We start from the raw sequence: 288,358 nt of genomic DNA, 5'->3' as shown, positions 1-288,358 counted from the left end.
ATTCTATGTTCGACAAGAATGTGGTCGATCCGAGAGTAGCTCCCATGAGCATGGGAATAAAATGTAAAATCTCGTTGGCTTGGGTTAAAGATCCTCCATGTGTCTACTAGTTGGCTTCTATGTAGGCTATCTTTTACTTTTCTTAATTGTTTATCTTGGGTTTCAGATGTCTGGTGTGTCTTATCGAATTTTGGGTCCATACAGAAGTTTAAATCCCCTCCCAGTATTATCTTTCCCCTCCTGAAATCTTTTAATTTCCCTAATATTCCCAGTAGGTATTTCATCGGGGAGGTATTTGGCGCATATATATTTACGAGAGTATATTCCGCCTCTTCCAGTTTTCCTCTTAAGAAGAGGAATCTCCCTTCTGGGTCTGTCAATCTGTCTGTTAGAACAAACCGAGTCCCCTTCGCTATTCCAATTGCTACCCCTCTGGCCCTATTGGAGATAGTATCTCCATAGTACCATACGGGAAAGTCGGGGGAATGTAGCCTTATATTTGATCCTAGTGTAAGATGGGTTTCTTGTAGGAAGGCGATGTTTGTCCTATACCTCTTCAGCTCCTTTAACACCTTATGTCTCTTAAATGTACTATTGAGGCCTTTTACGTTGTATGATAGACATTTAATTACTGGCATCTTTGGTGTTCTTTTATCCTTTTTTTTTCTTTGCCTTCTTCCCTAAGTCTAGGTCTAACATTTTTCTTTTCTTCAGATTACGCTTTCTTCTGATTGTTTTGGTGAGATAAGGTATTTTCCCTCCCCCCACCCCCCTCTTTCCTCCCTCCCCTCTCCCCTCCCCTCTCTCCCACCCTCCCAATTTGGCCTATTTAAGACCTCTGAACCATTTTCCATGTCTTGGTTCAGATTGCTCTGGGTGGGGTCTGAGATTGCCCCCCCTATCCCGGATTTCCCACCCGGGGCAGGGGGCGGGGGTACAGGGCCCAGCCAGGGAACAGAAGGGAGGCCAAAAACAAAAAAGAGGTCAGAAAAAAAAAAAAAAAAAAAAACAAGCACAAAAAGAAAACCGGGGGCCTCAAAAAGGGCCCACAAGGGGGCAGCTAGAAAAATTTGAGAAAGAGAGGGGAAAAAGGGGGGGCGGAGCTTCCATTCTCCACTCCCCCACCCCACCCCCACCTCCTACTCCCAACCCGGTATGTCAGGGACCCGAATCTCTAATTTCCTACAGAATTCATTCAAGTCCTCAGGGAATCTCAGTGTCGCAGATCTCCCATCTTTTGTTCCAATTAGGCAGGCAGGAAAACCCCAATTATACTTGATATTCAAATCCAACATCTGTTTTAGGAGCGGTTTTAACAACCATCTCCTTGCCAAAGTTTCTGGGGCCACATCGGTGAATATCTGCAAATCCATCCCTTCAAACACTATCGGGGGTTGTCCCCTCAGCTTCTTCCAGATTGCTTCTTTTTCTTCATAGAATCGGAACCTTATTATGACATCTCTTGATCGCTCAGAGGTCGCTCTTTTCGGATTTCCAACTCGATGAACCCTTTCAATCCTGACTGGGTTCTCTGCAGTTCTTTCCAATATTGGATTAAATATCATCTGCGTTATTATCCTGAGGTCCTCACCCCCTTTCTCTGGTATGGACCTTATCCTTAAATTTTGTCTCCGATTTCTGTTTTCCTGATCCTCTAATTTATAGAGAATATGTCTTTGTTGTAATTGAATCTGGTCAATCTGGGCTCTGAATGTATTTGCTTCCTGTACTTGTTTCTCTATCTGTTCCTCTGCTGTTTCTATTCTGGAAAGCATATGGCCAAAATCAGTCCGCAGGTTCTGTATTTCGCCTTTTATCGCGTTTTCCAGTTTTAACAGCATCTCTGCCATTTCTCCTTTGGAGGGGGATTGAGTGTCTGCGCTTCGATCATCCATCCTGCTGCTTTCCAGTCCACTCCCTGTAAGTCCTTCCTCTATAGATGTTTCTCTGGAAATATCACTCTGGGGTTTCTTATTTTCGGTCTTTTTTACTTTATTCACTTGTTGTTGCTTTGTTATTCCCTGGGTACCAGAAGCACGCAGGCTTTCCCCTCTGGTCACAAATGGCCTTATTGAGCTTGTTGCTGTTATGTTACTTGGAGTAGTTGGAGGTCCCCCTTTTGTTGATCTACTCGTCATTCTGCTCATGTTAGTCTCCCTCCTTCTGATTCTCTTCCCCAGCTTGACCTCTTGTTTTCAACAATTTAATACAAGACTCAGTATAGGGGTATAAGCCAGTATGGTGTACCGAACAGGGTGGGACCGGAGGTTTTGAGGTGTTTTTTTTTTTTTATGTATTTTCCAGATTTTAACCAAAGGTCCCTTTTATTTAATGTTTCTACACAAAATATCCAAGGGATTTATTTCTCCCCCATTTTCTTTATTTAAAGGGAAATCGTTGTTCCCCCCCCCCCCCCTTTTTTTTTTTTATAGGACCTTTCCCCTATTTATATGCTTATCAGCGATTTTAAAATGTTGACTGGTCAGATACAGAGATATAGTATCTGTATCTGCAAGGGGTTTGACTAAACGGGGTTCACCTGCTTACCATTCAATATTAGGTCATTAAAGAGGGAGGACAGGTTAGCTTCAGGTTTCCTTCCCTTTTCAGTCCTTTTCCTATTATTAGATGTCCTGAGAAAAAGGGGGGGGTCCCTGGAGAAAAGAAGGAAAACCAGAACCGGGGGGTGCCTAAGGGTTCCCTAAGGGAGAATTGACATACAGTTTATCCTGCGGTCAGCAGCCTAAAAGATACAGGGGGATGGACCCGCCCCTAGAGTAGTACACGGAGGCAAAAAAGAAAAAAACCTACATATATGCATATATATACACACATGTATATTTGTGCCAATCTTGCCTGTTCTAACTTTTTCAGTTACGGTATATGTAGTCCCATTCGGTCAGTTAATGTGTCCTTGTCCACCCCTTTTATTGAGGGTCATTTAGAACAAACAGCTAATTGTCTCTAGGTTCCCAATTGCCTCCACTATTAATCCTCCTTTCTCGTGTAGTTAATTATTCTGTGTTATACCAAACATTGCAGAGCTCTTTACCTTTATGTAACTTATGTAACCTATATCAAGATTCCTGGCACTTGATAGAAGCAGCATATCATATTCAAAATGCTAAGTATATCTCCCTTCACAATGAGTTCACAATGAGTTCACAATGAGTTCACATAAGTTGCTATTTACAGACCTTCTGGGTCTTCTTCAACAATATTTAATAACAACACAGAGTGTACCTCTCGTTCTTGACCCGCTGGGAGGAAGGGTGTAGGAGAAATCCAACCGAGCTCAGCGTGTCCGCTGGCTCGGCATACTCACGTCTGTGTGGATCAATGACCTGACGGGAGTTGATGTGAGCAGCAGGTGCCGTCCTCCCGCTACTTACCCTGCTTACACTGCTTCCTATGCCCTCTCCAGTTTACTTGCATGGGCAGCGGGCAGCGGGCAGCGGAGCGGGACAATTCCTCACTATCTGCAGCCCTTAGCACGGCGGGATACGGGTGGTTCCAGCGGCTCCATGGAGAGCCGGTGAGCGTAGTGTGCAGCGTGCTGTACGGGGGCTGCCGTCTCTCTCCCTCATTCGCCGCGGTCCGTCCTTCCTCCTGTCGATCCCATAGTTCTTCACTCCCCCCACCCAAGAGCGCGACGCGTCCTCCTCACGTGCACGCACACGCCATTCTCTGAAGACCAGTAAAAAGATATGTTAAGTCTCAAAACTGCACATGCCTGAGAAAACTGTGAAAATCTTCAGTACACAAAATTTTGCATAGGCAACAATGAATGATAGCCCTAGAATTATTGCTTACACTCTGAGTTGCACGTCGATACCTAATATGTATGACATAATAATCAATTTCATAAGCACCTGACACAAGCAGTTGCATTTATATAAGCATGTACGTGGGGCTTTAAACATTTATTATTTTAAACCCTAATTTTTATTTTTTCTCTTTTTCTTTACAGGGAGGATCAACGATTAGATGTTCACGGAACCTGCCACTCTTCATCCAGGTATAACAAGTATTGAAATCTTCATGAGTGTTGCAGATGCTGCAAAGTATGATGCTCTAAGCACATGTCAAAACACATGGACCTGTGCCATGTGGCCCTTGCACCCAGTTTTTCAGCGGAAATATGATGCAACTATCACATACTTGATAGCAGAGCCTGATGCGATGAGGAAGGCCTCTCTTACACCTCTGACTCAGGGACCCTGATAGTATAGACAGGAGGTGCAGGAGTACAGAGTGGCACAAGTGCCTGTAAGTCTTGTTAGCAGCAGGACAGGTGTCCATGCTGGGTAGGAGAATAAATCAGACGTCTCCAGTAAGCATGTGAGCAGGTAGACAGCTGGTACTGACGACAGCAGGCAGAGTTAGGCAGGCCAGGTCATACACAGACACATAGGCATGCGCAGGAGGTGTGCCTGGGAACACCCTAATCCAGGGGGGTGCTTGGGTTTACCCCCATCTCTGCGACCATCTCTGTCACTGGGATGGCAAGGTCTGCCTTTGACTTTCTACCTTGGCTGCAGTGTTCCTCTAGTGCCCCGCACATAGCATACTGAGGCCTGGAATTGGTGGGGACTCTTAGCTGTGCAGTATCTTCCCTGGCTGAGGGGGAGGTGGTGTGCGGGGCGGGGATGTGGCCGAACGCTCCCTCTTACACACTAACATTTGACTGCTCCAGCTGATCGAGCAGCTGAAGCTGGGAAGGGGGTGGAGCACAGATGGCAGCCTGGGAGTCTCCTACTTCCAATAATGAGGTAAGTGGCTAAAGGGAAGGTCTACCTTTCTCACTGCAGGATTTCCCACTATGCTCCATCTGTGCTACTTTAAAGTGGTTGTAAACCATTACAACACACTTTATGCTACAGGTAAGCCTATATTAAGGCTTACCTGTAGTTATCCCGGATATCTCCTAAATCTGCACGGTTTAGGAGATATCCCCCTGTGCCTGCATGTGCCGAAGAGACAGACACATGCGCACTGAAGCAACGGCGCGTCGTGCCATTGCTTCAGCTAGACATGCCGTTACCGGCGGCTCCCGCGCGCATGCACGGGAGTGACGTCATCGCGGCTCCTGACAATCACAGCGCCGGAGTCGCGATACCCGGAAGAAAGCCCGGGCGAGATGTCGGCCGCCGGAGGAGGGGACGAGGACCGCTGCGGGGGCTTCGATCTGAGGTAAGCAGGGCTTTTTTTTCAGGGGGAACTTGGGGGGAACTCAGTTCCACCACCTTTGGCTCAGTTCCCCTTTGGTGCCTGCTCATTTGGCGCCAGGGGGATTTACGCTATGCCGCCGCAACTTTACAGGCAAGTGCTTTGTGAATCAAGCACTTGCCCGTAAAACTTGCAGAGGCGTAACGCCCGCAAGACTTTGATAACCAGGGTTGTCGGAAAGAGACCCTTGTCTCCATTAACATGCTTTGGGGTGGGGGGGACGGAGCCCCCCAGTTTTTCAGAGCACCCTCCCAAATTTTGAGGTCATGTGGCCTGGTATGGTTCAGGGGGGTGCTCCTGCTCGCTCGTCCCCCCCCCCTTCTGACCTGCTAGGCTGCATGCCTGTATAAGGGTCTGGTATGGATTTTGGGGGAAGACCCCATGCTGTTTTTTCTTTTATAAATTATTTAATAGCCAGGTGACGGAAATTGCAACTGCGAGTTATTTTAAATGTGATTTGACTTGTTTGTTTTTTTTTTCTTTAGAAATTTCATTTTTGCTGCTGCATGTTCTGTATGTGTGCTACAGATGCAGGCAGACGAAGGGGACCCCCCAGGCACTATATTTAAAGGAATTTTTAATTTTTATTGTTGCACTTCAAGCATCATTAAAATCACTGCTCCTAAAAAAAACACTATGCTGCAACCATATGCATTGTACTTGAATAGGTTGTATCCAGCATCAGTACTCTCTGCTTGATATGCCATTTTGCACATGTATTTGCCCTGACCGGCTGCATACCCTTGTTAAGATGGATGTTCAGGGGGCTGTAAAACCACTGCTCAACTACCAGCAGTATGGCATTAGGTTTATTATATATATCTTGTAGAACCACACCAATTTTAAATGAATTCCCCAACATTTAAAAAAAAAAGTTCTCTACCTACAATGGCTTGCTGGATGCACAGCAAACGTTATGTCGCTGGAATTTAAAAAAGAATAAAAAAAAAAAAAAAAAAAAAAAATGTTTTAACGCCCCTGTCCCCAGTAGCTCGCGCGCAGAAGCGAACGCACACGCAAGTCCCACCGACATATGTAAACGCCATTTAAACCACATATGTGAGGTATCGCCGCGTGCGTTAGAGTGCCAGCAACAATTCTAGCACTAAATCTCCTCTGTAAATCTAAACTGGTAACCTGTAAAAAATTTCAAAGCGTTGCCTATGGAGATTTTTAAGTACCGAAGTTTGGCGCAATTCCATGAGTGTGCGCAATTTTAAAGCGTGACATGTTAGGTATCTATTTACTCGGTGTAACATCATCTTTCATATTTTACAAAAAAATTGGGCTAACTTTACTGTTTTGTTATTTTTTTAATTCATGAAACAACTTTTTTCCCAAAAAAAGGCGTTTGAAAAATTATTGCGTAAATACCATGCAAGTTGAAACGTTTCAATGACCGTCGTTTTATTCCCTAGGGTGTCTGCTAAAAAAACATATATAATGTTTGGGGGTTCTGCGTAATTTTCTAGCAAAAAAACTATGATTTGTACATGTAGGAGAGAAGTGCCAGAATAGGCCTGGTAGGGATGTGTGTATAACAGCCCGGTATGGAAGCGGTTAAACTACAACTGTAGAGTATTTTCTCTGCTTTGTAAATTTTTGCAAAAAGCTTTAATAAATATTACCTGATTCAAAAAAGAAGCAATAAGATGGAAATGGGATGGTAAAGAAAGAAAATGGAAAGAAAGCTATGGTAATTAATTGTTTTGTTTATGATGTAACATAATATCCAGGTAGAGTTATTATGGTCAGCTACCATATTTTTACTACTAAATGGGTATTGATGACTGCCCCACCCCCAGTGTTCTTTTTAACCCCCCTCCCTACCCTGTACCGCGCGGCAGCCGGCAGGAGATTCAGTTTGTTGTTCCTGGCCGGCCGGCCGGCCGGCCGGAAAGAAAGTGAACACAGAGCACTCAGTGTGTGCACTTCCAGGACAGCAGGAGAAAGGCTGCAGCTTATAGGACGTGACGGCGGGGCAAGGGCGAAGCTGAAGTTTTGTTTTTTAGTTTTGTGTAATTCGTGTGTATCCACAGTATCCCCATTACTTAAAGACAGATGCTTCTGCTAAAATCCTTCCTGCTGTGCCTCTTCAAGCCACTGGACACTGTGGTTTGACCTGCTGGGGCCCCAGGCCAGCTTGGGGCCCCAAGCAATTGCTTGTTTTGCCTGTCTTGTTGCGACGGGCCTGGGGGCCGGAGATGGATCTGACCATAACCCCCTGGTCGCCGACTCACCTACCCTCTGCAGGTCACAGCTCAGCATTCACACACAGGGAAAGTGTGAGGAGCGGAGGTGCATAATGTACAGTGAGGAGCTCGCTCTGCTCCTTTGTCTATGGATGAACAAAGCAGGCTAGGTTGCTATCTCCAGATGACACTGCCTTTACCTGCAGGCTCTGGGCTCTCCTCCTTCTCCCATTCAGCTCCTCACCCCCGGAGCTGGGTGCTGTGCTGGGCTTGATGCAGATGACTCCAAACTCTGCTCCACTTTTGCTGTGAGGTGTGCCGCGGTACACTCCCTCAGCATATGGGAATGCCTGCTGCTGGCGGAGAATGAACAGAGCCAGGCAGAGTAGGAAGGAGGAGAGTGGCTTTTTCCCATGTTTAAATTCATCGGCGGCGGCTTCCCCCCCTCCGTCTCCTTCGTGTCTCAGCCTCTTTGTCCCCCCCTCCGTCTTCTCCTCCCGGCCAATCAGGTCTTTGGACTCCCAGCCAATGGGGTCTTAGGACTCCCGACAATGAGGTCTCAGAACCCGCTTTGTGATTGGCCAGGAGAAGAAACAGTAAAACATTAGCAAATATTAATTCACTAATGTCACACAACTGGGTGGGCTTGGGGCGTAGCCCACCCTTTTTTCAAGCCAATTAGAGCTTTAGACTCTATTTATGTGCTTCTAAAAAAAAATAACTATTGAAATCCATGCATCTGACACCCTGCATGTAGATTAGGGGCCAGATGCATGGGTGGGGGGGGGGGGGGGGGGGGGGGGGGTGGCGGTGGCGTCCATGCGCCCCCTATGGGCTTATTTATTCCCACAGTCTCTTCAAACTGATGACCTATACTGGTTTTTAAAGCGTAGCCTATGGAAAATCTAGGGTCACATTTTACAGCTGCACACAATTTAATGTTTGACATGTTGGGTATTTATTTACTCAATACAACCTTTATATTTTACAAAAAAAAGGGTAATGTATTGCGTTTTCGTGGCCTAAATTAACGTTAAATTATTTTTTGCTGAAAGTTTTCACTTGATAACCGTTGCATTAATAATTTGCGACATAAAAAAACTGTAAGTATCGCTATTTTATTTTTTAGTGTCTTTTCTTTCAGAAAAGATATATTGTTTTGGGGGGGGGGGGGGGGTTAAGTAAACTTCACACCTAAAATTATTTCTAAAATGTGTGCAAAAAAAAAAAAGGTTCTGATTGCAAATTGGTTAACCGGTTCCAGACCAGCCGCCGCAGATATCGGACGATTTGTGTGTCAATTCGCTAGCAGGGGGAGTCAATCAGCAGGATTGCTCCACAGAGAGGCAGAACAGGAATCTACCAGTGTAAACAAAGAGATCCCAGTTCTGTCAAGGGAGTAGTGTCTGTTAGGAACAGCGATTTATCTGTACTCCTTGACAGTTCACTGCCCCCACAGTTAGAAAGCACCTCCCTAGGGAACATTTAACCATTTAATCGCCCCTGGCATTAACCCCTTCCCTGTCAGTGTCATTTATACAGCAATCGGTGCAATTTTTTTTTAGCACTGATTGCTGTATAAATGTCACTGGTCACAAAAAGTGTCCGATCTGTCTGCCGCAATGTCGCAGTGCTGCTAAAAATCGCAGATCACCATCATTGCTACTAAAAAAAAAAATGACATAAATCTATCACTTAGTTGGTAGACGTGATAACTTTTGTGCAAACCAATCAATATACACTAATTGGTATTTTTTAACCAAAAATATGTAGAAAGAATACATAATGGCCTAAACTGAGGAAGAAATTTTGTTTTTTTACATATTTTTTGGGGGATGTTTATTATAGGTAAAAGGTAAAAAATATAGTTTTTTTCAAAAATGTTCTAAAAAATAAAAACCGCAGAGGTGATCAAAAACCACCAAAAGAAATCTCTATTTGTGGGAAAAAGGACATCGATTTTGTTTGGGTACAACGTCGCACGACCGCAAAATTGTCAGTTAAAGCGATGCAGTGCCGTGTCTCAAAAAATTGCCTGGTCAGGAAGTGGGTAAATCCTTCCGGAGCTGAAGTGGTTAAAGCAGAAATCCAGGTATGGATTTTTTCTACATGGTTACATTGTAAATACTTGTTAATATGCATATTGCATACCTGGTCAATGCCCCTAGAAACTGAAAATCACAAAAGTAGATAGTTATTTCAATGATCTTTACTTGCTTCCAGTTTCCGCAGTGGCACAGTTGGCATTTAGAGAATGATTTGCATTTCCTGAATAAATGCAAAAGGTTCTCTGACTAGACAAGGTGGACAGAGAGGGCAGTGATATCACACTCTCCACCTTGTCCAATCAGAGACCACTTGGTATATATCGAGAAAGTGCAAAGCATTCCCTGAATTTCTCCCGTGCTGAGCAGCAGACTTCCTGTGTTCAGAATACAACAGGGCAGCAGCTCAATGCGGGACCCAGAAGCAAAGAAGATCATTGTTGTAGCGGTTTTTACTTCAGTGATTTCCAGCTGCCAGTTCCATTGGTCCAAGCTGAACCAATGTAACTATGTAAAATACAGTATAACATGCCTGGAATTCCTTTTTAAAGCCCACTTCAGGGATCAGCCTCCTTCCACCCCCTTCCACCTACCTTTTTCCGATGTCGTCAGGCCGGCACATAATGCATTGGGTCTTCTTCCTCTTCTCTCCTATGGCCCAGGGCTATCCTCTGCTGATGTGGAGGGTTGCACAAACGTGATGACTTAAATGCCACTCTTTGCATTAAGAATGACACCCATTCATTCATAGTATATTCTCAGTCCTCCGAGGTTGAATGATGCCCCTTGAGGATTGTCCTAAAAACATTTTGTAACAAAAGAGAAGTATTAGTGACCTGTTATTTAAAATAAATGCATATATATATATATATATATATATATATATATATATATATATATATATATATATATATATATATATATTGTGACAGGAAGTCAGGTAAATATGTGGGTGTTGTCATAGATGGACCTTGTTGCCTTGTTTAGACAATACACCAATTATTATCAGGCGTCGGCTGCAGAAGTAGCCAGAAAGGTTAAAGGGCGTTGGAAAACTTCAGCTGTTCAGAATGAGGCAATTAAGGCTTCTATAAGTAATCCAGAGGATTACTACTGATTGCTGCATCCTGAGGCTTTTTGAGTGAAGGAGAGCAGTGAGCAGAAATACTTCTGAAGAGGTAAGGTGCTGTTGATTTTTCTGTGTGATAAAAATCAAAAAGACTATTTGTTTTTCGGCTGTATGACCAGCAGTGTCTGCTCAGCAGTAGGCTGTGCCAGACTCCATAGATAGGTTTCTGTGTGGTGAAGGTAGACGCCCCAAGTGGCCAGTGTTTATTTTATGTTTGATTTTGTTTATGCTGTTTGGATGCTTGCACTTGTTTCCAGCAAGATGGAAGAATAAACCAAATTCTTTGTTTTCAACCGTCTTCGGCTGTTTCACTGTATCGTTCCGTGTGTAGTGAACCCAACCAGGGGGTCACACACCCCCGCTACCGAGCTAACCCCTTACACATGGTGGAGAATGCGGGCAGTTAAAGTAAACCCAAAATGGAGGAGATACTGAAACAGCTGGCTATAACAAATGCAAACCAACAGCAGACAAATGCAGGTTTGCAGCGGAGCATTGCAGCTCAACAACAGGCTCACGCAGCTCAACAACAGGCTCACCAAGAGAGCCTTGCAGCTCAACAGGCTCACCAAGAGAGCATTGCAGGCTTGGAACAGAGACACCAGCAGCAAATGGAGGCTATCGTGACACAGCTTCAGAGACAGCAGACCGAGGCTGGGAGTCAGGCCAGTAACATACCAACTTTTCGGGTAAGACACTTATTGCCAAAGATGACTGCAGATGAGGACCCTGAGATGTTTCTGACCACGTTTGAGAGAGCAGCGGAAAGAGAGAGTTGGCCTAAAGAACAGTGGGCTGGACTAGTGGCTCCCTATTATCTGGAGAAGCCCAAAAGGCATATTTTGATTTGGAGCTTGCAGACGCAAAAAAATATAATCGGTTAAAAGAGGAAAATGGCTGTAGTTTGTGTACACGGGGACACTTGAGAATATCCGGTGACTACGGTTTCCTTTGAAACCTCCCTCGGTAACTTGTGTCACCAAGTGGGTTTAGTTCCCAAACTGCCACATGACACCATTGTGGGAAGAGATTTCCCAAAGTTCTGCGAACTCTGGGACTGCCCAGATTCCCCAGTAGGTGGTTCTGAGCCTGAAACATCTACTCCAGAAACCTCTAACTGTGAGGATTCTCCTGAGTTTCCATTCTCAGTCTTAGCAGGGGAAACACCAGTCCCTAGGGAGGAGCCTGCTACCTCAGAAGAGGAACAGCAGCCGATAGGGTTTGATGACCTCGAGGTGCACAGAGAAAATTTCATCACTGAGCAATTGAGGGACCCCACATTGCTAAGAGCCCGGGAGAATGTAGTGAAGATAGATGGGGAGTTAGTTAAGCCTGACGAGAGGGTTGCCCTCCCTTACTTCATTATTGAAAGGGACCTGTTATATCGCGTGTCACAGAGGATAGAGGACACCATTGAGCAACTGGTAGTGCCTAAACCATACCGCAAGATGGTTTTGGAACTGGCCCATGGGCACATTCTTGGGGGACATTTGGGAGCAGAAAAAACCCAGGAGAGGATCACCCGGAGGTTTTATTGGCCTGGGATCACTAAGGAAGTGGAATTGTACTGCTCTTCCTGTCCAGTGTGTCAGATTACTGCACCTATGCCACATTTCCGCAGTCCGTTGGTACCCCTGCCCATTATCGAGGTCCCTTTTGAGAGGATCGCCATGGACTTGGTTGGCCCCTTACTGAAGTCCACTAGAGGGCACCAGCACATCTTGGTAATAATGGACTATGCCACCCGTTACCCAGAAGCGATTCCTCTCAGAAACACCTCTGCTAAAACCATTGCCAAAGAGTTATTTCAGGTTTTCAGCCGTGTGGGTCTTCCTAAGGAAGTCCTAACTGACCAGGGCACCCCGTTTATGTCTAGGGTGACCAAAGAACTTTGTAAACTCCTAAAAAATACCCAATTACGTACATCAGTATATCACCCTCAAACAGACGGGTTAGTGGAAAGGTTTAATAAAACCTTAAAACAAATGTTGAGGAAGGTGGTGGATAAAGACGGAAAGAATTGGGATTATCTGCTCCCTTATCTGATGTTTGCCATAAGAGAGGTTCCCCAATCGTCCACAGGGTTCTCTCCGTTTGAGCTACTGTATGGGAGGCACCCCCGGGGCCTACTGGACATTGCCAGGGAAACATGGGAGAGTGAGAGTTCCCCTTATCGAAGTGTGATTGAACATGTGGCCTAAATGCAAGATAGAATTGCCCAAGTGATGCCGATTGTAAAGGAACATTTAGCCCAAGCCCAATTGGCTCAACAAAGGATTTACAATCGTGGGGCCCAGGTCTGTTCCTTTACACCTGGTGATAGGGTGTTGGCGCTGGTCCCCACGGTCGAAAGTAAATTCCTAGCCAAATGGCAGGGTCCCTATGAAGTGTTGGAGAAAATGGGGGTGATGAATTATAAAATTAGCCAACCGGGAAGACGAAAACCTGAGCAGCTCTATCACGTGAACTTGCTAAAAACCCTGGAAGGATAGAGAGTTCTTGGTCGCGAAGACTACCCGATTTTCTGCTCCATTTAACCTGGCTGTCCCTGAAGTTGGGATAGCGGAGACTCTATCCAAAACTCAGTAACAGGAGGTTAAAGAATTTGTGCTCCGTAATAAGGAGAAGTTTTCAGACCTGCCAGGTTGGGTCTCCGGAGTTGAACATGACATTATCACCACACCAGGGGATAAGGTCAAGTTGAAGCCTTATAGAATTCCAGAAGCCCGGCGAGAGGCAATTCGCCAGGAAGTAAAAAAAAATGCTTGAGCTGGGGGTGATAGAAGAGTCAAATAGTGATTGGTCCAGTCCCATTGTCTTAGTGCCCAAACCAGATGGAAGTTGGCGGTTTTGTAATGACTTTCGCCTCCTGAATCAAATCACTAAGTTTGACACCTATCCTATGCCCCGCATAGATGAACTGATTGATCGCCTAGGTATTGCCCGGTACATGACTACGTTAGACCTGACCAAGGGTTATTGGCAAATTCCTCTCTAAGAGTCGGCCAGGAAAAAAACAGCATTTGTAACTCCAGACAGATCTTTCCAATATCGGAGGATGCCTTTTGGGTTACAGAATGCTCCCGCCACATTTCAACGCACCATGGATAAGACCCTTCGGCCTCATCGAGCCTATGCTGCTGCACACCTCGATGACGTTGTCATCCACCGTGAGGATTGGGACTCGCACTTACCAAAAGTTCAGGCTGTGTTGGATTCCATCTGGAAAGCCGGGTTTACAGCTAATCCAAAAAAATGTACCATTGGGCTAGAAGGGGCAAAGTATCTGGGGTATACCATTGGAAGAGGTCTAATCAAGTGTCATGGTCTTACCTCTTTGCAGGCTTCTCATCACTGACATGTGCTAGCAGCCATCTTGCTTCATGGGGTTCTTGTAACCTGTCACACCTTGCTGCTCCACCTTTCCACTGGGAGGAGCTGGCTGCTCAGCATATATATATGACGGCAGCTGCAGCATTTCCTCGCTTGGGCCTTTTGTCTGACACCCCTTCTGTGATCGTGCTGCCTGCTCCTGGTTACCGACCCGGCTACGGACGTTCCTTCTGGTTCCTGATCCCCGGCTTCGTTTCACCCCCGTCTTTGGCTACAGACTCCGGCTTGGCTGACTCTCATCCCTGGCTATCGACCCTGGCACCGTTGGACGACTCTTCTGGCTGTTTCGACCGTCAGTGTGGACTTTGATCTTGCTGTTTGGTTTCCAATAAAATCTTCTTATTCATTTATCTGTTTTGTACGTCTGATTCATGCTTCCTTGACATCAAGCCCCAAATAAACAAAGTTGAGGCTATTCAGGATTGGCCACGTCCCACCTACAAGAAACAGGTTCATGCATTTTTGGGTATCGCAGGCTATTATCGCCGTTTTATCCCCCATTTTGCCTCACAGGCTGCTCCCCTGACCAATTTGACCAAAGGGAAGGAGTCTGTAATGACCAAATGGACTCCCGAAGCAGAAACAGCTTTTCAGGCTTTAAAACAGGCCTTGTGTAGTCAGCCAGTTTTAAATTCACCTGATTTTTCACGGGACATTGTGGTCCAGACAGATGCGTCAAATGTGGGATTAGGAGCTGTACTGTCCCAGATTATCAAGGGGGAGGAACACCCTGTTATGTGGATCGTTGATATCCATCTCTGTGGTTTAACTATCCAGAAAACTTTTAACAGTTTACTATTACCCTTTTCGATTACAAGCTGTTCTGTGCGCGCCAACGCATGCCAACGAACAAGTGCACGAACTGTTAATAGGGGACTTTGTTGAAGTTTGGTCTGGGACGCCAGGCCATCCTAGTTAGCTATAGCTATAATACTCAAGGACTATCTGTTTACAGTTGTATATTCACTATATTGGTTGCATTACTCGCTGGCCGAGTGATCAGTGTTGCTGTAAAACGACAAATCCCAGGGTGGGTACAATCGTGTCCTGTATCTGCTGGAAAGTCCTGAATCTGAATGGAAGCTAGGACAACATTTTGCAACTTTGGGGCTCATTCTGTAGAAGCAGTTTAATGAAACCATAAGCTATCGGATGAGCCTGAGAGTGTGCCTGGCGTTTTTCTCCCGGGACCTGTCTCCCCCAATGATCTTGTGAGTTTAAAGGCCGCGGCTGGGCTATAGCCGACTGCACATAGAAGCTTGCCCTCTGGTAAGCGGCCTCATATCTTCGGTGAAGGGATCATTTATTGTATTGATACATGTCACTTGGGTGGTGTCAACCTTCAGATTTCCTTAGCTGTATGAACTACATCTTATGAAAAAAGCAACTTTATGTTTCTTTATGGACTGTGGTTTATGGACTATGCATAGGATTTGACTCGTATCAGATCCTGATTTAAACTTATTTTGTGGCACGGCTTTGTTTTGTTTTTAGTTCTGTTTCTGTGTATTGCACGCTAGCTGCTTTTTTGGTTTAGGTATTTACATATTAGTGCAGTTTTTTTCCTTTTCGATCAGTGGTACTACTTTAATCAGTTCTACTAGTTTATATTGTATTGTAAAGAGGTAAGAGCTGGGTGAGGGTTGACAAGAGGGCATTTCAATGTATTTGTTTTGTTGAAAGAGGCCCCCTTGCCGCGTGCTCACACAGGTCTATTTGACATTGCAGCCTAGCTGTCGCTAAAGCTTTTATACTGTTGTTGATGCTGCAGGGATCTGCGAATAGAGTGTCACTGTTTTACTCATGTTCTTTTGTTTTTCTTCAAGTAAAGCATTATTTTGGTTATCTTAAAGCCTGTGTGCAGCCTATCTTTCATACTGCAAGACCCTTCCACTTAAGGTAACCTATTTTATTTGCATAATATGTTGTTGTGTAAAGGGATACTGTGTTTCCTCACAAGTTACTGAGGTCCACAACTCCCATATTACCAGGTGTGTCACGGGAGTGTTTTTAGTCACTTTAAGGGGTTAGTTACCGAGCGTAGACCCAAAACAACCAGCAGTTCCTCCGGGGGTAGTGCTACACATGTTTTTGCTGCATTCAATTCACATAGCAGGAGATTGTGACCAGCTCTCTATAGAGCTGGTTCACACATCTCTGGAGCGGCTCTGGTGCGAATTGCACAGGAGTCCTGTGTGTCTTTTGGTCTTTTTCAGGTCCTAATTCAGCCAAAAATTTGAAATTGGACCAGAACCGGTGAATGGAGATGCACCAGACCCTACTGTAAGCCCCTCCGTGATGTAGTGTGAACCCAGCCTAAGAGCCCATTCACCCATGGGCAACACGACTTCTAGCACGACTTTGGGAGGCAACTTGGACACGACTTGAGTATGAATCATCAGGCAACTTACAAGCCAACTTCTGAGGCGACTTCCATTGAAATCAATGGGTACAAGTTGCCTACAAGTCGCCTAGAAGTTGGATTGAAGTAGTACAGGAACCTTTTCTGAAGTCGGAGCGACTTCAGTAGTGTACATTAAGGCCCCGTACACACGACCGAACATGTCTGCTGAAACTGGTCCGCGGACCAGTTTCAGCAGACATGTTCGGTCGTGTGTATGGCCGATCGGACAGGATTCCAGCGTACATTTGCCCGCCAGACCGTTTTCGAGGGGGCAAATGTTTCTAAACTTGCTTAGAAACATGCCCGCTGGAATCCTGTCCGTCGGACATGTTCGGTCGTCTGTACAGACTTACCGTACATGTCCGAGCGGCCGCCATCCCTCGCATGCGTCGAATGACTTTGACGCATGCGTGGAACCATTGACCTTTCAGCGTCGCGCACGTTGCCGCGTCATCGTCGCGGCGATGGTGCGAACACGTCACCGCGCTGTCTGTCCGTGCGGATTGACTCTCATTTCTGTATGATGATGTGTACAGCCATCATACAGAAATCTCTGGGCGGGCATGTCCGCTGAAAACGGTCCGGCGGACCGTTTTCATCGTACATGTTTGCCCGTGTGTAAGAGGGATAGGACAGCTCCTATTCACTTCCATTCATTTTCTCGACCGCGGGACCTGGGGCGACTTGAAGTCGGATCCCATGTCGCCCCAGTGTGAACCGGCTCTTGGAGGCAGGGGGAAAAAAAACACTTCTAGTGCATTCAGAGTAGCAGTGTTTTGGCAGAAAAAAAAACACTTAAAGCGGATGTGCTACTAAAAAAATATATTAAAAGCCAGCAGCTACAAATACTGCAGCTACTGACTTTTAATATTAGGACACTTACCTGTCCTGGAGTCCAGCGCCGTCCGCAGCAGAGGATGAGCGATCGCTCGTCACTCTGTTGCTCCCCCCGCCATCCTCAGTGAGGGAACCAGGAAGTGAAGCCCTCCGGCTTCACTACTCGGTTTCCTACGGCTCATGCGCGAGTTGTGCTGCGCCGCTGATTGGCTTCCGCTGTGCTCTGGGAGCCTAGTGTTCCCAGAGCACAAAGGGGGGAGGACGGGAGGAGAAAACTGCCCGCAGAAAACCCGAAACTGTGTGGCCGGAAGTGGGTGCAAATACCTGTCTTTAGACAGGTATCTGCACCCCCCTCCCCCTGAAAGGTGTCAAATGTGACACCGGAGGGGGGGAGGGTTCCGATCAGCGTGAGTTCCACTTTAGGGTGGAGCTCCGCTTTAATGCACCTAAACACATGTAAACGTTTGAGTGTCAATTCGTTTAAATGGGCAGAATAAATGTTTCTGGCCAAATTAATTTTAAGAGTTAATTTTGTTTAAGTGCTTGGGGTGCCTAAACGCATCTAAACACATTTACAAAAACACAGCTTTAGGCGCGTTTTTGTGACTGCATTTCTTTAGGCAGGAGAAAGGTGTTCAGGGGAGCTGGGCAAAAGCCCAGTGTGCATGAGGTCTGAATGTTCACAACTGTTTTAAATAGGATTCAGACTGGTGGTGGAGTCAAGGCTTACATACATTTATTATTACTTTTTGTTATGTGACAGAATTTTTTAGTTTTTTTTCATAGCCTTTCTTTTAAGCACTGATATTTAGGCAGTGCAAAGAGCAACAACGTGTGAAGTGCAGCAAGTCCCCAAAGCAACTGGATTTTTATTTACTACTGTCGTATCTGATAAAAAATAAATCAAAATTGTTGTATTGGGTTTCTGCATTTTGTTCGTTGCTTTTAACCTCAGGAAGCCATTTTAGGGGGGGCTTCACCAAAGTAACATCTGCATGGCGTTCTGCTCCTATAATTTCTTGTCTTAGTTTGCATTTAACCCATACATCATTCTTCACTATCATATTGTATCAAGCTTTTAAACCACTGTTTAGCAACATCAGTTTACCTTCACTATTAATCTCTACCTATTTTCCCTCATACAGCTGCCTGTTTGTAAATCTTCAAGTCACACAGTTGTATCTGTCCTTGTCTCTTGCTTTGCATCCTGCTGCCAAGCAACTGTGCTTTTCTTTTTGACTTGTGTGTCCTATCGCCATACAGCAGCTTCAATCTGTCACCGGTGTCTTTGTTTTGCTATCACTAAACAATATCTGGTCTTTCATTTATTTTACATGCTCATGATGGAGATATAACCCTGCTGCAGGTTTCGATCCACTGCTAAATGGTTTGATATCCTGCTGAAAGCCATATTCTTGTAGGCATACCTATGACTGTTTGTATCATTGTATGTAAACACCACTGTCATAGAACTGTCGATGGTCAATCTATCCATGTACTACCGCCTGTCACTCAAGGACCTTTGTTATTGCTCCAATTTTTAACGGATATATTTTTGGGTCCTTGTGTCATAGCAACCTGGTCATGTGATACTTTGAATATTCATGAGCTCCTCGCTTTCCCAGAAGCAAGGGACTCTGGGAGAATGCTCACTGGGGAGACACCGGACCTATTAACTGTCATTATCATTATTTATTTAGGAGAATAGCAGTCTTTTCACAATGTATGTACATAAAGTAATACACCACACAACTGAAAGGGCTTTTGGATACCTTGCAGGAACCTTCAGATAAAGTGTTTTCAACTGTGCTTCAATGTACACTTAACAGTAAGCTCTCCACTTTATGTTGTATACTCATAGTAATTGTTCACATTACACTCTGCAAGATACAATCCCTTCTCTCCATGCCTAAAGTAAATGTAAACGATTTCCTTTGCTATAGCATATTATCATGTCATGTTTTTAAAGAAAACACTTGTTTGTGTCATATTTTCATCCTTTGTTGCATCTCAGCATTGCTCATCTCCTACAGTCTCTTTGCATGCCATTGTCTTTTGCATGCATGCACTCATGCTAGGACAGCATGAAAATCCTTTGAGAGGGTTTCCTGATGGTGAAAACGGTGGACAATGTGTCCTGAAACAGCCACGTGTAGCCCTTATGGGAAGCCAATGCAACATGGTGACAATACAGGATCACAACAGGGAGACCAGGGTAGCATGTTGTCACCCTCTAACAAGAAATGCATGAGCCTGGTGGGATTACCGGGTATTATTTTATTAAAAACAGCAGCTTTAAAAAAAAAAATGAAGATTGTTTTTGAAAATGCATTAACAGGTTAAAGCTTTTAGCACAGTTTAGTGAGTGTGTTTAAATATAGTTTACAGAGGAACTTTACATCCCCCTAGTATTAATCCCTTCATACCTGATCTGCTAGGTTAAATTATAACAACCTACTCACCGGAGCTGGGAATCCAGAGCGGTCATGCTGTCATGCACCGAAAACCGCTGCACTTCGGTTCTTGTGCCGCCATCTTCTTTGTGACATCATCAGAAGGCTAGCTGTCTCTTCTAGGTCATAGCAGTCAGTCCCCTGATGGCTCCACTCTACGCCTCCACAGTGTGTTCAACATAACCCTTATGCTTGCTGGGATTTGTGATGTGGGTATCCATCAGGGGAGGGCTGGGCCGGAGGGCAGGGTGGCAACTGCCTCCCAGGCCGCTCTAACTTATGTTCAAAATGGCCCACAGCCGCTGCCCCCATTTTCTCTTCTTATTCTGCACAAGGAAGTCGAGTCAGGGGCCAGGAGCCACAGCGGCTGACCACTAGCTGTTGCATTTCGGGAGTTGTAGTCCACCCTCAAGCTCCCGGTGGATGGAAAACAGAGCAGCGCAGAGGAAACTACAACTCCCTGGGAGCGGATTCTTGGAAGCAGGCAGAGGCAGTGCGTGCCAGGGAGTCGGGACGCTGGGCTGGGCTGGGCGGTGGCTGCAATTTTACCCCAGGACCAGGAGCATTACCCCCCCAGGAGGCCATGGCATGTAAGGACCCGCTGAGCTGAGATCACTGAGGTGAGAGACCCTGACATGCCTAGCTGACCCCCCCCCATACACCCCATGTAACCTGCCCCAGTGATCAGGCTGCATTGATGGGCACTGGTGAGGCTGCATTGAAAAACCAGGTGGGCCATGGATGGTGAGCTCATTCGGCGGTTCAATGGGCCACTTGACTGGACTTGCCCCCCAGGCTTAAGGCTGCCAGCCCTCCCCTGGTATCCATGAATGCTTTGGGCATATGGGGGGGGGGACCTCATTGTTTCCTAGATGAGAAAGGCAGAAGAGCAAGGTCCGCTCAGCAAAAAAGCACATCCCCTTCTAATTTTCTTTTCTTTTTACGCTATTTGCCTTCTAATTTTCTTTTCTTTTTACGCTATTTGCTGGTTGGGGAGGAGTACAGCAATATAAATGTAAAAGTGAGTGAAGGTCCCCTTGACCATTGAACTTTGTATAACAAGAGTTTGCAGGGAACAAAATGCAGATTTGTTTGTAGTTTGCCAAATACGACAGTTTTTTCCTTAGGTTTTTAAAATGATTCTTTAGTGCTAAAGAAAATGTAAAAAAGGCAGATGCAGCAATACATAACACATACCTCCCAACATTTGATAGGAATGAGGGAAACCTACTAGCAAACGTATCTAGGAATATGACACGCCCCACCACACCCCCTTAAAGCGGAGTTCCACCCAAAAATTGAACTTCCGCTTTTCGGAACCCCCCCCCCCCTCCGGTGTCACATTTGGCACCTTCTCAGGGGGAGGGGGATGCAGATACCTGTATAATACAGGTATTTGCACCCACTTTTGGGAGAGACTCCCATGGGAGTCACTCCACTTAGCGTCCCCCCCGCTGCCTTCTGGGAAACACACTGGTCCCAGGAGACAGCGGGGACCCTGGGAACGAGCCGTACTACTTGCGCATGCGCAGTAGGGAATCGGGCAGTGAAGCTGCTTCACTTCCTGATTCCCTCACCGAGGATGGCGGCGGGGGCAGCAGAGACGAGCGATTGCTCGTCTTCTGCTGCCGACATCGTAGGCGTGCTGGACAGGTAATTGTGTCCATTTATTAAAAGTCAGCAGCTGCAGTATTTGTAACTGCTGGCTTTTAATATATTTTTTTCGCGGGACCTCCGCTTTAAAGGAGAATTAACCAAAAAAAGGTTCATTAAATAAACAAGTGTTTTTTCTTTGTTTTGTTTCTTGCCACTACTATTCCTTTATATTGGCTTTTAAAATTGAAAATGCAGCAATTTAGAAATTGGATGTAAGATTTAACACTCGGAAACACTTTTTGAAAGATAAAAAGTGCATTTTATATACAACTATATAGATCAGACCAAAATGAGGGCTAATGAGCGGGAAAGAGGGACAAAGGGACATTGCTCCAAATCAGTGACAGTTGGGAGCTATGCATAACATCAACAGTAAACTGTATGTCAGTGCTCTGCAACCTCTCAATCTGTGTCCTACAGGACCTACAATTGTCAACATGGTAAACATTCTGTAAAGCAGAACTTTGAACAAATAGTAAAAGTAAAGAGCACATATCAGGAATGATATGCGTTTCACCTCTGAAATGTAGCCTTCATGAAACTTTCCTTGATGTTATAGAAAAGTATGCTTCCCTGCTTCTGATTGTAGTAGGGACCACAGCTGTAGTGTCAGCACAGCTAGTGTCAATTGAACAAGTGACTGGTCTCCTAACCGCCCCTTCAGTAATGACTTGAGTCACACTATCCCAGTTTTTGTGGGCATCCCTACAGCACACAGAGGGATTGCCAGTATGAATAGCAAGTGTGGGCAATGACCTGGAAATAACATTGGCACAGCAAGCAATACTCTCCCAAAGACCAGCGCAATTCAATTATTTATGTATCATCTGGCTGCAGATATGGGGGGGGGGAAATGTGATCTTCATTTCGTTTTCGTTTTCTTAAAGAATTGCAAATATGAGAGATATGCTGGAGTGGAAGCCAAGAATTTTCTAATTAGCCTGGAGTTTATATTTAAAGCGGGAGTTCACTCAATTATGTTTTTTTTTATGTTTTCCCCTTAGATGGATGCTCGTTTTGTCTAGGGGAATCGGCTAGTTGTTTTAAAATATGATCCGTACTTACCGTTTTCGAGATGCATCTCCTCCGTCGCTTCTGGGTATGGGTCTTCGGGAGCGGGCGTTCCTTCTTGATTGACAGTCTTCCGAGAGGCTTCCGACGGTCGCATCCATCGCTTCACTAGTAGCCGAAAGAAGCCGAACGTCGGTGCGGCTCTATACTGCGCCTGCGCACCGACGTTCGGCTTCTTTCGGAAAATCGTGACGCGATGGATGCGACCGTCGGAAGTCTTTTGGAAGACTGTCAATCAAAATAGGAACGCCCAGTCCCGCAGCCCATACCCGGAAGCGGCGGAGAAGATGCATCTCGTAAACGGTAAGTACGGATCATATTTTAAAACAACTAGCCGATTCCCCTAGACAAAACGAGCGAGATTGACACAAAATCGGGTTCACCTACTGTAAGTAACATTTTACACTGGGGGTAGAAGAATGCCCAAGAATGATTAGAGAAAACTCAGTTATGTGATGTTATATTGTTCATCAACACAGAATTTACTGCATATGAAGAATGAAGGGAACATTAATGGTAAAGCACCACAATATATGTACATTTACTGTACAATATGCACTGAAATCGGCAATAACTTTTCTAGCTCTGCATCTATTACCTTACAGTACTTAGCACACTACATTGGGACTAAAGATTTGATTTAATGAAGGTGTCCGGGTGTCACAGAGGCATTCAGAGAACAGGCTGGACACATTAATTCATTCAAATCTAACACTGTCACCCTTACCCTGTTGTGTAATTCCCTGTCACTCACACCTAAAAGTCCAAACCTGGCAGAGTAACTCAATCAAATCTAATTAAATTATTGTCTCCCACCAGTCTTTATGCTCTCCTACCACATAGAAAGCCAAAGTGTCAGACAAGACAAAATAATCAAATCAAAGAGGTTAAAGCAACACTCTTACATGTCTGTGTATCCCTCCCCCATACTTACTGGACAGAGAAAAAGGGGGCAGCAATTTGGGAAATGTTTTAAAATGCCCAACTAGAATCCAGGCACTGAAGCTGGCCATATGGAGTGAAAATATAGCAATAATCCTGTTTCCGGAGGAGTTGATCCCTAGAGCGACCATGCATGATCAAAATTTGACTGGTTCATGCTGAATTTTAATCCATGTATGGCCAGCTTAGGACTTTGTTTAAACTACATGCCTACAGTAGATCTGGGTTGCAGCCAGATCTGATAGGATTAATGGTTAATACCTTACTGGAGCTACAGTTTTTTGTTGGAAGCCCAGCCTGTCTACTAGAGTTGGGCGAACAGTTCGAGCCGAGCAAAACATCAACTGTTTGCGGGGCACTCGGCAGAATGCATAGCTGGTTATTAAGGAGCGGGCTGGGAAGCTGGCCACTGTTTTTCTTAACGACGGATGAGTCAGAATGCTATATTGTTCATCAACACAGCACCGCCTAAGCCAAATACCAGGGCCACATGCCCTCAAGATGGGGAAGGGGGGGGGGGTGCCAAAACACCTTCTCCCTATGTTCATGGGGATAAGGGCCTATTCCCAACAACCCTGGCACTACCCCCTTGTAAAATCACCCTAGGGGACATATCCTCCCTAGAGTGTTGGAGGGGCACCAACAACCTAAAGGGGGCAGACCATGAGCTCAGTGGGATGTGGTAAAGGTTACCACCAATGCCAGTACATGGGGGTAGGGGTCCACCTAGGAAAGGGGAAAGCCCAAGGTCAATGGAACAGCTCACTCGGTTGGATATATCCAACTACAGGAAGCTCAAAGCGGTGAGAGAGGCCCTGAAAACCTTTCAAGAAAAAAAATCATAAACAAGGAGGTTCAGGTCAGCTCCAACAATGCCACTGTTGTAGCTTACCTAAATCACCAGGAAGGCACCATATCCTCCTGGAATTAGCCCAAAAAGATTTTGGACTGGGCTGAAGGAAAGTCCTCTCCATATCAGCTGTCCACATAAAAGGGACAAGCAACACAAAGGCGGACTTCCATCAGCCGAGATATTTCAAAACCTGGTACAGCGCTTCGGAAATCCGGAAATAGATCTGTTTACCAACAGAACAGAAAGGTGAAAATATAGTTCTTGATTTACCAAGAGAGGGAGTCGGAAGGCTTAGATGCCTTGACTCAGACCTAGTGCAGTGATTCTGCAGGTCGTTCAGAAGCTCAACCAGTCCCCAGGCAAGCTCCTCCTGTTAGCACCCTGTTGGCCAAGGAGAGCTTGGTTTGCAAGCTTAAGATCCATGGTGGTGGGAGAGCCGTGGAATCGCCCAAAAAGGCCGGGTCTTCTCAGGCAGAGTCCAGTGCTACACCCAATTTTTCAGGCTGACAACCTGGCAAGTAAGCGCCAGATCTTAAAGTGTAAGGGCTGCTCAGAGAGTCATAGGTAGCCTTATTCTGAGCAGAAATCCAGTGATTAAGAAAAACGACTCAAAAATTCGGAAGACTTTCTGTTCCTGGGGTATAGAAAAACAGATGACCTCTACCACTGTCCCAGTTATCTTTGAGTTTCTCCAATAAGTAGTAGAAAAGGGCCTAGCGCTCAGCACCCTTCGGGTACAAATCGCAGAGCTCTCGGTCTACCTTGAAACAAAACTAGCAAAGGAAGACCTCATTAAATGATTCCTGGTGGCCAGGGAAAGGTTTTCCCCAGTCTCCAAAGGCAGTTTCCCACCATGGGACCTGACAAGGGTATTAGAGGCATTATCTAAACACCCATTGGAACCTATAAGTTTCTAACCTTAAAATTAGATTTTTTTTTTTTGCAATTACAATGGCCAGGATGGTTGGGGGATCTACAAGGGCTGTCCATGAAGGAACTCTTCCTATTGATATAGCCAGATAGAGTCACCCTCAGGCCAGACCCTTTGTATCTACCAAAGTTAGCATCCTTATTTCATAGGACACAAGATATAATATTGCCGTCCTTTCGTGATAAACCAAAAAACGAGAAAGAAATTACATTTCATTGCCTGGATGTAGAAATATGTCTCCTTACCTATTTACAAAGAACAAAAGAGTTTAGGAGAGTTTAGGAGATCCAATCACCTAGTAGTTTTAAACACTGGGCCAAGGAAGGGACTTAAGGCTTCTAAAGCCTCAGTCTTGAGGTGAATCAGGGGAGCTATCTCCCTGGCTTTATGAGAGCACCCAGCACCAGCAAAGGTTAAGGCTCATTTAACCGGGTCACTAGCAACTTCCTGGGCTGAGAAAGCAGGGGTCTCCTGGGAACAAATCCACAGCACGGGCACCTGGTCCAGTTAGGATATGTTTTCTGAAGCACTATCATGTGGAAGTGTTGTCCTACAAGCTGTGGTCCCAGGTAGGCCTGTGTTTACATAATTTTCCTCTCAGGTGTGCTGTCCTTTAAGATGACCAGAGAAAATCTACGTTAGACTTACCTTTATCTCTCAGGTGTGCCGTCCTGGAAGGTTCGTAGAAATACCGTTACTGGTAAGTCTAGCGTAGGTCTTATTTTAGTAAATGTGGAAGCTATGTTAAAGGACACTTGTCATGAGAGACACATGGAGCCTGCTAATGTTGCTCTTGCCTTCTAGTTGCAGAACGGAATGCTGAACTAAAGGCTTCAATACTGAGACCCTAACCTGGAACCAGTATGCAGACTGGGAATTCTGACTTTACGTCCTCCATGTTTCTTTTGGGTCAGTAATTTAACCACTTAAGCCCCGGACCAATATGCTGGCTAAAGACCCAAGGTGTTTTTACAGTTCGGGACTGCGTCGCTTTAACAGACAATTGCGCGGTCGTGCAACGTGGCTCCCAAACAAAATTGGCGTCCTTTTTTCCCCACAAATAGAGCTTTCTTTTGGTGGTATTTGATCACATCTGCGGTTTTTAGTTTGTGCGCTATAAACAAAAATAGAGCGACAATTTTGAAAAAAATGCAATATTTTTTACTTTTTGCTATAATAAATATCCCCCAAAAACATATATAATTTTTTTTTCTTCAGTTTAGGCCGATACGTATTCTTCTACCTATTTTTGGTAAAAAAAATCGCAATAATCGTTTATCGGTTGGTTTGCGCAAAATTTATAGCGTTTACAAAATAGGGGATAGTTTTATTGCATTTTTATTTTTTCTATTTTTTTTACTACTAATGGCGGCGATCAGCGATTTTTTTCGTGACTGCGACATTATGGCGGACACTTCGGACAATTTTGGAAAAAAGGTGTGAGGGTCGTGGCGCTGTCTCGGCTAGGGCTAAATATATCAATTAATGATAAGGTGGACTTGTGTGTGAACCAAATGAGGGGATCCAAACAACACAAGCGCCCAGAAAGTTCCTGGTGTGAGTAAGCAATGCAGTCTAACTCTCAGACATGGAGTATTCTGTATATAATAAATGTGACAAAATTATAAATGTGAGGTGTGTGTAACAATAGAGGCACTAAGTGGCATCGCAAGGTGCCCAATGTGTGTGACAGTCAGTCACAAAGGTAAACAAACCAAAATGTGCACTAAGTGAAAACCAGTACAAAAATGAAAATGAAAATAAACACAGTATACAATAAATGTATGGTGACAGATGGCCGCCTCCCAGCATTAAATACGCTGGATCAGGATCGGCTGTGCGCAGGTGAACAACTCAGAAGTTGTTAATTATGATCATCAATTAGTCCAAAAGTGATAAATTCAAGAGAATATAGTTCATTAATCCACGTAGGGTGATCAAATGCAGAAAAAATCAAAAATCAAAAAGTATAATAAACAGTAGTGTTCGTGAGCAGATGATTCCAATCAAGGTGAATAGTCACAGTATGCAGTTGGTGAAAGTTCACACAGTGATTCCGGTGCTCCCCCTCCTGGGTCCCCACTCACTTAAAGCAGGCTTTCCTAAACATCACCTTTCACGTCATTTCAAAGAATTCCATCAACAAGACCCTACGGGATTGATTTTCTATGGTATAGATGCAGTTAAGGACAACTGGAGGGGAGGGAACAAGACTACTGCTATCTCCCAAAACGAGACCGGATGGATCTACCGTTTAGGTTCTTTGGCGCCCTTTGGGTTGAATAAGGACATTGACTTGAACTGTTTTTTGGCCAATCCATAGCCTAGGGGCCTCCATCTGCGCTCCGCCAGCAGGCCCAGTTAGGATACCTCTGCATCCCCCACTGGCTATTACGGCTAGTATAACCATGGGATCCCTTAGCTAGTTACCTTTCTTATGACCGTTCACTAACTTGCTTATCCCTCTGAACTATGGAATTTACCACCTGCCCCACCAGGTACATATTTATGGATCAGATTAGGTCCTAGCGGTACCCCCGCACTACTGATATACTTACTTTGGACCTCCCATTTCTTTAACCTGGTTTTCTTTTACATTACATCTCCTCAATATTGGTGGCCCACTAGTTAGTGGCAATTACGTGATCAGGTACATGCCACCCTTTCTATTACATAGGGACCAGTTGCCCCTATCTAGTGATTAATCCATGCTAGCCACCTGCGCCTACTAGTTAGCGCAAATGCTCCTAGGCACAAATGTTTATTTCTTAGTCCTAGCTATTCTATCCACACATACTAATTAGGCCTTATTTGCTTGTTGCTGTAACATTATGTGATTATGTAATCTAGATCTCCTTTGGTCCCCATACCTTTCTGTTACCTCACATTTTGGGGGAGAGGGAGGGGAGATAATGCGGGTTCATCTAGCCCAGCTACGCTGATGCCCCAACCCCAGCCCCAGATATGGCCTCTATTATATCACACTGTCAGCTCCCCACTCATGCTCGCAGTAAATCATGGTTTTTACCCACTCCATACATACACATGCACAGGGGTGTACTCTGTTATTTACTCCATACATATGTTTTTGTCTCCATGATGTACCATTTAACCCTCGTTTTCTCTATAGGATGTTATTACTACCATTTTAACCCAGCATGATGTCTACTGTAGCAGTCGGCATCACGCTTGCACAATGCATATATCACTTGTCCCCTTCACTTATGTAACCTTATGTGGGTACTTACACACCCAGTTAACATGTACCTTTGGAGAGTGAGTCACTCGATGATGTACTATTACCCATTGACTACTGTATTCTACTATCAAACGTTTACGTGGAGGTAGGGGGATGCCCTAAGATCACCTTTATATCAGCCGCGATTGGACGGGGAAACCCCTGCAAATTCCCATGATTGGCTATCACTTTAATGTGGGAGGGTCTCTCCACGATGACGCTTGCTATTTAAGCCGCAAGTTGCGGCAGGCGTGTACCCGCTTCAGAAGACGTTATACTTACGAAACGTGCGTAAAGCGGATACACGCACGCCCACATGCACTTCCGGGTTAACCAGCTGTTTGTGTTTGGAACGCACGCCGTTCCCAGGCTGGCGCTGACATCTTTTTGAAAACACGAGTGCTGTGCTGGGAAGTTACTGCTAGTGTATAGCTAGCTGTACACCTGTTTTTCCTTTGTTTTTAATTATTTTATTGGGAACTCGGTTCCAGTTTTATTATTTATTTATTTTTGTATTAACTTGCCTATTCTGTGCATGCCATGAGTGGCAGTGCGAATAAATTACCATTTATTTTTTGAACATACTACGCTATATGAGCTAATTTCTTTCCCCTGGAGGAACTCAGAAGGTTAAGGAGATCTGAACCACCGGGATTGGAAAATTCCACCCAGAGGACCCAGGAAGGAGAAAGCCCTGCCGTTGGAGATTATACACATATATGCACTTTACCCCTGCAGGGGTGAGTGTCTCTGGTGAGTGGGGACCCAGGAGGGGGAGCACCGGAATCACTGCGTGAACTTTCACCAACTGCATACTGTGACTATTCACCTTGATTGGAATCATCTGCTCACGAACACTACTGTTTATTATACTTTTTGATTTTTGATTTTTTCTGCATTTGATCACCCTACGTGGATTAATGAACTATATTCTCTTGAATTTATCACTTTTGGACTAATTGATGATCATAATTAACAACTTCTGAGTTGTTCACCTGCGCACAGCCGATCCTGATCCAGCGTATTTAATGCTGGGAGGCGGCCATCTGTCACCATACATTTATTGTATCTGTGTTTATTTTCATTTTCATTTTTGTACTGGTTTTCACTTAGTGCACATTTTGGTTTGTTTACCTTTGTGACTGACTGTCACACACATTGGGCACCTTGCGATGCCACTTAGTGCCTCTATTGTTACACACACCTCACATTTATAATTTTGTCGCATTTATTATATACAGCATACTCCATGTCTGAGGCCCCATACACACGAGAGAATATATCCGCGGATACGGTCCAGCGGACCGTTTCCACGGATAAATCCTCTCAAAGATTTCCGCAGATTTCTATGCGATGGAGTGTACACACCATCGCATTGAAATCCGCGCGGAAATCCTCTGGCGATGACGTGTCGTGCCGTCGCCGCGATTATGACGCGGCGACGGGCGCGACGCTGTCATATAAGGAATTCCACGCATGCGTCAAATCATTACGACGCGTGCGGGGAATCCCTTTGGACGGATGGATCCGGTGAGTCTGTACAGACGAGCGGATCCATCTGTTGGAATGGATTCCAGCAGATGGATTTGTTGTGCATGTCAGCAAATATCCGATCTGCTGGAATCCATCCCAGAGGAGATTTCTCCGCGGAAACAGATCCGCTGGCGTGTACACACCATAGGATCTATCCGCAGAAACCCATTTGCTGGGATTTATCTGCGGATGGATTCTATCGTGTGTATGGGGCCTGAGAGTTAGACTGCATTGCTTACTCACACCAGGAACTTTCTGGGCGCTTGTGTTGTTTGGATCCCCTCATTTGGTTCACACACAAGTCCACCTTATCATTAATTGATATATTTAGCCCTAGCCGAGACAGCGCCACGACCCTCACACCTTTTTTCTATTCTTTTGTGTCCTCTAGGGGATTACTCTTCGGGGGGGGCAGCAGTCTCTATATATTCATTAGTTATTTAACACACCATACCCTCTTTCTACTACTCCCAGACTGTTCCCAAGCGCGGTACTTTCTTTCATTTATACTTCGGACAATTTTGACACATTTTTGGGACCATTGTCATTTTCACAGCAAAAAATGCATTTAAATTGCATTCTTTATTGTGAAAATGACAGTTGCAGTTTGGGAGTTAACCACAGGGGGCGCTGTAGGAGTTAGGGTTCACTTTGTGAGTGTTTACAACTGTAGGGGGGTGTGGCTGTAGGTGTGACGTCATCGATCGTGTCTCCCCTATAAAGGGGATGATGCGATCGATACGCCGCCACAGTGAAGCACGGGGAAGCCGTGTTTACACACGGCTCTCCCCGTTCTTCAGCTCCGGGGACCGATCGCTGCACTCGAGCGGCGATCGGGTCCACGGGACCCGCGGTCCCGGTCCCGGAGCTTCGGACCGGGCCGCGACCCACGGCTGGGTACAAGTACAGGACGTATATATACGTGCTTGTGCCCAGCCGTGCCATTCTGCCGACGTATATGTGCAGGAGGCGGTCCGGAAGTGGTTAACCACTACATTACCAAACCTATTTCTGAGATTTTGTGTTTACACGTTAAAAACATTTTTTTTGTGCTAGAAAATGACTTAGAACCCCCAAACATTAAATATATATATATATATTTTTTAACACCCTAGAGAATAAAATGGCGGTTGTTGCAATACTTTCTGTCACACTGTATTTGCGCAGCGGTCTCACAAGCGCACTTTTTTGGGAGAAAATACACTTTTTTTAATTAAAAAATAAGACAACAGTAAAGTTAGTTCAATTTTTTTTTTATATTGTGAAAGATAATGTTATGTCGAGTAAATTGTTACCCAACATGCCACGCTTCAAAATTGCGCCCACTCATGGAATGGCGACAAACTTTTACCCTTTAAAATCTCCATAGGTGACATTTAAAAAATTCTACAGGTTGCATATTTTGAGTTAAAGAGGAGGTCTAGGGCTAGAATTATTGCTCTCGCTTTACCGATCACGGCGATACCTCACATGTGTGGTTTGAGGACGTTTATAGTCATGTGGCGGGAAAAAAGCGGTTAAAAAGCATTAAAAACACATGACAGTCAGGCAAGTAACATTTTTAATATGGCAGCACCGGTGTTTCTCTCAGTGCAGGTTTCTTTTAAAAGTCAAGTCAGATTAAGAGAAAAATGGAAACTGTAAAGGTCAAATGTTAAAGGATAAGTTCACCTTTCTACAAAAAATAATAAATGCACATCTTTTTGCAGGTAAAAAAAAAATGTGCATTTAATATTTTTTGTGGCAGGAGCCTGTAAAACATTTTGAAAAATGTGGTAATACTGCGCTGTTAAGTGGATAAACGAAAGGCAAATATGCTGCAGCTTTAAATGTGAGACACACACAAATTGAACCAATATGAAATAAAATAAGCCGCGCAAATAACGTGATAATTCAAACATAAAACCAACTAGCATACATAATTGTAATTATTGTGCTATTGATAGGTTGCAAACACTATGACGAATGGGTTACCCTATCCGTAACACATTCCAATGAGTCCCAGTGAAAAAAAAAAAGGTTGAAAAAAAGTTGAGAAAATCAATGTCCTGTTTTCAAAGGAAGGACGCATCAGATGGCGGTTTGGTGGCTTAAAATACACTGCTCTCCTTCAAATAAAATGGTGACATCAAACCAAAGGGAACCATAGAACAGTGAAAAGATAGAAAGGAAACCCTCCACCTTCCAAACAAGCTGCCTCTTACCGAAAGGGAAGATCCCAACCAGAGATCTTCCTTAAAGCATTGCACCAGCGATCAGCAGATCGCTGATGGCATGTAGGTCTCCTGCACACTGTCAGTGTATCTGCTTTCCCGTGCATCCCACATGGGCAAGCTGATACTCGCTGACAGGAAGACTCAATGAACTACCACAGCACTCCACAGCCCCATGGTAGTTCTTTGAGAACTACAAGTCAAAAGCTTGGATGTGGGGGATTGTAGTTCATTCAGACACACAGAGCTGTGTGTATAAATGATGCAGCCATGTGGGCAGGGCCCCGCATGGCTGCACTGTTTTCAAACCGTGAAAGCTAGTAGGGAAAAATTCTTCCCCTACTGCTGCCGGGGGGTGAAGGGCAGCATCTGCAGCACTGGGAACATGCTCCATCCTAAAATTGGGTGGAACATGTAACATGTTCCCAAAGATGAACTTATTCCTTAACCCTTTCACAGCCAAGTCTGTACGCTATACGGACCTACAAAACGGCCTGCAGGTGGCCATGTCAGTACAGCATACAGACCTTTTTTCTCCCTCTCCTATAAGCTTATGGTCACTTCAATGACCATAAGCTTGTATGAGAAGTATTCAGCATACTCTGCTGAACAATTCTATAACTCTGATCAGTGATTACAACCCCCCCCCCCCCCGCACCCCCGATCCATCCCTGCTCTGGCAGCACCCCTCCTTCTTTTACAAATTCTGAAAGCTGTAAGGGAAAAATGAAAACCTTCTGATTTTTGGAGAAATTTAGATATTTACTTTTACGTCTGTTAAATTTTCACCATTTCGCAAAAGGGCGCAATTTAAAAGTTACAAATATTTGTTATTTATTACCTCAATACAGGTTAAGCTTTTATATTTAGTAGGAATTTTGTAAAATTTGCTGTGTTTTTGTCTGCTAATAATGGTTTTAGTGTATTTTTTTGCAAATATATTGTTTGATAAATATTTGCACAAATACCACAGGGTCTAAAAAATCTGTAGCACCTTTTTATTCTACTGATCATGTGCTTTTACAAATTCTGAAAGCTATACGTGAAAAATAATAAAGTAAAGGAAAGTGAAAAAATGGTCTGGCCCACCTAAGTGTACAAAATGGAGCACAGGGCCGGGCAGCGAAAGGGTTAAAGTACATATAAAGGCTCAACTATGGCAATCTAAACAAATGCCACATCCAGTTACTATGGTATGCACAAGACTGATAAAGTAAACAAAAACTTCCTTTACTTCCCCCAAAAGAGCCAAAGCCTCCTTTGTGTCTCACATGCTCCCCCACCCAGGCACTGCAGCTCACAGTAGGAAGGTGTCTGCAACAGAGGCCGTGCTGTCAATTCAGAAAGAAGCAGAACTAAAGCCTGATACACACAATCAGAATTTCTGAGGACCGTTAGTCCGTTTTTTGTTGCATGCTAGTCTCATGTCAAAAGTCAAAAGGTTACTCACTATACGAAAATTATCGTACGACAGAATTCAACTTCATAAGTGACGTAATGCGTTGAATAGTTTTGTATGTATTCTTTCGTTTCTGAGCAGTCTTGCTCTTACGATTTTTTTTTTTTACGAAAACTGTACTAAATAAACAAAAATCAGACGTTGAGTTCACGTACCACTACAATTTTATAGTCTGCACATCCAGCTTTTGTCCAACGAAAAACCGGAATCGGCTGTCGAAAGCACCATACTAACGATCCGAAAATCGGCAGATCGTTCCTGCATCTGATTAGTCAACCGATTTCTACCCAGCTTCTTTGATTTTACAATTGAAGGATGTCAGGTAGGGTGCTGCCGACAGGGTCATCCACTGATACATTTTTGTCTGGTTCCAATATGGCCAGCTAAAAGTGTTTTTCAATATTTGCAGCCAAATTGGGATGACACCTACTTTATATTTGTTATGTGTCCCTATTTACATAGCTTATCTTAACCACTTTAGCCCCGGAAGGATTAACTCCCTTAAAGCGTTTGTTACCCAAAAAAAACATACGGATCCTGTTAATTTAAAACATGTTATACAGCACAGTGCTTGTATACCCCCCCTCTGCAAACTGACCACGATGATCATTGAAGCTGAGCCCTGACGTTGTGGTCCATTTGCCTGCTTCTGTCATCCGCAGCCTGCTATCTGCAGCTCTCCTGTGTCTGTGTTCGTGACTCTTCTGACCTCCTCCCCCTCCCTGCTCGTACCAGAACCCCCCCCCCCCCTCCTGCGCTCCTGCTCCTCTCATATCTGCTAAAAAAAAAATTATCCACTCTGTATCATAATAACATTTGTCCCTGTGCCTATGTAATGTAAAAACTCCACGATCTGTACCCGTATAAGCACGGCTCCCATTGCTCAGCTGATTGTCACATGCTCTCTCTCCCTCTCCTTCCCGGCTGACCTCAGCAGGACAGCTCAGCCCTGCCCACTGCAGCTGTGAGCCGGAAAAACAAGGGAGATGACAAGTCAGCTAAGCACCCGGAGAACAGCTTATACAGGTACAGATCAGTGGATTTTTTACATTACACAAGGACACTTATTATTATGATAAAGAGTAGATAATACAATTTATTAGAAGTGGGTTAACAACCACTTTAAAGCGCTTGTATAGCCGTAAAAAAATGTTTTTTAACTCACCAATAAGGCAAAAGGCATAATGAGCTAGTATGCCCCGCATACTAGCTCATTATGAAATACTTACCTTAGAACGAGGCGTCGGTAACTCACCTGGTCCATGCCGAGGTAGCTGACATGTTGCCTCGGCTTGCCTTCCGGGTATCGCGGCTCCATGCCATAAAGGTTTAGGAGATATATTTTCTTACCTACAGGTAAGCCTTATTTTAGACTTACCTGTAAGTAAAGTTACAAAAAAAACTACACAACCACTTTAATTACCAGGCCATTTTTTGCGATACGGCACTGCATCGCTGTAAATAACAATTGTGTGGTCGTGCGACGCTGTACCCAAACAAAATTAATGTCGTCGTCCCCCCCCCCCCCCCCCCACAAATAGAGCTTTCATTTGGTGGTATTTAATCACCTCTGAGCTTTTTATTTTTTTGCACTATAAACAAAAAAGACTGACAATTTTTTTTTTTTATATATATATGTTTTACTTTCTGCTATAATACATATCCAAATAAAAAAAAATGTATTCATCAGTTTAGGCCAATATGTATTCTGCTACATCTTTTTGGGAAAAATCGCAATAAGCGTATGTTGATTGGTTTGCGCAAAAGTTATAGCGTCTACAAAATAAGGGGATAGATTTGGGGACTTTTCATTTTCTTTATTGTTTTTACTAGTAATGGCGATTTTTAGCGGGACTGCGACATTGCAGCGGACAAATCTGACCCCAAGTGACACTTTTTGGGGACTAGTGACATTATTGCAGTGATCAGTGATAAAAAAAATCCACTGATCAATGTATAAATGACACTGGCAGGGAAGGGTGTTAAACCTGTGGGAGCAATCAAGGGGTTAACTGTGTTCCCTGGGTGTGTTCTAACTGTGTGGGGGGTGGGTTTGCTGGGAAAACACAGAGATCGCTGTTCCTAAACACTAGGAACAGCAGATCTCTGAGTTGTACCCTGTCAGAATGGGGATCTGCCTTGGTTACATAGGCAGACCCCCCTTCTGCCTCTGGTCACCACGATCCCACACGTTGGTCCACAATAGCACATGCACAGCCTTGCCACCAGGGCCAGACTTACCATTGAGCTTGACTGGGCTCAAGCCCATGGGCCCCGCCCAATAGGGGGCCCCCGGCGCCCGGCCCGTTTACGTTTTACTGAAGGGATCTGTTATCTATGATTTTCCCAGAATGCATCATCTTTTCCACTTATTTTCAACTGCCACATAAGTTGAGGAGCGTCCTGGACGAAAGATTTACTGTTCCGGTGTCACTGGGTAGTGGTACGGCCCCTCACTTCCTCTTTCCCCTGCCAGCATTGCAGTCGGTCTGACGTCACTGGCAGGTGCGACCATCGGCTGTCCCTACGGAGCTCACTGGCACCGCTTCTTTCTTTCCATCCATCGGGGGCTGGGCGCCATCCAACCCGGAGACGAGTCAACCGATGTAAGCTCATCACCCGACGGGACTTCAAGACCCTCTACAACGACTGTACTAACGACAGGTAAGTCACCCTAAATACCTACCTGCCTCTGTCAGTGTGATTTTATGGTCTGTGCCTTATGCCTCATTCAGTGCTAGGTGGAACTTTTTTATGGTAAGTGCTTCAGGCTTCTGTTGGTGCAAGGTGCTACTTTATGGTTAGTGCCTCATGCCATGCAACTTTATAGTAGTCCATGTCTAATGCCTCTGTCAGTGCAAGGTGTAACTCTGACCAATGCTCGCATGCCCTAGTCAGTGCCTCGCTAAGAGCCATGCATAACTATATACTGCATGAGTGCCCAATGCCTCGCTCGGTCCAAGGTGCCATTTTGTGGTTAGTGCCCCTCTCAGTCCAACCTTTTGGTATGTGCCTCATGCCCCACTCACTGCAATGTGCAACATAACGGTGTCCGTTGTCTCTGTCAGTGCAGGGTGCATCTTTATGGTCAGAGCCCCCATGCCCCTGTCAGTGCTAACTTAGGGTCAGTGCCCCATGCCCCTGTCAGTGCCAACTTAGGGTCAGTGCCCCCATGCCCCTGTCAGTGCCACTTTATATATTTATTTTTATTGTAGTGTAGGATCTGGGCCTGCTGTCCCTCCATCTCTTTCTTTCTCTCTCTCCCCCCCCCCTCTTTCTCTCCCTCTTTCCTTCTTTATCCCTCCATCCCTCATTCATCTCAGACTCTAACCACACCCCATCGAGCCACGCCCACTATTTTGCGTGAACCACGCCCATTTTTTGTAATGTATCGAAGGTAGGGCCCGAAAGTGACTCAAGCCCAGGGGCCCCCACCACCCTAAGTCCTGCCCTGCTTGCCACGGTATATGCAGAAGGAGGTCGGCAAGTGGTAAAATGCCTCGCAGTCTATCTTTTTTGTTGTTGTTCTACTCAGGACCCTGAAGAAATTAAGATCCTAGGTAGTTCTCTATGTTTATGAGGGGGCTGGGCAGCTGGGCAGCTGTGTCTGAGATAATTAATCTTGTCTGTGCAGGCAGATCTTCATTATGAATTTTAACTTGATTTGAAAACTGTCTTCCCTAACAAAGGGCTAATGGTGTAGAGTCTAGTTGAATTAGGACAGGCTCACTTGAACATTTGATCAAGAACCCATGACAACACCTCCTGAGAAACATCTAAAAGACCAGAAATATTTTAAATATATACCGTATATACTCGAATATAAGCCGAGATTTTCAGCACATTTTTTGCTGCTGAAAATGCCCCCCTCGGCTTATACTCGAGTCACCTTTTTGCGCCTGATCTCCCGGACTTTGGGGACCTGGTACTGGCCGGCCGTAAGTCCCCTGGACCCCACACATATAGCCACACTATTCCACTACAAGTGTGCAAAGTTTGTTGTCCGGGGGACCTACGGCCAGGGAGCACCCATTTTTCAAATCCGGGCACCCCTTCTATATACTCCCATGTTAAACCTAAGTCTAGTCATGAACACAGAGAGGCAAAGACACAGTGAAGCATGGTCACAGTGAGGCATGGGCACAGTGAGGCATGGGCACAGTGAGGCATGCACATGGACACAGTGAGGCACAGCGAGGCATGCAGATGGACACCCTAGGCTTATACTCGAGTCAATACGTTTTCCCAGGTTTTTGTGGTAAAATTAGGTGTTTCGGGCTTATATTCAGGTTGGTTTATACTCGAGTATACACGGTATATATTTTTTAGACATGCTGCATGAATGGGTACACATAACAAACACAGGGAGGGGTTTTCACAAATTTCACTGCAAAAGTGGATATACACTTTAAAGCTTTGGTGCTCTGTGTAAAATATCAGACTTAACAGAAATGTAAATAAGCTAATTATTGTACTGTATATTTTATTGATCCATTTCTAAAAAAAAACAAAAAACAAAAAAAACACACCTTGCTATTATTTTGTATAAATGAAAAATACTTGCTTGATTATTCAGTCTACTGGTAAGATAAGCTCACTTTATCTGATGTCATAATTAATTAAGCATTTATTAAGCAAGTATTTAAAAGTATAAACTGAATTTATTGTTTTTGATCAGTAAACATGTAAGCAGTTTATCCCTTATCTTTGTACCATTTCAGATTACTCGCTGGATTTGAACTGCATGAATATCAACACAAAACTAGAAAAATTATGGTGTTCAAAAACACAAAGGTTTCTTAAATGGTTGCCATTTGTTGCTGGACTTTTCATTTTGTACCATTTTACCTAATTAGCCAGAAAGTGTATCTTCTCCATCAAATCGCAGGATTTATTTATATATATATATATATATATATATATATATATATATATATATATATGTTACAAATAAAGAATGGGTCATTGTAATGTTGCTAATGTAAGAGGGAGAAGAGAATTAGACTGTGACATCTTCCTGGTAGAGCTGTGCTAAGCTGAGTAACTATAGGACCCTGTGCCTGTCAGCTTCCTCACTGCAATGCTGTGCATTAGATTGTTAGGGGCTGAGCTGCTTCTCTGGTCTCCTGCTCCCTGGATGTAGCTTCAGCTCTTGCAGACAGGTATGTGAAAAAACAAGTGGTTTTCACAAATACCTCTAAAAATCCTGACAATGAAAGTCATTTTTAAATATAAGCAGATATGATGTGGTTTGCAACAGCGCAACATGCAGGTGTATGCTGAAAAGGGTGGTAGGACTTGCAGGTGCTATATGGGGGGAGGTTTTATAAGAATCTAGACTGTGATGGGTAAAGGTTTATGGAAAATGATGATTATTTTATAGCTTCCTTTAAAGAAATCTGTTCTAATCATACGTATATATGTAACCTACCTAACACACATGTATGTATGTATGTATAATATGTGTGTGTGTGTGTGTGATTGTGTGTGCCTGTCTGTCTCACACAAACATACACGTCATGCTTTTATATGTATAGTTATATAGTGAGAGAGGTTGATTCTAGAACAAGCTTACATACAGAATCTGCATTGTATATATGCTTAAAATTCTACATTGGTTATTTTTATCACTGGAAAATCATTCATCCAGCAAAATGGAATTAACCATTCGTACTTCTCTATGCAGGTCATATACACTTGCAGAATGCCAGGGAGCAATCCGTTTGGATTTAAAGAAAACATCTCTCTAAATGAAGATCCGACAATCAGAGACTCCTTACAGGGCAAACCCTAAAGTCAACCAGTCTTTCTCATTTCTGCATACACATGTTCTTGATGAAGAATGCATGCATTCCAAGAAAACGTAATTAAATGAAGGGGCTACTCGGTACTGATTTATCATCAAGTGTTAAAAGTGAAGACATTCTGTGGTATACAATTTGGTGAGGAGTAATAATCTGCTGTGGGGATTACAAAATTGATAACATTGGATTATTACATGAAAGGCGGACCACCAAGCCCAGATAAAGAAGAAGAATTTGCAGAAGTTCCAGGAATGCATCTATTCCCACAGTAATGATTGCTTACGCATTTAAATACAAGAATGGATAAAACTGTACTGGCACAGGAAACAGCTGTATGTGACAAATATCTACCTGAAATGTGACAACATTTGAACAGATCCCTTTATCCCCTTCTTCCCTTGCCCTAATTTAACCTTTGACCCATCATCCCTTTTTCCTTCTATTCCCCCAGTTTGTTTATCTTAATCCTTTTTTTTCCCATGTAACCTTTGTTTCTGCTTTTTTTTTTATGTTTCTTTGCTTTACTAGCCCTCCTCCCCTATGTGATCCTTATATATTTTCCACTCTTCTCTTGCGCCCATTCATTTTTGATTCTCTCAGGTCCCACCTCGCTTCTTGAGGGATGATGGGTGATGGTCTTGTGAGCAAGTGGGTGATGGTGACCTTTTGCCCAAATCATTCTCATGGATACCACCCTTCCCTCTCTCACATGGAACTTTTCTTTCAATACTTCAGGGAGACATATTACAACAAATCCCCATTATGGTGCTCTCTTCATCATGCTTCTCATGGACCTAGTGGCAGTAGCCGGGAATGTGGCTGTTATGGGGGTCATCATGAAGACTCCATCCCTCAGGAAGTTTGTTCTGGTCTTCCACTTGTGCGTGGTGGATCTCTTGGCTGCACTTACACTTATGCCCTTGGCAATGTTGTCAGGAAGTGGAGGTACTTCCCTGTATGAAGGCCAGGGACTTGGGCAAATGGCCTGCCGTGCCTACCTCTTCTTGACTGTTTGTCTAACCAGCACAGGCATTTTGTCAATCTCAGCCATCAATATTGAGAGATATTATTATGTGGTTCATCCCATGAGGTATCAAGTCAAAATGACTATGGGACTAGTTAGTTGGGTACTGGCTGGAGTGTGGATTAAGGCATTACTAACATCCCTAATCCCAGTACTAGGATGGAATCCTACTGTTCCTGGACATTGCAGTCTGCAAGGAGGTGGCAACAGTGTCTTCCGTGCAGGGTTTCTTCTCTTTTACTCCTCCTTTTACTTCTTATTGCCTTTGACCATCATAATTGTTGTTTACTGCAGCATGTTTAGGGTGGCACGTGTGGCTGCTCTTCATCAAGGGCCCCTTCCAACATGGATGGACACCTCACTTCAGCACAGACGCTCAGAATCTCTCAGCAGTCAATCCACCATGGTGACAGGTTCTGGAGTTACACGTGAAACTCCTCAGCAGCGAGTGTCTGCTGGCGGTTCAGGAAGTGGTGGGAAAGCTGCAGCTGTATTGGCAGCAGTAGGGGGTCAATTCCTTTTGTGTTGGCTACCTTATTTTGGTTTCCATCTATATGCTGCACTGTGTTCTCCCCCTCCACTGCCTGGATCACGCTTGGAATGGGCTGTAACATGGATGGGATTTCTGTGCTTTGCTTCTAATCCAATTTTCTATGGTTGCCTGAATCGTCAAATCCGTGAAGAGCTAGGGAGATGGGTTGGTTGCTTTTTTAAGAGGAGTGGATCAAGGGAGGATGAACTTCGACTACCTAGCAGAGAAGGGTCCATTGAAGAAAATTTCCTTCAATTTTTACAGGGAACAGGTTGCCCACCAGACACACGGGCAGCAGTTCACATTTCCCCTAAAGGGGAACACCCTACAGTAGACTTTCGGATTCCTGGGCAGATAGTAGAGGAAACCTCAGAATTCTTAGAACAACCATGGGATTTGACTACAGTGGGCAGAGACTATATTAATACTTCAAAAACATGACCCTTATCATATGTTCCCTGCTCTTGACAATCTACTTAACAAAAGTGTGATATAATGCAGAACTCTTTATAAGCATTTAATTTTACTTAATTTAGAATATTTTTTAATTTCAGTTTACCTGGAATTGAATACCCTCCTCAGGAGTCATACTACAGTGAGTCCTCATCTCTCTAGACTCTCTACCAGCTGGCAAAGGTGTGGGTAACTTGCACTTTCCCTAGACCCTCTTAATATGGATACCTACTTTAGAATTTCCATGAATTGGGTACATTTTAATACATATTCATATAAATGATAAAAAGGGGCATAGAAATGAATTTTACATTTATTTTTCAAATTTAGCAATTCTCTATAACCCTCAAACTAAGCTTTTCTATATTAATAAGGTTAAAAATCTTAAAGTTGTTGTAAAGGCAGAAGTTTTTATTATCTTAATGCATTCTATGCATTAGGATAAAAAAAACTTCTGTGTGCAGTAGCTCCCCTCAGCCCTCCTAATACTTACCTAAGCCCCATCTATATCCAGAGATGTGCATGAGTGCCTCAACCGTCTCCTTATTGATTACCTGAGACACAGCAGTGGTGCCAATCAGGAGACAGGGGGGCGGGGCCGAACTGCGGTTTTATGTCTGAATGGACACGTGGATCTGTGGCTCAGCTCGGGTGCCCCATAGCAACCTGCTTGCTTTGGTGGCACTTGACAGGAGGGAGGGGCCAGGAGCGCCAACAAGTGACCCAAGAAGAGGAGGATCCAGGCTGCCCTGTGCAAAATAATTTCACAGAGCAGGTGAGTATAACATGTTTATTATTTTTAAAGAAAAAAAAAAAAAGAATTTAGTAGCACTTTATTAAATCAAACCCTTAATGATCTAAGATATGTCCACAGTAAGTGAATCTAACATCTGCCTATACTTATATCCCCAACAACAATGCACAAATGAGTAAACATTCTAAACATGTTTGCGAACAGACAGGCAAAACGGATTTCTTGAAGAAGAGATATAATATGTCTCTTCTGCAATAAAAAGCCTGTGTGCTTGCAATTCTTTTTCCGCTTCAAAGTTCCACTTTAACTTGTAGTTTAGTCCCCTTGCAAAGTCTCATAAATATCTGTTGATCCTGCCAACAAAGTCCACCTCATGCATCTTCATCTGATGGGATTACAAGGCTGCTGCACTACACCTGAATTCAGAGCAGCAATGTCAAACTCATATTGGCTTTGTCTGCTTGCACTACAGTGGAATGCACTGCAGGGAGTGCAGCTATTACTATTGTCATTCACAAGCCTGTAGCTTGTGAACAAGTGGCTGGCCACCTTGAGTCCTGCCCCTTGTTTTCTAGATTGCCTCTGTTGCCAAAACCCTCCCACAGTGATCTGTAGTGTCTAGGAAGGGGGCAGTGACATGTGAGGCAGGATTTTTTTTATTTGCTTAGGAGGTGGCCCCGTCAGTCCCCTCCTGCCTAACACCTTTTGATTGAAAAATGGAGGAGCTGGTGGAAAATTGTCAGCCAAAGAGGGGCTGTATCCAATCAGATGCAGCCGCTGTTCAGGTATTCTGACAGCTGCTGATGTCCACAGTCAGAATACAGTAGCAGCAGTGGGAGATTCATCTGTCCGTGCTGTATAGTGTGGATTATTTGTTCAGCCTGAAGGCATTCAGATGTACTTTAGTTTGCCCCATATTTTTACAGTTTAATATGTTAGTTCCAACTTCAACATTAAACAAAGTATGACAATTGTAAATTTCCAAACAATAGACCTCATCAGGTTAAAGCTGAGTTCCAGGTATATATTTTATAGTATAGTTAGGCCAAAAAACAAAACCGATGAGAATGGACCGAGGTTCCGTTTCATCGGTCCAAACAAACGGTGTGTATAGCCCATCGGTCTGTTTTCCTTCGGTCCAAAATTTTAAAACATGCTTCAAAACCAAACCGATGGACCACTGCCCGATCGGACCAAATCGATGGTTAGTACAGAAAAGCAGTGGTTCAAAACCCGCGCATGCTCAAAATCAAGTCGACGCATGCTTGGAAGAATTGAATTTATTTTTATTCAGCACGTCGTGTGTTTGACGTCACCGCGTTCTGACCCGATCGGTTTTTGGAACGATGGTGTGTACGCATCATCAGACCATCAGGCCACTTCAGCGGTGAACCGATGAAAACGGTCCGTCGGACCATTCTCATCGGTTTTGTCCGACCGTGTGTATGGGGCCTTACATTGTCCCAGCTTGGACCAAGGTAAATATGCATATACCATACCCATGGCATCCATCTGGAAGCAGAGAATCAAGGTAATTGCAACTACTACAGTGAGCACCACTGGCTTCCAGATCCCATACCGAGCGGCTATCCACAGGGAGTAGCTCCCTCAGCATGGGCACCGTTCAAAGAACACCTTGTTCTCAATGAATGTAAGCCATTCTCTGATTGATCGAGGTAGAGGGGCAGGGCAGCATCATCACAATCTCCACCTCACACACTCAGAGAAAGCCTTGCATTTATTGAGCAATATTCAAGATGTGAATAGCCTCTGTTGAATGAGCGCCCCCTGTGGTTACTATGCATCAGGGAATATACTTGGCACAGGACCCGGAAGACCGTGGTGATCACTGTAGTATCAGAGGCTTCTAGTGATTCTCTGCTTCCACATCAGTCCCACAGGTTTTACATATGCATAATTACATTGGTCCAAGCTAGGACAATGTAACTGCAATATAATGCATACCAAGAAGTCAGCTTTAACTATCACACTGTTAAAGCATCTGTTCATGAAGATGTAACTGTTGCTTCTGATCACATACTGCCCAAAAATTATACAAAAATCAAGCTCCAGCCAAAAAAAAAATTCTCTTTTCGTCCATTGACGGACACAGCCTTCACAAGTCTTGACATATGGAACATAACCCATATGTCGAGACTTGTGAAGGCTGTGTCCGTCCATGGAAAATGATTTTACAGTGAGTACAAAAAAATTCTATTTTTCTGATTATATTTGGCTAGGGTTCCAGTTTCTGGCAGCATTTATATTCGCTGTCCATACAGCAATGAGACAGCAATAAATATCTGACAGAGGTTCTAGTTCTCTCCAAGACAAAAACAAAGCCCAAGTGATACATTTGCTTATTTGTCAAGTATTAGGGCATGAGTTGGAGGTTTTGTAGTGTTAAAAGGTACAGTATTAGTTCAGACTTTACTACTCCCATTAGAGGCAGGAACACTTGGAAGAGGAAAATAAGTTGCAGGCTTTGCAGTTTAGTAGGACATTAAAAGGGCCATTTAATTGAGTAGATGATTTCCCCAAATGCAACCACCATAAACTATCTCTATGGAGAACACATTGTTAAAACTGGTTTTAGAGAAAAACAATTGCAACAAACATAATTGCATTTGGGATATGTAAAATTTAAGGACGAAATGCTAATGACCATTGCATATGCAACAGTTTTTTCATTTATCAACGGTTAAAGTGGAACTATGGGTAAAATAAAACAACAACATATATGATGCAGTCTGTCAGGTCAAGCTGTTAAAAAAAAGGCAATTTTAGGGGTTGGATGAAACCTTCTAACATTGGTGGGGGTTGTGCATTATAGTCAACTTTTATTCTTATGGCTTTAAAAATCAATCTACCCATTACCCAAGTCAGCTAAATACATTCCAGGGGCAGAAAAACAAACATGTTCAAAAGCTTACAGATCACTTTATTTTGAAAGCAGCCATAGCCTGAGTAGAAAAGCCTGTCCCTTGCCAGCATGCTGCAGAGAATAACCTTTGCTCTCTGTGTGAAAACTGGGTTCTCTGCAGAAGTTTGACATAGTGCTTGCAGACCTATAGCTTTGCTCATGGCCCCTTGATTGGAAAGCTCTAGCACTGGCTCACAGAGGGTGTATTGGACCTCCTGCAGAGAAACCACTATAGCAGGGGTATTGAATTAACCACTTGAAGCCCCGGCCATAGACAAAAGACGGCCACAAGGTGTCTCTCAAATGCCGGGAGGACGTCCTCGGCTCCTCTGGTCACTGGGGGGAGCACGCCCGCCGCGTCTCTGAGGTGCCAATGCGCGTGCCTAGCGGCCGCAATGTCCGCCGAGTACATGCGATCGCCCGCTACACAGACAAGGACGTGGATCTGTGTGTGTAAACACACAGATCTAGTCCTGTCAGGGGGAGGAGACCGATGCTGTGTCCCTTGTACATAGGGACACAGATCGGTCACCTCTCCCAGTCAGTCCCCTTCCCCCACAGTTAGAATCACTAGTAGGGAACACATTTAACCCCTTCCTCGCCCCCTAGTGTTAACCCCTTCCCTGCCAGTCACAATTATACAGTAATCAGTGCATATTTATAGCACTGATCGCTGTATAAATATGAATGGTCCTAAAAATGTGTCAAAAGTGTCCAATGTGTCCACCACAATGTCGCAGTCCCAATAAAAATCGCAGATTGCCGTCATTACTAGTAAAAAAAATAAAAATTTTTTCATAATTCTGTCCCCTATTTTGTAGGCGCTATAACTTTTGCGCAAACCAATCACTATACGCTTATTGCGAAAAATATGTAGAAGAATACGTATCGCCCTAAACTGAGAAAACAATTATTTTAAAAAAAAAATAATTGGGATATTTATTATAGCAAAAAGTAAAAAATATTGTGTTTTTTTTCAAAATTGTCGCTCTTTTTTTGTTTATAGCGCAAAAAATAAAAACCGCACAGGTGATCAAATACCACCAAAAGAAAGCTCTATTTGTGGAAAAAAAAGGACGCCATTTTTGTTTGGGAGCCACGTCGCACGACCATGCAATTGTCAATTAAAGCAGTGCCGAAAGCTGAAATTTCGCCTGGGCAGGAAGGGGGTATATGTGCCCAGTAAGCAAGTGGTTAAAATCCATGGAAGTCCAGTCAGTAAAATATTCCTGTCGAGGTCCGAATAGCATGTTTGATTACTAATGGCATCTAGGTGCATTAGCAAACATGTCGTGTTTTTGCGAGTGCCAGCGTGGCGCAATTGCCCATTCATTTCAATGGGCAGGGGCAGTGGAGGAGTGGTGTATACACCGCTCCAGAGATGCTCCTTGCAGGACTTTTTCCTAACGTCCTGCAAGTGCACCGCTCCAGTGTAAAAGCACTCAGGGGCGTTTTTAAGGTGCGTTGCAGGTGCTATTTTTAGATCTTTAGCGCCTGAAAAACGCCTCCAGTGTGAAAGTGGTCTAAGGGAACAGGATCTGTGTTTTTTTTTTGTTTTGTTTTTGTAAAAAAAAATATTTAACACTATAGCTGCTGTCTAAACAAAATTAACCATCATGCCACGTACACACAATAGGACTGATGGATTTTTTCATCAGATATCCAATGAAGCTGACTTTCGTCAGTCTTGCCTACACACCATCAGTTAAAAATCCGATAGTGTCCAACGTGGTGACGTAAAACACAACGACGTGCAGATAAAAATGAAGTTCAATGCTTCCGAGCATGCGTCGACTTGATTCTGAGCATGCGTGGATTTTTGACCGATGGATTTCCCCACAGACGATCGTTTTTTTCTATCAGTTTTTTAACCATCAGAAAATTTTAAAACAGGTTCTATTTTTTTTAACCGATGCCCACACACGATCGGTTCGTCCGATGAAGACGGTCCATTGGACCGTTTTCATCAGACGAACCGATCGTGTGTACAGGGCATAAGACAGAGACCCCTTTCACACTGAGGAGTTTTTCAGGCGGTACAGCGCTAAAAATAGCGCTGCTGTACCGCCTGAAAAACTCCTGCACTGCATACTCAATGTGAAAGCCCGAGGGCTTTCACACTGAGGCGATGCGCTGGCGGGAGAGAAAAAAATCTCCTGCCAGCAGCATCTTTGGAGCGGTGAGAGGAGCGGCGTGTATACCGCTCCTTCACCACTCCTTCCCATTTAAAACAATGGGAAACCGCGGTAATACTCTGCAGAGGCGCATTGCGAGCGGTATTAACACTTTATTGGCCGCTAATGGGGGTTAATACCGCACCGCTAGCGGCCGAATCCCACGGCAATTGCTACGGTATAGCGGCGCTATTTTTTGTGGCGCTATACCGCCACCGCGCCTCCCGCCCCAGTGTGAAAGGGGCCTTAATCGCCTTTTTGTTTTGATGCACATAACATTTATTTAGCTGATTTAAACTGAAAGTTCCATTCTTCCTCCTTTTCCCAAAAGAAAAAAAAGTCACTGTGACTGCTCAAAAGTGAAAGAGGAAGTTGGGCTTATATTTGCTTGACTCTTACCTAAAGTCTGTTTAACCCTACATTAGGGTGACCACATTTCCAAACTACCATTTAGGGACACCCTCCTTTCCCAAAAATCAGCTTTTGCTGTAACGAATCACAACACAGTGATTGGACACAAGAGGCAGGATTTATGATTTCTCCAATCACAAGCAGGGGGCGGGATTGTGCTCCTCCAGGCATTCCCAGCCAGGACAAGTACTGTCAGTGAGTAAAGCGGTGATGTGGCGGCCTTTTTTGGGGGCATCAGATTGGACCGGGTGGTGGCTGTGTCAGTTTCATTCCCGGACACTGTATTGTCATGGAATGAATGTGCCCGGGACAGACCTGCAAAATGCGGGACTGTCGGGGGGAATAAGGGAGACGTGGTCACCCTACCCTACATATCCAGCAGGCTGGTCGGTAAGGAGGCTTGTTTTTTCCCTGGGCATTCCCCAGGTTTTGTTGTTATCCATCCAAGACTACCCTGTGCCACAGGGTGACATTGCTGCTGTTTTCTGCATAATGATCAACATTGTCACCCTGTTAAAGTTGCTGTAAAAATATCAGATTTACTTGCAGAACCAACAGGTAATAAAACTATGTTATGGGAGGAATGTGAAAAACTTCTGTGTTATAGCTAGTAAGACTGCATCATATATGTGAATTTTTTTATTTTGCCCATAGTTACACTTTAAAACCGACATATACATACAAAGTGGTCAGGGGCATGTTTTATAGTGAGACCGAGGGGAGAGTTTATAAATTAAGCTGCAAACTATAATATTGTATCATTGCTCCTGTTTTGCAAACCCCTGGTGTGGCAAACCCCTGGTGTAGCAAAAACCAATGATGTTAAAAAATAGTACAAAATGGTTGCATTTGGGTAGAAATTGTCAGTTCTTTTCTTCACAGGCAAACAAAGAAATTAAGACAGGCTGAGCAGCAATTAATATGGAACTAAGGGCAAAGTCAAAAATATTTGATGCAATGTCAATATAATTAAAACAAAATTATTTAATGAATCCCCCCCAACATAATTTTAGTACCTGTTGATCCTACCAGTTGAACCATTATTTTTACACTTACTATAACAGGCCGAGTGTTAAACAGAAGTGGCATTTGGAGGCATTGGGAGATTTGTTTGTTGTTCTGTTTAACCATTTATGCCCCTGATCATTTTGCAGCCAAAGGACCAGGCCAATTTTTGCGATTCGGCACTGTGTCGCTTTAATTGAAAATTGTGCTGTCGTGCAGCGTGACTCCCAAACAAAATTGACGTCCTTTTTTTCCCAAAAATAGAGCTTTCTTTTGGTGTTATTTGATTACCTCTCCGGTTTTTATTTTTGTCGCTATAAATATTTTTTACTTTTTGCTATAATAAATATCCCCCCAAAATATATAAAAAAAAATGTTTTCCCTCAGTTTAGGCCGATACGTATTCTTCTACATATTTTTGGTAAAAAAAATCGCAATAAGCGTTTATTTGCGCAAAAGTTATAGCGTTTACAAAATAGGGGATAGTTTTATGACATTTTTATTTATTTAATAGTAATCGCGGCGATCAGTGATTTTTTTTTTGTGACTGCGACATTATGGCGGACACATAGGACCCTTTGACAAATTTTTGTCATTTTCACAGCCATCAGTGCTATAAAAATGCACTATTTACTGTAAAAATTACACTGGCAGTGAAGGGGTTAGCCACTAGGAGCTGTAGGGGTTAAGTGTTCCCTGCATAGTGTTTCTTACTGTAGGGGGGATGGCCTCTGTGTCACATGACACTGATTTCTGCTCCGAGTACATGGAGCTGAGACCAGTGTCATTGTCACTAGTCAGAGCGGGGGGGGGGGGTTGCTTGTTTACACAAGCATCTCCCAGCTCTATACCTCCGTGAGACGATCGCGGGGATCCAGGCAGCGATCGAGCCCGCGGGACCCGCGGTCCGACTCACAGGGATGGCGGCAGGGTCGCGAGCAGACAGGCATTTAAAGGGGACGTACAGGTAAGTTGATATGCCTGTCCATGCCATTCTGCCGATGTATATGTGCAGGAGGTGGTCCTTAAGCGTGAAGATGACATGTCCATCTCAGACTACCCTGCCAACATGGTGACATTCCAACTGTGTGACTTCACTTTAAAATGAAAGTGTTGTGATGTTTTTAGATGAAGTGGAAAAATGACACTACTGGCAGGATCAACAACTGTTAGGGAGGGACATACAAAGAAAAACAAACTACTGTTAACGCTAGTGACAGACTGCATCATTTGTGAATTTTTATTTTGTCTATAGCTTCACATTAACTATTCCGTTTTCTTTATCTGCAAGTAACAGATGATAGCAGTTTGCTGGGTTTCTAACTACTCTGGCATAACAACAAAAAATTGTAACTGTAAATTGCAAATGCAAAATGACACAAAAGTTGGCAATGAATTGAATCACCTCCTGGTTTCTTATCAATATATGTAAAAAAATCCACATAAATAAAATAAAGCAAAGTTTATCATGTAGAATGTTTATGTGTTTAAATTACATACATTTTATGTTGGCAGAAGTTATTTTTCTTTTGTCCTAAAAAAATCCCTCTAAATACACTCTTACAGGATGCAAAATCAATTTCGTGTGAAATTGACTGTAACTGTTTGTATTTACGCGCATGTGAAAGGTAATATTTTATTATGCTGTCAAAACCTGACTTTTATTACAAAATACAATATTTGCCAAAAAACTTGATGGTTGCTGAAACTGAACACAGTGTTTATGTTTGTGCCAATAAATATGTATTTTGCATTCGTAATCTCCAATTGTCCTGATCCCTATTTGAAATCAGAATCTGAAATGTAACAAACCAAATCCTTTGTCACTTACAATCATAAAGATGGAACAATGACTATTCATAGTCATTCACATTACATTCACATAAACCATATTTGCTACTTAAAAGGATAGTTCACCTCTACAAAAAACCTGCAACGTCTTGGTAGTATTATAGTCAGGCTTCGTACATACCGTACAGCAGGGCTGGACTGGGACAAAAATTTGGCCCTGGACTTCATCCAGACTGGCCCACTTTGACAGGTCTCTCCCCTGGCTGGCTGGACAAATCCTGCACCCCCCCTCCTGGCCACCTGCACCCCCTCTCCCCCTTCATTAGCCACTAGCCGTTCTACTTTATTAGAGTAGAACGACTGGTACTGGTATTCTTATAGGCAGTACCGGTGGCGAAGCTAGACATTATTTCACCCGGGGCAAGGAATCAGTTTGGTGCTCCCCCTTATGGGACAAGATTAGGCAGAAGTGAGAAACTCCCAGGCCACAGCTGTTGAGTCAGCTGTCTGTCCCCTCCCCCCATGCTCCTCTGTCGTTGTCCCTGCTCCTCTGGTCCTCCCCCTGCTTCTCTGTTCCCCCCCAGGTGAGCGCTGCAGGGAGGAAGAGGATGTGAGCACTGCGGGATGGGAGAGACAGAGGAGCAGAGGGGGGCAGCGTTCCGCTGTCACTGAAGCCGGCCCACTGAGCCATCGGCCCACCGGGAAACTCCCTGTAGTCTCAATGGCCAGTCCATCCCTGCCGTACAGTAAATGGCCTACACCTATAGCAAGGGCATTATTCAACTTTAGTCAGAGCTGCATGGTTTGTTTTTATCTACAGATACACTTTTTTTTTTATAATCAAATAATTTTTATTTTGGTTTTGTTATTGCTCTTTGTATACATAGAAAGAGAAAGGAAAGCTTTCCATTTACATTCTATAATAAAAAATACAAAAATCTTAATGCAATCCAACATTGTAATAAATATCTATTCCATCAGAATAAGAAAAGACGAAAAGAAGAAAAAAGACCAATAACTCAACAACTCTAAACATCTAACAAGACAATACAACAATAAACATAGGCAGTTTTGTGGTAAAGGTGAACTATCCATTTAAAGTGACACTATTCAAGTATGCATTCTTAACTCTTAAAGCGGAGCTCCACCCTAAAGTGGATCTTCCGCTCATCGGAACCCTCCCCCCCCTCCGGTGTCACATTTGGCACCTTTCAGGGGGGAGGGGGGTGCAGATACCTGTCTAAAGATTTGCACCCACTTCCGGCCACACAGTCTGCGGGTAGACTGCGGGCAGAACGTCAGATCCCGTCCCGTCCCCCCCCCCCGTTGTGTTCTGGGAAACACTTGTCTCCCAGAACACAGCGGGGACCAGTGAGCACGGTGCAGCACGATTTGCGAATGCGCCGTAGGGAACCGGGCAGTGAAGCCGAAATGCTTCACTTCCTGGTTCCCTCACCGAGGATGGTGGTGGGGGCAGCAGAGTAACGAGCGATTGCTCGCCTTCTGCTGCTGACGTCGCTGAACTCCAGAACAGGTAAGTGTCCTATTATTAAAAGTCAGCAGCTGCAGTATTTGTAGCTGCTGGCTTTTAATATTTTTTGTACGGCGGAGCTCCGCTTTAACTCAGGAGTGCCTCCTATTGTTCTCCTCCAAATGTCTTTTTTCTGCTGCTGTGATCCAACTTCCTGTTAGCGTGTGGCTATATTGCTTTTCACGATCCCACTGTATGTAGGAAATTAGGCTGGCCATACACGGTTCGAATCTCGAGATTCGAACAGTTTATGGGCAGGCAAAATGCACCAAGTTGAACAACTTGGGTACAGCTAGCTTATTCCAACTTAGCCACCCTCTCTTGCTCGCTGCTGAGATAAACTAGGCACTTTAGGGTGTGTAGTGCATATAGAGCAGGGATCCTCAAACTACGGCCCTCCAGCTGTTGTAGAACTACACATCCCATGAGGCATTGTAACACACTGACATTCACAGACATGACTAGGCATGATAGGAATTGTAGTTCGTGAACAACAGGAGGGCCGTAGTTTGAAGACCCATGATATAGAGCAATGTGTGTCACCGCAACAAACACCGTTCTTTCCAAACTAATGGAAGAGAAGGGGAAAAGAAGAGGTTTGGGATTTCACAGAGGATGTTATAAAGAGGCAGAAAATGACAGTAAGAAACATGCAAAAAAAAATTACAGGGCCATTGAGTAGTGGATGTAAAGGGATTATTCTTTGGAGAATAAGGATATTGGTGTCACTGTCAGTGTTCTTGTTTACTCAAGGAAAATATTTCACAACATATTTTTTTACCGTTTTTCATAGACATGACAGTTGACAATAGGGAATTTACAGTTGTTATACTAAATACATTGTATATTAGTAAATTGGGCATATTAGTAATATATTTCCTTCTTCTGCCCTTCTTTTTCTTTGCTACTTTTTTTATCACCGTGTTTTTGTTGTCCTGCTGATATCCCCCTTCCTCTTTCTTTGTTTAGCCTTCCCCTTTCAGCTTCCTTTATTTGTCTTTTATTTTAGTCTTATTTCCTCACCTAAACCTTACATTGATCGAAATTCGACCAGTTCAGCAGGGACTGAACAAATTTGGATCCATGTATGGGCAGGCTGGTTGTACAGAGGTTTATCTACTAAATGACTTATGTACAACCAGCCGGTTTTTCTTGATCGATCAGTGCCACCAGCACTGATCTGTGTTTTCTGACAGCAGGGAAGTCTCCTCACTGTCAGCATGCAATGACTACCCCATCCACATTGAGTGTGTGGATGGGGGGAATCTAGTCCCTTTTTTTTTCCGGTCAACCCACTGGTTCCTTAGGTTGGCCATAGATGGCTGGTTGAATAAAAAAAAAAACTGACCCGATTCCCCCATCCACACATTCAATGTGGATGCAGGAATCCTTATAGCTATGTGTTTGTATTCTGATAGCATGTAGACTTCCCTGCCATCAGTAGACACTGAACAGCACTGAAGTATATAGCCTATGGCACTGATTGAGCAGACATTTTCCAGCAAGGTGGTCCAACAGAAGCCAATCAATAGATCAACTTCTGTTCATCCACAGTGACCACACATAGATTAAAATTTGGCCGGGCCCTGCTGAACTGGGCAAATTTTGATCCATGTATTGCCTGTTTGGTGCTTTTAAAACAAGATTTTGGTCTCTTGGTAACACAGATCTTGAATGACATGCCATTCCAGACATAGGCATACATTATTGTGCAAAAGTCTTGACCTGTGGGAAAAAATGCTGTAAAATAAGAATGCTCTCAGAAATATAATAGTTAATTTTTATCAATTAACAAAGTGGAAAGTTAATGAACAGAAGATAAATCCAAATCAAATCAATATTTGGTGTGACCATACTTCAAAACAGCGTCAATTCTTCTAGGTTCACTTGCACACAGTTTTTAAAGGAACTAGGCAGGTAAGTTGTTACAAACAATGTGGAGAACTAACCACAGATCTTCTGTGTATGTAGGCTGCCTTAAATCCTTTCTGTCTCTTCATGTAATCCCAGACAGACTTAATGATGATATGATTAGGGCTCTGTGGGGGCCAAACCATCACTTCCAGGATTCCAGGTTATTTTTTATGCTGAAGGTATTTCTTTATTATTACTACAGGTATTTATATAGTGCCATCTTTATGCAGCTCTTGACATATACAGTATCTCACAAAAGTGAGTACACCCCTCACATTTTTGTAAATATTTTATTATACCTTTTCATGTGACAACACTGAATAATTGCTACAATGTAAAGTAGTGAGTGTACAGCTTGTATAATAAGGGCCCTTTCACACGGGGCGGATCAGTACTGATCCGCCTCCGTGTGTCCGTAAAGCTCAGCGGGGATCCTCCGTAAAATCCCCGCTGAGCCGTCGGCTGACAGGGCGGTCCCCGCACACTGTGCAGGGACCGCCCTGTCTTTCCTCCGCTCTCCCCTATGGGGGGATCGGATGAACACGGACCGCATGTCCGTGTTCACCCGATCCGATCCGCCAGACGGAAGAAAAATAGGATTTTCTTCCGTCCGAAAAATCGGAGCTTTGCGGAGGCGGGTGATTATGGGTGTCAGCGGATGGTCATCCACTGACTTGCAGGTTTTTTTTTGTTTGTTTAGTTTTTTTTTTGTGCCTTTACTTCCTCTTTAAGTTGGCTATGGATGGTTAGAATCTTGGCTGGTTCAGCAGGGATTAGCTGAGATTCAAACCATGTATGGGTAGGCTTGGGTACAACTAGTCTGTCAGAATTTCCATGGGATTATTTCCAGGGCACCCCCCCCCCCCCCACACTGAGCCAACACACAGCTTCCACTGGAGGGAATCCCCCATCAACACTGACTGTGTTGATAGGGGAAACAAGTGATTTTCTTTCCCGTGGTGGCAGGAAAAAGAACCGCACCATCAATGGCCAGCTTTAGCCTTGTTTCCACTTTGGAGTTATGGCTTTTTGTCTGAAATTCTTCCATGAGGGACCACTTGTGGCCAGACTTATCTGGACAGTAGATAACTGGGTCCAACTGGGTTCAGCCAGTTATGTGCTGATGGCACTGATGGACATCTTCCAATGTCAAAAGGAAGTAAGCATGATGTGTCTTTAATCTGCTGCAATAGGTTTCCTTGGCTGACCACTGCATCTACGGTCCTCAGCGTTGCCCGTTACTTTGTGCTTCTTAAAAGGACCTTTAAGCAGCACATCTTGAAACTTCAGTCTGTTTGAAATCTTTGCCTGGAAGAAACCTTGTTGACGCAGTATAACTACCCTGTGTTTTGTTGCTGTGCTCAGTCTTGTTATGGTGTATGACTTATGACATAAAACTGTCTTCCACAACCTCAGTTTAGTAGCACAGTTTGGCTGTTCCTCACCCAGTGTTACGATCAGTGGTCAGGCTCAGAGACCAGTAGCTATTGCAATAAATATTGATCTAAATGTTACTTATTTATTCCTTATATGTATTAACTTGTCTATTACTATAGTGAGCTAATCTATTAAAACTCTGATAATGTTACTGTTAATAGCACAATGATATAAGGTTAGATATGAAAACAAACACAATGCTTAGAAAAACAACGTCTTATTTATTTCCCTAGGAAATGTCAACATAAAAACACTAAAGGAAAATACCACAGAGCATATAAAATACAAAAACATCAAAGACACGTTACGTAAGGTTGTCCCCTAGATATTGTCTCGTTAGCTGGGCTCAAAATGGCTAAAGAGAAAACTTTCTCTCTCAGTCAGCACTTTTTAAACTCCATCCATACACCATTCAGACCCAACCCCATTGCCAGCCCATCTAGGTTTCTGACAAATCAAAGTTAATAGGCAGTCCTTGTGTAATATCTGTCCGTCCTGCTGTAGTGGCCTCTAATGGCAGTGTTCGTCCATGGATCATCGCTATGTGACTCGGGTCATCTTCAGTGATAGCTAGCTCTTTGATCTTCTGTAATCACCCTGGCAGCCGTTATTCTCCTTGAAGCCTGTCGGCAGATGCGGTAATCGCACATTACAATCTTTATAACACCAGTTGGTCTCTTTCATGATGTGTTCTTTCAGATGAAGGCTCTGATATGCTACAAAGCTTTGATGTGCAACTTGTTACATTCCAGTCAGCCCCCCAAGAGTGCGAAGGCTCGGTGTATCCAGATTTCATATTCAAACACATCTTGTATTATAAAAAAAAAACATGTTCCCTTCCAACACTATAGTACTAGGGGGACTCCCACCAACCAGCAGGATAGGTATAGAAGTAGGTCGCTCTGGTGGATGATGTGGGCTCACCTGAGATGTGGGTCTAAGTAGTAACTGGTGTTCACCAGAGCTCCTGATGGTGGAGATGGGTTTTGTTAGTACCAGGTCGCAGTCCTCAGGATCACCCCACCAGGAGGTGAGCATGCCGGGGTCCATTGGTGCAGTGGTCATCAACCCTGTCCTTGGGGCCCACTAACAGGCCAAGTTTTATGTATTGCCTTGGGGAGATGCAGACTAGAATACTGCAATGAATGGTATATGCAATGCATGAAAATACACATAGGTATACACAGCAAACAATGAAGGATTTCTACGCGTTCTTCAGGGAGAATTCACTGTGTTTTTATACTGTAATCTAAAATACAAAAGCAATACATAAACTTATAATATTTTGAATCAGAAAACATTTTTCAGATCATCAAAATGGCAAAAGATGGATGAAAAAGGGGTATAGGTATTGAATACATCATGGCGGAGGCATACTTACATAGACACACATGCATGGAAGTCCGCAGCGAAAAAAAAAACGAGGATTAGAGAATATCCACAGGACCCTAAATTCGTGTGAAAGGAAAATTGTATCCCAGAACGGGATAAAAAAGACATTAGTGGATATAGTAGGTAAGGATCAGAGAGAAGCACAGTCAGGAAATAAGCCAAGGGTTAGTAACAAGTGGTTACAGATTGGGACCAGGCAAAAGCATAGTTGTGGAACAAGCCAAAGGTAGGTAACGAGTGTACCAAAATTATGTACGGCAGCAGGAAAAACCAACGCGAGATATTGGCTGGAGAGAGCACAATAATCTGGCAAACGGGAAGTGCAGAAACATGGCTTAATCAGTAAGTTCATGGGAGGAGCAAAGAGTTCAAGGTTCAGCAGAAGTCAAGGCACAAGGCAGGTTTGTCCAATGGATCAGGCAGGGTGCTGTCCAGCATCACAAGGTAGCTCAGTGAGAAGAAACATTGCCAGAGATAGCAGAGGTCCTACAATCAAGTCCAGGCCCTGACACCCAGTTTTAAGCCTCCTACACAGCTGTTTTTGTTCCACTGAGGCCCTGTACACACGATCAGTCCAAACTGATGAAAACGGACTGAAGTTCAGTTTCATCAGTCCAAACCTACCGTGTGTATGGCCCATCAGACTTTTGTCCTTCAGACCAAAGTTTTAAAACTTGCTTTAAAATCGGACTGATGGACTGATGACCGATCGGTCAAAACCGATGGTTAGTACGCAAAAGCATAGGTTCAAAACCCGCGCATGCTCAGAATCAAGTCGACGCATGCTTGGAAGCATTGAACTTTGTTTTTTTAGCACGTCGTTGTGTTTTACGTCACTGCGTTGGACTCGATCGGATTTTGAACTGATGGTGTGTAGGCACATCAGACCATCAGTCCATCAGACTTCAGCCTTCAGTCCGTTTTCATCAGTTTGGACTGATCGTGTGTACAATGCCTTAATGATTGTGTTTCAACCTACATATAAAATCGATGATCACGAGCACCTGCTTGATATAATTGGTTATTACATCTGACTCTAATCCTACAAAATCCCTGACTTGATGTAAGTGTACAAAGTATGCAAGTCTAATGCCGCGTACACAGAATCATTTTTCGGCTTGTAAAAAACTACGTTTTTCAGCATCTAGAAAAAAAATTTATTTTTTTTCCAACTTCATCATTAAAACGACGTTTCCCACACACGATCGTTTAAAAAAAATACCCTAGCAAAGTGCGGTGACGTACAACACGTACGACGGCACTATAAAGGGGACGTTCCATGCGGATGACGCCACCCTTGGGGCTGCTTTAGCTGATTTTGTGTTAGTAAAAGACGATTTGCGCTTTTCTGTCTGTTACAGTGTGATGAATGTCTACACTCTGCCTATCAACCCCAAAAAAAATTTGGCTTGAACCCTCCCCTGGCACACCTGGATAATAACTTAATTGTGGGTCCCACTAGCAGTAGAGAACCACAATAATATCATACAGTACTATACCAATATATGTGTAAAGAAAAGACGTTACCTTGTTGCTGGTTTCCTGCTCCACACATGCAACAGACAAAGTCTCACACACAAGATAACTTAATGAAGGATGGGTAGTTTACTTGGTGAAGAAAATAAACAAAGATTATACAGGTAACATTTGAGTTCAAACAGGGCCCTGTAAGAGTCAATGGTATAGAGTTCTATAACAGGCTCAGAATTTGGCTATACAAAAAAAAAGGTCCTAGTAACAAAACCTGAGGCCCGACCTGGGTAAGTACACAGCGGAGCGATCCCCCAATGCAGTGATGCCAACAATAGGATACCTCTCCACCAGGTCTCACCCAACTTCACAAAGTAGTAACGACTATATAAATGAATACAGACAGTTATATCACATGTATGAGTTTATATGATCTTTGGCTCCCTTCAACGGGCAGGGTCACCGACACGTGTCCTGCTGTGTCGGCTTAAACAACAAACTGAATTAATGATTGTTCCTTCACTACTGGTGAATACCAGAAACATTGGGACAGGGAAATACCTGTCAAACAAACCATGTAAATAAGAGAAAAAAAATAAAGGACAAAAAAAGAGTCCTTATCCTGCAGCAGGATCGGGTGGAACATCATTAGAAACAGTGGTACAGCCAAACCTATAAGCAGGTGTGGGGTCAATCAAACAACGGCGGACGCTCCCGGTCATTAGGAGGAGAAAAATTCTATTGTATATAATAGCTTTTGTGCATGGTATCATAATAAGAAATTGCAGAGACATAACTTGTTAGAAATGCATATGAAAACAGCTATCATCAATATCACTACTAACTACTCATCCAGAGAATTCCTACATATAGATCTAAGTGCGATCTACTATCCATATGTCTCTGTGAGGTTAGGGGATGCTGGGATATGATCATGGAGGTTGAGGTAAATCGTGATACTACCTGGAGCAGGTGAAGAGGCAATAGGATAGTACTGGATACACAAACAGAAAAGAAGGGACAAAGTCCATAAAAAAAAAATATATAAAGTGCTTCTTCAAATGGATTTTCTTTAATTTTTTTTCTCTTTCTTTAATGCATCACACAGGGAGAGGCCCTGTGTGATGCATTAAAGAAAGAGAACTGCTATAAGCAGCCCAGGAGGAGATGCATCCTTCAGGAGAATAGAAAAATTCAAACAAGGTATGGTGGAGGTCTGGTAGTACCCAGGGCAAGTCATATGGGATGATTCTGAAAAGAGTTAATCAGTCTTCTCTGATCTCTCTGGCTGCGCCTGGTGGAAAGGGTAGACCAGATTGGTGAGGGTCTTGGCGTGGCTGGAGGGCGAGCATGAGGGTCAAGCGTCAGTAGGCCCAGTTTTATCAGGAGCTCCTTGCCTTCAATCACATTGAATACTGTCTACGTGGAGCCATTGTGTGGAATAGTAAGCTTAAAGGGGAATCCCCAGCGATATCTTATCCTGGCAGCTTGTAAAACGGAGGTGACCTCTTTCATCCTGCGTCTCCTATCCAGGGTGGCAGGTGAAATATCAGGGTAAATCTGGATTCTTTTGCCTTCAAATGAGATGTTGGGAGTATTTCTAGAGGCCCGCATGATGTCTTCCTTCACCAAAAAATCTTTCATGCACATAATGATATCCCTGGGAGGGTTATCAGTGGTGGGTTTGGGGCGGAGGGCTCTGTGAATCCTGTCACAGGCATATGCTAATATTGGCTTGTCTGGGAGAAGATCATGGAAGATTTTAGACACTGCAGGTATTAAATCTGTGATTGTCTCTGGGACACCGCGCACCCTAATGTTTTGGCGGCGGTTTCTCTTGTCTAAATCCTCGACCTGGGCCTGCATAAAGGCAAAGTTGTCAGCAAGATTCTCATAGTCCTTTCTCAGGTCATTATGAGCCAGTGAAAGTTCATCGTGTTTGGTCTCAAGGAGATCGGTGCGGCTGCCAATGCTTGCAATCTCAATTTTTTCTACCAACTTAATATAGATAGAAGTGAGACTCTCATCCAAATCTGCCTTAGATAGGGGAGGGTTGTACTCACGAATTGTCCTGGTTATTAGGTGGCTGTGAGACAAGATCTCCTTCTCCCCACGCATGGCTGCAGGCGCCATTTTGGGACGCTTTACCGCTCCTCTTCTCCATGTCCAGGAGAAAGTTAGTAAGGCTGTGCTGGGGTCTCTGAATCCGCTTCTTTTTGGCGGATGGCATGCACGCTATGTTCCCACAGGGGTGCTGGTGTGTTTCGCCGCGATCCGTGCTGAATAGCCCTGGGGATATGGTCTAAGAGGACCGGGTACAACGGAGCTGGGCTCAGGCAGGTCCCATCAGCATCGCGCCGCGTATGCGCCCCCCACAATCTGCTTTTTCTTGTTCTACTTTCTCCTCATATGGGCAAATATGATAAACAATGTCATTCTGTCCCAAAAATGTATGTAATCCATCACACAACGCAGATAGCACACACAAGGACAAAGAAAGGACACAGCAAGGACAAGTCACTCACTGATAACTGCAATGCAGCATGATGGTACCTGTGTGAGTGAGGCCTTAGACAGTTTAGTTATAGTCTAGTGTAGCGCCTCGTTACTTTCCAGAACTGGGTCTCTGTCTCAGCTTTGGCTGTGCTGTGGGTCCATTCTGTCGTTTCTGGGGTGCTGATCCCACCCCAGGTCGGCAGGTGGCAGCAGGGGAGTCAAGGATTGGGTGCTCTTGCCCAGCAGTCTATCAGGAGGGTTTGGCCTCGCTGTACATGCTGGGAGAGAGTATTTATGGGGCAGACGCCATCTTCCTGGGTTCTTCTCCTCCAGTGGCGCCCACCTTTAGGGTAGCCACTTCACGCCGCCCCGAAAGGATCCTGAACGAAAGGATCCTGGCTTCGGGACCACGTTGGCCCGGAGCAATTGATGTGTGCTTGGGGACTCAGTAGTCGACTGGGTCCCACCTAAGGAGATCCTGTGCCGTCTGTCCAGTTGGAGGAGGGCGTATGGTGGAGAGTCTGCCTGAGGAGTACCAAGAGAGGCTTGTGTTCCGATAGGGGCCTGACCATCCATTGGGGACCAGGGGAACCGGACACTGAGAGGCTGGATGTTGGCCTCCTGTCAGTCGGTACCCTAATTCAAAACTTCCTGAAGGAGATCCAGGTGCCAAGTCTGCTAAAGAGGATTATCTCTGCTGTTTAATTATCAGGAGGGTCTGTGGCAGAGACTTTATCCTAAGGTTCGAGTGACATTCTGGCTGCCAGGCTGGTGAGGCCTGTCCAGGTGTGCTACACCCACTCTGGCTGGAGTGGTGAAAGAGACATTACACGTGGGAGCAGGACTGTTTCCCTATTACTGACATCTGGATCTGCTATCTTCATTTCTACTAAACCTCTACTCTTCACCAAGTTTTATTGTTTTTACCCGGCTGGGTAATAAAGAGCACAGAAAAAAACACCTGTCGTGGACATTCGTTACTACAACTTTCACCAAACACCCCTAGAAATCGGAGAAACATGAGGTAACATGCCACCCAAAACAAACCAGCAGCTCCTACGGGGGTAGTGCTAAATTAGTCTTGTTGAAAAAATACATTTATTCTACCAATAAAAGGGGGGGGGGGGAATCATACGATCATATACCCACAGTTGATCCAGACAAAGGCAAAAAAACAGCAAAGTATGATCAAATTTGCTCCAGCAAGGGAAAAAAATCCCTTATGATCCCCCAAGAGGCAATCAGATATTCCCTGGATCAACTTTACCTGTAAATATTAGTAACCAGTTAGCTTATGTACATTTAGGAAAGAATCCAGGCCTTTTTTAACCACTTCCTTACTGGGCACTTAAACCCCCTTCCTGACCAGAGGACTTTTTGCGATTCGGCACTGCGTCGCTTTAACCACTTCCCGACCTCCTCATGTACATATACGTCAGCAGAATGGCACGGACAGGCACATGTACGTACCTGTACGTCCTCTGCTAGACGTGGGTGGGGGGTCCGATCGGGACCCCCCCCGGTACATGCGGAGGTCGGGTCCGCTCGGGGAGCGATCCGGGACGACGGCGCGGCTATTTGTTTTTAGCCGCTCCGTCGCGATCGCTCCCCGGAGCTGAAGAACGGGGAGAGCCGTGTGTAAACACGGCTTCCCCGTGCTTCACTGTGGCGGCGCATCGATCGGGTGATTCCCTTTATAGGGAAGACCCGATCGATGATGTCATTCCTACAGCCACACCCCCCTACACTAGTAAACACACACAAAGTGAACACTAAATGTTACAGCGCCCCCTGTGTTTAACTCCCAAACTGCAACTGTCATTTTCACAATAAAGAATGCAATTTAAATGCATTTTTTGCTGTGAAAATGACAATGGTCCCAAAAATGTGTCAAAATTGTCCGAAGTGTCCGCCATAATGTCGCAGTCACGAAAAAAATCGCTGATCGCCGCCATTAGTAGTAAAAAAAATAAAAAAAATAAAAATGCAAAAAAACTATCCCCTATTTTGTAAACGCTATAAATTTTGCGCAAACCAACCGATAAACGATTATTGCGATTTTTTTTACCAAAAATAGGTAGAAGAATACGTATCGGCCTAAACTGAGGAAAAAAAATATAATTTATATATGTTTTTGGGGGATATTTATTACAGCAAAAAGTAAAAAATATTGCATTTTTTTCAAAATTGTCGCTCTATTTTTGTTTATAGCGCAAAAAATAAAAACCGCAGAGGTGATCAAATACCACCAAAAGAAAGCTCTATTTGTGGGGAAAAAAGGACGCCAATTTTGTTTGGGAGCCACGTCGCACAACCGCACAATTGTCTGTTAAAGCGACGCAGTCCCAAACTGTAAAAACCCCTTGGGTCTTTAGGCAGCAATATGGTCCGGGGCTTAAGTGGTTAACTGACAATTGCGCGGTCGTGAGACATGGCTCCCAAACAAAATTTACGTCCTTTTTTTCCCACAAATAGAGCTTTCTTTTGGCGGTATTTGATCACCTCTGCGGTTTTTACTTTTTTCGCTATAAACAAAAATAGAGCGACAATTTTGAAAAAAAAAAAATATTTTTTACTTGTTGCTATAATAAATAGCTCAATTTTTTACATCTTTTATTTTTTTTTCTCAGTCTAGGCCGATACGTATTCTACATATATTTGGTAAAAAAAAATCGCAATAAGTGTAATGTAACGGCTACCCACTGGTAGTGAGGGGTATCGGCCGTTGGAGACGTCCTTTTTGCTGACAAGTTATGATATGCAGGTACCGCCGGTATATCCCATCGAACGCCCTTCCAAGAAACGAGACGTGCTACGTTTGAAGGGTCAAGCAGACTGACTTTATTTGGCATATTTCACCTGCTTATATCTGGTTACAACTGTTACAAGAACAATGACAGTTTCCGCCCTCCCCTTTTCCCAGTAGGGGGCTTCAACACAGACCCCCTGAAACAATGACATCTCCTTGAATTAATTAATTGGCCAGTTTCTAGACGCTTCGGCACCTCACCCCACTTAACATTTCCTGGCCAGGCACATAGAATTCAATTAACCTTTAAAACAATTATCACTCACACATAATCCCCCTCAGCATACACCTCACAGGGGGGCTGTTTACCTGCACACAAAGAGGGTTCATTATCTATGCGAAGGGAACATTAGCATTCCAGCAATGAAAAGATACTTGTCCAGTTAACCCTTTGTGCTCAGAATACAATGTGGTAAATCCAACTGTAACAAGTCCTGCAGTTATTATCAATGTCCAGGCAGAATAGTCCATAATCCGTTACACTGCCCCCCTTTTGTGGAACACTTCGGCAGACCCGGATTGATCCTTTTCGGATCAACTTGGGGATGTCCGGTCTGCTGTTAGGGTAAAAGTTCAGTTTGCCTGGACAGTCCGTCGGCCTTCCCATTGGCTTACCAGGTCGGTAGCTGATGGTGAAGGTGAATAATGGAATTCAGTTCTGGAACAGTCACTTGCTTTGCTCTCTCAATGGCTCCCAAAACCTGTTGCTGATGCTCTTGGGACAGATACGGCACCACCTGGATGCAAATCCCATTTAATCTTTTGACAATTTCCGCCTGTTTGTGCATTTCAATGTTCAAGCCACGGGACATCTCATAATACATGACATAGTGTCGTTGCATCTCTGATTTCTCACTGGCCAACTTGTCACATTCCCATTTTAGACTGTGATATTGTGCCGGATCTACAGTACATGTCGGGGAAGGTAGTCTTACCCGGTTCTCAGCAGCAAGCGGGTTGATTCCAGCAACGCGGGTGGTCCCGGGACAAGCAGCAGCAGGTGTAGGTAAATAAGCCGAAGTCAGAGGGCCAATGTCGTTGCCCAGCACCACCTCGGCAGGTAGGTTGTCCATGATACCAACTGTGGTCTTTCCTGACCCGGCTCCCCAGTCTAAGTGCACACGGGTGGTGGGTACGCGAAATACAGCACCCCCTGCGACCCGGACGGCAACTGTGCGAGTGGACACGTTCTCTGGCTTTACCAGATGTTTTTGAATCAGAGTGATAGTAGTCCCGGAATCTCTTAAGCCTTGTGCTACTTGTCCATTCACTCGTACCTCCTGACGGTGATGCTGACGGTTATCCGGAGAGGCCGCTTGTATTGGGTCTGCCTCATACCAAATTCCCAGACATTCCTCAGGGCCCCCCTCGGTCTCCAGGCAGTGGGCCGCAGAGGAACGTGATGGAGTGACCTCTGTGTTAGGTTCTGTGCGTCTCCAATTGTTATTTGTAGCTCTCAAAGGGCAATAACGAGCGATATGTCCCGTGTCGCTGCAGTGATGGCACGTCACCCTAGGCGAATCCCGGGGGTAGTTGCTAGGCCCCTGAGGACGTGGTGGGACTGGAGCCCGAAACTCTGGGCGTGGGGTGACGGTTGGAGTACGCGGTTCTACCTTCTGAGCCAGCCGCGTCGTACCCTGGCTTACTTTCCTTGTCTCCGCGTACTCATCTGCTAGCCGAGCCGCCTCGTTTAAGTTAGCGGGACGGCGATCTCGTACCCAGTCTTGTATGTCTGCGGCCAGGTCTTGGAAGAAATGTTCCATTAGGAACAGCTGCAATACTTCCTCCCCGGTGTTGGCCTTGCACCCTTGGACCCAAAGGGATGCCACCCTTTGTAACTGGTTGGCCCATTCCATGTGGGAGTCCACAGCCATCTTCTTGGACTCCCGGAAGCGCCGGCGGTAGGCTTCTGGCGTTACGGCATATCGGGTTAGCAGCGCCTTTTTAACTTGCTGATATTGTAAAATATCCTCTGGAGCGAGAGCCCGAAAGGCTTCGTTGGCTTTGCCCGACAATTTCCCCGACAAAATAGTGACCCATTGGTCTGGTGGTACCTGGTGTAGTGAGCACTGCCTCTCAAAGTCCGCCAAATATCCATCGATTTCCTCCTCACTTTCTACAAAAGCTTTAAATGCAGTGAACGGTATTTTCTTTCCTGTAGCAGCAGGTGGGGGGGTAGGAACTGCAGGTGTAATGGGCTGTCTCGCTCTTACCAGTTCCAGTTCTTGTCCCCTCTTCGTTTGTATTTCTTCCCTTGCTTCCCGGAACAGCTGGTTGATTAGTTCCACGGACGTTTCTGGATACAAGGATAATCTCCGCTGTACAATCCCAGTAATTACATCTTCTTTGCTGACCGGTGCAAGGGGCTCCGTTCCTTCCATGGATCCATCCATTTCGTCCAGCTCCAGCAGTTCAGCTATCAGCTCCCTCCGTGGTCTGTTGCTGGCGCTCCTACCACGAATCTCCAATAGATCTTTCAGTGTGGATCTTTTCAGCCTGGCGTACTGCGACTCCATTCAGAACTTGCTCTTTGGATAAAAGGACCATCCCACTACTGCCAACCAATGTAACGGCTACCCACTGGTAGTGAGGGGTATCGGCCGTTGGAGACGTCCTTTTTGCTGACAAGTTATGATATGCAGGTACCGCCGGTATATCCCATCGAACGCCCTTCCAAGAAACGAGACGTGCTACGTTTGAAGGGTCAAGCAGACTGACTTTATTTGGCATATTTCACCTGCTTATATCTGGTTACAACTGTTACAAGAACAATGACAGTTTCCGCCCTCCCCTTTTCCCAGTAGGGGGCTTCAACACAGACCCCCTGAAACAATGACATCTCCTTGAATTAATTAATTGGCCAGTTTCTAGACGCTTCGGCACCTCACCCCACTTAACATTTCCTGGCCAGGCACATAGAATTCAATTAACCTTTAAAACAATTATCACTCACACATAATCCCCCTCAGCATACACCTCACAGGGGGGCTGTTTACCTGCACACAAAGAGGGTTCATTATCTATGCGAAGGGAACATTAGCATTCCAGCAATGAAAAGATACTTGTCCAGTTAACCCTTTGTGCTCAGAATACAATGTGGTAAATCCAACTGTAACAAGTCCTGCAGTTATTATCAATGTCCAGGCAGAATAGTCCATAATCCGTTACAGGTGGTTTGCGCAAAAGTTATATCGCCTACAAAATAGGGGACAGAATTATTATTATTATTTTTTTTACTAGTAATGGCGGCGATCTGCGATTTTTATCGGTGCTGCGACATTATGGCGGACACATCGGACACGTTTGACACATTTTTGGGACCATTCACATTTATACTGCGATCAGTGCTATAAATATGCACTAATTACTGTATAAATGTGACTGGCATTGAAGGGGTTAACACTAGAGGGTGAGGGAGGGGTTAAATGTGTATACTGCTTAGTGTTCTAACTGTGGGGGAAGGGGGGTGACTGGGGGAGGTGACCGATCTGTGTCCCTATGTACAAGAGACACAGATCGGTCTCCTCTCTCCCTGACAGGATGTGGATCTGTGTGTTTACACACACAGATCCACGTCCTTGTCTCTGTAACCGCCGATCGCGGGAGCCCGGCGGACATCGCGGCCGCCAGGCACGCGCGCGCCCCCCAGTGGCCAGGAGGAGCGGAGGCCGCAAAAACACGGCCTCCCGGAGATTTAGAACCACCGTGCGGCCGTATAAAGTATATACGGCCGTCGGGAAGTGGTTAAAGATATCTACTGAGCTGGACAGGACCTGCTCTTGAGGGAGTCTATTCCACCTGTTCACAGCTCTTACTGATAACAAGCCTTTCCATATTTGGGGATTAAATCTCTTTTCCTCCAGAGGTAAAGAGTGCCCCCTTGTGCTCTGTGATGACCTTAAAGTGAATACCTCAACACCAGGGCAGGACTTAGGGTAGTGGGGGCCCCTGGGCTTGAGTGTTGAAGGGGCCCCCTGGAGTCGAGAATTGGGGGGGATCAAAGTTGTTGAGCGGGGGGGGATTTTGCAGTTGTTCAGCGGGGGGGAGCCTCTCACCTGTGCCAACAGCTGGGGGCCACAGACTGTCATTAGCCCGGCTGTCGGCTTTCTTCCCTTCAGCAGCCACAGTCCTCCACACACCGCTCCGGTTCCTCCTGCTTCCGTGCTGCCTCCTCTTGCAGTGCGGGAAAATTAACCCTTTTGCGGGACTGCGGGAAGAAGCTGTCTGTGCGGGAAAGTCCTGCAGAATCTGTGCGTGTTGGGAGATATGCACAGGGCCGCCATCAGGAATTATGGGGCCCCTTACACAGCTCAAGGCATGGGCCCCCTGGAGCAGAGAACCTAGGGGGGGGTGCTGCCGCCTGAAATTGAGAAGCGGGGGGCTGCCGCAAATTGAGAAGCGGGGGGGGGCCTTTACAAAAAAAGAAGAAATAAAGAAAAAATATATATATATATAAAAGGGGGTAGCCATCCGGGGGCCCTGGGGCCCTTTAATAAAAATAAAAAATAAACCTCTGGGCCCTTTAATAAAAAAATAAAAAAAATAAACACTTATAAAAAATACATAAAAAAAAGGGAGGTTGCCATCCGGGGCCCTGGGGACCTCTGGGCCCCTGGGGACCTCTGGGCCTTTTAATAAAAAAATAAAAAAATATAAACAAAAATAAAAAAAGGGGGGGGGGTTGCCACATGGGGCCCTGGGGACCTCTGAGCCCTTTAATAAAAAAAATATATATAAAAAAAATGTAATTTTTTTTATGAAAAAAAAAAAAAAAGGTGGGTTGCCATCCGGGGGCCCTGGAGACCCCTGGGCCCTTTATTAATAATAATAATAATAATAATAATAATAATAATAATAATAATAATAATATTATTTATAAAAAATAAATTAAAAAAAGAGGGGTTGCCGTCCGGGGCCCTGGGGGCCTCCAAGCCCCTGGGGACCTCCGGACCACTAAAAAAAAAAAAAAAAGAAAAAAAAAAAAATTTTTTTTTTAAAGGGGGCCCCCTATTGGGTGGGGCCCATGGGCTTGAGCCCAGTCAAGCCCAATGGTAAGTCCGGCCCTGCTCAACACCAAGTTCACTATATGGACCCCTTATGTATTTATACATGTTGATCATATTCCCCCCTTTTTCTCCTTGTGCTGATAGCGTGAGGAGAGAAATAAAAAAGACGATCACTGCAGGCTGTTAAAGGGACATTGGTCCCGATCAAGGAGAGCTGCCGCCAGCTCATCTGTGCCACCTACCAGTGCCCAAAGATAAAATATAAAAACATATATATATGTTAGTTGAAACAGTTCATATGAAAGCTCATGTGAACTATATATTTTTCTGTGTTACCACAATGTCTTTATATGCCTTTTAAAGTCCTTTTGCTACAAAAACAGCAAACTAGGTGACCTGAAAGAGGTAAAGAAAAGTAATCTAAACCACTGGCCAGTGGGTCTAAGTAAAGTTGGCCTTCCTTGGGGCCCTGGATCATGGTGATTTTGCTGATACAGAATGTGCATACATCTTGTGGTGGGCACAATTTGACATGTTCGCCCTGGGCTCTAGATGACCTTGTCCCGGCACTGAAAGGGTGTAAGGCTGACTCTCCGAAGGTAGCAACTTTAACCACTTCAAAACCGCACGCCGTCATATGACGTCCAAAAAGGGGATCTCTTATCCCGGGTGGACGTCATATGACGTCCTGTACTTTGTGCGGTGATATTTGAATGATGCCTGCATCATTCAGATATCATTTTGTTCCGGCGGCGATCCTGCGCACCATACGAATGAACGCTTGATAGTTCTTATAGGCGGCGGGAGGGGACATCCCCCCTCCCGCCGCCATCCGGTGCTTCTCTGGGCTCTCCCGTGCCATCGGGGGCCCGGAGAGATGATCGCCGTGTGCCGGATGGGAGGCATAGAGAAGACTGGTGACCGTCTCTATGACCGTCGGAGGCCCGGGCGCGATGTGATGACGTCACGCCCGGGTACCCATGAGTAAACAAACCGCAATTGCGGCTAGAAAGAATGAGATCTGTGAATTTTTTTCACAATCTCATTCTTTCCAGCCTGGAGGAGAGATGTGGGGTCTTATTGACCCAGCATCTCTCCTTAAAGAGGAACTGTCACACACTATTCCTATTACAAGGGATGTTTACATTCCTTGTAATAGGAATAAAAGTGATCGAAAAAAAAAAATGTATAAAAAATAAATAAATAAGTAAAAAAAAAAAAAATTTTAAAACGCCCCTGTCCCCGGTAGCTCGCGCTCAGAAGGAAACGCACACGTAAGTATGTAAACGTCGTTCAAACCACACCTGTGAGGTGTCGCCGCGTGCGTTAGAGCGTGTGCAACAATTCTAGCACTAGACCTCCTCTGTAACTCTAAACTGGTTACCTGTAAAAAAATTAAAGCGTCGCCTATGGAGATTTTTAGGTAACGAAATTTGGTGCCATTCCATAAGTGGGTGCAATTTTAAAGCATGACATGTTAGGCATCTATTCACTTGGCGTAACATCATCTTTCATATTTAACCAAAAAATTGGGCTAACTTTACTGTTTTGTTATTTTTTATTTCACGGAACCATTTTTTTTACAAAAAAAAGGCGTTTGAAAAATGATTGCGCAAATACCGTGCAAGATAAAAAGTTGAAATGACTGCCATTTTATTCCCTAGGGTGTCTGCTAAAAAAATATATAATGTTTGGGGGTTCTGAGTAATTTCCTAGCAAAAAAATGATGATTTGTACATGTAGGAGAGAAGTGCCAGAATAGGCCCGGTATGGAGGTATGTATTAAAGCCCTGTATTGAAGTGGTTAAACAACAATAACAGCAGCAGGGTCAGTACTAAACAAGTGGCCAAAGGGCCTCTTACCACTCCCAATGATGCTGATGCAACTTCTTGAAGCCCAGCAAGGGGACAGGCTGCATGCACAGGGTCTCCACCTCAAGTCCTCCAGCAGCATCTAGCCATAGATTCTATTCTGCTTTTTCTTCCCAGTCTACAGCATACCCTACAACCTGTGCCTGCAGCCTCTGTAATGTAATCAGTTTACAGAAGTCTAGGGTAGGGGCTTGGGCCTTGGGGAGATTTCCATTTAAGGAGTATAGACTTGCAAGTATAAAATAATAACAAAAAAGACCAAAGCGCCCATCCTATATTGATAAAATGTATACCAGGTTAAAAAAAGAGGTATTGAAAGATACTTCTTTCCGGAGGTATAGGAAAAAAATGTAAATTAGTATAAAATGGCTGACACTGTGGTGCTGGCAAGGCTGCTTTTTATTTGTGGACTGGAAATCCACAATCTGTAAAATAGAAAGGGAAGGTAAGAAAGCGCCAAACCGGCATAGTGTAGCACAATTTATTAAGTAAAATGCCATATTAAAAAAAAGAACTCACAGTCCTTGTTGGAGAAGAAAGCCGGCTGTGGTGGGTAGCAAGATGAGCCTGGAGTCTCACACAGCAGTTGGACTGAAGCTCTCTCTCTACTCCAGCTGGACACATCGTCCTTGGGTGGACATCTGATTTCTGGATATACCATCCGGTCTCCCTGCACTGACTTCAGGCTCATGTTGCTCCCCACCATAGCTGGCTTTCTTCTCCACCAAGGACTACCACACAGCTACCAGCTCATTACAATCCACTGCTGACAGTCATTCTCTCTCTCCTCCTCACCCGCTTTTGAGTTCTATTTATTTTGTATGGTATTTTACTTAATAAATTGTGCTACACTATGCTGGTTTGGCTCTTTCTTACCTTCATAAAATAACAACCCTATCAAAATTGTCATGGCCCTGGAGGTAGCCAGTAAATAGACTAGACCCAGAATATAGACGTCAATAGATAAATGGTTGTAACTGAATGAATTCACTGTGAAATTTCAGATCAGAAAAGCCTAACACTCGGACAATCCCAAAACACATGTAAAAACGTGGCAGGGTCTTCTGGACAATGCCAGCATTTAGATGAGTGCAAGGGAAAGATCTTACGTAGCTTTTGAGGAGTGAAGTAGACTCTATGGAGAATTATAAATTGTATTAACCTCTTCCTGGCGGAGACCAAGTGTTGCATGGGATATTCCCAGATGTCCTCCCAGTTCTCTGAATACAGCTCCGGGGGCCTCCTCTCATCAGCAGGACAAAACCTTGTCAAGACCATTGTGTATAGTGGGTTAGAGGGCCTTATAAATTGTAGAGAGGGGTTTCACCAGGGTTTCCTCTCGTAACAGGGATTCGATCCCTGATATTGTGAGGGAAATTGGCTGGTTACAAAATTGTAACTAAAATACATGGAGGTACCAGAACAGATACGAGTTATTGAGAGAGTAGATCAGTTTAAGGGAGTCAAATGTTGGAAGGACACTTATACAATTTTGGCAGGTATTTATTCTCCCATTCTCCCATATCTCTGCCATTGTGACCTCATGGATTGCGTAGCGTACATTTGTATTCAGCCCCCTTTACTCTAATACCCCTAAATCTAGTGGAACCAATTGCCTTTAGAAGTCACCTAATTAGTAAATAGAGTCCACCTGTGTGTAATTTAACCTCAGTATAAATATAGCTGTTCTGTGAAGCCCTCAGAGGTTTGTTAGAGAACCTTAGTGCACAAACAGCATCATAAAGGCCAAGGAACACATCAGACAGGTCAGGGATAAAGTTGTGGCGAAGTCTAAAGCAGGGTTGGGTTATAAAATAATATGCCAAGCTTTGAACATCTCGCGGAGCACTGTTAAATCCATCATCTGAAAATGGAAATTATGGCAGAAGCAGCCAAGAGGCCCATGGTAATTCTGGAGGAGCTGCAGAAATCCACAGCTCAGGAGGGAGAATCTGTCCACAGGACAACTATTAGTAGTGCACTCCACAAATCTGGCCTTTATGGGAGAGTGGCAAGAAAAAAGCCATTGTTGAAAGAAAGCCATAAGAAGTCCTGTTTGCAGTTTGGGAGAAGCCATGTGTGGGACACAGTAAACATGCTCTGGTCAGATGAGACCAAAATATTACTTTTTGGCTTAAAAAGCAAAACTCTATGTGTGGCGGAAAACGAACACTGCACATCACCCTGAACACACCGTGAAACATGGTGGTGACAGCATCATGTTGTGGGGATGCTTTTCTTCAGCATGGACAGGGAAGCTGTTCAGAGTTGAAGGGAAGATGGCTGGAGCCAAATACAGGACAATCCTTAGACCTAATACACACTATTACATTTCCTGCAGATTTTTGTCTTCAGATTTACCAAAACCATGTAGTGCAAGGGCCTGTCTGATTGCATACAAATTGAAACTCTTAAGATTTGACCTCATATTATATGGTTTTGGTAAATCTGAAGACAAAAATCTGCAGAAAATCTAATAGTGTGTATAGAGATTTAGAAGAAAACCTGTTAAAGTCTGCAAAAGACTTAAGACTGGGGCGGAGGTTCACCTTCCAGCAGGATAATGACCCCAAACATACAGCCAGAGCTACAATGGAATAGTTTAGATCAAAGCATATTTATGTGTTAGGATGGCCCAGCAGAGTCCAGACCTAAATCAAATTGAGAATCTGTGGCAAAACTTGAAAATTGCTGTTCACAGACGCTCTCCATCCAATCTGACAGAGCTTGAGCTATTTTATAAAGAAGAATGGGCAAAAATGTCACTCTCTAGATGTGCAAAACTGGTAGAGACATACCCAAAAAGCCTTGCAGCTGTAATTGCAGCGAAAGGTGGTTCTAAAAAGTAATGACTCAGGAGGACTGAATACAAATGCACGCCACACTTTTCAGATATTAATTTGTAAAAACTTTTGAAAATCCTTTATCATTTTCCTTCCACTTCACAATTATGTGCCACTTTGTGTTGGTCTATGACATAAAATCCCAATAAAATACATTTACATTTTTGGTTGTAACATGACAAAATGTGGAAAATGTATGAATACTTTTTCAAAGTATACAGGGAAACAGTTTAATTTTAATGAGGTTAATCTTACCTATAAGGGAGAGAGGGAGATGGGACCATGCCGTCATACGTTGCTTTGCCAGATTTAATAGCAGTGTTAGATTTAAAGGAATGTATTCTGATACCTCAGAGGGGATCACCATCCCCAAATATTTGTCAGTAGAGGTCCACCGCAAAGCTGGATCAGCCAGAATACCTGCCTCCAGATCTATGGGCATGATGAGAGACTTATACCAGTTGACCCCTAGGCCTGTCAGAGGAAAATATGAGGAAATTAGGGCCAGTGCTTCCATTAAGGGAAAAAAAGAACCATATCATCGCCAATTTTTCAGTAACTGGACATATCGGCATACCTTTAACCAGAGGGGGAGATTTATGTAGAGCTTGGGCAATTGGTTCCATCATTAGTGCAAATAACAGGCAAAAAACTTGTGCGAACATGCAAACCCTATTAAAGTATATGGGACACGAACATGACAAAGCAAAAGTGCTCATTTTAAGGGCTTAAATGCAAGTCATTGCCATAAAAAGTGTACGGGGACCGTTTCTTTGTATCAATACAAAGAAAAGTTTTTAAAACAATTTTTTTCAGGAGCAGTGATTTTAATAATGCTTAAAATGAAACAATAAAAAATAAATATTCCTTTAAATATCGTGCATGGGGGTCCCCTTAGTCTGCCTGTAAAGTGGCACATATTCCTGATGTGTTTTACAGTGCCGCAGCAAACTGACATTTCTAAAGGAAAAAATGTAATTCAAACTTGCTCGCAGCTATAATGTATTGCTGGCTCCCAATAAAAATCAAGGAAAAAAGGATAGCAAGATCGCACTGGCAGTTAAATGAATCTCTCCTCAGTGACGAATTTCACTTTCTTGAGATTTCCAATCATTTTAAGACCTATTTTAATATTAATATACCAGATGATACTTCCCCTGCAATTAAGTGGGCCGCACACAAAGCTTCTGTCAGAGGAAACTTTTTTCAATTGTCCTCCAGACTCAAAGTCTCGGCCAAAATCAAGGAATATGAAGCTTTAGCTAAACAACATAAACGCTCTCCGCCCCTTATCTATTTAGTAAAATTGAACAATCCTGCTTGGAACTTAACATATGTCTTACCACAAGGGCTGAGAAACAACTACGTTGGACGAACCACAAGTTTTTCACCTGGCGAGATCGCCCTGGCTCTTTGTTAGCACACACACTTACCCCTACACACTCTTACCAGGCACTCCCTAAAATTAGGCTTTCGGGGGGCCATCTCTCTTAAGATCCCCAAAAGATTCTTCTGGAGTTTCAAAATTTTTATGCTGAATTATATGGAAGTCCTCAGGACACTGCCCCTTCATCCATCAGGGTGTTCTTGGGGAATCTCCCCCTCTCGTCCATTGCAGATGATTATAGGGACCCTATGGACCAGCCTTTTACAGTTAAGGAGATCTGTAACGCTATTAAAACATTATCACTCCATAAATCCCTGGCCCTGATGGTCTTCCCAACTCTTACTACAAAAAAAATCTGAACAGCTGGCTCCACATATGGCTCTGTATTTTAATTCCCTGCAGGATGGAGGTGCGGTCCCTTTGGATGAAAATAAGGGTTTTATTAGTGTTATTCCTAAACCCAACAGGGACCCTACTGACGTTCGTAATTACCACACAATTTCGCGAATAAATTGCGATTTAAAGATCCTTACGAAAATTTTGGCCTCTCGCCTTAATACTTTCTTAGCACATTGCATCCATAAGGATCAATCAGGTTTTATAGCAGGACGTCAGACACTGGATCAAATTCGTAGATCCATAACTTTGATCTTAGCGGTGCACTCCAACTGGGATGCTCCACTTGCCCGGGAACTCTTGCTTCTTTCACTGGACCTTAATAAGACCTTTGATAGCCTAAATTGGAACTAACTTTTTGTTACTCTAGAGACCCTAGGGTTCGGCCCTACGTTTCTTTTCTTGCTGAAGACATTATATAGCTCCCCAGTAGCACAAGTTTCCATTAGAGGTCAAAAATCATCACAATTTCCTGTTAAGCATGGTACAAGACCGGGATGCCTGATCTCTCCTTTGCTTTTTGCGCTAGCAATAGAACCCCTAGCTATGGCGATTCGTTCCCACCCTAACATTCACAGTATTCATTGTGGACAACAGGAACATAACTGTGCATTATTTGCTAATGATGTCCTTATGTACATTACTAACCCCCAAGTAACTTTGCCTAATTTGCTGTCCTTATTAGATAATTTTTCACACCTCTCTGGCTTGTCTCTGAATTCCCAAAAAACAATAGCATTTAATGTATCATTACCCCCTGCTATAATACAGACTCTTCAAAATGCCTATAGTTTTAAGTGGACTTACCGCTCCTTCCCATACTTAGAGGTCCAATTGACTTCCTCTATCGACACTGGGGCAGATACACAAAGATCTGCACCAGCGCAGCGTATCTGAGATACGCTACGCCGCCGTAACTTACTTGGCTTTGGTTTGAATCCTCAACAAATTTGGGCGGTAAGTTACGGCGGCGTAGTGTATCTCTCACGGCGTAAGGGCGCCAAATTCAAATGCAGCGGGTAGGGGGCGTGTTTCATTTAAATGAAGCGCGTCCCCGCACCGAACGAACTGCGCATGCGCCGTCCCTAAAATTTCCCGCCGTGCATTGTGCTAAATGACGTCGCATGGACGTCATTGGTTTTGACGTGAACGTAAATGGCATCCAGCCCCATTCACGGACGACTTACGCAAACGACGTAAAATTTTTAAAATTAGACGTGGGAACGACGGCCATACTTAACATTGAGTACGCCACTATATAGCAGCTTTAACTATACGCCGGAAAAAGCCGAGCGGAAACTACGTAAAAGAATGCGTGTGCCGCTCGTACGTTCGTGGATCTTCGGAAATAGCTAATTTGCATACTCGATGCGGAATACGACGGAAACACCACCCAGCGGACGCCGGAAAATTGCATCTTAGATCCGACGGCGTACTAAGGCGTACGCCTGTCGAATCTAACACAGATGCCGTCGTATCTTGTTTGGTGGATACCAAAACAAAGATACGACGTGCAAAATTTTAAATTACAATCAACAGATACGCCGGCGTAATTTCTTTGAGGATCTGCCCCATAATCCATAAGGCGAATTACCCCCCATTAAAAAACTTAGGGAAGATCTTCGTTGTTGGGCAGATTATTCCCTTTCATGGGTGGCAGAATCAGCTCATTAAAAATGACGTTCCTACCCAGACTCCATTATTATTTTAGAACTTTACCGGTGGCAATCCCGAGGGGGGACATACAATGTCTGCAAGCTGAAGTTTGAACATAACTGACCTGTGTGTCCATTGTCATTGGACAGTTTAACCTGCCCTGTTTTCCAGGGTAAAAGAGACCGTGTAAGCTGACAGCCCGGTCCCTGCAGCTGCTCCTCAGCTGCGTACCAATCTACCTACACTTTGAGCTCACAGAACAGTTAAATCATATGTGGGACAACTAATAATTGGTCACATATGCAAAAGGAAAGGAAAATACCAAACTGTGTAAAGGGTGGTGAAAATGTACTGTATATATAGTCTGTGTAACTATAGCAGAAATTTAGGGGGTTTTCCCAAAAATAACACTGTACAAGAAACATAGAGGTTAACATAAAATATAAGATTTATTTTAGAGACTATTCATTAGACAGAAAAGCCCGGAGCTAAAAGAAAGAATGCCATAGGCGGAGGGCTGGCATGACTATGTTAAGCTGGGAATGGAAGAGAGAGGGATGTGGATTGGCAGGTGCAGAGTTGGAGGGGAGGGCAGAGCAATATAAATAAGAAGAGCCCTCCCACTTCTGTAACACATCCCCTAGGGAAATTTGGCGTATAGGGTATACGGGTATATAGGGTATATCTGGCGTATAGGGTATACGGTGGCACCGCTTGGCTGCGCTATGACGAGCAGTTCAGGCAGAGGATGGCAATGCGGCCGGATCTGAGATGGGACCACAAAGACATTAATTTGTGGGTCCGCCTCATGACGTCTGCCAGGGTTCCTAATCAGTTTTTTCGGGACGGGGCCAGTGGGTCGTCTTCCTCTGGACAGCCGGCCAGTAAAGCAAAAGGGGTGTGTTGGCAATACAACACAGGTAGCTGCAAGTTTGGGGCCTCATGCAGATTCAAACACGAGTGTTCAGGCTGCGGGGGTTCTCACACCCAGGCGAGGTGCTTCAAGCAAGGAAAAGGTCGCACAGGTGAGTTTGGCAACAAGAGGGAGGACTCCGGTGATGGTGGGAAGGATGCGTCCGTTCCTAAGTAAGTATCCGGACAGGCAGGCCGCCCGTTTATTGGAAGAAGGCTTCGCGGAGGGTTTTAGGATTCCATACTCGTTGCACGATATTCCGCCGGTTCCTTGCAATTTACGGTCGGCTTTGCGGCATCCGGAGGTGGTTTCTGAGAAACTACTGAAGGAAGTGGCATTGGGGCGGAAGGCGGGCCCCTTCTCGGAGGCTCCCTTACCCAATTTGGTGGTTTCGCCGTTGGGGGTGGTTCCAAAGAAGGAGCCGAACAAATTTAGGCTTATTCACCACCTTTCCTTTCCAAAAGGGGGGTCGGTTAATGACGCCATAGACCCTGACACCTGCGCGGTTAGCTACACTTCGTTTGATGCGGCAGTGGCTTGGGTGCGTCACTATGGGCAAGGGGCCTTATTGGCTAAGGCCGACGTGGAGGCTGCCTTTAGGCTTCTGCCGGTGCACCCCGACAGCTTCCACCTGCTGGGGTGTATTTGGGGAGGCAAGTTTTTTGTGGATCGTTGCCTGCCCTTTTCGTGCGCCCTTTTCGAGCAGTTCAGTTAGTTCTTGGAATGGGTGGTCAGGGACGTAGCGGGTGTCAGCTCCATCATCCACTATCTGGATGACTTCCTCTGCGCTGGACCGGCGGGGTCCAAGACGTGTGCAATACTCTTGGGTACGCTGGAGCACATAGTGGACTGGTTTGGGGTTCCGTTGGCCCCGGATAAGACTGAAGGTCCGAGGACGGTTATCACGTTTTTGGGGATCACGATAGACTCGGCCACCATGGAGTGCAGATTGCCGGATGGCAAGGTGGACGCGTTGAAGGAAGAGATAAGAGGTATGTTAGCGGCTCAGAAAGTGACATTACGGGCGTTTCAATCTCTGTTGGGCAAGCTCAATTTTGCGTGTCGCATTATACCCATGGGGAGAGCCTTTTGCCGACGGCTGTCGGCCAGCACGGCAGGGGTGCGGTTACCGCACCACTTTGTCCGGCTGCGGAAGACACATAGGCAGGATTTACGGTTATGGCACACATTTTTAGAGTCCTTTAACGGAAGGGCGCTATGGATGGCGGGGCCGGTCAGCAACTTCGACATGGAGTTGTTCACGGATGCGGCGGGTTCCACGGGCTTTGGAGCCTTTTTCCAGGGCAAATGGAGCGCGGGCTCATGGCCTCCGGATTGGGTGCAAGCGGGTTTTACAAAAAACCTGGTACTGCTGGAGCTGTTCCCGGTGGTTCTTGCAGTGGAACTGTGGGGCGAGGCTTTTCGGGATCGGAAAGTTCGGTTTCACGTAGACAACATGGGGGTCGTTCAGGTGCTTAACAAAGTGTCTGCTTCATCGCCACCAGTGGTGTGAATGCTGCAGAGGTTGACTTTGCGTTGCATGCAATTGAACATTTTCATTTATGCAGTGCACATTCCTGGGGTGGAAAACGTCATCGCTGATGCGTTATCTCGTTTTCAGTGGGCCAGGTTTCGGGAGTTGGCGCCAGAGGCGGAGCAACAAAGAGTCACCTGTCCCGACTGGCTGTGGAGAATTGCCTTGGAGTAGCGCAAAGGTGGATTCAGAGGTCGGTGAGTGAGACGACGTGGGCCGCTTACAGCAAAGTTTGGCAGGAGTGGGCGGAAGTAGGCCGCGAAACAGGGGTCGAGATCACGGGTCCGGAGGTCAGGTTGCTGGTGTTGTATTTTATTTCACGGTTGATGGAGGCCGGGTTGTCGGTATCTGGGTTGGGTAAGAAGGTGGTGGCGTTGGCATTTTTATTCAAATGGCAAGGCCTGCCGGACTTCACTAAAGATTTTTGGGTCAGGCAGGCGCTAAAGGGTTATAGGCGGACTAAGCCCAGCAGGGATGCCAGACGGCCGGTGTCGTTTGAATTACTGCAAGGTTTGTTCGGCTGTTTGTCGGAGGTCTGCACCTCGACTTACGAAGTCACTTTATTTTGTGCGGCGTTTGCATTAGCCTTTTTTGGTGCTTTCCGGATAGGGGAATTGGTTAGCCCTTCCAAGAAGATTCAGGGCGGGATCTGGAGGAGTGAGGTAAGTTGTGAAAGTGACAGGGTGGCGATTTGGTCGAGAAAATCCAAGACGGATCAAAGGGGGAGAGGAAAATGGGTCATGGTTTTTGCGGTGCCAGAGTCCCCTTTATGTCCGGTGGGGGCGGTACGGAGATTTTTAGAGAACCGCCCGGGGGAACGGGGGTCTTTATTAATTCATGCAGATGGGTCGCCACTATCCAGGTTTCAGTTTACGGCGGTATTTCGCTCTTGTTTGAGGTCCCTGGGTTTGGCAGACAAGGAATATTCGTCCCATTCATTCAGGATTGGGGCAGCTACCGAGGCAGCCAGGTGTGGTCTGGATGAGGAATCGGTGAAGAAGATAGGTAGATGGGAGTCCAATAGGTTTCGCATTTATGTACGCCCTCATTTGCTGGTCAAGTTATAAAAAAAAAAAAAAAAAAAGAAAGGGGACCAGGCTAGAGGGGGGGGGGGGGGGGCACCGTGAATGAGGGGAAGACTTATAACTGTTGGTATTGTAAATCTCGCTGGTCAGGGCCGCTAGGTTATGCTGGAGATATTTTCTTTTGTCTTGCAGGTGCAGCGCCGGCCCTGGTATGGATAATGGGGCACTCTTATGTGTACTGGGGGGGTAAGAGGGCGGAGGCAAGATCGGAGGGTAGACAGCTGGGGTTTCCCAGGGAGGAGGCTCGGATTCACTGGATAGGGGTGCGGGGGATTCTGTGGAGTAGGTTGGTCCCCGAGGTGCATAAATATGCGCGTCTGGACCGCCCGCCCGACGTTCTGATCTTGCACGTGGGCAGAAAAAACCTCGGCCTTAGGTCCATGTTGGACCTGACCAAGGACATCAAATTCGATGTCCTCAGGCTGCGCATGGCTTTCCCGGATATGATCGTAGTATGGTCGGACATGGTGTCGCGCACGTCGTGGCGCCTTGCCAGATCTTGGGGGGGCATCAATAGAGCCAGGAGAAAGGTGAACAGGGACGTGGGGAGGTGATTCGACACATGGAGCTTGAGGAAGACATGTGGAGGTACTTACGCAGGGATGGGGTGCACTTAACGGACGTCGGAATCGACATGTGGGTATTGGGTCTACAGGATGGCATACAGAGGGCCCTTAGGGTGTGGAGGGTCGCACAACTGTAAAGGCTTTTACAGTGGTGCGCTGTGGCGGGTGTCTGTCGTTTTGCAGGAGGAGGAAATACCTGGTAAAAGATGGGTCAGGACTTGTCGGTGGTATGGGTCCTGATATTTGGGAGTTCAGCAAGCGGAGGCTTAGCTGGAAGCACTGGAAATGGGGCACTGCGGTCAGGATTGTCTTTGAGCCAGTAAGTCGGCTTGAGGCCTATTATCGGATGGAGAAGGCCGCAGTGCAATAAGGGTTTAAAATGTTAATAAAGGTTTTCCCTGCAAAATTGATTACACCTTGGGTTATGAAAAGTTGGTTTTGAGTTTATGTTAAAGTATTCTATTTTAAATAAAGGAGGCTGCTACGGCCATGTTTACTCCACACCCTCGGTCTGGTCTAGTTACTTTAAAAGGTATAGCATTGTTAAGTTAAGGGGTAAATGCTGAAGTGACATAGATTATACAGCAGTCATGCTTTTACATTTGACTTGTCTTTGGTTGTTTTGTTGTTTTACAGGCTTTCCCACACATTTTCTGGGTACTTCAATTGAAGTGTACTGGGGCCAAAAACGCTTGAGGCTTGTAGCTGAAAAAAATCTTGTGTACTTTACAAGTTCAACCTACACTAAACTCGGGTATGAACAGTACAATTGAAAACCATGTGCATTTTATTGTTGAGGGTTTTTTAGCTTCAAGTTTAAAAATGCTCAGAAGTGAATGGGGCCTTTAGTTGCAGTGCTCTAACAGTCATTATGTTACATGCGTTGTGTTAGGGCAGACTATTAATTTGAATGCATTCTCTAACTCACTAAGCCTCTATTCACATGTGACTTTTGACACTTTTGGGCAAGTTGCAGCCCATATTTTTCACCCATTCAGATTGGGTGCCTGTACTACTTTGATGCAAATGTTGATGCAAGGTAGTTTGAATACATCATAAATGCATGTCAAACTCGTCTCAAAAACCTGTGCACCCCAGCCCAAAGCAATGGAAAGTGGTCAAGGGGCCTGATTTAGTAAAGAGTGAGCACATGGATGTACTGTATATGTGTACATCGTACATGATGCTTGAGCTAATCTAGCAAATCATTCATATGGCTGTTCACATTGAACATAAAAAAATGCTGTTTTTATACCTTTTGTTTGTATAAAGCCTGAAGAAGGGACCTAACAATTCTCAAAAACGTACATCTTTAATAAACCAAAAAGGGCTATGTTTATGTCTAAACTGCCATGATTCTAAAAAGCGATCCACATTTGGGTTGCTTTTATGAGGCGTTTTAAAGGTGACGAGGAGGTGATGTGATGTCTTTCAACCCCATAATTGCCACACCAACATGCTGCAACGGCATGCATTGCACGTGGTTGCGGGGCATTTGCAGTGCTTTCCCTATTTTCTTGGGACACTTTCCCAAGAGTGGCACCATTAGTTTCTGCTATGCCCAGGGGTCAAGTCCTGGGGAAAAAAGTGTGGGAACTCCCACCCAAGATCCACTCCCCCACTAAAAAAAATAAATGATACGCTCATATGCATAATTACTAAACCGCATGTTTTTTTTTTATCGCGGGAAGAAGGAAGGAACTTTAAGTAAGTTCTTTCTAAATCTCGCAATAACTCGTGGCAGACCTCCGCAATGTCTCCTGGGAACAATGACAAAAGCTCCCAGGAGCTCCCGATGAATCCATATACAGGAAGCGGCCAGTAACATAAAGGATTACTAAGGTTCGCCTGCCCCTGACAGTGACTCGAGCTGGGCATCGCTGCTTAGTGAAGGATTGGCTCGGGCGGCTCGGCTGCTCTTGTTCTGCAAAGGGAACTGAGTTCCTGCTGTGAAAAAAGTACAGGGACTCCGTTCCCGCAGGACTTGAGCCCTGGCTATGCCCAAATGTGAACAGGAACTGAGAAGTGAAATGTACATGAAACAAGCAAAACAGAATAGACACTTATCATTGGAGCCTCTATTCAAAGCAGCAGCATATGAAATTGCATATGTACACTTTCTGTCGCCACAGTAGGTATATCTGTATGTGAAACCACCAACACAGTGTGCTCCATTCACAAAGCGGTATCTTACCACATCTGAGTATGTGGTAAGATACCGCACAGCAATTTTCAAAATTATTTTGGCATTCACTAAAAAACACTACTTAAATACCACATTAGTTATTTTATGAAGTCATGCTTTATTTTAGTAGTGAATACATGCAATAATTTAACACCTGGTGTATTTATTAACATTAATAAATAGGCATTGCTAAGGAGCAGGTGGCCACCCCTGTCCTTAACAACCACTAAACAACATGGTTGTTAAGGAGCTGGCGGCTGCCGCGTCCTTAAAAAAAACAATGATTCATTAGCTGTCAGTGGGGGCAATAAAAAAATACCAGATACCAGGCCCCCCAATGCATACCAAGCCCATTAAAAAAAAAATCATGTGTGGATGATCCCGCCGACTTGTGATGTCATCGACCCAGTCACTGGGTGACCCCGCCCCTTAGTTATTTAAGAACTGTTAGACAGCGGGACTCTTTGGCACGAGCGAACCTTTTTTTTCCCGGGTCGGCGGTTGCGGGTGTCATGATTGATGATGGATCTACATCAGGGGACAAAAGCAAAGCCCTAAACCCCCCATGTTGATGGCATGTGGCCTGATATGGTTCGGGGGGGGAGCTCTTGCTACTCCCTTTCCTGACCTGCTGGGCTGCTTGCTCAGGATCTGGTATTGATTTTGAGGGGGACCCTGCAACATTTTTAAAACATTTTTAGTGTGGGGGTTCCCTTCAAAATCCAAGAACCCGATAGAAACGCTGGAGCTCTGTCAGAGTGACTATGTGGAGAGAGGAGAACCTTACAGAAGAACAACCATCTCTGCAGCACTCCACCAATCAAGCCTGCATCGTAGAGTGGCCAGACGGAAGCCACTCCTTAGTAAAAGGCACATGACAGCCCACCTGTTGCCCAGGGGCCCCATGAGTTGTCAGTCCGCCCCTGCTTCCAATGCTTCACTATTGAATCTTCATGCTGCTTATCAAGAAAATAGGAACTGACAAATGATTAAACTCATTGGATTCTTCAGGAATTACAGCTAAAGGTGATAACCTAAATAAACACATAGAGGCAGGATCCGCATGTAGCGCCCCCTTACTTTCAGTATGGGCACTACGCTAAAGTTAGTGGGGAATGGGAGAGTTACTTTGCTCCCATTCAGAATTTGCTAAATTTGGGCTGCTGTCATTCCTGAACTGCCCTGTAGGTCAGTCTGCGCTCCAGGGGTGTCGATCCCACCCCTGGGTGACAGTTGGTGCTAGAGGGGTTCTGGCAGAGCCGCTTTTCCTCAGCAGCCAATTAGAGGGGTTTTCCCTCGCGGGGCATGCTGGGGGAGAGTATATCTGTGGCAGACGCCATTTTTGTTTGTTCTTCGCGGGTTCCAGGTTCCAGGTCTACCTTCAGGGTGTGCGCATCCAACAGATCCCGGCGATATGGCCTACCAGGCCGGGGTCGCATTCTACGCGGAGTTCCATGCTGCTGAAAGGGGCCCCAGTGACTCGCTGGGTCCCTGGCTCTATTGAAGAGATCCCAAGATATGTGCTGAACGATGGGGGATTGGCTCAAGGAGAACCCAGAGGCAGGTTATCTGAGGGGCTTGAACGAACCATCGGGGATCTGGTGACCGGGACATTGACAGGTACACTTCAACTGTCACCCGGTTACCCTGACTTAATTTACTGGGAGGATTTGCTCAATCCATTTAGCTCATCCAAGTAGTAGGCCTGTGGCAGAGGTCCCTAGAGCCAGGTCTGTGGCAGAGGCCTGTTCCTCCCAGCAACCTTAAAGTAGCGCTTCGGCTGCCAAACTCGTGGCAGGAGTTTGTCCGTGGGCACTTCACCCACTCTGGCTAGAGTGGCGACAAACTGTATCTACTACTACTGAGAGCAGGATTGCTCGCTTCATATCCAGGCCTGATACCGCAAAGTTCTCTATTGCTTCATCAACCTTTCCTCTCTACCTCATGTTGATGTTGGTCATGTTTGGCCGAGAATAAAGCATTCAGAAAACCTTTATTTATTGTCTGGACATTCGCTCACTTAATCTACTTATCAACTTCACCCCTTGAAAACGGTAAGAGGTAACTTAATATGCCGATCCCAACAACAACCAGCGGCCCCTGAGGGGGTAGCGCTACACGCACTTCATATATTTATTTTGAAAATTTTAAAACACTATAATTTCTCAATTTCGTGTTCTGTGACACACTGTGAACTGTAAGTGTACTGCTCTTTAACTTTTCTTAATAAAACAAAGTAGGGAAAATATATGTAGAAACATAATATCAGGCAACTCATTCACAGGTGTAAGGCCTCATTCACACGGACGGACTGTTCGGGTCCGCCTGTCAGTTTTGACGGCGGACTTGAACGGCCACTCCATGCATCCCTATGGAGCGTCGGATGTCAGCGGAGACATGTCTGCTGACATCCGATCCTATCCGATCCGCTAAAAACAGACGAATGGGGGCACGTCCCCATCCGTCCATGGCGGATCGGGTAAGATCTGATGAAAACGGACATGCTGTCCGTTTTCATCAGATCGCTCCATAGGAGACAGCGGTGCCCGACAAACGCCCCTCCCCGCTCAGTGAGCAGAGAGGAGCTTGTCATCCGTCGGCTCAGCGGAGATCCGCGGACTGATCTCCTGCTGAGCTGGCGGGAGCAGGCGGACTCCGTAGCAACGGAGTCCGCCTCGTGTGAATGAGGCCTAAAACTTACAAGCCCTAAACTGCCTAATTCCTGTGAAGAAAGTAAACAAAACCCTCAGAAAAGGCAATGATGATAGCCTGCCGGCACACATGTAACCACACAATCTCCCCTAACAACCCTGACATGCTGTATACTGCACAGGAGCACTAACCATCCTAGCACAGTACTGTACCTGCAATAACTGCACAAATGAAAACACAATAAATAAATTTTTCCAGGTCAGAAGTGTGATAAGTAAACTATAAATGAAAGCACTAGAGAGCTAAGAGTGAACAGGAAGGGGGTGACTAAAGGCTGACAGACGGAACACACTGAGCCTGGAAGACACTGACACATATGAGACTGAAGCAAACAGAAAGAACAGAGTGTAGTGTGTGTACATTCCCAGCCCTCAGAGCCTTCACTCACCCCTAGTCTGTGGTGATGATAATGATGATCCTGTTGGAGAGGTGTTGATCACGCTGTCGGCCCATGGTAGCAGCTTCTGACCCACTGCCTACCTGGCTCATGCTGGCAGGAACAGTGGCGCTGTGGGTGTCTGGGTAGGGCCTTCTTATCCTGCGTATTCTTTCACAGTAGCTTCTGTCCTGTCAGCCTGTGCACTGACACTTCCAGTCAGCGGTCCTCCTCTTCTGGTCCCTGTAAAGTCCCAGTGGTGATGAGGTGATGCTCCTATGGTCTTGCCTCAGGTCCAGGTCTGCCTACAGGTGGATGAAAAGTTCCATGTCTGGCTTCAGGTAACCTGTTACCATCAGTATTTAGAGTATACCTGGCACTTCAGGAATGAGAGGCACAATACAGGCCCAGGGCCCACAGATGTAAGTGAAGATACAGCTGTCACCAGTGAAAACTGAGGAGGGAAAGTAAAAATAAATACAAATAATGACTGAGGCAAGCCTTTCTCCAGGGGAATTAGTCCTTTGAAGTTGTTTATGAAGTAGAATATCCATTCTGGGCTGAGAGCAGGTCAAAAGATCCAGAAGGAAGACTGAGGAGAATCCAGAGGTGAGTCCAGCTGACAGACCTGAGGTAAATGCTGACTCCTCCCAGTGACAGGAGAGTATATGAGTAAAAGGTTACACTCATTGGCTAGATGTTTCCCGCCAAATGATTTGTCACCAATCCAGTGCTCTGCAGCTGAGATAAAACTTCCTAACAACAGCAGGCAGCTTGTCACCTGAAACACAAAACAGAAAGAACCAGCAAAGCAGCCATAGGGAGACATGTACTTATCAATTATCATAGCCCTCTATTAAGAGTAAAATGTATTTATTAAGCAAATGGGTGTTAGGGGCGACAATCCCATGGGGCCACTTCTCTATTTTATTCTTTCGTGGCCCTGACATTATTGGAAATGTTGAAATTGGTGAAAACCCTTTCGCTGTACAGCTGCGTGTATCCATTGCAGACAAGGGCCTGTTCCTGCATAGTACCAATCAGTGGAGACAGGTGGTACAGGCAATGTTAAGCAATGTTGGTCAAAACTGGTATTGGTTACTGCAAAGCTGTTTACTCGTATGGAAAGCATACCTCCCAACATTTGAGATGGGAATGAGGGACACCTCCTAGCAAATGTATGTAGGCATAGGACACGTCCCCTGCTACACCCACTTAAAGGAGAATAACCCCGAAAAAAGTAAATTAAATCCACAGGGGACTTTTTTTACCACTACTATTCCTTTATATTGGCTTATAAAATTTACAAATGCAGCAATTTATAATTTGGATGAAAGGTTTAGCACTGGGAAACACTTTTTGAAAGATAAATAGTGCATTTTATATACAACTATATAGATCAGACCAAAATGATGGACAAATAAGATGGAAAGAGGAACAAATCAGGGACAGTCCCTCAAAATCAGGGACAGTTGGGAGCTATGCAATACCTCTCATTAACCGGTTAAGCCCCGGACCTTTAGGCAGCTTAATGCCCAAGCCAGGTTTTGCGATTTGGCACTGCGTCGCTTTAACAGACAATTGCGCGGTCGTGCGACGTGGCTCCCAAACAAAATTGGCGTCCTTTTTTCCCCACAAATAGAGCTTTCTTTTGGTGGTATTTGATCACCTCTGCATTTTTTATTTTTTGCGCTATAAACAAAAATAGAGCGCCAATTTTGAAAAAAATGCTATATTTGTTACTTTTTGCTGTAATAAATATCCCCCAAAAACATATATAAAAAAACAAATTTTCCTCAGTTTAGGCCGATACGTATTCTTCTACATATTTTTGGTAAAAAAAATCGCAATAAGCGTTTATCGATTGGTTTGCGCAAAATTTATAGCGTTTACAAAATAGGGGATATTTTTATTGCATTTTTATTAATTTTTTTTTTTTACTACTAATGGCGGCGATCAGCGATTTTTTTCGTGACTGCGACATTATGGCGGACAGTTCGGACAATTTTGACACATTTTTGGGACCATTGTCACTTTCACAGCAAAAAATGCATTTAAATTGCATTCTTTATTGTGAAAATGACAGTTGCAGTTTGGGAGTTAACCACAGGGAGTTAGGCTTCACCTAGTGTGTGTTTACAACTGTAGGGGGGTGTGGCTGTAGGAGTGACATCATCGATTGTGTCTCCCTATAAAGGGGATGACACGATCGATGCAGCCGCCACAGTGAAGCACGGGGAAGCCGTGTTTACACGCGGCTCTCCCCGTTCTTCAGCTCCGGGGACCGATCGTGGGACCCCAGCGGCGATTGGGTCCACGGGTCCCGCGGTCCCGGAGCTTCGGACCGGGTCGTGGGCGCGCGCCCGCGGCCCACGGCTGGGTAGATGTACAGGCAGGGGCGGACTGACCATTGAGTCACTCGGGCACATCTGTCCCTGATATGTCCGAAACCGACATGCTTTTGATGTGAAAATCACGAGATTTTATCTGCCCCGCCTCTGCACTGCCTCCTGGCGTGGTGGCCATCTGTAAGCCCAGGGGCCCCATAATCTTCTATTGCCCGGGGGCCCATGAGTTGTCAGTCCGCCCCTGTGTACAGGACATGCCGGTAAGTCCATCTGCCCAGCCGTGCCATTCTGTGGACGTATATTTACAGGCGGCGGTCCTAAAGTGGTTAAACATGACTCATTCAACTGGATAGGGTTGTGGCGCAACTGCCACACAACCGTGTACAATGCAAGTAGATCCAGCACAGTGGTGCATATTTTTTGGGTTTAAAACAAGGCGGCCTTCTCACCGCTTGTCAGTAAAGACACTGGAAATGAGCCCCTTAGTGCAGGGGTCTCAAACTGGCGGCCCTCCATCTGTTGTGAAACTACAAGTCCCATCATGCCTCTGCCTGTGCGAGTCATGCTTGTACCTGTCAGCCTTGCAATGCCTCATGGGAATTGTAGTTTCACAACAGCTGGAGGGCCGACAGTTTGAGACCCCTGCCTTAGTGTATGCATAGCTGTCTTTAATGCGGGGCAAAAGGGGCAGCTGCTCTGGGCCCTGTCATTGTTGTGGGGCCCAAATCAGCTTCCCCTTGAGCCCACGCTGACTGCAAATAGCATACTTACCAACAGTCCCGCTTATTGGTCCATTGTCCCGGGTGTCTGTGTTCTGGTGGGCCAGGTCCTGGTTTTCAGTAATGTGCAGCATGTCTCTCTACTGTTTCCCCTAGTCACCATGGTGATCGAATACCGAGGCCGTGTCATTAGGATCGGATCCCTTTCACTTTTGAGGAGACAGCGGGAGGTCTGCAGGCAGACTCCAATTCTTGCCCTCACCTCAGCAGCACAGCTTGTTTTGTTTTTTGCTTTGTATTGCATGCTGCTAGGGGTCTGGCTGTGGAAAAAAGATCTTTGCACTGTTGTCCTAAAGTAATTGTTGGCAGTATAAGTGGCGACACCCTACTGATATGACCTGGATAGTGGAAAAAATTGGTGCTGGGGGTACAATGGTGACAAAGATTATAGTTGAGATATGTTAAGGCCGGCCATACACTAACTAAATTTCTTTCCTGTAACAACGGGTTGCAGGGAAGAAATTTGCTTGTTTCCCCCATCAACACAGATAGTGTTGAAGAGGGAATCCCTCCTGCCGGGCCATTGTCTTCTCCCAGTGGGGGAGAGCGGGGGAAGCCATCCCCGCCGGGAAAAGACTATCATTATTGCTAGCGGCTTTAGCAGCTGCTAGCAAAAATAGCAAGAGAATCCAGCAGACTGGTTGTACCCAAGTTGATCGATTGATCAACTTGATACATTCAGCCTGCGCATTAACGGTTTGAATCTTGGCCGGTTCCGGCCTAAGGGTACAGACGTCCATAAAAGTTAAATGTTTATTATACAAATCAAATAAAATGTACCGTACATGTTAAAATCTTTTCTGGTCACTATAGGTGCACAGTATTATGCATTGCCTTCTTGTACAGAAGGGAAAAGGAAATGTAAATGCATAATGAATGGTAAATACATTTCAGCATTCAAGTATTTCAATCACTAATCTCCTGTCTTCCTATACAGTATACAGAGAGTTGAAGGACATGTAGATGCACATTGATTGCTGAATACATATATATTAAATTATCATCTCCCAACGTGTTTCAATTGTTAAACAACCTTCCTCAGGGTATGTTGGATGAAAATAAAATCATTTTTGAAAACACAAATCACAGTATACAGAAATATTCTAAAAAAGGCACTCCGCTCTGTGGAATAAACGTATATTCTTATACCAGATTGTGCACTTTTATTGCGGTCAGCCCTGCATCACTTTTTTGAATATTTTCTGTACATTATTTTGTCTAGCTGCAACAAAGTCCCATGGGAGACACTTTTCCTGCTATGTACAATTTAGGGACAGAGCATCCCTGAACTCATACACCACTCACTTTATCTCTTGGTTTCAAGGGTACAGAGGTATGCCAGAGGGGTATTGGAGAAGAAGAAGTGAAGTGGTGGCAGGGGGCAAATGGGTGGCATAGAAGTGCAGGTGTGGGATGGGGGTACAGTGTGCAGAGGTGTTTGTGGGGAGGTACAGTGCTGGTAGTGGTGTGTTATTGGGAAAAGAGGGGGGGAAGGGATAAGGGGCATTGGTGACAGATGTGTAAGGTGGGAGTGTAGTACAGGGAGTGAGAGGGGTATGTTGGAGGTGGGGCGGGGGGAAGTTGCAGAGGTGTGTAAGGAGGCACAGTGGTGACAAAGTTGGTTGAAGGGGCACAATGATGTCAGCGATGTGCGGTGGGAGTGCAGTTAATAGCAGAGGTGTGCTCAAGGGGTGCTGCGTTGTGTGAGAGGGTATTTGGCGAGAGGGAAAAAGTGATTGCAGAGGTGTGGTTCTAAAGGTTTGGAAAACCATTATTTATAACCATATTATCATTAGGGAGGGAGGAGCGTGATGGGAGAGTCGGGATCGAGATGTGTGAAGGCGCGCGGCAGCTGCACATGCTGAGCGCGTCCTAACCGCTCTGACCACCCAGCGGTATGAAGATCTAGTGCCGCCAGCCTGTCCAGATCTCGTCCGCTCCCCGAACTCCCCGAGATGTCCCGCAGCGGCCGCGCTCACCACGGGGGAGACAAGAGACATGCGATGCGAGGGAGGAGACTAATCCGCTCCAGCTGATACCGCCGTCACACCGTCCTCCACCGTCCTTCTCACCGCCCGTCATACCGCCCGTCTTACAGCTCGCCCGCCCGCTTGCAAGATCCCAGCGTGCTGCACACTGTCTTGGGAAGCTGGTCTGAAGCAGGACTCAGGTACTCTGTATCCCCATTCTGTCTATTAGGTTGCTGGAATGCTGAGCGCTGGAACATTGTTTTTGTCGCTGTTTTGCTGCGCTGTCATGCTGCCACACTCTGCTACTCTGGTACTGCTCTAATACTGCTCTAATACTGCCACTCTAACATTTGGATATTAAAAATTGATACTAGAACTCTAATGCAGACTGACTAAAGCTGAGCTCGTCTGAGACTAGTCACCTGAAAGGAAGGACTGACTGATAGAGCTTATAGCCAGCCTTAGGCAGCTCTAGGTCCACCATAGAGCATACTATAGAGCAGCCTGAAGACAGCTTACATGCAGGTAGATGCGGTTTCAACCCGCCCCCCACATTATTTGATCATTATTTGATCAGAGCGAATACAGATGGGTTCACCCTGTCTACCTCCTACCTGAGACCCCAAAAAAAAAAAAAAACGCAGCAAAGAGTGGATTGATTGGGCCGGGTTGGGGATAGCAGGGATTAGGTACACGGATTTCCCCCCCCCCCCCTATGGGGGACCCTGGAATACCTGCGGTTTATTCAGCATACCTGGCGATTTTTATATCTTTCTCCCCTTATCTACTATATCTCTATAACATGTTCGCTGCTACACTGGGACAGCTGTAGCTCTATTCGGCTTTACCCTGCTTATTTAGGAAGATCTTTTCTAGATGGAAAACATTATAAGAATACTTTAATTGCAGGCTGCTGGTACTGTTTGTGACTTCCTTTTGCTTCTGCTTTTTTTTTGGGTGAGGAGAGATAATTAAAACCTGTTATACTATTGTTTGAGGATATTACGAACAATGTTACTAACAATTTGACTAACAACCATCAACCACTAACCTTCTCGGCCACACGGACCCCGCTTAAAAAAAAAAAAAAAAATGTCAGTTTAAGTGTTATTGCTTGCTCTAAATTAGCATACACTGATATAGACCAGTGCAGCGGATAGGTGGTAGATTTAGGTGGATACCGGGTGGTTAATTGATACAACAGCTATACAGCTAAAGAGGGTTTGGCGGGTTCCAGCTCTAATTAATAGTGAGTGGTGGAGGGAATAAAATTGTTGGGTTGAATGTCCGGTACCCATCTTGCACTTAAGAAAGTATTTACCTGCGACAGTGCGGAGAAGCTGCCACGGATAATATCAGTGGTATTTTCCACAGTCTTGACTATACTGTAATACACCACCCGACCCCTGGAGGAGTGCAGGAAATCTAAGATATGGTTCCATACAGGTGTTTCTAAACGTCCATGACAGTTCCTGAGGTGAAAGTAGAGCATACAGAACGTATCCAGGAGTGATTTAGCTCAATATTAATATTACCCGCTAAGTAAGCATACCCTAGGCTGTACTTGGGGTCCCCCAGGAAGGAGTACATATAGGGAGCTGCTCTCCATGAACTCAAAGATGAAGGGCAGATCAGGGAGAGGAGCGATCGCAAACATTCCTAGAACAAGCGTAAGTCCCGGATCCATAAGAAAATATATAATACAGGAAGGAGGAAAAGCTAGCCCTATTAATAAAGCGAGTACTAAAACAAACTCTGACTCTACCAGCCTGCTGAGAGAAGAACTAGAGGAAGAAGGAGAAATGGAAACTAGACAAAAAAAGCAACAACTGACGAAAGGGGACTTAGCAGAGATGCTAGCAAGCATGGAACTAAGACTAGAGTCCTCTATAAAAGGAGAAATAAATATCCTGAGGGAAGACATGAAACACATGCTGCAAAGAGTGGAGGAAGTAGAAGAAAGAATGGATTGTCATAGTTTAGAATTAAAAGGCTTAAAGAAACAAGTGGAAGAAATATCTAGAGAACAGAGATACATGAGGTACAAAATGGAGGACCAGGAGAATAGGAATAGAAGAAAGAACATAAGGATTAGAGGCCTACCGGAACAATCAGGGGAAGACAACCTACAAGAACAAATGGACGAGATCTTCGGTCATATGTTGGGTACAAAAGATGTCACAAACAAAATCAAGTTTGAAAGGATACACCGGATCAGAAAACCACCAGAAGTAGGGGCAGAGGTTCCAAGAGACGTTATAGCTAGATTTCATAACTATCAAGACAAGGAATTAATAAATAGATATATGAAAGCTAACCAACCGACCAAATATAGAGAGACTAGTTTACAGGTCTTTCCAGATCTATCAGGGGAAACGTTATCTCGGAGAAGAACTTTAAAACCACTACTGGATGTACTTAAATCACAAAATATCCAGTACACATGGGGCTTCCCGGCTTGTTTGACAGGCCGCAAAGATGGCCGTGCAGCAACACTAAGATTCCCAGAGGAGACCCCAAATTTCTGTAGAAGATTGGACATAGACCTAATCGAGATCCCAGGATGGTGGGAGAGATCAGAGCAAACAGATAGTCCAGAAGAAGCTCAGGCTTGGCAACCGGTTTGGAAAAGACCACCGGGAAGAAAGAAATAGTAGAGAGAGATCGAAAGAGGGGGAGGTATAGAAGAGAAGTGGGACTTTGGTAAAAGAGGGAAATGAATTAGAGGGAGGAAAGGGACAAAGAAATTATAAAAGGGAAAAAAAAAAAAAAAAAAAAAGAAGGGATGAAAGAATATTGCATCCAGTTAGGGATTAGAAATGCAGGGGGGCGGACATGAGGGGAGATTCGGGGGGGGATAGAGCTGGATGGGGTGAATTCGGGTGGACAGATCACTCGATCTCTGTATCCTATCAGAGCTCAACCTCTAGGAGGATGAGCTGGGGGCCGGGAAAAGGAAAGGAGGGCCACAGCCAAGGGCCTCAACGAGGCCAGTATTTCCTCCAAGGGATAGGGGAGAGGGAAGGGAGGGGGGGTAGGGGGGGTGGGAAGGAGATAGAGGGGGGTAGAGAAGATAGGGAGGGGGAGGGAATAGTAGAAAGGAAGGGGGGACTCCAGAAGGCCGCTAATATATTTAGAAGGATATGCAAAAAAAAAAAACACCTATGATAAACATAATATCTTATAATGTTAGGGGCCTAAATGCACCCATAAAACGCGCAAATGTAATGAAGGAGCTTAGTTTATTAAAGAGTGATGTGATGATGCTACAGGAGACTCATCTCACTGTAGAGACAAACCGCAAAAATATGACGCAATTTCACCCGTTATGGTTTTTTGGGGACTCTCCAATAAGTCGAGCGAAAGGGGTCGCGATAGGCTTTGCCAAAGAGATCAAGTTCATAGTAGAGGATAAAAAGGTAGATCCAGAGGGAAGATATTTGTTCCTTAGAGGAAAATTGAACGGAACGGAAATCTCATTTGCAAATATATACTGCCCAAATAAGAATCCCATCCGCTATGTAATAAAAATGATAACAGATTTTATGGAGTTCAAACGGGGAATAGCTATAATAGGAGGGGACTTTAATTTCCATATGGATCCAGATACGGATAGTACGTCTCGTGCACAGGGGACGGGAATGGCCTGGAGAAACAAATTGAAAAAAAAACTCCATCAGTCTCAATTAGTAGATGTATGGAGGATACAACATAACAAACAGCGGGATTACACATTCCGCTCCCCTGTACACGAGACCTACTCAAGGATCGATTTTTTTTTGGTGGAGCATAGGTATCTAGAAAAAATAAATAACTCTAGCATAGGAATAGTAACCTTCTCTGACCACGCGCCAGTCTCACTGCAACTAAAAATAGGGGAGAGACAGGAAAATAATAGGAAGTGGAGGCTCAATGAAGAACTCCTGCTTGATAAAGAAATAGAAATTAGATTAAAAACGGAAATGGAGGAGTTTTTCGAAATAAACTCAACAGGAGATGTTTCGGAAGCCATAGTATGGGAGACCCACAAGGCGTTTATGCGCGGAGTGTTAATCAAGACGGGGGCGGAAAAAAAAAGGAAGGACAAGAATATCAGAACAACACTCATAAAAGAAATTCACAAGCTAGAACAACAACATAAACATGACAGAACTAAAGAAATTTTATTAAATTTAAATATCAAAAGAGAGGAGTTAAGAGAGCAAATAGAACAAGAAACAAGAAGTACGTTTAATCAAGTGAAGAAAGAGAGGTATCTCTGGGACAACAAACCAGGGAAACACTTAGCAAATTTATTAAAAAAAAAAAAAAGCGTAAATTATATTGAGAAAATACAAACAAGTCGAGGGGAAGTAGTTCATAAAACTAGTGAAATACTAGAGAGTTTTAAAGAATATTATGAAAAACTATATTCAATCAAGAATCAGGAGACAATGGAAGAACTAGGATTAAGGGAAAAAAATATAAACACATTTTTAAATGAAATAGAATGGGAGGTAATATCCGAGGAGAATTTTAATAAGCTCGAAGCCCCGATCTCAGAAAATGAAATCAGAGAAATAATCAAAAATGCCCCAAATGGTAAAAGTCCAGGACCGGACGGCCTAACTGCTCTTTATTATAAAAAGTTTATAGATATTCTGGCCCCTAAAATGTGTTCGTATATGAATGGCTTAGGCGAGAAGTGGAACATGGGTAAAGAAGCCATTGAGGCTACCATTACTTTAATTTTGAAAGAGGGGAAGGATAGTACACTTTGCTCGAATTATAGACCGATCTCTCTTTTGAACTGCGATACCAAGATTTTTTCTAAAATAATAGCAGAGCGGATGAAGGGAATAATGAAGGATCTGATCCACCCCGACCAGGTTGGTTTTGTACCAGGACGGGAGGGGAGAGATAATGGGATCAGAACACTGCTAGCCATTCAGAAAATCAGTGATAGTGGAGCTCCAGGTCTACTCTTATCAGTAGATGCTGAAAAAGCGTTTGACCGAGTAGACTGGAGCTTCATATATAAGACTTTAGAAAGAATTGGATTAGGCCAAAAGATGATGACCTGGATTAAGGTATTATATAATAAACCCAGGGCAAGAATAAAGATTAATGGGACCCTTTCAGGGGACTTTGAACTACACAATGGTACAAGACAGGGTTGCCCCCTTTCCCCATTACTATTTATCCTAGCACTAGAACCATTGTTAAGGAAAATAAGGAAGAATCCTGATATTAAGGGCATAGAATGCGGACGAGAGGAACATAAACTTGCGGCATATGCGGATGACATCTTGTTCTATTTTACATCCCCGAGAACAACGCTACCAAACTTAATAAAATTATTGAAACAATATGGAGAGCTCTCCAACTACAAAATGAACCCATCCAAGTCCGAAACTTTATGTATTAACATAGTTAAGAAAGACCAAATAACTTATCAAAAAGAGTTCCCGTTTGTGTGGGGGAAAAAAGAAATAAAATATTTAGGGGTAAAAATAGCAAGCTCTAAAGAGAGGATATATAAAGTAAATTTTGTTCCTATGTTGGAAGATATCAAAACAGAACTTAGCAGACTCACTACAGGACAGATATCCTGGGGTGGGAGAATGAATATATTTAAGATGGTGATCCTGCCCAAAATCATGTATAAGATACAGATGCTACCGATAGCTTTACCCCAGAAGTACTTTAAGACTTTACAAACGATCATATTAAATTTTGTTTGGCAGGGTAAAAAAGCTCGTATTAGTTGGGCAACGCTGAAAAAAAATAAGACACAAGGGGGATGGGGAGCACCAGATATAAGAGGTTACTATGAAGCAGTAATTCTCTCAAGAGTGATAGATTGGATTAGGGACACTAAGCAAAAAAGGTGGGTAAGCATGGAATCTCAGATGAGCAATGCCCTTTTAGGGAGCATCATCTGGATCCCAGATAAATATAGGGAGTTAGGTAGACAATCACATAGCATCACTCGTCATGCTATAAAAATATGGGATAAAGTTCATAAGAGGGAAAAATGGGATTTTAATTCACCACTAATGCCATTAATAGATTCACACTATTTTACACCGGGGTTAGAAAAGATATCTGGAAAATGGATAAAAAAAAAAGAATGCCCAGCTGAAAGATGTCATGACGAGAGATAAATTAAATACCTATGAAGAACTGAAGGAAAAAGGAGAGATAATAGAAATAAACGAATGGCGGTATGCCCAGTTAAAACATTTTTTTGAGGCTCTCCCACAGCCGCATAGATCAGCAGAAAACCTACACCCACTAGAGAGAATTAGCCAAGGACAAACAGGGAAAGGAGTTATTTCCAAGATTTATAAGAATTTCATAGAAACTGATTGTTTGGACACGCCACCATGTATTAAAAAGTGGGAGGAGGAATTGGGATATTCGTTAAATAGTCAAGAATTAAAACAAATCTGGAGAAGAGTGCACACTACATCAGTAAATAGTAAAACAATTGAGTTAAACTATAAATGCCTAAACCGATGGTATATTACACCAGACAAGGCCCACAAATATAAGAAAGAAGCCTCAGAGATGTGCTGGCGCGGATGCGGGCAGATTGGAAATATGGCCCATATATGGTGGCAGTGTCCAAAGATCAAAGTCTATTGGAGAAGAATTAGACAATTAATTACGGAAATTACGAATATAGAGATCCCAGATGACCCCTGGGGATGTCTGCATCAGAGGATAAGTTTACCCACGAAACAATACCAGAAAAGTCTCTTACCCCATATGTTAACGGCAGCTAAAAGTATGATAGCAAGTCATTGGCAAGAAAGGGAAAGTCCTCCCATTAAAGAATGGTGCAATAAAATGAATTATATTCAAAACTTAGAATTTCTAAGGCTAAGTGATTCAGATAGTTTAGAGGAATTTGAAAAGATATGGTCTAAGTGGATGGAGTTCAAAAATTCCATGACATTTGCGGAGCTTATGGGTGCATAGGGCATAATATCCGATAAAATTTCTTCGGAATATATAATAAAAAAAAAAAAAAAAAAAAAAAAAAAAAAAAAGTCAGAATGGCAACTGGAGTCCCAGGGGATGGGGGGGGGGAGGTGGAAAATGGAGGGATAAGAGTGATAAGAATTAAAGGCAAAATGTTTAAAATTATGATAAAATACACACGATAGAAGTTAAAAAAAAAAAAAAAAAAAAAAAAAAAAAAAAAAAAACTTCTAAAATAAAATTCCACATATGATGCGAAACCAGGAAGGAGATATGGCGGGCAAATGAAAGGCGGGTTAATCTCGCGACCTTCCTCCGTAAATGGTTATGTCTGAGGTGGAAAAAAAAAAAAAAAAAAAAAGAAAAAAAAATAAAGGTTTGGAAAAGGGTACAGTGGTGGTAAAGGTGTGGGATGAACAGTAGTGATCTGCTGTAATCTTTAGCAACCAATCAGCAGTAATGATGCAAAGTAATTTCTAGCAGCCAATAAGTGAATGGTAATGATGTGCTGTAATCTCTAGCAACCAATTGGTGAGCAATAATGATGTGCAGTAACCTCTAGCAACCAATTAGCAGTAATACTCTAAAAAAAGGAAAAGTGATAACTGCGCTAACTTTAGTGTGCATCAAACATATATAATTCAACAGTGAATATGCAACTTTAAATCCTGCGATAGCAATTAACAAATATGCTTTAACTTTAAATAATATACCCATCAAAATACTCCCCATGCGTCTGTTCAGTGATACAACAGTTCAGTGATACAATACCAAATCAGGATACCAATCCAAAAATCAATCACCAAGCAAAAAAACGAATAAATGAAAGAAATCCAAAATATAAATGTAGCACTACACCCATAGGAGCTGCTGGATTGTTTTGGGTGTCACATTTACCTCGTGGCTCTTCTGAATTCCTTGGGGTGAATGGTGCATATAGCAGTAGTAAAGCAATGTCCGCAACAAGTGTCTTTTCTGTGCTCTTATTACCCAGCCGGGTAAAAACAATGAACCGGTGATGAAAGGATAGAGTTTGGAAGAAGAAGGAGAACAGCAGATTCAGGCGTAGTATTTGGAACAGTCCTGCTCCCATACGTAACACTTTCCATACCACTCCTGCCTGAGTGGGCTTAGCTTACCTGGACAGGCCTCTCTCACTGACCTGGCAGCCGGAGTATTACTCAAACCTTTTGAGGAAAAGTCTCTGCCAAAGACCCTCCTGGAATGGACTTCAGGGAGACACCTCTGCCACAGGCCCTCTCTGATTGCAAATGCGGAGGCAATCCTCCTCCTCGGAATTACGCCTGGATCTCCTTCTTAACGTCGCCCAGGTACCGACTGACCGGTGATCAATCCTTCAGTGTCCGGCTACATTCATCCCGGGTGGTTTGTCAAAATCCTTTTGGACCGCCAGCCTCTCATTGGCGCTCCTCAGACGGACTCCCCACCGAACAGCTATACCGCTTGAGATTTTCAAAAGTGGGAACCCAGTCGATCACTGGGTCCCCGCCGTTGCTCAAATGTTCCGGACCAACATTGTCCCGGAACCAAGAACACTGCGTGGCACGCGCGCCCCGGCCAGGTAGGCCATAACGCCGGGGTGCTGTGATGTGGTCACCATAAAGGTGGGTGCCACACTGGAAGAAGAACCAGACTCAATGGTGTCTGTCCCATAAGTACCCTCTCCCAGCATGCCCAGCGCGGACACTACCTCCTGATTGGCTGCTGGAAAAAAACACCCAAGTCTCGACTCCGCTGCTGCCACCAGTCACCCTGGGGTGGGATAGCACCCCAGTAACAACAGAATGAGCCCACAGTACAGCCAAGCTGAAACAGAGACCCTATCTGAACATTGTAATTTGGATCAGAGTCATTAGTACTCTGATCGTCCTCTAAATTTCAATAGCACCGGTACTTGGAAGTAACCAGGCGCTACATAAAGAAATAATTTAAAATATTAGAATATTACTCAACACATCTGTGTTCCACCAATCCGTGATGGCACCACCACCTTTTAGATTGGCCACTCACCAGAAGTAAACTATAGGTATGCCTTTGGTTCATCTATGGCCCACTCATGAGAATCAGCCTGAAGCCTTCCCCAGTCAGCATATCAGTGTATCAGCAATTGGCTTCTTATATTCTCTTATGGACAATTATCAGGATCTCATAGGAAAATAAATAGCCATCATTCCGCAGTATGTCTGCTATTTATTAATAAAAAAAATATTGCACTTACAATTTTCAGTGCCCACAGGCTGGCACCTTTCCAGCAGTGTATATGGAACTGATATTCCAGCAAGTGTTCCCTGTGATCGCGTGCGGTCCAAGCCTCACTTTCACCCAGGTACTGACAGGAAGTGATGTTGTAATGTCCCCGTTGCCGTTTTGCAATCAATTTTGCGTCATCAAGTTGATTTTTATAACACACAGTTGAACAACACTGAAGATATTCACTTGGGACTCTAATATTCTAATATTTTAATATTTAATATTTTAAAATGATTTCTTTTTATTTTGGATTTTTTTCATTTATTTGTTTTTTTTTGCTTGGTGATGAATTTTTGGCTTGGTATTCTGGTATTGTATCACTGAACTGTTGTATCACTGAACAGATGCATGGGGTATCATATTATTTAAAGTTGCATATTTGTTAATTGCTATTGCAGAATTTAAAGTCGCATATTCACTGTTGGATTGGATATGTTTGATGCACACTAAAGTTAGCGCAGTTATAATTTTTCCTTTTTTTTAGTCCAATTACCCCACTCCAGGGTGGGATATACAGTTGTATTCAAAATTATTCAACCCCCACTGAAATTGATTTTTTTGGCCAGTTTGACATTGATTTTGAGTCATTCAGTCATCCTGCTTACAATTAAATCTAAGGCCCCGTACACACGACCAAACATGTATGCTGAAACTGGTCCGCGGGCCAGTTTCAGCATACATGTTCGGTCATGTGTAGGCGCGAGCGGGCAGAATTCCAGCAAACATTTGCCCGCCGGGCCTTTTCCCAGCGGGCAAATATTCCTGGACTTGTTTTAAAACCGTCCGCTGCAATCCTGCCCGCTCGGACATGTATGGTCGTCAGTACAGACCTACCGTACATGTCCGAGCGTCCGCCGTCCCTCGCATGCGTCGAATGACTTCGACGCATGCGTGGAAGCATTTAAAAGGCAGGCCCGCCCACGTCGCTGCGGCGACGGCGCGGACACGCCCCGCGTATTGCTTACGCGCGGACTTCTGTACGATGGTTAGTACAGCCATCATACAGAAGTCCCCGGGCAGACATGTACTAAGGCTGGGTTCACACTACTACACTACTTTCATCCTACTTTGCTCTGCTACATTGGTCCTACATTTATCCTACATTGGTCCTACATCCATCCTACTTTCATGAACAGGATACTACTTTGGTCCGACTTCAATGATATTCAATGGGCCTGAAGTAGGATCAATGTAGGACCAAAAGTAGTACAGGGAGCATTTTCAAAGTCGGACCGACTTGTGTAGGACGCTACAAGACGCTCTCATAGGGAAACATTGAACACAGAGCAAAGTAGGATAAAAGTAGTGTAGTAGTGTGAACCCAGCCTTAGGGGTTGAATAATTGTGTAAATGAAGACTTCACAAAATAAACATTTACTACTGTATTACAAAACCAATTGATGTCATTTTAGTTGCATATGATTCTTTAAGAAGTCCTTGTAGGATTTCATTCTGAATACAATTACAAATGTACACTAAATTCCCTAAAACCCTTTACAGCATTGGGGGTTGAATAATTTTGAACAAAACTGTACTTTTACTGCAGCAAACACAATTTGAGATTGACACAAATCATTTTTTGTTAGCGCCGGTGACATACACTTTATACAGCAGTAATAATCTGCAGTAACCTCTAGGAACAAATCAGTGAGCAGTAATGGTGTGCACTAACCTCTAGCAACCAATCAGTGAGCAGTAATTATGTGCAGTAACCTATAGCAACCAATCAGTGAGCGATAAGGATGTGCAGTAACCTCTAGCAACCAGACAGTGAGCGGTAATGATGTGCAGTAACCTCTAAGGCCCCATACACACGAGAGGATTTATCCGCGAATACGGTTGTGCGGATTTCCATGCGATGGAGTGTACTCACCATCGCATTGAAATCCGCACCGAAATCCTCTGGCGATGACGTGTCGCGCCGTCGCCGCGATTATGACGCGGCGACGTGCGCGACGCTGTCATATAAGGAATTCCACGCATGCGTCGAATCATTACGACGCATGCGGGGGATCCCTTCAGACGGATGGATCCGGTGAGTCTATACAGACCAGCGGATCCATCCGTTGGGATGGATTCCAGCGGATAGATTTGTTTAGCATGTCAGCAAATATTTATCTGCTGGAAATCCATCCCAGTGGATAAATATTCGCGGAAACAGATCCGCTGGAGTGTACACACCATAGGATCTATCCGCTGAAACCCATTCGCTGGGATTTTTCAGCGGATGGATTCTATCGTGTGTATGGGGCCTAACAACCAATCAGTGAGCAGTAAGGGTGAGCAGTAACCTTTAGCGACCAATCAGAAAACAAAAATGATGTGCTGTAACCTCTAGCAACTAATCAGTGAGCTGTAATGATATGCTGTAACCTCTGGCAACCAATTGCAATCACTGCCTGATCTTCTGCAGTTAAGTGATTTTAAGTCTAGCTGCTATTAATGTATGTCTCCGGGTGGCAGGGGGGTGAAATTTTTGCCCAGGGTCCAGTCAATAAGACGGCCCTGAGTGTATGGTATTAGCAAAATACTCAAAAACTGTGTATGGAAGTGAGTTTGGAACAGTGGCGGCTGTTTTTGGGGGGTGGCAAACAAACCTAGCCCCCACACTTAATCGATCAAACAAAGGCAGCAATCTATGGTCTTACCTTATGCTGCGGTAGAGGACAATGACGAGGTGGTGGTGTGCTGCTGAATCCAGGGTTGGGCTCCTGGAAGAGCCTGTTGCTGCCCCTCCACCTGCAGCTATTTACTGCACATGGACTGCAGCTTGTGGAGGGAAGAGCTGGGGCCGTTGCTTTTCCTCCTGGCCGAAGAGGAAGCCAGTCCTGAGACTCCATTGGCTGGGAGTCCTAAGACTCCCGGCCAATCTTGTTTCAGGACCCGCTTTCTAAATGACCGCTAATGTCACACAAGTGGATGGGCTCGGGCGCAGTGCTCTGTGCCCACCCTTTTTGAAGACAATTAGAGCCTCAGCCTCTAATCATGTACTTAAATAAAACAACCTCCTATTGAAATCCATGTTTTCAGCATGGAGATTAGGGGTCTGGGCAAATGGATTGGGGGGGGGGGGGATTTGGCGCTCCTAATGAGCAGGTTGCCACTGGTTTGGAACCTTAAATTGTAAGCTCTTCGAGGGCAGGGACTGATGTGAATGTACAATATACTGTATATGTGAAGCAATGCGTAAATTGACATCGCTCAGACATCTCAAGTCTCCTGTGAGTCTCCCGCATTTTGTCTGCAGCTCCCGCACACCTGCGAGTGTCGGACGATCTCCCGGCCGCAGGGCCGACCCTGGGCGGCAGTGGGGTATTATCCCCCCTGCACACATGGAATGTTCCCCAGCTTCACAGCCAGGGATGATCGGTGCAGCAGGGGACAGCTGTGAGCACCACTCTCCCTGTATAGCAGGGGTGCCCAACCTTTTGAAGAGCGAGAGCCACTTAAGCGACTTGGTAACCGGTCATGGGCCAGCTGACAGCCTCATAGTCTCCTCTCCCTCCCACGGCTTTACAGGGAGATCGGTGCTTACAGCTGACCCTCCCGATCATTCCCAGCTGTTGCCTGTCCTTCTCCGGCCCCCCTCTGTGTCCTCCTCTGCCCCCCGTGTCCTCCTCCTCCAGGCCCATGTCCTCCGCCCCTCCTCATCCCCCACAGCCGGCTGCCTCCTCTCCTCTCCCGCCGACTGCTATGGTGGATGTCAGGATGGAGAGCGGAGGAAGGGATGAGTAAATCTGTCGTTTACCGGCCCCTTCCTTTTCTGAATAGGACACAGTGAGCAAGATCGCTCCTGTGTCCTGTGAAAACTGAGCAGAGTAACCTGTGTGTACTCTGCTCAGTTTATGAATGGAGAGGAGACGCTGTCTCCTCTCCATTCATCTTCAGTGCTAAAAGGGACTGGGGAATCTCTGCCCTCAGTCCCTTTCTCTGCCTCAAAAGAGAGATGTCAGGGGTCTGTTTAGCACCCTGATATCTCACCAAAGCCCCCCAACAATAAAAAAAATGCAATAAATATTAAATAATTAAATTGTAAATAAATTATAAAAAAATGTAATTGTAAATTTTTTTATAAAAAAATAAAATAAAATGACACCATTCCACCCTGCCATATCAACACTGCTCCAACCCCCCCCCCCCCCCAAAAAAAAAAGCAATGTGAAAAAAATAAAAAACAAATTAAATTGTAAAAAAATCAATACGTTAAAATAAGAAACTATTGACACTGCTCTACTGACACCATCCACTTCCCCCACCCCCCAATCATCCCCAAAAATATATATTTTTTAAATATTGAAAAAAATGTAATTGTAAAAAAATAAAAATTCTAACACTGACCATAGCCCTACTGACACCATCCACTGGCCCCTAAAAAGCATTTTGAAAAAATTAGGAAAAAAAATACAAAAAAAATGTACTTGTAAAAAAATATTACGAAGAAAATAATAAAAATAAAGAATTACTGACACTTTCCATTGCCCTACTGACACCATCCTGCACATACTACCTACTGCTGTACACTCCACACTCCTCTTCTGCACATACTACCCACCTACAGTACATACGCTCCTCTCCTGTATATACTACCCACCTACATACACTCCTCTTCTGCACATACTACCCACCTACATACACTCCTCTCCTGTATATACTACCCACCTACATACACTCCTCTCCTGCATATACTACCCACCGCCATACACTCCGCACCCCTCTCCTGGATATACTACCCACCGCTGTACACTCCACACCCCTCTCCTGCACATACTACCCACCTACATACACTTTTCACTGTACATTCCCTATTTAACATTACTGCATTCTGCACTGTGTAAGTCATCTCAGACTATTAAATCACACCCTCTTTAAGCCACGCCCAATATGTAGTGCAATTTAAGCCATGCCCACATTTCGCCATGGGGGGGATAGCTGAGCGCCACCTCCCTGAAATAAGTTTTTGCAGGTTGGGATGTCTGAGCGCTATATAAGTCAGTGTTGCCAACCGCCCGTATTTTTACGAGCAAGCCATTTTTTTTAATGTTTGTAAATGTCCGCGATAGGAGTGCCCATAAAAATTGCTGTGACCTGTCGGCTTTGAACTGCGCATGTGCAGTTCAGGCGAGCTGCCCGACTCCCAAGCTGATCCAATCCTGTATTCGGCCAGCGCTGGTGGGTGGGACCGGGGGGCAGATTTGACAGAGGCTGTACGGCACGTGCGCTACTGGCTGCGATGCGAGTGATGTAATGGCGCATCCCGCCAGGCGTGTCAGCCTTTAAAAATAGTCACCATCCATGAGGCAGGAGCTGAGCAGGCAGAATGGAGGAGCCTTGCCTGTCGCACAGCCCAGGCAACATGATCCACAGCACAAGCAGACCAGCTCAGGGCAAGCATTCCTTGCTTTAAGGTAATAAAGAAGCTGGTGGTGGCAGGAGGTGATGGTGGAAGGAGGTGGTGGGGACATGAGGTGATGGTGGCAGAAGGTAATGGTGGCAGGTGGTGGATGAGGTGATGGTGGGAGAAGGTAATGCTGGCAGGAGGTGAGATGGTGGCAGGAGCTGGTGGTTGCAGAAGGTGATGGTGGCAGGAGGTTATTGTGGCAGGAGCTGGTGGGGGCAGGAGGTGGTGGTGGTGGGTGCAGGAGGTGGTGGAGTTTGGGACAGGAGATGATGGTGGCAAGAGTGGTGATGGCAGGAGGTGATTGTGGCAGAGGGTGATGGTGGCAGGAGCTAGCAGGAGGTGATGGTGGAGGAGCTGGTGGAGACAGGAGGTGATGGTGGCAGGAGGTGATGGCTGTAGAAGGTGGTGGTGGGTGCAGGTGGTGGTGGGGGCAGGAGGTGGTGGTGGCAAGAACTTACGGGAGCTGACTGTGACAGGAGGTGGTGGTGGCAGGAGGTGGTGGTGGCAAGAGCTAACAGTAGCTGGTGGTGGCAAGAGGTGATGGTGGTGGTGGGTGCAGGAGTTGTTGGTGGTGGTGGGGGCAGGAGGTGATGGTGGTAAGAGCTGGCAGGAGGTGGTGGTGGCATAAAATGGTGGTGGCAGAAGGTGGTGGTGGTGGTGGCAGGAGGTGATGGTGGCAAGAGCTGGCAGGAGGTGATGGTGGCAGGGGGTGATGGTGGCAGGACATGATGGGGGCAGGAGGTGGTGGGGGCAGGAGGTGATGGTGGCAGGAGCTGGTGGGTGCAGGTGGTGGAGGCAGGAGGAGATGGTGGAAAGAGCTGGTGGGGGCAAGGGATGATGGGAGCAGGAGGTGGTGGCAAGAGCTGGCAGGAGGTGATGGTGGTGGGGGCAGGAGGTGATGGGGAACAGAAACCGATAGACTATTATTATATCGAAAATAACAGAAATATATATTTTTTACCTTAATATCTGCCTTAAATCGCATTGCTATTTGCACAGTGTACTTGTTTGTAGCCTAAATACTGAAATTTTTTAACTTTTGTAAATTGCCAGTAAAAATTTGCCTGTGCCAGTAAATGTTGGGTGTTGTGCCAGTAAATTTCAATCTGGTAGGTTGGCATGTTTACTGTACTCCAACCTGGTAGGTTGGCATGTTTACTTAAAAAATCTGGAGTACAGTAAAAATGCATTTATCCTCTGGTAAGTGTATCAGCAGCAAGGACATCATTCCTATACAAACCCGGGACATTACTTCCCCTGAATGTACGGGTAGTTGGTAAATGTCACTTTGTATCATACGTCTGTTGCCATCCTGTAACCCTCAGAGCAAGTTCCCTTGCAGAATCCACACACAACTGCTCCGCCTAGCCGGCGCGGCCGATCATTCTCTGCGCACGCGCACTGAGTTTCAAGCCAGCCAAGTTGTGTAGCGGTAGTGACGCTAAGCAACAGTGGCTGGCGGAGGAAGCAGGGCGAGGCGGGGAAGTACTGGGGACTTGCAGCCCGAGACGGGTGATTGTGACCCGGCTCAACCATGGGCTGCACACTGAGTGTCGAGGATAAGGCGGCGGCGGAGAGGAGTAAAATGATAGACCGCAACCTCCGGGAGGACGGCGACAAAGCGTCCAAAGAAGTGAAGCTGCTGCTGCTTGGTAAGGACAAGTTCACCCCGGGCTGGGTCCTTGTTAACCGCTTGTGTTCTCCTTTCTAGTGTCTCCTTTTCTAGTCTCCTCATTTCTAGTAGCCCCCTTTCTAGCGCCCCCCTCCTTTCTAGTGCCCCTCCTCCTTTCTTGTACCCCCCTTTCTAGTGTCCCCCCTCATCCTTTCTAGTGTCCCCCCTCATCCTTTCTAGTGTCCTGCCCCCCCCCCCTCCTTTCTAGTGTCCTGCCCCCCCCTCCTTTCTAGTGTCCTGCCCCCCCTCCTTTCTAGTGTCCTGCCCCCCCCCTCCTTTCTAGTGTCCTGCCCCCCCCCCTCCTTTCTAGTGTCCTCCTTCCTTGTATCCCCCTTTCTAGCGCCCCCCTCCTTTCTAGTGCCCCTCCTGCTTTCTTGTACCCCCCTTTCTAGTGTCCCCCTCCGCCTTTCTTGTACCCCCTTTCTAGTGTCCCCCTCCGCCTTTCTTGTACCCCCTTTCTAGTGTCCCCCTCCTCCTTTCTAGTGTCCTGCCCCCCTCCTTTCTAGTGCCCCCTCCTCCTTTCTTGTACCCCCCTTTCTAGTGTCCCCCTCCTCCTTTCTAGTGTCCTGCCCTCCTTTCTAGTGTCCTGCCCCCCTTTCTAGTGTCCTGCCCCCCTTTCTAGTGTTGTGTCCCCTCCTCCTTTCTAGTGTCCCCCTATTTAGTGTCTTTTCTAGTGCCCCCCTCCTCCTATTTAGTGTCTTTTCTAGTGCCCCCCTTTCTAGTGTCTCCTCCTATTTAAAGCGGGGGTTCACCCTTAGAGGGCACTTTTCCCCCTTAGATTCCTGCTCGTTTTTACTAGGGGAATCGGCTATTTATTTCAAAATATGTGCAGTACTTACCCGTTTACGAGATGCATCCTCTCCGTCGCTTCCGGGTATGGGCTTCGGGAATGGGCGTTCCTTCTTGATTGACAGGCTTCCGAGAGGCTTCCGACGGTCGCATCCATCGCGTCACGATTTTCCGAAAGAAGCCGAACGTCGGTGCGCAGGCGCAGTATAGAGCCGCACCGACGTTCGGCTTCTTTCGGCTACGAGTGACGCGATGGATGCGACCGTCGGAAGCCTCTCGGAAGGCTGTCAATCAAGAAGGAACGCCCGCTCCCGAAGACCCATACCCGGAAGTGACGGAAGAAGATGCATCTTGAAAACGGGTAAGTACTGCTCATATTTTAATACAAATAGCCGATTCCCCTAGACCGAACGAGCAGGAAGCTAAGGGGAGAAATTTTTTTTTTTTACAAATGGGTGAACTCCCACTTTAATGTCCCCCCTTTCTAGTGTCCCCTCCTCCAATTTAGTGTCCCCCTTTCTAGTGTCCCCTCCTCCTTTTTAGTGCCCCCCTTTCTAGTGTACTCCTCTCTAGTAAACCCCTTGTTAGTGCCCCCTCCCCCTTTCTAGTGTCCTAGACACATACGCGTGTATAGGTCTGATAGCTGCTGTGGCATGCCAAGGACTGGACCCCAATGTTTTTGTTAACCAATCCAATGTACTTGCTATCATATTCTTCTGTGTGAAGTTGTCTTTATGCCACTGCTTGACGTTTGTGTCTCAATCTGTGGCATTGGAAGAGAAGAGCTCAGATTATCCATAGCCCTAACTTGTTTTTAAATTTTAATACAGAGAAGGGTTAGAAGGGCTGCCAAGTTTTATTGCTGTCTGTGACCCTGCTAAGTAGAGTCAGTCTCTGTTGATCCTGGTGACCACTACCAGAGGGACAGGACGTTTAGTTGGGCCACTGGTTCTGATGACAGCCAGATGATTTGATTTTCTTTCCTTTGGCCACGGGTAGAAGGAAGGAAAATTGCTTGATTTCCCCACATCAACACAGTCAATGTTAAAGGGGTTGTAAAGGTACAATTTTTTTTTTCCTAAATAGCTTCCTTTACCTTAGTGCAGTCCTCCTTCACTTACCTCATCCTTCCATTTTGCTTTTAAATGTCCTTATTTCTTCTGAGAAATCCTCACTTCCTGTTATTCTGTCTGTAACTCCACACAGTAATGCAAGGCTTTCTCCCTGGTGTGGAGTGTCGTGCTCGCCCCCTCCTTTGGACTACATGAGAGTCAGGACGCCCACTAACACACAGCTCCTTTTATCTGCAACGTAGAGAGCGTCCTGACTCTCCTGTATACCAAGGGAGAGGGCGAAGCACGACACTCCACACCAGGGAGAAAGCCTCGCATTATGGTGGTGAGTTACAGACAGAAGAACAGGAAGTGAGGATTTCTCAGAAGAAATAAGGACATTTAAAAGCAAAATGGAAGGATGAGGTAAGTGAAGGAGGACTGCACTAAGGTAAAGGAAGCTATTTAGGGATTTTTTTTTTTTACCTTTACAACCCCTTTAAGCCTAGTACACAAAGGCCGAATGTTGGGCGGCATTAGCTGGTTCAATAGAAACCCGAGGACATTTGGCCCGTGCGTACGGCAGCCGATCTGACAGAAGCCGGCCATTTGAACGTGCATTATCAGAAAAAGTCTGCTGATCAGCTGCTGATCCACGCTCTTAGTCAAAGGCTGTCAGAACACAACAGCACAGCAAGGGAGATAGATGTACTAACATTGCAACGTTAGTACAGCTCCTCCTCCTGAGCTGTCATTTTTTTTTCGTCCGGAAAATGCTGGGATGAACGGAAAAAAAACTAGTGTGTATGAGACCTTATTAGGCGGATGCCTCCCGTAGCACTATTGTGTCCTGCGGGGAGCCTTCCCAGCCAGGGGAACACGATTACTGCTAGCGGCTACTTGGGTAAAGAAAAAAATTTAATCTTCCAAGTTGGTTGTACCCAAGTTGATCAATGTGTTGAATTGGGTACAGTCACCCTGCCCATACTTAGATCGAATCTTGGCCAGTCCCAGCTAAACTCTCCGAATTTTGATCCGTGTATGGCTGGGTTATGATTGGAGTCGGCCTCATTTTGTAGAGCTTTTCTCTCGCTTCCAACGTGAAGGGTTATTTCCCTAACAGGACGCTGACAGGGGTTATATCCCTTCCCTGCTACGTTCAGCAAGGACTGGCTACATTTCGAATAGCCTGTGGTCATCCCTGCTAGAGAGAAGTTGATCGTTTGTTGATGGGACATGCTGGAAAACTTTTCTCAGTTAGCAGCTGCAGTCACTGATTTTTGTATTCTAACAGCACCAGGTCCTGATGTCAGAATACAATGTCCTCCATCTACAACTCGCTTGCTTGAATGAAGGAATCTGTATTTTTAATTCGGCCTGCTGGCTAAACAAAATCAAAATTTAACCCATTTGTGGCCAGCTTAGAACCAAAAATGTTTTGGCTACACATTTATTTCTTGTGGTTGAACTTGATGGACTTGTGTCTTTTTTCAACCTGCCTAACTATGTAACATACATTTTACAGCATATCAATGGTCAAAAATTAAAATAGTATATACATTTCCACATTGAATTTCAATGATATGTAGCCTACTTGTATTAATCCAAACGAGTGGGCTGAATGAAAAAGCTAACAGATGCCTTCTTCCACACAAGCAGGGTGGATGGAGGAAACCCCCTGCAGGACATTCTAATATGACAGCAGGAGTTGCTGCTGTCAGAATATACATCATTGACTGCAGCCCCTGATCTACAAATGTTTTCCAGCATGTCCCTCAGGTTCCATTCACACCTGGCGTTTTTGGAACACGTGCGACAAAGTGCACAGGAAAAATGTGTTTTGCTGTGCGTTTCTGAAAGATGTGTAGCTTGCTTTGCTTGGCAAAGACGTCAAAATGCGCTCGGCTCCAGTAAAGGCTTTGGAGCTTCTTTGGTGCTTTTGTCACATGTAGGGCAGCCCATTCAAGTGAATAGGCTGCCCTGTGCGCGATGAACGGAAGCGCACAAAGGAAGAGTGGGAGCGCGAGTTCCAGCTACGCTCGGGTGTGGACCCAACCTTAGAAGTCAATCAAATGATCGACTTCTGTTTGAACAGGGATGGCCACACACAAATCAAAATTTGTCTGGTCCCTGCTGAACCAGTTGAATTTTGATAAATCTATGGCCAGGTTTAGACCAATCTGGACTGAGTGGTTGCAGAAACCGCCTGCCTGTTCCCAGTTCACATTCTGACTTTTATTTTGAATGTTTGAACTCTCCTGCATTGCCAGATGCACCCTCCAAGTCACTGATCTTGATCTATAAGGCTAAGTACCTTTATTTCCTTGGTGAAGGGGAGTTATCGCATACGTAGTTAGAGGCCATACTGGTCCAAACACCCCTGGAATGGTAACAGGAAATAATAGGGCACAGGTGCCAATAGTCAGTCCACAGGTGCTGACTTCTAGTAGATGACTTGGCAGAGAGGTGCTCACATAGAACACAGAGTGGATCACTGAGGAATCAGGTGAAGGTGCCACTGAGAAGACTGGAACAGCAGCTGGCAGGAACATTGGATCTCATGACAGGCTGGGCAGGTGGTCTGAGACAGGCAGAGGATGACAACTGGGAAGGCAGGTAGTAGAGCGTAAATGAGTAGCATGATCAGGAGACAGGTTGAGATCACACTGGGAAGTCAGCAGAATCGTGGTTGGGAGGCAGGTTGACGTCACAACGGGAAGTCAGTATTGTGATCAGGAGGCAAGCTGAGGTTTCACCAGCAGTTGCATAATTGGTAAGGTTGAATAAAGACTCTAGTCCAGTGATGGCGAACCTTGGCACCCCAAATGTTTTGGAACTACATTTCCCATGATGCTCAGCTATACTGCAGAGTGCATGAGCATCATGGGAAATGTAGTTCCAAAACATCTGGGGTGTCAAGGTTTGCCATCACTGCTCTAGTCCATCCAGTTTTACCTGTGTATGTGTTCAGAAGAGGTGAGCCAAGGTCAAACCAGTAACAAAAATCAGCAGAGACAAGTTGTAATCAAAAACATAGCTGAGGTCACTAGCAAGCAGGCGGAGCAGAAACCAGTCCAGTGGCAGGACAGGTCAGGAACAGGTTCATAGTCCAAGTTATAGGGTAACCGCTAACAACTAGATTTGAGAAACACTGCTCTAAATAAACTGTCTGGTACCAAGTTTGAATTGGGCATATGCATCCATGTGTCTGTGCATGCCCACGCAAACGTGTGTGTGTTGGAACTGGCCCACACGCATTTTTTCTTCCGATGCCGGCCTGACAGACTGTGAGAAGCCTATTGTTCCTGACAAAAGAAAAAAAATAGTGGAACGTCTTTTCCAAGTGGTTGAGAACCTTAAAGTAGAACTTTTGGAATATAACAAAAATTGTGGAACAGCCAGACTATCTCTTGCATTCAAGTTTCTTACCTGCTTTTCCATAACGTACAATGAGCCACACACGTGCAGCTAGGTGTACAATTTTGGCAGTGTGGAGATGAGTGATGTCATCTTGGCTCGGCCAATGAAAACATTCGGCGATTGGTACCCAGAACCCAACTGACTGAAGATGTCAGTGGCCAGTGGGGAGCTTTGGATCACCTCAGTGTTGGAGTGATGGTAAGTATAGTTCCGCTTTAACTGTATCCAAGAACCACAAATGCCATTTAATTATTTTTTAGTGATATGACTAGTATCGGTACAACCCTAGTGCACATGGGCCGAATGTCGACCGGTTCCTACTGAACTGACTGTTTTCGGCCCGTGTGTACCCAGCCTCAGTGGGCATGGAGGGGGAGGGAGTGAGCTGTCATTTATTCAGAGTGTAAACGCCCACATTTGTGACTCTATAGTCATGTGGTATGCACAGAGGAAATGAGCAGCTTAGAAGGGAACTAAAACTGGAGCATGCCCAGATGTGGCATTGCCTGGTATACACAATCTCAGGCTGTAGTGGGGACACAGACAAGGAGGGAGAGGCGGCGACAGCAGGATCAACCAGTTTTTTTTTGCAGAATACAGAGCATAGAAAGCATGTACTGACCGTTTGTATTGATCTGACTTTAATGACACTTTAAACCCAAACCAAAAATGTAGTATATTGAAGCTTTTCAATCATAATATACAATGTATTCAAACCCCTTGAAATTTTCCACAAACTTATTTTATGATGGACCAACACAAAGTGACACATAATTGTGAGGTGGGAGAAAAATGATTAATAGTTAAATTTCTTTTTTACAAATAAATATCTGAAAAGTGTTGCATGCATTTTGTATTCGGCCCCCTTTACTCTAATACCCCTAACTAAAATCTGGTGGAACCAATTGCCTTCAGAAGTGACCTAATTAGTAAATAGAGTCCACCTGTGTGCAACTTAATCTCAGTATAAATACAGCTGTTCTGGATTCCCTCGGAGGTTTGTTGGAATACACCAGACAGGTCAGGGATAAAGTTGTGGAGAAGTTTAAAGCAGGGTAAGGTTATAAAAAAAAAATACCCCAAGCTTTGACCATCTCAAGGAGCACTGTTTAATCCATCATCCGAAAATGGATATGGCTGCAAACCTACCAGGACAGGCCGGGCAAGAAGAGCATTAATCCGAGAAGCAGCCATGAGGCCCATGATGACTCTGGAGGAGCTGCAGAGATCCACAGCTCAGGTGGGAGAATCTGTCCACAGGACAACTGTTAGTCGTGCGCAAATCTGGCCTTTATGGAAGAGTGGCAAGAAGAGAGCCATTGTTGAAAGATGGCCATAAGTCCCGTTTATAGTTTGCGAGAGGCCATGTGGGGGACACAGCAAACATGTGGAAGAAGGTGCTCTGGTCAGATGAGACCAAAATTTAAAGAGGAGTTCCACCCAAATTTGAACTTCCGCTTATCCCACTCCTCACCCCCTTACATGCCACATTTGGCAGGTAATTTTTTTGGGGGGGGAGTGGGGGCTTCAGGAAGAGTGGGACTTCCTGTCCCACTTCCTCCTTCCTGTAGGCGACTAAGCCTAATCGCCTACAGGAAGGGGCTGCTGTAGGCGATCGCCTAGGACACGTCACAGGTCCTAGGCGATCTCCTGGCCAATTACACGGCGCAGCGCCGCTTGCGCAGTGCCGCTCGTGCAGTGCCGCTCGTGCATGCGCAGTGGGTGCCCGGCCGTGAAGCCGAAAGCTGTCACGGCCGGGTGCCCACACTGAGAATGAAGACGCCGGCCGGGGAGGGGGGGAGAGGAGCGGAGCCCCGGCCGGCGGAGCGCTGGAGCAGGTAAGTGTCTGTTTATTAAAAGCCAGCAGCTACACTTTTTGTAGCTGCTGACTTTTAATAAACCTACAAATTGGCTGGAACTCCCCTTTAACTTTTTTTGTTAGAGTCTGCAAAAGACTTGAAGCTGGGGTAGAGGTTCTCCTCCCAGCAGGTCAGTGACCCTAAACATACAGCCATAGCTACAATGGAATGGTTTAGATCAGGGCTCGACAAATTCCAGGCACCAGGTCGCAATTGCAACTAGAAAATGCTGCCTGGCGTCTAGGTTTTTGTCAGCCTCAGTGGCCAGCATGGGGGGGCGCAACCGGGCCCAACATTGCTAGCCAGCCAGCAGGTGTTCTCTGACGTGGGAAGTGGCAGCGCTGTGAGGGTGGCACTGTGAATGGCTAGTTATAGCATAAACGTATGGGTCAGTAGTGTAATAGGATGGACGGAGCGGATCTGACGGGTGGGTCGGGGGAGCCCAGAGCTAACAGGCAGAGCGGAGCAGCTGGCAGGAAATGTCCCCTGTACAGCTCTCTCCTCCTTTCCGCTGGGTGCAGATCTATTGAGCTGTTTGGGGAGACTCCCTGCAGCAGGAACTGGTGGCTCTGAATGGACTCGGCAGTGAGCTGGTTACCACCTCGCAGAGGATCCCCCGGGCGCTCCGGTTCCCCCCTTGGACGGGCTCCGAGTCAGGTTTGGATATTGCACATCGGTGTCCCATCAGTGCAGCATCATCACCACACATTAGTGTAGAAGAAAAATTGCTTATTTGCAAAATTTGTAACAGAAATAGAGCAACACTTTTTCAGACTTTTTTCTTTTCACGTATTTAGCAAAAAAATTTAATCCCATTAGCGATTTAAATACCACCAGAAGAAAGCTTTCTAATTTTGGGTACAGTGTAGCATGATCGCGCAATTGTCATTCAAAGTGCGACAGCACTGAAAGCTAAAAATTGGTCTGGGCAGGGAGGGGGTAATAGTAATCAATAGGCAAAAAAAAACAAAAAACGGTCTCCTAAGCAAATTTGTCAATCCCTGGTTTGGATCAAAGTACACTGATGTGTTAGAATGGTCCAGTCAAAGTCCACATCTAAATCCAATTGAGAATCTGTGGCAAGACTTGACAATTGATGCATCCGATCTGACAGAGCTTGAGGTATTTTGCAAAAAAGAATGGGCAAAAATTTCACACTCTAGATCAGTGTTTCTCACTCCAGTCCTCAAGGTGCCCCAACAGGTCATGTTTTCAGGCTTAGGGCCCTTTCACACGTGCGGACCCTATGTCCGCTCTTTCACCCATCCGTTGCGGATGAAAACGGGACATACATTGGTTCCTATGTGATTGCGGGTGTCAGCGGATGACCATCCGCTGACACCCGTAATCGTCCGCCTCCGCAAAGATCCGATTTTTCGGACGGAAGAAAATCCTATTTTTTTTCGTCTGCCGGATCGGATGAACACAGACATACGGTCCGTGCTCATCCGATCCCCTATAGGGGAGAGCGGAGGAAAGACAGGGCGGTCCCTGCACAGTGTGCGGGGACCGCCCTGTCAGCTGCCAGCTTAGCAGGGATTTTACGTAGGATCCCCGCTGAGCTTTTGCGGACAGACGGAGCGGATCATTACTGATCCGTGTGAAAGGGCCCTTACCATTATTTTGCACAGGTGAATTGATCAGTTTCACTGCTTTGGTAATTACCACAGCTGTTTCATTTGAGGAAAATCCTGAAAACATGACTTGTGGCGTCCTGAGGTCTGGAGTTGAGAAACACTGCTAGATGTGCAAAGCTGGTAGAGACATACCCAAAAAACTGCCAACTGTAATTGCAGCAAAAGGTGGTTTTACAAAGTGGGGTATGAATACAACTAAACATTTCCGATATTTAATTGTATTGGAATTCCTTCCACTTCACAATTATATGCCAAGTTTTGTTGATCTATCACATAAAATTTTATTTTGGTTGTAACATGACAAAATTTGCAAAATTTCAAGGGGTATGAATACTTTTTCAAGGCACTGTATGGTGGCCGCAAGCAACATACACCCTTTTTACAGCAGCATTGCAAGTTTGGGGGGAGGGGAGTGTTAGATGTACTGCCAGATTTGGATACACTAACAAATTGAAGCCAAACTCCAGCTAATACTTTAAGCAATTGCAGCAACAGTTTTTTGTTTCTTTTGGGATAAAGGGTTGACCCTTGTAAGCACCCCTGTCAGTGGTAAATGGTTTGTGTCATTCCTTTACTACCTAACTGCAGGGCAATTTGTTCTGATGAAAAACAGTCTGACTGGCTAGATTAGTGGTCGCCAACCTTTCAGACCTTCCGGAACACTAAACTCACAATTGTGTGGAACACTAACATTAATTTTACATGCCTTTTACACACACTGCGCCAGCCCGTTTTCCCCCTTCCTCAGATCACAATGCTCCTTATACACACAATTGTCCGGCTCTCTCTTTTTGGTATAAAGCGGAGGTCCCCCAAATCTTTTTCTTTAAAAAGTCAGCAGATACAAATACTGTAGGTGCTGACTTTTAAAAAAAGCACACTTGCCTGTCCAGGGTGCCCCCGATGTCGGCACCTGAGTGCCGACCCATCCCTCGGATGCTACTGCCGCCATCTTTGGTAAGGCAATCAGTAAGTGAAGCCTTGCGGCTTTACAGCCTGGTTCCCTGCTGTGCATGCGCGACTCGTGGGGTGGCGTAACCCCATGCTGGTCTATGGCCGGAAGTGGGTGCAAATACCTGTATTATACAGTTATCTGCACCCCCTCCCCCCTGAAAGGTGCCATATATAACACCGGAGGGGGGGACGGTTCCGAACAGCGGAGGTTCCATTTTTGTGTGGACCTCCGCTTTAATGCTGCTTTAATGTTTACTTGATGAGTGCAAAAATCATCCAGATTTTGCAGCATGTTTAGTATAGTACATTTTGCATTGCAACAGTGCATTTAAATGGATTTCCACATTTTTTCTCCTTCTTGGATAGCCCACATTTATTCAATAGTAAATTGGCTGCCTCCTTAGAGGTGTGTTTTGGTGACATTCAGTTCATTATTAAGTAAGGAAACATATTATAAAGCAATATAACTAACTGGGCTAAACACAATGATGGTTGGTCCCCCTCCTACTAGTCTTCAGCTGGATGGAAACTTGGCTTGCTTCTTTTAAATAAAATGCGTCTGAGAATTTTATGCTGCAGATAGGGAAGTAACATTTAAACAGGAAGGAAAACTTGCTTAAAGACCTTTTGTTTTGCAACTGTAAGCCAGCAGCCTAATATCACAAAGGACATGTCTTGCGGTGGAACGTCATCCAGAGCAGGGTAGAATGTGGAAGTGTTTGAGCTTCTCCTAGATATTCTTTGTTGCTTTTGTCCCCACTATGGAACTTTCCTTTGACTTCTGTTTTGGCGATAGCCAGGGCATTGCCTTCAGCGTCTGTGTCCTCTATTTTGAATGTTATATATATATATATATATATATATATATATATATATATATATATATATATATATATATATATATATATATATATATATATATATATATATATATATATATATATATATATATATATATATATATATATATATATATATATATATATATATATATATAATTTTTCATATAAACATTGATTTGTAAGACGGTCCTTACAAGATACGCAGTGGTGCCATTCGCTCTTTGTTACAGTTGCACATTTTAAAGCTTGCACTGCAAACTGCCTGCTGACCCATTTGCATATGACGAGCATCATTCTCTTGTTATTTAGCAGCTCTTGAGGGTAGAGAATTGAACATGTCATGTGCTCAAAGAGGTTCTAAAGGCAGAGTCTTTTACTTTAATACATCCTATGCATTAAGGTAAAACATGTTCTGCATGCAGCGAGTATGGGGGGGCCCCCCCATACTCGTCTGATCCAGAAATGTGCACAAGACAAGCTACTCTCCCGGCCCTCGCCTTCCTCAATGGCTCAGACACAGCAGTAATAGCCATTGGCTCCCGCTGCTGTCAATCACAGCCAGTGAGGAGGGGTGGGGCAGAGCCATAAGATACACAGAGCAGGACTCGGGAGTGAGCACGCATGAGTGACCCCATAGCAAGCAGATTGCTATGGCGGCACTTGGTGGGGAAGATGAAGCCAGGAGCACCAGAAGAGGAGGATCGGAGCTGATCTGTGCTAAACCATTACACAGAGCAGTTAAATATGGCATGGTTACATAGTCGGGTAGAAAAGACAAGTCCGTTCAGTTCAGGGGTCCCCAACCTTTTGAAGAGCGAGGGCCACTTAAGCGACTTGGTAACCGGTCATGGGCCACAATGAGCGGAGCAGGCGGATGACCGGTCCAAGTCCACTCCGCATATGCAGAGCTGAGACAGCCCGCTCTACTCTATGGGCCCTCCGATTCGATCTGCCCAGATGGAAGGGGACGGATCCCCCCTTCTGTTTTATTTATTTTTTGCAAGTCGGATTGGAGGTAGGTGGGTGTAAATGGCCATAAGTCTGTTTACACCTGTGGTTCAATAGATGTGAATGGAGTGTCTGATTGGGTCGGACCAATCGTGTCAAAAGCAGCCTAAGGCTGCTTTCACACTGACGCACTATGGTTTACCCACACCAAGGGTGCAGAGCAGTGCACCTGTGGCTTAAAGCAGAGGTCCAGCTGTGAATTTTTTTCTTTTTTTAAAAGTCAGCAGCTACAAACACTGTAGCTGCTGACTTTTAATAAGGACACTTACCTGCCCAGGGTGTCCGCGATGTCGGCCGCCCGGGGCCGATCCATCCTCCAGATCATGTGCCGGCGCCACCATTCTCACTAAGGGAAACAAGCAGTGAAGCCTTGCGGCTTCACTGCCCGTTTCCTACTGCGCATGCGCGAGTCAAGCTTTGTGAATGGGTGGCTTTCCTCTGGGACACACACAGTTCCCAGAAGACAACGCGTCCCATTTCCCAGGAGGCAACATGAGGGGGAGAAGAGAGAAGATCACTGCGAAATAGGAAGTGGCAGATAAGGAAGATCTGCCTAGCAACAGCCTAGCAACAGCCATTTCTGGTAAGTATAAATAAAACATTTTTTTTTTTTTTTTTTGAGCCTTTTTGGCTATGTTTTTTTTTTAGGGTGGACCTCCACTTTAACTGTACTTTGCCATAGACTTCTATTATATCCTGCAGAGGTGGTGCACTTTCTGAAGTGCTCCAAACCCCCAGGTAATAACAAAAGCCTATGGCTCAGTGCAGGTAACCTGCAGGTGTTCTGCGCTGTACCTGCCGATCAGTTTGAAAGCTGCCCAGCAACCACTGCAGAACAGATATGCCCATATATACACCGATTTTAGTAATAAACTTACATTTTAATAACAGTCTTCCATTCAGGTATCTTAAGCTGTTGCTGTCCCAGGTAGAGAGAGCATTTGGTATCACTCCACCTGTGACATGAGTTGGCTCTATACAGGAAGCATTGGCTTATGCGTCTCTGCTCCGCAGCCACTTGCTTCCTCTACCGCCGGCTTTATTCACAACACTCATGCTCTGGGATGGTGGGTCGGCAACCCACAATCTGGGCTTGCCAACCCCCCATCCCAGACAGAGCAGGAGGTCGTGGGCCACATCGGAGGGCTCCGTGGGCCACATGGGGCCACTGGTTGGGCACCCTTGATCTAGTTCAACCACAAAACATGTTTAAAAATAATAATCAAAACCCTTGCAATCACTTCATGATGGTAAAATTGAGTGTGACTTTGACAGAACAAAGTGTGGTCTGTACAAAGGGAGAGACATTGGTGCAAATCTCTTTGACCAGTGAATGCTCATGTTACCGTGTTTCCCCGAAAATAAGACCTACCCTGAAAATAAGACCTAGCGCTATTTTCCAGGAGGGCTGCAATATAAGCCCTACCCCAAAAATAAGCCCTAGTTTAAAATGCTTGTAAAATCCTATAATCCACTCTATTACAGTAGTATATAATGTACAATGTGTGTGCTTCTGTAATATAATTGCGGGGAAGAGAGCTCCGGCGGGTCACAAAAGCGCAGAGCGGCGCTATAACGAAGGTATTTGACACAACTATATTACAGAAAAACACACATACATTATATAATACTGTAATAGAGTGGATTATAGGATTTTACAAGCATTTTATCTCGGTTCACACTGGGGATTCCTGACAGGCAGGGGGGGGGGGGGGGGAAGACGGCACATTACATGGTAAGACCTACCCCGAAAATAAGCCCTACTGTGTCTTTTTTGGCGAAAATTAATATAAGACTCAGGCTTATTTTTGGGGAAACGCAGTACACATCTGCTTTTTTATGATTTATTTTCCTATGAATAAATTATAATATTTTATGGTAACTTCATGTATTAACATTTGGACAGAGCAGGGGTTCTAACACTTACATACTGGGGATTTTTTTTTTTTTTAACAGAATAAAAAAATGGGGTTCGTAATGGTTGGCAAATATTGGATTCTGATGAGCTCATTGTTTAGCTATAGTGCAATGCCCCCATCAATCATTTTCCACATTGCTTAAAACCTGTGGTACCAAGGACTGTTTAGTTGCGATACATTCAGCAATAACACTTTTTAGTTGTATATTGATGGTTACTTTGTGCTGCCAACCTTCCTTGTATATAAATATCCCAGGTGTCTGAGATTTTGCTAAATGATCACGTGAATCTTTGACCTAAAAAGATGATTAGAAACTTCATATCCGAATTCTCATACAGTGAGTGAAAAAGTATTTGATCCCCTGCTGATTGTGTACGTTTGCCCACTTACAAAGAAATGGTCTATAATTTTAATGGTCGGTTTATTTTGCCAGTGAGAGACAGAATAACAACACAAATATACAGAAAAACTTTCTAAATTTGATTTGCATTTTAGCCTAGGTTCACATTGGTACGTTTTGGCATGTCAAATCGTCTGCTTTTGCCGGCACCGTCTGAATGGCTGCGGTGCCGCACCGATCCCCAAAAGTTGTTCCTGTACTACTTTTGGCAACTTCGGTGGGGCGATTTGTATCAACATCGTGCAGGTTCAGATGAACTTGCACGATTTCTAACCCGCAGCAATGTGAACCTAGGCCTAATGAGTGAAATAAGTATTTCATGGTGGCAAAACCCTTGTTGGCAATCAGCGGCTTTCAGACGTTTCTTGTAGTTTGCCACCCGGTTTGCACACATCTCAGGAGAGATTTTGTCCCTCACCTCTTTGCAGATCCTCTCCAAGTCATTAAGGTTTTGAGGCTGAAACCTGGTCACTTGAACCATCAGCTTCCTCCACATATTCTCTATGGGATTCAGGTCTGGAGACTGGCTAGGCCACTCCAGCACCTTAAATTGCTTCTTCCTCAGCTTCTCCTTTGTTGCCTTGGCCATGTGTTTTGGGTCATTGCCACGCAGGAATACCCATCCATAACCTGTTTTTAATGCCAAAAATGTTACAGTACATGGCCCTGTTCATCGTCCCTTTGATGCAGTGAAGTTGTTCTGTCCCCTTAGCAGAAAAACACCCCTAAAGCAGAATGTTTCCACCTCCATGTTTGATGGTGCGGGGGTGTACTAGGGGTCATAAGCAGCATTCCTCCTCCTCCAAACACGGCCAGTTGAGTTGATGCCAAAGAGCTTGATTTTGGTCTCACCTGACCACAACACTTTCACCCTGTTCTCTGAATGATTCAGACAGGCCTGTACATTTTTCTAAGAAGGGGGACCTTTGGGGTGCTGCAGGATTCCAGTCCTTCACAGCGTAGCGTTACCAATTGTTTTCTTGGTGACTATGGTCTCCGCTGCCTTGACATCATTGACAAGATTCTCCAGTGTAGTTCTGAGCTGATTCCTCACCGTTCTCATGATCATTTAAACTCAAGGAGGTGAGATCTTGCATGAAGCCCCAGACAGAGGGAAATTTGTAGTTATTTTGGGTTCCTTTCATTTGCGAAAAATCACACCAACTGTTGACACACTCTCACCAAGCTGCTTGGCGATGGTCTGGAAGCCCATTCCAGCCTTGTGTAGGTCTACAGATTATCTTTGAAATGATTGCAGTTCTACGGAAATGGGTAGGCCATAGACAGACAATAGGAGATGTTGGCCGACCCCCATACTACTGGAACAGGTGTTGAGGCTCACTGGAGTCCTTGTCCAACACTGACAGCAATGCATGTGTGATATTTCTCCAGGTAGTGCTAATAATTGGGCTCCACGTATTAGGTGATTTGCCAGCTAATTGGTCAATTTCCCCATTTGATAGTAAGTATCTTTTGCTGCCTCTTCTGCCCGTGGTGCTCATTATTGCTCCCTAGCACAGCAGAAGTAGGACATTTTTACAGCTGGTATACTGGTGGATGCAGCATGCATTTAAAATTTCCTATACGCTTTAACATGTTGTAACCTAACAAGTTTAGCTGGAAAAAAAAATATATATATATATATATACTGCAGGGCTCGACAAATCCCGGGCGCCAGGTCGCCATGGCGACTAGAAATAGGGTCCTGGCGACTTGGCTTGGAAGGGGGGCTGGTGCCATCTGGTGGTGAGCCCTTGGTATTACAAGTTATTACCACCAGATGTGAGCTGGCGCCATCTGGTGGTGGTCGTTGGTATTACAAGTTAAGCATTACAAGTTAAACAGCAATTCTAATGTTATTTTTCAATATTTTCACTGCCATCTTCTTCCCTCTAATTAGAACCCCCAAACATTATATATATTTCTTATCCTAACATCCTAGAGAATAAAATGGCGATCGTTGCAATACATTATGTCACGCCGTATTTGCGCAGCGGTCTTACAAGCGCACTTTTTTTGTGAAAAAATTACACTTTTTTTAATTAAAAAATAAGACAACAGTAAAGTTATCCCCATTTTTTTTTATATTATGAAAGATAATGTTACGCCGAGTAAATTCATACCCAACATGTCACGCTTCAAAATTGCGTCCACTCGTGGAATGCCGACAAACTTTTACCCTTTAAAATCTTCATAGGCGACATTTAAAAAAAATCTACAGGTTGCATGTTTTGAGTTACAGAGGAGGTCTAGGGCTAGAATTATTGCTCTCGCTCTACCAATCGCGGCGATACTTCACATGTGTGGTTTGAACACCATTTACATATGCGGGCGCTGCTCACGTATGTGTTCGCTTCTGCGCGCAAGCTCGTCGGGACGGGGCGCGTTTTCTGGCTCCTAACTTTTTTACCTGGCTCCTAGATTCCAAGCAAATTTGTCAACCCCTGATATACTGTATATAACAAGGATCATTGCTTATCTCACAGTGTTTACTAAACCCGCAACCGTGAATTCAGTCTGTATATGCAGTAAAGCATGCTGGTTATTCTAACTGTGAAACCTAAAGGGTTAATCATCTGCGTTGTGTATAAAAGCTGCTTGATCCTGTCTTCTTTGGTCCTCCCCTTCTTTCACTGTCCCCAATCCATCTCCTGATAGTACAGCATCTTGGAGGCACTTGCACATGCTCAGTTTGTTATGTATTGCTAGTTTTTTTTTTGGGGAGGGTGCATGTGATCAGCACAGGGACAATCGGCACTGTCCACACACATACGGTCAGGGGTCATGCAGCCTCGTAGGACAATCAGGGGAGAATTAAAACTCATACAGACTTTAACCAGTGTTCAGACAGACACTGATACAAGTCATAAGACTGCTATATACTGCTCATGAGAAAAGGTATTTAAAAGTTTATATTTACTAAAATAATGGGAGTTCTGTGTACTGTGGAAGACCAGATATAGGGAAACCTGGGTTTAGTAGCAATTTAGGCGATGTGTCCCTTGTGCTTCTGTCTTCTATTTTAGTAAAAATCTTGGACCTTCTATGCTCCCGCCGCCAGTATCTTCCAGTGCGGCGGAGGTTAGTAGAACGAAAGCCTCATACACACGATCGGACTTCTATCGAACAAATCCATGGAATTTTGTCCGAAGAGCATTGGCCGTGAACTTGTTCTGCATACAGACGGCAGAACTTTTTCAGCCAACATACACAAAACTACGTTGTTTTTCAGCTCCTTAGCGCCACCCTTTGGGCAACTTCTACTAATGTTGTCTGATGGTTGGCATTGGTTTGGAGCATGCGTGTCTGTACTTTGGATTTTAGTCAGACGGATTTATGTACACACGATCGGATAATCCGACAGAACACATTTGTTTTTGTGTTGTCGGACAATTTGAGGACATGACCATCCAACATTTGTTGTCGTAAATTTAGACAACAATTGTCCAATGGAGCATACAGAGGGTTGGATTATCCAACAAAACACGTCCATCGAACAATTGTTGGAATATCTGATCGTTTGTACGGGCCTTTAGTCACAGGCTCTCATCAAAAGTGCCCAAAAATACCTGCTTTTTTGCTTTTTTCTTCCAATCATTGAACCCTAACTACAACTTCTGTGAATGAAACGAGAAATATGAATGGAGGGGGCAGATCTTTGTTATCCGTTTGTTTTCTATCCATCCTGTTTCATTCATAGAAGATGTAGTAATGTAGGAGGAAGCTTACTACTGAACTAAAAGACACACAAAGGACATCAGAGGTCCCTCATGCTTTTTTGTTTTGTTTTGTTGTTTTGGGTAAACTTAAACCTTGTACACACTACTTGTATTTTTTTGTACAACCCAATGGGTTGGATGAAAAAAGTGACACCTTGGGTCGGAACCACTGTACTAACTATGCAATGTTAGTACAACCACAACACTTCTGATCGGACAGCCTGTGTCAAACGACCCTAAGTCCTTTTCCAGGCACTTCTTTTTATGGGATGGCAGTTGTTTTCCATTTGTATTCCTGTGTTATCTCTAGGGATGCAACTAACGATTATTTTCATAATCGATTAGTTGGCTGATTAATGTTTTGATAAACTTTTTGGTGTATAATTTTAGTTAATATGTACAGTAAAAAAAAAAAAAAAAAAAAGCAATTTATTCTTTGAATAGCTATATGCAGTGGTAAATCTAAATAACCAGCTTTATGATTAGGGAACAACATCTTATCCAGTCTGAGAATAACAGGCAGAAAAGTTGTACGGTTGTGCTCAAAAGTTTGCATACCCTTGGAGAATTGGGAATATATGTACCATTTTTAAAGAAAACGTGAGTGAGCAGGCAAAACACATTTATTTTATTTCTTATGGGGGCGGAGAGTACAAGGTATTTTTTCACCTTAATGCATCATATGCATTAAGGTGAAAAAACACAAAGGTTTACAACCCCTTTAAGGTCTAGAGAGACTGATGTCCACTCCATAACCTTCATATAAATCTTTTATATTAAAGTAGTATTAAATGCTGGGCCTTTTTTGCATGGTTATATTAATTTTAAATACAATGCACAATACCGGTAAACCTTTACTTTAAATGTAACGTTTTATTTTACCTCCAGCTTCTGTGTTCAGATGCTAATCTTCCCTGCATAGGGCCCTTAATTTTAGGGCCCTTGATTTTATTTATTTTCTCCAGTCGCCTTTCAGGACAACCTTGGAGAGAGCGCAGCTCCGCCTCTTCATTAGGAAACACATGCTACTCTTTAAAAGCCCTCCTCTTCCACCATGGCCTCAGTTATTGTGTTTCCTCCGCCATGGTGGAAGCGCATGCTTGTGGACCAGGGGTGCTGCGCTCTTTCCAAGGTTGGAGGGGTAAGCCTTACCTTTATCTGTTTGGTGTGCAGTGGCCATCCCAGGCTCCCCTAAGGGTGGGGGGAGTCCTCCGGAGTCTCCAGCCTCTCCCTGCTCAGTGGAGTGAAGGCTCTACAGGAAGCGGCGCTGAGTGCCCAGGGGTCCGCTGTTCTGGCTCAGGTGGCCGGGCGGCATACTACCGCGTTGGCGGTCTTTATTTTTAAAACGCCGCATGACGGTCCCGGGTCCTGGCGGGCGGGTGACGTCATGCACAGCGGCGTAGTTTCCTGTAGAGGCGTGGTGACGCGTGGTTCACGTCGCCTAGTAACGCAGAGGTCAGGAGACAGGCCTAAGAGCGGCGTCTTCCGGTTCCGGCCGTCTTTGATGACGCGCGGACCCGGGAAAGATTTAAAAATCATTCAGTCCCGGCTGTGTTTCTCTCGGCGATGGAAGAACCTACAGCCATGGCGGAGACAGGCGCCTCAGACGCTGCTCAGGTCCAGGTAGGGGGGTACAGCGGTGCCTCTATCCTTACTATTGGGCTTATTGGTTGTTTGTTATTGGTCCTCCTTAAGGGAGCCTGTACTGCAGGGTCAGAGGTAACTTCTCTCGGTCCCTGACAGTTGCACTGGGTGGTGTTTGATTAGCTGTGGATCTTTTATCACATCTTCCTTTTAAAGTGGTGGCGGTTTTTTCCTTGTTTGTAAAAAACCTATTGTTTCTCCAATGGTAAAATACCCTTTTTTTGTGTTTTAGGAGAAACAAAAAACTAAAAAGCCACCAACTCAAAGGAAATGTCCTTCCTGCAAAAACCCTCTTAGAGATTCATGGCAGAAGGCAATGTGTAAATCTTGTATTAAGGATTTAGTGGAAGAAGAGACATCCCAGCAATATAAAGCGTTATTTTCTTCAGTGCAAGAACTTGCAAGTTCTTTGAATTCGGTCAAATCTATGTTGGTTCAGACTCCAGCAGTGCAAGCTGAACCCCAACATTTACCACCCAGCCCAAAAGCTTCCACCTCAAGGTCAGAGGGTGTGGATTCAGGGGATGAAGGGACAAGTACTCTTCGCTCTCTCAGGGATTCAGATGAGGAGGAAGAGGAAGGAGAGTACAGAAATACCAGATATAAAGTCTCTCTAGATGAAGTAGATGATCTTCTTGAAGCAATTTATACTACACTTGATATTCAAGAAGAGGAGGTACAATTATCTCTTCATGACAAAATGTACCAGGGTCTGGATGCCTCCAAACATAAGGTTTTTCCAGTGCACAAGGTAGTATCAGATACTATAAGAAAAGAGTGGAAAGATCCAGAAAGGGGCCCCTTCTTTTCTAAAAGTCTAAGGAAAAGATTTCCCTTTGAAGATAAAGACTCTGAAGCCTGGAATAAAAAGCCAAAAGTTGATGCTGCTTTTTCCCAGGTGTCTCGACGCACGGATCTTGCGTTCGAAGACATGGGGATACTAAAAGATCCCATGGACAAAAGAGCGGACTCCCTGTTAAAGAAAGCCTGGGACTCTACTTCTCTTAGTCTAAAACCTGCAATGGCCTCCACAGTGGTGGCAAGAAACTTGGAGTGTTGGGTGGAAAAGCTGATGAACCATGTTGAAGCTGGTACACCAAGGAAGGATATCTTGGAATCCTTTCCATTGATTCTAAAATCAATCAGGTACATGGCTGATGCGTCAGCTGAATCAATCAAGTTGTCAGCTAGATCCTCTGCCCTGGTGAACTCAGCCAGACGTGCAGTATGGCTGAAAACCTGGACAGGGGACACAGCCTCTAAAGTCAGACTCTGCGGGTTACCCTTCTCAGGGGACTTACTGTTTGGACCAGATCTTGAAAAAATTCTGGATAGAACAGCCGACAAAAAGAAGGCTTTCCCGGCTAAGAAACAACCGGTTAAAAAGAATTTTCGTTCTTTTCCACAAACCTCCAAAAAAGAAGAAAACAAAAAGCGCTGGTTTCCTCAAAGAGGTAGAGGAAGAGGAGGTATCCTCTTTAAGTCACCCCAGGATCAGTCATCAAAAGACAAGTGACAATCTGACTCCTGTGGGGGGAAGACTGTCCACCTTCTCTTCTCAGTGGAGTCTTCTGACCAAGAGCCCATTTGTGAAAAACATAGTTGCACAAGGTTACAGTCTGGAGTTTTCAGAGTGCCCTCCTTGCAGGTTTTATGTGACAACCCTACCAAGGGATCGGGAAAAAGCTTCCGCAATGATGAACCTTCTAAGGGATCTGATCCAACAGGAAGTTATTGTCCAAGTCCCAAAAGATCAGGAGGGAAAAGGGTTTTACTCCCACATATTCTTAGTAAAAAAGCCTTCAGGCAAATATCGCCTAATTTTGAACTTGAAGATCCTGAACAAAACTATAAGGTACAAGCACTTCCGGATGGACACCATTTATTCCATCACAAAGTTGTTAACACCAGAGTGCTTCATGGCCTCTCTGGATCTAAGGGATGCGTATCTACACGTGCCAATAGCACAGGCCTCACAAAAGTTTCTACGCTTGGCAATAAACCTGGGAACTTCAATGTGGCACCTCCAATTCAGAGCTCTGCCGTTCGGCCTTTCATCCTCACCAAGGATCTTTACAAAAGTGATGGCGGAAGCCTTGGAGCCTCTGAAACTGAGAGGGGTCTCAGTTGTTCCTTATCTGGACGACCTCTTATTCTTTGCAGGTTCAAGGGATCAGCTGGTTTCAGATCTCCAGACGTCCCAGGCTCATCTCGAGAGCCTGGGGTGGATATTGAATCTAGAAAAATCAAACCTAGACCCCTCACAGGAAATGAGGTTCCTCGGTTACACCATCAATTCAGTTCTACAGAAGGTGTTTCTCCCTCAAGAAAAAGTAGAAAAAGTAGTTTCTGCAGTGAGACAGATTCAAACGAATTTCCCAGTGTCAGTACGTTCTGCCATGGCAGTCCTAGGTCAACTTACGGCCTCGATTCCTGCCATTCAATGGGCAAGGCTTCATTCCAGACCCCTACAGAGGAACATCCTACAGGAGTGGTCTCACCAGGAGTCACTGGAGAAAACCTTCTCTCTATCATCAAAGGTAAAACGGTCCCTCTGGTGGTGGAGAGATCCTTCCAATCTCACAAAAGGTCTCTCATGGGTCCTTCCCTCGGACAAACGTCTGACAACGGACGCAAGTTCGTGGGGATGGGGAGCCCACTTGGATGGACAGACCGCACAAGGGTCATGGACCAAAGTGGAGGCAAGGAGGTCATCGAATTGGCGAGAACTAAAAGCCATTTTTATGGGTCTCCTGGCTTTTCAACAGATGCTGAAGGGTTGTCATGTTCAAATTTTGTCGGACAACACTACAGCAGTGGCCTATGTGACCAGACAAGGCGGGACCAGGAGTCAGGGTTTGATGGAGCTGGCCAATCAGTTACTGACTTGGGCAGAGAGAAATGTGGCCTCTTTGTCAGCAATCCACCTAAAAGGATCCCAAAACCTGCTGGCAGATCTTCTCAGCAGAAAGAAAGTAATAGAAGCAGAATGGAGTCTAAGTCAGGAGATTTTCAATATGATCTCCAAGGAATGGGGACATCCTCAAGTAGACCTTTTTGCCAGTCAGCAAAACACGAAAGTTCAAAACTTCTTTTCTCTCCACAGAGAAGACCAGGCGATAGGCATAGATGCTCTAGCCCATCCCTGGGACTACCATCTGTGCTACGCCTTTCCCCCCTTTCCCTTGATTCCATTGGTCTTAAGGAAATTCAGAGAAGAAAAAACAGATCTAATTCTGATTGCTCCCTTTTGGCCAAAGAGGCCTTGGTTCGCAACTATACTGAACCTGGCCGCAAAACCTCCATGGAAGTTGCCTCCCAAGAAGGACCTTCTAACACAGGGATCTGTGTGTCACCCAGAAACAGACAGGTTACATCTAAGCGCTTGGTTTCTGAGGAAGACATTTTGAAAAATAAAGGCTTGTCGGACAAGGTTGTAAAAACTCTTCTGTCCAGTAGGAAGGAGGTAACAAGATCAATTTATCTTAAAGTGTGGAAGAAGTATAACTCATGGTGTTCTTCCAAGACCTTTCAAACTAAGAGTGTGGTCTCAGTGCTAGAATTTCTCCATGAAGGAATGGAAAAAGGACTTGCAGCCAGTACCTTAAAAACACAGGTAGCGGCTCTTTCTGTTTACTTAGAAAAAACTCTGTCCAGAGAACCTTTAATTTCCAGGTTTTTTAGGGCACTAGCTCGAAATAGGCCAGTGATCCTCAAAAGTTTTCCCAGTTGGGACTTATCGGTTGTACTACAAGGTTTGACGGGAGTTCCGTTCGAACCATTGGAGAATAGTTCTTTGAAAAACTTAATCCTCAAAACAGTCTTTTTGGTGGCTATTACGTCAGCAAGACGAATCAGTGAGCTCCAAGCTCTGGCTATCACTGAACCCTTCCTAAGAATTTTTCCAGACCGAGTGATCCTGCAAACGGATCCTTCGTTTCTTCCGAAAGTATCATCAAAATTCCACCGGTCACAGGAAATAGTATTACCCACTTTTGCTTTAAACCCTTCTAATGCTGGAGAAGAAGCTTTCCATACACTAGACGTGAAAAGGTGTCTTTTACAGTTTCTTTCAGTCACCAGAGATTTCAGAAAGTCAAATGCTCTCTTTGTAGCTTTCTCAGGTCCCCGCAAGGGGGAAAAAGCATCCAAAAGTACTTTAGCCAGATGGCTTAAACTTGCTATTTCAGAAGCCTATAAAGCCAAAGGAGTCGTGCCTCCCTCAGGTATTGTGGCACACTCAACAAGGTCAACTGCAGTCTCCTGGGCCGAAAGAGCCGGCGCTACACCTGAGCAGATCTGCAAGGCCGCCACTTGGAGCAACTTCTCAACGTTCCTAAGGCACTACAGGTTGGATCTATTGTCTGCCGCAGACCAAGCCTTTGGCAGGAAGGTTCTGCAAGCAGTAGTCCCACCCTAGGGTAAGTTACTTGTTTATCCTCTCCAAGGTTGTCCTGAAAGGCGACTGGAGAAAGACTTAGTTAGACTTACCGGTGACGGTATTTCTAAGAGCCTTTCAGGACAACCGCTGTTACCCTCCCTAAATGTTAAAGTAATAAGTTATAAAATCTATCATGGTGTTGTGGTTTTCTGTGCTATGTCTTCCAGAGAGTCGGACCACAATAACTGAGGCCATGGTGGAAGAGGAGGGCTTTTAAAGAGTAGCATGTGTTTCCTAATGAAGAGGCGGAGCTGCGCTCTCTCCAAGGTTGTCCTGAAAGGCTCTTAGAAATACCGTCACCGGTAAGTCTAACTAAGTCTTTTTCAAACAACAAACGTGTCATACTTGCTTGTTCTGTGCAATGGTTTTGCACACAACAACCTTTATTCTCTTCTGGGGCTCCCCCACTGGTGCTTCAGGCTGCTACTGCCTTCATAGTGCCCCTATAGCATGGCACAAAGTATAGTACAAAGTGCCCCTGTAGCATGGCACAAAGTATAGTACAGAGTGCCCCTGTAGCATGGCACAAAGTATAGTACAGAGTGCCCCTGTAGCATGGCACAAAGTATAGTACAGAGTGCCCCTGTAGCATGGCACAAAGTATAGTACAGAGTGCCCCTGTAGCATGGCACAAAGTATAGTACAGAGTGCCCCTGTAGCATGGCACAAAGTATAGTACAGAGTGCCCCTGTAGCATGGCACAAAGTATAGTACAGAGTGCCCCTGTAGCATGGCACAAAGTATAGTACAGAGTGCCCCTGTAGCATGGCACAAAGTATAGTACAGAGTGCCCCTGTAGCATGGCACAAAGTATAGTACAGAGTGCCCCTGTAGCATGGCACAAAGTATAGTACAGAGTGCCCCTGTAGCATGGCACAAAGTATAGTACAGAGTGCCCCTGTAGCATGGCACAAAGTATAGTACAGAGTGCCCCTGTAGCATGGCACAAAGTATAGTACAGAGTGCCCCTGTAGCATGGCACACAGTATAGTACAGAGTGCCCCTGTAGCATGGCACACAGTATAGTACAGAGTGCCCCTGTAGCATGGCACACAGTATAGTACAGAGTGCCCCTGTAGCATGGCACACAGTATAGTACAGAGTGCCCCTGTAGCATGGCACACAGTATAGTACAGAGTGCCCCTGTAGCATGGCACATAGTATAGTGTGTCCCTATAGCAAGGAAAAAACTTCTTCCTTTCTCACTTCCTTCTCCTGCTTGGGACTACATGTTCCACGAGGCATTGCTCTTCACTTTCACAAGTTCTCGGGCACTTACTGACATGTATGGACGGAGTACTGAGTTGAATGTGTGTTGCACTGTGAACAAAAAAATAATTCTGTATGCAGGCCAACTAATTGGCTGACCAACTAATCGATGATGAAAATAGTTGACAAACAGAGCTGTCAGTTGCTCGGGTGTACAGAAAAAAACTGTTGGTGTGTACCAGGCTTAATATACAAAATTATTTGATTTGTTTTTTAAAACTTTTCATGTTTAACCACTTGCCGCCCGCCAATGACACATGACCGTGCAATTGTCATTCAAAGTGAAACAGCGCTGAAAGCTAAAAATTGGTCTGGGCGGGAAGGTGTATACGTGCCCTGTATGGAAGGGGTTAAAGACCAACATGGAGTAGTAGTGTTGTACCTTTGAGGCATTATCCGAGTTGTTAGTCTAATCCTTTTACCAAGCACAAGCAAGACAGATGTTTGTCTAATTCTGGATCTTAAAGGGGTTGTAAAGTCTCGTGTTTTTTCACCTTCGTGCATCCGATGCATGAAGGTGAAAAAACACCTGGCAGAGACCGCCCCCCAGCCCCCCCGTTTTACTTACCTGAGCCCCTTCATCTCCTCGATGGAGATCCTTCCTTCTCTCCACGGATTGATTGGATATATTAATAGCACCGCAGCCATTGGCTCCCGCTGCTGTCAATCAAATCTAATGACGTGGTCGCTGGGGGACAAGGCAGAGTCCGACATTCGTGTCTTTAGACGCAAATGCTGGACTCAGGAGTGTGCGCGCAAGATAACCCCCTAGGAGAAGCGCTCTCCATGGGGGTTATCTAATGCAGGGAGGAGACGCGAGAGCTGCCGAGGGACCCTAGAAGAGGACGTTTGGGGCCACTCTGTGCAAAAGGAGCTGCACAGTGGAGGTAAGTATGACATGTTTGCAGGGCTGTGGAGTCGGTAGATAAATGTTTAGACTCCTAAATGTTCCGACACTCTAAATTTAGTAGGAGTCGGAGTCGCTGCATTGTTTGCTGACTCCGACTCTAGGTACCCAAAATTTCCTCCGACTCCAGGTACCCAAAATTTCCTCCGACTCCACAGCCTTGCATGTTTGTGTAAAAAAATAAAAAATAAAATAAAATATCCTTTACAATCCCTTTAAGTCAACCAAGCTCCTTTGGACAAAAGAAGTTCCACATTCCTACTATTATGCTGAGGCCTTGTAACCCCTCTTCTTTCAGGGAGCATCATTCCATGTGAAAGGTCTTCTTTAGGTGGTTCAAGTCTCTCAGCCTTGAGGTGCTAAACTTTGTTCAGTCACGTATGGATTGTGATTTTAAATGATACCCCAATGCACCACAATGCGTGACAATACAAGTCAAACTTTATTCATCCCCTGCCATGGATTTTTTTTTGTAAGCCTTTAAGTTCATACATCAAAGGAGGATGCAAATTATGACCAGCCTTTCTTAACCAGGGTTCTTTGGAGCCCAGGTTTCCTCTAAAGGTTGCTAGGGATTTCTTGGGCAATGAGCAACTTCAGCCTTGGATGTGAACCCACTGACACTAATGATCTTTTTAGCTGTCTATAAGGGGGGATTCTTCTATGTCAGTAAACAGATCATAGAGGGGCATGGACTGAAAGCCAGAGGACGTGTGCAGGAGCCCACATTGCACCCATTATCTACTGGTTGCGGGTGCAATGCTTTCCAGGCTCCTGTTGGGAAAAATAATAAATGCACATTTTGTATCTGCAAAAATATGTCCATTTATAATTTTTCAGTAAAGGTAAACTTATTCTTTAAAAACTTTGAGAAAAGCTAGTTTAGACAATTACAGGAGCTGCAGATATAATTGGACATTTAAGTGTAGTGATCTTGGCTTCTAATATATCCCACACCCTCTTGGGTGCAGGCAGCTGTGCTAAATATTAGAATTTCTCCTAGTTACAGTGATCTTCACCGTACAGCCCTGCTCTTCAGGTTTTTTTGTTTTTCATCAAAGGGAACTTGCCCTTACTAACACTAATGAACTCCAGGCCTATTTCAACAAAACAAATACACCTTTAATTCTAAGGCCCCTTTCACACAAACATGTCATACTTACCTCTGCTGTGCAGCTCGTTTTGCACAAAGTGACCCAGATCCTCGTCTTCTGAGGTCCCTCGGCGGTTGTCTCGGCTCCTCCCTGCATCGGCTAACCCCCCTGGGAAGCACTTTCCCTAGGGGGTTACCTTGTGGGCGTGCTCCCAAGTCCTGTATTCGGCATCCATAGCCGCCTACTACAGGGCTCAGCCCCACCCCCTGGCCCTCTCTTCATTGGAGTTGATTGACAGCAGCGCAAGCCAATGGCTGTGCTGCTATAAATCTATCCAATAAAGAGCCGAGAAGCCAGTGCATTCTCGACGCGGGACTTTCGAGGGCTCAGGAAAGTAAAGGGGGGGCCTGTAAGCGTCAGATTTTTTTTCACCTTGATGCATAGGATGCATTAAGGTGAAAAGACAGGAAGCTTTACAACCCCTATAATTGCAACAAGTGAATATGCCTGCATTTAACTTGGTTTCAGCTTCTTGTCCTCCCATATACAGAAGTATATGAATTGGGAGAGGGAGAGTCTGTACAGGAACCATTAATGTGGCTGCAGTACATATGAACTTGTTTTGGGGGACATGCTCACAACAGTATCACAATCACTGAGCTGCTGTTCCTTGCAGCCCAGCCAGAGACTAGAGGTAGGGAAGGTGACCAGCCTGCATTCCATAGCTGCAGTAGAGCGATAACAACCTGGCTGTGCTGCCTGGCCATGTTGCATCCATCTCCAGAAGGGATGGAAAGAAATTTAAATTATTTTGTATATAAAATAGCTAGCTGTATATCTAGAGATCGACTTTTAACTAAAATACATCTTATGAAGCAATTATTATATCATTTTCAGCAAAAGGAGAAGTCTTTGTTTAAGGGCTGATCTTTGCATTTAGTTGCTTTTTAATACAGCCCCTCCTCCTTTAATCCTGTGCACTCTCATGTCTTGTCTGTGCCCACGCAGATCTGCACTTTGTTCTTCATGGTTGTATCATTCCCCGTGGCTGCGCTGGGGGTTTTAGCTTGTCACAACAAGGAAATTTAGTGGCTTTGAAACAATAGCGCAGCTGCCCAAGGAGTTTCTGTTCCTCATCTCACCAGGCACAGTTGGGTGTTTAAAGCAGGGGAGGGGGAATGGGCTCACTTGGCTTTAACACATTCCCTTCTAAAATTTGAATAAATAGAGACAGTATGAAGAAGTCAGAAGGCATGGATAAATGTGTCATCCCATTGAGTCTAGAATAGAACTGGTGGTTATCGGTCTGTTACTTATTTTAGAGTGACATTTATTATTTTGTTTACTTCATAACAATAGTATTTATTGGCTGTACCAAACAAATGACATTAAGTGACATAAAAAGGAATTGCTCTAGCCATAGTAATGACAATTAAATCAAAGGGGTTTGAAGATTGTCTCAAATGCATTTTGCAGTTTAACATAAAGTAAAGCATAGGTCACCTTCCTCTTTCTGCAAAAAGTATTGCATCATTTGTAATGTCTCCTTTTCTCTCACAAACAGATGTTTCTTTGTTATGTACGTGCATAAGCTGGTGTATTCCAATGCCTCTATATCATGTCTCCAGGAAACTAAACCAGGATATTTCTCCTTTTAATTACTTTAAATATTTACCTTTTTTTCATAAGCAATTTAGAGTGAGAGAGAGGAATCCCTGCAAGTTCAGTGTGTTTTTATTTTTTTTGCCAAGAATAAAATAAAATAAGAACCTCTAAGTTTCCAACGTTTGCATATTTTTTCTTTTTTATACTTCCAGTTTAAAATATATGGTGATACATTTTAACTGGCAGCAAAAATTGCAAATATTGACATGACGTGATTTTGCCATCTGCTTTATAATTGCAATTCATCCTTATTTTTATTTTTTTCTGGGGTTTACCCAGGCAAGTAATATAGAGATTTACAGTACGTTAATACAGCTATATCTAGTAATGTTATTAGTTTACCCTTAAACGATGGGGTCACTTTCTGAAAAATGTATCTAATATCGTATATACTTGAGTATAAGCCGAGGCACCTAATTTTACTACAAAAAACTGGGAAAGGTAATTGACTTGAGTATAAGCCTAGGGTGTCCATCTGCATGCCTCACTGTGTCCATGCCTCACTGTGTCCATGCCTCGACTGACGTTTAACATGGCAGTCTATGGAAGGGGTGCCCAGCTTTGAAAAATCAGTGCTCCCTGGCCGTAGGTCCCCCGGACAACAAACTTTGGGGTCCAGGTGACCTACGGCTGGCACCGGGTCCCCAAAGTCCGGGAGATCAGGCGCAAAAAGGTGACTCGAGTATAAGCCGAGCGGGGCATTTTCAGCACCAAAAAATGTGCTGAAAAACTCTGCTTATACTCGAGTATATACGGTAATAAATACTTGCACTTGAACACCATTCTATTGAATAAATTGTCTTAAAACCAGTAATGCTTGCTAATGCCATAGACGTCAAAAAGCAGACAATAGAGAGACATGTTGTAAAGGTTCCTTTTTTTTTTATTTTTAGTGTAGGGTTCCATGGGCACTGGATGCAAAAGAAAAGCATCCTGCTCTGCCAGGAACTTTTTCCCAGCTGACCGTGTAGGGGAGTGCAGTCAGCCAACAGTCACAAATTTACATTCACTATTCAGGCCAGTTTGAAGTCACACACAGCTTGGCAAACATTGAACTGTGTATTGTGCCAGTTAGGTCAGTTTTCTTTATCGTACATCACGGGACACAGAGCAGCATATTCATTACTATGTGGGTTATATGGAGTACCTTCAGGTGATGGACACTGGCAATCTTAAACAGGAAGTCCCCTCCCTATATAACCCCCTCCCATAGGAGGAGTACCTCAGTTTTTTCGCCAGTGTCTTAGGTGTTGGTCATAGAATAGCTTTGCCTCCACATCCTTGGGATCAAGGCAGGCTAACCGGATCTGTCCAAAGTGCCTCAGAGCCAAAGTGGACAGTACCCGGGCCCCTTAACCGTGGGGTTTTGCCCATAATGCTTCTCTTTCAGAGAGCTGGACCCTGGGCCCAGGACTTGGAACCTTTTTCGGGGGGGCCTAAAGTTCCTGTTTGCCAGGATTCTATATGGGTCCAGGACAGTGGGTTCCTTCAAAGGACCCCAGGGCCTGAAGGTCTAGACACCACCCACGGAGAAAGGGGGAAGATTGGACCACTTGCTGTGCAAGGTCCTGCGGCATGTAGCAGGTAAGAAGGGGGGGACTGCGGGACTTGGTTCGACAGCAGGCTCTCTAGGGGGATCTTTGGGGGAGTTTGCCTGAGTATGCTCCTGCATTGGCAATCTGGGGCCACTATGTCTGTGTAAGACAGGATGGTCTGTGTTTTGCTCCCCATATGTGTGATCTCCCTGGTCTATGTGTTGCAGGTTCTATCTGGCTGGGCGCTAGGTGGGGTACTGGTGTGGTGCCTACTCTTTACCCTGAACTAGGGAGGTGTCTGGGCCTACCTGGGGTTCTTACCTGGCTGGGTGCCGTGCGGATGTTTTGCTCTGTGTCCCGTTCAACTCTCCAGCGTCCCTGCAGCATGTTGCTTCCACCATGGCCCCCCCGTAACACGGGCACGCGCGCGCGTGCGCAAGGATATAGACGAGATTCGCGCCGTTCAGAGAGGGGGGGCGGGACGTTGGATCTCATAAGAGGAAGGGGCGGCCCTTCCTCTGTGCTGTATGGCTCAGTTTGTTTCTGAGCTCGGGAGAGGAGGACACAGAGTGGCAGCAGTGCAGGCCTGATGCACAGTGCCACCCGGTGGCGCAAGGAAGTATTGCAGTTCTGACAACAGAACTAGCTTTTCAATCTAGCCTAAAAAAATCCCTTGCAGCAGGTGGATACTTGCAATTTTCTCTTGTGGGGAGACAATGTGATTCCGTAAAAAATAAAATAAAAAAAAAAGAAGGAAAAAGGAGTCGGGATCCAAAAAAAAAAAAAAAAAAACACTATTAAAAAAAAAAATAATAAAAAAAAAAAAAAGGAAGGGACACATACTGGTCTCCCCATTGGGTTTTTTGAGCATTAGTTGTACACTGCTGTCCCCTAAAACCACATAGTTTTTTCTCCTACCTACATCAGTCGGTTGTTGTAAGTAGGGGTACCTCGGTATTGTACCATGGCTTCCAAAGCTTCAGGATCAAGGGAAGTGGCAAGAGGTGCCAAAGAACAAAAGGGTTCCCCCTCAGATTCTGAAGGTTCGAGTTGGGATATGCCGGTACTCTCCCCACAAGTTAATCCAGTGGTGGGCGCCTTGGTTGAGCCATTAGGGGGGTCTGGTGCTGAGGCTAGGTCAGATCCACCCAACCCTGTGTTTGTCACAGAGAGAATGCTAGCCGTTTCCTTAGGGGGGCTAGAGAAGAGATTGGCAACTATGATAGCCAATTCTATGTCGGGAAAGAAGCGGACTAGGTCTCCATCGCCTGGGTGTGTACCCCCAGATGCTGAGGTTCTCTCCCTTGGGGAATTAGAATCTCAGGAGAATCAATTAGACCAGGACCAAGAGGGTTCAGGGAATGAGGAGTCTACTTATGAGGAACCAGTCTTAGCCTCCCAAGCGGAGAGCTTGTGGGTTCAGTCATTGACAGACATGGTCCGCCTGGCATTTAAGTTGCCCTTACCGGAGCCTCAGGCTTCGGCGGTATCATCTTTGGGTTCTTTGAAAGCGCCTTTGAGCAACGCTGTTTTTCCAGTCCATCCTCTTTTAGAGGAATTGATCTTTCAGGATTGGGTACGACCAGATAGAATCTTTTTACCACCTAAAAGATTTTCCATCATCTACCCTATGGAAGAAAAATTTTCCAAGAAGTGGGCTCTCCCAGCTGTGGATGCCGCCATCTCTTGTGTAAATAAATCTTTAACTTACCCGGTGGAAAACATACAGATGTTTAAGGAGCCGGTGGATAAGCGTTTTGAGACACTTTTAAAGGCCTCCTTTGCTACGGCAGGTGCAGTGATACAGCCAGCAGTGGCTGCTATTGGGGTTTGTCAGGCATTAACAGACCAGACAAGACAAATGCTTAAGGACATTCCTGCCCAGCAGGCAGAAGAATTATCGGATATTCCTAGAGCTCTGTGCTTTGCGGTGGATGCTATAAAAGACTCCATTCAGCAGGCGTCTCGTTTGTCACTATTTTTAGTACACATGAGAAGGCTCTTATGGTTAAAGAACTGGGCGGCTGAGCCCCCATGCAAAAAACTTCTGGCAGGTTTTCCCTTCCATGGAGGACGACTCTTCGGAGAAGATCTAGATAAATATATTCAGACTATATCATGTGGCAAAAGTACCCTTTTACCAGTCAAAAAGAAGTTCCGGGGGCCTGCGTTCAAAAGGCAGCTCTCCCCTGTTCCGGGGCCCTCTAATTCCAGGCAGTATCGACGGCCTCCCGCGAGATCAAACTTTAACAATAAGTCGCAGGGACAGGCCTCTGGGGGCAAGAAGCAGTGGTATCGTAAGCCAGCAAAGCCAGCCCCTAAATCTGCCTTATGAAGGGGCGCCCCCACCCACAAAGGTGGGGGGAAGGCTTCGTCTTTTTGCGGAGGTTTGGGAAGCCGATATCCCCAACATGTGGGTCCGGTCTTCCGTGGCCACAGGCTACAGATTAGAGTTTCTAGAATTTCCTCCACCTCATTATCAGGAGTCAAGGGTACCGAACGATCCAACAAAAAAGGCCTCTTTACTGGCGGCGTTGGATCATCTGCTCTGCCAGGGCGTGATAGTAGAGGTACCAGCCCAAGAGCGAGGGCTAGGGTTCTACTCCAATCTGTTTATCGTTCCAAAGCCCAACGGCGATGTCATGCCAATTTTGGACCTAAAGGGTTTAAACGTTTACCTAAGGGTTCGCTCTTTCCGGATGGAATCTGTTCGGTCAGCAGCCGCCGCACTCCAGAAGGACGACTTTCTGGCGTCTATAGACGTAAAAGATGCTTACCTTCATGTGCCGATTTTTCAGCCACATCAAAGATTTCTACGCTTCACGGTGGCCCAGCGTCATTTCCAATTTGTGGCGCTCCCTTTCGGTTGGATCCTAAACCGAGAAAAATCAGTATTCCAACCCACAAGACGGTTGGAATACCTCGGCATGACATTAGACACAGAACAGCAAAGAGTGTTCCTGCCTCTGGTAAAGGTCGAGGCCATCAAAGAATTGATACATCTGGTTCTAAGCAAAAGAGAACCAACTATTCGCCTATGTATGCGACTACTAGGCAAGCTAGTGGCCACGTTCGAGGCGGTGCCTTACGCTCAAAGCCACACTCGCATCCTACAAGCAGCCATTCTGTCAGCATGGAGCAAGAAGCCACAGGCCTTGGAATTTCCTTTGCCACTCTCATCAAGAGTCCGGCAAAGTCTGTGCTGGTGGTTAAACCCTCAGAATCTGCTGAAGGGAAAATCCTTCAGCCCCGTGGCCTGGAAGATAGTGACCACAGATGCCAGCCTGAAAGGCTGGGGAGCGATCTTGGATGGTTACACTCGCCAAGGTACTTGGGCAGAGGCAGCGATGCAGTTGCCCATCAATATCTTGGAGCTCAGAGCTGCTCGGCTAGCCCTCGAGGCTTGGACATCCAAATTGCAGGGGTTCCCGGTGAGGATACAATCGGACAATGCCACGGCTGTGGCATATATAAACCACCAAGGGGGAACCAAGAGTCAAGCCGCTCAGAGAGAGGTGAGCTTGATTTTCCGGTGGGCAGAGGCTCATGTGCCCTGCATATCGGCGATATTCATTCCCAGAGTGGACAACCTGCAGGCGGACTTAAGTCGCCAGACTCTGTCGCCAGGGGAGTGGTCTCTGCATCCACAAGTCTTTCAGACAACCTGCCAGAGGTGGGGAGTGCCAGACGTGGATGTCATGGCATCGAGATTCAACAAGAAGCTAGACAGGTTCATGTCCCGGACAAGGGACCCTATGGCCTGCGGAACCGATGCGTTGGTTTGCCCTTGGCATCAGTTCAAACTTCTATATGCCTTTCCTCCGCTACAGTTACTACCCCGCCTGTTGCGCAGGATCAGGGTGGAGCACAAACCAGTCATCCTGGTAGCTCCAGCATGGCCCAGGAGGGCATGGTACTCACTAATCCTAAAGATGGCGGTGGGAGACCCTTGGACTCTTCCTCTACAGCCAGACCTACTCTCGCAAGGCCCGATCCTCCACCCTGCATTACAGCGTCTAAATTTGACGGCCTGGCGGCTGAATCCCTGATTCTCAGGGGTAGAGGGCTGTCTAAGCAGGTAATCTCTACCCTGATCAGGGCTAGAAAGCTGGTCTCCAGGGTAATTTTATTACAGGGTCTGGAAGGCCTACGTAGGCTGGTGTGAGTCCAAGAAGTGGCATTCCCGCAAGTATACCATTGATAGAGTATTAAGTTTTCTCCAGCTAGGCGTGGATATAGGCCTGGCATTAAGCACAATCAAGGGACAGATTTCGGCTTTGTCAGTATGGTTTCAAAGGCCGCTGGCCACCCACTCGCTGGTTAAGACCTTTATTCAGGGGGTCTTGCGTATTAATCCTCCGGTGAAGTCACCACTTTGTCCGTGGGACTTAAATCTTGTTCTGTCAACTCTGCAGAAACAACCTTTTGAGCCGTTGGCTGAAATTCCTTGGGTTTTGCTGACAAGGAAGTTGGTATTTCTGGTTGCCATAGTTTCCGCCAGAAGAGTATCAGAATTGGCAGCCTTATCTTGTAAGGAACCATATCTTATTCTGCATAAGGACAGGGTGGTTCTCCGTCGTCCTTCCTTTCTACCAAAGGTTATATCCAGTTTTCACCTGAACCAGGATTTGGTTCTACCATCCTTTTTTCCGAAACCTACTTCCAGAAAGGAAGGGTTGCTGCATACCTTGGATATTGTCAGGGCCATGAAGGCCTATCTTAAAGCTACAGAGAAGATTCGGAAAACAGATGTAAACGGTGTTCAAACCACACATGTGAGGTATCGCCGCGATTGGTAGAGCGAGAGCAATAATTCTAGCCCTAGACCTCCTTGTAACTCAAAGCATGCAACCTGTAGATTTTTTTAAACGTTGCCTATGAAGATTTTAAAGGGTAAAAGTTTGTCAGCATTCCACAAGCGGACGCAATTTTGAAGCGTGACATGTTGGGTATGAATTTACTCGGCGTACCATTATCTTTCATAATATAAAAAAAAAATGGGGATAACTTTACTGTTTTATTTTTTAATTAAAAAAGTGTAATTTTTTCACAAAAAAAGTGCGCTTGTAAGACCGCTGCGCAAATACGGCGTGACAGAAAGTATTGCAACGATCGCCATTTTATTCTCTAGGGTGTTAGGATAAAAAATATATATAATGTTTGGGGGTTCTAATTAGAGGGAAGAAGATGGCAGTGAAAAATAACATTAGAATTGCTGTTTAACTTGTAATGCTTAACTTGTAATACCAACGGCCACCACCAGATGGCGCCAGCTTACACATCTGGTGGTAATAACTTGTAATACCAACGGCTCACCACCAGATGGTGCCCCCCTTCCAAGCCAAGTCGCCAGGACCCTATTTCTAGTCGCCATGGCGACCTGGCGACCGGTATTTGTCGAGCCCTGGTTTACATAATTATGTGACATTGGTTTATCTATCATTTTTTGACAAAGAACTTTTTCTTTTTGTCCTGTATTTTAAATACCAGTGATGACTGAACATAGCTGTGTAAGCTTTGTCCCAGCATTACTAGCCAGCAGGCTGAACAAAAAAATAAACCCGTACAGATCGCTGTACTAACACAAGCAGTTAGTGCTTCAGTTTACCCCCCAGTCAGAACACACTGATCAATGCTTGTAGCCAGTGGATGCTGGTGTTCTAGCATGCTTGTTCGACAGAAGCCGGTCACCAGACTGTCTTCTGTCAGACAAGGAGCTGTACACAAGTGCCAAAAGTCAGTGGTTCCGGCGAGCATAAATTTTATGTTGCATACACAAGTTTTTGGAACCTTTTAAACACTGTATGATGAGAAAGTAAATTGCTAATATTTTGTCTTTCAGGTGCTGGAGAATCTGGTAAAAGCACAATTGTGAAGCAGATGAAGTAAGTTCAGGTTCTGCAATTTACTGCATGTATGACGTGGACTATTTTATGCACGTTTGTCAATAGAATCTTCCTTCGCAGCAGCATCAGTAGTTCTGCTTCCTAAGCCTGAACCTTTGCTGTCTTGCAGGCCCGTTATATCCACTTTTGATTTTGTGTCAGGTCAGTTTGTGCACAATTAATGGAACAATCTGCTCACAGACATTCAATATGCCTCTTGATGTCATCTACAGCAGAACCTAGTTCTGACCCTACGGGACTTTTATCTCTGAGTTCTTTCTCTATCCTTATGTCTTATTTGTTTGTAATTGATGACTCAGATATACAAACATATTGTTTTCAATCTGATTGACTTTGGACACTCTGCTATGCATCTAGGGGATTAACCTAATGTACTTTGTATACTGGGTCTAAAAGACCCTGCATTTCTTGCACTGCATTCAATGCTTTCCTGGCCTTGATGGCTGGGGAAACTGTCAGCGGGAACATGGAAGTGGCATCATACACGTTGCTTCCGAGTCAGGAACACATCCCCTCTACCTGGCTGGTCTTGGGCCTGCAGCTGGGACCCCTGCATAGCGTGCAGGGGGGGGTTAACTTTACTGGAGTGTGTGGAAGCATTCTGGCGGCAGGGCTAAATGTAAAAAACAAACACAAAAGATTATCTTCCCGCACCCTAAACTGCATGTTCCAGGCATCAGGCGATATGTATTGTGCATCCCTGCAGTGAGAGGTCACAACCTGGGCCCTCTTGCACCCAAACCACTTGCCATCCTCGACAGTCCTTCTCTGCTCCATTACAAAGCCAAGCTCCCCCTATGACAAAATTGTGAATTAACAACACCCAGGGCGGTAAATATACAGTAAGATAAGCAACCATACCAATGGTAAAAGAAATACAATTTTTAAAGAATTCAGTATATAGTAGGGGTGTTGAATATAATCGTCGAATCAGTGCATTGCGATTCGGGGGCCCCCGATGCAGCATCGATGCATGCAAGCCCAATAATCGATGTCCGTGACGTCATTCAACGCGCCCCGCCCCTCCCGAGAGATCGCCCCGAGTGTGTCTTTTAAAATACCTGTTTTGTAATAAATGCGCGTTAGAATCCATTAAGTGGATGCTGTATGTGCTTTTTTTAAATATCTGCAGATTCATACCTCATAGCTCAGTGTGTATATAACTGTACATGCGATCATGTGACACCATGGTCCGGCCTTCCTCTCTCCTCTCACATTCCTCGTCTCAAGTCTCTTCTCACTTCAGCCCCGCCCGCCTCTCTTGTGATCTGATACTTGTTTAGCTACAGACGGTGGGCGGGGGTGAGAACTGACGTCAGGAGAGATGTTAGACTTCAGAGGAGAGAGGCAGGCCGGACCATGTAGTCACATGAGGGGCATATACAGTTCTATACACACGGAGACATGAGGTATGAATCTGCATATGTTTTAAAAAGCACATTACAGCAGTGGCCACTTAATGGATTATAACGGGCATTTATTACCACAGGTATTTTATCAGCAGTGTGTGACTGTACTCCTACACGTGATCTGTCTGTGCCGGCATTTCTCTGGCACTTTGCACATTCCACTTTGTTAACTCCTAGTGTGCTGGAATGTGCAAAGCCCAGAGAAATGTCACACAGACAGTACAGTGAAACTCACAGGGCTGTTTGTCAGTTGTGGATTCTCCTGACCTCCCAGCATCCTCATGCCTTAATTGCTGTACCCTGTAGTGCACTTTTTAAAGGGTAGCTCCACCCTATTTTTAGTTTATTAAAAATCAGCAGCTACAAAAAGTGTAGCTGCTGACTTTTATTAAACCAACACTCGCCTGGCCCACGGTCCATCGATGCGGCTGCACGGAGCCCCCCTCCTCTCCGCCGTCAAATCTACTGTGGGCACCCTGCCATGACAGTTACGGCTTCATGGCCGAGCACGCACTGCGTTCTGCCATTGGCCAGCCAATCTTCTGGGACCTGTGTTGTGTCCCAGAAGATCGCTGGCACGGAGGGTCCGCCTAGGGCAAGAGGAGTCGCCTCCTAGGTGGCCGGGACAGTGGGACAGGAAGTCCGACTATAAAAAGAGCCCCCCCCCCCCCCACCTCTAAAAAATGACATGCAAAATGTGGCATGTCAGGGGGCGAGGAGTGCTTAAAGTGGAAGTTCCACTGGGTGGAACTCCGCTTTAAGGGAGTGGGGTTATTTTTAATTTAAAGCAGTTCCAGTAAATGTTTTGTTTATTAAAAGTCAGAATCTACAAAAAAAGTGTATCTTCTGACTTTTAATAAAAAGACACTCATCTGTCCCACAATCCAGCGACGTGGCCACCCGAACACTCCATGCTCTCCCCTGCCTGTCCACGGCGCTGGCAATGCTACTGTGGGCATCCAGCTGTGACAGCTTGCACCTTCACAGCCGGGTGCGCATGTCTCACTGAGCTGTCCTGCATAGCCGGGCAATCTTCTGGGACCTGTGATGTGTCCCAGAAGATTGCTTTGAGGAAGGGCGGCCCAAGCGGAAGCGCATCAGCAATCGTGATGCATCACGGAATCAAATCAAATCGTGGACTTGATAATCGTAATCGCATTTAATCGTGAGACCTGTGAAGATGCGCAGCCCTAGTATATGGACTAGAGCTAGTAGCATGCCACAATCAATCATAGAAATGTGAAGAAAGCATAGCTGGCCTAAGAAAGTGAAGGGTACAAATGCTCAATCCACTGGGACCATATAGAGTTAACATTTTCACACAGAATTCCTGACATAATGGGTGCAGTGCCTTGAAAAAGTATTCACACCCCTTGAAATTTTCCACATTTTGTCATGGTACAACCAAAAACGTAAATGTATTTTGTTGGGATTTTATGTAATAGACTAACTTAAAGTGGCACATAATTGTAAAGTGGAAGGAAATTTATAAATGGTTTTTAAAATTGTTTACAAATATATGAAGACTGTGACATGCATTTATATTCAGCCCCCCTAAGTCAATACTTTGTCGAGCCACCTTTTGCGGCAATTACAGCTGCAAATCTTTTTAGGGATGTCTCTGCCAGCTTTGCACATCTTTTCAGGTCTTGCCACATATTTTCAATTGGATTTGGGTCTGGACTTTGACTGGGCCATTTTAACACATGAATATGCTTTGATCTAAACCAGGGATTTGCAATTAGCGGACCTCCAGCTGTTGCAGAACTACAAATCCCATGAGGCATAGCAAGATTCTGACAGCCACAAGCATGACACCCAGGGGCAGATGCATGATGGGACTTGTAGTTTTGCAACAGCTGGAGGTCCGCTAATTGCATATCCCTGATCTAAACCATTCCATTGTAGCTCTGGCTGTATGTTTAGGGTCATTGTCCTGCTGAAAAGTGAACCTCTGCCCCAGTCTCAAGTTTTTTAAAGACTATTACAGGTTGTCTAAGATTGCCCTACATTTGGTTTCATGTGGAAAATTTCAAGGGGTATGAATACTTTTTTAAGGCTCTGTATGTTTTGCATAGGAGATATATTTGTACTTGGAGTCTCTTACAGACAGTCCAGGAAAGGTAAGGGAGAAAGGTGGGAAAAGTGACCTAGGGTGTGCCGTGGTCACAAGGTTGGTATACCTAAAAGGGGGCATACCAAAGAAGTAATAAGTAAAGAAAGTAAGTAAAACAAAAGGGCAACGGGTGGGTAGGTGGGATACCGTGAAAAGAAACGTTGACGGTATAAGTGGATTGAGGGCAGGTGTTTATAGGGCAAACTCCTCCTACAAATTTAGGCTGACATGCGGTCAGAGCTGGGAAATACCTGGAGTAGCATGACGAAGTCCACCTACCTAACTTCTTAATGACGTGACCGGGAACCCCTTGTCGAGAGCCGCAGAAGCAGCTCCTATCCTGAAAGAATGGCCAGATTATGATTTGGGGTCCAAACATTGGTTCAAAAGGAGGGTGCGGCAATGTTTGACAAATTGCGCTGTAGTAAGGGAGACGCTAGCGAATGGTAAGAGTGGACTACCCCTGGGTTTTTCCACTGTCTGTGCCATGAGTTGGTCTAGAACTGTTACCGGGCACCAAGCAGTACTGGTCTCAAAAAAAACTTTAAGCGGTACCAGCTCTTGTCTGCTGTGTCTTGTAGGTGTCTAGGTGCAACCATAAATGGTTGGGGTACCTGACTAACTGATTAATTAAGAGCGCATGGGACTTCGCTCCAGTAAATTCCCCCCGGCCTTAAACCATAGAAAGCCAGATACATGGCTGCCTTGAGGATTAGGCTAGGTAGTTGCCCTGAAAGGGGACCTGGTAAGCATATCGGGCATACCATGGAATATATGACCTGTGACGGGGAGCCTGCTAGCCACAGTTGGGAGGTTACTCTTCTGAAATCCCTTTAAAATGGCCTTAATGGGATGTACAGTAAACAGAGGGGCTATCGGGGTGCAGCAAGGACGCAAAGTGTTTGGATTCCTGCCAAAAATGTCTTAACGGTGTTGCGGGAAAGTTTAAGCTGCCAGTGACAGTAGACCACGAAAGCAAGTAGGTATTGAATGTTGTAACAATCGAGCCTAGGGTACCACGATTGGAACGACTGGAAAGTATTCCAGGCCGTGCTTTACCTTTGTGTGTTAGCTGATAATGACTTGACGATCAATGCTACCACGCCGAGCCAGTGAGTATCGAATCCATCGTTAATAACGAGAAGTGCGGGGCCAGAGTAGCACAGGTGTCTGCGACCTTTAACGGAGGTAGCCTGATGTTTGTGGGGGAAAAAAACTACAGTGTTGCCTCTCCATAGGTAACCCCACACCTGTTCTGTGGACACTATAGGGTAACTTTTAAACAATGCTGATGTTTGTGCAAACCTGGAAATTGCCAGACTTTGACCAGCCATGGTCCTGCTAGCCAGTGAGTGCCAAAGAATGCTGCATAGCCTTTGGTGGCTGCAGCATCGGTAATCACCAGAGAAGATGACACGGACATGCAGGGATGAACATGGTGATGCAGTTCCAGTGCTGAAGGAACTTGTCCCACATGTGTAAATTGAATAAAGCTGCAGAATCTAGTTTGACCTGAAAATCAGTCGGAGGCTATGGGTAACTGTGTCAACAACCGAGAAATGAAAGACCTACCTTGAGTAATGATCCTCATGACAAAGTTCAGCATACCTAGCAATGATTGCAATTCTTTCCTGGAACAGGCTTTGATGCAGGCATGGATGCAGGCATGGATGCAGTCTCGGATTCTTGCTAACTTGTCCGCAGACAGGGATGAGTGGATTGAGGGCAGGTATTAAGAAAAATAATGCAGCCATGTCCCCCACATAATGCAGCCATGTCCCCCACATAATGGATGATCCGTCCAATCCCGCGCAAGGGGGAGTGTCTATACGCGGCGGGGATACAGCTATTCAAACGAAAGCTGTAATGTTCCCCGCACGCTGATTAACGGCGGCGACGGGTTTGCGTGGGGGGGGGGGAACAAGTATTCTATTTTAGTATCGGGGGTATACTCTGTATCGGTCCCGATACTGGTATCGGTATCGGGACAACCCTAATAAAAACCCACTCTCTACCATACTTACAAGGTTAACTATATAATAAGAGTGTGGCACTGTAGATCGGGAACCCCCAAAGGCGGCATCTCCAACGGGAGCTGAGGTGGTGTAAGTGGCCTGCTGTTCAGCAAGAAAATCATCCAGAGGAGACAGATTTCAAGAAATGTAAGTACCATAATCAGAGTGACCATTAATGAAGGACTTCTGAAAATATATATATATGTGTGTGTGTATGTATATGTGTATATGTGTATATGTGTATATGTGTGTGTGTATATATATATATATATATATATATATATAATATTTTATATAATTATAGTATGACGTGCAAGGTGTCCTGAGGGCAGGTATTTATAGGGCTAGACTCCTACAAATGCAGGCTGACTTGAGGTCAGCCTTCCTATTTGTTTAGGTCCGTTATTCCGAAAGTTTGTTGGCAAGTTCCATTTAAGTGCGATCAGTCTACGAGCTAATGCTATGGCTAACTGATTTTTACCAACAATATACACTACCTCAAAAGAAAAAGCACTGCGCAATGGTTGAATGATTGTAGTTGCCAGCAACAGGAGTTCAGATACATAAAGTAAAAATACCAGCGTTAAATTACACTAATAGTAAAAACTATACATGAATGTGAAATCATGAACAAATGAAGAATAAAAAGATGAGAATGGTGCGCTTATTCAATAATGTACCATAAAGTAGTATACTCAAAGAAAAAAATATGCTGAGTATCCAAACCTACAAATAAATAAATGAATGTGAATAAAGTCCAACTAAAGCCCAATGGTAGGAGTTAGTTCATATAAAGGCAAACATCTCATAGAGATAACTTGATAGAAGAAAAAACATACAAAACATCTATCCAAGCATCGACTGTTAAATTTATGAATTGGCTGCTCACCTCCAACAATGACCCAAGGGTCAAACAAGGCTCATCAGATAGTCCAGATAAGGAATCCTGCTGATGGATCTGTAAAGGCATCCAGGTTCCAGGCGAAGACTAAGAACTACGTCCAAAACAGCTCGCTCCAAGGAATGGCACTTCTTGTATAAATGGCGCTCAAAGGAAGCAAAGAACAGCCATAGTGCAATATTGCCAAATTAAAAGTAAATTTATTTAGTAAAAAAAACTGCTTACATCAAGTAAGGATAAAAACCGCAGTAAAAAGCAATAGGAGTAGTGACACACAGGCCTCCTCACCGTACTTCTGTTAAAACGCCACCGGAAATGACGTTGCAAGGCTCCACCCGACGCGTTGCGTCACTGGTCAGTTCTTCCTCAGTTTTCTCTTATAACAAATGAAGATCCTGAGAAAAATAAATTCAAAGTCCTTATAAAGTGATTCAGCAGTGAAGCATAAGAAGAAATTATTCCTAATTCCATGAGAGCGTGCCCCTAACGCGCGATGCCTGTGAATCTTGTCTGCTATTTTTAAAATATAAGTGTCAATTCCATTACTTAATAAACTTTGCTAGACGTTTTTACACTATGAAAGCGTTTCTTGCATTTTGTTTTGAGTAACTTGGGAGACATGCTCTCATGTCCATTGGTTGGCGAAAATTGGTCTTTGGATGGGATCAGTTGGTCCCTTGAAGCGCTGTTGGACCTTTCAGTTTGCGCAGTGGTCATTAGAATTTGGTAAGGAGCTGCAGTGTACATTCTGAACCTGAACATGTACGTCGGTTGGAGCCTTTTGGTGCATGAACTTTCTTCACCACACATGGTTTTTTCTTTATGGGATTAAGAAGAAATTCTTCTTATTTTATGTGCTTCACTGCTGAGTCACTTTTTAATCACTTAAGGACCGCCTCCTGCACATGTACGTCGGCAGAATGGCACGGCTGGGCACAAGCACTTACCTGTATGTCCTCTTTAAGTGCCCAGCCGTGGGTGGCGGGCGCGCACCCGCGACCCGTTCTGAAGCTCCGTGGCCACGGGATCCGCGGACCCGATCGCCGCCGGAGTCCCGCCATCGGTCCCCGGAGCTGAAGAACGGGGAGAGCTGTGTGTAAACACCGCTTCCCCCGTTCTTCACTGTGGCGCTGTCATTGATCGTCTGTTCCCTGATATAGGGAAAGGTGATCAATGACGTCACACGTACAGCCCCGCCCCCTACAGTTAAAAACACATATGAGGTCAAACTTAACACCTTCAGCGCCCCCTAGTGGTTAACTCCCAAACTGCAATTGTCATTTTCACAGTAAACAATGCATTTTTATAGATTTTCTTTTGCCGTGAAAATAAGACAATGGTCCCAAAAATGTGTCAAAATTGTCCGATGTGTCACAAAAAAAATCGCTGATCGCCGCCATTAGTAGTAAAAAAATAAAAATAAAAATACAATAAAACTATCCCCTATTTTGTAAACGCTATAAATTTTGCGCAAGCCAATCGATGAACGCTTATTGCGATTTTTTATTTTATTTTTTTACCAAAACTATCGGCCTAAACTGAGGAAAATTTTTTTTTTTTATATATATATATATATATATTTTTGGGGGATATTTATTATAGCAAAAAGTCAAAAATATTGCGTTTTTTCAAAATTGTCACTCTGTTTTTGTTTATAGCGCAAAAAAGAAAAACCGCAGAGGTGATCAAATACCACCAAAAGAAAGCTCTATTTGTGGGAAAAAAAGGACGCCAATTTTGTTTGGGAGCCACGTCGCACGACCGCGCAATTGTCAGTTAAATCGACGCAGTGCCGAATCGCAAAAACTGGCCAGGTCCTTTACCTGCATATTGGTCCGGGTCTTAAGTGGTTAAGGACGTTTAATCAATTTTTCTTTGGATCTTCATTTGCTCAAGACTTCGCACTTTTTTGTGTATATTTATTATTCTTGGTGTAATTTATTTAACACTGGTGTATATACAGTATATTTTATCCTTTTACGACACACACCATCCACCTATCAATATAAAAAAAAGTGTACTGCGCTAATTCAATAAACGGTAGAGCGGCAACTGAAATGTTATACAACACGGGTAATAATAATCAAGAAAAAAGTTGCGCTAATGTGAACTTGAATGTGACACTAGTAACCCTGAGTACTGGATGAATGACAATTTAAAAATGTGAAACATAAATAAATAGAAATATCTATAGAGAAGATTTGTGAAACTTCAATTAAATGGCAAAAATAAATGAATATCTCCAAAAATAAGTGAAAAACTGGAGGTAACAAGTGAATGGACATTAATCCGTGTGAACAAAAAATATAATGAAAAACCACCCTTAAAGGTGACATTAACATTGGTGTAATAAATAATAAGGGAAAATGATAAAAAATATCCATATACACTAAAACATCCCCAGTGTTTAGCGAATCCGATGAATTCAGAAAGAAGTGATGACAGGATAGTGCCTCCACTAAAAATTAACACTGCCACTTACCAGATGGATGTGATCTCTATATTGTAGGAGATCAGTTGGCGCATATGGCGATTGTTCCAGCCTAGGGTCTCTAATGATAAGGTATGTGCCTCCAGTATTGCGTGGAAGATGTCTCATACAGCATAGCAATTCGGGATGCATCACATAGGACAAAAAAGACTGGCATAGCATAAAACCCTTTTAAAAATTTAATGGGTGACATAAAAATGCACACTTACATTCAAGCAGTGAGATGTAAAAACAATCGAGCCGGCTAGCTCTTCGATTCAGCAGCCTGTATCTTCCGGGTCTAGCGCACAACGCAGTGACTTTAGAACGTCGTTCCTCCCAACGTTTCGTCACTAGGACGTGGTCACGGGATACCCTCCTATCAATACCTGATCACTTATTAGTATCCATGTTGTGAAAAAGGTGTAGCTATTTTTCTATTCAGTGAATGGGTTTTCAGTTTTATTTTTGTACACAGTTTATTTCCTCCAGTGGTCATTGTCCAATAAACCCTTGTTTTTAACTCTATGATGCGTCTTAGGATAGGTAACGTATCAAAATATGGAAAATGGTCTTCATCAGCACCACTATAACAACTTGTGGTTTCCTCCTTCAGCTCTTTTCTGTAGCAGCCATGTGGAAACCTCCAGCATTAGCTCAAATCATTTAATGAAAATAAACCAATATAAGATCAGAATACAATAGGGCCAATAAACTGTACTTGGTGCAAAGAAAGGTACTGTGCCCTCTTTTTCTGCATACAAAGAGGTCCATGGTTTGATCATTTTACGTGTCCAAATGGCAAGGGAAACTGCTTTATATGCTAATAGAAATTCACGCCCACCTAATATCCCCACAATTTTTGTGCCACCAAAAAAAAAAGTGTGTCTTGCTTAATCTTTTGCTTCTTCCCTTTTAATTTGGAATAAGGGCTTTGCAAACTTTGTTACACAATATCTTCTGCAAAACCCTGCCTGAATACCACGGGCACTCTAGATCCCAGCCAACTGGTTACCGCTCACTAAAAATAAAAGCTTTATTTGTTTTAAGGCCAATTAAAAAGTAAAGCACACACAAAAGTACTTGCAGTTGAGCACGTTTTGACATGTCTTTAAGAACATAACTGAATGCATCTAAATACAAACCGTTTTATACAATTTAAAAACATAATGTGCATTTAGAAATGTCCTATAAATGCACATAACCGCAAGTATGTCATTGAACGTGCAAATAAGACCGTACGCTTGTGTAGCACAAATTAGTCTGTGCTACTCCCATATCTTTTTTTCAGGTTTCATGAGGTTATTACTGCTAGATTGGTATTGGGATGTGTAAGGCAGTACTTATGTCTATATATTTACCTGTATAAGATGAAGTGTGTGCTTACTCGTTTATTGCTTATGTTTTTAGGATTATTCATGAAGATGGATACTCAGAAGAGGAATGCAGGCAATACAAAGTGGTCGTCTACAGTAACACCATTCAGTCCATAGTAGCCATAGTGCGAGCCATGGGGAGGCTGAAGATTGATTTTGGAGATGTGGCTAGAGTTGTGAGAGTCAAGTTTTCATCATGTTTTTTCCTTATCTGTCATCATTGCTTTACATAAAGCACAACCAACCCATCATTTATCTTGCATAAATTTTTTTGCAAATTTTTTAGGATGATGCTCGGCAGCTGTTTACATTGGCCAGTACAGCAGAAGAAGGTGTTCTGTCTTCAGAACTTGCTGGAGTTATTAAGAGGTTGTGGAAGGATACGGGCGTACAGGCATGTTTCAGTCGATCTCGGGAGTACCAGCTTAATGACTCCGCCTCATAGTAAGTGAGCAGTGTTGCATAGTTAGGTTGAAAAAAGTCCATTCAGTTCAACCAATTTATAAAAAATAAAAATAATCGTGCATTCCTATACCCACAGTTGATCCAGAGAAAGGCAAAAAAAAAAAACGGCAGAGCATGATCCAATTTGCTACAGCAGGGGAAAAATTCCTTCCCAAACCCCCGAGAGGCAATCAGATATTTCCTGGATCAACTTTACTAATAAGGCCTCCTGCACACAGGACGTTAGAAAAAAACAAGCTCCAAATTCACTACCAATGCCAGGAAAAAGCGTCAGTAAGAATGTTTTTTTTTTTTTTGTAGCTTTTTGCATTGGCGTTCATGCACATTTAGCCACATTAGCTTTTGGCAGTGTTTTTCTGCCTCTATTAAAAATCAATGGTTCCATATAAGAGCCCATTGATTTGAATAGAAGTCGCATCACAAGACAAATCATTATTCGACTTGCAGTGCGGCTTGTTCGATGAAGATCTGTAAAGGGGAACCCTCGCCAAAATGAATAAATAAAACTGCCGTGGGGTTCCCCCCAAAACCATACCAGACCCTTATTCGAGCATGCAGGAAAGGGAGGGGGACGACGAGCGAGCAGCCTTCCCCTCTCCTGGACCATACCAGGTGGATGGCTGCTTTGGCTCTGCGCGCCCCCCCCCCCCACCCCAAAGCACCTTGTCACCACATTGGCCTCTTCCCCACATCCCTGGCTAGGGGGTGGTGGGGGTCTGCGGGCAGCTTATAGGAATCTGGAAGACCCCTTTAAGAATGGGTCCCCCAGATTTCGGCCCCCCACCCTATGTAAATGAGTAAAGGGTACATTGTACCCTTACTCATTCACCCCAAAAACAAAGTGTTAAATAAAAAACAACAGTACACAGGGTTTTGACAAAGTACTTTATTAAAGTAGCTCCAATGTGTCTTCTCCCTACTGGCTTCTCCCTTCTCTACTGATGTCTTCTTTCTTCGTTGTCGTCTTCCTCTGGTGGTTTTGCTGCCTCTGGTTCTTCTCCCTCTGATGTCTCGGTGCTAGCTCCCACTGTTGTGTTAGGTTTGGTGTGTGGAGCTAGCATCTGGAGAAGACATCACAAGAAGAAGACCGCGGCGAGAAAAGACATTAGCGTAGAGGGAGAAGTACTTTGTCAAAAACCTGTGTACTGTTTTTTTAATGTACCCCTTACTCATTCACATTGGGTGGGGGCCCGGGATCTGGGGAACCCCCTCCTTAAAGGGAGCTTCCAGATTCAGATAAGCCTGTGTGCATGAGGCCTAAATGTTAGTACCCAGTCATATTATATACGTTTAAGAAATAATCCAGGCCTTTTTTAAAGCAATCTACTGAGCTGACCAGAACCAACTCTTGAGCGAGTCTATTCCACATTTTCACAGCTCTATTGTGAAGAAGCCTTTCAGAATTTGGAGATGAAATCTCTTTTCCTCCAGACGTAAAGAGTGCCGCTTTGTCCTCTCTGATGACCTTAAAATGGAAGTCCACCCTAACACTTAAATTCTCTCCTGCAATCATTAATGTGAGTCAAGTTCAGCCTTATGCCTCAACATTTAAAAATCTCCGTTTTACTACCTTTTTATTTTGCAGTATACAGTGCCATCACATGACTTCAGATCTACTTCCTCTTGAGTCTAAAAGCAGCCAGTGGGTGTGGTTACTGAAAGCTAGTGACATCACTTCCAGGGAGGGACACTGATTGGAGTGGTACCAAGTGCATAACTTTACCTTTATCAACATTTAATCTCATTTGCCACTTCGTTGCCAAATTAGTGCATTCCACTGCATACCTTGCTGCCATCTGCAAAGACAGAAATTGTACTTGTAATCCCAGACCCAATATCATTTATAAAGATATTAAAAAGTAAGGGTCCCAACACTGAACCTTGGGGGGGCACCGCTGATAACCTTGGACCATTCAGAGTATAAATCATTAACCACTACTCTCTGAATTCTGTCTTTTTTTTTTTTAGGCAGTTTTCTATCCTATTTACAAATTTGATTTTTCCAAGCCTGTAGACGTTGCCTTACACAGAGCCGTGTGTGGGGAACTGTGTCAAACACTTGAAAATCCAAGTATACCACGTCCACTGCCACCCCTCTGTCCAAGGTTTTAATTACCACCTCAGAAAAAGAAATCCGGTTTGCTTGACAACTGCTGTCTTTCATGAATCCATGCCATTTGTTGCTTAAAATATTTTTTTCCAGCAAGAAGTCATCTTATGGGTCTTTTTAATAAACTTTCCAGTATCATCCAGACTATAGAAGTCAAACTGAAAGGTCTATAGTTACTTGGTAAAGACTTTGATCCCTTTTTAAATATGGGCACCATATTGGCACTGCGCCAATCTAGTGGTACCATTCCAATCATTGAGTCCCTAAAAATTAGAAACCATGGCTCATGCTAAGTGGGTAGTACTAGTAGATTCATATTGAGTACCAGGTTTTCATGGTGAGTAAAAGGACCTGGTTTATGGTTGGATGTCAAGCAACTTATGTCTAAAGATGGTTTACTTACTAGCCACTCACTTCAGTTGCACACTGCTTTGTCCCCTCTGTGCCTATTTCAGGTAACACATCCACAAAAAATGTCCTGGATAGATTGAACTTAAATTTATAACAATACATAAGTTTTACAGTTTCTTATTTTTTTTCCCATAATAGTATCTGATTCAGCATGCCCCTTATACCTCTGGAGCCGTAGATTACTAATATGTTCTGTAGCTCAAATCACAGTTGGTGAAAATTGACTGTTACCTGTGATCTGTTTGTGGAAAAGAATAGGGCAGAGCTGGATCTGCTTTGCTTCCACGCCAATTCAGTAGGATCAATACTTTTTGCATCATTGACCTGGGAAAGTATGCTAATAAGGAAAAGTATTCAAATAAGGAGCTTTGCTCAGATTTTAACTGCAGAATACTTGTTTTATGGCAGCATTAAAACCAGAGACAGCAAGGTAGCATTTTACAATGTAAGTTGGATTGGCAGTCTTCATTTTTCACTTTAAATATAGAACTAAGGGCGAACCTTTTTTTCACTTTATATAGAGTAATGTAGGGTTATGACCCATTAGTGGGGGTTTGGAGAGGTTTTCCATCACTTCCTGAGCCATAGCGAAAACAGGAAGACCCTTTTTGCACTGGGGCCGCATTATTGCTAAAGTGCCGCTCGTCTTAGCGGTGCTTATCGGCCGCTAGTGGAGCGCTTTTAATCCCAAAGATAGGGTGAAAAACTCGAACGGTGCGGCGCTTCCGAATAGGTTTTTCAGGAGCTTCGGAAGCGCTGCCCATTCATTCCATTTGACAGGGCATTTTGGAAGCGCTAAATTTAACACTCCCAAACCACCTCAAAGATGGTGCTTGCAGGACTTTTTTGAACGTCCCACAAGCGCACTTGAACGAATGGGAGGCGGTTTTCAGGCGCTTAGCAGAGGCTATTTCCAGCGCTAAAGTGCCTGAAAACCACCCCAGTGTGAAAGGGGTCGAAGTGAGTGGAAATAAGGGAATCCCTTTCACCATTGTAAGATTTCCCCTCTGTTCTGGTGACAACTCAAAATTAGGTATTTTCTTTCACTGTTACTCTTGGTGATATCAATACAAATAGAGAGGATAAATCTTCCTAACAGGGCACAGACAGCAATAAAAAAACTTGGCAAGTGTTGTAATTCCTCTCTACTCTATACAAAACTATAATATGTTTTCCCTTTAGTTATACTTTAACCCCTTTATGCAGATCATTTTTGTTCAAGTATTGTTATATTGTGCTCCTTCAAAACAACCACGCCATGTTTTTCCAGAGCAACCTGTATTTCTCCTTCAGTTATCTGTGAGTTTTTCTTTGGATATCTTGCTTATATCTTTTACCATCTTTATAAAGTTCCATTACTTTGTTACACAGGTCTTTTGACAGTTATTTTCTGCTCCCCATGGCTTGGAATCTAGCCTGCCCATTGCATCCACATGAAAGCTAACAAACCTACTGACTATTTATACACAGACACAAATTGCAATTTAAAAAGCCACAGATGTGAAAAATTGCCTTTAATTTGCCATTTTAAAGTGTACTGCTAAACATTCCAGGGGATGTACGGTAAACTTTTTTGACCAGGGCCATCCAGGTGATTTCTGTTATGATTAAAAAAGGAGCCCAACTACTATGCTATAATGGCTTCATATCGCAAACCTGTGGAATTTTCCAGTTGTCAGCCTAGGGTCACACTGAGCGTGGGAATGACTTTGCGCGAGTTCATTCCCGATTTCAGCGACATTTGAGTGGGTTTCTGCACATATGTCAATGGAAATTGCACCCCGAAACCGACAAAGTAGTACAGAAACTACTTTTGGAAATCGGTGCAGCGCCTCACCAATTAGGACGGTGCAATTGCCGCCGATTTGACATGTCAAATGGCACCAATGTCAACCAGGGCTCAAGCAGAGAAAACCTAAAGTTCAGTGTTTGTAATGGCCCAGGCCACTTTTTTTTTTTATGTAACCCTTTTATGTACGATTTCTTTTTAAAGCTACCTGAATGATCTGGATAGGATCTCGGAGCCCAGCTATGTTCCCACTCAACAAGATGTGCTGCGAACACGGGTCAAAACAACGGGTATTGTGGAGACACATTTCACTTTCAAAGACCTTTACTTTAAGTAAGTCATTGTTTGTATTTTCTGAAGGGAATTGTTGATCCCTAATGCTGTTTAGTTAGTATTAGTAGTATTATTATATTATCACCAGCGTCTTGTACTGTAAAATGCACTCTTGGTCCACTTTTTACTTGCCTATTTAGGGCTCATTAACTGTTCCTTCCTCCTTTTGAAGCTGCCATCTAGAGTGTCAACTAGTGTTGGATCTTAGAGGAAGCAGTGGTGTCATGTGTTTTGTCATGTGACCGTGCTTGTTTTCATTTGCCAATTTCCACACTTCATTATGCTTCCCCACAGCAGAAAAACACAGTGGGGGCATTTATCATTAGGCCTCATGCACACTGGACGTTAAAATAACGTTCTAAAAATGCTATTTTATAACGTTATTTTTCAATGTTTTTTCAATATTGTTTTTTTAGTGTTCATTTTTTTTCACTAGATCAACAAGTTAAACGCTGGTGAGCCACATTTTATCTGAGTTTTTTTAGATTATTTATATATATATATATATATATATATATATATATATATATATATATATATAATGTATTATCATTTTTAAAGCGTTAATCCTACCTGGACTTCTATTCATCTGTTTTAATTTCCTCCAATAGTGGGATATAGTTTGCTTGATATAATTTCTTTGGTGAAGCCGTTTAATTTAAACCCCAAATATTTTATTTCCGTCTCTCTCCATGGGAATGGGAATTCTTGTTGTAACATTTTTGCATCTTTTACTTTTCATATTAATATTTAGTATCTCCGATTTATTCAGATTAATCTTAAAATTGGAAAGTTCTCTGTATTCTTTTAATACTCTCAAAAGATTAGGCATCATAATACGGGGGTTAGTAATATAAAATGATAAACCATCTGCGAATGCAGCTAGCTTATGCTCTTCTTCTCCCACCCTAAAGCCCCCTATATCCGCATCACCCCTTACCATTGCCAGAAGTGGTTCCAGCGCTAATACGAACAAGAGCCGAGCAGGGGGCAACCCTTTCTCATCCCATTTCTCATCTTAAAGGGGGTTAATAATATTCTATTAACTATTCTATTAACTCTTACCATGGCCCTAGGCCCTTTATATAATGTTTGTATCCACTGCATCATTCTAGAGCCTATTCCCATGCTCTCCAATGTGTTCATCATGAATCCCCAGCCTACCCTGTCAAATGCTTTTTTAGCCTCTTTGATTTTCTGAAGGAGTAGGAGTGTTCTCACTCCATTATCCACCCCTCACTGCTTGGAACAAACCTAACCTGATACGGGTGGACCAGCTCCGTCATAAATTATTTTAATTCTTGTTGCTAAGATTTTTGCAAATAATTTTGTATCTGCGTTCAGGAGTAATATTGGTCTATAATTAGAGCATTTGATGTCATCTTTATCTTCTTTTACAATAAGGGTGATTGATGCTAATAAAGCTTCCTTACTCATCTTGTATCTTATATGTAAAGAAAAGTGTAGCGCCAATATAACTCAGCTCCACTTAGGTGGGAACCCAAAAGGAGAGAGATAATGTAAAATTGGAAATGATCCAAATGTGTACTTAACACCGTGAGGTGTGGTGACAATTATGTGTAATTATTTTATAAAATCCCAAAAATAAATAAATAAACTTATAAGATGGGAATAAACACCTAAGAGGCAAAAATGTCTGTGAGACAAGTATTCCTGTGTGAATATTAGTGTGAACCCCAGAGGATCAACATACACCTGTTGCCTGTTAAGTCCTGTTAGGAACTTTGGAGAGAGGTATTAATACACTCAAATAAACACACACTAAAGCAATTAACCTGCAAAGGCAGGTGAGCTATAGGTTCAAAACAAGTCCTTTTGGGAAAACATCTTAAATCATTTGGGATGATATTAAATCTGCATAAATTATATATAGTCCGATCCCCTGTTGGGAATAATACATATATATGGTCCTTTTGATTGTATAAATGCGATGTATATCCTCAGCAACACACTTCAATCAGACTTTTGCGAGAGAAGAAATAACTGGGTACTCTTACCAGAACACGATGACCCACTGCTCATCTTACGATGGGTGGGTCTCCAAAGCTTGTACGGGCCGATTGCCCTCTCTGGCTACCCTTGCGATGTTGTTCTCTCAAGGCCTCTCCAGCCTTATGTAGTCTCCGAATAGTGGTTGGTGCAAGATTATACTCACAGACAAAAGGACGCAGGTGTTCTCCAAAAAAGGCAGGTGATGGAATCAGTAGTTGATCACAACAGAGTATGTGAAAAAACAAAAAAAGGGCTCCACATAGTGTAAAAAATTTACAGTTTTAATGAAAACTTCAAACTTGTGTCACTTAAAAGGTGAGCACTCTGGATAAAAACAACACTTTGAACAAGATTTTCAGAGTGCTCACCTTTTAAGTGACACAAGTTTGAAGTTTTCATTAAAACTGTAACTTTTTTACACTATGTGGAGCCCTTTTTTTGTTTTTTCACATACTCTGTTGTGATCAACTACTGATTCCATCACCTGCCTTTTTTGGAGAACACCTGCGTCCTTTTGTCTGTGAGTATAATCTTGCACCAACCACTATCCGGAGACTACATAAGGCTGGAGAGGCCTTGAGAGAACAACATCGCAAGGGTAACCAGAGAGGGCAATCGGCCCGTACAAGCTTTGGAGACCCACCCATCGTAAGATGAGCAGTGGGTCATCGTGTTCTGGTAAGAGTACCCAGTTATTTCTTCTCTCGCAAAAGTCTGATTGAAGTGTGTTGCTGAGGATATACATCGCATTTATACAATCAAAAGGACCATATATATGTATTATTCCCAACAGGGGATCGGACTATATATAATTTATGCGGATTTAATATCATCCCAAATGATTTAAGATGTTTTCCCAAAAGGACTTGTTTTGAACCTATAGCTCACCTGCCTTTGCAGGTTAATTGCTTTAGTGTGTGTTTATTTGAGTGTATTAATACCTCTCTCCAAAGTTCCTAACAGGACTTAACAGGCAACAGGTGTATGTTGATCCTCTGGGGTTCACACTAATATTCACACAGGAATACTTGTCTCACAGACATTTTTGCCTCTTAGGTGTTTATTCCCATCTTATAAGTTTATTTATTTATTTTTGGGATTTTATAAAATAATTACACATAATTGTCACCACACCTCACGGTGTTAAGTACACATTTGGATCATTTCCAATTTTACATTATCTCTCTCCTTTTGGGTTCCCACCTAAGTGGAGCTGAGTTATATTGGCGCTACACTTTTCTTTACATATTATCTTTACAAATACTTTTTGTGTGTTGGCTGCCCACCTTTTCACCTTTTTTCATTACAAGCTTGCGCAATATTTTCACATACACTGCATCTTGTATCTTATACCCAAGAAATTCCTATATTTACATAGTTTCGGAGTCAGAATTTCTTTGAACCTTTTCAAATAGTGTTGTATATCCATCTGGGCCAGGGCTTTTTCCCAATGCGAATTATTTTAGTGCGTGACTAATTTCCTCCTCTGTTATGGGCCTTTGAAGGGATAGCGCTCTTTCTTCTGTTATCCGGGGGGTCCTAGCTTTCATTAAATATTATTTTATCGTTTTTTTTTTTTTGTTTTTTTTTGCCCCTCTTCCCCTAGTCCATTCTGTTTTACTGAGTATAATTGTTTATAAAACTCATGAAATACCCTTGCTATATATTTTGTGTTATGGACCATTTCCCCCTTTTTATTTTGTATTTTATCAATAAAGTTCACAGATTTTTTTTCTTAACATCCTTGCTAGGCACCTGCTATTCTTGTTTCCCCATTGGTATCTTTCCTTAGCAATCTTATTATAGGTTTTCCTTATTTCATATTCTAACAGTTCCTTCAGCTCATCCCTTTTTATTACTAACTCTTGTAATAGTTCCTGTTCTTGTCCTCCCCTTTTCTTTATCATACACCAAGGGACACAGAGCCTGTAATCATTACATAATGGGTTGTATGGTCACCAGAGGTGATTGGACACTGGCACAACCAATTGAAGACAGTTCCCCTCCATATAACCCCTCCCATCAGCGAAGTACCTTGGTTTTTTCGCCAGTGTCTAAGGTGTTGGATGCAAGGAAAATGTGCTGAAGAAAGCTCTGCCTAAGAAGCCCTATGAGGGTAGAGAGCTACACTGTGGGTCCATCCAAGAAGCTTATTTATATTACGCCAAAACTGGATGGAATCCGGACCTCATGGATGAGGTGTCGCCTGTAATGTCTCTCTCCGGACTACTGGGGTCCAGCACTTTCGCTCTATACGCTAAAAGTACTGGTAAGAGTCTTTTACAAGGCCCAGGGAAGAGGTCTCCTTTAAGTAGGAACCCATACCCCTGAAGGTTGGCATGCAGACCCTGCTGAGATGGTGGAAGTTTGGTATCTACCTGGCAGAGAACCTGCGGCGGGGACAAGGTGAGTTCGGAAAAAGTCCCAAGTTTTAAACTTGGTGACTTTTCCTATTTTAGAGTGGGTCTAATTTTTTAAGCCAGCACTGGAGGGAGTAAAGAGCTGAGTTTTCACTCACCAAACCTCCAAAGCAGTGTCAGTCCAAATGACAAGCACACTCCTTTCGCTGCAAGCTCTGCATTGCCCTCCTCCCTCTTCCACAGAAAGCTGAAGGATCTCCAAACACAGGAGAATGCCATGAACCGCACAGGGGTGCGGAGGATGCCCCTAGGAAGCGAGCATGGGGCGCACGCTTTATGATGATCTCGTGGGGGGGGGCGGGCCTGAATAGGGGCATGCTTTTAATGGCGGTCAGACAGGAAGGAACAGACCTCACATGTCTAGAGCTTCCCTGCAAGAGACACAGCAGTGTTTAAGGGCATGTAAGATCTCCATGTGGTTGGCTGAGGACCCCCAAAGGATAAGACCCCCACTCTGGCATGAAACTGTGTGTTATTAGTTGCATATTTGTATGTAGATTGCTAAACTAGCACAGTAGTATATGCATTTGTTGGTACCTTGGCTTTGCTTAGCATTGTGTCTTCCCAAAGAAGAGGCTCTGGGAGAAGCATCGCCGCCAGAGACGGGAGGCTCTAGCCGCGCTTGCTCGGTACCCTTATCTCCTGTAATACCTGAAGTATTTATACAGGATGAGCCGTTAACTCTATCGGGAGTTGCAGCCTCTCCTGTGGTGCCTGCATATGTCACTGAAGACACTTTGGCAACAGCCCTAAACAATTTAGAAGGCAGAATCACTGCGTTAATCGTGAAGTCTTCAGAAAAGGACAAAAAGCGAAGCAGATCTCCTCCTGTTGTTTTAGAAACTCCTTGCAGAAAGATCTGAGGAGGATGAGTGCGCTCCACATTCAGATTACCCTCTAAGGAGTTAACTGAATCACGTCTGATTTACGCAGACTGGAAAAACCCAGACAAGCGTTTTGCTCCTCCTAGAAAATTTGCTTTATCTTATGGAGGAGAAGTTTACCAAGAAGTGGAGTCTGCCTTCTGTGGATGCAGCGATTTTCTTCTGTAAACAAAAGCCTAACTTGTCCGGTGGACAATGCCTAGGGCCTTATGTTTTACAGTGGATGCCATTAGAGATTCTATCCAACAGGCATCCCGCCTCACGCTGCAGCTGGTGCAGAATTCCTTGGCTAAAGCATTGGTCAGCAGAAGCTCCATGCAAAAAGCTTTTGGCCAGCTTCCCCTTCCATGGCGAACACCTCTTTGGGGAAGACTTGGAAAAATATATCCAAAAGATACCTAGGATACAAACTGGAATATCGAGAAATCACAGCTTCTCAATTCCGAAGCTCAAGGCGCTCCAAAGATCCACTAAAAAGAGTGTTCTTCTTCAAAGGATTGGATCACTTGCTGTAATCACAGAAGTACCCCTAAAGGAGCAAGGTTCAGGTTTTGATTCAAACCTCTGTGATTCCAAAACCAAATGGATCTAAGATCTCTAAATCAGTTTTTGAACATTTGCCATTTCCAAATGGAAACTATTCGATCAGCGGTCGCCTCCCTACGAGGCGGAGAATTCATGGTGTCGATAGACATCAAGGACACATATTTACATGTGCCTATCCATCCCGCACACCAAAGATTTTTAAGGTTCGCGGTAGAACATCGCCACTTCCAGTTTGTGGCGCTCTGCCTTTAGGGGTGGCTACCGCCCCCCGGGTATTTACAAAGGTACTAGCCCCTCTGTTGGCAAATCTAAGGATACAGGGCATAGCAGTAATGGCCTATCTAGACGATCTACTTGTGATAGATCAGTCAGTGGCAGGATTTGATCATGCTGTGCTTTCCACAATAAAATACCTGGAAAAGTTAGGATGGACTGTAAATCTACAAAAATTCTCTCTACAAGCCCAAAAAGGGTAGAGTATTTGGGCATTTTCATAGACACAGCCCAAGGCAGGGTATTCCTGCCAGAACCAAAGGTCAAGTCACTAAAGGACCTGATCCACAAGGTCAAGGCAAAGAAAAAGCCATCTATTCGCCTTTGCATGAGGTATACTAGGGAAGATGGTGGCCTTCTTTTTGAGGCTATCCCTTACGTCCAGTTTCACGCGAGACTAGTTTAAGGCAGTATCTTGGCTTCCTGGAACAGGAAGATCCAAGCTCTGGATCTACCCGTGCGCCTGTCTCCAAGTGCGCCAAAGCTTCAGTTGGTGGTTAAAAACCAAGAACTTGCGGAAAGGAAGATCCTTATTCCCAGTCACCTGGAAGGTGGTATCTACAGGTGCCAGCCTAAAGGGCTGGGGAGCGGTGTTAGAAGAAGCTTCAGCCCAGGGAACCTGGGCCAAGATTGAAAGGAACATGCCCATCAACATACTGGAGTTGTGGGCAGTATACTTGGCCCTCAGAACCTGGACACACAGGTTACAGGGCCACCCAGTGGATTCAATCCGACAATGCTACTGCAGTAGCTTACATCAATCACCCGCAGTCAGGGCGCCCAGAAAGAGGTGAATTGTATTTTGGCATGGGCAGAAGAACATGTTCCTTGTCTCTCTGCAATCTTCATTCCAGGGGTAGAAAACTGGCAAGCGGACTATCTGATTCGCCAGCAACTACTACCAGGAGAGTGGTCTCTCCACCCCAATATCTTTCAGGCCATATACCAGAGATGGGGGACCCCGGATGTAGACCTGCTAGCCTCCAGGTTCAACAGGAAGTTGTGCAACGAGAGATCCCCCTAGCCTATGGATCAGATGCTATAATAATTCTGTGGAATCAGTTTTCACTGATCTATGCGTTTCTACCGATCGCTCTCTTACAAAGGTTACTTTGCAGGATCAAGAAGGAAAGAATTCCTGTAATCTTAGTGGCCCCAAATTTGCACAGAAGATCCTGGTACGCCGAAATCATAAAGATGGCGTTGGGAAAACCTTGGAAGCTTCCGCTTCGTCACGACCTGCTGTCGCAAGGTCCAGTGTTCCTCCCTTCCTTACAAGACCTAAATTTGACGGCTTGGCTGCTGAGACCCACATTCTGAGGAAACGAGGGATCTCAGGTCCAGTGCTTTCTACGCTTATTAATGCCAGAAAGCCAGCTTCAAGGCTTATTTACTATAGAGTCTGGAAAGCATATGTTTCATGGTGTGAAACTAACAAATGGAATCCTCAAAAATATGACATACGTAGGATTATTGCCTTTTTTGCTAGCTAGGAGTGGATATGAAATTATTCCTTGGTACCATTAAGGGTCAAATATCGGCTCGATCAGACTTTTTTTCAAAGACCGCTGGCATCTCCTTCCCTAGTTCGGGCTTTCATTTAGGGGGTACTGCGGATCAATCAGCCAGTCAAGTCTCCCTTGTGCCCATGGGATCTGAATTTAGTATTGTCAATGTTTCAGAAGCAACCTTTTGAACCTATTTGCCCTATTCCACTGATTCTTTTAAGCAGGAAATTGGCCTTTTTGATTGCGATCTCTTCGGCTAGAAGAGTATCTGAATTAGCAGCGCTTTCTTGTAAAAAGCCTTATTTAATTTGTTACAAGGACAAGGTTGTTCTACGACCCCATCCAACCTTTTTTACCAAAGGTGGTGTCGACATTTCATTTGAATCCAAGATATTATTTTGAATTTATTTTTTTCCGAATCCGCAGACAGCGGAGGAAAAGTTATTGTACTCTCTAGATGTAGTGAGAGCAGTAAAGTCGTATATCTGCAGGCAACCGCTCAGATGCGTAAAGCCAATGTTTTGTTTATTTTGCCAGATGGTCCCAAGAAGGCATCCAAATCCACCATTGCATGGTAGATTCGACAAGTAATTATTCAAGCTTATGGTTTAAGGATCAAGATTCCTCATTCTTCTGTTAAGGCGCAATCGACCAGAGCTATGCTTCATGGGCAGTGCATCACCAGGCTTCGATGGCTCAGATCTGTAAAGCAGCAACTTGGTCTTCAGTCCATACATTCACCAAATTCTATCAAATAGATGTAAGCGGACATGAGGATTCTGCCTTTGGGCATAGTCTACTGCAGGCAGCAGTCTAGGTCTTGTCTGTTTACGGCCAGCTCAGATCTGGGTCCCCCCCCCTTCATATTGAGCATTGCTCTGGGACGTCCCATTATGTAATGATTTGAGGCTCTGTGTCCCGTGGTGTACGATAAAGAAAATAGGATTTTTATAACAGCTTACCTGTAAAATCCCAGCGAGATCAGGATCCCCCTTATGTAGGCTTTGTGGGCCTCCCACAGGGTGTCATCTGCCATCTCACTTGTTCCGTTTATACTAAAATATTGTTTCGGTTCTTTTTTCACTAACGCCTCTCCTTGTTTATCTAAAAGCTCTTCATTCTACCTCCAAGAATAAGCTTGTCTCTACGTTTCAAGTATTTTGATTTCCATAGTCATTGGTGCATGATCAGATAGTCGTTATTTCAATATTAGTAGAAATCACCAAATCTAACGTCCTATGCTCTATCATCCAATAGTCTATCCTGGTGTACGTCCCATGTACAGGGGAATAAAAGGTGATATCTTGTACCCTGGGATGTTGTATTCTCCATACATCCACCAATTGGTGGCTATGTAATTTATGTTTTATTGCCTTCAACTGGGCTCTCCTTTTTCCCCTCTATACGTGATGTACTATCTTGTTTTGGGTCCATACAAAAATTCAGATCTTCCACAATGAACACTTTCCCTCTTTTAAACTCTGACAATTTGACCATTTTTCCAGGGTTATTCCCAAATATATTGTTGGATCTCTATTAGGGCAGTATACATTGGCTAATGTGCATTCCATTCCCATCAACTTCCCCCTCAAGAAGAGATATCTTTCCTCTGGGTCCGTTAATCTGTCTTCCAGAACAAACCGGATTCCTCTACTTATTCCAGCGTATTTTAGAGTACTAAAAATCCCATTAGTATTGAAGTGAGGCTTGCTCTATTTAATTCTGTTTGTCACAGCTCTGCATAGCTTTATAACGATGCCCGATCTGCCCTGCAGTGAAGTCCTATTCATTCTTGCAGTGATGCGGAACGCATGTTGACATCCCGCCATGCTTTCAGAGTGTGGGTTGGCTGTCAACTCCATAACCCCACGCCATTCGCTGAGTGATGCATGGGCAGAAGTGATGACATCTAGCCTCCTTCTCATAGCGAGGCTTGGATGAGGATTTACAGTTATACTTAGATTGTGGTTGTTACCACAGAAGAGGGGTGATATTTCTATTTTTACATCTTCATGGCAGTCATAGATGTTCTACAAGTTATTCGATTAATTATAATCACTGTAAACTGGAAAATTCGTTTTGTTATGTTCACTCCCGGATTCGTGACCGGGAGTGATGTCAGGACGTGTCTATTTCCGGGGTCATTGCCATTCAATTTGGGGTCACCAGATTTATTTAAGCAATGTAGATGTGGGGGGTCCAAACCCCAGATGACGACTTGTTAGTCGAACCGTGTCAGGTGGACCTACCTACAAGCATCGCTCATGTACCTGCATTTACATTTGATAAGCCTACCTATGATCATCTAAATGTGAGTGTTCATTTTTAATTTTTTATATTCAATACTTCTTTTAAACAGTATAGCGGTATATTTTTCAATTTAATCCGCATGTTACGTGGATACCGAGTCTCTGCTCTCTACATGAAATTGTGCCATACACCTTCTGTATTCCATTGATGTCTGGGTCCGTTGAGACTGATTAACCGGTTTGGATACAGGACCAGCTGTACCCAATGGGTCTATTGACCAATAAGCCCTTTTATGACTTAAGTGGTATATACCTCTAGTGCATTCACAGTGATTAGTCGCCCTGTGATTTTATGCAAGTCTGGCAAGACCCATTTAAATATACCCCTCTAAGTCGGCGACGTCTGGTAAGCCTCCCCCTATCATTGGTGGTGGTTGTGTCTTCGGCTGTTTTTCCATCTTGAAGGTCACACCTGTGTTTGGACACTTTTTGCTCAGTTTGCTTGATCACATTTTCACGTGTTTGGACTTACACTTGTTATTCCCTACTTGTTGTTCTCATTCATTATCATTGCATGATTTAGTCATAGAATATTGCTCACTCATACATTGAGGTGCAATATAATTTTATTCACGTTGGATGAATTTTTCATCACTGAACTGTTTCACTTGTTTATTAATTAGAGGTGTTTTTTGTATTTGTTAAAACGGGGATATACAAAGGAGCATGCCAAAATAGGTAGAGCAACTTGGGAAGGAGAATCATCTTCACCAAGTTGAAACAGCCTATAATTCCAAGGGTGGGCCAGTTTTAAAGCGGAGGTTCCCCGGTAAAATCCTGTTTTTACCCTTAGATGGATGCTCATTTAGTCTAGGGGAATCGGCTAGTTTTAAAATCCGAGCATTACTTACCGTTGTAGAGGGCGATCTTCTCCGCCACTTCCGGGTATGGGCTGCGGGACTGGGTGTTCCTTCTTGATTGACAGTCTTCCGACAGGCTTTCGAAAGGCTTCCGACGGTCGCATCCATCGTGTCACGATTTTCCGAAAGTAGCCGAACGTCGGTGCGCAGGCGCAGTATAGAGCCGCACCGACGTTCGGCTTCTTTCGGCTACTTGGTATTTGATGTCAGGATGTGCCCTGATGGCAATGATGAGAGGCTCCACAGCTAATGCGTATAAAGTAAATGGGATATTGGACAGCCCTGACGAGTACCCCGGGGTAGCGAGGAGTAGTCCGAGATTTTACCATTGACTTGGATCCAGGCAGTGGGAGCCTGGTAGAAGAGTTGAAGCCATTTAATAAATTTTGGGCCGAAGCCAGATCTGCGGAGACACTCCCACAGATGGCTCCATTCCACAGAATCAAATGCCTTGGCGGCGTCCAGGCTGACCACTACCCTGGAGTGGACTCAATTTTGTCATGTGCAGCCTGAAGATTCATGAAGAGTCTCCGGAGGGTAAATGCTGTGTTCTTGTTGGGCATAAATCCTGTCTGATTCGAGTGTATGAGACTAAGTATCACCTTGTTGAGCTGCAGGGCAAGAATTTTAGCAAGAATTTTACCGTCTAATTGTAGGAGGGAAATGGTATGGTACAATTCTGGAAAAAGCGGGTCCTTCCCAGGTTTTGGAATTGGGAGTGTGGCAGAGTCGAAGATGTTGGCGTATAATGCCTGCAATTTAGGGATTGGGACCTCTTGGAATTGATTGTAGAATTCCAGGTAAAGGCCATCAGACCCAAGTGCATTAGAGGACAGGAGATGCGCCTGTGCCATGCTATGCAATCTGCTATGGTGATGGGCGCCTCCAGCCTGTCGGTTTGAGAGTGGGGAAGTTAATGTCCTCAAGAAATAGTCGGTTCTTCCTGGGAGTGACTAGCCGTAGAGGTGTGTAAAGGTCAAAGTAGAACCGCTTAAACTCGTCCGCCACCTGGACCGGGTCTGTGATCTTGGCTCCAGACGCCGATTGAAGCTGGATCATCACTGGGGGCCTATGATCCAGGTGAGCCATATATGCTAGCAGGTTGTCAGCACGTTCGCTGTGTTCAAAGACTTGTTGCTTACTAAAAAAGATTCCCTGTTTGGCTTTCTCAAAGTGTAGTTGGTCAGTGAGTCTAGACTGCAGGCGCAAAAGGGCAGCATTAGTCGTGGATGGGTTGGTGGCTGAGATCCCCGGCTCTTCGATCCGGGAAGTCATTCCTTCCCCTCCATTGGACTGTGATCACGACGGATGCCAGCCTCACAGGTTGGGGGGGGAGTCTGGCGGGTCCAGTCAGCCCAGGGTCGCTGGACTCCGGACGAATCCCGCCTGCCGATCAATGTACTAGAACTTCAAGCCATCAGGCTGTGCCTCTCCTCGTGGTCGCAGAGGCTACAAGGACATCCAATCAGGATGCAGTCCGACAACGCCACGGCGGTGGCTTATGTCACATCCTGAGGTGGGCGGAAAGGAGCTTGCAGGCTCTGTCGGACGTTTACATTCTGGGCGTAGAAAACTGGCAGGCGGACTAGCTAATTCGTTAGATGCTGTATCAAGGGGAATAATCGTTGCATCCGGGGGTGTTTCAACTTCTTTGCCGGAGGGCGGGCACGCTGGACGTGGATCTCCTGGCTTCTCGACTCAATCGCAAGGTGTCGAGGTTCGTGGCCAGGTCCAGAAAAACCTGGGCAGATGTGTCAGACGCGTTGGTTGCCCTGTGGAGTCAATATCGGCTCATTTATGCCCCCCCCCCCCACTGAGGTTGCTTCCTCGTCTGCTCCGCAGAGTGGAGACTGAGGGGATTCTGGTGATTCTCATCGCTCCAGATTGCCCTCGGCGTCCCTGTTAGGCTGACCTGGTGGCTGACGCCCCATGGCAGCTACCAATGCGGGAAGACCTTCTGTCCTAAGGTCTCATATTTCGCCCTGCTTTACAGTCACTGGCTTTAACGGCATGGAAATCTTCCATCGCACTTGGAAGGCCTACATCTCTATGTGTGAAGAGATGGAGTGGCGTTCACAGGCATATTCGGTTTCCAGGGTCCTGCTCTTTTTACAGCGTGGAGTGGTTCAAAAACTTGCCTTAAGTACCATTAAGGGACAGATTTTAGCCTTGGCTGTTTTCTTTCATCGTCCCTTGGCGACCCATTCACTGGTGGGTTCGTTTGTACAGGGGGTTCGACATGTGATTTTCCCCCAATTAGACCACCGCTTCCTCCATGGGATTTGAATCTGGTGCTCTCGGCTCTTCAGGAACCTCTCTTTGAGAACATCAGAGAAATTCCTCTTGACACGGTTTTAGAAGGTGGCCTTTCTAGTGGCCATTACATCTGTCAGACGTGTTTCTGAGTTGGCGGCCTTGTCTTGCAAGTCACCATACTTCGTCCTCCATGAGGATAAAGCGGTGCTACGCCCGCAACCTTCTTTTCTTCTGAAGGTAGTTTCAGCTTTTCACCTGAATGAGGACATTGTTCTTCCTTCCTTGTGTCCTCGACCGTCGCATCCCAAAGAGGCTGTGCTACATACTTTGGATGTGGTACGTGCTCTACGGGTGTACCTGTCTGCTACGGCTCCGTTCCCGAGGTCAGACTCCCATTTTGTAGCGGTGTCTGGTCTGCAGAAGGGCCTGTCGGTCTCATCGGCCACTATTTCTAGGTGGATCAGGCAGACCGTCATCCAGGCCTATGCGTCTCCCTTTTCTATCACGGCACATTCGACCAGGGCAATTGGTGCCTCCTGGGCTTTCCGACATCAACTATCTGTCTCACAGGTGTGTAAGGCGGCGACCTGGTCGTCTGTTTACATTTTTCTCAAAGTTTTACAAGGTTGATGCGAGTGAATCTTCGGATGCTTCCTTTGGCCGTAAGGTTTTGCAGGCGGTTGTTTGAGGTTGCAACTCCTCCGTTGAGGAGCTCTGTTTGTTTGGGGTGAAGTTAAGTCGTCTTTTGATTACTGTTCCCACCCCTCTTTTTTCTGACACTGCTTGGGGACGTCCTAAATGTCAAGATTTAAAGCGGTTCTCCACCCTAAAGTGGAGTCCCGCTGATCGGAACCCTCCCCCCCTCCGGTGTCACATTTGACACCTTTCAGGGGGGAGGGGGGTGCAGATACCTGTCTAAAGACAGGTATTTGCACCCACTTCCGGCCCGGCATTCACGGGCAAAAGACGGGCATTCCGTCACATCCCGTCGCCCCCCCCCGTTGTGTGCTGGGAACACTCGGCTCCCAGCACACAGCGGGAGCCAATCGGCGGGCGCGGCGCGATTCGCGCATGCGCCGTAGGGAACCGGGCAGTTGAGCCGCAGCGCTTCACTTCCTGGTTCCCTCAGCGTGGATGGCGGGGGGAGCAGCAGAGAGACGAGCGATTGCTCGTCCTCTGCTGCGATCGGCGCTGGACTCCAGGACAGGTAAGTGTCCTAATATTAAAAGTCAGCAGCTACAGTATTTGTAGCTGCTGGCTTTTAATATTTTTTTCCCATGGCACATCCGCTTTAAGGAGCTGTGTCCGCCCATGGACGAAAAGAGAAAATAGGATTTTTTGTACTCACTGTAAAATCCTTTTCTCTGTCGTCCATGGACGGACACATCACCCACCCCTCCTTTTTAGGTTTGTACTGCTTTTTGACGAACGGAGCTGCATGCTGCAGGGTGAGTGGTTATGACCAGAGGGACTGCCCCCCTGGGCGGGGCTGTTCAACTTGGTTACATGTTTTAAGAGCATGGAAAAGATACTGCGCATACCATAATTGTGTTGCAATAAGTGACAGCTGCGACTCAAAAACGTTATACAACATAAACAACAAATAAAGGAAAACAGGAGTCGCGCTAAGGATAAATAAATAAAACACTGTGAAATGCTTATTAAAATGACACCCAAACCAGTTTAGTTGCAGAGTGAGAACATGTATACAAAAATAAATTATATGAAGAAACAAATAAAGTGATTAAATAAGTTGACACAATAGTGAACACAATGGTGAATCACTCAATGGAGTCACAATGTGTGAGCAAGGATAAATGAAAAAGTCCAATCTTAAATTGGTGATGACATTCAGTAGTCCCAGTGAAATAGTGATCAGCACAGATGTCCAGCGACAGTGAAGACAGGAGAACCTCCACCACAATCAAACACTGACCCTTACCGGAAACACTAATCTCTGAGAGATCAAAAACAGCATATACGGGATCCTTAGGCTAAGTCACCACATTCGAATCAGTCCTCACCGGTAGTTGGTCATCAGGCAACAAACACATGTAATTCTTTTTTAATTCTTCCTCCACTCTCCATCCTGACAGATCTGGGGTGGGGGGGGGGGGGCAGAGGAGGAGAGAGTGAGGAGGACAACAAAGACAGGGAGGAGGTCACCGCTGAGCGGGAGGAGGAGCCAGGGACCTGGAGAGAGGGAAGAGGACATCAGGGAGGAGGACAGTCGGGGATGATCGGTGCGGCGGTGAGGGCAGTTAAAAGCACCAATCTCCCTGTATAACTTTCAATAAAGTACCTAACAGCCGTGGGAGGGAGAGGAGGAGATGCCGCTGTCAGAAAAGCTATACAGGGAGATCGGTACGTTTAACTGCCCCCACCGCCGCACCAATTGCCTGTGAGGCTGCCCGGCCCCCCTGCTGAGCTTGAGGATGCCTAGTCTGATACAACAGGTATTGGTTTAGGCATCAGAGCATTTGAATGAGTACAGATACTCGTGCAAATGCTTGGTATCGGCACAGATACTGGTATCGGTGCATCCCTAGAATAAATGAAAGGGGTTTTTGTTTTTAAATAACAAACATATCATAGTTGCCTCCACTGTGCAGTTTGTTTTGCATAGAGTGGCCCCGATCCTCGTCTTCTGGGGTTCCCCATTGGCGCATCCAGCTCCTCCCTGCATCGGGAAACCACCTAGGAGAAGCGTTCTCCCTGGTGCACTCCCGAGTACAGCATTTGCGTCCATAGACACAGAATGACAGACTCTGCCCTGGTGCCCGCGTCATTGGATTTGATGGCTGCGCTGTTAGCCATTGGCTGCGCTACTATCAATCTATCCAATCAAGAGCCGAGACAATGGTCAGAGATGGTGAACACGTCTCCGGAGTGGGAATTGCAGGGCTCAGGTGAGTAAAACAGGGAGGCTGGGGGGCTGGTCAGTGACATTTTTTTCACCTTAATGCATATGATACATTAAGGTGAAAAAACACAACCCCTTTAAAGCATAAATGAAGGCAAAACTTTATTTTTAATTTTTGGATAGAGTGGAGATGTATTAGAACACCTGTCATGTTTCTGTTGTTGTCTGTTACCCTGTTGAGGAGTCACCCTCTTAATTTGGCCTGTTTAAAAGAGAAGTATGGGAATCCTGTTTTTTTTTTTTTTTTTATTTTACGAAGGTGGATGCTGCATCTGCCGGCTCTAAGACTGAGGACCGAGTGATAAAACGCGCCAATTGCTTGGTTCTCACACCTCCCTAAGCAGAGAGCTGGTGACTAGATATGGGCAAACAGTTTGAGCTGAGGAAAAGTTTGGCCCAAACTTCGCGTTTGTCTGTTTGGCAAACATTCACATTTGCGGGTAGCTCCGCAAGATGTTTGCCCGCTGAGCACTGCACATCACAGTGCATTCTAGGGCCCTAATTGGATGAAGTCAGGTGCAAGGCTTTGCCATTTTAGTGTTAGTGCAGTCCAATGTTTAACACAGCTTTACATAACATTTAGTGCTGTATACCTTTTTATTTATTTTTTTGCATGTTTTTTATTTTATTTTTTGTCGCCTGCCTGCCCCCCTTTAAATTGTCAGCCGCAGTTTTTTCTGACTGCGACACGTGTGAGCCTCAATTTAAAGTGCATTGAACGGTGCCTTTCTTTGAATAAAGTGCATCCAATTACACATTTCCCAGAATCTATAAAATGTGGGTAATCCCCCCCCCCATCATGTCTGGGAGGCCAACAAGGAGAGGCAGACTTTCCAATGCCGATATGAGGGAGCCAGCAGCGTCTGTGTCCAGACAAGGGTTGATGTGGTCCTTTCTTAGGCAGAACACCTTTGTCTCCATTTAGTGATGTTACCTGTGCTATCCAGCCACCGCCTGTAGAGAAGGTGGTGGACTGGCTTACTAAACCATCCTCATTCTCTTTGATCCAAGCTGGCGCTAGTGCGCAGCCCACCGCAGCTTCTAGAGCAGATGATTCTGCCTCCATGTTTACAGCTACTCCTCCCATAACCCCAGCATCATGCATGGAGGATAAATTATTTAGGGTTGAAAATATATTTATTGGTATTTTAGCATTATATACATAAAACATGAGGAGTCACAACCTGAAAGCAGTCACAGGTGCGCTTGTTTACAGAGTCAGCCAAATTGCTATCGCCCACAGCAGGACTCTCATCAAAACAATATGAATATCAGCGACTGCAACATTAAACAAAAATTAGATACGACCGCAAGGGCCTCTTCGGTCTTAGCAAGATTGCAACCAAGATTTTGGGGAGGGAAATAACAAGACCAAAAGAAAAAACGACATACAAAATAAAAACAAAACAACACACACAAAAAAAAAGAATAAAAATGAGATGTCAAAAATCTAGAATGGGAAGAGGTAGGAAAAGAAGGGAAAAAGAGGGGGAAGAAGAAAGAGAAGTAAGCGAGAGGGGAACAGAAAGAAAAGTATGAGCTGCTGAGAAGACAATCAAAGAAAGGTATTAACCAGTTAACAACCGCCCTATAGACAATATACGTCTACAAGGCGGTTGCTTAACTCTGGGAGGACGTCCATGGACGTCCTCCCAGAATCGCGCTCCCGCGCGCCCTCTGGGGCGCGCACACGGGAATGTCCGTGACCGCCGGGTCCATCACGGATCACGGTAAATCGCTGCTGATAGCGGCGGTTTACCACGTGATCGCTCCGTCCAATGACGGCGCGATCACTTGTAAACAAACCGGCGTCGTGTGATGACGCCGGTTCCTCCCTCCCCTCTCTGTACCGAACGGTACAGTGTAAGAGGAGATGGGGGAAGAGAGCGGATGCAGCAGCAGCTGCTGTGGGCTGGATCTGTGACCCATGCAGTCACAGATCCAGCAAGTCAGCCATCCAATACCCATACTGTGCAATACTCTGCAATTCCCCCTCGATACTCTGCAATACCCCACACTACTCTGCAATACCCCACAATACCCTGCAACGTCGCCTATGGGGATTTTTAAGTAGCAAAGTTTGGCGCCATTCCACGAGCGTGTGCAATTTTGAAGGGTGACATGTTGGGTATCTATTTACTCGGCGTAACTTCATCTTTCACATTTATGCAAAAGAATGAAGAAAAAATACTAAATTTGCTAAATTTTATAACAGAAACAAAGAAAAATTCATTTTTTTTTTTTACAGAATTTTCAGTCTTTTTTCTCTTATAGCGCAAAAAATAAAAACCCCAACAGTGATTAAATACCACCAAAAGAAAGCTCTATTTGCGTGAAAAAAAGGACGAAAATTTCATTTGGGTATAGTGTTGTATGACTGAGTAATTGTCATTCAAATTGTGAGCGCACCGAAAGCTGAAAATTGGTCTGGTTATTAAGGGGGTTTACGTGCCCAGTGATCAAGTGGTTAAAGGGCGTACAGGGGAGGGAGACCCTGGGGTACGAACCCAGCCCATCCTAGAGAAAAGGGACAAGCAGGAATGATCATGTCGGGGTTGACAACATGTTCGCAAGAGTATCAGAGGAGGAGAAGCGGAGCCAGATGAGCAACAGCAGTTTATATTTATCAAAGGTGTCGTTATCAAGGGCCAAGATCTCCTCCATTCTCATAGTGTCATTCATAATCGAAACTCAATGTAACAAGGGAGGAATGGTGGTCGAATTCCAAAAGGATGGGATGAGCTGTCTAGCTGAAGAAATAAAAAAACGAAGGAGACTCCGCTTCTGTGAAGTAATCGATCCTGGCAGTATGGAGAGTAGAGCAATCTTAGGAGAGGGGACCAATAACTCATCGTAGGTTTTGTTGTAGCATTCAAATACCTGAGTCCAGAAGGGGCGGAGATCGGGACATTCCTATACCATTGATGTTTTTTGTGGACATCCTTTTCATCCATCCATCAAGTTGGAGAGTGGGACTGCCACTAACCTTATGCATTATTTGATTTCCATGGCCATATTGATGTCTTTCTGGTAAGCAGATTGATTTCACGGTGGTGTGGTGTGTTTCCTTTGTCTGTACACTGAAGCCTTGGTGGAGGTCCTTTATTTCAACTTCATTAATGACCATATTCACTCATTTGGACTATATCATTTTTTTTATTATTATTTTTGTTATTCACTGAAGAGCTGCACTATTGGACTTTAATTGTTTTGTTTGCTTTATCTACAAACTGTGCTAGCTGCTTTGTTTCAAAACCATTGTGTTCCTAAGTTAGCGCAGATATCCGTTCACCCTGTTTTTTTTGTTCTAACGAGAGTCGGAGAAATCTCCAATTGACCCGATCAAATGCTTTTTCAGCGTCGAAGGAGAGGAGACTAGCTTTCAGACCTTTACGTCGGATAAGGGAGAATAAATTAATCGTTTTGGTGGTATTGTCCCTAGCCTCACGGCCCGGGACAAATCCCACCTGATCATTATGGATCACACCAGGGAGTAGAGGGCATAAGCGGTTGGCCAATACCTTTGCAAACAATTTAAGGTCTCTGTTGAGCAGGGATATTGGCCGATTAGCTGCTGCATTGGGATGGATCCTTGCCCGGTTTGGGCAAGATGGAGATATTTGCGGATAATAATGCTTTAGGCGGTGGGAGGAAGTCCTCCATGGCATTAAATGCCTTAGTCATCAATGGGGACATTAACGGGGCAAAGGTTACACATAACCTGTGTATGCGGAACTGTATCAAACGCTTTTGCAAAATCCAAGTATACCACATCCACAGCCACGCCTCTGTCCAAGGTTTTACTTACCTCTTCATAAAAAGAAATCGGGTTTGTCTGACCGCTTTCATGAATCCATTCTGTCTGTTGCTTAAATAGTTTTCTCAACTCGCCTTTCAGGACAACCTTGGAGAGAGCGCAGCTCCGCCTCTTCATTAGGAAACGCATGCTGATCCTTTAAAACCCTCCTCTTCCACCATGGCCTCAGTTATTGTGTTTCCTCCGCCATGGTGGAAGTACATGTTGTGGGCCAGAGGAGCTGCGCTCTCTCCAAGGGGAGAGAAGTAGGTTTACCTTGTTTTAGCTCTGAAGTTTGTCTGGTGTGCAGTGGCCATCCCAGCCCCCCCGTGGCAAATGGGGGGTGTTCCGGAGTCCTCAGCCTTTCCATGCTCAGTGGCAGCCAAGGCTCTGCAGTAGGTCCGCGCGGTAGAGCCCGGGATCCGCGGTTTTAGGCTCAGGTGGCCGGGCGGTGTATCGCTGTGTTGACAGTCTCTGCATGGCGGTTCCGGGTCCTGGCAGGCGGGTGACGTCATGCACAGTTGCGCGGCTTCCTGTAGGGACGCGGCGGCGCTTGGTGCCTGGAATGCAGAGGCTAGAGGACAGGCCTATAGAGCGGCGTCCTCCGGTTCCGGCCATCGTTGATGACGCCGGACCCGGGAAATTTAAAAATCGGAAGGTCCCAGCTGCTTCCCTGCTATGATGGAGGAGGGATCGACCGCAATGGCGGAGACAGGCGCCCCAGACACCGCTCAGGTCCAGGTAAGAGGGGTACAATGGTGCCTTCATTCTTTACCTCATGGACTTAATGTTTTATGTGATTGTCCTCCTGAAGGAGCCTGTGCTGCAGGGTCAGAGTTAATTTTTCTCGGTCCCTGTCAGTTTACACTCGTGGTGGTGATTGTTTGTTTTTTCCTTTGGTTTGGTGGTAGTTTTCTTTCTTTCTTAAAAAAAATAATAATAATAATTTAAGTGAGATATCTCCCCTCTTTATGTCTCTTCAGGAAAGAATAAAAATAAAAAAAACACCAACTCAAAGAAAGTGCCCTTCCTGCAAGAACCCTCTTAGGGATACGTGGCAGAAGGCAATGTGCAGAACATGTATCAGAGAGCTGGTGGAGGAAGACACCCCAGCAATATAAGGATTTGTTTTCCTCGGTGCAAGAACTCACAAGTTCTCTGAGTTCAGTAAAAACCATGTTGGTTCACAATCCAGCAGTACAATCTGAACCCCAGCAATCACCACCCAGCCCAAAGGCCTCCACCTCTAGGTCAGAGTTTGGAGATTCAGGGGATGAAGGAACTAGTACTCTTCGCTCAGTCAGAGATTCAGATGAGGAGGAAGAGGAAGAAAATAGCAGAAGTTCCAGCTACACAGTCTCTTTAGACGAAGTGGACGATCTGCTTAATGCAATTTATACTACGCTTGAAATTCAGGAAGAAAAGGTACAATTGTCTCTTCACAACAAAATGTACCAGAGGCTGGATGGTTCCAAACATAAAATGTTCCCAGTCCACAAAGTAGTATCGGATCAAATTAAGTAAGAAATGAAAGATCCGGAAAGAGGTCCTTTCTTTTCTAAAAACCTGAGAAAGAGATTCCCCTTTGAGAATAAGGATTCGGAAGTCTGGAATAAGAAGCCACGAGTAGCTTTCTCTCAGGTGTCAAGACGCACTGATCTTGCGTTTGAGGACATGGGGGTATTAAAGGACGCCATGGATAAAAGGGCAGACTCCCTGCTGAAAAAGGCTTGGGATTCTACGTCACTCAGTCTTAAACCCGCTATGGCTTCCACAGTGGTGGCAAGAAATTTAGAGTGCTGGGTGGAAAAACTGATGAGCCATGTAGAAGCTGGCACACCAAGAAAAGATTTATTGGAATCTTTTCCCCTGATTTTGAAATCAATCAGATACATGGCTGACTCATCTGCTAAATCAATCAAGATGGCAGCCAGATCCTCTGCCTTAGTAAATTCAGCTAGGCGCGCAGTCTGGCTTAAAACCTGGACAGGAGACACGGCCTCTAAAGTCAAACTCTGCGGTTTACCCATTTCAGGGGATTTACTTTTTGGGCCAGATCTAGAAAAAGTTCTGGACAGAACAGCCGACAAAAAGAAGGTCTTCCCTGCTAAAAAGAAAGAACCTGTTTAAAAATAATTTTCGTGCTTTTCAGCAAACCTACAAAAATAGAGAGGAGAACAAAAGGCGCTGGGTTCCACAAAAGGGTAGGGGAAGAGGAGGAAGTGACAATCTGACTCCAGTGGGGGGAAGATTGTCCGCTTTCTTTTTTCAATGGAATCAATTGGCCAAAAGTCCCTTTGTAAAAAACATTATTGCACAAGGGTACAACCTGGAGTTCTCAGAATGCCCTCCATGCAGGTTTTATGTTACAGCCCTGCCAAGGGATCAGGAAAAAGCTTCCACTATGATGAGCTTGTTGAAGGATCTGATACAACAGGAAGTGATTATTCAGGTCCCAAAACAGCAGGAGGGAAAAGAATTTTACTCCCACATTTTTTTTGTAAAAAAGCCCTCAGGCAAATTTCGCCTAATTCTGAACCTCAAAATCCTGAACAAGTCCATAAGGTACAAGCACTTCCGCATGGACACTATCCACTCCATAACAAAACTACTAACACCGAACTGTTTCATGGCGTCTCTGGATCTAAGAGATGCTTACCTACACGTACCAATAGCCCAGGCCTCCCAAAGGTTTCTCCGGCTGGCAGTCAACCTAGGGACTTCAGTTTGGCATTTTTCAATATAGGGCTCTGCCATTCGGCCTTTCATCATCCCCCAGGATTTTCACAAAAGTGATGGCGGAAGCCTTGGAACCTCTCTGAAACTGAGGGGGGTCTTGGTTGTTCCATATTTGGACGACCTCCTGTTTTTCGCAGATTCAAAAGATCAACTGGTGGCAAATCTCCAGGTGTCCCCGTCTCATCTCAAGAGCCTAGGGTGGCTATTGAATCTGGAAAAGTCAAACCTAGACCCTGCACATGAGACAAGGTTTTTCGGTTACACCATCAATTCAGTCCTCCAGAAGGTGTTTCTCCCTCAGGAAAAGGTAGAGAAAGTTGTTACCGCAGTGAGTCAGATCCAGATGAATCTCTGTGTCAATACGGACAGCCAAGGCAGTTCTAGGCCATCTCACGGCTTTGCCGTCCAATGGGCGAGGTTACATTCCAGACCACTACAGAGGAACATTCTTCAGGTGTGGTCTCACCAAGAATCACTGGATAAACATTTCAAACCAACATCAAGAGTAAAACGGTCCCTCTGGTGGTGGAGAGTTCCTTCCAATCTGACGAAGGGTCTCTCATGGGTTCTTCCCTCGGACAAGCGCCTGACAACAGACGCAAGTTCGTGGGGATGGGGAGCTCACCTGGACGGGCAAACCGCTCAAGGGTCTTGGTTCAAAGTGGAAGCAAGGAGGTCATCAAATTGGCGAGATTTTTATGGATCTCCTGGCCTTTCAACAGATGCTGAGGGGTCGTCATGTACAAATCTTATCAGGCAACACTACAGCAGTAGCCTATGTGACCAAACAAGGCGGGACCAGGAGCCAAGGGTTGATGGAACTAGCCAACCAGTTATTATCCTGGGCGGAGCAAAACGTGACCTCTTTGTCAGCGATTCAACTAAAGGGGTCTCAAAATCTGTTGGCAGACCTGAGCAGAAGGAAAGTAGCAGAAGCAGAATGGAGCCTGAGTCATGAGATATTCAACATGATCTTCAAGGAGTGGGGGCATCCTCAAGTGGACCTTTTTGCCAGTCAACAAAATTCCAAGGTCAAGGAGTTCTTTTCTCTCCACAGCGAGGACCAGGCGATAGGCTTAGATGCTCTAGCCCGTCCTTGGGATTACCAGCTGTGCTACGCTTTCCCCTCCCTTTCCCCTAATTCCGCTGGTCCTAAGGAAATTCAGGGAAGAAAAAACAAACCTAATTCTGATTACTCCCTTTTGGCCAAAAAGGCCTTGGTTCGCAACCGTATTGAATCTGGCCGTAAAACCTCCGTGGAAATTACCGTCCAGGAAGGACCTTCTAACACAGGGATCTGTGTGTCATCCAGAAACAGACAGGTTACACCTAAGCGCTTGGTTTCTGAAGAAGACATCCTAAAAACAAAGGTCTGTCCGACAAAGTAGTAAGAACTCTACTATCTAGTAGGAAGGAGGTAACGAGATCTATTTACCTAAAAGTATGGAAGAAATATAATTCTTGGTGTTCTTCCAAAGTTTTTCAAACCAAGCGTGTGATTTCAGTTCTAGAATTTCTCCATGAGGGAATGGAGAAGGGACTTGCAGCCAGTACCTTTTAAAAACGCAGGTAGCAGCTCTTTCTGTTTATTTTGAAAAAACCCTGTCCAGGGAACCCTTGATTTCTATCTTTTTTAGGACACTAGCTCGAAATAGACCAGTGACCCTCAAAAGTTTTCCCAGTTGGAAATAATCAGTTGTTTTACAAGGATTAACGGGAGCTCCATTTGAACCTTTAGAAGATGCTTCTTTGAAAAATGTATTTCTCAAAACAGTTTTTTTGGTGGCCATTACCTCAGCAAGACGGATTAGTGAGCTGCAAGCTTTGGCCATTACTGAACCTTTTCTAAGAATTTTCTCAGACCGTGTGATCCTGCAGACGGATTCTGCCTTTCTTCCAAATGTGTCGTCAAAATTCCATCGGTCACAGGAAATAGTTCTACCCACTTTTTCTTCAAACACTTCTAACGCTGGAGAAGAAGCATTTCATACTTTAGATGTGAAAAGGTGTCTGTTGCAGTTTCTTTCAGTCACCAGAGAATTCAGGAAATCAAACGCTCTTTTCATAACATTTTCAGGTCCCCGTAAAGGGGAAAAAGCGTCCAGAAATACGCTGGTAAGATGGCTTAAACTTGCAATTACAGAAGCCTATAAAGCCAAAGGAATTGTGCCTCCCTCAGGTATTATGGCACACTCAACAAGACCCGAGCAGATTTGCAAGGCTGCCACTTGGTCCAACTACTCAACGTTCCTAAGACACTATAGGTTGGACCTATTGTCTGCCGCAGACCAAGCCTTTGGCAGAAAGGTACTGCAAGCAGTAGTCCCACCCTAGGGTAAGTTACTTGTTTATCCTCTCCAAGGTTGTCCTGAAAGGCGAGTTGAGAAAGACTTAGTTAGACTTACCGGTGACAGTATTTCTAAGAGCCTTTCAGGACAACCGCTATTTCCCTCCCTAAATGTATGTTAAAGTAATAAGTATAAATCTATCATGGTGTTGTGGTTTTCTGTGCTTTATCTTCCAGAGCGTCGGACCACAATAACTGAGGCCATGGTGGAAGAGGAGGGTTTTAAAGGATCAGCATGTGTTTCCTAATGAAGAGGCGGAGCTGCGCTCTCTCCAAGGTTGTCCTGAAAGGCTCTTAGAAATACCGTCACCGGTAAGTCTAACAAAGTCTTTTTTACAGACAGAACTCATCTGTGTGGTCTTTTATTAATATTTCCAGTATCTTCCCAACTATAGAAGTTAAACTAACAGGTCTATAGTTACTTGGTAAAGACTTTGTTCCCTTTTTAAATATGGGCACCACATTGGCCCTGCGCCAATCCAGTGGTACTATTCCTGTCATTAATGAGTCCCTAACAATGGCTTTGAAATGACAGAGCTCAATTATTTTTGGATCCGTGGGTGTATGCCATCAGGTCCAGGTGCTTTATCCACTTTTATTCTGTCTAAATATTTCTGGACCATATGACTTTTGAGCCACTGTGGATCATTTGGGGCTGTGTCACTACCACCCCCATTTTGGACATGAACCCCCCATGCGCCGTTGTATACACAGAGCTGAAGAAAGTATTTAATAAGTTAGCCTTCTCTTTGTCCCCAGTCACCCACTCTAGATTAATTTGTAAAGGACCTACATGCTCAGACCTGACCTTTTTACTATTAATATATTTGAACATAAACCATAATTATTGAAATGGCATATGTTTGGTGACGTTATGGTAAATTTGATTAGCTTTGTGGAATGAATGTGTGTGTATGTGTGTATGTATATATATGTATATGTGTGTGTGTATGTATATGTGTGTGTGTATATGTATATGTATGTATGTATGTATATGTATATATATATATATATATATATATATATATATATACACTCCATGTCTGCAGTCTCTGATCCTTTCTTGTATTATGTCTGCAGTCTCTGACCATCTCCTGTATGATGTTCGCAATCTCCTTCTCCTCTAGTACTTCGGGGGGGGAGCTCTTCTTTAAGTTGTTGTCTGCTGTGTTTAGACTTTACTATATGCAGGGAGTATTGTCTTAGAACAGATAAAATAAAAAGATTGACTTTTTTTTTTGACTGCTTGATTTTTTTTTTTTTTTTTTTTAAAACCATGGGCAGTAATTGTGATGCATCACGGAATCGAGTCATTGATGTGATAATCGAAATCAAATCAAATCGTGAGACCAGTGAAGATGCGCACTTCTAAAGGCAAATTCTTGCTTTCATCAAGAATACCTCTAGAAGGTTACAGGGTGAAGGCACCAACACCACCCAAAGCCCAATTTTTCCACACCTGTTACTTCTATTCAAAGTCTGCAAAAGACACACCAGACTTTATCCCAAAAATCTTCAATGCTGTTCTGAATACACTAAAATGTGACCGCCTTATACAGATTGGCTCCCCAAGTTGTTTTTTTCTTTATGAACATCAGTTTTGCTGCAACAGGTTCTATACATGGTACAGATGCCCCACTTTACAGGCAGACTAAGGGGACCCCCCCCCCCATGCACTAAAACTATTTTTATTGTTGCACTTTAACCACTTCAATAATTTCACCCCCTTCCTTCCCAGACCAATTTCCAGCTTTCTGTGCTCTCACATTTTAAAATGACAATTGCGCAGTTATGCTTCACTGTACCCAAATGAAATTTTTATACTTTTGTTCACACAAATAGAGCTTTCTTTTGGTGGTATTTATTCACCACTTTTTTATTTTGCGATATAAGCCAAAAAAAGGCAAAAAACTAAATGAACTATCTTTTACTTTCGGTTTCAAAAGAAGTCCAATAAAATCAAATGTCATAAATTTAGGCCAAAATGTATTTTGCTACAATCCGCAGATGATTTTACTGGGACATATGTGGGACAGGTGTTTTTACTGTGTGGGGACACTGTTTTGGGGACACTAGCCTGGTGATCAGTGTGTAAAAAGCTGTAAAAAACAGCTTATGCACACTGATCACTGGCTGGTTGCAGAGATCCGCTTTCCTTCTCCTTACTGACAAGCTTTGTGTGAGGAGAAGGAGAGTCGATCGCCTAGAAACTGGCTCTCTATTTATGCGATACAAGTGTTGCTGGCGCAAGTGGAAACCAAACTTATTCTATAATGGTGGGTGTGCTGCAATCAGAAAAGAAGGGGCAAAACATCCAATGGTGTCTCGTCCTTAAAAAATAAATGTGACATGTGGATTGCGCTCCCCTGGTGGTTAATCTATCGCCACCTACTTCTGGGTAATAATTTTGATTCGGCGCATTTCCGGGGATAGGCAAGGGGCGGGAGCTTTGAATCACAACCAGATGAAGAGGGCTATAAATACAGTAGCCAAATAGAAGTACAGCAGCTTCCTGAGGATGCAATATTGTGAAACGCGTAGAGGCTGCTGACATCTACTGAACCACGCGCTGATCGCGAGATAGGCAGGGGGAACACGAAAGGAACGGCTTTATCCTTCAACTGTTTTTGCATACACGGCTGGAGAAGCTTGGTGCCCGCATACGTGTAAGTGTAATACTTACTTACTTTTACTTAAACCAATACATTTTTTACGTACTACACCATGAGGGGCATTCCTTTTTTTTGTGAGCCTTTTGTAGGAGAAAAAAAAGAGACCCCACTAGTACATCCAAGGCACCTGGCTGTTGGTGGAAATACGTATCAAGGGAGTGGTTAATCTGGGAATGAACCAAAGGCATTTATTCAATGAAATCTGGTGAGTGGCCATTTTTATCGGTGACGGGAATATCACTGAAGTGGTGAAATTATGTTGTGGTTTAACACCTCACGGGATAACTATTGATCGGTCTATAAGCACTTGGACAGTCATTGGGACTCTAATGAGAAGAGGACTAATTTAGAAATCCTCTCTCTAATTGTCACATGCATATTTTTCACCTATATATTTAAAAAAAATTGTGTGGCTATTATAATATTTGTTTGTTTCTATGGTAGCGATTCTTTGAATCTGATATAGGGAAGTGCATGCTTTCTAAGAGCACTATTTAATACGTGTATAGCACGTATATATATATATGTACGTTTTTATTTTTTTTTATGTTTTTTTGCAATTTTTTCTGAGAAGAATATTTGTATATAAGCACTTTCATACACATTTATACATATTTGGTGTATTGTCAACGGAGGTAATATGTATTGGGGTTAATAATCAAAATTATTACCCAGAAGTAGGTGGCGATAGATTAACCACCAGGGGAGCGCAATCCACATGTCACATTTGGCTCTCTATTTACATTACATGATGGCTGTGATTGGACATCGACACATGCGCACTAAAGCAAACTGAAGCAATGGCATGTATTGCTTCAGTGATTGTTCCGTTACCGGAATGCAACGTCATCACGGCTCCAGCCAATCACTGCGATACCCGGAAGTAACCCCTGGGAGAGAAGTCGCCGGCCGGAGGGGTGGTACGAGGACCGCTGCAGGGGCTTCAATGTAAGGTAAGTAATTCATAATGAGCTAGTATGCTATGCATACTAACTCATTAAAGGGGCTGTAAAGGTTCATTTTCAAAATTGGTTCCTTTAAGCTAGTGCATTGTTGTTTCACTTACCTTTTCCTTCGATTTCCCTTCTAAATGTTTTTCTTTTTCTGAATTTCTCGCTTCCTGTTTCTCCTTAGTAAGCTTGCCCCCATCATCCGAGCTGTTTTGGCTGTGGGTTAGCCAGCCAGAACAGCTTACTGAGGAGGAACAGGAAGTGAGAAATTCAGACAAAGAAAACAGAAAAAAAATAAATTTAGAAGAGAAATCTAAGGAAAATGTTAGTGAACCAACAATGCACTAGCTTAAAGGAACCTTTTTAGAAAAACAAAACTTTACAACCCCTTTTAAGCCTTTGTCTTGCAGGTTTTTTTGTTTGCTAGGGTTTACCACCACTTTAAGCATCATTAACCACTTAAGGACCGCCTCCTGCACATATACGTCGCAGAATGGCACGGCTAGGCACAAGCACGTACCTGTAGGTCCTCTTTAAGTGCCCAGCCGTGGGTCGCGATCGCCGCTGGAGTCACGCGATCGGTCCCCGGAGCTGAAGAACGATTAGAGCTGTGTGTAAACACAGCTTCCCCGTTCTTCACTGTGGCGCTGTCATTGATCGTGTGTTCCCTGATATAGGGAAGCACGATTAACGACGTCACACGTCCAGCCCCGCCCCCCTACAGTTAGAAACACATATGAGGTCACACTTAACCCCTTCAGCACCACCTAGTGGTTAACTCCCAAACTGCAATTGTCATTTTCACAGTAAACCATGCATTTTTATAGCAATTTTTGCTGTGAAAATGACAATTGTCCCAAAATTGTTCGATGTGTCCGCCATAATGTTGCGGTCACGAAAAAAAACGCTGATCACCGCCATTAGTAGTAAAAAAAAAAATTAATAAAAATGCAATAAAACTATCCCCTATTTTGTAAACACTATAAATTTTGCGCAAACCAATCCATAAACGCTTATTGCGATTTTTTTTTTTTTTATACCAAAAATAAGTAGAAGAATACGTATCGGCCTAAACTGAGGGAAAAATTTTTTTTTTATATATTTTTGGGGGATATTTATTATAGCAAAAAGGAAAAAATATTGCATTTTTTTTTCAAAATTGTCGCTCTATTTTTGTTTATAGCGCAAAAAATAAAAACCGCAGAGGTGATCAAATACCACCAAAAGAAAGCTCCATTTGTGGGAAAAAAAGGACAACTGTCCGGGTCCTTTACCTGCATTTTGGTCCGGGTCTTAAGTGGTTAAAATCACTGCTCCTTTTAAATGTTGTTTTTGCATTGGTACATGTCCCCAGGCAGTACCAGGGCCCCATACATTTTTTATGGCCTTTAACTTGCATATAAGCCTTTAAAATGGGTACTTTGGTTTTTCCTGTTTTGGTACCATAGACGTCAATGGGGTTCTGCGATGTTTGAGAGTTCTGGTGTGAACCAAATCAAGGGGGTTTTGGCCCATCTCTACTGGTGACTGCCAGTCACACTGGCTCTCTGCTTCCCCCCCCCCCCCCACACACACACACAAACTGGAGCGCTGGGCATAAGAGGCCAGCTCAGCCTCTCAGCAGCTCGCTAAGAGGCTGAACCAGGTGCCAGTCTAGTCACGTGGGCAGATCCCGACCATATAGTCACGAACTTTCCCCAGCCTGGACCAGCTTTGTGACATCAGCCGACAGTGGGCTGTAGCCTGCAGTCTGCTGAAAATGGGTCACAGGAGTGCAGAATGAACTGCACTCCTGTGATCCACAGGAGTGGTACAGCCAAACGAACATTAACATTATCATTGAAAGTAAAAGTACAGCATTTTGGGTTGTTCCCAGAAAAGTAATATAGGGGAATACTTCCAATGTGAACATTAGTCCTGGTGACCTGGGTGGCCCCATAAGATTATTTTTATTTGCAAGTATTTCCTCACTTCCGGTTTTGGCTATGGGACAGGAAGTAGAGGGAGATCTTCCCAATGGGACACAGATGGCAGGAAAAAAACTGACAGGGGTTGTAACCCTTCCCTGCTCTATCCAAGATAACGCCTATAGTTCTACCTCAGAAGAAAGTATGCCTTGATGAGGCAGTGCACTTTCCACATATATTTGCAAATGCTGTGCAACTAATTATTCGATGTGGTGTCTGCATTCGTATTCTTTTTTACATTACCCTGCCCCCAGACTGACAGTGCTGCTGTCCAAAGGTGCCGCTGATGCTCCTTGCTCTAGATTGGGGGCACTTTAACACAGCAGGTGTGTTACTGTCCAGATCACCAGGTGAAAACCGGGGGAAGAAATGCTACAAAAAGAAAACTAAAGCAAATACCTAATTTTAAAGTGGTTGAAAAAAGTTTCATGTGCAGCTCCCCCCAGCCCAGAGGCGTAACTAGAATCTTCAGGGCCCCGGTGCAAGAAACCATGAAGAGCCCATAACAGTGTAGCAAGTAAATAAAATCATCATATATATGTGCATATATATGTGTGTGTATATGTGTGTATGTATATATATATATATGTATATATATATATATATATATATATATATATATATATATATATATATATATATATACATATACAAATATATAAATATCGTTGCATATCTGAGTGCGGATCCCCCTTACATCAGGATCCCCAAAGGGAGCCCCCATACATCAGGCTTCCCAGAGAGCCCCCCCTCACTTAAATCAGGGTCCCAAGAGAGCCCCCCTCACTTAAATCAAGGTCCCCAGAGAGCCCCCCTCACTTAAATCGGGGCCCCCCAGAGTGCACCCCCTTGCATCAGGTTCCCCAGAGAGCACCCCCTTACATCAGGGTCCCCAGAGAGCCCCCCCATACATCAGGGTCCCCACTTGCATCAGGATTCCCAGACTTAAACACCCCCCCCCCCCCCAGAGGTTACCCTGTACATGGCGGTCTGTGCACCTCCAGCACATGGGGAGGTGGCGATCAGCAGCTCTATGGTGCCTGTGGACTGCGGGATCTCCCTGAGACTTGTAGTTCTCTTCCTGAGTCTGTACAGTGGAGAGGGGCGGGTCCTCTGACCCAGGCAGCTAACAGCAACAGTGTACAAGCAGAGCCACTCACTTGTACACTGAAGAGTGAAACTTGTAGCTGCCCGGGTCAGAGGCCCCCGCCCCTCTCCACTGTATACACACTGGAGGAGAAAATAAAGGAGAACTAGCCCCAGGGAGATCCCGCAAGCATCATAGAGCTGCCGATCGCCTCCTCCCACTGCATCCCAAACTGAAAGCCAGAGGTGCAGGGGGAGATGCCGGGTCTTGGGGGGTTGGGGGAGCCCCACAGCAGCAGACCAGCTGGGCCCAGTTGCAAGTGTGAGTACAGCGACCCTGAAAGTTCCGCCCCAGCCCCCTCTAAATTTTCACTTGAGCCCGATCTTGATCGAGCACTGTGCCCCCCGAGTGCAGCAGCTCTCAGGATTCCGTTAGAGCAACAAGAGCCATTGGCTCCTGCTGCTGTCAATAAAATCTTGTGACAAGGGAGCAGGGATAATGGCCTAGCCGCACTTTATGCGTCAATAAACGCACACAGCCCGGCTCAGGAGCAAGCCCACATGTGTGCCACCATAGGGAGCAGAGGTGGAGCCCAGAGTGCCAGCTAGGTGCCCCAGAAGAGGAGGATCGGGACTGTATGCAAAACCATTGCACAGAGCAGGTAAATATTATATGTACAGTATGTAGATGATATACAGTAAAACCTTGGTTTGAGAGCGTTTTGCAAGACAAGCTAAATTTTTAAATACATTTTGATTTGATATACAAGCGATGTCTTGATATAAGAGTAACATCATGTCACAACGGAGTATAAAAGAGAAGATGCCTCTAAGTGTAACAATATGGTTACATTTAATGCAGGTGCATTTTGTAACATATTGCTACACTTAGAGGCGTCTCTCTTCTCTTTAATACTCTGTAGCTCCTGCTGAATTTTGCTTCTAATTCCCTTGTGGAGGCTTCCATTTGTGGATGGACATTTTATGGTTACACAACCTAGTCACATGGCTATATTTTATATGGACTATAAACTAAAGGACTTATGAATTAAATGGTTGTAGAATGAATCGTTTACATTATTTCTTATGGGAAAATTTGCTTTGATATACAAGTGCTTTGGATTACAAGTATGTTTCTGGAACGAATTGTACTCGCAATCCAAGATTTTACTGTATGTGATTTAAAAAAAAAATAGAACCTTTACAATCACTCTGATTGAAAAGCTGTGATATATTACACTTTTTTGGTTTTGGGTTTAATACCCCTTTTTTGCTTAATACATTGAGCCACTGACCTGAAACAATTATGTAGAAAGTAAAGACAAAGTGGGGGGATTGATCAGTGTGACAGGAAGTTGCTATTTTCAGCATCTCTCATGATGAGTTTCCTTATAAAATTTGTCATCGTTTAACAATTGCTTGTCATTTTTCTTTTAATTTTGCACAGAATGTTCGATGTGGGAGGACAAAGGTCAGAAAGAAAGAAGTGGATTCATTGTTTTGAGGGTGTAACTGCAATTATTTTTTGTGTGGCACTAAGTGACTATGACTTGCTTCTGGCTGAAGATGAAGAGATGGTAAGCAAGTGTTTGGCAGGCTGTTTTCATAACTACTTATGTTAATGTGGCAGCTGGAGACCGTTATACTAGATGGATCTCAGGGACTAAAACCTTTTAATGTCAATATTGTTTCTTACGTCTGCTGGAGTCTTTATAGCCTATACAATACACTTCTGTTATGGCTCTGTGGTAGAATGTTATCGGGAGAATTCAGTGAATTCCTACCAGCAAAAATCAGACAAATACAAGTAGTAGGCTGCTCTGCCCCTCCTTGCTCACTGGAGCACTTTTTTAACGTGGTGCTTTTTAAGCACCAAATGAAAAAAATATTGCCCCCCAGTTCATAGACAACGAAACAGTAGGCAATTAGGAACAATTGTAAGTTGACATACAGATACACAGGCAGTGTGTTTTTCCCTTCACGCACTGTAGCAGAGCATTTTGCCATTGTTGCATTCTCCCTGTCAATAATTAAGGATGTCACTTGTTGTTAAAGACGCTATTGGCTTCACAGACAAAGGCCTCCTAGCAATCGGTGATACTCCATTGGGCAAGGCCTGATGGGGGAAGCAGGGACACTAGTTCCCCTTCAGGTCTGTTCTCACCTTGTGATAGCAAGCAGTGGGTGGATTCTATAGACTTTAGCAGGTTGTATGTTGACTAAGAATCTGCCCACTACCTGCTGTCACTCACAGAGGAAGCTGACGTGCTGGAAAACCATGGTCTGTGAAACAAAAGATCTAGCAATCTGTAGCCTGCACTGCCACCTCATTTGTCATGTGGAGGAATTCTAAAGGGTGCCTTTTGGCAAGTTAAAAAATTGCATGGAGCTAGATCTTTCCCAAATGCTTCTTGCAAATGTTATTATTCTATGTACACTGCACGGCTCATGCCTAATATGTGTGGCGTTCAGTGACTAAATAGAAGCTTTGCAAGACCTAAAAGGATGGAGAAGATGGCAGTGGTGGATGGAGTGGCGACTGGAGCCTGGACCCGTCACCGCTGGAGAAGGATACACTGTAAATGTTCTATAATGTGCAAGTGTACTGTGCATGATTGCATGTTCCGGCAGAGCTTCAGACCATCCTTTCAAAAACAGATTCAGTAATTTATACCTGCTTCCATTACAATGTAAGACTATAGTTTGAGAAGTTTGGTATAATGGGAAATGTATTTCAACAGAACGTATTAGTTAAAGGGGTTGGTATGCATTAAGGTGAAAAACCTTCTGTGCTGCAGCTGCCCCCCTTTTTCTTACCTGAACCCAATGATTCCAGTGACGAGCACGAGCCCAGCAGCTCCAGCCGATGTCTCAGGTCCCCATTGGATAGACTAATAGTAGCGGGAGCCATTGGCTGTCAATGGAATTTAGTGACAAAGGGGCGGGGCTGAGTCCTGCTGTCTGTTTCAATGGACGCAGCAGCAGGACTCGAAAAAGCGCCTGCACGGGTGCCCCCATGGAATTTGGCTCTCCATGGGGGCACTCGCCGAAGACAAGGAGCCAGGAGAACCGCCGGGGATCCCAGAAAAAGAAGGATCAGCGCAGCTCTGTGCAAAACCCTTGCACAGAGCAAGGTAAGTATTATGTTTTGTAAAAAAATGTTTTTTTTTTTTTTTTTAATAATCGCCTTAAACAAATAAAAAAAAATGTGGCCCATGTAATTAGATTTTTTTTTGTTGTCTAGAAGTGATCTTAATTTCCATGAATCAGAATATGTCATGTTTTAAGTGGTTTATGTATACATTCCTTGACTTGGCCTTGTTTATCTCCCTTTTACAGAACCGTATGCATGAAAGTATGAAGCTGTTTGACAGCATTTGCAACAACAAGTGGTTTATTGACACCTCCATAATTCTCTTCCTAAATAAAAAGGATTTATTTGAGGAGAAAGTAACCCGGAGTCCACTGACCATCTGCTATCCAGAATACTCAGGTAAAGGATCATCGGGACATCCTCCTGGTGGGTGGTAGTACTGTATGCTGCTCACCCAGCTTTCCAAGAAATTTGCAATGCTCTAATATGTTTTCCTGTAAAACTTTCTCTTTTCAGGTGCTAATACTTATGAAGAAGCTGCAGCTTATATCCAATGTCAGTTTGAGGACCTAAACAGAAGAAAGGACACAAAGGAGATTTACACACATTTCACATGTGCAACAGATACAAAGAATGTCCAGTTTGTGTTTGATGCAGTGACAGATGTGATCATAAAGAGCAATCTTGTTGAGTGTGGCCTGTATTAATCTGCAGGTAAGATAATGGATTTACTTCAGTGATAGCATATATATCTGTTGCCCAGGTAAAAGCAAGTTTTATATATAATTTTTTTGTGTGTGGCAGAATAACATTTAATAATGACTTTCTAAATGGTAAGGTGTGAGTCATGGTAGAGTTAGACACCTTTTACACTGAGGTGCTTTGCAGGCATTATAGCACTAAAAATAGTGCCTGCAAAGTGCACTGAAAGAGCCGCTTCGCTGGCGATTTTTAACCTTTTTTTGGCCGCTAGTGGGGGTTAAAAGTGCCCCGCTAGTGGCAGAAAAGCGCTGCAAAAACTACAGTAAAGCGCCGATAAAAATAGCAGTGTTTTACTGCCAACACCCGGGCGATGTGGGTGTGAAAGCACTTTTAGTCTAGTAAAATAAGACAAGCATTGTGTAAAACGTGAAAATAAAGTGTAGCGCCAATAAGGGAACCACCTGTGTGGTTGATCCATTATAGGCCTAGTGACAAGGTAATCACAGACCTTGGGTAACAGTGCTCTTCCAATATTAGACCACATCCACTGTGGGCGAGTACAGTAGCTGTAATATACTGGCTGTGGGTAGTTGGTGAATCAACACCAACAAACAAAAAATATAAACGAATAGGTCAATCAAGTACCATCGAAAACGGACTGCTTAAGCACCCCTAATCTGGCACTGAATACCTATATGCGTAATAGTGCTTCCCCCGTGGTGTCCTTCACACACTATAAATGGGAAATGCTAACCCCATACAGAGGTAATAACACATAAACCTACAAAATCAATCAATAGGTGAGTGTTCATAGAAAACCATCTGAGTGACAGTGTTAGTGTGAACAACTGTGTAGTGAAATTAGTCCATACACAGTGACAGCGATATGAGTATATTCCCCTTCTAGTAGACTTGAATGAGATGCATATTTTAAGGTGCAATCCCCAAATGTTGTATGAATTAGGTACCCTTACCAGATGAAGTGGACCTGCAACTCACCGTACGGTGGGGGGGGTCTCAAAGGCTTGTATGGGCCGATTGCCCTCTCTGGTCGCCATCAGGATAGTTATCCTAGGCGTAGTAGGTGTCTGATGTATTCAAGATGCACTTGTAGCCAGAAATTTCACTCCGGTAAGTAGGCAAGCACCTTAGTAGCACCGTAATAGTACCTAATCAATTCCAAGATGGGGAAGGAGGAGGAAAAGAAAAAAAGCTCCTCATAGTGTAGAATTATAAAAAAATGTAATAAAAATTTCCAAAAATCACACTGGAGACAGGAACAGGTATCAAAAATCTTAAAACACACGTGAAGGGTAAATCGCACAGCAACTCTCCACCTTGTATGGATGGACATATGTAATCCAAAAATGTGTGCAGTGGAGAAGTGGTAGGACCAGCGTACCCGACCGGTTTCGTCTGATAGAGACTTCAACAGGGGTGTACAGCTGACCCCCACTCCTCACCTGCACTTAAATACCTGCTACACCCACCTGCGTGAGACCCCGTTTCCTCCGCTGCTCAGTGGCGGCGTGCATGCCAATTGCAGTTAACTTCCGGGAGCCTGCGCTCCAAACTCTGGAAGTGAGTGGGCGGGGTTGATTACAGTATTCCCATAGGTCAATCCAGGTCTCAATCCACAAAGGAGTGGTAACGTCTCTCCCCTCTTCACCTCCCTCCAATGGACGAGAGGGATGGAGCGTTCTACGTCCAGCTAGTTAACTCCGCCTTAGTGAGCACGGCGAGCGTCATGACGTCATACGTTCATGCGCTCCGCCATGCGCTCCACCCGCATCCACTGCACGTACAGTCGACTCAGCGCGTGTGCCACGTGGTGCGGAAGTATAGCGGCGTCATGCGTTTCACCCGCTGAAGTCGTGCGTTCCAAAAGGTTCATTGAGCGTCGTGGGACACCAGAAACCTACAGAGTAGACAAGCCTGTCAAGTAAAATCACAGGGATCTCTTGGGAATATAGTTAAATTTAGAATCACTGCACATACCTCATATAGTGGGACAAATTGTCCAAATGGACCAAAAGTCCCTACCAGATCATCGGAAAGGCTGAGACATGGGTAAACCCGGTCTCACGGGGGTGGATGTCAATCAATAGAATATATTGAAAAAAACATAATTATAAAAAGAAGATAAAATTAACATGTAAATAACCTATGAGGAGTGACCGACAATTTGCATTGATCATCCACAATGGAACATTTAGGATTGGTTAATAAAAGCATTTACATCCAGGGGCGTGGCCAAGATGGCGATCTAGAAGGACGCTAGATTCAGAGCTCTGCTGGCTAATCGCTTTTTATCCTTACTCCTGCCTGTTTACTGGACCCTGGAACGTTGCTGTTGCTCTCTGGATGCCACCTAAGACCAGGCACAGGGGAAAGAGATTATACTTTCCGCCTATAGCGGACGCTGAGCCGCCCGGAGCGGATCTGCACGTGGTGACCCCTGCTTCGCGCGCCTGTAATAGAGCATCGCAGACGGAGATGGAGGATCAGCCGGCTGATGAGCAGCTTGGCTTTCGGGAGGTGATGGCGGCGATAGCTAACTGTCAGGCCACCCTGACCGGCAAGATAGAGGCCGTGCAGCTCGATGTTGGCCTCGTGCGCCAGGACCTGGACAAGCTTCGCTCGCGAATGTCGGAGGTGGAGCGGCGGACCGGCCAGACGGAAGACACCGTGCAGGAGCATTCTGCTTCCATCCGCACGCTCCAGACGAGGATGCGGGCCCTGGAGTACAAGGTGGACGACGCCGAAAATAGGAACAGAAGGAACAACCTTCGTATCGTTGGTCTGCCGGAGGGCGTGGAGGGGAAGAACCCTACGGTCTTTGTGGAGGACCTGCTGAAGGGTTTACTGCCAGCCGCCCAGTTTTCCCCGTACTTCACGGTGGAGCGTGCCCATCGGATCCCCCCGGTCCCTGGACCACCTGGAACCCGGCCGCGCACCTTTATCTTCAGGGTGCTTAACTTCAGGGATCGGGACGAGATCCTTCGGGCGGCGCGCAAGGCGGGAGAATTGAAATACCAAAATGGCACCCTGCTCTTCTTCCCGGACTATTCCATGGAGACTCAAAAAGCCCGCAGATCTTTTGATCAAGTTAAAGTGGGGCTGCGTGCACGGAATATCAAGTATAGTATTCTGTTTCCCGCCAAGCTGAGAGTCCAGGACGGAGAGACAGTCAGGTTTTTTACCGTTCCCCGTGATGCCGCTGCATGGTTGGAGTCATTGCCCCCTATACGCTGGTAAATGACTGTTCATCTACTGTAGACTGTACACTCTTTTACTATGGTTGGGAGTTTTTCTTTTGCCGGACGGATCCCGAGTGTGGCTACTGGCCCTGTATGACCTACTGAAGCCCCCGCTGTGATGTTTGCAGGCATGCGTCCCTCCACTTTGCCTTTGGCTTGGGTGCTGAAGAATGTGATATGGCCACTACTATGTTCCTGTGCTTCTTGTACTGCGGGGGGACCCTGGCTGTCTGGAGTGTTTGTGGGGATGTCGCAGTCTCTCCCCCCCCCCCCCCCCCCTCTGGCATACTATTTCTGAGGACCCCTCAGCTGGGCTTGTGTGCCCTGAATACATGGGGTGGTGGCGGTGCATCTCTTTCATCCGTGCATAGACGGTGCCGCCTGCCTCTCCTTGCGGGACCCCCGTTTCCTTCCGAACTGCTATCCCCGATCATGGCCCCCCCTGGTGTCTGCGAGCTCTCTGCTATGGACAGGGGACTTTTGACTGGGTGTTGGGAGGTCGGGGCTACATGGACAGGGTCGGATGGCTAATAGACTGTGTCTCCCGCGCAGGAGATTTGGCTGTGGGGACTGATCGCCAGTTGCCTGGGGACTACGGGACCCGGTTGATCCTTGCTTCCCGAGGATAAGAAATAAAAGACTGCCCACGTTGTTTTTTGGGAAAATTTTTTTTTTTTTACAGTTCTTATATTTTTTCTCGTCGGAAATTTTTCATATCACCGGTAAGAGTGCTCTTCCTCTGCTCTGTACCGGATGAGTAACTAAGTTGTGTGCCCCTGAGAACATTCAGGAGACTATATGTGTTCGCCTGCCAGCATCTCTATGGATCTGCTGGAAGATACTTTTTCACTTTAGGAGCTAGCCCTCTTTGAAACGTTATTTCATGTTGGGGTTCGGGGATACGATGCATCGCCAAGTTTTGCTGGGGGTGCGGGGTGGGAGGGGAAGTTTTCTGCCGTTGCAGATGTTGGGGGTACTTTGTGTTATATTGTTACGTCAGGAGTTGTTTTGCAGCAATCATTGTTATGATACTTCATATGTGTACTATGCATACTGTGCCAAACGTCAGGTTTTACAAATATGTCTGAAGGGGAGAGTGTTTGCTCTGGGTGTGTGCTCCTGGGGTCTGGGGTGGGTGGCCGGGGGGACCGGGTCACCATGTTCAAACTCTATCATATATGACCTATGGCGAGCATATCTGTGATCTCTTGGAATGTTAGGGGACTAAATTCAGCTACCAAAAGGTCCCTGGTCTTCAAGTACCTCCAGAGATACAACCCCCATATAGTCTTTCTCCAGGAGACACACCTGGTGGGTAACAGAATCCTGGGTCTCCGGAGGGCGTGGGTTGGGGCCCACTATCACGCCACGTACTCTACCTATGCGAGGGGGGTGAGCTTGTTGATCCACAAGTCCCTCCCGTTCCAGGTGCTGAGCGTCCGAACGGACCCAGGTGGCAGGTTTATAATTATACACGCTGTGCTCTACGCTAAAGAGTTGGTTCTGGTGGGTTTGTACCTCCCCCCTCCTGCGGCTGAGCAGCTACTATATGATATAATGCAGATTGTGTTGGGGTTTAATACGCAGGAGGTCTTTCTTTTTGGAGACTTTAATATGGTGCCTTCACCGGACCTGGACAGACTGCACGCTGCCGCCCGCCCCTCTTCGGGTCTGTCACATTGGGCTGACACGTTTGCTCTCACGGATGTGTGGCGTCATTTCCACCCATCTGCCAGGGAGTACACCTGTCATTCCGCCTCCCACCGGGCTCTGTCCCGTATTGATTTGGCATATGCCTCTACCGGGGCGCTGCGGTGGACAAGGAGGGTTGAGCACTTGCCTCGTGGGATTTCAGACCATGCCCCACTCCACCTTTCCATCTCTTTCGGTGAGTCCCCAAGTCTGCGGCTTGGCGTCTGTCCAGGTTCTGGGCGATAGATGAGAGGTTGCAGGAGCCTATGGTCGAGGCTATCTGTAACTACTGGGTGCTAAATGGGGAGTCTGCTGGCGCCAATGGTCTGTGGGATGCTTTCAAGTCATGGACACGAGGGGAATACATCTCTCGCATTGCTGCACTACGGAGGGAGGCCTCTGAGACCCTGGAGGCGCTGGAGGGGGAGGCTGGTCAGTGTGAGAGGAGATTCGTTCAATCCCCTGATGAGGCTGCGTACCGGGCTTGGCAGGGCGCGCTGCGTGATCTCTCTCTGCATAATGTGGAACAGACTAAGAAGTCTATGTTGTACTCTAGGCAAAGAATATTTGAGCATGGAAACAAAAATGGCAGACTGCTGGCGTGGTTGGCGAGGTCCCAAGGGTCCTCCACGCATATTGCTGGTGTCCGGGATGGCCGGGGGGAGCTGGTGTCTTCTCCTGAGGACATTAACTCTAGATTTCTTGAGTTCTTTCAGGGAGTGTATTCCTCCAGGGTCGGCTGTTCCACCGCGGAGCTGCAGGAATACTTGGGTGCCATCCCCTTTCCATCCCTGTCTGATGAACACAGGACGCAATTGGACGGGGACATCTCTCTGGAGGAGGTCCAGGCTGCGATTGGGGGTCTGCAGAGTGGCAAGACCCCGGGCGCAGACGGCCTTCCTGCTGAGTTCTACTCACAGCATGCAGACATCCTTGCCCCTAGACTCAGGGCTCTATTCTCTGGACTCGCAGAGGCCGGGGCGCTTCCCGAGTCCATGGAGGAGGCTGTCATTGTCCTGATACCCAAGCCTGGTAAGGATTTGCAGGAGTGCGCTTCCTACAGGCCTATCTCGTTGCTAAACGTGGACGCCAAGGTCCTGGCAAAGATTCTAGCTACCCGCCTGTCTGCAGTGATTTCCACGTTGATACATGTAGATCAAACTGGATTCATGCCGGGTAAGGGTACGGATATTAACATTAGGCGACTCTTTTTGAACCTTGCGATCCAGCACGAGAATGTGGGGACCCGAGTCATTGCCTCCCTCGATGCCGAGAAGGCATTCGACTCGGTGGAATGGGAGTACCTTTGGGGGGTTCTGCGGCGGTTTGGTTTTGGCCCTGGTTTCCTCCGGTGGATTCGGCTGTTATATCGGGCGCCGAGGGCTAGGGTGCGTACGAATGGTTGGGTCTCCGAGTCCTTTCACCTCCACAGGGGTACGCGTCAGGGGTGCCCCCTGTCCCCTGGCCTGTTTGCCCTGGCACTGGAGCCGCTGGCGATCTTGGTCCGGGAATCTCTGGTGGTTCGGGGCATGCGGATTGGTGGACTGGAGGAGAGGATATCCCTCTATGCCGACGATACCCTACTATACTTAAATGACGCGGGCCCGTCCCTATCTGCTGCTCTAGATCTGTTCGATAAGTTTGGCTCCCTGTCTGGTATCCGTATTAATTGGTCGAAGTCAGTTCTTTTCCCCCTAGACCCACAGACTATTGCTTTGTCCAGCCCCACCGCCCTGCAGTGGGTTACTGAATTCAAGTATCTTGGAGTGAGGGTGGCTAGGTCCCCAGCCCAGTATTACACGCTTAATGTGCTCCCCCTGCTCCAGCTCCTTAGGGAACGCTGTCGGTCTTGGTCTGGCCTTCCGTTGAACTTAAAGCGGGGGTTCGCCCTGTTAAAAAAAAAAAAAAAGTTTTTTTTTATTAGACAATTAAATTCGGCATCGTAGCGCGAGCTACGGTATGCCGGTCTTACATTTTTTATGCCCGTACTCACCGTGCTATCGTTGATTGAAGAATCCGGGGAATGGGCGTTCCTATGGTGAGAGAAGGTGATTGACGGCCGGCCCTGGCACGTCACGCTTCTCCGGAAATAGCCGAAATAGGCTTGGCTATTCACGGCGCCTGCGCATAGCCTGTGCGCAGGCGCTGTGAATAGCCGAGACCTACTCCGGCTGTCTTCGGGGAGCGTGACGTGCCAGAGCCGGCCGTCAATCATCCTCCCTCTCCATAGGCACGCCCATTCCCCGCGGGAGTCGGATTCTTCAATCAACAATAGCACAGTGAGTACGGGGATTAAAAATTTAAGACCGGCATACCGTAGCTCGCGCTACGATGCCGAAAGTAATGGAATAATGGGGTGAAGGAGGGTGAACTACCGCTTTAATCGGTAGAATTAACATCTTGAAGATGATTCTCTTGCCGAAATTCACTTACATGTTCCGGAACAGCCTGGCCTGGATCCCGGCTGCCTTCTTTCGGGAGGTGGATGGGTGTATTCTTTCCTTTATCTGGAATGGGGCTGTCCCTAGATTGGCTAAGTCCACGCTACAGCTTCCTACTCATCTGGGGGGACTGGCACTCCCGAACTTTAAAACCTACTGGTGGGCTGCAATGTTGGTCACGGTGTACTGGTGGTTTGCGGCCAAGCGCTCTAATGCTGCGGTCTGTGTGGAGGCGGCCTGGCTGGGCTCCCTGCGGGCACTGCAAAACCTGGCTTTCAGGGGCCTGCGGGCCTATGAAGGTCTGCCGGCTCCAACTAGAACTACCCTTAGGGTGTGGGTGGCGGCGAGACGCAGGTTCTTTCGTGCGGGGTGTTGGGCCCCGATACAACCTCTATGGGGGAATCCTAACTTGCCTCACTTTCGGTCCATGCCTGACCCTCAGGTTTGGGCGAGATTTGGTATTAAGACTTTAAGAGATATCATGCCGTCGGGAGCTTTGCTATCATTCTCGCAATTGACGCAGTCATATGGGCTACCGGGCTGGATGTTTTTCCGGTATGCTCAGCTTCGCCACGCAGCTAGGGCCCAATTTCCCACTTCGCCGGAGCTCAGGTTTGACCCGGTGGAGGATCTCCTATCTGGTGAGGACCTGCCAAAGCCTCTATCTGCCCTGTATGGCGTATTGCTTCCCATTGACTCCCATAAATTGGACAGGCTCTGGGACGCTTGGAAGGTGGATATCCCGGATCTAGAGAGGGAGGATTGGGCGGAGTGTCTGGAGCGTGCCCCCGGGTTGGTAATATCTGCGGGAGATAAGCTTGTGCAGACAAAATTCTTGCACAGGGTTTATTTCACCCCTGTGCGCCTGTCTAGGATATACCCGGGCAGGGACCCACTGTGCCCGCGGTGTCGGGTGGAGCGGGGCTCTTTCTTACATATGTTCTGGACATGTCCGGCTTTGGGGCCATTTTGGACGGGTGTGTTTGACCATCTGAATGCTCGTTTAGAGCTTTCAGTCTCCATGACGCCTGCACTGGCCTTGCTGGGCGTCATGGACGATGATCAAAGGACCCATCATAGCAAGCTACTGATCTTATACCTGTTGTTCTATGCCAAAAAAGAAATACTTACCAACTGGACCTCTTCTGCCCCCCCTTCTGTGTCCGCGTGGGAGAATAGGGTTAATGCAGCGTTGCCACTATATAAATTGACCTATATCAGTCAGGGGTGTCCCTGGAAGTATGATAAGGTGTGGCTGCCCTGGATGGAATTTTAATCTGCCGGGTGGCGGAGTCTCCCTGGGTGTGGACTCCGCCGGTCCGGGCTCCCGGGAGCACACTCCACTTCCCTTATACATTCTTTTGGTCTGGGTTGTGTTACTGATTGTACTGTTGAGCGTGCATGATATGTGAAATATGTGATTGACATGCTTTGTAATGCATTATTCTTGAATATCGAACTGTCTGTATTGCCGGTATATTATGTGTCTGTTTTTCCTTCAATAAAGCACTCCTGATTGTTAAAAAAAAAAAAAAAAAGCATTTACATCCCATTCAACGTTTAGGCCATAAGGTATATAACTTTTAAGTTGATATATCCAGAATACTTCTAACTTAGACACCCCTCTGACACTAGGTTCCTCCCTCCAGTGGGGGACAAACTTGTCAATAATTTGGAAGTTGGTACCCTCCAGTTTTTTATTGTGTCGTTCAAGGTAGTGTCTGGGCATCGTGTGATTGGTGTGGCCTTTTTTGATATTGGTGATGTGTTCACCTACCCTTGTGGAAAAGCTCCGTATGGTACGACCAACGTACTGTTTTCCACAAGGGCAGGTGATAAGGTAAACAATATGCTTGGTGACGCATGTGAAAAAATGCTTACACTCCTGTGTAAGTAGATCTGAAACAAACTGTCTTCTTTCTGCCACTCACATTGTTTAGGCAAACATTGTACCTCCTACAGGGATGGAACCCCTTGGAGAGGGGGAAGAAAGAGGGCTTAATTGGGGGATCTGAAATATTGGGGGCAATTTGATTTTTAACCACTTAAGGACCGGACCAATGTGCTGCTAAATGACCCAAGGGGTTTTTACAATTCGGCACTGCGTCGCTTTAACAGATAATTGCGCGGTCGTGCGACGTGGCTCCCAAACAAAATTGGCGTCCTTTTTTCCCCACAAATAGAGCTTTCTTTTGGTGGTATTTGATCACCTCTGCGGTTTTTATTTTTTGCGCTATAAACAAAAATAGAGCGACAATTTTAAAAAAACAATATTTTTTACTTTTTGCTGTAATAAATATCCCCCAAAAACATATCTAAACATTTTTTTTCCCCTCAGTTTAGGCCGATTTGTATTCTACCTATTTTTGGTAAAAAAAATCGCAATAAGCGTTTATCGATTGGTTTGCGCAAAATTTATAGCGTTTACAAAATAGGGGATAGTTTTATTTTTTTTTACTACTAATGGCGGCGATCAGCGATTTTTTTTTTTTTTTTTCGTGACTGCGACATTATGGCGGACACTTCGGACAATTTTGACACATTTTTGGGACCATTGTCATTTTCACAGCAAAAAATGCATTTAAATTGCATTGATTGTTGTGAAAATGACAGTTGCAGTTTGGGAGTTAACCACAGGGGGCGCTGTAGGAGTTAGGGTTCACCTAGTTTGTGTTTACAACTGTAGGGGGGTGTGGCTGTAGGACTGACGTCATCGATCGAGTCTCCCTATAAAAGGGATCACTCGATCGATGCAGCCGCCACAGTGAAGCACGGGGAAGCCGTGTTTACATACGGCTCTCCCCGTTCTTCAGCTCCGGGGAGCGATCGCGACGGAGCGGCTATAAACGAGCCGCGCAGTCGTCACGGATCGCTCCCTGCGGGAATCCGACCGCCGCATGTAGCCCCACATCTAGGCAAGGACGTACAGGTACGCCAATGTGCCTGTACGTGCCATTCTGCCGACGTATATGTACATGCGGCGGTCGGGAAGTGGTTAAGTGACGTGACTCCTGTAAATCACCCCGGCATTAGTGGGAAGCGAAGGTCCCAGAACACGATCGCTTTTTAGAACTCTCCAATGCTTCCCGATGATCTGTCTATATTGAGTAGAAAAGGTGGTAAAGAAGGAATTCTTGAATCTCGATTCTTGGGCAATTTTTTGTCGTTCAGTTGTTAATGTAGTCCGATCGATCATAGTGATCCTATCGATCTCACTATCCACATCCTGGCTGGAATATCCCTGGTCTATAAATCTATGTTTCAAGATTTGTGCCTGGACCTGGAAATCTGCGATGTTCGAACAGTTGCGTCTAATACGCAGCAACTGACTACATGGCACAGAATTTAACCAGGCAGGGTGATGACAGCTATCGATCGGAATGTACCCATTCCGATCTGTGCTTTTGAAATAAGTCTTTGTCATCAATTGGTTATCCTGAGCCTGAATCTCCAAATCAAGGAAATGGATACTGGAGAAACTCGCTTCATAGGAGAGGCTAATTCCAACGTCGTGGTTGAGGGTGGACATAAACTCATCCAGGGACTGTGTCGGTCTCCCCTACATAGGAGGAGGATGTCGTCTATGTATCGAGCCCAGAGAACGATCTCTGGCCGATTGAGAGCATAGACGACATCCTCCTCCCACTTTGCCATGAAAATATTGGCCAGGCTGGGGGCAAATTTAGCCCACATAGCCACCCCTTTTTGCTGCAGGTAGAATTCTCCACCATACCAAAAATAATTATGTGAGGTGGCGAACCTCAATAGATCCAAAATAGACCGTTTCTGTATGTCAGAGAGGTAGTCGACTCTGCCCAAGAAACATTCCACTGCCTGGAACCCTAGTTCATGGGCTATACTAGTGTACAGAGAAGCAACATCCGCTGTTACCAGCAGGATGTCGCCACTATACACCACTTCCTGAAGACGCGCAATGGTATGTCTTGTATCTTTTAGGTATGAAGGGATATCTTTGACAATTGGTTGCAAATGGAAATCTATATATTTCCCTAGGCGGGAGGTGACCGAATTAATCCCACTTACAATGGGTCGTCCAGGAGGACGTATGCTGTCCTTGTGGATTTTGGGTAAATAGTACATTACGGGGATACGCGGAACCCTAGGAATAAGGTAGCCACGCTCCTTTTTGTCCAGAATTCCCTTTCGAGCCCCAGCCTCAATAAGTTTAGTTAAAGAGGCTTTAAAACTGGATGTGGGATTTGAAGATAGTTTCACATAAGTTTCAGTGTCCCCCAGAATTCTGGACCTTTCACCATGATACGCGGACTTGTCCAAAATTACAATCTCCCCCCCCCCCCCTTATCCGCTGGGCGTATAACAAGATCCTTTCGTTCGCATAGGCTTTTTAGACCAATCTTAATGTTGGGTTTAGAATACATCCTCTTAAGAGGGAGTTCATCCAGGTCCTTTAGGACCAGATCCCTAAACACTCTGATGCTGGGAGCCATTGGGCATGAAGGATTGAAGAGGGATGGATTGGAAAGTCCCGTATGTACAATCTGGGAAGAGATTTCTGGAAGGTTGGGCCTACTGGGATTACTGATGAAATATCTCTGAATGTTAGTGGAGGTTCACCCTTTAAAAAAATTTCTGACATCACACAGAGTCACGCCATCCTACCGACAGAATGCCGGTGTTTTTTTTTTTTTTTTCTCAGCTCATACCTCTTAATCACGATTTTGACCTCACGGCAATCCCGCGGGAGTGGGCGTTCCCAAGCACTGCCTGTGATTGACAGGCTTCCGAACGGTGCATACTGCGGGTCGCAGGTTGCCGACAGAACCCGAACGTCGGTGCGCAGGCGCCGTATAGAGCCGCACCGACGTTCGGGTTTTTTCGGCAACCTGTGACGCGCAGTATGCGCCGTTCGGAAGCCTGTCAATCACAGGCAGTGCTTGGGAATGCCCACTCCCGCGGGATTGCCGTGAGGTCAAAATCGTGATTAAGAGGAGAAGCTGAGAAAAAAAAAACACCGGCATTCTGTCGGTAGGATGGCGCGACGCCGTGTGATGTCAGAATTTTTTTTTGAGGGTGAACCTCCACTTTAAGCTTACGTACATACTTCTGGATATCGATAAAGGTGTTAAACTTGTTCAAAGCCTTGGGGGGGAACAAATTTTAACCCCTTATTCGAGAACCACCTTTTCTGCTTCAGTAAGTTCCACCGTACTGAGATTAAAAATGCCCGCTCCTGCTATACCCGTCTTCTTTTTCGACCGGGGGCGTCGCCCCCCTCTCGAGCCCCGTTTTGTTCTCCCCCCCTGGGATAGTTTTCCTGGTCCCGGTAAAAATCCCCTGGGTAGGAAGACCTAGGTTGGTTCTGGTTGTAGTGGTATGGGGACCTCTCGTAGTGGTTATCTTCCCTCTCCATGTAGCTATATTGTTGATCGTAAAGTCTTTGTAAATAGTCACCTCTAGGCATAGGGGGTCCTCCCCCTCCACGTCCAGGGGTAACCTGAAAATTCCTAGGGGGGTACTCATTATAGCCCCTATTAGCATATGGGGATTGGTCATAAGTACGTCTATCTTGAGAACGGTCTCTTTGGTTGTTGGATCTACCACGGAGTCCCTTTCCTCTTCCCCTATTATTGGGTGGGTGTCCCCCTTGTTGAAAGGGTTCTAGGTCCTCCTGATCTGTTGGTGTTCCCCGTGTTCCTAGCTTTCCTGTAATGTGCCCTTTCTTGTTTTGCATAAGGACAAAGTGGTTTTGAGACCAAAACCTTCCTTCCTACCCAAGGTGGTCTCTTGTTCCTACCTTAATGAGGACATTTATTCTTCTTCCTCTGTCACCTGTCAGTTTTGTTTGCAATTTGTTATCTATCCCTCAGTTTATTGCTTGGGTACATCACATGGTCTATGAATACAAGTCCTGTACGATTAAGGTACGCAGAGTTTTGACTTATCAGTAAATTCCTCATCTTGGAGTACAGGACACAAGCCTCTCCCCTCTGTGTCTTGACCACTCTTTGCTTGCTTAAAGACTCCATCTCATGGATTGGGTGTGGTTATGTGGCTCTGTCATTGGCCCTAGCAAGTTTATTTGTGTCCAACACTGAAGGTAGCTGCATATAATCCATGGACTAGGAATACAAGTTCTGCACTGTAATCCAAAATAAAAAAATATACAGATAAGTCAGAAATCCTATATTTGGCCCTTACTATCAGAGAGTTTGCCAGCACAAAGATCAAACAAGCGCCTATTGCTCAGATCAAAGGAAATCCTGTTGCTGTCTTAACATTTTTTCAAGCATAAATTCATAGAGGATACAAAATATGACGAAGAAAACAATAAATCCTAATAATTCCAGGCTTTTGTTGCCTCAGCAATTGTCAGTGTTCATGGCTGCACAACAATAAATCCATCTGTAAAAAAAATGGGTCTCATAACTGGTCGCATAATTTGATAGCAAACCAGAAGCCACTTCTTACCAGAAAGAACAGACATGTCTGTTAATTATCTTGGCATAATTGCTAAACATTCTATGCACTGCAGAAGTGTAGAAATTGACATCAACCTGAAGAATCTTGATGTCTGTACTCTGCCTTTAAATGTTTTGGACGAAAATGTCTGGTGATCTGTAAACGAAAGCAAAGTTCATTCAAGCAGCATGAAAGCCATTTAGCGTCAAATGGCCATGGAGAAGAAACATTACTGCTTTTGTCTGACCAAGAAGGTCTTGCTTGAAAATCTACTAGTGACTGAATTAAAGTGTAAGAAGGCATAAGACCCTCCTGTCTTTTTTTTGAACTGTAGTTTATGACTTGCAGTCTTATTTTTTTTTTTTTCTAACCACTTAAGCCCCGGACCTTTAGGCAGCTAAATACCCAGGCCAGGTTTTGCGATTCGGCACTGCGTTGCTTTAACAGACAATTGCGCGGTCGTGCGACGTGGCTCCCAAACAAAATTGGCGTCCTTTTTTCCCAACAAATAGAGCTTTCTTTTGGTGGTATTTGATCACCTCTGCGGTTTTTATTTTTTGCGCTATAAACAAAAATAAAGCGACAATTTTGAAAAAAATTCAATATTTTTTACTTTTTGTTATAATAAATATCCCCCAAAAACATATAAAAAAAATGTTTTCCCTCAGTTTAGGCCGATACATATTCTTCTACCTATTTTTAGTAAAAAAAAATCGCAATAAGCGTTTATCGATTGGTTTGCACAAAATTTATAGCGTTTACAAAATAGGGGATAGTTTTATTGCATTTTTATTAATTATTTTTTTTTTACTACTAATGGCGGCGATCAGCGATTTTTTTTTCGTGACTGCGACATTATGTCGGACACTTCGGACAATTTTGACACATTTTTGGGACCATTGTCATTTTCACAGCAAAAAATGCATTTAAATTGCATTCTTTATTGTGAAAATAACAGTTGCAGTTTGGAAGTTAACCACAGGGGGCGCTGTAGGAGTTAGGGTTCACCTAGTGTGTGTTTACAACTGTAGGGGGGTGTGGCTGTAGGACTGACGTCATCGATCGAGTCTCCCTTATATAAGGGATCACTCGATCGATACGCCGCCACAGTGAAGCACGGGGAAGCCCGTTCATCAGCTTCGGGGAGCGATCGCAGCGGAGCGGCTATAAACAAATAGCCGCGCCCTCGTCCCGGATTGCTCCCCGAGGGAACCCGACTGCCGCATGTAGCGGGGGGGTCCCGATCGGACCCCCGACCCGCGGAAAGGCAAGGACGTACATTTACGCCCATTTGCCTGTACGTGCCATTCTGTGGACGTACATATACATGCGGTGGTCGGGAAGTGGTTAAACAAAACATCTGTCTTCCATCTAGCAAGACTCATTAACTCGGAACATGTAATCAAGACATGTATAACAATAGCCAAGCAATTGACATTTTCAGTAAGAGAGATCAGCAATGGTATCTTGAATATGTAAAGCAAAAAAATGCGGCGCTAACAATGGTTGAACACTCCTGATAACAAAATATAAGGAATGTAGTGTATATAAAGAAAATGTCCAGCTTAGTCTGTGACGTGACACAGTGAGAAGGCACCTATAAGGTGCTAATGGCACATATGATGATAAAAAGAATAAACCATATGTACTTAAACTGGGTGAACAAATAAGTGGTCAAAACGTGATGAAAGTGAATGATACGAACACCAATAACAAATATGTCACATATGAAATATTAAATAGAGTTCTTAGTGTGGTCAAATGAGTTCACTGGGTGTAGTGAGCTTGTTTGCATGTACTGCATCACCCATGGAGCTGGCACTTGTGTGAGATCCAACATCTAAGGAAAAGGTAATAAATGGATACTTTTACCATGAGCAGAGGACACGCACGTCAGCAACAGTGTATCAATTAAGCATAATCGAAATCTCCTGGGCTCGACCTCCAAGGAATGGTGTTCGGGAAGGAGCACTGAATGCCTCAAGGACCGCCGTCCAAATCTGATACTGCCAACCTCGGGTATGGAATGCAGGGAAGGACAAACAGGATCTCAACAGGCCAGGGTTTGAGATGTCCAAACTTAGGATAAAAATCGTGGAGAGAAACAAAAACGGCTCCACATGCAGATGAATCCGGGGTAGAATAGTAAAAAAAAAAAAGCCTTTATTGGCATAAAATCAAAGTAGAAATGGCTGAATTCAAACAGTTAGAAGGATGCATGTATAAGGTGATCACGAAAGTATAAAAATAGAGCGTGGTGTAAAAAGCTTGACAGGCTATGTACCCGAGCACCACGCCATTATAAATTTATAATATATATATAATATAATTATATTTGGACACTATATAATGGTGTGGTACATGGCAGGTTTATGCCCGAGTTGAAGTGCTCTAGCACGAAACATGTCGGGTACATAGCCTGTCAAGCTTTTTATACCACGCTCTGTTTTTATACTCTTGTGATCACCTTATACATGCATCCTTCTAACTGCTTGTATTCAGCATATTCAGCAATGTCTATTTTGATTTTATGCCAATAAAGACTTTTTTTTATACTAGTCTACCCCGGATTTATCTGCACTGTGTGGAGCTGTTTTTGTTTCTTTCCGATTTTTATTCTAAGTTTGGACATCTCACACCCTGGCCTGCTGAGATCCTGTTTGTCCTTCCCTGCATTCCATACCCGAGGTTGGCAGTATCAGATTTGGATGGCGGTCCTTGAGGCATTCAGTGCTCCTTTCCTAACACCATTCCTTGGAGGACAAGCCCAGGAGATTTTGATTATGCTTGATTGACACAACGTCGCTGGCGTGCGTGTCCTCTGCTCATGGTAAGAGTATCCATTTCTTACCTTTTCCTTATATGTTGGATCTCACACAAGTGCCAGCTCCATGCAACACATGCAGTACATGCAACAGGCTCACCATAGCTGTTTAGCAGGGATCTAAACACCTCGCTACTTCACCCAAGTGAACTCATCATTTGACCACACTAAGAACTATTTAATATTTCATATGTGCCATATTTGTTATTGGTGTTGGTATCATTCACTTTAATCGCATGTTTTTGACCATTTATTATTTGTTCAGCCAGTTTAAGTACATATGGTTTATTCTTTTTATCATATGTGCCATTAGCACCTTATAGGTGCCTTCTCACTGTGTCGTGTCACAGACTTAGCTGGACATTTTCTGTATATACACTACAGTCCTTATATTTTGTTATCAGGAGTGTTCAACCGTTATTAGCGCCACATTTTTTCGGTTTTCTAATTTGGGTGCAATACTTTCATATTGTTGATGCTGGCTGCTTCACTGTTTCACTAGTAGCACAACTTTTTTTCCTATTTGCTACCTTGAATATGTCCTCGCTACAAGTTTCTTTTAATCTGAATTTAAAATGGGATTGGATGAATGTACAGTGTGTGTGTTACCCTATTTCATAGATTTAAAGCCCTATTGAAGTCACACAAATAGATATTATTTTAACTTCTAAAGCTTTTCAACCCCCTCCTAATGAGCTGCCAATAAAGTTAGGAGCATTTAATATGATCATCTTATTGAGACTGATGTTTTCTTCTCGTTTCTGTCTAGCTTGTAGGTAGACAGTTGACTGCTTTGGGAGCCTGGTTTAGAAGAGGTTGTGTCACCCTATGCACAAGTCATTCCTGACCACCTTCGAGAGAATCCGCCTCCACATCTTATCGAATATGCAGATGTCCTGATGCAAGTCCCAGGGACCTGGATGTGTGATCCACACGATGTTGCTTTTCACTTTTCCAGTCTCTCAATGTCTCAAGAACTGCATACAATGGACATATGTGACTGTTGTATATTGTCTGCAAGAGGACCCTTCTTAGTTTCCAGATTTAAAGAAACATCAGTGTTATCTGACAGTGACCTTTGGGACATAATATTTCTAAAGCATGTCGTGCTATAATTTCATTTTTGTTACATTTGACATTCCCAGTGTTTAATATAACTGTTGCTTTTGAAATTATTATTATTATTATTTTTTTTTACTAAGAGGTTTTCACCTTTCATTGTTGAAAGAGGAGATGGTCAACCTTGCTTGTCCTCACCGAGTTTGTGCTTTTTTTTTTTTATATTGAAACCACTCTTCAGCGGAATGGTGGATGTCCTGCTGCAACTACTTTACTTGATGCAATTGTTCTCCATTCTATTAGATAAGGTTGTCCATATGCTACATGACAAGGTATCTTACTATAAAATATATTTTCATTCCTTGTTTTCATTTGTTTAGGGTGAGCTTGTGCCAAAAAGCCTCACGTTTCTTGATTAATGAAAATATATGGCTCCTCCAGTGCTTGCTTCACTTCTTTGAAGATCACCTGAGACCCTGAAAGCCAGGACATTCTGTAATGCAAGTTTTGAGCACCTACCTTTTAAGTAACTGCCTTCTCACATCTTCCACTTCATGCACTTTTGCTACTAATTAGTAATAAAGTGCAGTAGCACTTTGTTAGTAGCACTACTACTGGAGCCATGGGCATATGGACTATAAAAAAGAGAAAGGAAGTAAATAGGAATGTAGGGGGAAAGAGAAGGGAGAAGGGTAAGGGAATCCCAGGGGGCACAAGCACTTGTCAATGTTGGGTGGATAAGAGTGACTGGTTAAAAGACACTAACTGAGAATGGGAGATCCACGTTTGCCAGACTTGAGTAAGTTTTGATTGAGTGTCTGTCAAGATAGCAGTGAGTTTCTCATTTATCATGATTTTTTGTAACCTTGGTTTTCAGTTCCTCTCAGATAAGGGTCAGGTTTTTCAGTCAGCTAGCATTTTCAACAAGACAACAGCAATGGCAGCCACAATATTTGTCTAATGATAGGTTTACTTTGACAGCTGACAATGCACCTAACTGCCATCTTAATTACCAAGTCCTCTTTACAAAATGTCCACCTACTATGGTGCCAAAGCTTCAAGTCAGAGTTTAATGAGGGTTGTCTTTAATATCTCCTGTGTATAGACCAGCTTGTCCTACCTACACTGTAAAAATCTGACGTTCAAAAATTTTATACTGCATTTTTTCTTTTGTATGACATATATACACACACTCTTCTGTTGCTTTGCACTCATTTGTATACAGTATTAAATTGGTAAGACATGCAATCTTTTTATCTTTATTTATTATTCTTCTACAGCATTTAGATTACTTGACAAGCACCCAACCCTGGAATTTTTTTTGCTGTTCTTTTATCTTGAACCTTCTACCTTGCATTTTACTTCCAACTTTTCGTATGATTTTTGAAGAATGTGACATGTTTACAAAGCAACAGTGCCTTATCTCATCTAGATCAATTTGTTTGTGGAACCTGTGGAAGACCTATGCTAAAAAAGAAAAATTAAGACAGGGGTGACCCATTGCTGCCCTAAAATGAGAAATCACTACTTCAGGGGCCAATGCACTTAAATACATGTTGTCCAAGTTCCCCAATATAAATGAATGTAGATTGTTTTCTCATCTCAGCAGTTTTTATTTTTTATTTTTCTTTGTGCTTTGGGAGGCACATGAGAAGTCAATAGCAACAGGTATTAACTGGCTGTTAACTCTATCTAATCCTAAATTTAACACATTTTAAACATGCATCAACAATGCATGTCAACACACAAGGAAACACACCGTGATGAATGAGATTGTATCTGCTCATCGCTAATATAAAATACCATTCATCTCTACACATAGAGGTAGATCTAAATAAGCAATTGGAGATTTCTTTCCCCCAGTGATTGTGGTGCCTGTACTCATAGTAGATTGTTCTATGAGAAAGCCTTATGAACCCCATAGAGGAAAGGAGGTTGTGGAATTGAAATAGGCTGCAAATGTAAATTAAAGATGAACTCCAGGCAGATCTAAACAAAAATGGGTGCAGTTATGTTATTAAAAATCAATGACGTGTATTTTAGATGCATGTAGTGAAACTATGAAAATTTTACTTCATATCATAGTTTTGAAATCCGCTGTACTAAAGAACTCTGTAGAACGAGTTCAGAACTCTAAACCAACAACGATCTGTTGTTTATACATGTGCTAACCAGGAATATGCTGACAGAAGGGAGCAGTGTATCTAGAGGGATGACCTCATTGGTCTGCTATTGTTTCTTTATCCTCCATTCATAGTCTGGGGGCCTGGCAATGGTCTAGCTATATTGTTTAACTGCAGTATAGAAAAGTAAGGTCACTAGCCTGGTTGTACTCTTTAACAAGGCTGTGTAAACCTCCGGATTGGATTGGCAGGATTATCCATTCGTATTCCATCCTTCCGTAGACAACACAGCTTTTACATATGTATTTAAACTGAGTATTTGTTTGCCTGGAGTTCAGCTTCAAGAAGCTGTACATTTCACTGCAAAATTGATGGATGACTGGGGAATTATTTAAAATTCATCTTTGCCTGTAAATAGTCAGGCTACATGAGCTCACACAAACCAGAAGAATCCTCTAACGAAATTTCCAATTTGTTTCTTGTGATGGCAGGTGTGCTTTTATCAGTCAGTTAATACGACCTGCCTCAAAGGATATTTAATATTGTAATGATCAGCTATGTAATTGATTATTGCCAAGTAGTTGCTTTGCAGCACCAAGGTCATGGGTTTGACTACTCCCCTGAAACTATATTCATATAGAGTAATAAAGCTTCTAAATGTGTTTATGTGGGTTACTACTACAACTACAAAATATGCCAGCAGGCCAATTGGTATTTGAACAACTGCCGCCCTAGTATGATTCTGTGTAATAATATAGGTGGAAGAACTTTAGACTGCTGTCTCTTTTTGGCAACCAGGTCCTGTTGTCAATGTAAAGTACTCTTTACAGTGCTGCATAATATGTCACTGCTCTATTAACACACAAAATAACTACAATACTGAATCATCCAGGCAATGTAGATGTGGTGTTTCTAGGAATAACATCTTGCCTGTCTACAAGGAATCCTTTAAACTACCAGATATTCAATTAGTATCTCAATGTCCATATTGCGACTGAAGAAACCTCCTCCCCTTAAATCTTGTTGTTCCAGACCTTTCGGGGAAGGAACATCAGCTGGAAGTGTAAAAATAAGGTCTTGGTAAAAGTGACTCAAGGCGTTGTTTGCCATGTACTTTTAAAACAGTCCACAGTCTTTCAGTGTCTCTTTGATGATGATATCAGTTACAGCATCAAACACAAATTTAACATTTTGTGTGTCTGTGGCACAGGTCATGTGACCGTAGATCTCCTTGGCATCTTTCCTCATGTTTAAATCAAGAAACTGTAATTTAATATAATTTCCTGCATCATCATATGAGTTATCACCTATGAGAAAATAAGTGAGTTACTAGGTATTCACTTTTGAATTGCAAGTAAACAAAATGTATCTATTCTGTGCAATAATCTCCTACCGTCATAATCCGGGAAACAGATGCTTAAATGAACTTTTTTGATTTTCTGCTCAAAAAGATCTTTCTTGTTCAGGAAAAGGACTATTGAAGTTGCAGCAAAGAACTTGTGATTACAAATACTGTTGAACAGATGAAGGGATTCGTGCATTCGGTTCTGAAAAGAAAAATTGGTTTAATCGCTTTTTTGAGGTATGGAGCACAATATTTTAAAATGGAAATCCATGCAGAGTTCCTATTGCTTACACATTGAGGATTATTTATTAAAGGAGTTCTCTTCGCCCAAATTTTTTTTAATTATTCACTTCAGTTATCCAATCATGTAAAAATAAGGCATTTTCTTTCCACATAAAACAAGTGAATATTGACAATTTAAGTCAGCCTAAATGTCTTTGTGCCACCTATTTGCCACCCTATCTGTTTTCCTTTGGCAGACAATATAGTACTATTTCCTACGCACTTGACATACACAGAGTTCTAAAGTAGTATTGCAGGAGAAGAAATTTAGTTTTTCCCATTCATTGAGGGACACAGGAAGTTCTTAACCATTGGGTTATGCTGCCACCTACAGAAATGCTGATCACTGTCCAAGGATAACCCCTCTCCTACTACCAGATTTTTGCTAGTGTCCTAGGAGAATGGACATCATCTTTAGTTCTGCTGTGTTAAAGGCTAACCTTTTTTTCTTTTTAATAAAAATGTTTCTCTACATCCTTGCTGGTGTTTTCTCTTTGCAATTATTCAACATGGTCATTCTCAGCTTTTGGACTAGCGTGTCCAGAACCTGATGGACTGGCTGTTGCAGGTATAACCTAGGAGTAACCTTTGGGCACTGGGTTCCATGTGGGGTACTTTTCCGGATTCCATTCTGGTAAAAGTAAGCTGCAGCGTGCTTTCCAGGTCCAGAGATGCTGGCATTGCCTCAGAGCTTGCCCTGTCTCAAGTTTCACTCAGTCTATTACTACATTATTGATGCCCTATGAACCACTCTAGGGGAAAGGCTAGTTGCTTATACCAGTGTTCTCCCCAGCCTTAAAGGAGAAGTATGGGAATTGAGTTTTTCCCATATTTATACTTGCCTCGGTGGATGGAGCATCAGACCGATGCTCCATCTGTCCCCCGCCATTTGTGCACGGAGAACCGAGCCACCGAACATCGCCGCTGGCTCAGTTCTCACAGATCCCAGAGAGGAAAGAGGCTGACTGTCAGTCAGCCTCTTTCCTCTCTGCTTCTCCACGCTCATTGGAACGCTGAGCAATGAAGCAGCGGGGAGAGGCTGTCTCAGCAGCTCGCTGATAGGCTGAGACTGCCATCAATCAGGGCAGCTGGCGGATCCACAGGCTCTGGAGATCAAGGGGGCTGATGTTCCTCCACTGTTTGGTGCAATATCTTTGCCCATTCAGTGAGTGTCTGAGACACCAAAGTCGCAGCCAAGATAGGCCGCAATGATGACCCCAGCATGGTGAACATGGAATGGCTCACCGCTTCGGACCAACTATCAGTAGGGTCCTTAATGCAGGGGTCTCCTCAATCGGAATAGTGGTTACTTTATTTAACCGAGGGACCGGGGGTTCAAGGACTGGAGGAGAAGCCCATTTTTTCACAAGGCTCTCTTCAAAGGGATAACGGACCGCCAAGCGCTGAGGGACCACAAAGAACTTCTGCGGCCGTTCCCATTCCTTATCTATGAACTTATCAAAGTAATATACATAAGGAAAAACCTTTAACAGAGCGGTTTGTTTTGTGCGACCCAAAGGAGACTGACCCCTCCATGGATGATTCAATTGTATCCTCCAGCTTGAGGGAGTCCCTCACAGCACTGATAAGTGCACTTACAAGTGCCCTGTCTTGGGCTGACCTGGAAGAAGGGTCCTGCTCACTGGGAAGGTCCTGGTCCGCATCCTCTGACACTCCGGACCCGGGGTCCTGAGCCGCAGCCAGGCCTGAATCTGAGTCAGAGCATTCTGTGCCTGGCAAAGATCATGTCTGGAAGTGGCATACCCCCTTGCCAAGAACCAGCACAGGCAGCGTGGGTTCCCAGTCCTAGTGTCCTGGGTGACTGCACTGTCCGCACTATAGGACATTTTTGGGCAGGGGCTCGCGCAGTAGCTACATTGGGTTATGGCCTGTCTGTGTTGCTGACCAGATGATGCACGGCAGTAATCCTGGTAGGGAAAAATCTTTTCCAAGCGCCGGACGCTCTGGTTTCAAGCCTCTTTTTCGGCGTAGGAGAAGGACTAGCTAGTGCCTTTTTAAATAGCATTTTTTAAGCACAGTCTATCAGGAAACTACGGGTGGAGGGGCTAATACTACATTTTGGGCAATGCAGACTACAGCTCAGGCAGATACAGGCGACCTTGGCACCATCAGGACACAGGTAAAATGGAGGTTGCTGTACCTACCTACTTTCACTTGTGCTTGCTCCTAGGTTTTCACCTAGCCTGTAATTTGTCACTTGTGGCCCCTTGAGTTGGGGTTAATGTGACAGGGCACTATTTACCAGGGAGGATAATGAACCTGAGTAGTGCCAAGATCCCTTACGCCTGTGCAACCAGCTGTAGGGGATCCCTAGAAGGTGAATCTGGTGAGGTTTTACTGGCCCCACTACTTAGCTGAATTCATGCAATAGGCCCAGTAAAAAGACATCTCCCTCTGCTTTAAGGGGAGAGGATGATGATTCTTTCTGTATAGTTGCTAAATTCCCTGGCATTAAGGGAACACAGTACAGTAAATCTTCAGTAGTTGTCCCTAGAAGATGGGATGTTTTTTTTTTTTTTTGCTTTACTTAGTGTAGAGTGTTGCAACAAATTTACATTTGCATTCCTAAGTCTGCAGGTCATGGGTTGTAGTTATGCATTTTGGGGTGGTGTTTATCCTGCAGCAAAATGTTATCCTCTACACATGAGGCCACGGAAGAGGTATATGATAGTTTATATTGCTGCATTTATGTAGTGCTTGTGTGTCCTTGCGCCAAAAGAAACGTTTGTACAGTGGTATAACCATATTTGGCATAGGCAGCGCAGTGGCTTGGTTGTTGCTGCTCCTACCTGGTGGCCCTAGGGTTATCGGTTCAGATCAAACCATGCCATCAGAGTCCTGCATGTTTTCCAAGTATGCAAGTGGCGCTAAAAGCCGTGGCTGGCAAAGGCAGAACATAAGGGCAGCAACTTGGTTGCATACTTTCTGCCACTTTACATAAGGCTCTGACAAACTCAGCCAGTAGCAGTGCCTCCTCATCTTCATCAATGATTGCAATAAGTGAGGAGGTTGCAGGCGCAAAAAAAAAAAATACATGCATGTGCAATTAGGCGTGTATGTGTTCCAATTAGCAGAAAGAGGGGTGCATTTGGAGGCTTGTTCTAGCGTATTTTTGGCATCCCATAATCTTTAAAGTACAGTAGTCAGGTTGGCATTTTAGGCAAACCCCCTACTTAGTCTTTTCAGGTTGCAGTGGGTGCACCGTAGCTTGGGGTTTCGGCATTGCTTGGAATATCAGCACTGTCTCCATATAACAAAGCTGTTGTGTATATAATCTTATTTGTGGAAATTAACATGGGTCCATGAAGGGATAATGTATGTCTCAAGGCACTAGCTTTGTCACATTCACATAGAAGGATGTAGATGGGGGTAAGTCACTAGACGTATGCCTTTGTTGCAGATCCTTATGTTTATATTCTATATAGGATGGTGGTTTTTATATCTCCACCCTAGTTGGGGCTAGTCTCTATTGAGAATTTAAGATAACTGGGCCCACCATATCTATGATAATTATGGTATTTCCAAGGGTGGTAAAGGTCTTTTGGACTTTTAATGACTTAAATAACAAGTTCTTGCTAATCTTCTCATGGGCTGTCCTGGAAGACGACTGGGGAAAATCAGAGTTAGACTTACCAGTTTCCAGGACAGCCTGGAATGTAATGGTTATGTTTGTATATGCTTTAAAGTTTTGTCCTCAGTTTTTTTTTTTTTTTAAAACTGACCAGTTAAGCAGAGGGACTGCCTTTTTAAAGTGTATTGGTGATGTGGTTCCTGTTCGAGGAGGTGCTTCTCCCATGGGCTGTCTTGTTCTTACAGAGTTACCGGTAAGTCTAACTGAATAAATAAAAACATTTAAAAAACAGTGCATTTTTGCCCATCATTGGAATCGGGTGGATGCAGGGCGGTATTTTAATGGTGGGCAGACCATTGATCGATCAATGTGAATAGAGAATTCTGTTAGGTTCCCACAGGCTGCATGAACAAAAAAAATACAATATATGCCCAACAAGGACCAGCAACATACTGGTAGGTTGCTGGAATTTGAGTGGTTATACCAGAATGATGCCAGCAGGTTTAAGTGTCATCTTGGTGTAGTTTTTTTAGCCAGCTGTCGGCTTTAATGTAAAAGCAATCCTAGTGGCTAATTGTCCCACCAGGAAACACGAGAATGCAGCAGGTGGTTCCGCCAGCTGACCATAGAGCTGATCGGAGACCAGAACAGCTCCAATCCTCCCTATGGCCTAAGAAACCAGAAGCTACGAGTATTTCTTCAAATTGTTTTTTCCGGATATAAACACCCCATTGGAAAAGCATCTTATCACACTGGTCTTGGTGTGGTCAGATGCATTAAGGGCAGAAGAAAGATCTAAAATCTAATAGACCCCCAATTTTTTTTTAAAAAAAGAGTACCTGTCACTACCATAGGGTATATTAACATTCCTGTGATAACAAAAAAATTATATATATAAAAAAATAAATGAAAGGGACAGTGTAAAAATAAAACCGCAAAATAATTGAGTAAAAAACATAAAGCACCCCTGTCCCCCCTTGCTCACGTGTAAAGGCGAACGCAAGCATCTGTGTCATGTCATATGTAAATCGCAATTGTACCATGCATGTGAGATATCGGTACTAATGTCAACTCGAGGGCAGTAATTCTAGAAGTAGACCTCCTCTGTATATCTAAATTGTTAACCTGTAAGACGTTTAAAGGATTTTTAAAATGTATACAGTTTGTCTCTGCTGCATGGGCGTGCACAATTTTTAATGCATGTCGTGTTTGGTATCTATGTACTCGGCATAAGGTCATCTTTTATCAAACATTTGGGCAATATAGTGTGTTTTTGTGCATTAAGATTCTAAAGTATTTTTTTTCCAAAACAATTGCCTTTGAAAAATCACTGCGCAAATGCCACGTGAAAAAAATTGCAACACCCACCATTTTAGTCTGTAGGGCCTCTGCTTTAAAAAAAATATAATGTTTGGGGGTTCAAAGTAATTTTTGAGCAAAAGAAAAAATTTGTTCATGGAAACAAAGTGTCAGAAAGGGCTTGGTCTTCAAGTGGTTAGAAGAGTGGGTGATGTGTGGCATAAGCTTCTAATGTTGGACATAAAATGCCAGGACATTTCCCACCACTTTTTTACACAAAGTTGTCACTTAAATGATCTATTGCTCAAACATGCCATGGGTATATTTGAAATTACGCCCCAAAATACATTCTGCTGCTTCTACTGAGTGTGGGGCTTTTTGGGAGCCTAGTCATGTACAGGACCCCAAAAACCAATCACTGCCTTCATGCTTTCTAAGCGCGTAAATTGTTGATTTCACTCTTCACTACCTATCACAGTTTCAGAGGCCATTAAATGCCAAAATGGCACAACCCTCCACACTATTTTGGAAAGTAGACACCCCAAGCTATTTGCTGAGAGGCACGTTGAGTATTTTGCAGATTGCCTTTTGTCACAAAGTTTTGAATTTTTTTTTTTTTTATGCACAAAGCTGTCACTGAATGATATATTGCTCAAACATGCCATGGGCATATGTGGAATTACACCCCAAAATACATTCGGCTGCTTCTCCTGAGTACGGGGATACCACATGTGTCCGAAATTCTGGGAGCCTAGCTGTGTACGGGACCCAAAAAACTAAGCACTGGCTTCAGGCTTTCTAAGGGTGTCAATTTTTGATTTCCCTCCTCACTGCCTATTACAGTTTCGGAGGCCATGGAATGCCCAAATGATACAAACCCCCCCAAATTACCCCATTTTGGAAAGTAGATACCAAGCTATTTGCTGAGAGGTATGGTGAGTATTTTGCAGATCTCGCTTTTTGTCACAAAGTTTTGAAAAAAGAAAAACAAAACATTTTTCTTTCCTTTCTTCATTTTCCAAAACAAATGAGAGCTGCAAAAACTGTGAAAGGCAGTGAGGAGTGAAATCAACAATTTACACCCTTAGAAAGCCTGAAGGCGGTGATTGATTTTCGAGGTCCTGTACATGGCTAGACAGAAGTCTTGCCAGCTGATCACTTCCTTTCTACATTGTTTATTATGGAGAAGAGGAGAGGGTAAGGTTTCTGTAGCCCTGTGCAAGAATGTTGTCATGCTGCTTTTCCAGAGATACAGTATGAGTGAGCTTTGTCAACCTTTCACAGGAACGTTTTTACTGGCACATTGCCAGGTCATAATAAAGAGAAAAAAAGAAAAACGCCTTATAGTGACCACATGTAAATATTAAAAAGCTGCAAAATTATACAATTTTGTTACTGGATTTTTAAAGCAATTTAAAAGAATTTAAGTTTTCAGAAAAGTTGGAGGAACAACATCACCCATATAATATGGAGGGAATCATTATGGGGCATGTATGGTGTCTTTCAGTAACTAGAACTCCTTATATATATTTTACTGCATAATGCATGAATTGCAACAGTCCATACATACCACTTCCTCATCCTCCACCAGAACCATGTCGTAAGCACTTAGTGCCCCACAAAATATAATGCAGGTAACTCCTTCAAAGCAGTGAATCCACTTTTTGCGCTCTGACCTCTGTCCTCCCACATCAAACATCCTGAAAAAGTAAACAGCTTTAAAGTTATTTTGATCCGTGTAGTGCATCTCAATGCTTTAAAGCAGAATTCCAGCTTTCAGTTCACTTTAAACAGTTTGTTTTGGCCAAACTGGCCCAATCAAATGTTCTCCATTACCCATTGTTGTGTGTGCTGTAGTAGCATTAACTACATACAATAAGCAGTGCCGTGTTCAGGCAGCAGCATGGTCGATGTCTGTCTCCTGCCAGAATTAAATAGTCTTCCTGAGTGCTTCTCTGCTATTCAGGGGAAGTCTTGTATTTTTATCAATGAATACAATGCTTCATCTAATTTGGAGAAGGTGGACTATGAATCTAGCCAGAGGAAGCTTTGTATTCATTCACAGAATACAAAGCTGCCTATGAATTGCTGAATGTCAATCAGACCAGCTCTGCATTGTTCTGGGTGTGAGGTGGAGCATCAGAGGAAGCCTTGTATCCATTGATAAAATGCAAAGCTTTTCCTGATTTTTACTTGCAAGGCACTACACTGCAGACTGGCATGGCATGTGCTTGCGTCTGCCTGGGCGTCATTTTGCTAGTTACCCGGGTGCAGGAATGTGTGCTCTCAGGTTGCTGGATTACTACTGAGCAGAACAGCACCCAGTCATTCAGCTACCGGTACTCTCAGCCACAACACCTGCAGCAGCCTACAATGCAGTTGGCGGCAGTACAAAGTATTGAAAAACATGTCTTTTGGGGTGGCTTGACACTTAAGTGTTCTGGCTTGGGCCACCATTCCTCTCAGCTGGTTAGTAATTCCATTAAAGGGTATCACAGGACTACTAATCCTCAGCAAGCCATGGGCTCACCCAGGCAGAGATGTGGGGGAAAGAATGATGGGTGCGGACTCGCAAACCCATTTGCAGGTGACATAAAAAGCGTCCAAGCGGATGATTTATTGCATGATCACAACACAAAGAAAGTGCAATGTTTCGGAGCCACGCAGGGCCTTTCGTTAGCCATGTGATGGGGCACTGCGAGACTCCAAAATGTTGCACTTTCTTTGTGTTGTGACTATGCAATAAATCATCCGCTTGGATGCTTTTTACGTTGTTCCATGGTGTGCTGGCAAATATCTTTACTGTAGCTTGTACCAGTATCCAGCTGGTTGTTGCTACAGCACCCAAATCCAAGAGCTCATCCAGGAAAGTGTGTGATCGGAATATGAAGTATCATTTGTAGGTAAGGACTCCCTGTGCAGTTCGCCCTATAACGATTGGCCTAAAGTCAGATTAGCTCTGAATCCCTGTCCTTATCTGCTTATTTCCAGTGTCTCAGGGACACACTCTTCTGGTTCCTTTATATAAAAATAGGAATTTTCTGCAGCCATTTCTGGTCTGGGCTCTATGGGGTTCTCACAATTCCAACCTGTTTACATTTCCCAGGCCAAACAGACAGCTTGAGGGTCTCACCAAATTCCTTAAAGTACAGAAATTCACGATGAAGACCACTTGGTAAGTGATTGCTTATCTTCATCAGATGATTGTGGCATCAGCAGATATCAAGGATACCTACCTACTAGTTTGTGCCATTGCCATTCAGCCTGTCCATGGTCCACTAAGGTGTTGGCCCCAGTACTGGGGTTGTTAAGGACATTGTGGGGTACCTGAACAATGTGCTTCTTGGAACAATCAGCACAGCAGTTGACATCAAATGCCTAACAGACAGTACAGGTCCTGGAAAGGTTTAGTTGGATACTGAAGTTCAACTGAGCTCTTCAACTCAATATCACGGTTTCATACAGTAGTTGAAAAAAACAAACAATCTAGTTCAGTCAATAGAAAAAAACAAATAGAAAAAACACAATCCTATACCTACAGTTGATCCAGAGGAAGACAAAATACAAAGCTGATCCTATTTGCTCCAGTGGGGGATACAAATTCCTTCCTGAGCCACCAGGAGGCAATCGGATATTCCTTTGATCAATTATCCCTGGTATGGTTGCCTAAACAGTGCTTTGAAAAAGTATTCATACTGCTTGACATTTTCCACATTTTGGCATGTTACAACCAAAAACGTAAATGTATTTTATTGGGATTTTTTTGTGATAGACCAACACAAAGTGACACATAATTGTGAAGTGGAAGGAAAATTATAAATGGTTAAATTTTTTTTTTACAAATAAATATGTGGCGTGCATTTGTATTCGGCCCCCCCTTTTGTAGAACCACCCTTTGCTGCAATTACAGCTGTAAGTTTTTTGGGGATGTCTCTACCAACTTTGCACATCTAGAGTGACATTTTGGCCATTATTTTTTTGCAAAATAGCTCAAGCTCTGTCAGATTGGATGGAGAACATCTGTGAACAGCAATTTTCAAGTCTTGCCACAGATTCCTAATTGAATTTAGGTCTGGACTTTGACATGAATATGCTTTGATCTAAACCAATCCATTGTAGCTCTGGCTGTATGTTTAGGGTTGTTGTCCTACTGGAAGGTGGACTTCTGCCCTTGTCTCAAGCTTTTTCACACTCTAAGGGTCCTTTCACACGGAGCGGACCGTTTTCGTGTCTGCTCCGTGTGTGTCCGGCGGCTCAGCGGGGATCATCCGTAATCCCCGCTGAGCTGTCGGCGGATAGGGCGGTCACCGCACACAGTGCAGAGACCGCCCTATCTCTCCTCCGCTCTCCCCTATGGGGAATCGGATGAAGACGGACCGTCTGTCCGTCTTCATCCGATCCGTTCCGCCGGACAGAAGAAAAATAGGGTTTTCTTCCGACGGACGCGGATGGTTGTGGACGTTAGCTGATGCTCCATCCGCTAACGGACGCAATCCCATAGGGAACCATTACAAGTCCGTAAACGGACTTGTAATAAACAAACGAACGGTCTGCTAGTGTGTAAGAGGCCTAACAGTTTTTTTTTCTAAGATTACCCTCTATTTTGCTACATCCAACTCCCCATCAACTTTGACCAACTTCCCTGTCCCTGTTGAAGAAACGTATCACTACAACATTTCATTGTGCGGAATACTGGCTGTGGCTTAAAAGCGACACAGAGTACATATAGGGGTTCAGGAATAATTTCAACAAAGTTCCCAGAAGCTCAACAGTAATTCCACAAACTGTCACCCGATTGTGGTTTTCCCAATCAATCAAAGTGAAATCCCTTCTTTCTGAGATTGGTATTGGCAACCAATCGAATCATCTTCCTCCAGATGGTGGATGGGGCTATCAGGACTGTGCTTGGCTTTAGCAGTGGCCAATGACAGTCCTCCTCCTGGAAACAGGTACCACTCCCATAGCAGAACTGCACTCAATCTCTTTCCCATCCCAAAAGCTGACGATCGCAGCTACAGCAAAGTTAGAAAATCAAAACAATGTTTCCCATCTTTTACAATGTGTGGGTGCACAGTGCCTCCCTCTCAGTGCAGGTGCAGTGTGGGGAATTCTAAAATTGGAATGCTTTAGTCTCTCACTGATACTTCCCTGCGCTACTCTGCTGATAGGTGGCAAAAGAGGCTTCACATGGCACCAGTGCCCGGGCTTGCCTACCCCTATTCTATCACATAAAATCCCAATAAAATTTACGTTTTTGGCTGTAACAAAATGTGGAACATTTCAAGGGGTATGAATACTTTTTCAAGGCACTGTAAATGTTAATATTTAGGAATGCGTCTAGCCCTTTTTTAAAACAATGTAGTGAGCTAGAACTAGTTCTTGAGGGAGTCTGTTCCACATTTTCACAGCTCTTAGGGCCCATGCACAGCAAAACGCAGTGCAGGAAACCCACATTCTGTGTACCGTTCAAAATGCGCTGCGTGTTTATTGCATCGTATTGCAAGGTTTTTCTGTACTGCAATTTTGGCCCATTTAAAATAAATGGGCTGCAATACTACCCCACAGAACTGCATGTGAATCTCACAGGAATGCACAGCAAGTTCCTATGCGATTCCTGGTGTAAGCTGGCCCTTACTGTGAAGAAGAGTTTCTGTATCCTCTGTAAGGATTTAAAAGTAAATAGCCGTACATCAAGTTCAATATATGGACCACTTATGTATTTATACATGGTGATCATATTCCCTTTTACCGTCTCATCTCAAGCAAGGATAGATTTAGTTTGGCTAATCTTTCCCCATAGTTCTCTGATTATCCTTTTTGTGAACTGGTGCCCAAAACTGAACTGCATATTCCAGATGAGGTTTTACTAATAATCTGTACAGGGACATAATCTCTCTCTCTCACTCTCTCCCTCTCCCTTCCTCCCCTTGGCACTTCATGCTTTTAAAAATTCCTATGATCTATCAGAACACCCAGATTCCTTTTGACCATTGACTTCCATAGCTGTTGTCCTATAATGTATGATACATGCATGTTTTTAGCCCCAAGTGCATAACTTAAGATTTATCAATATTAAACCTCATTTGCCACACAGTTGGCCAATTAAATCAGAATAAAGTTATATTTGAACACATTCAAGCATACATTTTCCATAAACACAAATGAATGCAAAGTTGTAATGTACAAAACAGTAGAAAACAAACAGGCAATTACAGCTTTCAACTGCATAGAGCGTACATAGAGAACATACAGCCCCACCAAGTGTCCGAAAACAGAAATGATAGTGCAAATAAAGAATTAATATTGCACACTCCAAAGTCAGATAGTAATAACCAGCATTAGGTAACCAACAGCATTCTACCCTAATATCCTATCTATAATCAGGTCTACTGGGAACAGGCCTGGTGCATCAAGCCAACCTCCCCAAACCCTCTCATATTTAGCAGGGCATCTATGATGCTGGTGAATAACCTTTTCATATCTTAAAGTGCCTAGCCATTCCTTGAGGGATGAAGGGGAAGTTCTTTTCCAGTGGAGAACATTTTTACATGCCTGAAACAAGGCTCTGGAAACAACTTCCTTAGTAAAGGCATCTAGTATAATATCAAAAACTCCCAGCACACAGCACCTGGGGTCAGAAGGGATGTCTGTTTGGAATACTCTTTTGACCATTGCAAGAGCAGATATCCAGTATCTGTGTAACTTGGGACATCTCCACAGCATGTGGATGAGATCCCCATGACTTCTGCTACATTTTGGACAATCTGGTTCTGACAAAAGCCCCATTTTAAACAATTTCACCGGGGTATAATAAACTTGCATTAAAAGGTATAATTGCGATAAACGATGAGAATTATTAAGAGAACTAGTTTGGACTGCCTCCAGCGCATTTTCCCACCGCATTTTCACCAGACAAGTCTCCCAAACGGGACTCCCACAGATTCATGGCCTTACAGGGGTAAGCCTCCAAATAGATATTCAGTAGGGATGCATATCAATAGGAAAGTCTGCAACAAAGGAAAGGAAAGTATAGAAATGTACCAGCTCTAAAGATATACTTTATGTGTGTAAAACCAAAAACACCCCACTTAGGAGTATAAGTAAGTTTTGCCAGTTTGGGGTATGTGCTATTATTCCAAATAGGGCAACATTTTGTAAACCCAGTTACCCCTTTCAGCTGTTTGACCTTACCCCAGATTTTGTGCATTAACCTATATGTGGGGAAGAGACGGTTGGATTTAGCAAACAATTGTGATTTTAAACCTTCCGGAAATGAAGCTGCTCTAGTGTCGTGAAGCATAATGGACAGGGAGGAATTCCAAGTTTCAGCAGCCGGCCCTAGTTTTACCACTTCAGCACAAATGGCTCCTTATAACCACAGTACTGGGAGCTTTTCACGGTGGTCTAAGCTGTCATTACTGTGTGTCTAAAACTCCTCAGAACCAATCAGATTCATTTTAAAAACAAAACACTGCCCTGGATTTGTTTGTTTTTGTTCTGTGGGTCTCTTTACTTCACAGAAACATGAAACCAGTTTAAAACCGAAAGTGAAACTAGAGGCACATTATATGATTGAATTTAATCTATTTTTAATCATTTTTTAAAAGGAATCAGTTAACTGTACACACAGCTTCCCTGCATTGCTGACGTCACACGTCCTTCACGTTGGTATCTCGGCACAGGAGCGTCTTTGGTTGCTGTGATACAGCAGCGTGGCTCGCGATCACCGCTTGTTCTGTCTTTACCCCGCACTGGCGCCGATCCAATACAGCAGTATACACAGATGTCCCTCAGCAGCCGGCACGTCCACATAGTGATTGTCACATGTCAGCAACACAAAGGTACAATAAAGGCCTGCTTAATATGCCTTTTCCATACAACCTCTGTTTTGATATTGGTTTTGTATTATTTAGGACAGCAGACTAATGCATCTAAAGTATTTGGAGCTGTTTTCTGGCGGGATTTGTGATGTCATACCAGTCTGGGGGTGGGAGGAGCTTGGTTTTATTTTGGTGTTTTTTTTTCTCTCTGGCTTTCTTGATTGGTTGATGGCTCTTTAAATTTTGCACACTGTAACCCCACATTTATCACATGCCTGACGAAGGGGCCCTGCGTGGCTCCGAAACGTTGCACTCTCTTTGTGTTGTGATCATGCAATAAATCATCCGTTTGGATGCTATTTACGTCGTTCCATGGTGTGCTGGCAAATATTTCTACTATAGTCTGCCGCTCAACACACCATTTGGCAACTTATTTTTAAGGCCTATAGTATTAAGGGCACAGTTCCTCCTTTCCTGGTCAAGGCCCATTCCACTATGTGTGTTAGTGCTTCCTGGGCAATTCAACGTCAGGCTTCTATTGTTCAAGTTTGTAAGGCTGCTACCTGGTCTTTTCTTCACATGTTTACTAAGTTCTACCAAATAGATGCAGGTATAGATGTTAATGTCCCACAGGCACCAGTTTTGAGTAAAAGATCTTACAGGCAGCTTTGTAGTGGGGTTCTTCCCTATTCTGTTTTTGGGTTTGAACTTGTTGGCCTTGTCACTGTGTTGCCCACCTCTCATGTTCAGTGCTTTAAAACATTTCAAGTAGTCATGAATATGATGTGCCCTGTGGTGTCTGATCATGAAAATAGGATTCTTGATTTACCTGTAAAATCCTTTTCTTGAACTACATCACAGGACACATGGATCCCTCCCTTCTTTGTCTGTTTCAGAAGTTCTACCAGATAAATGTAGATATTGATTTTAATGCCCCTGAATGCACCAGTTTTCGTTGAAAGATCTTGCAGGAAGCTTTGTAGTGGGGTTCTTTCCTATTCTATTTTTGGTTTTGGCATGGTGGCCTTGTTGTGGTGTTGCCCACCCCTCATGTGCCATGCTTTGGGGCATTCCATGTAATGATGAATATGACATACCCTGGTCCTGTGGTATATGATTATAAAATTAGCATTTTTGGTTTACCTGTAAAATGCTTTTCTTGAAATATATCACAGGACATAGGGATCCCTTCCCTTCTTTGTCTGTTTTCTTACTGCGTGCTACCAAACAGGGACTTAGCTGGGCTGGAATAGGTTATTCCTGGATGGAGAATTCCTGCCTTTTTTGGCCAGTGTTCATTCACCTAAAGGTGGCAGCATAACCCAAGTAGTCATGAACGTGAAGGGCCAGATTCACAGAAGAAATACGCCGGAGTATCTACTGATACTCCGGCGTATTTTCAAATTTGCCGCGTCATATCTTTAGTTTGAATCCTCAAACCAAGATACGGCGGCTTCTGGCTTCGATCCGACAGGCGTACGGCTTCGTACGCCTTCGGATCGTAGGTGCAATACTTCGGCGCCCGCTGGGTGGAGTTTGCGTCGTTTTCCGCGTCGGGTATGCTAATTAGCTTTTTCCGGCGATCCACGAAGGTACGCGCGGCCGTCGCATTCTCTTACGTCGTCGCTAGTCGGCTTTTCCCGGCGTATAGTTAAAGCTGCTATTTTGTGGCGTATAGATAGACCTGCCATGTTAAAGTATGGCCGTCGTTCCCGCGTTGAATTTTTTTTTTTTTTTGCGTAAGTCGTCCGTGAGTAGAAAAATGACGTAACTCACGTCGGCGTTCATAAAATCACGTCGGTGCGACGTCATTTCACGCAAAGCACGGCGGGAAATTTCAAAACGTAGCATACGCAGTACGTTCGGCGCGGGAACTCGCCTAATTTAAATGATCCACGCCCCCTACCCGGATCATTTGAATTAGGCGGGCTTGCGCCGGAGGGATTTACGCCGCCGCAACTTTACAGACAAGTGCTTGGTGAATCAAGCACTTGCCCGTAAAACTTGCGGTGGTGTAACGTAAATGTGATACGTTACGCCGCCGCAAATAATCCTGAATCTGGCCCGAAGTACCGTGTCCTGTGATACACTCAATTCTAATTAGAATTTTTCTTAATGAGATTGTATGTCTATTATACATGGGTAACTGGAGTATATCTATAAAAACTGAAAAAGGGATAATGAGGCTGATGATAGTGAGGCTGATTAACTAAAGAAATTGTGTGAAGATTCTCAATGTTTAAATTGTGTTTCAGTAATCCAATCATATTAAAAAGAATAAGATCACCTTTTTAGAAAAAATAATAAATGTACATATTTTTGCAGAAAAAAAAATGTGCATTTATTATATTTTCCGGCTTCTGCAGCTTTCAGCCCATACCTCCATATGAACTGTCTGTTTGAAAGCTGCAGGGCTTGTGAATGACCTACAAGGATGCTCCTTGGTGCCCTCTAAGTTCATTCAGAACTAAAAGCCATCTGCCCTGTTGACTGACGGTACTTGTAGTTCATTCACAGAAAATTGCGAATGAATGACACAGGCGTGTGGGTGGAGCCCTGCACTGCTGCCCTATTTTTGAATTGTGACAATGGGTGCAGGGAGAAATTCCCTCGCCCACTGTCACACTGGGAGGGGGGAGAGGAGGCAGGAGCCGGTAAATGTTGCCTGTTCCACTTTAAATGCTGGTGCAACATGTAACATGTTCTAAAACGGGAATTTATCCATTTAAAGACTTATGCCTCGTACACACGACCGGTTTTCCTGACGAGAAAACTGCCATTTTTTAGATTGGTGTGGCACTGCTATGGCACCATAGCAGTTTTCCCGACGAGAAAACTGCCCACAAAAAAAATCGAACCTGCTCTATTTTTTCCCGTTGTGTTTCCCGTCGGTTTTTTTCTCGTCGAGAAAACCGCTCGTGTGTATGCTTTTCCAAGGGGAAAACAATGCGCATCCTCTGAATCAAGTATGAGACGGGAGCTCTTGTTCTGGTAAAACTAGCATTCATAATGGAGATAGCACATTCGTCACGCTGTAACGGACTGAAAAGCATGAAGACTGAAAAGCGCGAATCGTCTCTTACCAAACTTTTACTAACAAGAGGATCAGCAAAGCATCCCAAAGGGTGGCGCCATTTGAAAGGAACGTCCCCTTTATAGTGCCGTTGTACGTGTTGGACGTCACTGCGCTTTGGTCAATCGTTTTTTTGACTAAACGTGTGTATGCAAGGCAGGCTTGAAAGGAATCACGTTGGAAAAAACGTCGGGTTTTGGCATGTTTTAAACAAACAGGAGCAGGGGAGGAGGCCTTAAAGTGGAAGTTCCACTATTGGGTGGAACTCCGCTTTAAGAAACCATTCCCTCCACGTTCTGTGATTGGCTCAGGGTCACTTTGACTATGGTTGCTGTAATAGCTTGGTCACAGCTGCTGTTATAGTTTGTTTGACCGTGCAAATTTTAAGATCATGTCAAGTACCCACAGGGGCATCCAGAATGAACAAGTAGAATATTTCCTTACACAAACTAAAAAAGTAGGCTTTAATGCATGTTTTTGAGGTTATTAGATCAACCAAATTTTAAAGGAAATCTGTCTTGAGAGAAGCACGGAGGCTGCCATTTCTGACTGCTCAATCTAAAAATGCTGTTGTGTGGTTACCGTGCTGACCTTCTTGCTTTAATATCTAGCGTTTCTCACACAGAACACATATGCATATATGGATTCTGACCTTTCTGCCTTCTTGTTTCATGTTAGTGACTTTGAATATATTGAAGGCAGAGGGTCAGCATGACTGCCAGGAAACTGGCATTTTAACAATGATAGCTGCAATGGCAGCCTACATATTGGGAATGGTCCACATTTAGTTTATATGGCATTTGTAAATACATTTTACTGTATAAACATACGGTATGTAAAAAGGAAACTAATGATGCTTGTTGCACCATTTTTCTCATTCAAAAGAAAGCATGCATCTTGCTTGTTGCTATAGCTAATACCTCCATATTTCATTTTATTTTTTCAGGAAAGCCCCAGTCTATTTTATTTGTGACTTTTTCTGAAAGTTTTAAGAAAATAAAGGAAAAGAAAACCTGAAATGAAGATCTTGACAGGAGAACTGCGACTCAATGATTCCTGTAGTTTTCACTCTGGATCGGAGGACATCTTGTTCATTTGGAATATAGTTAGATGCCGTGATCCTATCCAGCTGATTCAAGTAACTAAGAACAATGAAAAACAAATATATAAAAAATTAAGAACAATAGAAGCATTTTTGTGTTGTGCAGAGAAAACACTGGTCCAGTGCCAGATGCGAACACACTTTTGTCAGTTCAAATTCTTATAGATATTCTTTTAGGATTGTACACTTGTAAAACGTCACTGTAGATCAGCACTATGGGTCCAAGACATTAAATAGCAAAAAAGGGAAGCAGTTTAACTCGGTGGAACTGGAGAAAGCACAGGGAGGGGGAACCAAACTAATAAGAAGCATAGAGAAGCTCAGCTATGAGGAAAGATCAGAGGAACTGAATATATTCCCTCTTGAGAAGTGGAGATTAAGGGGGATATGATTAACATGTACAAAATACATAAGTGGTCTATATAGTAAACTTGGTGTTTCACTTTAAAGCAGAGGTCCACCCTAAAAAATAAATAAAACAAATAGCCAAAAAGGCTACAATTTTTTTTTTATACTTACCAGAAGTGGCTGTTACTAGGCAGATCGTCCTAATCTGCCACTTCCTCGTCCGCGGTGGTCTTCTTTATTCTCCTCCTCGCGCTGCCTCCTGGAAAATGGGGAGCAGTGTTTTCTGGGACCTTTTGTGTCAGGAGACATCTGCCCATTCACATAGCGCCGCTCGCATGCGCAGCAGGGAACCAGGAATTGAAGCCGCAACGCTTCACTTCCTGATTCCCTCAACGAGGATGGCGCGGGGCAGCCGAGATCCGAGTGATTGCTCGGCTTCGGCTGCCGACATCGCGGGCACCCTGGACAGGCAAGTGTCATTATTAAAAGTCAGCAGCTGGTGTTTGTAGCTGCTCACTTTTCATTAATTATTTTTTTTTAACGCCGGACCTCCGCTTTAAGGTCATCACAGAGGACAAGGGGGCACTCTTTACATCTAGAGGAAAAAAGATTTAATCTCCAAACACTGTAAAAAAAACTTTCCGTAAGAGCTGTGAAAATGTGGAATAGACTCCATAGATTGCTTTAACTTGTTGGAGCCCGGGCCAATGTCAAATGACAGCCACAAGGTGGCTCTACAGGACCGACAGGTACACGTGATCGGACGTTACACAAACAAGGACGTGGATCTGTGTGTGTAAACACACAGATCCAAGTCCTGTCAGGGAGAGGAGACCGATGCTGTGTCCCTTGTACATAGGGACACAGATCGTCACCTCCCCCAGTCAGTCCCCTCCCCCCACAGTAAGAATCACTCCCAGGGAACACATTTAACCCCTTCCTCGCCCCCTAGTGTTAACCCCTTCCCTGCCAGTCACATTTATACAGTAATCAGTGCATATTTATAGCACCGTTCGCTGTATAAATGTGAATGGTCCCAAAAATTTGTCAAATGTGTCCGCTGTAATATCACAGCCCTGACAAAAATCACAGATAACCGCCATTACTAGTAAAAAAAATAATAATAAAAAAATGTCATAATTCTATCCCCTATTTTGTAGCCGCTATAACTTTTGCGCAAACCAATCACTATACGCTTATTGCGATTTTTTGACCAAAAATATGTAGAAGAATACGTATCGGCCTAAAATGAGAACATTTTTTTTTTTTTTTTAAATGGGATATTTATTATAGCAAAAAGTAAAAAATATTGTATTTTTTTCAAAATTGTTGCTCTTTTTTGGTTTATAGCGCAAAAAATAAAAACCGCAGAGGTGATCAAATACCACCAATAGAAAGCTCTATTTGTGGGAAAAACAGGACGTCAATTTTGTTTGGGAGCCACACCGCACGACCGCGCAATTTTCATTCAAACCGTGACAGTGCCGAAAGCTGAAAACTGGTATATGTGCCCAGTAAGCAAGTGGTTAAAAAAAAGGCCTGGATACTTTCCTAAATGTACATAATATAACTGGGTACTAACATTTTGTAGGTAAAGTTGATCCAGGGAAAAATCAGATCAGGAAGGAATTGTTTCCCCTGCTGTAGCAAATTGGCTCATGCTTTGCTGGAGTTTTTTGCTTTCCTCTGGATCAACTGTGGGTATAGGCTTGTGTATATGGGATTGTATTAGTCATTTTTTTTTTTGGTTGAACTAGATGGACTTGTGTCTTTTTTTTTAACCTGACTAACTATGTAAATTCTCTAGTTCCTTCTGTTTCCTCCTAATTCAAATTTTGTATGCGAGTTGTTGAACACATGCGAATGTAAGCAACAGTTATGCAGCGTACACACGATCGGAATTTCCGACAAGAAAAGTTCAATATGAGCTTTTGGCCGGAAATTCCGACCGTGTGTAGGCCCCATCGGACATCTTCTGTCAGAATTCCCGACAGCAAAAATTTGAGACCTGGTTCTCAAATTTTCCGACGGGAAAAGTTCTTGTCGGAAATTCCAATCGTCTGTATGCAATTCCGACGCACAAAAATTCTACGCATGCTCGGAATCATTGAACTTAATTTTTCTTGGCTCGTCGTAGTGTTGTACGTCACTGCGTTCTTGACGTTTGAAATTTCCGACCACATTTGTGTGACCGCGTGTATGCAACACAAGTTTGAGCCAGCATTCCGTCAGAAAAAAATTCCACGGTTTTCTTGTCGGAATTTCCGATCGTGTGTATGCGGCATTAGCTGTCCTGCAAGCAAATTGCCCTTTAAATTAAGTGTATACTTGCTAAAAAAGAAGAAATGGCATGCGCTCTGTTCATATTGTTATTGGCTTGGATTATACAAACAGAGCATTCTACACAAATTTTTACCTTTACTAATATTACACATTAATCGCTTGTATATCAAATAAAGTGGCAAGGAAACATCTGCACTATGTGTGAGCAATATATGATTTAGTGACAACTTTGTGCAAAAAATAAAGTTTGTAATTTCCCGCAACTTGTGGCAAAATATTCCATGGACTTAACATGCTTCTCAGCAAAGAGCTTGGTGTGTCTACTTTCCAAAATTGGGGGGGTTTTGTGCTATTTTTGGCATTTTATGGCCTTCAAAACTGTGATAGGTAGTGAGGAGTAAATTTGCGCCCTTAGAAATCCTGAAGGCGGTGCTTGGTTTTCGGGGGCCCCGTATGCAGTTGGCTCCCAAAAAGTCCCACACATGTGGTATCCCCATACTCAGGAGAAGCAGCAAAATGTATTTTGGGGTGCAATTCCACATATAACCATGGCATGGTTATATCATTTAGTGACAACTTTTTGTAAAATGTTTTTTTTTTGTCATTATTCAATCACTTGGGACAAAAAGATTAAATATTCAATGGGCTTAATATGCCTCTCAGCCAACCCTAGTTTGTAGAAGCTATAACTTTTGCGCAAACCAATAAATTTACGAGGTCCATCACCGGCGGCCTCTTGTTCTCCTGCTCTCCATGGCGGCGGCTTCTGTTTCCTCCCTCCTCGGCGGCCAACTGGGAGTCTTCTCTTTTCGGCCAATCGGAAAATGACTCTCACACCCGCTTCTGATTGGCCAGATTGATGATCAGTATTTAAACGGTTTAATTAATTTGCTGTTGTAACACACCTGGGTGGGTTCCAAGTCGCATGCCCACCTGATTTTGAAGCCTATTGGAGCCTATGGCTCTAATCAGGTGCTTAAAAAAAATCCCCTGCCACTGTAATAAATGCGCCCGGTGACCCAAAAGAGGCCAGACGCATGAATTCAGGCTATGCATGAATCTATTCATTACCATATAGGGGGTGGCCTGGAGAGTGGGGGCAGCACCCAGGTGCCGCTAATTTTGGGTATAATTTAAAAAACATATTTTCTTTAATTTTTATTATTCTTTTTCGGAGAGGCCCAATGATTTTTTTTTTAACAGGTAAGAAAGCGCAATGCAAAGATACCTCAATATAATAGTGTGCAATTCCCAATAGTCCAAAGAGCAGGGATATATATATATATTTATATGTAGCACTACCCCCGTAGAAGCTGCTTGTTTAGATTTGGGTTTTGCACGTTACCTCTAAATTTGTTGTCAGGGGAAGAAAGTCTGTAGAAATTGCAATGTCCACACAAGATGTAAAACCTTCTACTGTAGGTTTTATCTTTGCTGCAAACTTGTGAAGAAAGTGGAGAGCATAGAGAGAAGGGGAAGGTTCAGGTACGCGGTACAGAATGCACACAAATATCTAAGTTCCAGTATTCACCACTCTCTCTTGCTCACCCGGATAGACCCCTCTCACATGGCCTAGCAGCCGGGATGATGCACGAACAGTATTAGAACAGTATTAGAACAGTCTCTGCCGTCTGAGAACGAAAGATGGATAGTCAGGAATCCTCTGCCACAGGATTTAAGTCCCAAACTTCCTGCCTTTCAGTAAAAGTGCCTTTAAGCCGATCCAGCGGATCCCTTTATAACGAAGTCACCAGGCCTATCCCGAGACATCAGCTTGCCTTGCTTGCTCTCCTCCAGGGCAGGTTCTCCCCCGGTTTCCTTCGTTAAGCAGCTTCCCCCACTTGGATGGACAGCTTGGGATCCCCTTTAGAATCATAGGCCCCAGCCAGCATAGCTGGGCCTACTCCATGGAGATGTGACCTCAGACCAACGTGGTCCCAAGGTCAAGATCACACACATGTGCCTCGCGCCAGGAGGGCCACGAGGCGAAGGACACCGAAAAATGGCGTCTGCCCCTTAAGTACCCCTTCCCAGCATGCACAGCGGGCACCACTCCCACTGGGCTGCTGCCGAGAAGGGTTACTCAACACACCATGGTTCGCTTGTGTTCCAACATGGGCCTGAGGTGGTAACGCCACCTACAGGCAACAGGGTAAAATCCTATCAAGCACAACCATAGCCAGAACAGAGGCTAATTTCAAAGGAATTCAACAAAGTCTGAGCCCACTATTGGCTCAGACACACTCTAAATTTAGAATAGCACCCCAATCATTGGGAGCAAGGCGCTACATATATATATATATATATATATATATATAAATACACACACATGAACATATATATCGATGGGTCTGTCAGGGCAGTCACCAAGAAGACCAGAAGTGGGTTCCAGTGAGCAGGTCACAGCAGGTCCGTTTAGCTGGCAACCCAACAGATCCAGGAAGGATAGGGTGGGATGCCTGAGCACAGCAAGTCTCCTTCAGTTGTCCAGGTATGGAACATCAAGGTCAGGTGGGATCAGTAAAAAGACCATCTAGCAAGATGTGGGTTCCAGTAGTGGTTAATGAGGGATTCAGACGCCAAAGCCTGTGGCTGGTTGTGCCGTGGCTCCACGATGCTCGTCTGGCATCCGTAGTATAGTAAGAACATGGCCGCGTGATCGGGGGCCAAATCGAGGCTTGGGAAGCAAACACAGCACGGTGCCGGGCTGTGAAGGCTGTGCTTGCTTCCCAAGCCTCGCTAGATGGTCTTTTAATGACCCGACCTGACCTTGATGTGCCATACCTGGACAACTGAAGGAGATCTTGCTGTGCTCAGCCATCCCATCCTATTCTTCCTGGATCTAAAGTGGTACCAGCTAAACGGACCTGCTGTGACCTGCAGTACCATCTCTTCAGCCCAGAAACTTATCTGAACTCAACTCTACTTTTCTCCATGTGAGTGGATATTGTTGTTTTAATAAATGTTTTTATGATACAAACTCAGAGGCGCCTTTTCCTTGTTTTTGAGGAATAATGGTGAGCGTGTGTGTGTGACACTTTGCCCTGTATATTTATAGTTTGGGTGGCACCACTTCCATGCATCTTGTTTTGCGCCACAGTCAATTTCATATTCCATACCCTATGTTGTTTAGTCTTTTTTTTATTTTCCCTTTCTAAAGATTTGGTCTCTGTGTCACTGGCAGTGACATGCATCTGTAACACATTTTGCAAACTCTAAATACTCCTATGTACAACTCACTATGAGGCCGAGTCATTGAGCTGAAATTCAGCTGCTCTTTCAAAACAGGCCTGTACACCATCATCCTTCCAGAGACTTTTAATCACAGTCACAAGTTCTAGAGGCATTGTGCCCTCCTCTATTGAGTCAGCAAGGTGGCATAGAATACGGCCATCATCCTGTTGGAAAAAGAAACAAAAAATAAATAAATAGAAAGTGGGTGTTCTGGTTGTTACTTTGCAAATCGAGTAAAATATTTGAAATTGCATTACAGGATGAGCAACCTGCAATTTATTAACATCCAATATATTGCCACTTAATTATGCTGCATATTATAGTCTTCAGTCTGCTTGACAGAGGAATAGCTTTTTTTTATTGATTGCACTGTATTTGGAAAGGATGGGCTCCACTGTGAACCAATACCCAGTGATAGTGGGTTAGCCTTAAGACGACCCAGAGTGATACATTTTGTGTGTAATGAGAATGCAGAGGCAAGGCAAGTACCAGGCTCCTCCTCAACTCTGATGTGTCATATGACACAGCAGCGACTAGACTTGGGAAGACTTTAATCACTTTGTCGGGCCCTGCTGCATCTAAGGTCTTGTGAGGTAATTTTCACAGAGAGAGGGGGGACTTTAAGGCCCATTTCACATTGAAGCGTTTTTCATGCGGTACAGCGCTAAAAATAGCGCTGCTATACCGCATGAAAGAAAAATGCCCTTCAGGCTTCAATGTGAAACCCCGAAGGCTTTCACACTGAAGCGGTGCGGTAGCAGCACTGCTCCAAAAGTCCTGCTAGCCGCATCTTTGGAGCGGTATTGGAGCGGGGTGTTTACCGCTCCTATACCGCGCCTTCCCATTGAAATCAATGGGAAACCGCGGTAATACCGCCCGCAATGCGCCTCTGCAGAGGCGCATTGCGGGCGGTATTAACCCTTTTTCGTGGTTAATACCGCACCGCTAGCGCCCGAGTAAATACGACGGTATAGCGGCGCTACAAATAGCGCGGCTATACCGTCACCGCACCTCCACTGACCAATGTGAAAGCAGCCTTACTGTGATACTGACCTCTAAAATCTGCATTACTGACTACTGACTTTTGAACTCTGCATTACTACTGACCTTTAAATTCTCTGGTACTTACTATGTATACCTGCACTCTGTTACTTCTGACGTCCTACACATTTCATCCAATGGGACACGTAGGACGCAACTTGTTGCACTGATTTCACATGCTGCTGAGCAGCAGTGCTCATGTGAGTTTTTCATGCAAGCTTTTTATTGATCTTAGTACTTGTTTTTATGTATATTTTAATGTAGAGTGCCTTGAAAAAGTATTCATACCCCTTGACCTTTTCTACATTTTGTCATGTTATAACCAAAAACGTAAATGTATTTTATTGGGATTTTATGTGATATACTGACACAAAGTGGCACATAATTGTGAAGTGGGGGGAAAATAATAAATGATTTTTCACATTTTTTACAAATAAAATCTCTGAAAAGTGTAGTGTGCATTTGTATTCAGCCACCTTTACTCCGATACCCCTAACTAAAATCTAGTGGAACCAATCGCCTTCAGAAGTCACCTAATTCATAAATTGAGTTCACCTGTGTGCAATTTAAGTATAAATACAGCTGTTCTGTGAAGCCCTCAGAGGTTTGTTAGAGAACCTTCATGAACAAACAGCATCATGAAGGCCAAGGAACACACCAGACAGGTCAGGGATAAAGGTGTGGAGAAGTTTAAAGCAGGGTTAGGTTATAAAAAAAACTTCACTATCACAGACTGTTTTATTGTTGGCTTAGGATTCTTGCTCATGTTTCTTTTATCTTTGTAAAATCTCAATAAAAATATTTAAACAAAAAAAAAATATCCCAAGCTTTGAAAATCTCACGAAGCACTGTTCAATCCATCATCCAAAAATGGAAAGAGTATGGCACAACTGCAAACCTACCAAGACATGGCCGTCCACCTAAACTGACAGGCTGGGCAAGGAAAGCATTAATCAGAGAAGCAGCCAAGAGGCCCATAGTAACTCTGGAGGGGCTGCTGAAATCCACAGCTCAGATGGGAGAATCTGTCCACAGGACAACTATTAGTCGTGCACCCCACAAATCTGGCCTTTATGGAAGAGTGTCAAGAAGAAAGCCATTGTTGAAAGAAAGCCATAAGAAGTTCAGTTTGCAGTTTGCGAGAAGCGATGTGGGGGACACAGCAAACGTGTGGAAGAAGGTGCTCTGGTCAGATGGGACCAAAATTTAACTTTTTGGCCTAAAAGCAAAACACTAGGGGGCAGATCCACAAAGAAGTTACGCTGGCGTATTTATTGATACGCCGCGTAACGTCTATTTTGCTCGGCGTATCTTTGTTTTGTATCCACAAAACAAGATAGGCCTGAAGCTGTGCTAGATCCGACTGGCGTACGTCTTAGTACGCCGTCGGATCTAAGGTGCATATTTACCCTGGCCGCTATGGGGCGTTTCCGTCGATTTCCACGTCGAGTATGCAAATTGGCTAGATACGGCGATCCACGAACGTATGTCCGGGCCGGCACATTTTTTTACGTCGTTTCCGTAAGGCTTTTTTTCGGCGTATAGTTACCCCTGCTATATGAGGCGTATCCTATGTTAAGTATGGCTGTCGTTCCCGCATCAAATTTTGAATTTTTTACGTCGTTTGCGTAAGTCGTTAGCGAATAGGGCTTTGCGTAGAATAAAACAAGGGTGGGTGTATTGGCGCTCGCAAATAAATTAATTAAAAATAAAATAACAATTCCTGTAGATAAGGTAATTCTCCACAGAACAAAGGAATTAATCCAAATGACTAATGAGTCAATCCGCCACCTGCTGTGGGTCTAAATATGTTCCACTCTAAATACGTCCAAGAATACCACCCAACATTAAGGATAAATGTGAAGGGTACTGAGAGTGGTGAATAATAAATACCTAATTCAGGTAAACACATGTGCCAAACTCAGCACAATGTTAAAATAAACCATATAATCACCATAAAAAATAGTATAGAAATATTAAAAACTGTAAATGCAATACAATAAGTGATATTCCATAAAGTGCTTCATCCATTTAAAAGTGCATGGTGCAGTAGTCTGTGAATTAATGGTGAAAGAATGTCCCACAAAATTAATATAGTAGACACAATTCCTGGAAAATATATTCAATGGCATGCACAAGTGGGCATGAAATTAATAATTTTAACAGTGAAAAAAATAATATTTGAAATGATCACCAAAGAATCAAACAAAATCAGGTGTAGTGTTCAACGTGTCCAGTGCACAAAAACGTGCAACAAATAATAATAAGTCCAAAAAAATCAATCAATAATTGTTCTTAAGTGCAAAGGTGCTCCAACAGATCCATACATCATAACTTCAGTGCTTGATGCTGAACGTGCATAAGTGCTTGTAAATACCAACGTCAGGCTTCCCACAGTGTCTGGCAGATAGTGTGTTCCAGCCCCTTACCTTAAGAAGGCTTGTATTAAAGCCTATGTGTAATACTCCCACAGCCAGCCTGCTGATACAATCCCATGCACGACGGCTCATAAGGGTTAAAACGGTGTCTCTCAAATGAAAAATAAAGGAAGGGAAGCCTCCATAGCATAAAATCTTTAGGATTTATTAAATAAAAAGCAAATAAACACTCACAAGCAGCTACGAGTAATCAGCGTGTAAACCAAGTGTCTCCGCTCTGCGGCCGCGAGCGGATGACGTCACCAGCAGCTCTCCACGTCCCCCTTTGCGTAGAATGACGTTCACGTCGTAACGTCACGGCTTGTTGCGGGTTAATTTCGAGCATGCGCACTGGGATACCCCCACGGACGGCTCATGCGCCGTTAAAAAAAAACGTAATTTACGTTGGGTCAAGACGTATTTACATAAAACACACCCCCATCACATCCATTTGAATTGCGTGCCCTTACGCCGCCAAAGTTACACTACGCCGCCGTAACTTACGGCACAAATTCTTTCTGGATAAGGAAATTACGCTATAAGTTATGGCGGCGTAGTGTATCGCAACAATGCGCCGATGTACGTGGATCTGCCCCTATGTGTGGCAAAAAACTAAGACTGCACATCACCCTGAACACGACATCCCCACTGTGAAACATGGTGGTTGTGAGAATGCTTTTCTTCAGCAGGGACAGGGAAGCTGGTCAGAGTTGATGGAAAGATGGATGGAGCCAAATACAGGGCTATATTAAAAGAAAACCTGTTAGGCCGCGTACACACGATTAGTCAAAACCGATGAAAACGGACTGAAGGACCGTTTCATCGGTCCAAACCGATCGTGTGTGGGCCCCATCGGTCAGTTATCCTTCGGTCAAAAAAAAAAGAACTTGCTTTAAAATTTGACCGATGGACGCCTAACCGATGGGTCAAAACCGATCGTTATTATGCAAAAGCATCGGTCAAAAGGCCGCGCATGCTCAGAATCAAGTCGACGCATGCTTGGAAGCATTGAACTTAATTTTTTTTAACACGTCGTGTGTTTTACGTCACGGCGTTCTGACACGATCGTTTTTTTAACTGATGGTGTGTAGGCACATCAGACCATCAGTCAGCTTCATCGGTTAACTGATGAAATGCTCCTTCAGTCCGTTTTCATTGGTTTTGACTGATCGTGTGTACACGGCCTTAGAGTCTGCAAAGGACTTGAGACTGGGGTGGAGGTTCACCTTTCAGCAGGACAACGGTCCTAAACATACAACCAGAGCTACGATGCAATGGTTTAGATCAAAGCAAATTGAATGTGTTAGAATGGCCCAGTCAAAGTCCAGACCTAAACACAATTGAGAATCTGTGCCAAGACTTGAAAATTGCTGTTCACAGACGCTCTCCATCCAATCTGACAGAGCTTGAGCTATTTTGCAAAGAAGAAAGGGCAACAATTTCACTGTCTAAATGTGCAAAGCTGGTAGAAACATACCAAAAAAGACTTGCAGCTCTAACTGCAGCGAAAGGTGGTTCTACAAAGTATTGATTCAGGGTGGCTGAATACAAATGCACGCCACACTATTCTCATATTTATTTGTAAACAATGTTGAAAACCATTTATCATTTTCCTTCCACTTCACAATTATGTGCCACGTTGTGTTGGCCTATCACATAAAATCCCAATAAAATACATTTACGTTTTTGGTTGTAACATGACAAAATGTGGAAAATTTTAAGGGGTATGAATACTTTTTCAAGGTACTGTAAATACTGCACAATGAGATTGCTTCCCCTGTTTATGTTAATTTGATGGAAAGCACATCCCCAGCAATATGGCGATTTAGGGTTCCTTATATGGATTGATCCCATCTCTGGATCAAATTGATTAGATATCTGTGGTGGAGCAAGTTCTCGGGCATAGGAGCTACTCGTGATGAAGATCCTCGATATTGGTTTCAAAAATCGGTTAGATCTCGGTCCACATAGGTTTATCATCTGGTGAGTGTGTGTTTCACTTACTTCTGGGATGGGATTTACATTAAAAGATTTTTCATGCAATACATTTTTCTCACTTGATAGATTAGCTTTGAGCCAATGTCTTAAATTGAATATATGAGATTAAACACAAGACTAAGAGTCGGTTCACACAGCAGCGGCACGACTTTGGGGGCGACTCTGCAAGTGGTCCTGAGGACAACTTCAGAGGCGATTTGCAAAACGACTTCTGTATAGAAGTCAATGCAGGTTGCCCCGAGCCGCCCCCGAAGTCGTACAGGAACCTTTTTCTAAGTCGGAGCGACTTGCGTCGCTCCTATTAGAACGGTTCCATTGCATTAAATGGGACGCGACACGTCAGGCGGCTGAGCCGCCTGTCGTGTCGCCCCAGTGTGAACCGGGTCTAAATATTTTAATCATTTTGTGTTTTGCTTGATTTCATTATATTATAACGTATTCATGTTTTGGTGCTGCAATACAATGTAACATGGTGAAAAAGGTAAACCTGTACTTTAAAGAAGAATTCTAGGCATAGTATATTGTTACATAATTACATTGGACCAGCCTGGACCAATGTACTGTAACTATGTATGGTATACATGGCTGATGCCCCTGGAAGCTGGACATCACTGAAGTTCTCATAATTGGAAAATAAGAGGCAGGGCAGTGATGTCATTCCTTCCACCTTGTCCAATTAGAGAAGGCTTTGCATCCATTCAAGAAAAGCAGGACATTCTTTAATTGATGCCTGTGCTAAATGGCAAATCTACTGTGTTCATAATGCGCCAGGCTTGTCACTCATCACGTGACCCAGAAGCAAGTGTAAATCATTGGAGTAGTGCAGTGGAGTGGAGTGAAATAGTGTAGTGGAGTGCGACTTTAGTGATTTCCATCTTCCAGGGGCATCGGCCAGGTATAGTATATACTAGGGTTGTCACCTCAACCCTTTAAACCCAAACACATATGAATTACACAGGTTCTGAGGATTATTTAAAGCAGATAAGGCACCAAGTGAATTCAATTATGACCCTAATCAGTCACAGAACCTGTGTAATTCATATGTGTTCAGGTTTAAAAAGATGAGGTGGCAACCCTAATATATACATAGTGTAGCAGGGTTACCCCGTGCTACTGTGGAAAATAGTGGTTTAGGCCAGGTTTTGAGAGAAGCAAGCACATTGATTTCTCAGGTGTGTGCTGTCTTCATAATAGAGCCAGCATTCAAGCTCAGAGCCTTACCCTCCTGAGGTGAGCCATGTGAGATGCTGCTGTGTATCAAAGCCAGGTTGGGACAGATGAAAGGCCCAAGCCTGAGAGGAAGTCCATGTGTGAAAGGAACAGCCAGCAGGAGGCTGTAGAGCGTGGGTCAGCAACCCACCGAGGAAACCCCCGCCCCTTGCATACGCGCAGCTGCGAAGCAGGAAAAGCCTCCGGCATCGCTCAGATGGGTTTGAGCTCTTCTCTGAGCACGCCTGAGCTCTAGCTTTTCCGTGGTCATCCCCACCAGCCCTCCTTCCCGATCCAAGGAGCTTGTGGGTGATACCAGGTTGGAAGTGAGAGAGAATTGCTGACAGGACCAATGTAACTACGTAAAAATATACCATGCCTGAGATTATTTTTATAAAATGGAAAAATTACTATTTTACACAAATGCAAATTTTGTTAAACATTTGATGCAAATACTATCATGAAAATAATAAACACACGTTTAATAACTATTGTGCTTTGTGAATTAACACTATTTTTAAATTACCTGAAAACAATTGTTTGTATTTGAAAACAAAATTGCTAAAGCAATTTCCAAAATGGACCGAAAGTTCACACTTAGGCTGCATTCACACCTGAGCGTTTTGTCGCCTGAAGTGCGACGCTCAAAAACACTAGAGGGGAAAAAATACATTATTCCCTATGGAGATGGTTCACATCTCCACTCCAAAACACCTGACGCCGAACGCCTGAAGCTCAAACAAGTTCCGGACCCTTTTTTGTCGCGCAAATCGGTTTGGGCGTTTTTGAGCGTTTCCATTTCCCATAGAAAGTAATGGAAACGCTCGATTCAAGCGACTAGAGCGACAACGAGCGTTTGCTACGGGCGTTTTGACGCTTTAATCAATAGAACATTTCACCCACACTACCAACATAGCAACAAGTGATGAAAAGATGATAATTTCTCCTATTGGCTAAAATAAAAAACGTCGAAGTACAAAAACATCGGACGACGCTGTATGTAAACGCGCAAATAAGCAAGAATACGCATTTCTTATAAATGAGAAACCCCTTTCAACTTCTACATGAAGCATACAGTTGTGTGTATTAATTCAATAACATCCTATATAGGATCCGTATTCAAGGTAAGTTTCATTGTTGGTCACATTAAAGTATTTTATAGATCACACTAACCGCTTTACTTGAGTCAGTGTAGTCAATACCAAGAGTGGACATTGCACGGATAATGGCCAGGATTGACTGAAGCACATTGCCATAGATAATTGCTTTGAACTCCAAACATTCTGCCTCTGTGTACCCATCTTGATGGATAATCCTTACAAAACAAAAAGAGCATAAAAAAAAAAAAAATTATGAATACCTTAAAAACAATGAATGTTACTTGACTTTTTACAACGGTGCAATGTAGTTACGTTTGAGTATACTTACTTCATCTGCTTGACAATTGTACTCTTTCCAGACTCCCCAGCACCTGCAAAAAGAACAGTAACTGGTGTTATTTCACACACTAACAATGCTATTTTATAACCCTTTAGGGAGGCAGAAGGGTTGGCCTAGAATAAGCCATCAGTGGTTGGATAAAAACAGCACAAGTGTTTGGGCTTCTATGGGCATTACTGAAAAACCAATTAAATGATATGCATCAACTGTTTAACTCAAGCACAGTGCATGTATCTTCTTATGTTTTCTTCATATAACTGATTCAATACATCTGTTATTGAAAACATAAATTAATTGTATGCATCTAGAGAAGGGGTTCTTAACCTAGGGTCCATGGACTCCTAAGTGGCCTATGGGTGGATTGCAGGGAAGTTCACGAGGGTCAGATAAAAAAAACATTTACATTCCTTTGTCCCAAACAATGGTTTCCCATTGAGCAAAATGAACCCCTTCCTGCCCACGCTATAGCCAGAAGACGGATACAAGCACTTAACTAGAGATCAGTGCTGTAGCCGTCTTTCGACTATAGTGCGGGCGGGAAGGGGTTAATGGACGTCCTCCCATGTGCACAGCTCCCGCTACATCCCCTGGGACATGCATCGGGCACGCTCTGTGACCACTGTGTCATGGAAAAGGGCCAATCATAGCTACCCTTTACCATGTTGCCAGCTGTGTCCAATCACAGCTGATAACATGTAAACAGACTTGCTGGTTATCGACATTCCTTTACTCATATGCCGTCTCTGTGTGAGGAAAGGAGAGCCGATAACCGGCAAGTCTGACATGGCACAGTGAGTATATTGTTTACACTGATATTTAGTGCAGCCCCATCAGTGTCGGTTATTAGTGCTGCCTATTACAGGGAGTGCAGAATTATTAGGCAAATTAGTATTTTGACCACATCATCCTCTTTATGCATGTTGTCTTACTCCAAGCTGTATAGGCTCGAAAGCCTACTACCAATTAAGCATATTAGGTGATGTGCATCTCTGTAATGAGAAGGGGTGTGGTCTAATGACATCAACACCCTATATCAGGTGTGCATAATTGTTAGGCAACTTCCTTTCCTTTGGCAAAATGGGTCAAAAGAAGGACTTGACAGGCTCAGAAAAGTCAAAAATAGTGAGATATCTTGCAGAGGGATGCAGCACTCTTAAAATTGCAAAGCTTCTGAATCGTGATCATCGAACAATCAAGCGTTTCATTCAAAATAGTCAACAGGGTCGCAAGAAGCGTGTGGAAAAACCAAGGCGCAAAATAACTGCCCATGAACTGAGAAAAGTCAAGCGTGCAGCTGCCAAGATGCCACTTGCCACCAGTTTGGCCATATTTCAGAGCTGCAACATCACTGGAGTGCCCAAAGGCACAAGGTGTGCAATACTCAGAGACATGGCCAAGGTAAGAAAGGCTGAAAGACGACCACCACTGAACAAGACACACAAGCTGAAACGTCAAGACTGGGCCAAGAAATATCTCAAGACTGATTTTTCTAAGGTTTTATGGACTGATGAAATGAGAGTGAGTCTAGAATGGGCCAGATGGATGGGCCCGTGGCTGGATTGGTAAAGGGCAGAGAGCTCCAGTCCGACTCAGACGCCAGCAAGGTGGAGGTGGAGTACTGGTTTGGGCTGGTATCATCAAAGATGAGCTTGTGGGGCCTTTTCGGGTTGAGGATGGAGTCAAGCTCAACTCCCAGTCCTACTGCCAGTTTCTGGAAGACACCTTCTTCAAGCAGTGGTACAGGAAGAAGTCTGCATCCTTCAAGAAAAACATGATTTTCATGCAGGACAATGCTCCATCACACGCGTCCAAGTACTCCACAGCGTGGCTGGCAAGAAAGGGTATAACAGAAGAAAATCTAATGACATGGCCTCCTTGTTCACCTGATCTGAACCCCATTGAGAACCTGTGGTCCATCATCAAATGTGAGATTTACAAGGAGGGAAAACAGTACACCTCTCTGAACAGTGTCTGGGAGGCTGTGGTTGCTGCTGCACGCAATGTTGATGGTGAACAGATCAAAACACTGACAGAATCCATGGATGGCAGGCTTTTGAGTGTCCTTGCAAAGAAAGGTGGCTATATTGGTCACTGATTTGTTTTTGTTTTGTTTTTGAATGTCAGAAATGTATATTTGTGAATGTTGAGATGTTATATTGGTTTCACTGGTAAAAATAAATAATTGAAATGGGTATATATTTGTTTTTTGTTAAGTTGCCTAATAATTATGCACAGTAATAGTCACCTGCACACACAGATATCCCCCTAAAATAGCTAAAACTAAAAACAAACTAAAAACTACTTCCAAAAATATTCAGCTTTGATATTAATGAGTTTTTTGGGTTCATTGAGAACATGGTTGTTGTTCACTAATAAAATTAATCCTCAAAAATACAACTTGCCTAATAATTCTGCACTCCCTGTAATGCCGCCTATCAGTGCCCATCAGTACAGCCTCATCCGTGCAGCCTCATCAGCGCACATAAGTTAAAGAGGTTGTAATGGTAAAAAAAATGTCCCTAAATAGCTTCCTTTACCTTAGTGCAGTCCTTCTTCACTTACCTCATCCTTCCATTTTGCTTTTAAATGTCCTTATTTCTTCTGAGTCAGGACGCTCTCTACATTGCAGATAGAGAAAGGAGCTGTGTGCTAGTGGGTGTCCTGACTCTCCTGCTCACCCCCTCCCCCCTGAAGGGAGGGGGCAAGCATGACACTTCACACCAGGGAGAAAGCATTGCATTAATGTGTGGAGTTACAGACAGAAGAACAGGAAGTGAGGATTTCTCAGAAGAAATAAGGACATTTAAAAGCAAAATTGAAGGATGAGGTAAGTGAAGGAGGACTGCACTAAGGTAAAGGAAGCTATTTAGGGAAAACATTTTTTACCTTTACAACCCCTTTAAGAATAAAACTAACTTGCAAATTTTTCATAGAAAAACGTTTTCATTTGTTTAGCAATTTTTTTTAAAACAAGTGGTGAATAAATACCAAACTCTAAAGACATGCTGGTAGTTTAATCAGATCCTGTCTAAAAATTAGCCCAATCGCGTCGGGACCCTTCGGGGTAAGACCACGCTATAACAAGATACCTCTCAACTCAACCAAAAAGCTCTATTTGTGTGAAAAAAAATTATAAAAATGTCATATGGGTACAGTGTTGCATGGCTGCGCTTTTGTCATTCAGAAGGTGACAGTACTGAAATCTGAAAAATGGCCTGAGCAGGAAAGAGGTGAGAGGGCCAGATTCACGTAGAATCGCGGCGGCGTAACTTATCCTAGATAAGTTACACCGCCGCAATTTTTCATCGCAAGTGCCTGATTCACCAAGCACTTGCGATAAAAACCTACGCCCGCGGCCTCCGGTGCAAGGCGAGCCAATTGAAATGGGGGTGTGCCATTTAAATTAGGCGCGCTCCCGCGCCGGACCTACTGCGCATTCTCCGTTTCCTAACTCCCGCCGTGCTTTGCGCGCCGCGACATCATTTTTTTGAACGGCGACGCGCGTAGCGTACTTCCGTATTCCCGGACGGCTTATGCAAACAACGTTGATTTTTAAATTTCGATGCGGGAACGACGGCCATACTTTAGACAGCAATACACTTGCTGACTAAAGTTAAGGCACCAAAAAAAAGTGTAACTTAGCGACGGGAAACTATACTAGCGGCGACGTAGCGAACGCGAAAAACCGTTGTGGATCGGCTGTAACTCCTAATTTGCATACCCAACGCTGGTTTACGACGCGAACTCCCCCCAGCGGCGGCCGCGGTACTGCATCCTAAGATCCGACAGTGTAAAACAATTACACCTGTCGGATCTTCTGGCTATCTATGCGTAATTGATTCTTTGAATAAGTCGCATAGATAGAAACAGAGATACGACGGCGTATCAGGAGAAACGCCGTCGTATCTCATTTGTGAATCTGGCCGAAAGTGCCCAGTATTGAAGTGGTTAAAAAAAATGCACCCTGCCACTACTTAACCACTTTTTCCCCGGAAGATTTGGCTGCTCAATGATCAGGCCATTTAAAGTGACGGCACTGCATCACTTTAACTGACAATTGTGTGGTCATGCGATGCTGTACCCAAACAAAATTGATGCCCCCCCACACACACAAATAGAGCTTTCTTTTGGTGGTATTTCATTATCTCTGCGATTTTTATTGTCTGCGTTATAAACAAAAGAGCGACAATTTAAAAAAAAAATACAATGGGCTAGATTCAGAAAGAATTTACGTTGGCGTATCTATTGATACGCCGTGTAAATTCAAAACTGCGCTGGCGTATCTTCTTTCTGTATTCAGAAAGCAAGATACGCCGAAATTAGGCTAAGATCTGACTGGCGCAAGTCTCTTACGCCGTCGTATCTTAGTTGCATATTTACGCTGGCCGCTAGGTGGCGCTTCCGTCGATTTACGCAAGGAATATGCCAATTAGGTAGATACGCTGATTCAGAAACGTACGTCCGCCCGGCGCATTTTTTTACGTCGTTTACATTAGGCTTTTTCTGGCGTAAAGTTACCCCTGCTATATGAGGCGTATCCTATGTTAAGTATGGACGTCGTTCCCGCGTCGAATTTTGAAAATGTTACGTCGTTTGCGTAAGTCGTTCGCGAATAGGGCTGTACGTAAGTTACGTTCACGTCTAAAGCATTGACGATTTGCGGCGTAATTTCGAGCATGCGCACAGTGATTCTTTCACGAATGGCGCATTCGCCGTTCGTAAAAAACGTCAAATACGTGGGGTCACACTAAATTTGAATAAAACACGCCCACATCATCCACATTTGAATTAGGCGGGCTTACGACGGGCGAACGTTCGCTAAGCCGCCGTAACTTAGGGCGTAAGTTCTTTATGAATACGGAACTTGCGCCCTAAGTTACGGCGGCGTAACGTATCTGAGATACGTTACGCCCGCAGAAAATTACGCCGGGCTATCTGAATCTAGCCCATAATCTTTTACTTTTTGCTATAATAAACATCCCAATTAAAAAAAAAATATATATATATATATATATATATATATATATATATATATATATATATATATATGTATGTATATGTTTTTTCCTCAGTTTGGGCCGATATGTATTCTTCTACATATTTTCAGTAAAAAAAAAAAAAAGTCGCAATAATCGGTTTGCACAAAAGTTATAGCGTCTACAAAATAGGGTATAGATTAATGGCATTTTTATTATTATTATTTTTTTTTACTAGTAGTGGTGGTGATCAGGGATTTTTATCAGGACAGGATATTGTGGCTGACAGATTGGACACTTTTGACATATATTTAGGACCAGTGACAATTATACAGCGATCAGTGCTATAAAAATGCACTGATTATTGTATAAATGTCACTGGCAGGGGAGGGGTTAACACTAGGGGGCGATCAAGGGGTTAACCGTGTTCCCTTGGTATGTTCTAACTGTGGGTGGGATGGGGTCGATTAGGAGGAGAGAGAGATCAGTCACTTCTCCCCTGAGAGAATTAGAGGATAGATCCTGGTTCTCACACACACAGATCCCGGTTCTCGCTCTGTCATTGCGCCGCTGGGCACTAGCATCGGCTCCGGCAGCAAAGCGACGTAAGGTAATGACGTCTCGCCCAATGGAGCCAACCTGCCGGAGTAAAACTGCGCGGCTGGTCGGGAAGGGGTTAAAGTGCCGACCACGTTTTCTTGGCTCATGTAAACAATCTAAATTTGTACCATCGTTCTCTGCATAACCGCCATCGTATGCTACTCCATAATAGCATAATTTATTTACCAATTTACATAAAGTAGTCCTAAAATCATTGGTAGGATCTTTAGGCAGGACCAAATATGTATATCAAGCAGAAAATTGACAAAGCTTCATTTCTATAGTCCTGTGCCTGTATAACCGCACCCAAACCACCTTTATCAGAATTTGACTTCAACGCTACCAGCTCTCACCAGCTTACAAATTATCCACATTTGCAGGGACCAAGGATGGTATCCCATGAGCGAGGGCTATAAGGTCCTATTCTACATATCTCTGATATGTATCTATCTTGAACCCCCCAGAGTTAACAGGGTAACACCTAGACCTAATCTTAAAGTGGAGGTGGTGCGCTCCAGTCATCGTGGATCTCCTCACTTGGGCCTAAACTATAACTTTATTTAAAAACTCAATAAAAATAATTGTTTTATACAGTATATTTCAGTTTTGAAAATGTGGCTTGATACCAACAGTAAGAGAATACAATTCTATTGGCTGTCACAAAAAGGATTATTGTTTTTGTGAAACATATAGTAGAAGAGCACACCTTTTGGGCCACACAGAGTCCTCTTTTTAAATACCAACTTTTATCTTGTAATGTCCATGCGCCACATTTTGGGAAATACTATTTCATAATAAACATGCTGTCTGAGGCCCCGTACACACGACCAAACATGTATGCTGAAACTGGTCCGCGGGCCAGTTTCAGCATACATGTTTGTTCGTGTGTAGGCGCGAGCGGGCCGAATTCCAGCAAACATTTGCCCGCCGGGCCTTTTCCCAGCGGGCAAATATTCCTGGACGTGTTTTAAAACCGTCCGCTGGAATCCTGCCCACTCGGACATGTACGGTCGTCAGTACAGACCTACCGTACATGTCCGAGCGCCCGCCGTCCCTCGCATGCGTCAAATGACTTCGACGCATGCGTGGAAGCCTATAAATGGCAGGCCCGCCCACGTCGCCGCGGCGACGCCCCGCGTAGTGTTTACGCGCGGACTTCTGTACGATGGTTAGTACAACCATCGTACAGAAGCCCTCTGGCAGGCATGTACGGTGAAAACGGTCCGACGGACCGGTTTCACCATACATGTTTGCTCGTGAGTACCCGGCCTAATTGTTCAGAATATCAGAAACACACTTCAACAATTTAACTACGGTAATAAAGTTGCCTGCTCTTGAACTTTCTTAAAGTGGAACTTTGCCCAAATGGAGTAGTTCTGCTTTTCTGCTTCTTTCTTATTTTGGACACTTTTTTGGGGGTGGGGGGCGGGTACCTAGTTTTGAGGTGATCGGATCGAAAGTTTGGCCCACCCTCTCTTTGCCCACAGCCTTCTGGGACACATCACATACCCTGGAGGCTGTGGGACCATTAACAAAGTGCAGCAGGAGGCTAACTGTGAAGCCACAAGGAGTCAAAGCTGGCTTCCAAAATAAACATGCTAGCGCCATAATATTTCTCATTAAAAAATGTTTGCTAAGCAAATAATTACATTTTTATGTTAGGGACTTCTAGATGTTTGTTGCACTGGGCTGATGGTTTTGGTAAGCATGTATTATACCATAGGAGCAACTTCACAGGAGCGCAAACTGCCATTAAGACAGCCTTTTTCAACCAGGGTGCCTTCAGGGGTGCCTGGGCAAAATACCAAAAATTGTATACAACACCCGTACTTCTGGGGTCACGTGGAGCGTGATGACGTCAGCGCATAGCTCCGCGTGACCCCGGAAGTACGGGTGTTCGTTCGTATTTTTATTGCCGGCAAATTTTAAAGTTTTACATTACTCTGGAATCTTTTTGAACAAATAAATTAACTGTGTTTTATACTATAACACACTATTGGAGGCCTTTTTTATTCTGTTTTACACTTCGCTCCTGTTTGGGAGATCATGCCCTTGAGCACAGCGAACAGAAGGCGCTGTCTGGAGTAAGGAGGACGCCTGGATTGCAGTGGCTTCGGCACCCCAGACTTATCTCTGACCCCGAAGAGAGCTATATCTGCAAGCCAGTGGCTGTGCATCCATAGAGGGCACAGGAGCGCTGCCCCCTCTCTCTCCTGCACCGCCACTGAAAAACAATACATAGATTCATGCATTGCATGGGCACAGTGGGGACAATGGCAACAATGGCATGGCACAGTGGCGACAATTAATGGGCACAGTGGCGACAATGGCATGGCACAGTGGTTGTGTTTGGCATGGCACAGTGGCGACAATTGATGGGCACAATGGCGACAATGGCATGGCGCAGTGGCAACAATTGATGGGCACAGTGGCGACAATGGCATGGCACAGTGGCTGCGTTTGGCATGGCACAGTGGCTGCATTTGGCATGGCACAGTGGCTGCATTTGGCATGGCACAGTGGCAACAATTGATGGGCACAGTGACTACAATGGGATGGCACAGTGGCGACAATTGATGGTATGGCACAGTGGCGACAATTAATGGCACAGTGGCTACGTTTGATGGCATGGCAAAGTGGCAACAATTGATGGGCACAGTGGCTGCGTTTAATGGCATGGCACAGTGGCGACAATTTTATGGCACAGTGGCTGCATTTGATGGTCACAGTGGCGGCAATTGATGGGCACAGTGGCGGCAATTGATGGGCACAGTGAGGCTGCAATTGATTGTCACAGTGAGGCTGCAATTGATGTTTTTTTTTGTTGTTTGTTTGCACCCCCCAAAAATTTTATCCCAAGGAAATACTTACCCCAAGTTCCCTTCGGTGGTGGTGGAAAATCTAGAACATCTTTCCATTCCCTTTTATATTTCTGGATCGGATTCACTGATTATGTGGACTTTCCCACATTTATGTTCAACATTTTATGTGATTTTATTCAGACTATTTTACTTGGACTTTTTCTGTATTGCCATATGAACACTATTTTCATTAGTTTTTTTAGGTTCATTAATTTGTGCATATTTTAGGGTTTGTTTCACTATATTACCGGTAATTTAGAGTTTCTTTAGTCTCTAATCTTATTTAGTAGCGTGAGTTTATTGCATGTTTGAGTCGCTGCTTCTTCTTCACAATTAGTTTAATTGTTTTCATTAGCGTGGTGTACACCCCACTTGATTACAATGAGGTCAGGTGGCCTAGGACGACCCAGTAGATGTTACTCCTTTTAATACTACCCCTGTCCCCCTTTTCTATTCCCTCATTTGGGTACTGTTTCTCTCTCAATATAATTTCTTTTTGATTCTGCTCTGTGCCTTGTGAACCTTCCCTTTGCATAGCTTTATACATACTGGATTTTATACCACATTGCTTGTATTAATATTATACTTGACCATACCGTGTTTTCAATCCTCCTGTTATTGTAACATGCTAATGTGTTTCAAAAAATAAATCATTGCTTGTAAACAAAAATAATAAAAAAATGTGTATGAGTTTTTTTTACTGTTAGAGCGGCTATGATGTGGAACTTCTTTCTACAGTTGGTGGTGTCATGCGGGTGTGTAGATGAATTCAGAAAACCAAGTCAACACAATCTACAGGGATATGGAAAATAGTAGTGGCATAAACAAACGCGCTCACACACACAGGTTGAACTGGATGGACCAACTATGTATCTTTGTGAATCATTCTAAAGTACAGTGCCAACCAAAAAATAAACATGTTCTTTCCTTGGTACTTTTTTTTGCAGGAAACTAGTTTATTCAAATAACCGTATCAGCACTTAATCAATAAAAATATTAATATACTCCAGCAGTAAAAAGGAACAAGCCCTAAGGTTCACTTGCTTAAGATTTAGTGGAATGAACTGAAATAATTACTATGTAATAACCACCCAGGTAAAAAGGAACCAAACTCTTTGTCCAAAAAGACAAGCAAAGGACTACCATATTTGCCGGCGTATAAGGAGACTGGGCGTATAAGATGACCCCCTAATTTCTCCATTTAAAAGGTTGGTTTTGGGATATACTCACCTTATAAGATGACCCCCTTCTGACTAGTCTGTCTAGAAGATGAGGGGTAGCCGGAACAAACGCTGACAGGAACAGGCTTTTTTTGTGCTTTTTTTCAAATCTCACTGTACCCATTGCATGCCTCACCTCACTGTACCATTGCATGCCTTAACTCACTGTGCTATTGCATGCCTCACCTCACTTTGCCCATTGCATGCCTACTTTTGCCGATCTCCATACCTTATCCCTGACATGCAAAGTGTCCGTGATAGGTGGAACACTCAGTTTCCCAGCAGAGCCTGTGTTCAGTGTTCCTCGGCCTCGGACGAGAGGATGTCATTGATAGGCAAAACACTGAACACAGGCTCTGCTGGGAAACGGAGTGTTCCGCCTATCACGGAACAGGACGAGGAGAAGGCGTGGCTTTTGAACAATGGATGCCCGCAGTCTGACTGTGCATACATAATACCGGCATATAAGACGACCTCCGATTTTTGGGGGATATTTTTAAGTATAAAAGGTCGTCTTATACACAGGAATATATGGTAGTCCCCAGTATTGTCTGTGGTCTTTCTGTAACTGATATGTTTAGGTTGAGCTTGTTTAAAGGTCTCAGCACCACATCCCAATTATACTTACCATACATAAACACTAGAGAAAATGTATATGGGACTTTCAAGTTGCCAATGAGTTCAGACAATATAGGATAGAAAAAATGTTTTCTTCTATTTATACTGTACATTATTAAGTTTACTTTTCATTGGGTGGATTCACATTGTTACATTTTACTTTGCCTTCTCAGTATATATGTCTAGTGAAAGAGGAGCAGAATCTCAACACATTTCGCATTCCTTGTTACCGCAGGAGAACAGAGGAGAATAAAACAATAAAATCACAAAATATACACGTCATTCAAGTTAGACTTATTAATCAGACAATAATAAATCTAAAATATCCATATGAATAGTTTGAAGACAAACTTTTTCTTATGGACAATACCATGTAAGATGGGCAGCTCACACAGGCAAAGCAATGTACTGATACGTCGCTGTCTGTTTCTGGGTTTAGGGTGTGTACATGGCTAGGACCTGCTGATCAACTGTGTCCAATTACAGCCCAGAGCCCTGTGTTGACAATCAACACAGGGCTTTGTACAGAGGTAACAATCTCTCCCTGCAAACAGGGATAAAAAAAACAAAGAGATCTTTAGTAAAAATCAGCACACATACACATGTTCCTAGCCAGTGTCATTAGTGCAGTGTCAGTGTACAGTATTATCACTGATCACTGTATTAGTGTCACTAGAGATGTCAGTATCTGTTAGCGCCAGATTGCCCGCCACCCTATCAATGTCACTATTCAACGCCATTACAGTATAGCGTCTATAGCTGTATAAATTCCAGTGTGTGTATATATATGTACACACACACACACACACACACACATATATACATACATACACACACACTATGTCAGTTAGTGTCAGGTTGCCAGCCACACTATCGCAGTCTCATTATAAATTGCTGTTAACTGTCAGTAGTATAAAAACAATCCACTATATATACACCGCAGTTTGTAGATGTTATAAATTTCACACAAACCAATCAATATACACTTATTGGGATTTTTTTGTTACTAAATACATGCAGCAGGATACATTTTGGCTTACATTTATGAATATTATTATTATTCCCAAACATTTGGTCTTTTTTCATTTATATAATAAAAAATAAGAATCCCAGTGTTGATCAAATACAACCAAAAGAAAGCTCTCTTTGTGTAAAAAACAATTATAAAAATGTTGTCATATGCTTTTTTTAAATCTATTCAAGATTCTGCTCTGCACTGCAATGTTGCACTAACAACGGCATGTCGTTTTTATAAAATTGGTACATGTATGAGATATACAGTATATAAAGCAAAGTGGTGATCTGAAGGAACCTATGTACTATCACATATGTGATTTAACAGTTATGCATAAATAAAATAACATATTGTTTTATCCTATATTGTCATACACATTTTAAGTGTCTCTGTATGGCTTTCCTGGTGCCTGACCTATTATACACAAATATAGTTTTTTCTACAATGAAAGAAATTCTGAAAAGTTGTCTCAGGCAGTGGCCTGATGGGTTGGCATGAGACAAAATTCTAAGTTTAAACAGTTGGGAAGCAGCTTATGTCAGACTGGGGGTAGTGATCTACACTGACACACAGTTTAAAGCGGATCTCCACTCTAAAGTGGAGTCCCGCTGATCGGCACCCTCCCCCCCTCCGGTGTCACATTTGACACCTTTCAGGGGGGAGGGGGGTGCAGATACCTGTCTACAGACAGGTATCTGCACCCACTTCCGGCCCTACGATACGGGCAAAGGACGGGTTTTTTCTCCGCTTCCCGTGGCCCCCCCCCCCCGTTGTATGCTGGGAACACTCGGCTCCCAGCACACAGCGGGAGCCAATCGGCGGGCGCAGCGCGACTCGCGCATGCGCCGTAGGGAACCGGGCAGTGAAGCCGGAGAGCTTCACTTCCTGGTTCCCTCACCGTGGATGGAGGGGGGAGCAGCAGGGTGACGAGCGATCGGCTCGTCATCTGCTGCGATCACCGCTGGACTCCAGGACAGGTAAGTGTCCTTATATTAAAAGTCAGCAGCTGCAGTATTTGTAGCTGCTTGCTTTTAATATAGTTTTTTAGTGGCACATCCGCTTTAACTTCACAGTGTTAAACTTCATAAAATCTTCATAATTATTACTATAATGGAGATACCTTCATACAAAGTGACATTAATGCAGCCTTTTTCAACCAGGATGCCTTCAGGTTTCTTCAGGGTTGCCTTGGCAAAATACCAAAAAATTGGCCAAAAAGCTGTAGAAAAGCAAGTGGTTGGATCAAGCCTGCTTTTAGTTACACAAAGCCACAGGTTTTCATTGTGCATCATTACAAACTTCTAGCCCTCCAGCATCCTAAACAACTAATGATGTCATTTGATAATAAGGATGATGTCGGGCACCTGCACAACATCCCTGTTTGCCTCTCCCTGGCTCCTCTCTGTCAGCACTGTGGTCACATTAGCGGAGTAAGGGAGAAAAACACTTCGGAATACTAGTAATTAGCAGTGAGCAAAGGTGGATTTGCTTTCGAAGAATAAATCATCTCTAATGTTGGGTATCCTGTGTGTGTGTGTGTGTGTGTGTGTGTGTGTATGTTGCTAAGATATGTAAAACTATTAGTTTTGTTTTTTACATTTTTTTTTTTTTAATCTCATCTTTTTATTTAAATTTTTGCTCTTATAATACACCTTGGCCCAGATTCAGGTAGATTTGCCCATTAATTACACCTGTGCAGCTCAGCTGAATTGCTCTGCGCCGGGGCAATTTGGCAAGATTGCCACCTGATTCAGGATGCCTTTTGTGTGGTAATTTGCTCCTGTGTAGGGGAAAATTGAGGGCGCAAGCCAGCGCAAGTGAAAGTGGGTGTGCCCCTATGCAAATGATGGTCTGTCCACTCAGCAGTGACTTGCGCCCGGGTCACGCATGCGCAGTTCGACCGCTCCCGTTTGCGCATGCGTGCGACTGCGCCTGTCCTACTTTCTGGGCAAATCCTGCCCACCTGCTTGCACTGAGCAAATAAATAGGGGCAGACCTGCGCAGGTCCTGTGCAAAATTACACCCTGCTTTTAAACCCCCCCCCCCCCCGAGCAAGGTCATTTTGTCCTTTATTGGAGATGGCACCTCCTCAGAGGGAAAAAAAGAGGAAAACAAACTTTAACTCCGCTGAGATGGAGGTAATGCTGGCGGCACTCACTCGCCATACTACTGTGCTGTATGGTGCCCAGCGGAAGCACACCACCGTAGCCCAAAGGAGGGCTATCTATGATGCCATTACTTTGGACATAAATGCCCTGGGCAATGAGGAGAGGACCTGGGAGGATATTCAAAAAAAGCTGAACGATATGCGGCGTAGGGTCCGGGATAAGCTGGTGATTATCCGGAAACATACCAGGGGCACGGGAGGAGGACCAGCCTGCCCAATACGTTTAAATCCGGAGGAGGAGATCATATCTCAAAGTTTGTCGCTGGAGCAGGTGGAGGGAGTTCCAGGATATGACTCTACTGTTGGGGACTTGGGGACTGGTAAGTGTGTTTTATCTCATATTTGCTGTGTATCATGGGAGGGGGTAGAAGTGAACATATGAGGGGTAGAAGGGAACATGTAACAAGTGTGTTTTATCTCACATTTGCTGTGTATCATGGGAGGGGGTAGAAGGGAACATGTGACAAGTGTGTGGCTCCAGCAACATGTGTTTTTTTGTGTCATCCACAGATGTTGAGGATAAGGCTGGGCCGTTGTCGGCTGCAGGGCGACCCACGCCACCCCCACATCATCAGGTGGTACAGTCAACCCCCATGGAGATACTGGCCATGTTGGTGGAGGAGGAGAGTGAACATAGGCCAACTATGGAGGAGGAAGTGGAGGAGGAGTCCATTATCCTCCACCTGGAGGACTCTGTCTTCCTCCAGGAGGATCCCACCATCCCTGACCTCCCCACCACCCCCCGACCATCACATCATCCCCCTCCAGGGCAAGCCCCTCCAGTGTCCCTCCCTCCAGTGTGGCCCCCTCTCCTTCTTCTCCCTCAGTACGGGCCCCAGCCTCTCCTCCCAGGAAGGCTCTTTGCAAAACGAGGGGTGTACCCTCCGTCCTCCGAGAAGGTCTGCAGGAGGAACAGGGCCGGCAGACCCGCCATCTAGGGGACATGGTGGGTGATTTGAGGTGGGTGGCGGACAGCCTGGCATCCTCCTCCTCCTCTGTGCAGCAGGCCCTCACCCTGCATGCTGACCGGGGGAAAAGAGACACCGAGAGCCTGGAGGAAGTCAGCGCAAACTGTGGAGCCATGGTCACCTGCATGGTAGAGCAGCAGGACGCCACCGCTTTGCTCACAGCGGAGGTGAGCAGGTTGGCAGGTGCGGTGGAGGCCAACACTGCCGCTGTGCGGGAGGAGGGGAGACTAACCCGGCAGCTGCGGATGTTGGCACAAACCAATAGCGTGCTCACCCACCTGGCCAACGCCATAGAGGGCAGACAGGCACCACCTGCCAGGAGTGAGGAAGTAGGGGTTGATGCTCCATCCCCACTCCATGCTCCATCCCCACCACAGGCTCAACCACGCCGACTGAGGAGCCAGAGCCGGGGCACCCTTGGCACGAGGATGTCTAAAAAAAATATATATATTTTCATATCCCTTGGTGCTCAGATAAGGAGCTTTTTCTATTTAGTTTGATTATGCTCATATGATTTGTTTTTTGGGATATAAATTTTTTGCTCAGATTATGAGCTTTTATATTTTTTATTTATGCTCAAAGTTTGAGTTTTTATTTTATTTTGTAGTCCCTACACACGGTGAGGAGTGTATACTACAGTGTGACTGGTGTGTGAATGGGGGGGGGTGTCACTCCTGCTGGAAAAGGGGTGTCACCCTCTGCCATGTGAAAGGTGTATGAATGGACAGCAACATAATTGGAGCCTTGACGCGGCGTTGCTGCTCCCTAATACCATGGGGTATCCTTGGGTCTAATCCAATTTTGGGTGCATGTGGGGTGTGTGTGCTAGGGAACTTGTGACATGATTAATGTGTGTGTTTAACGCGCAAAGAGACGTTCCACGAGACCACTCCTGACTGCTCTTCCCTCAGTAGATCGGGTAGAGTTTCTTGGGGGGGGGATTGTGTGGTTCGGGGGTCAGGTCATCACGTATGTCAATCTGCAGGCCCCTTCTCTCGGCAAAGTTGTGCAGAATACAACATGCCCCGATGATCTTGCATACAAAGTTTGGGGAATACAACAGGGTCCCCCCGGATTTATCCAGGAATCTGAAACGGGACTTAAGGATGCCAAATGTGCGTTCCACCACTGCACGGGTACGTGTGTGAGCTTCATTATATCTTTCCTCTCCTGGGGTTTGGGGGTTCCGGAATGGGGTCATCATATGGGTGATGTCTGCATCATGGGGGGGGGGACAGTCATACATGACACCCATGTCACTCACCAATCAGCCAGCTGTCCCCATACATGTTCTGTTCAAATTTGGTGGGGATGGGGCTCTGACGGTAGACGGTAGATGAAGCTGTCATGACAGGACCCGGGGTGTTTGGCACGGACATGCCATATGAGGCCATGGGCATCCACTATGACCTGGACATTGATGGAATGCCAGTGCTTCCTATTACAGTATATATGCTCTAGGTCACGAGGGGGCCGTAGTGCCACATGGGTACAATCAATGGCCCCCACAGTGCGTGGGAATCTGGCAATTTGATAGAAATCTGTGATTGCCTTCTGCCGCTGGACCTCCTGGGACCTCCTGGGTGGGTTTGATGAACTGGTGGGACATGCGTCTCAGGATTGCGGGGACAACCTGGTGCACACACCTGCTCATGGAGGATTGGGACATCCCAGCCACCATTCCACCTGTGCGCTGAAAAGATCCACTTGCCAGGAAATGCAGGGTTGCCACTACCTTGACCAGTGGCTGCACTGCATGTCCACGATGTGTCTGGCTGGTGATGTCATCATGCAGGATTGTGGCTAATTCCAGGATGACTTCAGGGCTGAATCTAAACATGCGATACACCTCCAAATCACTCATGTCAAAGATGTTCCTGCGCACTCGGTATATCCTCTCCCGTGCCCTCCTACGAGTCGGTTCACTCAGTAGTATTGCTAGAACCATGGCTGCCCCTGGCATGTTGGCACACAGATGTGAGGTCCAGAAAGTGTGGGTGCTCTGCTTGTTCAGCTCGTCCGTATTGGTGCTGCTGTAGTTGCTCTCCAGCTGACCTGTGGCCATCTGTTGCTAACTTGCCCCTGCTTTTATAATGTGCAAGTTTGCCCGGGCGGAACAGCTTGCGCGCTTGTTGTGCAAACTGCGCCTCACACGCGCAGATTTTTGAATCAGCGTTAGTTCCTCATTTGCATATTTGCTGAGGGAAAACAATGAGAGCGCAAGTTGCACCCTGCGCAAAAATGCCCATTAATTGCGCGGGGGCAGAGAAACTGCGTCCCTTGAAAAATGCCTAATTTCAGGCTTAGCTTGTTTTCTGGGTCATCCGCATATTTGCCTGGGAGCAAATCCGTACTTGCGCGGCGCATATCGCGATTGCGCCCGCGCAAGTCGTACCTGAATCTGGGCCCTTGTGCTTTTAAACATATACAAAAAATACATAAGAATATTTAATCATTTATGCTGTACCCTTTGTGCATTATTACCATCCCCCCCCTGCCCCAAACCCACACCACCTTATTTAAACCCTTTTAAATCTCTGTCGTCCTCTATACTCTCTTTGGTTTCTCCTTGTCCTTTTTTCCCTTCCTCTTTTATTTTTCCCTTCTCGCTCTCTCTTCCTACTACTGGGGTTCTCTTAAGTGTGTGTATTTCTACTCTTTTAGGTTTATGCTTCTTTTCGCCTATCCATCATTGCCCATCTACCATCCCCCATGGTCCCTACCTCCGGAGTCTATCTATTAAAAACTGTGGTGGCGCAAGTCTGGCATCCCCCATCCACGGTTGCCAAATAGGTTCGAATTTATCCAGTTCCCCTCTACGACTATATGTTAATCTTTCTCTAAAAAGTAGAGAGTTCACATATAGTATCCACTGCCTTCCCGTGGGTATATCTGGTGCCATCCAGTATCTTGCGATAAGTTTTCTCGCCAGATATAGCACTCTGGTTAGCATAAGATACATTCCTTTTGAAAACGACTCAACATCTATAGCACCAAGTAAATATACCAGGGGGTCCAGAGGAATAGGTACCTGAGCCAGTCTACTTATACACTGGGAAACCTCTTCCCAGTACCGATGTAATTTTGGACATCTCAACAGTAGGTGTATAAAATCCACTTGTTTTTTTTTTCTTTTAGAATAGGGTGTAATGTTTATATTTAAAGTTCCAGAAGGCTAATAAGGAACATTAGACCTGCTAAAAGAAAGATGCATGCAATCTTCAGGGTGTCCCAAAAGTGTAGACACAGAAGTAAAAATGTATTTAAAAAGTAAATGCTAAAATTGACAGCCTTGGACTTTGACACTTTTGTAAATGCCGAATGCATTGAACGTTGTACATTTCTTAATGCAGCATACAGTAGCTGATGCTCTTACACACACAGATGATTTCCTTCTTTAGTGCAATGATTGTTTTGTGCTGATTGCAGTAGATTACTGACTTAAGATGATTCCAAAGAAAAAAAAAAGTTGAAGGGTGTTTTGGAAAAGTTTGAGTTAAACATTTCTCACAGTAATAACTGTGGTGAGGCACCATCTTGCTAAAAACCACATTTTATGTTGATCCAGCAAAAGAATATCATCCAAATAGGAGACAAGAAAATATTGTAACATACAGAGTTTCTCCTGTTACATTGCTATCTAAAATAATGGCCCAATGATTCTATCACCAAATATCCCCACCCATAACATAAGACAACATTAAGAATATTAGGTGTTATTTATGAGGGCCAGTGACTCTGCCATATCAGGTTGGACTTACTCAATTGACTGACACTGCATGGACCCAAATACAAGACGTATTGCTACTTAACCACTTAAGCCCCGGACCATATTGCTGCCTAAAGACCCAAGGGGTTTTTACAGTTCGGGACTGCGTCGCTTTAACAGACAATTGCGCGGTTGTGCGACGTGGCTCCCAAACAAAATTGGCGTCCTTTTTTCCCCACAAATAGAGCTTTCTTTTGGTGGTATTTGATCACCTCTGCGGTTTTTATTTTTTGCGCTATAAACAAAAATAGAGCGACAATTTTGAAAAAAATGCAATGTTTTTTACTTTTTGCTGTAATAAATATCCCCCAAAAACATATATAATTTTTTTTCCTCAGTTTAGGCCGATACGTATTCTTCTACCTATTTTTGGTAAAAAAAAACGCAATAATCGTTTATCGGTTGGTTTGCGCAAAATTTATAGCGTTTACAAAATAGGGGATAGTTTTTTTGCATTTTTATTTTTTTTATTTTTTTTTACTACTAATGGCGGCGATCAGCGATTTTTTTCGTGACTGCGACATTATGGCGGACACTTCGGACAATTTTGACACATTTTTGGGACCATTGTCATTTTCACAGCAAAAAATGCATTTAAATTGCATTCTTTATTGTGAAAATGACAGTTGCAGTTTGGGAGTTAAACACAGTGGGCGCTGTAACATTTAGTGTTCACTTTGTGTGTGTTTACTAGTGTAGGGGGGTGTGGCTGTAGGAATGACGGCTCTCCCCGTTCTTCAGCTCCGGGGAGCGATCGCGACGGAGCGGCTAAAAACAAATAGCCGCGCCGTCGTCCCGGATCGCTCCCCGAGCGGACCCGACCTCCGCATGTACCGGGGGGGGGGTCCCGATCGGACCCCCCACCCACGTCTAGCAGAGGACGTACAGGTACGTACATGTGCCTGTCCGTGCCATTCTGCTGACGTATATGTACATGAGGAGGTCGGGAAGTGGTTAAAGCAGACATGCCTGCTAGTAGTCCTCTTTTATAATGTCAACAAGCTGTCTGTGCTGGCACAAAACCTGAGTGTGCTAGATGACTTAACTCACATTTGTGGGAGTTATGTCATCCCATAACAGCCAATAAAGACGGTTAAAGACTCAGCACCCTGAATAAAATCGGGAGAAGATTTCAACACTGGCAAGGGACCTTTGTAGCAGAGGTAAGGATAAGAGGTAAGAAAGAGAGATATAATTTTGCCCCTGTTCAAATCATTAGTAAGACCTCATCTGGAATTGCAGTTCAGTTTTGGGCTCCAGTTCTCAAAAAAGATATTGGGGAACTGGAAAAAGTGCAGAGAAGGGCAACCAAACTGATAAGAGGCATGGAGGAACTCAGCTACGAGGAAAGATTAGAGGAACTGAATTTATTCACTCTTGAGAAGAGGAGATTAAGGGGGGATATGATCCACATGTACAAATATATAAGTGGTCCATATAGTGAACTTGGTGTTGAATTATTCACTTTACAGTCAACGCTAAGGACAAGGGGGCACGCTTTACGTCTAGAGGAAAGGAGATTTCATCTCCAAATACGGAAATGTTTCTTCACAGTAAGGCCCCATACACACAAGAGAATTTATCCGCGAATACGGTCCAGCGGACCGTTTCCGCGGATAAATCCTCTCGAGGATTTCGGCGGATTTTCATGCGATGGAGTGTACACACCATCGCATTGAAATCCGCGCCGAAATCCTCTGGCGATGACGTGTCGCGCCGTCGCCGCGATTATGACGCGGCGACGTGCGCGACGCTGTCATATAAGGAATTCCACGCATGCGTCTAATCATTACGACGCATGCGGGGGATCCCTTCGGACGGATGGATCCGGTGAGTCTATACAGACCAGCGGATCCATCCGCTGGGATGGATTCCAGCAGATGGATTTGCTTGGCATGTCAGCAAATATTCGATCTGCTGGAATCCATCCCAGGGGAGAAATATCCGCGGAAACAGATCCGCTGGCGTGTACACACCATAGGATCTATCCGCTGAAACCCATCTGCTGGGATTTTTCAGCGGATGGATTCTATGGTGTGTACGGGGCCTTAGAGCTGTAAAAATGTGGAATAGACTCCCTCCAGACGTGGTTCTGCCCAGCTCAGTAGAATGCTTTAAGAAAGGCCATGATACTTTCCTAAATGTACATAATATAATTGAGTACTGACACTTATAGGTAAAGTTAATCCAGGGAAAATCAGATTGCCTCTCAAGGAATCAGGAAGGAATTTTTTCCCCTGCTGTAGCAAATTGGATTGTGCTCTGCTGGGGTTTTTCGCCTTCCTCTGGATCAACTGTGGGTATAGAATTGGGTATATGAAATTGTACGATATTTTTTATTTTATTTATTTTTATGGTTGAACTAGACGGACTTGTGTCTTTTTTCAACCTAACTATGTAACCCCTTTATTTTCCTTTTTACATATGTCCATTTTATAATCTATTTTCTGTAAATATTGTTTTGCACTGTTTTTCTATTAGTTCTTTTTAAATATTTCAAAATCTTTAAGCTGAACCTATGACTACTTCAAAGTATATCTATATTAATTTCTACGTTGTATGTCAAATTTTTCTAGCCTATTTCTATTAAACTGAACAATTCTGAAGTTTTTAAACTTACTTTTTTAAAGCTCAGAATTGCACATATAGAGTGTATAGATGTCACACAGTACTCCATGGGGGATGATCGGGAACACTGTGCGGGTGTATGCGGTACTCTATAGAGCCAGAGGACATGGGAAAGTCTATACGGAGCGCTTTGTAGGATGATATATGGGGCTGTAAAATGCACTTACCTTACTCCTTCCACGTCCCTCAATGTCTTCTTCCGCCTTGGTGATGCTTCAGCCAATCAGGTTGCCGATAACCAAAATCGGGGAACCTGATTGGCTGAGACGGCCATCAGTCTTATCCAAGGAACGCACCGCCCGTACGTTCCGAGGATAAGACATCCGGGAGCCGAGGGCTGTAGTCGGAAAGCCTGGCTGGCTTTGATAGGCACTTCTGCACAGCCAACCAGCTGCCGTTATTCAGGTGGCCGGAGCTCAAGTTCCGGCCATCTCTGAATAGACCAGCGGCAGCTGGCAACAATAACATACATTCATGCAATGCATGAATGTATGTTATTAGACTCAGTGGCGGGCGAGAGCCAGAGGGGGCGGCGCTCCAGCGCCCTCTATGGACAAACCGCCACTGCATGCATCGCTCTTCCATGTGCTGCAAAGGCCAGTTATAGGTGGCAGTGGCCATTTGTTTGTACTGTTGGAACACTTGGCACATGAACACAGACAGAATAACAAAAAATAGGAATCTGCAACAAAGTTTATTAAAATCCCTGCAAGTGACAAAATGTAAAATTGCCCCAGTGTTAATCACTCTAATTTCGCCAGTAATTTCACTGTACTCCCACAAAACAGGAAAACATGAAATCGCCATGAAAATGCTGAAGATGAATAACTTAAATGTAAACTCCAAGTAACCAGTAATTTGTGAATTCTGGCAAAAAACAAGGGTGCCACAGTGTTCAGTACCCCATTTTCTCCACCCAGTTTGTGGTTCATCAGACCTCATTATCATCACACCTCCCCCCCTTTTTTTTTTCAGGAGGTTGCATGAGAAGAGATTACAAATTTCTTTTCAACACAACCAACTTTTGCTAGCTCTTCTTGCCAAAATAATCTGTCTGTATTGCTCTGGTTAATTCCCTTTTTAATAGGGAAATCATATTGCTGGAGAATAAAGCTTCAATGGAGTAAATTGCCATTCTCCCCAGCAACACAGTTTAATCACTGTAAAGCTGCAGTGATCCAGTTGGGGTTGCAGCTTTTGTGGTGCCCACACAACCACAAGGCATTCTTAATGGTGGCATACGCTATCTCCCTGCTTATCCACCTTACCTATTACCATGCCTAAGCTATAGGTAGAAACCAACAGGTTTTGGTAGTACAGGAGCACTGGCCAGTGTCTCCTTCATGATCTAGAAGGCCTTTCCACACGTTGGTGTCCAAAACTCCAGCTTGGGCTAGTTCTTCTTGGTAAGTCATTCAAGGGTTTGGCCAAAGCACTATAGAGTTAAGTTTCATACAACCTACATAATTATTATTACATAGAGTTACCCTCATAAAAAGTGGTTATACTAATGTAATGTATAAGATACCAATCAGTTTGACAGCAAACACATATTATATTACATATTACAAGGTCCAGAAGGGTAATAAGTTGAAGCAGACTTCCTAAGAAAAAGATGCATTCAATCTATATTACAAAACATTTTTATGGTACATTTTAAAAAAGCCCCAACTAGAAATGATGCTCTGCTGGACCTGTTAACTTCAAACCATGCAGAGCCTCTTACAAATGTTCATGTGAAAAAAAATCTGGATAACAGTGACCATAACCTGATTTAAATACATTTTAAATCAGCAAGCACATACTGCAATGATAAAAACATTTATCTTAAAGTAGAACTGTAACGGCTACCCAAGTAGTGTGAGGGCCTCAGCCGTTGGAGACGTCCTTTTCCCTGGCAAGCTGCGATATGCAGGTACCGCCGGTATATCCCATCGAACGCCCTTCCAAGAAACGAGACGGGCTACGTTTGCAGAGTCAAGCAGACTGACTTTATTTGCCACATTTTTCCTCCTTATATCTGGTTACAACTGTACAGAAACAAATGACACTCCCCCCCCCCCCCCCACCCAGGGGGGACTTCAATACACACACTTTGAAACAATGACACTCCCTTGAGCCAATCAGCCGCTAGCCGTTTTGGCTCCTTAACTTGATCAGACAATAGAATTCAATTAACCTTTAAAACAATTATACACTCACACATAACAGCCTCCGTATTCTGAAGGGATTAACTAAACAACGGAGAGTCAATTAGCTATGCAAAGGGACTATTAGCATTCAACAGTGAAGCGTCCCTTGCATGATTAACCCTTTGAGCTCAGAATACAATGTGGTAAATCCAACTGTAACAAGTCCTGCAGTTATTATCAATGTCCAGGCAGAATAGTCCATAATCCGTTACACTGCCCCCCTTTTGTGGAACACTCCGGCAGACCCGGATTGATCCTTTTCGGATCAACTTGGGGATGTCCGGTCTGCTGTTAGGGTAAAAGTTCCGTTTGCCTGGACAGTCCGTCGGCCTTCCCATTGGCTTACCAGGTCGGTAGCTGATGGTGAGGGTGAATAATAGAATTCAGTTCTGGAACAGTCACTTGCTTTGCTCTCTCAATGGCTCCCAAAACCTGTTGCTGATGCTCTTGGGACAGATACGGCACCACCTGGATGCAAATCCCATTTAATCTTTTGACAATTTCCGCCTGTTTGTGTATTTCAATGTTCAAGCCACGGGACATCTCATAATACATGACATAGTGTCGTTGCAGCTCTGATTTCTCACTGGCCAACTTGTCACATTCCCATTTTAGATTGTGATATTGTGCCGGATCTACAGTACATGTCGGGGAAGGTAGTCTTACCCGGTTCTCAGCAGCAAGCGGGTTGATTCCAGCAACGCGGGTGGTCACGGGACAAGCAGCAGCAGGTGTAGGTAAATAAGCCGAAGTCAGAGGGCCAATGTCATTGCCCAGCACCACTTCGGCAGGTAGGTTGTCCATGATACCAACTGTGGTCTTTCCTGACCCGGCTCCCCAGTCTAAGTGCACCCGGGTGGTGGGTACGCGAGATACAGCACCCCCTGCGACCCGGACGGCAACTGTGCGAGTGGACACGTTCTCTGGCTTTACCAGATGTTTTTGAATCAGAGTGATAGTAGTCCCGGAATCTCTTAGGCCTTGTGCTACTTGTCCATTCACTCGTACCTCCTGACGGTGATGCTGACGGTTATCCGGAGAGGCAGCTTGTATTGGGTCTGCCTCATACCAAATTCCCAGACATTCCTCAGGGCCCCCCTCGGTCTCCAGGCAGTGGGCCGCAGAGGGACGTGATGGAGTGACCTCTGTGTTGGGTGTTGTGCGTCTCCAATTGTTATTTGTAGCTCTCAAAGGGCAATAACGAGCAATATGTCCCGTGTCGCTGCAGTGATGGCACGTCACCCTAGGCGAATCCCGGGGGTAGTTGCTAGGCCCCTGAGGACGTGGTGGGACTGGAGCCCGAAACTCTGGGCGTGGGGTGACGGTTGGAGTATGCGGTTCTACCTTCTGAGCCAGCCGCATAGTACCCTGGCTTACTTTCCTTGTCTCCGCGTACTCATCTGCTAGCCGAGCCGCCTCGTTTAAGTTAGCGGGACGGCGATCTCGTACCCAGTCTTGTATGTCTGCGGCCAGGTCTTGGAAGAAATGTTCCATTAGGAACAGCTGCAATACTTCCTCCCCGGTGTTGGCCTTGCACCCTTGGACCCAAAGGGATGCCACCCTTTGTAACTGGTTGGCCCATTCCATGTGGGAGTCCACAGCCATCTTCTTGGACTCCCGGAAGCGCCGGCGGTAGGCTTCTGGCGTTACGGCATATCGGGTTAGCAGCGCCTTTTTAACTTGCTGATATTGTAAAATATCCTCTGGAGCGAGAGCCCGAAAGGCTTCATTGGCTTTGCCCGACAATTTCCCCGACAAAATAGTGACCCATTGGTCTGGTGGTACCTGGTGTAGTGAGCACTGCCTCTCAAAGTCCGCCAAATATCCATCTATTTCCTCCTCACTTTCTACAAAAGCTTTAAATGCAGTGAACGGTATTTTCTTTCCTGTAGCAGCAGGTGGGGGGGTAGGAACTGCAGGTGTAATGGGCTGTCTCGCTCTTACCAGTTCCAGTTCTTGTCCCCTCTTCGTTTGTATCTCTTCCCTCGCTTCCCGGAACAGCTGGTTGATTAGTTCCACGGACGTTTCTGGATACAAGGATAATCTCCGCTGTACAATCCCAGTAATTACATCTTCTTCGCTGACCGGTGCAAGGGGCTCCGTTCCTTCCATGGATCCATCCATTTCGTCCAGCTCCAGCAGTTCAGCTATCAGCTCCCTCCGCGGTCTGTTGCTGGCGCTCCTACCACGACTCTCTAATAAATCTTTCAGTGTGGATCTTTTCAGCCTGGCGTACTGCGACTCCATTCAGCACTTGCTCTTTGGATAAAAGGACCATCCCACCGCTGCCAACCAATGTAACGGCTACCCAAGTAGTGTGCGGGCCTCAGCCGTTGGAGACGTCCTTTTCCCTGGCAAGCTGCGATATGCAGGTACCGCCGGTATATCCCATCGAACGCCCTTCCAAGAAACGAGACGGGCTACGTTTGCAGAGTCAAGCAGACTGACTTTATTTGCCACATTTTTCCTCCTTATATCTGGTTACAACTGTACAGAAACAAATGACACTCCCCCCCACCCAGGGGGGACTTCAATACACACACTTTGAAACAATGACACTCCCTTGAGCCAATCAGCCGCTAGCCGTTTTGGCTCCTTAACTTGATCAGACAATAGAATTCAATTAACCTTTAAAACAATTATACACTCACACATAACAGCCTCCGTATTCTGAAGGGATTAACTAAACAACGGAGAGTCAATTAGCTATGCAAAGGGACTATTAGCATTCAACAGTGAAGCGTCCCTTGCATGATTAACCCTTTGAGCTCAGAATACAATGTGGTAAATCCAACTGTAACAAGTCCTGCAGTTATTATCAATGTCCAGGCAGAATAGTACATAATCCGTTACAAGAACTAAGGGAAAACTTTTTTTTTTTTTATAGAATAAGGGAGAGTTATAACCCCTGTCAGATTTTATTTTGTTGCCATTTGTGTCCCATCGGGAAGATTTCTCTTCACTTCCTGTCCCATAGCCAAACAGAAAGTGAGAGGAAATCTCTGCAAATTAAGGGAATTCACTGGGGACCCTCAGGTCACCATAACTAGTGTCCTCATTGGAAGATTTCCCCTTTATTACTTTTCTGGAGACAACCAACATTTTTTAAATTTTCTTTTACCTTCAATGATAATGGTAAACAGGACAAATAGAGATTGAATCCCTCTCCATTAAAGTTTTGCCCTTAGTTATACTTTAACTACTTGCCGAGCAGCCGCCGTCATTCTACGGCGGCAGGTCGGCTCTCCTGGGCGAGAGCACGTAGTATAACGTCACCCTTTAGAGCGGCCACTAGGGGCGCGTGCGCGCCGCCGGAGGCACGTGCGCGCCCCCCGCTCGCCCCCGACTCCCGTGTAAACACACAGCTCTCGGTCCTGTCAGCAGGGGAAATGATGATCTTCTGTTCATACAATGTATGAACAGAGGATCAGTGTTTCCCCTAGTGAGGCCACCCCCCCCCCACAGTAAGAACACACCCAGGGAACATACTTAACCCCTTCCCCGCCCCCTAGTGTTAACCCCTTCACTGCCAGTGGCATTTTTATAGTAATCCAATGCATTTTTATAGCACTGATCGCTATAAAAATGCCACTGGTCCCAAAAATGTGTCAAAAGTGTCCGAAGTGTCCGCCATAATGTCGCAGTACCGAAAAAAAAATCGCTGATCGCCGCCATTACTAGTAAAAAAAATATATTAATAAAAATGACATAAAAATACCCCCTATTTTGTAAACGCTATAACTTTTGCGCAAACCAATCAATAAACGCTTATTGCGGGTTTTTTTACGAAAAATACGTAGAAGAATACGTCTCGGCCTAAACTGAGGAAAAAAAATGTTTTTTTATATATTTTTGGGGGATATTTATTACAGCAAAAAGTAAAAAATATTATTTTTTTTTCAAAATTGTCGCTCTATTTTTGTTTATAGCGCAAAAAATAAAAACCGCAGAGGTGATCAAATACCACCAAAAGAAAGCTCTATTTGTGGGAAAAAAAGGACGCCAATTTTGTTTGGGAGCCACGTCGCACGACCGCGCAATTGTCAGTTAAAGCGACGCAGTCCCGAATCGCAAAAAGTGCTCTGGTCTTTGACCAGCAATATGGTCCGGGGGGTAAGTGGTTAAAGAGAGTAAATTTGTCCATGCTGAGGGCTGTGCTCCAAGACTAGGACTGGGTATGAATATGTCATTAACTGCCTACCGATCAGCCGCTGCAGTTATACTGTGCGGAACAGCCTGCGCAAATCGCCAAAACAGTACGGCGGTCCCTTTAATGGCTATAGAAGGCGCGATGTTCGCTGGCCACCCACGATCATTTCACAGAGAGCCAGAACAGGGATCTGTCAATGTAAACAAACAGATCCCCGTTCTGTCAGGGGAGTAGAGAGAGATTGTCTGTTCCTAGTGATCAGGAACAGGGATCTCTTTCAACTCCCAGTCAGTCCACTCACTCTACAGGTAGAAACACTCCCTAGGGAAAACTTAACCCCTTGTCCCCCCCCCCCCAGTGTTAACCCTTTCCCTGCCAATGGCATTTATACAGTGATCAGTGGCTATGTTTTGCTCTGGTCACTGTAAAAATGTCACTGGTCCCAAAAAAGTGTCAAATGTGTCCGATCTATCTGCTGCAATGTCGCAGTCCTGCTAAAAATCACTGATTACCGCCATTACTAGTAAAACAATAATAATAAAAATGGCATAAATATATCCCCTATTTTGTAGACACTATTAGCTAGATTCAGATAGAGTTAGGTCGGCGTATCAGTAGATACACCGACCTAACTCGGAATCTGCGCCGACCTAAGTTTAAGTGTATTCTCAAACAGAGATACACTTAAACCTATCTAAGATACGACAGCTTGCGCCATCCTATCTTAGGGTGCAATAAGTGCTCTGGTCTTTGACCAGCAATATGGTCCGGGGGGTAAGTGGTTAAAGAGAGTAAATTTGTCCATGCTGAGGGCTGTGCTCCAAGACTAGGACTGGGTATGAATATGTCATTAACTGCCTACCGATCAGCCGCTGCAGTTATACTGTGCGGAACAGCTTGTCTGCACAAATCGCCAAAACAGTACGGCGGTCCCTTTAATGGCTATAGAAGGCGCGATGTTCGCTGGCCACCCACGATCATTTCACAGAGAGCCAGAACAGGGATCTGTCAATGTAAACAAACAGATCCCCGTTCTGTCAGGGGAGTAGAGAGAGATTGTCTGTTCCTAGTGATCAGGAACAGGGATCTCTTTCAACTCCCAGTCAGTCCACTCACTCTACAGGTAGAAACACTCCCTAGGGAAAACTTAACCCCTTGTCCCCCCCCCCCCAGTGTTAACCCTTTCCCTGCCAATGGCATTTATACAGTGATCAGTGGCTATGTTTTGCTCTGGTCACTGTAAAAATGTCACTGGTCCCAAAAAAGTGTCAAATGTGTCCGATCTATCTGCTGCAATGTCGCAGTCCTGCTAAAAATCACTGATTACCGCCATTACTAGTAAAACAATAATAATAAAAATGGCATAAATATATCCCCTATTTTGTAGACACTATTAGCTAGATTCAGATAGAGTTAGGTCGGCGTATCAGTAGATACACCGACCTAACTCGGAATCTGCGCCGACCTAAGTTTAAGTGTATTCTCAAACAGAGATACACTTAAACCTATCTAAGATACGACAGCTTGCGCCATCCTATCTTAGGGTGCAATATTTAGGCTGGCCGCTAGGTGGCGCTTCCATTGCGGTCGGCGTAGAATATGTAAATCACTAGATACGCCTATTCACGAACGTACGCCCGGCCGACGCAGTACAGATACGCCGTTTACGTAACGCTTTATCAGGCCTAAAGTTATTCCATCAAATAGTTGGAATAGTAATGTTAAAGTATGGCCGCCGCTTATGACAATGCACAGCTCTCTCTCTCACTCTTGTGAGAGTTTGCCAGGAAGGGGGGGGCGAGTCATAAGAGGGCCAATGAGAGCTGTAGGTGTGCCTCTGTGTATCTGTGCAAAATCCAGGAAGTGAACAGGCAGCAGCTTTATCTGCCCACAGTTAAATGGTTGCAGGCAGACTCAGTGAAGGGAGATTTATGCAGCATATTTAGTACAGTATATATAAAATAATATGCAAAGTGGTTGGAGGGAGGCTTCAGAATGGCAAAGATGTTTTTATTCCAAATTATGTGGGCAGACTGCAGTTCCTCTTTAAAAAGAAAAATTGGGATATTTATTATAGCAAAAAGTAAAAAATATTGTTGTTTTTTTCAAAATTGTTGGTCTTAAAAACCGCAGAGGTGATCAAATACCACCAAAAGAAAGATTTATATGTGGGGAAAAAGGACGTCAATTTTGTTTGAGTACAATGTCACCCGACGACGCAATTGTCATGTAAAGCAACGTAATGCCGTAATGCAAAAATGGCCTGGTCATTAAGGGGGTAAATCCTTCCAGGGCTGAAGTGGTTAAAGGATCCAGAACAGAAATGGAAATATGTATAATTGACTATATATATACGTATTAAAAAGATAAGATATGAGCACACAGTGGGGTAGATTCAAAGAGCAATTGCGCCTGCGTAACCAAAGTTACGCAGCGCAATTGCTTACTTGCCCCGGCGTATCGAATGCTCCTGATTCAGGAACCTCGATACCCCGACTGCAGCCTAAGATATGAATGGCATAAGGCTTCTTATGCCATCGTATCGTAGGCTGCATTCTTACGATGGCCGCTAGGGGGCGTTCCCGTAGTGGTCAGCGTATAGTATGCAAATTGCATACTAACGCCGATTCACAACGTTACGCGAGCCCTGCGTACGCAGTTTACGTCGTTTCCGTCCGTCAGGTTTCGCGTAAGGCTGCTCCTGCTAATAGCAGGGGCAGCCAATGCCACGTATACCCCTCGTTCCCGCGTTGCGAAGTTTAAATTTTACGTCGTTTGCGTAAGTGAATCGTGAATGGCGCTGGACGCCATTCACGTTCACTTTGAAGCAAATGACGTCCTTGCGACGTCATTTGCCGCAATGCACGTCGGGAAATTTTCCCGACGGAGCATGCGCCCTACGCTCGGCGCGGGAACGCGCCTAATTTAAATGATTCCCGCGGGATCATTTAAATTGCGCGCGCTTACGCCGGGCATTTTGCCGGAGCGCCCACGCAATTTACGGAGCTACTGCTCCGTGAATCAAGGGTAGCGCAGGTAATTTGCGGAGGCGCAGCGGCAAAACGGTGCGCTGCGCCTCCGTAAAAACTGCGCAAATCTACCTGAATCTACCCCATTGCCTTTATGAGATAACTAAGAGTTGGTGATTGGGGACAAAGAGAAGTCAAATCTATTATATACCATCTTCAGCTTTGCATTTATAAATTAAAATTGTGTAACTCAATTCTGTAATGTGTATAGTATAGCCACAGCCTCAGTTTTACTACAGTGGCTCAAAATTGATACGATCCAGAAACGGTTTGAGAAAAAAAATCTGAGTAGAACACCCAGACGATATGGCTTACACCCACATGTTATGATAGGACATTGTTTCTAAATTTAATAATCAACGTTACCAATGGATTGATGCAAGGCCAATGTGATGCCTATATTTTAAAAGCAAAATCTAATTCTTTACTAAGTAACTATAGGCCCATAAGCTTAACGTTTATAGTCAGGAAAATACTTGAGAGTTTGATAGTTTGAGAGTTTGATAAATGAATACATAGAGGAATTTTTGCAAGAAAACAAGCATTAAAAAAATACATAAACTGTTCATATTATAAACTTGGTGCAAACTTTTTCACTTTAAGGTCACTGCAAAGGAGAAAGGCCTCTCTTTGCAGGAAAAAAAGGTTTAACCTTCACAAAATGACACTCTTCTTTCTTTAAACTTAAAACACAATGAACAGCACAGCACCAAATCACCAAATATCACTCCAAACCTGCCAGCAAACAGAGACCGCAGTGCCTGAGATCTCACACTGCATAAACACAGGAGATGCTCTCCTGTGTTTATGCAGTGTGAGATCTCAGGCACCCTCAAATAGGAAGTGCACTGTCATTTTCAGGAGATATTCCAGACAAATGTACATTTTTTTAGGGTACTGTTAAGGCACAATTAACATTTCTATATGTTCCCAATAACATAACATTTAATTTTCATTTACAAAATGCACTCTGTTTCTTCTGTAATTATCCAATTATAAGAATATTGGGCCAAATCCACAAAGCAGATGCGTCGACTTAACTCGAGATTTCTAATTTTACACCGCGCAAATCTTTGCGCCTGATCCTCAAAACGAAAAATCCGTTTTTTCCGTCCTACCTAAAATAATTACAACGGCGCATCCTCTGACACAAATTACGCTAGTCACGCCGCTTTATTTGATAGGCAAAGATGCAAATGAGGGAGATAGGGCGATCCACAAAATTAAGTGTGTGCGCCGTAGATTACGCCCTGTGCGCCGTAGATTACGCCCTGTGCACACCTGTTAGTTTCCTGGAGCAAAATTAGACTTTATAAAAGCAGCCCTAATTTTACACCTGCCCTGTAAAGGTCTGCTGAAGCAACACCATTGAGGAAGAGCTGACAACACATCTTTGCTGGACTTCAATCTGACTGCCAAAATGCCCGGCCCATCCATGATTATAACGGCACTCGCTACTTTACAGGCGCAGAGAAGGAGGAGGGCACAGAGGAGGAGGAGGAGGGCACAGGAGAGGGTATACCGCCCACGCCAAGATCTCTTTGGCATGACTGCTTCTGAGGTCTATGGCAACTTCCGCTTTAACCAGGAAGCCATCCTGGAATTAACCAGAATCCTGCAGGATGATCTCAACACCCCAACCCAACGATCCCATGCCCTGCCACCTCACATCAAAGTAATGGCAACCCTGCATTTTCTTGCCACTGGGTCTTTCCAAAGAACATGTGGACGTCTGGCTGGGATGGTACAGTCCTCGATGAGCAGGTGTGTGCACCAAGTAGTCCCTGCAATACTAAGACGCATGGGCAATCAATTTCAAAAGCCCACCCAGGAGGACCAGCGATTGAAGACCATGGCGGACTTTTATCAGATTGCCCGATTCCCACGGACCATCGGGGCCATTGACTGTACCCATGTGGCACTACAGCCCCCCCATGATACAGAGCACCTGTTCAGGAATCGCAAAAACCGGCATTCCATAAATGTCCAGGTAATCGTAGATGCCCATGGCCTCATCTGGCATGTCTGTGCCAAATTTCCTGGTTCGTGCCATGACAGCTATATATTCCGGCAGACCAACATATCTCGAGATTTGGAGCTGAACGTGTATGGAGACAGCTGGCTGGTTGGTGAGTGACATGGGTGTCAGGTATGACTGTCCCCCCCCATGATGCAGACATCACAAGGGGCACATGCATGACTAATATCCTCCTGTTTTTTCCCTTCCAGGTGACTCTGGATATGCCCTGGGACCACATCTGATGACCCCATTCAGGAACCCCCAAACCCCAGGAGAGCAACGCTACAACGAGGCTCATATTCGCACCCGGGCAGTGGTGGAACGCACATTTGGGCTGCTGAAGTCCCGCTTCAGATGCCTGGATAAGTCTGGGGGTACATTGTTGTATTCCCCAGACTTTGTGTGCCAAATAATCGGTGCTTGTTGTATTCTTCACAACTTTGCCATGAGAAGGGGACTGGAGATTAACTTATGTGCTGACCTGACCCCCCACCCAGACAATCCCCCCCTAACCCACTCTACCCGGTCTACTGAGGGCACAGTAGCCAGGAGACGCCTCGCAGAAGGCATCTTTTCACAGTAAACGCACATGAATAATGTCACAATGATAATATTTGTTTTCACTGGAAACGCACATGAATTATGTCACAATGAGAATGTTGCTTTGCACAGTAAACGCACATGAATAATGTCACATTGAGAATGTTTTTTTCTCTGGAAACGCACATGAATTATGTCACAATGAGAATGCATGAATGCACACCACTGTGGTCCCTAGCACAGACACATCACATGCACATCGAATTGGATTAGATCCAAGTACCCCCCCCCTTTGGTACTTGGGAGCAGTAACGCCACGCCACGGCTCCAATTATGTCACTGTGCATTCATACACCATTCAGGAACCTGGGATCACTTCTCCCTGGTCCTGGGGATCCCTTCTCCACCAAAACTGAGGGTGACACCCTTATTTTGTCAGGAATGCCACCCCCCCCACATTCACACATCATTCACACACATAAACCAAATCATAAGTACAGTATAATAAACAAAATTATAAAAAACAACAAAAAAAAACAAAAGTACCCCTGCAATTTAAGTCCGGCGGCGAGTGCTCCGTCTGGGCTGCCCACGGGCAGGGGCACGGCCACGGGCACGGCCACGGGCACCTGGAGGATCTTCACGGGGGGGGGTGTGAGCAGGGGAAGGAGGAGCCTCCCCTGGTGTCTGACCTCTGGCTGGCCTGCCCTCCAAGGCCACTGCTATCCTGTTCAGGCAGACAGTGATGGCAGCCGTATTGGCCTGGCCAGCCCGGGTGTTGTCCTGCACAGCCCGGGTGTTGTCCTGCACAGCCCGGGTGAGGGCAGTCACCTTCTGGGCCACGCCTGTTGTGGCGGTATGCAGGGACCACAAACAGGTGATGACCCCCAATGAATTGGTGGCCACATCACTGAGTGACTCCCTCATTACATCCAGGCTGTGCTCCATCTTGGCCATAGTTTTTTTGATGTCACCCAGACTGCGGCTCTGCTGGGCATTGTCCCTCAGCAGACTGGCCGGAAGATGCTCAGACCCCCCCTGGTCTCCTGGGTCGCCATCCTGCCTGCCCCTGAGGCTTGTGGCCTGGGAGGAGGGGATAGAGTGACCCTTGTGGGTTGCGGCATGTTGGGGGAGGAGTGGGAGGGGCTACCCCTGATGGTGGCCTGACTGGTGCCAGCCTCTGGGGTAGCCTCTGGGGGAGCCTCAAGGGTATCCTCAAATGTCATGAGATCAGTGGCAATAATGATTTCCCGGCCAATCTGGAGATCTTCTTCCTCCTCCCCCTCATCCTCCTCCCCCTCAGCCTCCTCCCCCTCAGCCTCCTCCCCCTCAGCCTCCTCATGAGGAGAGGTTTGGCCACTCCCCTCCCCTGGGGACTCCTCTGCAGCCTCTTGTCTTTGGGGTGGTGCAGCAGCCTGGCCTGATGGCCCAGCAATCTCCTGGTCATCTGTGGAGGACACCAAACAATCACAGGTTTGAGGATCCACACACTTGGCACATCTTCCCTTCCCCCACCCACACATGCTAATCACCAAATAGAAAAACAAAAACCTTACCTGGCCTCACAGGAACATCAGACTGATAACCAGGCAGGCCCACCACCTGCTCTGGCTCGAAACACCGGGCCACTGCCCATTCCTCCTCAGTCAGCCGGATGGGGCATGGTCCCCCTCCTCCAGTGCCCCTCCTATGCGCAGTGAGCTTGGCCACCTTATTGCGGACCATACTCCTCAGATCATTGATCTTTTTCTTAATGCCAGCGGGGGTCCTCGTCTCCCCTCCCCCCGCCGCATTTATGTGATCTGTAATTTTGGCATAGATCCTCTTCCTTTGGGCCGGGGAGGTGTTCCGGCTATCAGGCCCATGTAAATATCTTCCATATTGGATGATATACCTGGCAAGGATTTGCTTTTCAACATGCGAAAAATTCAGCTTCCTGCGTTTGGGGGCCATCACAAACACCACACAGCAACAAGAAAACAAACAGGACAAACACACAAAAATACACACAAAACAAACACACAAAAACCAAACACAAAATCCAAGCAGAAAAAAAAAAAAAAAAACACTTAGCACAAACAATCAAACAAAAAATACACTTATCAGAAACAAACAACAACTACTATCTACTACTCCTCCAACACTTCTCTATCACACACAACTTACCAACAAACACTGACAAACTAAGAGCAGAAGCAAATTGCTCATGGAAGGGAACACAGGGAAATACTTTTGCAAGTGAAGTGTGTTTGACTGGGGCTATTTAAGCACAGGGCGATCCTCAAACTAAGTACACTTGGCCTTTTACCTATCTCACTGATTGCGCCCAGCAAAGTTCTGCACATGCGCAGTGAGCAGCAGATTCGTGCGCGCATGCGCAGTACGGCCGGACCTTCATTTGCATGGGGTCACGGCTCATTACAATGAAGCACGCCCACTTCCTTCCCACTTGCCATAACCCCGCCTTACGCCTCGGAATTTAGGTTACGGCTGGCGCTATTTTGTGCGCAAATGCGCTGTGGATACGGCACTTACGACACCAACTTAGGGCGCCGTAACTTAAATGACATAAGTTTACAGACACTTAATTTGCGCCGCTGGCTGTGGATTTGGCCCATTGCATTGCTTTAATGTGCTATGCTGGCTATTATTACACATTTTTTAATTTCCTTGACATTTCAAAGAAAATCATGAGATTTCAAAATTCTGACTAAATATATTAAAGTCAAAAGGTGAAATTAAGATGGTTGATATTTAATGGTCAATGGGCTTTAAAAGGCTCATGAGGATTACAGTAGCTCATTTCAACTATTGTGGACCTGGTCTGCAAAAATAGCAGCCCCTTAATAGCGTTATTTTATATGTTTTTGTATTTTTCATAAAGGAAAAGAAGGAAAAAAACGAAACAATTTTTTTTTTAATGAAAGTGCACAAATAACAAAAGAAGAAAAAAAAAACACAGATGCAAAAGAACACAATAGGGTTAAAATACTAAAAACAAATAAACGTTGCAAGTGCAGTTGCACTTGTTTGTGCAGTGAAGCTTGACTTTGTAAAGAATACCAAATTGAGTGAAAAAACACAGCATTTTTGCTTGCACATGGTTACATAGTTAGTCGGGTTGAAAAAAGACACAAGTCCATCTAGTTCAACCATAAAAATAAATAATAAAAACATAAAAATAAATAATATATATCATACAATCCATATACCCAATTCTATACCCATAGTGGATCTAGAGGAAGGCAAAAAACCCCAGAAAAGCATGATCCAATTTTCTACAGCTGGGGAAGAAAATTCCTCCCTGTTCCCCCGAGAGGCAATTTGATTTCCCCTGGATCAACTTTACCTATGAATGTTAGTACCCAGTTATATTATGTACATTTGGGAAAGTATCCAGGCCTTTCTTAAAGCAATCTACAGGCATACCCCACTTTTAAGTACACAATGGGACCAGAGCATGTATGTAAAACGAAAATGTACTTAAAGTGAAACAATATATTTTTTCACTTCTAGGGTGTAGTAGAGGGTCAGGGGCTGTAGTTGAGGTCTCAGGGTCTGTATTGGGGGTGTCAGGGGCACACTGGAACAGGACGGGCTGCGCTCTTGGAGCTTTAGCTCCTTCTACTGTGGCTGCAAAATGTCTGTACAGTACTTGTAAGGCACTTTACATACACTCGCGGGTATGTCCTTACTCGCGAGTGTATGTAAAGTGAGTGTACTTAAAGCGGGGTATGCCTGTACTGAGCTGGCCAAAACCACCTCCGCAGGGAGTCTATTTCACATTTTCACAGCTCTTACTGTGAAGAAACCTTTCCGTATTTGGAGATGAAATCTTTTTTCCTCTAGGCGTAGAGTGCCCCCTTGTCCTCTGTGTTGACTGTAAAGTGAATAACTAAACATCAAGTTCACTATATGGAAATCAGCAGAGCTTCACCACATTCACTAAGCTCTGGGAAAAACAAGTACAACAGCACTTATATAGTGCACAGTCTATCACCATTAGTACGCCAACTCCTAAATGTCACCTAAACTACCCTTAAATCAGTCCGTTTCTCTATATTTAGGACACAGCAAGAATTGAGAACATATAAAGAGGGTATTTGTCATTTCAAATACAGTGTAATTCCACCAAAATGGAATCGTTTGAGTTTTAAGCAGTCTTGAAATGTACCATGTACTTGCACAGATCTACTGATAACCTATAGAAAGCTGCAAACAAACATTCTAGTCTGCTCAAACCAATACTAAACTAATGCCATTCTAATTAGCAGCACTGGAAGCTGTCAAGGTAGGATGCACACATCTACAGTACTAATTTCAATAAGTGCGATACACAGTATTGTTTTATGCACTCCGGGCCAGATTCACAGAATAGATACGACGGCGTATCTCCTGATACACCGTTGTATCTCTTGTCCTATCTATGCAGCTGATTCATAGAATCAGTTCCGCATAGATAGCCCTAAGATCCGACAGGTGTAATTGACTTACACCGTCGGATCTTAGGATGCAATACTTTGGCCGCCGCTGGGGGGATTTTGCGTCATATTCCAGCGTCGGGTATGCAAATGAGGATTTACGGCGATCCACAAAGGTTTTGGCGTTCGTTACGTCGTCGCTAGTAATTTTTTCCCGTCGCAAAGTTACACCTGCTTTAACATGGCTTAACTTTAGTCGAGCCATGTTAAAGTATGGCCGTCGTTCCCGGGTCGAATTTGAATTTTTTTTTGTTTTGGCGTAAGACATCCGGGAATACGAATGGACGCTACGCACGTCGCCGTTCTAAAAAATGACGTCACATCGCGCAAAGCACGGCGGGAATTTCTAAACTGAGCATGCGCAGTACGTCCGGCGCGGGAGCGCGCCTAATTTAAATGGTACACGCCCCATTTGAATTGGGCGGGCTTGCGCCGGACATGTTTACGATACACCGCCGCAAGTTTACAGGTAAGTGCTTTGTGGATCAGGCACTTACACTGAAAACTTGCGGCGGTGTAACGTAAACGTAAACGGGTTACGTTGCGCCGCCGCAATTGTACCTGAATCTGGCCCTCAGTTCTTAGGAGAGTACAGGTTTAACCATTTTGTGTAATGCTCCTAAATAAAATAAACTGACTTCTACCATAAAAAAGATATGTTATACTGATATTTATTTACAGTAATATCATCCAAGGCTTAGATATGACTAATAGTAGTTTTATGATTTATAATACATAGCTATGTACTGTTAGTGGACACATTATCCTACTATAATATCTCCTTTTAAATTTAACATTGTTGTTTGACCTACTAAGAGATTTATATGAAGGGGTTAATGTCCTCTAATATGCTCTTGTGCTGCTACTTACTGGCATTACTCATTTGCTAATTGCCCTCAGCAAGCATCCCGCTAATGACTGTCAGATTTGGTTTGTTCTATAGCATGGGATTAGAAGCATTCATAGTTTAATCCGCAATAAAAGCATACATCATAAATCATGATCAGTATTGGGTAAATGACATAAATTTTGATTTGCTCATTTTCCAAAATACAAATTAAATGCAAGTATACTTACTGTACATGCATATCCTTAGGACCCCTTTGCACCGTTGCTACCTGCTACAGTTGCCTTACTGCATGTTTGTTAGTTTATAGTAGGGTTGTCCCGATACCACTTTTTTAGGACCGAGTACAAGTACCGATACTTTTTTTCAAGTAGTCGCCGATACCGAATACCGATACTTTTTTTTAATGTCATGTGACCGTTTTCAAACCACAATACAGACCAAAGATATTTTCTTTAGAATTATGAAGAACTGGTACATCATGGTGTGGGGCTGTTTTTTAGCATACGGTACTGGAAAACTACATATCATTGAAGGAGTGATCACTGTCAGTGCAGCTCATCGGTGCCAGTGCCCAAAAGTGCAGCTAGCCAGTGCCACCTATCAGTGCAGATCAGTGCCCATTAGTGCATCAGTGCAGGGAGGCAGCTTATTAGTGCATCTCATCAGTGCCACCCAATCAATGCCAGTGCCACCTATCAGTGCCATCCATTTATGAGTGCCATTCAATCAATGCCAGTGCCACCTATCAGTGCCATCCATTTATGAGTGCCATTCAATCAATGCCAGTGCCACCTATCAGTGCCATCCAATTTGTGTTCGATGTCACAAAAAAAAAAAAAGTATTCTATTTTGGTATCGGGAGTATTTGCGCGAGTACGAGTACTAGCGCAAATACTCGGTATCTGTCTTGATACCGATACTGGTATCGGTATCTGGACAACCCTAGTTTATAGTATTGTCCACACCAACATGCAATGTCTTAAGGAAGCCCATTCACTTTGAATGGGCTGCCAGCAGAGAAAAAAATATGAAAAACGGTCTCTGCATCATTTCTGTAATGCTGCACTATGCATTTGTGGTGTGCTGTAACATACTGCACAAAGTGTACTACCTAATATGCATTACTATGTTTTACACAAATACATAGGTGCACTTTATATATAATCTTAAAAAATATAAAATTACAATAACATCTTTATTTTGACTTTGAAAGTCTATACAAATAAATACAGTATTTCATATAGACTTTCAATATCAAAATATTATATAAATAAAAGCATTAATAAAACAGAACATTTTGTGTTCCCTAATAAGTAAAAATATACACCTGTCCCCAATATGTTTCCTTATACCCTACCAAGTATCCCATATCATTCCAGAATATGTATGACTGCTCCAAAACTGAGGTTTACCATACATATTGCATTCGTTTAACCCATTTGTACTACTGACTTACATATTTTTTATTACATTGTATACTAAGGGCAGGTCCGTAGGCCAATTACTGGAGCCATGCTGTACTCTACTAAATAACTCTTGAATGAGGTTTGTGCATATACATTTATATTACACAGCCCTGAAATACAGACTTCATCTTCATGTTGACAGATCTCTTTGCAAAATGCATAGATGCTAGTATAAATAGACCTGTTTGCTGTAAAATATTGACCTTTTTGGTGTCTCCATCATCATCTTCTGTCTTTTCAATACTCTCACACAAGCACGCTCTTATAAACATCTGTTTCTCACCAAGTAGTAAGAGTTTCACCGTCTTGGCATCCATGGCAGCATCTTCCTGTAATTTTTTCTCAAGCTCCTTTGATCTCTTTGCTAGCTCTTTGTCTTCTGCACTTGCACCACTTCCCATCTCTGTGTCTCCACCTTCTGTATCAAGCACCCCAGTTTCCTCCAGCTCTATGCTATGGGTGTCTGTGCTTCCTTGTCTTCCACTTTGCGAGAAATGTACTAAAGTTGTTGTTTTTTTTCCAGGTATTTGATGATCCCTTGTTCTGTTTTTTTATTTTATTACTCTTCTGAAAAAAATTGTGCTATATTAAGTTTCCATGTATTAAAATTCAGATCTCCAGCTCTCCAGTACTGCTATAACTTTTTTCCTTGTTAGACTTGTTGGATGGCGCCGCTTTTCTATATGTACAAAATACTTCTGTGTTCACTTTCTGTTCTTGTTCAAGCTTTCTTTTTATGGACGTAGCCTTGTACCATTCCTGGAATATTTATTTTCACTTGCTGTAGTTTTTTTAGTATCCTTCTTGCTCCTTTCTCTGCTCCCTTTTAGATAAGGTTCTTGGGATGAAAGGTTTCCAATTATCACCTGACTTGAGAAATCCCATTAGAGGTCTTGAAGCTTAGTGCTAAAGGGAGGGGGTGCTGATGTGTTCACATTGAAAGTTTGAAGCAGAATCCATTCAACTCAGCTTTTTTAAATTTATATTCTTGTATAAAAAAAAATACATTTGCTCAAAAAATAATATCTAAATGCTGTATGAATTATTCAAACACCACAGTAATTGGGCTTCACCGGCAATTATTTATTTTAATAGATGTACTGATTCACTATCCTATGCTATTTTAAGTCAATCCTGGTGTTCTCAGGATAAGTGTTATGTCATATGCTATATTAAGTATCATGAGCTTATGAGCAGTAATCCACATTCTGTCTTTAAATACTATAACCTGTTTCCAAGCATTTTTCTCCTATTTGAACTGGAAACTTCTTCCAGTAAAAGCCTTATGACCCCCTAAAACATGCATTGCACCCTGTAATAATATGATAGTTGTTCCATCTCCTAGTACATGTTAATTCAATGTGACAGGTACCAACTGCTTTTAATCCTACAGCTTTGCTGCCAGGATCTCCTGACACAGGAATCAGACATCTGTACTAAGCTCTTTAAAGTGGAGGATTTTAGAGTTAATCCTGCATTGCTGTCCTTCTCTTTTTTTGGCTTCTGCACAATGATTGGCAAATACTTTATCTTCCCACCACTACACACTGGCTCTGACTAGTTATTTTGCTAAAGGCAGATCACCTTCAGGCCTCAAACAAGCTTTACTGGTGTGGTTAGATTATTATTTTTTATCTTAAATGCATTTCACAAATATGTTGACTGTATAATCAGAAGCAGGACTTTACAGTATTTTAGGAAAGAATACACTTACTGTTAAAACTATACGTTCTTAAGCAGGCTATGCATGGCTTGAAATTTGGCCAATTCCTGCTAAATCAGCTGAAATTCAAGCTGTGATTAGCCCTGTCTGTAACACCCTAATCAACAAAAATGTATTGAAAAATCAAAGGAGCCGGCAAGAAAATTGTCGGTTGAACAGTGACTCCATCCAATCAGATGGAGTCACTGTTCGGGTAGTCTTTGGGGGTATGGTGAATGAGGAAGCCAAATGCACTGTCTATTAAGACAGTGCATCTCTGTGATTTTGGTATGCTAAACTGGTCAACCGATGGTCACAAGGTCCATTTGTGATATCTGAAAATAAGATTTAAAATAGTTGTAAAGACTGAAGGTTTTTTACGTTAACCTCTTGCTGACCTCATACATATGGCTCATACAGGCACAATCATGTATTTGTACGTTGGAGGCTTTATCTGGTAGCTGAAGTGCTAGAAACACATGACTTGTCTCATATGCAGCAGGATCCAAGTACTAGTGCTGCACCACCTTTTGGTGGACTGGCAGGC

At 44.4% G+C, this 288,358-nt stretch overlaps 3 protein-coding genes across 4 annotated transcripts; 2 read left to right on the top strand and 1 right to left on the bottom strand.

Annotated features, from left to right (window-relative positions):
* Positions 1-38,657: 38,657 nt before the first annotated feature.
* Positions 38,658-42,012, top strand: GPR61 (G protein-coupled receptor 61). Its single transcript, XM_040337643.1, has 2 exons — positions 38,658-38,740; positions 39,265-42,012. The coding sequence occupies exon 2, from the start codon at positions 40,066-40,068 to the stop codon at positions 41,377-41,379; it is 1,314 nt and encodes a 437-aa protein (XP_040193577.1). The 5' UTR covers positions 38,658-38,740; positions 39,265-40,065; the 3' UTR covers positions 41,380-42,012.
* A 65,149-nt stretch (positions 42,013-107,161) lies between these two features.
* GNAI3 (G protein subunit alpha i3) lies at positions 107,162-213,107 on the top strand. The gene is made up of 9 exons (XM_040337640.1): positions 107,162-107,416; positions 143,433-143,475; positions 153,818-153,959; positions 154,070-154,227; positions 158,763-158,891; positions 191,888-192,017; positions 193,780-193,933; positions 194,051-194,248; positions 211,664-213,107. The coding sequence occupies exons 1-8, from the start codon at positions 107,299-107,301 to the stop codon at positions 194,239-194,241; spliced, it is 1,065 nt and encodes a 354-aa protein (XP_040193574.1). The 5' UTR covers positions 107,162-107,298; the 3' UTR covers positions 194,242-194,248; positions 211,664-213,107.
* A 98-nt stretch (positions 213,108-213,205) lies between these two features.
* GNAT2 (G protein subunit alpha transducin 2) lies at positions 213,206-287,053 on the bottom strand. Of its 2 annotated transcripts, none has more exons than XM_040337641.1 (8): positions 286,393-287,053; positions 246,548-246,590; positions 246,293-246,434; positions 238,461-238,618; positions 232,501-232,629; positions 222,165-222,294; positions 215,470-215,623; positions 213,206-215,383 (listed from the first exon to the last, which is right to left on the bottom strand). In XM_040337641.1, exons 1-8 carry the CDS (start codon positions 286,508-286,510, stop codon positions 215,193-215,195), a joined length of 1,065 nt encoding a protein of 354 aa, XP_040193575.1. In that variant the 5' UTR covers positions 286,511-287,053; the 3' UTR covers positions 213,206-215,192. The 2 variants fall into 2 exon arrangements, with proteins under 2 accessions (XP_040193575.1, XP_040193576.1); XM_040337642.1 differs by lacking the exon at positions 286,393-287,053 and adding an exon at positions 286,313-286,341.
* Between the last annotated feature and the right edge of the window lie 1,305 nt (positions 287,054-288,358).

Source organism: Rana temporaria, chromosome 2 (genome assembly GCF_905171775.1).
Source record: "Rana temporaria chromosome 2, aRanTem1.1, whole genome shotgun sequence".
Classification (NCBI taxonomy): Eukaryota; Metazoa; Chordata; class Amphibia; order Anura; family Ranidae; genus Rana; species Rana temporaria.
The sequence above is the reverse complement of the archived record's forward strand: the minus strand, read 5'-3'. Positions and strand labels throughout refer to the sequence as shown.

Excerpts from the sequence above, each read along its gene's own strand:
- GPR61 (XM_040337643.1), top strand. The coding sequence starts at position 40,066 with ATGGATACCACCCTTCCCTCTCTCACATGGAACTTTTCTTTCAATACT.
- GNAI3 (XM_040337640.1), top strand. The coding sequence starts at position 107,299 with ATGGGCTGCACACTGAGTGTCGAGGATAAGGCGGCGGCGGAGAGGAGT. Across the intron at positions 107,417-143,432 it reads AGTGAAGCTGCTGCTGCTTG|GTGCTGGAGAATCTGGTAAA; the intron begins GTAAGGACAAGT and ends TTTGTCTTTCAG. Across the intron at positions 158,892-191,887 it reads TTCAAAGACCTTTACTTTAA|AATGTTCGATGTGGGAGGAC; the intron begins GTAAGTCATTGT and ends AATTTTGCACAG.
- GNAT2 (XM_040337641.1), bottom strand. The coding sequence starts at position 286,510 with ATGGGAAGTGGTGCAAGTGCAGAAGACAAAGAGCTAGCAAAGAGATCA. Across the intron at positions 222,295-232,500 it reads TGTCAAGATCTTCATTTCAG|GATGTTTGATGTGGGAGGAC; the intron begins GTTTTCTTTTCC and ends TTACTTTTTCAG. Across the intron at positions 215,624-222,164 it reads TGGTGGAGGATGAGGAAGTG|AACCGAATGCACGAATCCCT; the intron begins GTATGTATGGAC and ends TTTTCTTTTCAG.